This window comes from Pseudonaja textilis, chromosome 3 (genome assembly GCF_049901715.1).
Source record: "Pseudonaja textilis isolate UNSWEBS1 chromosome 3, rPseTex1.2, whole genome shotgun sequence".
NCBI lineage: Eukaryota > Metazoa > Chordata > Lepidosauria > Squamata > Elapidae > Pseudonaja > Pseudonaja textilis.
Window position 1 is genome coordinate 104,041,439 of NC_141992.1, and position 288,358 is coordinate 104,329,796.

Here is a 288,358-nt window from a genome sequence, read left to right on the forward strand (position 1 = left end):
TAAGCTTTGAACTCGTTGTCCACGTCCTTCTCCGGCCACCCTTTTCCCACCCATCTTAGGACCTGCGCCAGATGTTTGTCTTTATTGGTTGCTAGGGCAATGTCTGACGCGGTCAGGGGTAGGTTGGGTAAGGTCTCGATGCTCAGGGTGGATGTGGTGGGTGCTGGGTCAGCGTCCAGGGTGGGCAAAGGTGTGCGGTTGAGGGCATCCGCGGCGGCGGAATTGACTTACCGGGCGGTGGATTAGCCGGTAGTTGTAAGCGGCGAAATTCGACCACCTTGTCATCCTTGGGGAGAGGATGATTGGGGTGGCCCGGTCTCCCGCCAGTATTCCCAGCAGCGGTTTGTGGTCCGTGATTATGGAGAAGGTCCTGCCGTAAAGGTATTCATGGAATTTCTTTACGGCTGCGACGATTGCTAAAGCCTCTTTGTCCAATTGGCTGTAGTTTCTTTCGGGTTTTGAAAGGGTCCTTGAGAAAAAGGCGATGGGTGCTTCTTTCCGGTCGGCGAGGGTGTGGCTGAGGACGGCTCCTACGCCAAAGGGTGATGCGTCGCACGTTACCGTGATGGGGAGTGTCTCGCTGTACTGGATGAGGACAGCGTCCGATGTGAGAAGGTCCTTGGTTTTGTTGAAAGCGTCCTCTTCTCGCCTCCCCCACGTCCAGGTGGCTGCCTTGTCGAGCAGCCTATGCAACGGTTCCGCCACGGTCGCCTTTTGGGGCAGGAAAACATTGTAGAAATTGATCAACCCCAGGAACGCTTGTAGCTCAGTTTTATTTGTGGGTTTCGGGGCTTCTTTGACGGCTTTTATTTTGCCCTCGGTGGGGTGGATTCCGTGCTGATCTAGTAGGTACCCCAGGAATTCGACCCGTGCCGTGCGCAGTTGGCATTTCTCCCTCTTAACTTTTAGTCCTGCACTTTGGAATCTTTGCAGTACTTCCCTTAGGCGGCCCTCCAATTGTTTCTGGTCGGTCTGCGCTACCAACACGGTCAAAATAGGGTACTACCCCTTTTATGCCCGGAGGAGCCTCTCCATTATTTTGAAATACCCCCGGGCTACGCTGACTCCGAATTGGAGCCTCTTGCAGCGGAATGCCCTCGGTGTGTGACTATGGCCCGGCCAGGTACTGCGGTTTCCTCGTCGACCGGAGTTGCTGATGCTTGAGGCTCTGACACGATGACATCGGGAAGGCCGTGGGTTGCGAAGAGCTTGCTGAGTTCTCTGATGACGGCGTCTGTGGTAGTTGTCTTCATGTTGCTTACCTCCAGCCATTCCTGGCACCCTTCGTGCAGCATGTTCAGGACTTCTTTTTGCAATTTTTCTGGGACTATAACTCTATCCCACCACAGTAGACAGCCTTTCTGCGTTGATAGTTCTGTTTGTCGGTTCCGGTAAGCTTTGAACTCGTTGTCCACGTCCTTCTCCGGCCACCCTTTTCCCACCCATCTTAGGACCTGCGCCAGACGTTTGTCTTTATTGGTTGCTAGGGCAATGTCTGACGCGGTCAGGGGTAGGTTGGGTAAGGTCTCGATGCTCAGGGTGGATGTGGTGGGTGCTGGGTCAGCGTCCAGGGTGGGCAAAGGTGTGCGGCTGAGGGCATCCGCGTGCGGAATTGACTTACCGGGGCGGTGGATTAGCCGGTAGTTGTGGCGGCGAGAAATTCGGACCACCTTGTCATCCTTGGGGAGAGGATGATTGGGGTGGCCCGGTCTCCCGCCAGTATTCCCAGCAGCGGTTTGTGGTCCGTGATTATGGAGAAGGTCCTGCCGTAAAGGTATTCATGGAATTTCTTTTACGGCTGCGACGATTGCTAAAGCCTCTTTGTCCAATTGGCTGTAGTTTCTTCGGGTTTTGAAAGGGTCCTTGAGAAAAAGGCGATGGGTGCTTCTTTCCGGTCGGCGAGGGTGTGGCTGAGGACGGCTCCTACGCCAAAGGGTGATGCGTCGCACGTTACCGTGATGGGGAGTGTCTCGCTGTACTGGATGAGGACAGCGTCCGATGTGAGAAGGTCCTTGGTTTTGTTGAAAGCGTCCTCTTCTCGCTCCCCCACGTCCAGGTGGCTGCCTTGTCGAGCAGCCTATGCAACGGTTCCGCCACGGTCGCCTTTTGGGGCAGGAAAACATTGTAGAAATTGATCAACCCCAGGAACGCTTGTAGCTCAGTTTTATTTGTGGGTTTCGGGGCTTCTTTGACGGCTTTTATTTTGCCCTCGGTGGGGTGGATTCCGTGCTGATCTAGTAGGTACCCCAGGAATTGCCGGCGTGCGCAGTTGGCATTTCTCCCTCTTAACTTTTAGTCCTGCACTTTGGAATCTTTGCAGTACTTCCCTTAGGCGGCCCTCCAATTGTTTCTGGTCGCGCGCTACCAACACGTGTCAAAATAGGGTACTACCCTTTTATGCCCCGGAGGAGCCTCTCCATTAGGCTTTGAAATACCCCCGGGCTACGCTGACTCAATTGGAGCCTCTTGCAGCGGAATGCCCTCGGTGTGTGACTATGGTCTGCGCTTCTGCGGTTCTCGTCGACCGGCAGTTGCTGATAGGCTTGGGCCAGGTCGAGTTTGGCGAAACCCTGCCCCCCAGTGAGTGTAGAAGGTGTTGCACTACTGGGACGGGGTAGGCGCTTTGTTGTAGCGCGGTTCAGGGTGGCCTTATAGTCCCCGCAGATTCTCACCGACCCATCTGGCTTTATCGGGGTGACTATAGGGGTCTCCCATCGGGCATGGTCCGTTGGTTCGAGGACTCCCTGTTCGATGAGCTTATTTAATTGCTCATCGATTTTGAGGCGGAGGGCAAAAGGCACTCGCCGGGGTTTGAGGCGGATAGGGGCAATGGTGGGGTCAAGGCTGAACGATATTGGGGGCCCCCGGTACTTGCCTAGGTTTCCGTCGAAGACTTCTTGGAAATCGCGCACGAGCTGCTCCTCCCAGTCCGCCTCGGCGACGTGGTTGGTGCCGGTCACTTCTAGTCCCAACGGCGCGAACCATTGCAGTCCCAGGAGGCTGGGGCGGTCTCGTTCGACGATGGTTAGGGGTAGTATTTCGGTGCGCCTTTAAATGTGACCTTGAAGTGCCCGGTCCCTACCACGGGATGCGATTCCCTGGTAGTCTTTAAGGATGAGCTTCTGGCTCTCCAGCTCGTGCCGTCTCATGGATGGTACTAGCCGCTTAATTTCCCGCCACGCGACCATGGATAGGTAAGATCCGGAGTCGACTTCCATTTTGCAGGGGCGGTCTTCGATGGCGACCTCCACGTGGACCTTCCGGCCATCCCAGTTGGAGGAATGGCCAACGATGACCGTCTGGTGCGTTTCCTCGCGCTGGCGGTTTTCGTTGAAACGGCGGCTCCTCGCTTCCCGGCTCCAACGGCTCTCGCTATCCCGGTCGCGGTTCCTTGGGGGTGTTGTCGCGTCTGGCATTGTCGCGCCTCCGTGGGCTGCCGCCTCGGTGGCGGGGCTGTGGTTCCGTTTGAAACGGCAGACCTTGGCGATGTGGCCCGCTTGTCGCAATGCCGGCATATTGCATCAAAGAACCGGCATTCCGACCTGGGTGTTCGCCGCCGCAGCCGGCGCACTGGAACTTTGATTTTCGGTTCCGTTGCTCGCGCCGGTCGCGCCCGCCTGCAGTCGGTGGATGTCCTCCTCGTCGTCCTCTGAGTCGGAGGGGATTCGAGATCGCCGTGATGTGTGGAGGCGGTTGCTCGATGGTCGAATCCGGACTGGTTCTCGGGGTCGCGGTCGCTCGGTCATGGCGGGTCGCTCTGCGGTGCCGGCTTGCCGCAATTGGGCCGCTGATTTCCGGGTCGCCTCTGCTGCGGTGGCTTCGGCAAGGGCGTCAGCGAGGGATATGTCGCCTTTGCCATGATCCAGCTCTGCAGGACGGGGTCCCGGAGGCCGAGGACGACGCGCGGTCCCCGCAGGGCTTCATCGAGATCGGTGAACCCGCACAGGCCTCCGAGGTCTCTGAGGTCGGCCACAAAGTTGCTGACGCTCTCCCCTTGCTTCTGATCGCGGCGGTAGAATTCGTGCCGGCGGATGAGGGTGGGCACGGCGGGTGCGTAGTGGCTCCTCAGCAGCGGTTCGAGATCAGCCCAGTCCATGGCCTTTACGTCGAGCGGCTTGGCGAGGGCTTTTGCCATTTTAAACACTGCGGGCCCGCAGTGTGTGAGGAAAACGGCCCTTTTCCTCTGCCCGTTCGCGTCCTTGAGGTTGCTACTCTCCAGGAACATGAGGAATCGGTCTATGTACGATTCCCAATCTTCCGTAAATTGGTTGAAGGGAGCGGGTGGCACGTTGCCGCTGGCCATGCTGCCGGTTGCGGTTCCGTGGGCCACGTGCGGTGTGGGACTTGTTTTAAGATCCCATCCTCGTCGCCAGTGTCGTATATCTCATACGCACAAAGGACGCGAGTCGGTGACTTGGTTCAGCTCTTTATTCGGGTAAAACACAAGTGGGGGAAATGGGGAAGAAGCGCGGCTTAAAAACTCTTTCTGCTGAGTGCTGCGGCCAATCGGGTCGTTTTGAATCGCCCGCGATCGGCTCAGCCAATCGCGGTCGATTCCGAACGACCAATCAGTGCCGCGCACTCAGCCAATCCGGTGGCCGTGCGCTTTAGCCAATCCGGGCTGCCGGATTTCGAGTATTCAAATGTCTGTACAGAACAAAGCACCCCAGAAAAGCAGGCAGCTTTCATGATGGTCCAAATTGACCATGAATACCAGATATATCCAGATACCATGCTAGATGATAAGGATGAGGAAAACTACACAGAAGAATAAAAAAATGAGGGATTGTTGATTCCCCTCTCTTCTAGGAAAAGAAAAGAAATCCTAAAATATTAGAAGGGGAAGGAAAATTCCCCTAAAAGAAAGGAGAGGTGAAAACACAAGCAGGGTCAGCTCCATTAGCCCCCACCTTTGCATAGGATACAGAAAAAGCCTAGAAATTAGCTAAGATCCTTTCCCATAAAAATCAAATAGATGGCAAGCTATAAAAACTTGTGAAAAGCAAACCAAAAGGCATGACAGGAAACTCAGGATATTGCAACCTAATGCAACAAGCAGCTACGAAGTGAACAAGCAGCTACTAAAAAACAATTACTCCTACTAAGATCCCAGGAAGAGATCCCAATCTCAAGAGACAGGAACTCATCACACACGCACAAATCAAAGACTTCAAGGTCACACTTACAGAATAAAAGGATCTGAAGGATATAAGAAAAGGGTTTTTCTACTCACAAGATTAGATTAATCTCAGGAATGCTGTAGGACTTCTTCTTACTTGCCTTCCTATTAATAAACTGATTCTGACTTCCAATGTAGCTAACCAATCATTTTGCAGTAAAATCTCCCATCCAGGAAATTTGAATCCACAAAGGAAAGAGCTTTGCCTTTTTCTTAAAGGGCAAGGTTTCCTTTTCCTTTCCACAGTTCTCAGCTCTTCCCAGAACCATTCAGTTTGAACACCTAGACAATTGCAAGAAGTTACACTGATCCATTTCATTGGCTTAAAACAAAGAGGAAAGAGACCTTACTTTAGCCATGGGGGGCATAAAAGGAATCTCTCCCTGGTTGTGTTGAAATTCATGACAAAGGTCCCCATAGCAACCAGCCATAAATACCACTGGCTGGGTTATTTAACTCTGCATGGACAAGCCAACCTGAGAAATGGAGACCCAGCCAAATTAGAGAATCATTGTTGAGAATTATTAGAGAATAATTCTTTAACTCTTGCTTGGAAAATAAAAACATCTGAAAGAGTCAATCCCTCAGAGTTTGCAGGTATTCAGTCCAAGCTGGGCACCCCAGAACTGCAAAACCAGCTTTGCAAGCCCTATCAAAGGGAAAATGCCAAAAGCCCAGTTTACTCCAAGCTTAGTCTATGTTGCAACACACCCCAGTGGTCAAATAGCAAATTTCAATGACGTTTTTGAAATTCAGCTACCCGCTTGCAACACACCCCAGTGGTCAAGTAGCAAATTTCAAGGACGTTTTCAAAATTCAGCTATCTGCTTGCAGTGTCCCCTAGTGGCAAAAAGGGGAATTGCACGGAAAACTCCTAAATTTCCACAAAAATTCCCTTTGCTAATCTGAAGGAAGGCATCATCTCCAGTCATTGCAGATGTCTCTGATGTACTGGAAAAGCCAAACCCTCTACCTAAACTCGACATAAATTTAGAACTTGACATCCAAGACCCATAGTTGGATCTCCAAAATTCAAAAGAGGCAGAAGTACCTCAGAATGCCTAGGACTTCAGACAGCAAAGAAAGCTTACCGAGGTGATACAGGTACACTTGAGGGATGAGTGGGACAGGCAGTATTGATGCTATGTAGACTCATGAGTGGAGTTTCTGAAGATCTGCAATGCACCCAAATGCAAGCTTTCCCTCAAGCACATCTGCTTATTGAAAAATGAAATGGATGAGCTTCTTTCATGATGGAGAGACAGTGAATGTGGCCTCAAATGTGTCCAGTCAAAGCTGTGTGACTCAAAGCTCCAAGAGCACATACAATGCTTCAAGATGTTAGAAAAGGACTGTGAGGACCACGTTCAGAGAGGCAAAGACTCTCCACGCAGCGCTCTATGCTACGCTCCAGGTAGAGGAAATGTTGAGGGAGAAGGTCACATCTGAAGTAACCCATTGATCTCATGTGGCTTCCTTCCACCATTCTAAGAAAGCCACCTCCCTCTGTCCAAAGCCAACCAGATCTCAGGCAGGTTCCAGAGTATCACACCAATTTTCTGCTGCTAGCTCTTCCCATCATTCTAGAGCATCCTCTCATCGCAACTATGTGTCCAAGGCCTCATGAGCAGCAAGTTTTGCCAACTGAGCTGCAGAAGCTCAAGTTGAAACTGAGGTAGCAAAGGCAGAACTACGTGTAGCAGAGGAGGTGAAATAGCAGAAGGAGACAGTAGCAGCTACAGCGGCAGAAATGGCCAAAGTTCAGGCCAGTCAACAGGCAGAAATGGCCAAAGTTCAGGCCAGTCAATAGGCAGAAATAGCTAAAGTTCAGGCCAGCCAACAGGAAGAGATGGTGAAAATTCAGGCCAAACAGGAGTTGTTCAAAAGACAATGGGAGACAGCAGCAAAGACAGCATGGGCTGCAGCAATGCAGAAGGTGGCTGATGACGCTTCCCACAACTTCAATCCTGGAGAGTCAGGAAGAGAGAACCCAGATAAACATGCCAAGGCCTATGTGGATGAGCAGTACTCACTACAGAATGAACAGGTAGAAATGGCACAGTCTGCCACATAACTCCCAAAACCAAGGGAACAAGGAAGAGAACCTCAATTGCTAGATCTAAATACCAGTCAGAAAGCTGACGTCGTATGGCCTAAAACTCGAGATTCCCTTCCTGCAAACAAAAAACCTACCCCATTAACTGAAGACCCACAGGGCATTTGAATTAGCCCACCAGCAACAATGAAAGCCTCTCAACTGGTAAACATATGAGGTGTCATGATTTCTAACCTCAATCTAAAGGCAAAGGAGTTCCAGCCTGATTTTCAAGGCAACTCGAGCATGGATATATGGCAAAATGATAGCGGTAGACATGTCCAGCAGCAAGAGGAACAACCATTGTATGTGTCATGGGAAGATGAACTCATGACAAAGCACTCTGAAGGAAACTATTTATGACACATGCCCCTGGTCTTGCGGGCCATGCCTATGCAGCCCCAATGGACGATCTAACATCTGGGAGTAGAAACAGAGAATGGTAACCGCAGCAAAGAAGGCTGGATTTGGCAGCCAGTGGTGTGTACAAATTCTCTGACCAGCCGGGCAGAGCATATTTACTATGGAAGGATATCTTCCAGAACACCATCAATAGGAAGGATTGTGGCTAGCTGAGGAGCTCAAACATATGATAGCATGGCTAGAAACAAGATCTGCAGAAATGGTAAAAGCCATCTACTCAGTCCAACTAGGTAACCCAGTCACTGCCCATAAGTGAGCTTGGGACATGCTTGATCAGCAGTATGATGCATCTACATTGACTGAGTCCTCGTTCTTGGACCGTATCAATGATTTCCTGGAAATCAGTATCAGCGAACCTGATGAGCTGTGGAATTTCTCTGTCTTACTCACCCAGCTGCGATCAGCACAAGAAGATCCCACCTAGACGGGACGTATTTGTCTTAACCAGTTCAGGACATAAGTGCCTATCATTCAAAAACTACGACAGTTAAGTGAGGAATGGATCAAGTTATTCACCACTTACAAGGTGAGGAAGTGTGGGAAAAAGCCCTTTCTTTGCTCTTCTTGAGGAATATGTAGCCCACCAAACAAAACTATACAATGACCCTGAAAGCTTCAGCATCAGAAAAAAATGGTTCCCAACTGACAGGAAGGCCAGCCGGAACTCAGTACTGACCAAGAGTCTGTCGCAAACTGCAAAGGGAAAAACCTTTGTGCCGGTGCATAAAACAGGAGTCGCCACTTTACCCAAGAAGACTACAGATGGGCAACCATTGGAAAAGGTTCAACATGAACTTCCAAAAACAAAGAAAGAGCTGATCTGTCCACTCCACAAGTCCTCGCATACACTGAACAGGTGCAGACAATTCAGAAAGAAGTCCCTGGATGAAAGGAAGGCCTTGATCAGGGAGTATGAGATCTGTTACAAGTATTGTGAGTCTATGGAACACATGGCCAAAGATTGCAAAGCTAAGGTGCGATTTTACCTGTGCAAAAGCTACAAGCACCCAAGCGCCTTGCATTCAGACTCTGAGCTGCCATACTGGACAACTCCTAATCATCCTCCGACCGAAGGGTCTCAGCATGGCTCCAAAGAGGATACACAAATGCCTCTATTGTTGATAACCAGACTGGTATTTTCATATAATGTTGTTTTCTTATTTTCTCCCAAGTTAATATTAAAGCATCCTGAATTTATATTGAATGTCTCCTAAAATACCCATATAAATGTCTCCTAAAATACCTATGTACTTTACTTTCCTTATACCATAAAAATGCATACCACCCCAATTGTATCATGACTTTCCAGTGTTAACAATCTAGTATTTCTCAAAATGATCCATTCTTTCACCCACATCAATGTAACTGCCTGGTAATATAATTCCCAATTGGGTAGTCCAAAATTTCCTCTCATTCTAGCATCCTGTAACAATTTTTGCTTAATTCTTGTCTTCTTTCCCTGTCATATATATTTCAACATTATTTTGTTTAAGTCCTCAAAGTATTCTTTCCCTAATTTAATTGGAATTGTCTGAAACAAATATAATATCCTTGGTAGTATATTCATGTTGATTGTAGATATTCTCCCTATTAGAGATAATTGTAGATTTTTCCATTTTTCCAGGTCCATCACAATTTGTTGTTTTAGTTTATAATAATTATCTTCTTTTAGTGTTCCACATCTTAATGTGATGACCCGGAGTGTAACACAAATGTAACTAAATCCAAAATGTAAATAAATGTCCTTTAATGCCTCCAACTTGGCCCCAACTCTTCAATAATTCTCAGTTGGAGATAAAACTTATTCAAATATAGTCTTCAAAAGAAAGCAATACAGTCTGAATTTAATGAGCAGATATAGGTGAAATAAAAAAAACCAAAACAAACTACAATGAAGGAAATTCCACAACAGACCAGGATTAGTAATTACCAACTTCAAGGAAATAACAAGGCTCCTGTTGGAAGGATGCCAACCAAGAAAACTTCAGCCCAAAATAAAACACGCTTTGCTTCTGGCAACACTGTGTTTTAACTGTCTCTCTTAAGTACTATTCTCCCCAGCTGCAACCCATGAGGGGGATCATGGCCACTTCCTCTCTCATAAGCCAAGTTGTTTCCTTCTCCGTTCCTCCCTGCGTGTCCTAGGATGAAGAGGGGGTGGGTCTAGTTCTTTCTCTGACTGCCCAGCTGGCCTCTGCTGTTCTCCAGCCTCCTCCACAACCTCTGGAGCCACACTCCCACTCCCTGTCAGCTGTTCCTCCTCTCCCTTAGAGTCCAACTCTAACAGGGGCATGACACTTGCTATCAGCTGTATTCCCAAATATTTCACTTTGTTTGTGATCTGGATGTTCAATATATCTGTTAGTTCTTTCCTTTGTTTTTCCGTCATATTCTTGACCAAGATCTTAGTTTTATCTTTATTCATGTTTAATCCCACCACCTGTCCGGATTCTTCAATCTTTTCTATCAGTTTAGATGCTGGTTCTTCCAATATAAAGACCAGATCATCTGCAAATGTTTGTAGTTTATATTCCTCCTTTTTATTTTCATTCCCTTTATTTCTTTATTTTTCCTAATATTTCTATTTAATACTTCCAGAGTCAATACAAATAACAATGGTGACAGAGGGCATCCTTGTCTGGTTCCTTTTTTAAAAATTAATATTATCTGTCAAATCTCCATTTATCATTACTTTTGCAGATTGTTTATGATATATTGCCTCAATTGACTTAATGAATCTTTTTCCCAAACCCATCTCTTCCATTTGCAATAACATAAATTGCCAATTTACATTATCGAAGGCTTTTTGTGCATCTAAGAACACCAAGGCCATTTGCTTCTCTGGGCGTGTTTCATAATATTGCAATGTATTCAAGATTATTCTCATGAGTTCCGGTTTGCAAGGCTTCGGCGGCGGAAGGAATCCGCGATCATGCATGGTTCCTGCTGCGCTCGCTGCTGGAGTGCCCCCGATCCAGTGGGATTTGGAGGCTATAGTTACCCCATAGAGGTAACTGAAGATAGGGGAGATCTCCCCCTCCCCAGCCGGCTTAACTCCCTTTTCCAAAAGCAGTGGAGAGGCGGTTAGCAATGGCCGCCACAAAGAAGCTTTCAGCCGGACAAGAATGTGCAGGAGGAAGCTGAGAAAGTGAAAGTTTTTGGCTGAACAAGGACAAGTAACATCTAAATACCCTGGAAATTCAATTTTCTTAAAGATACATTGTTCCCTAAGAAAATCGTAAAAAGTGGTGGATGAAAGTGAAAAGGGAAAGTTTGTTTTTTCTCACTCTCCTTCCCTACAGAGATAGCAGATGGAAATCGGAAAAACCCGTCTTGGCAACAGAAGGTAATTAAATCTGAAAATTAAAGCCAATGGGACATTAAAGATTTCTGAACATTGGAATTTAAAAATTAAAATCTTTTTGCTATAAGTGGGAAGGGAGAGGTAAAGAATTTATATTAAGACTTTGCTGGAGGAGACTGCTTGGAGCTTATAAGATCAGAGCTAAGCTGCAATAAGACTTCTAAAAAATACATTTTGGAACTTTGCAATTGAATTCTACCCCAGGAAGAGAAAGCATAAAAAGAAGAAAGTGCTAAATGAAACAGTTTGTGTTGATTTGGATTGCTTGGTGACTTTGGGATTTTTGGAAACTATTTTTTGAAAGACTAAAAACATTTGGGTTGTTTAAAAAAATTTCACAATGGCATTATCTGTTGAAGAATTGAAAATTGAATTCAAAAAGCTAAAAGAAGAGGAACAAGAAGGCAACGGCTCTTCTGGATCTGTTTTTCACTTCTTAGAAGTGGCGATTTCTACCTACCAGGAATTACAACAACAAGAAGGCTGGGATGATGAAGAAGAAGCCATCTTTAATGAACAAACAATTTTAGTTGAGGAAGAAAAGGGAAAGAGGGGAAAGAGAATTCAAGATTTTAAAAAACAACCAAGAAAGGGAAAAATAAGGTGAAAAATCAATACGATGTCAGAAAGCAACAGAAAAGAGGAATACAACAAAGAGGGGAGACTAAGAGGGTGGAGATTAAGAGATGGGGGGGTAAAAAGAGTAGATTCGACAAGAAAGGAAGGGAAAAAGGAAGAGAAGTTATAAAGGCTTGAAACAAGATGTTAAAAAACAGGTTCTTTTCAGAGACAAAGGGTAAAATACAATTTAAAAAGTGATCCTGCAAAAGTACATAAGATTGTATTGTAGTATTTGTATTTGAAATAGTTAGAAAATTGGAATATTATATGAGTTAATAAAATATTAAAGGGAATGTCTAAGATTTAATGATAGAGTTTAATTTACTATGGAACATTGTTTTAACTATATTATAATAATTATATTAACTAATTATTTTTTAAATGTAGTACGTAGAATGTACTAAGCAGAATCAGAATGGAAATTATATATTATTTTAAGTGTTAAATTTAGGGAAAAGATAGAAAGGCGTCACACTTCAACCAGTGATTACAGGAGAAATTTTGTATTAAAGAGAAAAGATAAATAGATAATTGAAAAAGAACGGACAAAAGATACAAGATTTAAATTTAGATGAAATAAATAAAGTAGAATTAAGACAGTGAAAAGAGGGGAGAAGACATATAGAAAATATAGAATGTTAAATAAGATATGAAATGGTATACAAGGTGAGCATGAATTTGATTTATGTCTGTACAAAAAGATGTAACCCAGGGCTAAGCTGCTTTCCAAAAAGAAGTTTTATGTTTTCATGTTTTGTGTTTTGTTTGTCTATGTTTGTTTATTGAAAATTAATAAAATTTTGGAAGAATGTTGGAAGAGATAGAACATATGAAATTGTAAACAAGACAGACGAAAGTATAAGTACAATGAGTAAAAAGATATAGAAATTTAGGTAAAAGAAATACAATTGAATAAGAAGAAAATGAGATAACTATAAAAGAAAATTAAGAGAAGTAAAGGGAGAAATAGTGAGAAGTTGGAAAAAGGGTAATAAGATATGAAGTTGAATACATAAGATGAATATGCATATGAAATTGTGTCTGTATGGAAATGCGATAACCTGGAACTATGCTGTACTCAAATAAGATGTTTTATTTGTTTTGTTAAAACTCACTAAGCAGCTTTCAGAAGTTTTATGTTTTTATGTTTTATGTTTTGTTTGTTTGTGTATTGTCTTTGAAAATTAATAAAATTTGTTGTTTTTTAAAAAAAGATTATTCTCATGTTATCTTTTATTTGCTTCTTAGGCAGAAATCCATTTGATCAGTATGTGTGAAGTGATTCAAATATCTTTTAAGTCTTTCTGCCATTATTGAGGCAAATATTTTGTAGTCTGCATTCAGCAGGGATATAGGTCTATAGTTTTTTATTTGTTGTAAGCCAGTATCTTCTTTTAGTATAAGAGTAATGTAAGCCTCTGACCATAAGTTAGGTATTTTGGTTTTTGACAAAACCTCATGCATTACTTCAAGCATTGTAGTGCTTAAAGATTCCTGCGAGGTCTTATAGAATTCTATGGTAGCCCATCTGGGCCTGGGGCCTTTCCAGTGTTTTGTCTATTTATCGCCTCTGTCAGTTCTCTATTCTTCTTTTGTGATATTTTTGTAGTTCTTTCTCCAGTTTCTTGTAGTCTTCCTCTAATATTTGTTGTGTTTGCCTTTTTTTAATGTTCTTTCTTCTTGTATAATTTATAATCAGACCTCTGGTATAGGTCTTCATGGTATCCCATACATTTCGTAATGAAGTTTCCTCCTTATTGTTTTCTTTAAAGAAAAAAGCCAGTTCTTTTTTCATATCTTGTATAAATTCTTTTTCCTTCAAGATTGAATTGTTCAAAGTCCATCTTGATCTTTTCTTTTGTCCCTGCCACTTGACTCATATTGGGTTATGGTCTGCCCAATTACTTGTTTCTATATTTACCTCTTGTATGTTAGACATTAGTTCTGTTGACATCCAGACCATATCAATTTTTGACCATGATAAACGTCTATTAGAGTAAAATGTATATTAGTGTTCATTTCTCTCCAGAGGTCTCGAATGCTTAATCCCTCTACCATCTTGAAGGATTTCGGAAGTGTCTTTCTATTTTGTTTATTAACTTTCTGTGTTTTATAATCCAACTTTGTGTCCACTATCGCATTAAAATCTCCCAAGATGCAGATATTATCATATTCCAATTCTATTATTTTCTTGTGCAGTTTTTTAATAATATTCTTCTTGCTTTTCATTTGGTGCATAAATGGCTACTAAAAGCATCTTTAGGTTATTATCAATTATTTCCACCATCAGTATTCTTCCTTCTTCATCTGTAAAAATTCATTTAGCTTTAATTGGATTCTTAATATATAGAGCTACTCTTTTATAGAGCTATATAGAGCTACTCTTTTATTTTGTTGAGCCAATTCTGATTCCCAATTCTGGAATAATTCAATACTTGGACATATTTTTTAATATGGACTTCTTTCAAACAGATTATATCAAGTTTTAATTTTTCTAGTTTAAGAACTTTTTTTCCTTTTGATGGCCGAATTCAATCTATTTATATTTATTTAATCAATTTCTTTTCTTCCATTGTTTATACTTTATATGTAGGGTTTATTGCTCTTGTTGTTCTTTGCTCTCTTCTTTTGGTTTCACCCTTCCACCTGCTGCTCCTTCTTCTTGTATCTTTTCATCTCTTTTTTCTTTATCTCTTACTTCAACCATCTCCTCTTGAAGTTTATTTCCTCGTCTCAAATTCTCTCTTCTTTTCCTCTAAAATATTCATCATAAGATAATTCTGCTTTCTCTATTGAGTCCAATCTGTGTCTTTGCTTTTGCCAAGTGAGTATTAAACCTTCTGGAATCAGCCATCTATAGTTCACTCCCTTCTTAATTAAAGTTTTCATCAAGAATTGGTATTCTCTTCTCAAATCTCCCACTTTTCTTGGTACTTGTTTTTGGACTGTAATCTCCTTTCCTTTATATTTCAGTGGATCATCCCTTACTCTCTGTAATATTTGTGTTTTGATTGCTTTCTTAGTGAATCTCACATGGTAATTTGTTTTTCATAGCATATCTTGTATACACTTGGAACACTTCATCTATTCCATCCATCATTTTTTCTTTGAATATGTCCAAGGCTCCTGCCAGCACTTCTATCATTATTTCTGCAAGATTTTCCTCTTTTTCTTCCTCAATATTTTGAAATCTGAGATAAAAATCTGCTCTGTTCATCTCCCAGGCAAGCATTCTTTCCCTTGTCTTATTCAATTGCTATCAGCCTGTTATCAATTTTTCCAACTTTTTTCTCTTTCTGGTCTCCTTTTTTTATTTTTTGAAATCTTCATTCTTCATCATCATTTGTTGTATGTTCTCTATTTTCTCATCTGTTTTCCCTATTCTCTCATCTATTCTTTCTATTCTATCTTCCAAACGTTTCCCTTGTTCTTGTATTGCTTGCATTATCATTTGTAATGTGGTCTCCTTTTCCTTCTCCCTCTCTTTCTCTTTCTCCTGCTGTAACATGGTGTGAACTGACCTCTGACCAGCTGGGCTTAGGGAGGAGGAGGTAGGGATTGATGAGCCTAAAGCTGCTGTTTTCCTCATCTCTAGTTGGTTGTCCTCAATAGGTATCTGCTAACAACGCAAAGACCAATTTTCTTCAGGTTCTTCTCTACCTTAAACCAATTGTAAATGAGAAGAAAAAGTAAAAGAGGAAAAAGAAGAAAACAAACAGGGGAAAAGTTTTATTCATCCCAGGGAGCCAAAAATACTAATATTAAAAAAAGAAAAAGAAAATTTTATTTCTGAGAGAGAGAAGCAAAATGTTCAAAAATAAAAAATCCTCTAATAGTAATCCAAGAAAAAGGAGAAAAAGCAGCTATGATAATAAAAAAAGTAATCCACATATAGTTTCAAAAGGGAAAAAAGCAAACGCAAAAAAAAAAAAAAATCCAACAATGAGGCAAGTGTCAATTCAGGAGAAACAGGGAAAAAAACAAGGCCCAGAATGAGTGCCAGCCACTAAAAGAAAAATCAGTTGTAATTTAAAAATAAGTCACAAAACAAATCACAGCCACCATGCAATGTCCAAGGCATCACAATCAAAATTTCTACAAGATATAATCCAAGGTCATAGTAGTCTTTTCTCTTCCAACTTCAATCTCCATCTGTTTAAGTTGTTTTACAAGAGAAGCACCTGTTAAAACAATTCTTATTCAGTGCTCAGCTCTCTGTCTTCTCTTAATATAAACACCTTGTGGCTAAAAGGATTTTCTCAGCAATTTGTTTTTTCAGTCCCTTCAAAAAAAAAAAGATTTTTAAAGCCTCTAGATGGCAATGTTGTTTTGTTTTATTTTACTTTTACTTTCACTACCTTGCTATATTGTAGTCAAAAAGGTTTCTAATAAAAGATTGCCTTTTAAAAGAGGGAAGAAAAAAGAAAAAGTTCCAAGACTATCTTTAAGGTAAATGTTAAGAAATGTCTTCTTAAGTTGTTATTATAAAATCCAGTCCAGTTAAAAATTTAGTCCTTGTTAAGTTACAGTAAAATAATTCTAAATGATTTTAACAGTTTACGACAGGTTCGATTTTGCCGCTTGTTTACTCTTCTGTCTTCTATCTTCTTAAAATCTTTTCTCCTTAGGGTGCTCTCTCATTCTTTATGAGAAAAAAATTTAATGATCTCACCCAGAGCTGACACACTTTCTTTCCCTTTCTTCTTCTGTTCCAGAGCTGTCCTGACCTTGAAGCAGCTTTCAATGGCCACTTTCCTCTGCAGCCAGATTAGAGAGCTTTTCCTGCATCAACCAGGGACTTTGCGGTGTCCCTGGGATCAGCAGGATGCACTCTCCTCGACCACCATCTCTATGGGATGGTTTGGGTCCAAGCTGCGGGGATATCGATGCCTCCCCAGGAGCACTGGAATCATTCATCATCTCATCGTGATGTCAGTCCTGCCCTCCTGGAATCTGCATTCCACACTGTTCTAACTCCACAAACAAAGTTTGCATGTGAACAAGATGCTGCTCCAGAGATTCTCCAGGTTGCAGACTGGCTCTGTATAACTTTCTTGATAATTATACAATATTGCATGCAGACACACTCATGTGCACACTTCTCAACTTCAGCCAGACCTCTTTTGCAGTCTTTAAATCAGCTACATTGGTAAACTGTTTATCTTCTAAACTTAAGATGACATAAGCCATTGCTTTATCATGCTGCCTCTGATCTGCAACAGTTAATGGTGCTTGGGGTGGGTTTTCCACAATATCCCACAGTTTCTTAGCTTTTCCATCTTTACAGCCCAAATTATATAATTTTTCTGATCCAAATGAGGTAGAGAGGTCTCCTTAATTTTCTCAGCCATCCTGCAAAGCCATCTCTGTCTTGTAAACACTGGTAGTCTCTCTCAGCTTAAATTACAATGCAGTCTTTTTGTGTGTTCTTAGGACTGGCTGGGCCCATGACCTGTTAGAGTTTGCAGCAGAAATTCAAATCCAGAAAGCACATCCAGATGACTGATTCAACAGGTTTAATTAACTTCTTTATATACATAATAACACATGAAGTAAATGTACAATATCAATGTAGGTTATTCCAACATGGTAGAACTGGCAAAAACACAAGCAAAGGAGAGAACAGCAGAAAACAGTTTCAGTTTTGATTCAGAGATACAGACAAGACTTTTAGCTTCAGAGCCCAGAGCTTAATATAGAGCCACGCCTCGGCTCCTTCCAGTTTCGGTTTCCAAACAGCCCTCATTGGCTGATTTAGTTGCTATGCCTGTTCATTGGCTGACCTTTTTACTATGCTCTGCCAGTTCATGAATATTCTGATAGGGAGCCCCTGCAGTGTTTATGCAACTCATTAATGGGGTCCTGCATGAGTACCTATACAAGGGAGTGCTATACAAGGGAGTTCTAATTTATTTGGTTGATATTCTCATCTTCAGTGAGGCCATGGAGGAACATGTCAAACTAGTGCAACAAGTACTGAAAAAACTGCTAGATGCTAAGCTTTATGCCAAACTGTCAAAGTGCGAGTTCCACAAGACCTCCTTAGACCACCTGGGTTACCGAGTGTCAAGTGAGGGAATTGAAATGGACCTGGGCAAAGTTAAAGCCGTACTATATTGGCAGCCTCATTGCACCCAGAAACAACTTCAAAGCTTCCTGAGCTTTGCAAATTTTACTGGCAGTTCATTCCTGCATTTGCTGAGGTAGCCTTCCCACATACAGAGCTATTAAAAAGGGTGGACCAACCCCAACCCCAACCCCAACCAACCTCTGAACTGGACACTTGAATGTCAATAAGCTTATGACTTACAAGGGTGTTATCAGAATAAGTCTCACTCTCCTCTGGTGGGGTTGGAGTTCTCAGCTCCTCCTGGGCAGGAGGAGCAAACTCAATGACCTCCACCCCCACCCCCCCTTCAGTACTGCTTCATGATTCTTCTTTGGCAGCTTCTCAGGCTTCCTGCCCCCAGTGGTTACTGGCTTGGAGCTTGGTTTGGCAAGGCAATCAACTGCTTGGTGCTCCTCCTTCCTGCACTTGAACCATGCCATGAACATCAGTTTGGGTGCTGGCCAAACTTTGGCAGCTTTCGGGGCTTCTTTAGGGGCAGGGGGAGGGCTTGCCCCAGCTGCACTTTCCACAGTGCCAGTCTCTGGCCAGGTCAACTTCCACCTCATCTGCCAACATATACCAGCACTGGAGTTCTTGAGTGCCCCACAGCAGCATTGATAGATTTCATCATTAAGGCCATCTTTGTAGCATTCCATCAGGACTTCTGGGGGCCAGCCAGTCATATGGAAGTCCAGCTCACAAAACTCCTGGGTGTATTCTGCCATTGACCTCCCCGGGTGATGGTTTTCATTCTGGTCCTAGCCTTGCATTCAGCTAGGGGGTCCTCAAACCACCGGCGAAGCACCATCATAAACTGGTCATAATCTCTTAGTTGGGGAGCCTTATCATTATGAAGAGTGACCAACAGTCTGCTGCAGCCCCTTCCAGGGCTATGGTGACACATCTCACTTTGACTGCCTCTGATCCTAAGTCTTCTCCATTCTCTTACATAAGATTCCAGACTTGGGCTAGAAGGAATCCAGGGCTTTGGGATCCCCTGTGTATTTTACTCCCAGCAGAGAACCTTAGGAATTCAGGGCCTCCAGGGGATGCCCCCCTCCCCACCAGAAGGTCCTGGGCTGCAGTAGCAGTTGTTGTCAGGGCAGCAGCTGCCAATAATGCTCCCTGTGGAGCAACAGGGGCCATCACTGGGATTGCAGCGACCGCGGCTTCCCCTGTTGCCAGGCTCTGTGCACTAGCTGAGCATGCTTCTATGTGAGGGTCTCCTGAGCTCTCCAACTGTTGATTGCTTCATGCAGTAGTTGCAGGGCATGGGTCTGTAGGAGGTCCTCTTTGTCAGATTCTGGCAGGGCAGTCACCTCTGGTGGATGTTTCTCAGGGTCTTCCATGCGTCCTATGCCCAGTAACCATCTGGCTCAGACTGGAATCTCAAGTTGCAGCTCCTCTAGCCATTTTGTTTCCTCATGGCACCAATGTGGCTGTGGGGAGGTCAACCCCAGGGCTCTGGACTCTTCCTGGTCGCTCCCATGGGTCGACATTGTGTGCTCACCCCTTCAGTAGACTGGAGTCTCTGGGTTGGCTAATAAAGTAGATCTTGCCTAATGTCAGACCTGCCTCCATTCAAAACCCAAGAAAGAAAAAACCCCTACTCCATGAAATGATAGCAGCGAAAGCAAGGCAAGATCTGATTCAAAATATGATAAAGTTACATATTGAAAGTTTCCCCTAATCCCTCCCCCCGGGGTCCAGCACTGAGAGTCCAATCAACATCCAGTATGATGTTGTGTGAAGCTCATTTTCAGGTATTTCATCCCTCTGGAGTCCTAGGTTGGCTGGCCTCGACTGTGGGAATAAAACTTTGGCTTGTGTTTGGGTAATGATCAATCTAATACTTTGTACATACATGCTTGTTTAAAGGTCACTGAGATAGTGTAAGGAAATTTCACAATGAGAACGATAAGAATAAACACAAGGAACTAGGAAACAGCTCAGATAGCAATACACAAGTCTCAGACAGCAATACACAAGTCTATACTATATCTGAACTATTGTAACCCATCATGTGATTATGCTTGCTATGTTTACCATGTACAAAAATCTCAATAAAAGGGAGCGCTGGATTTTGCTCTAGGCTCTCATCCTGAGAACACTCGCTTGTGTCTCATCTTTTCCATGAGAGACCACCACAAGTGGTGACCCTGATGTGATCCACGGCAGGTGGTACGTGTCCGGACCTCCGTGTTTCCTCACCTGGAATAGGTAAAGTACTACTTAACTATTGCTGGACAATAGGATTTTTCAGGAAACATGGGGGGGAAACTTTCTCAGCCACAGGAACGTCATGTTAGTGAGCTGCTGAAGTTAGTCAGGACAAATTTCTTTATCTTTAAATCATCCGGAGGGGAGCATATAGTTCTTTCAAAAGGTAATGTGAAAAAGCTGCTGCAAGAGATCTGGTGGCAATGCCCCTGGTACTCAGAGAGGGGCCCTTTAAAGTTAGACACATGGAGGAGAATTGGAACTATCCTTCATGAGGAACCACGGTCAACAGCTGAAATTTTGACATATTGGAAGGTTGTTATGACTGCTTTAGAGACCCAGCAACAACCTCTTTTAAAACCTTTAGTAGAACCCCCTCCTTATAAAGAAGTTGTGTTGTACCCTCCGACTCCAAAACTGGAGTATGTTTTCTCACCCTCAACAGCGCCTACGCCTGTGGAGGAGAAACCCCAGCCACAAATGGGAAAAGTTCAAGCAATGATGCATCAGGCTTTCAATGAGGGGAAATTAGAGCCTGATGAGATTCCCCAAATGAATTTGTTTCCAGTTAATAGGCAAGTGGATGCTCAAGGCAACATGCAGGCGGAATGGGTTGCGATTCCGTTGGCAGTACTTAGGGAAATCAAGAAAGCTGTTAAAGATTACAGTATTCAAAGTCCTTTTACAAAGGGTCTCCTGACAAGTTTGGCTACCTCACGCATGATTCCTAATGACTGGAAAGACTGAATGAGAATGATATTGAGCTCTACTCAGTATGTGGTTTTTGATTCAGAGTACCAAAGGGAAGCTATCACTAAGGGATGGAATTCGGGGGGGGCTGTATACGCCAGACCAAATCTATGGGGCAGTCTTGTTTGAATCCACTGCTGATCAAGCTACTAATTTGCCTGATCACGCATTTCCCCTGGTTATGGCGGCTGTCCTTGGGGCGTTGTCCCGCATCCAGGATGTGAGAACCCCGGCATGGTCTTTTTCTCAAATTAAGCAAACAGCATCTGAGTCTTATAACGAATTTGTGGAAAGGCTACAATTGGCTATTACCCGGCAGATTTCTAATGAGGAAGCGGCAAAGGAACTTTTGCTGAGATTGGCAGTCTAAAATGCAAACGCTGACTGCAAGCGTATCTTACAGCCTTTGGTGGCTAGAGGTGAGGTTGCTCTGGCTGATCTGTTAAAGGCATGTGCAGTGGTGGGTTCTCAGGCTTACAACATGGAGACTTTGGCTATGGCATTACAAAGAGGGATGAAACCTATGGGGAACTGTTTTAATTGTGGGAAGCCTGGCCATTTTAAAGCCCAGTGCCGAGCCCCTGGGGGGGAATGGCGTTTAACAAAAACAAAAATAAGGACGTCCGCCCGAAGTCGGTCTGTCCGAAATGCAAAAAAGGGTTTCATTGGGCAAATCAATGTCGCTCTGATCAGAACCAAAATTCGGGAAACTAAATTTGGGGCGTGCAGCTAGCCCCACTCCCAAGGCTGTTACAAAGGCATCACCTGCAACTACCAGGAGTGCAGGTTTGGGTTTAAAAATGTTGCACTCGATTGATGTGGCTTTTCCTAATCAAGTGTACATTGAGGACACTCATTTGCATGGGCCACTGCCAGAAAAAACAGTGGGATTAGTACTTCCCAGGTCATCTGCATCAAAAAAAAAGGTTCTTTGTTATTCCAGGGGTTATTGATCAAGATTATAAAGGGGTTATTAAGATACAATTGTACACTGATACTCCTGCATCATTAATGGCTGGTGAATCTATTGCCCAGTTATTATTGCTTCCATACATTCCTATGAATCCTTTAATTGGGATCCCACGAACTGGCGGTTTTGGGTCCACTGAAATGGCCAGTTCTACAGTTGCTGCAGAATTGCTAGCTCTGACAAAAGAGTTGACTACAGACCAACCTAAAATGACAATTGAAATTCAGGGAAAATCATTTTCTGGCCTTATAGATTCCGGAGCAGATGTCTCTGTGATACGCCAAAAGGAATGGCCAAATGAATGGGTGCTTGAGGACTCTCCAGCTGTTCGTGGAGTAGGTGGTATGCAATTTGCAAGAAGTAGCGTACATTGGTTAACAGCATTGCATAGAGCAACTGGCGAGACCGCAAGGATTCAACCTATTGTGTTGCCCCTGCATGTAAACTTGTGGGGTAGAGATTTGCTGTCACAGTTCCGCACAAAAATTGTTATTGGATAATGGAAAAGTTACAACTGTTAACCTCTCAGCCAGTTTGGATTGACCAATGGCCACTTCCACAGGAAAAGCTTGTAGCTTTACATCAATTGGTAGCTGAGCAGCTACAATTAGGCCATGTTGAGCCAACCTTTAGTCCGTATAACACTCCGGTGTTTGTTATCAAAAAGAAAAATGGAAAATGGAGATTTTTACATGATTTGAGAGCTGTCAAGGTCATCCTTCAACCAATGGGAGCGTTACAATGTGGCTTGCCTAACCCTAACCTGATCCAGCGCAATTGGGATCTAGTTGTAGTAGATTTGCGGGATTGCTTCTTTTCTATCCCTTTGCATACAGATGACAAGCAATTATTTGCCTTTAACGTACCTGAGTTGAATAACAGTGCACCTACCTTTCATTACCAATGGAAGGTTTTGCCACAAGGAATGCTAAACAGTCCAATGATGTGCCAGTCATATGTTCGAACGGCTCTGGCTCCGTTCAGAACCTCCCATCCTGGGTGGAAGGTTTACCATTACATGGATGATATTTTAATTGCAGCTCCCGGCCCACCGGAAACGGTTAAGGCAGCGTTACCTTGCCTTAAAGAGGTATTATTGCGATTTGGACTTCATATTGCCCCAGAAAAAATTCAAAGTCAAACGCCATATGCCTACTTAGGGCATAAGGTCCTTGCAACCTATGCTCATCTGGTCATTCCGGAAATCAAAATTGAGGAAAAAATTTCTCTAGTAAAATTACAACAAATACTAGGAACAATTAACTGGGTTAGACCCTACCTGGGGTTAACTACAGCGGTGCTCCAGCCCTTGTTCTTGGCCCTAAAGGGCTCCACGAGGCCAGATTCTGCTATAACATTATCAGAACAAAGGGAGGTACTGGCATACGTAAATGCAGCTTTAACGCAGCATTGGATTGATTGATGCATTCCCGATACCCCATTTGCTTTGGCAATTTTACAAACTCCAGCCTTGCCTACGGCAGCTTTATTCCAATTACATGAGGCGCAGGTTTATATCATTGAATGGTTACATTTGCAGAATACTCCCAGAAAAACAGTTTCTACTATGGCTATGCTTTATAGTGAGTTAATCATCAAAGGCCAGAATCGCAGTATGCGTTTATATGGCATAGATCTAGTTCAGTTATTTTTACCTATCTCCCTCACTTTGTGGAAAACTTGGTATAGTCAATCCATTGAATTGCAGATTGCTCTTGAAAATTGGCCAGGGAAGATTTCTTACCATACCCCCAGTGACCGCCGTTTCCAGTTGCTTCAAAACGTATCTGTAAATTTTAATTCAGTTATTGCTAAGCAGCCTGTTGAGGGTGTGACCGTTTATGCGGACGATGGTAAGACCTACGGCGCTTGTGCATGGAGACAGGAAGGGGTATGGAAAACAAAGATTACCCCTCCTCAGCAATCAGCACAAAGGGCTGAATTAGCTGCTGCTATTTTGGCCTTACAGGAATTTGCGCAAGAACTGCTAAATCTAATTGTGGATTCTCTTTACGTTTATCAATTGATACTTAACATTGAATTTGCTTATCTTTCCCCATCTGTTGATGCTAATCTTATGAGTGTGTTTTTAGCCCTGCAAAGCTGTCTTCATTCTCGCATACATTCTTTGCATATCGCACATATTTGCAGCCACCAGCCACTTCCCGGGGAGCTGCAGGAAGGGAATGACGTGGCCGACGTGACCGCCTCGGCCATGTCATGTCTCTCACTTTCCCCTGTTACTCCGTGGGACTCACATAGCTATTTTCATCAAAATGCCAAAGCTCTTTGTAAACAATTTGGTCTCACTGCTGCAGAAGCAGCAGCTATTATCCAGCAATGTCCTAGTTGCAGTGCCCAATCCAGTGCTCTTCCTCAAGGAGTAAATCCTCGGGGGACATCTGCTTGTCAGCTATGACAGATGGATGTCACACAACACCCTCCTTTCAAACCATGGCACCATCTGCATGTCACCGTTGATACCTATTCAGGATTTATTATGGTAACACCTCAACAAGGAGAGGCTACAAAACATGTAGTCAACCATTGTCTCCGTACCTTCACACATGTTGGGCCACCAATGGAGATAAAAACCGATAATGGCCCTGCTTACATCAGCACCGCCTTTGCGGAATTTTGTCATCGATGGTCAATTATACATGAATTTGGCATTCCCTATAATTCCACTGGTCAGCCATTGTGGAACGAGCTAATCAGACACTCAAACAAGCACTCCTTCATATCAAAATGAAAACGGGGGAAGTGGATGGATATGGTTTGCCTTACATACAAAACATTCTTAATATTACCTTATAATACTTTAAATTTTCTAAACATAACAGGATCTCCTGCTGCTATGGCAGCCAGTAGGCATTTTGCTTCCTCCCCTTCTGCAGGAGCGCCAAGACTGAAAGTTCGGTATAGGAGACTGCCAGATCCAACGTGGAGAGGACCTGTCCCGCTGATAACTTGGGGCTGAGGATACGCTGCCGTTGAAGATGAGGGGACAGTTGTTTGGGTTCCTGCTCGCTGTGTGCGTCCTTATCATCAGCCAAAGGGGCAAGGGGGTGGATTTGGGGGAATGGAAAAGAAACACATTGATCCAGGACATGGGGAAACTAGCAAACCTTTATAACAGAACTGATTGTTGGGTATGTATGCACATGCCAACTCACAAAACATCAGGGCTTCCAATGGTTGCAGTAACTCTGGCCAAAGGCGACTGGTATAAGGGACAATGCTATGGTTGTTTGGGGATGTGGTCTAGCAGTTGGACTCCAAGTAACATAACTACCTTACACCTTGGAAGCCGGATCCAAGAGGTGGCGGGTATCTGCCACAATGAGACGGTAGAGAATATGACTTATTTGGGAACATATCCGTTTTGCAACAAAACAATTGTTATTGGCAATGGAAGTCGGGTTTATTTGGGTGACATGAAAACAAAAAATCTTACTTACTTTGTACACAACATTTCTTATTTTGATATCACATCTTTGATCAATGAAAATGGTGCCCATATATTCCTGCCACATGTTGTCCCACCACGATAGAAAACCAGTTGTCTAAATGTGCGAATGGGACTAACGCACCATCGTCCACTTATTTGGCTATGTTAATGGAGTCCTTTGCAAAACTAATCTATGTTGAGCCAGGTAAGGTTGGTCATCTGGGAGCAAATTTATGGTTGCTGTGTGGTCGGATGGCCTATGATCGCATGCCAGCACGATGGAAAGGGGTCTGCAGCTTTGGGAAGGTAATCCCATCTCATGTCATTTCAAAATCTTTGGGGACTGCTCATATCCACAATGCGCGTTCTGCAACGGAAGTAAACTCTGTTTTGACCCATGACTACTGGACACAGATATCAAGGGGAATGATTCCCCCTTTAGGAGTCATGATGAACTATAGAGATTTGCATCGTTTAAACAATTGGACAGTTACTATGTTTAATGACACCATTAAAATGCTAAGGCTGCTTGAAGAAGAGCAAGGCAAAATTTGTGACTTCATCCTGCAAACCAGATATGCGGTGGATACTATTCTGGCTGCGCAAGGGGGAGTTTGCGCTGTGGTTCATACGCATTGTTGCACGTATATCTCTGATTATTCCCCAAACATTACAGCTACTATACAGCATATGGAACAAACCTTGAAGGAGAATCCATTACAATCGGAGGGTGAGGGACTGGACGTGTGGTCTGCACTTTGGTCCTGGTTGCCAAATGGTTCATGGATTCATCACCTAGTTGTTGGAGTGATATTGCTTATTATACTTTCTCTCTGTGCATGCTGTTATATCCAATGTCTCCCTGGACTTTTAGGAATGTGTCGGGTGAAGCCTCCGGAAAGAGAACTGCTGTTGCAGATGGCGAAAAGCTACCAAGGCATCCGCGATCATCAAAAAACTAAAACGGGGAGATGTGGGAATAAAACTTTGGCTTGGGTTTGGGTAATGATCAATCTAATACTTTGTACATACATGCTTGTTTAAAGGTCACTGAGATAGTGTAAGGAAATTTCACAATGAGAACGATAAGAATAAACACAAGGAACTAGGAAACAGCTCAGACAGCAATACACAAGTCTCAGACAGCAATACACAAGTCTATACTATATCTGAACTATTGTAACCCATCATGTGATTATGCTTGCTATGTTTACCATGTACAAAAATCTCAATAAAAGGGAGCGCTGGATTTTGCTCTGGGCTCTCATCCCGAGAACACTCGCTTGTGTCTCATCTTTTCCATGAGAGACCACCACACTCGACAAGGTGTAAACAACTCCACTCAGCAGTGCAATAATTCTTGAGAGCAAACCTCCCTTTCAGTTCATCACACCGGCTCACTTCCCCAACCCAAATGCCATGCCCCCCCCATTACTATGGTAGCCAATAGGAAGCATACAGCAAGGTCAAACCCCAAGCTGAAGATCCAGCTGACACAATCTTTCTTGAGGCTGGCCAGGAACAGAAACTTGATGGCTGACCTAAAAGCCTTCACCTCTGACAGCTGACTGGATGTTGTGCTCTCAGAAATAAACCTTACCTCTGGTTCAAGCACTTGCCTGTTTATTTTATTCCTAGCTTGAAATGAGGCAAGATTTCCTTCTTATGAGTATTTTGAAATATATCCATAAAAACAAATGCTAGAGGCTTACAGATAGTAAAGTCCCTCCTGGTTTTTTTTTCTTATTGGAGTTCTAATATATAACAATAGACATAGTTCTCCACTTACAAACATTCATTCAACGTTCAAAATTACTACTAGGCTGAATGAAGGGATGGATAGCAATAGCACTTAGACTTGTATACCACTTTACAGTGCTTTATAGCTCTCTCTAAGCAGTTTACAGAGTTAGCATATCTGGCTCCTCATTTTACCAACCTCAAAAGGATAGAAAGCTGAGTCAAACTTGAACCTGGTGAGTTTTGAACTGCCAAATCCAACCGCTGCAACATCCCTGTAGTCACATGATCAAAATTTGGGTGCTTAGCAACTATCCTTATAACTATAGGAGTGCTGCAATTCCCAGATACACAGACCTTGGGCTGGGAGGCATCAACCAGCTATGTCTAGCAGCAAAGGGATTCCCCCAACCCATTCCCAAGAAGCCTCGCCTTCTCCCTTCCTCCTGCTGCTGGAAGGCCTCCACTGATTAGGCGCCATGGCAAGTGAGAACCTGCCACACATTAGAAGACCAGATACTTCACCAATACTCTTGTGAACCTTCTCCCACCACCACCATTGTGCCAGTTAATAAGTTTCAAATGAGTTAATTTTCAAATAACAGAGTTTAAATTAGAGAGAAATTAAACCATTTCTGTCCTTTCAACACAAGGTTTGAACATATAAAATGTTAATTATATAACCTAAAAATAACTGTTTTTAGGAACCACCCACAAAGCAAACTACTTGTTTTACACAGTTGCTTTTCCAACAAGCCCCATTTTGATCCTGTTTTATAAAATCAGAACTTAAGAGATTAATTATGTAAACTCTCCATTTCTTTCTGAATGGAATTCTACCAAAATTCATTTTCAAAAACTGCAGATTCCATAGACATGGTTCAAAACAGGGCTTATGCCAACTGCTTAGTGATATCAACAAAAAGGGCCACCAATTTATACCATGTGAAGCTAAAAAAATAAAATTCAACTCTTTTCCCTTAAAAGTTTCTTCTATATTATCCATTTACACAAACTTTATAGTATACAATTATACTATAAAAACTAGATTGTTCCTTAGTTAGTCCACATAGAAAAGTTAGGAATGTGTGTCAAGATCTCAGGGATAGAGTATTGTTCTTGATTAGTACAATCCCTCAAATTCTATAAAAGTAAGAACATATCTTCAAAAATAAAATAAAAAAGAACCAGGAGGGCATATAAATCTCCAAGCAGGAAGATAACCATAGCTCTCTGAAGTCAACCTGAACATGAGGTACAATTAGGCCTTGACTTACAAAGTTTGTTTAATGACCATTCAAAGTTATTGTGATGACCTGGGGCGTGGCATAAAGGCAACACAGTCAGATAATCAGTAGGAGTCCCTTTTTTAATCTCCAACTTTCTCCCCAATGTCCTGGTTACCTTCTGGCTGGAGAAAAACTCTCCCAGGAATAGCGTTTGGCTGCAGAGAATCAAGCCCAAAATGTGGTCAACAAAAACTGTAACTAAAAGTCCAATCAAGGCAAACTGAGGTAATTAGTCCAGCAGGGCAGGAGCAAGAATTCCAGACATGAAGGCATGGCAATAACTCAACACAATTGGAAGATACCAGGAACACAGATAATCAAAGTCAACTCAAGATAAACTCACTTTTGCTCCTAGCAGCTGCCACACTCAGCATGCATTTATTTTAACCTCTCTTCCCAACTGTGGCTAATGAAGGGAATCAGGGCCCTTTCCTCCCCCATAAGCCATGCAACCCATGTTGCTCTCTTCTCCGTTCCTCCCTGCATGCCCTAGGATGATGAGAGGGTGGACCTGGGTCTTCCTCTGAACTCCCTCTCCCTTTTTCTATCTCTCTCCCCTGCTCTGCTCAGCCAGACTTTGGCCTTCCCCAGTTTCCTTCACAGCCAACGGAGCCACACTCCTACTCCCTGTCAGCTGTTCATCTTCCTCCTTGGATTCAGACTCCGACAGGGGCATGACAGTTTTGATGGTACTAAAAAAAGTGACATGACCATTTTTTGTACTTATGACCTTTCCAGCATCCCCATGAACATCTGATCAAAATTCAGATGTTTGGCAATTGATTCATATTTATGACCATTGCTGTGTCCTAAAATCGTGTGATCACCTTTTGCGAACTTCTGACAAGCACATTCAATGGGAAAGCTAGATTCACTTAACAACTGGGTTATTAACTTATCAACTGCAGTAATTCACTTAACAACTGAGGCAACAAAGGTCATAAAATGGAGCAAAATTCACTTAACAAATGTCTTCTTGAACAACAGAAATTTTGGGCTCAGTTGTGGTTGTAATTTGAGGACTATCTGTATCTTTTTCAGATATATACACAATTTAGCTAGGCCCAGTGGCACAAGGACCTCCTGCCTCCTGCATTTATTTTATTTATAAATGTTTATATGTTATATTTTCCCTTGTGTGTCCTATTCATTTCTGTTCCTAAATGCACTTTATTTACTTCTGAAGATTTGGATGTAGAGATTTAATAAGATATTTTTTCATAAAACTTCCCCATATGCAAATTACATAGTTGTCCTTATATTTCAATATTGGCAACTATATTGTATTTATGTAGCTTGGGAAGGAAAATCCAAAGCAACCTTCTTTCTAGTTTTCCTAGACTTATTCTGAAAGCAGAATTCCTTTGTAGAATGGCTATGAATTTTCCAAACCTGCTGGCAACCACAACTGTTTTCTGAAATAGTTCAATTATTGCAAAAGCACCATGCAAAATAGGATAAAAATAGAGATGCAAGAAAATATAATGTAATAAAATCATTGTAAAAAGTAGCACTCAATAGTGCACCCTACCCTGTCATTTCTTTTCTAATTACTATCTACTAAGAGGATGTTTATAAGAATAAAGTGCTGAATATAAAAGGATTTTTCTATAAGAAATTTAAAACGTAGAACATTCAGACCAAATGCTACATTCTGGATTTAACACAGGAGAAGGTGGAGTTTGTACAAGAGAACAAATAAATCAAAATTTGTTTCAGACAACATTTCCTGCAATCAGTTCACTATTATTCTTCTATGCTACTTTCTGGGAATTGATTGTTTATATCCAGTTCTGGCACTTTCAGCAGGTACATGTTTTTATGGAAAGCTCCCATTTCTCGGGCTGTCATGTTTACATTCCATACAGGGAAATCTGGAACTGCCTTTAACCAAAAATCTTCCATGAGTTTTTTTCCAGTGAACCACCACTCCTAGGAAATATGAAAAGTTGCACAATTGATCAGAAAGTGACGAGGGAGCAAATAATTATACTTATTTAATTCAGAATGGAAGGTTTTGTGGTATGGTAGTGTTTCATTTCCAGAGAGGAATCACTTATTAATTTACCTTCCAATATGCTATGTACTGCACCTTATTCTAGGATATAGTCTTCCTTTTCTCTATACTAAGGGTTTCCGTCCCTCAGCTCCATTATCATGAGATCCCTGCCCTGCCTTGCATAGGACACAAGTGACATTATTTTTTCAAAAGAAAAATGGGGTCAAAATTCAGCCAGCTGCCAGTAGATGGCTCTAGAATTCACAGGAGCATAAAGAGGTGCCTTACAAAAATATGAAACTTCACCTTCTCAATTATTGTTCACAATAATTGACAGCCAGTCAATGGATTTTTAACCTATTCTGTGGGGCAACAAAATACCTCAGGGCAAGAGAAGAAGTAACAGATAGAAACTTATCAAAGAGAAAGAGAGATCCACTTAGAACTAAGGAAAAATTCCTGGCAATGAAAACAATTAATCAGTGGAACAGCTTGCCTTCAAAAGCTGTGGTTGCTCCAACACTGGAGATTTTTAAGAAGAGATTGGACAGCCATTTGCCTGGAATGATATAGGCCTGGGGTGTCAAACTCAAGGCCCACAGGGAGGATCCAGCCCACAGGTTGCTTAGATCTGGTCCACGGGCCCACCCTGGAAAGAATAAAGGACAGGCCCATGGTGCCTCTGCTAGCAAAAATTGGCTTCTGATCTCCGTTTCTGGCTGAGACAGCCTCCTGTAACCCTCTGTCAGTGAAAATGGAGCTCGGGAGGCTGTGGCAGAGGGTTGCAGGAGGCCATCACAGCCAAAAATGGAGTTTGGGAGCCCGTTTTCACTGGCAGAGCACTCAGGCCACCACAGGTGCTGACATGAGTGACGTTGAGCTGGCCATGGCCCCTGGCCACCCCCTCCAAGGTCAAACACAACCCTGATGTGGCCCTCAATGAAACTGAGTTTGACACCCTGGCTATGGGGTCCCCTGCTTGAGTAGGGAATTGGACTAGAAAACCTCCAAGTTTTCTTCCAAGTTGAAATATAGTCTAATTGTCAATCAAACTTTTAAACAAGACTAATTTCCTCTTTTAAAAATGAATATATCTATATCTATTCACATACACACATACACACACACACACATATACATACATACATACATACATACATACATACATACATACATACATATAGATATAGGACTAGTTCTTTAAATTTAATATTCTGAAAGATTGTAAATGATAGGCTTATATACTGTAAAAATGTTCTATCTCTGACGTAATAAGTTTTAAAGCAATACCTTGCTAATCTCTAGCCAGGATCTCTCCAAACGATTTCCATAGATATCACTACTGTAGAATCCCTTCTCAATAAAGTTTTGGCTGAGTTCATCATTCCCAAGCATCAGCTGGACATAGGCCTTCAGGTGGTAAACCCTGGAATAGTACACTGGGCTTATAGAACACTGGTTCATTATCTGATCCAAATTCTATTAAAAACAATGAATAATCATGTCAGAGTGTTGGATGTGTAACCAGAGACATAAAGATAATTTCTGAAGAAAAAGTCAAAACAAAATAAACAGAAAATATTGCAATTTTATTTTCAATGTTTGTACAATGTCAGTTCCTAAGATTACAATAGGCTTACTGAAAATAAATAAATAAATAAATAAATAAACAAATAAACAAATAAATAATACTGGTTTTTCTGAGGAAACCACCACTGCAACTATTTTTGAAATGTCTATATTTTGAGAAGAGGAGGAAAAAAACAAAGCACGAGATAGCGTCAGAAGCTGCTTTACTCACTCATTTACGCCATTCTCTACATAAAGAAACTGGTGAATCTAAATGCTTGAAGCACTGCAGAGAGTAGCTGGCTGGCTGGCAGATACATAATTCTACTTTCCTTACATCTCTTAAACAGACTGCCATGTTCTTTCACAGGTGATATGGTTTTGTAATCTGCACTGTTTTTCGTCTGCATATAGAAAGGTATGCAGATATATTTTTCTTTTCTGAACACATTTTGATTTTTTTTTCCTGGAAGTTTTTGAGATTTAAAATGCTTAATTAAATTTACATGAAAAAAATACTCTGAAATCTTTTGCTTAGATTTATACATGTTTTTAACCTACTTAATGAGAGTTTGCTTCCATTTGAATGAAATCTGAATCTGACATACTGATTTTGAATACTTAGGAGTCAAGGTGCTCCATCCTATGACAATATGTAAAAAGAGAGTTAAAATACTTAGGACATTTAATTTGTGAAAGAAGTAGAAAAATAACATTTGAAAGAATTGAAGGAATAGTAACTCAACCCTTGCATGAAACAAAGAAGGAGTTGAGAAAATTTCTAGGATTGACTGGATAATGTAGGCTGTGAATAGATAATTATGCTGTTTTGAATAAAGACTGATATGCAAAGAGCCTAGTGTTACACACATAAAGGAATGGCTTTGAGGGTTTTAACTCGGAAGTGGGGAGGAAAGAGAGAGTCAGTGGCATTTTGGTCTAAAATGTTAGACATTGACATATTCAATGATTTTGAAATATGAGAGTATGCTTATGGAACAAAATGATTTAGTATTAACCACTGATATTTGCTTGAATTGAGCCAGGATGATCAGATATTGGTGCTGAGAAGGGGTTAATTTATTTATAGATGGGAAGAGAAAGTGGTAGAAGGTAAGAGAAGGAGTTTTTGGTAAAAACTAGAAAGTTAAGTTGGTCTGTACAGTGTCAGGACTCTGACATGCACCCCCATAAGTCTCTAGCCGCATTGCTCAGTGTCACACAGACTTGTGAAGTATATGCCTTAAATCAAGTTTTGAATTCCTTTGATGCTTGAGGCAATAATTGAGCTGACTTGGAAGCCAGGATAGCAATGGCAGAAGGAACTGAATGTTTAATGTTAGCTGAGAAGAAGTTAGAGAAAGTGTGAGCAGTAGAAAGTGGAGGAGGTAAATAGATAATACCTGATGGACGGCAAATGTTGATTTTGGAAGTACTACATCAAGGTAGTCATTGGGGAGGCTAAGGTATGATGTGACTTGTTTGTAGAAGGTTATGGATGCTATGGATTGTGACAAATATGTGAAAAATGCATAGTATGTAAAAGAGTTAGTAAACAAGTTTTACACACAAGAAAAGGGAGGGTAATTTTAGTGTGAGATCATTTCAATATGAGTTGATTTTATTAAACTACCTCAAGTGGGGACACTTACATATTTATTGGTGCTAATGGGTCGCTTGACTGGATGGGTTGAGGCTTATTCAGCCATGAGAGCCAATGCAGCAGTAGTCACCAAAATTATATTGGAATAGATTATACCTAAATATGGACCACTGAAACAGCAGTCCAAGCTAAAGACAAAGGGTGGAACACTACACATGTGTAAAAGGACCAGTGGAAGAACTTAAAGGGTAGAAAGTGATTCCTGGAGAAGACCCACTGAGAATAAAGATGCTCAAAAATGGACGTGGTCATTGTGGTATGAATGGGTTTGTTTGTGCTTTTTTTTGTTGCAGGAATAGCAACTTTTTGGTCTTTCTGGCCTGAGTGTTGGCCTCTCTTATTCCATCTGAAGATCCCAAAAGAAGCTGTGCAACATCGCACTCTACAGATTGTGTTGCTTCTGTGATTGTATTTGTATCACTGAATGTTGTTGTTATTGTTGTGATTGTGAATTGATACACAACTGTGGGGAATAGTGGGACACTGTGATAGTGGAAATGTGCAAAGGTTTACTTCCATATAAACTATATATTGGGGCATTGAATCAGATCAACTTGAATTGAATACAGTAAATCTAAAAGATAGTGATATCATAAACCCTGAAGATATAGAATGGGTTGATTTAATGCAACGGTTCATTCATCATAATTTGGGAATAATTTTCTTATGCATAGGGCATGGCTTGGTGGTCACATGATGGGCTGGGCATGGCTTGGTGGTCACATGATTGGCTGAGCGTGGCCAACTCAATGTCACTCACATCAGGGGGTGCCTCACCTGGCCACTCCCCTCCCAGCCATTCCTTGTCACACCTAGCCTCAACTTATCTATAGTTCTGTAAAAATGTTCACCTTTTTTGACTTTATTATCTACATACTATAGATGGACCACTGAAAGGAGGAAATGGCTCACATGCTTTGCCCAAGAGGGCAACAGGCTTTTAAAGGGGCTGCCAGAAAGAAGGGGGGCAATGTATTTTCCAAAAAAGCAGAAGGCAAAACAAGAAGCAATGGATGGAAACTGAACAAAGAGAGAAGCAATCTAAAACTAAGAAGAAACTTCCTGACAGTGAGAACAATTAACCAGTGGACCTACTTGTCTCCAGAAGTTCTGGGTGCTCCAACACTGGGGTTTTTAAAGAAAAGACTGGACAACCATTTCTCTGAAATGGTATAGGATTCCCCCCAAGATTCCTTCTAAGTGTTATTCTGACACCTTTCCCAGGACGTCCACTCAGATCCAAAATGTGGCTGTTATAGTTGATCAGAGTTCCTCTGCTTTTTATATGCAACAGTTTTAGCATTTAGGACAGAGTTCTCCAAACTTGGTAACTTTAAGACTTGTGGACTTCAACGCCCAGAATTCCTCAGCCAGCTCTGCTGCTTGGAGAATTCTGGGAGTTGAAGTACACAAGTCTTAAAGTTGCCAAGTTTGGGCACCTCTAGTTTAGGATCAGAGCTAAGTTAGTTGTTTTTCTATTAATACATAATCCTTAAAAGGGCTCTCCTGCATGGTCTAATTCAGAGGTCCCCAATCTGGCACCAGGGACTGGTTTCATAGAAGATAATTTTACCATGGACCTGTGTGTGTGTGTGTGATGGAGAGAGAGAGAGAGAGAGAAGGAAGGGTGGAGGGAGAGAGAAAAGTATACAGTTTGGGAAAGAAGCACAAACAGAAGTGGTAAATTAAATAGTGGGTGGACCGCACATGGAGTAAAATAAGTGTGGGATTGTTACTTAAAGCTTGCCACCAGATGATATTACTCCAGTCCAGGGGAAAATCAGAATAAACACGTAGGGAAGATGTTGTGTTGTCGGAAGGACACACGAGGCAGACACGGAGCTGAAGGCTAACATCACTTTATTGAAGCATAACAGGTTGCCGCGGCTGCCCTGGCTGGGCAGGCAGCCCGGAGGGCGAGAGCTGCCCTGGCTGGGCAGGCAGCCCAGAGGGCGAGAGCTGCCCTGGCTGGGCAGGCAGCCCGGAGGGCGAGAGCTGCCCTGGCTGGGCAGGCAGCCCGGAGGGCGAGAGCTGCCCTGGCTGGGCAGGCAGCCCGGAGGTGGCGAGAGCTGCCCTGGCTGGGCGGGCAGCCCGGGAGAGCTGCCCTGGCTGGGCGGGCAGCCCGGAGGCGAGAGCTGCCCTGGCTGGGCGGGCAGCCCGGAGGGCGAGAGCTGCCCTGGCTGGGCGGGCAGCCCGGAGGGCGAGAGCTGCCCTGGCTGGGCGGGCAGCCCGGAGGGCGAGAGCTGCCCTGGCTGGGCGGGCAGCCCAGAGGGCGAGAGCTCTGAGCGAGCAAGCGAGCTGAGCTGGCTGGCTCTGCTCGACAGCCGGCTTTTATAGCCGACTGTCAAACGGAGCCAACCAATGGGAGCGGCTGGTGTTCCCGCTCAAACAGTGGACCTGGTTGGGGACTCCCAACCAGTTCCAAAGACATAACGGAAACTGTCAGGGACACAACACCCCTTCCCCCTTAGCTAGGGACATGGCAGACCAGACTGGGGACTGTGGTTGTCAGAAACACAACACCCCTTCCCCCTTAGCTAGGGACATGGCAGCCCAGACTGGGGACTGTGGTTAGGCAGGGACACAACAGAAGACCTCACTAGAAAGGGCTTTATTTTGCTCCTGGAGAAAATCAGAATAAAGAACTGGAAAAGCCTCCACAGGAAGAGGCTTTTTTGTTCTGCTCTGGAAGAAAATTAGAAGACACAGAGAAATCTTCACTAGAAGAAGCTGTCTGCTTTTGCTCCAGAGGAAACCCCAATCAAAGACCTGGGAAAGCAGAAAGAGGGTAAATGACCACCACCTGCACTTTTCAATGGTTCAGCACAGTGATTCTCTTCCAGATTAGACCTGTGACTTTTTTCCAAGAAAGGAAGAAGAAAGGGGGAAGGGGAGAAGAGACAATTCTTACTCATCCTTCCAGCAAAACAAACCGAAGATCCAGCAAGTTGAGGAAGTACTGACAAAACCATTCAAAAGAGAGAAGGAGGGGTAAGGGGAGAGGCACAGAGAGACTCGTCAGCAGTCTTGGTGCAAATGAGAGAGGGGTTCCCTTGGAGACCCAGCATTTAAGGTGTCATTCCCACACACACACACATCTTGTTTCCCTCCAACAAGGCTTTGGGAAAGCACTTGGTTGCAAGTTGGGCTGCTGCGTTTGTCTTGCAAACATGAACAGGAAGGGAATGCAAGCCCAGTTGCAATGCTGGGAGAAGGAGAGGAGGAAGGAAGAAGAGGTAGCAGGAGAAACAGGAAGCAGGATGAGGATGAGGCAGAAGCAAGCATAGCAGAAGGAGGAGGAGGAGGAAAGACCTGGAACTCAGTTGTTGCAAGCCAAATGCAAGCCCAGCTGCCGGAGAACCTTTGCAATTTGCATGTATCAGCCTTACTGTTTGAGGGCAGAAACAAACTGAATGAAGCTCTTACGTGCCAGCTGATGGGAGGGAGAGCAGGCAGCCCTTGAGTGAGAGAGGCAAACCAATCACCTAATTGAACAGCTCGTTCTCTGCCCTAATCACCAGCTGGGTGGATGTGACCAGGAATGTGTAACAGGCAGTACTCCTCCTGCACTCCCCAAAGCAAAAAGGGGCTGTTTTTAGAACAACAAGCCTCCCTGAAGCCTCAGGAGACCCAAAACGGCATTCTGGGGGAGGGCACAGGGGGACCCCCATCCCCCCTGCCAGCATGCCCTCCCCCCCACACCATTTTGGGTCTCCTGAGGCTCCAGGGAGGCTTGCTATGCTAAAAAGGGCCCCTTTTTGCTTTGGGGGAGTGCAGGAGGAGTGCTGCCTGTCACACACTCCTAGCCACGCCCACCCAGCTGGTGATTAGGGCAGAGAATGGGCTGCTCAATTAGGTGATTATTTTGTCTCTCCCTGGAGCTTTAGAAGACCCAAAACGACATGGGGGTGCCCCTTCTGCACCCCCTGTGCCCCCCTGCCCCATTTCCGGCTTTGCAAGCCTCCCTACACTTACGTGGGAGCCAGAACCAGGTGCATGGTGACTTCTGGGAGGGGTGGGGAGGGGTGGGCAGGGCCAACCGGTCTTCTGAACTACCGGTTCACAGAACCGGATGTACAATTAACATCTGGTTCACCCAAACTGGCCCAAACCGGTAGAATCCCACCCCTGGTTTCATTCTTTTAATCCAGTGCATAGTGTCTGCTACCCCTCCCAGTACACCCTCAAGTATCATGGTTCTCCAGACCATCCCCATTAAATATATTCCCCTACTCCACCATTGATTGGACACATCCTGTCCTAATAGAAAAGGGAGAAATGAAGGGACATAATAATAGCAGAATAGGTAGAATTAGTGGGACATAATAATAACTTGCTAGTTTGCTTCTGTAAGAATTGCTTTGTTCCTGTAAGAATTAGAATTGCCTCTGCCACTTGCTTCTAACAGTTATCTAACTCCTGCTATCTTTTTTTTTTTTTTGTATAACTCATTGCCTGGAGCAGGAATGTGTCATAGCTTGGCAGGGTTACACCAGGCAAATACCTGTGTTGCTAAGCACCCAGTACCCCTGTTTCTTGCTACATGGCTCATGCAGGGCTACAAGGAAGGCATGGACTAGGGGGGCAGAACTGGGTACTAAACTGATGTCTCTGAAGGTATAAAAGGACACCATATCTTCCTCAAGGTGTGGCTTTTTGCTGCATGCTTTTTATCTGTATGTTGTGGAATAGTCTATCCAGCTCTTCTTTATACAAATGAAATATGTTGTTTTTCCAAGCCTCTTCTTGGATCTCTCTTTCTCTCTCTTTGGCATTCTGGTGACTCAAGTACATTTTGGGACCTTACACAAGGAAATGTCCTAAATCAGTGGTTGCCAATCAGTGGACTGGGGACCACTGGTGGTCTGCGAGAAAATTTTGGTGGTCTGCAGAGAAATGTCACCCCCAAAGCAATTAATCCAGGCTGCGCGGGAACACAAGGCTGCACCACTCACATGGTCCACAGGAACATAAGGCTTGTGTCACTTGCATTGTGAACAACATGAGGTAGTGAGGGGACGGGGGAAAGGGCAGAGGGGGGAGCTTGCCCCTCTCACCCCAAGCGCCCCACCTGGCCACCAGGCTACTTCTTTCTTCTGCTTTTGGAAAGGAAAGCAGCAGAAGTCTTTCTTTCACTCCCCCAAACTTCACCAGAAATGAGTCTTTGGGACCCTACAAGGTATCCTGCTCCAAGAGGCTGTGCTGGTGTGACAAGTTGAGACTCATTTTTGGTGGAGTTTGGGGAAGAGAGAGAAAGACTTCTGCTGCTTCTGCTGCTTTCCTTGCATGAAGCCAAAAGTCTCTCTCTCTCTCCCCCTGAGAACGGAGCTGGAGATGGTAAAGATTGATCGATCGGTAGAACAATGGGGTGGGGAATTTTCCTGCAGTCTTTTCTGGAATTTTCCCAGGGCCTCTGGTCCATGGGATTTAAAATTATGAATTTAGTGGTCCCTGAGGTCGAAAAGGTTAGTGGCCCCTGTCCTAAATCATGCCCACAGAGAAAAAATTCTTTCGGAAAAGGGACAAAGCACTATTTTGAAAGGTGGAATATCCAGATATAAGCTACCTTCATTTGGGCTGGGGACCAGATGTAGATAATGTAATGAGGATATTATTTAAAAATTATTTGCGGAGCATCTTTGTGCCAGGGTTAAAAGAAACCCTGAGTTGTTATGTGACCTTGGAATGAAAATGCACCATTTATGTCTCTCCAAAGATTTGTGGACTACATTAGCTAGCATTCTTCATCATTGGCCATGGTAACTGAGGCTGTTGAATGCTGGAATACAGAACATGCATGAGACCATACACTGGAAGTCTCATTTAACTTGCACAACACCTTAAACTGTTGTTTGACTGATCATAATTTACTCAAAGGATCACAATAATGATATAGTTAATGATGGCTGTAAATTATGAAGTTATACTTCATATGTAGAAAACTAAATTATAAAAATTATAGTTGCATAAAGAATTCTCTGGTAAATTGAGAGACAAAAAGGACAAATATAAAGAAAAGGAAAGACAGATACAACTAAAACAGAATTGAAAAATAAGAAAAAAAGTCAAGGAAACAATCATTCCACTAATGGAAAAAGAAGGCAAGGAAATAATGGATAGGAGGAAAAAAGCAGAAATGCTTAAAATTCATTTTTTGTGAAAGAATGTTTTTATACAAAAGGATGAAACTGATGTGATTTCAGAACCACTGAAACACATCTTTCAAAGTTCTTAGAGCAGGGGTGGATTTCTACCGATTCTGTCTACCTCTGTAGAACCAGTAACTCTGAAGAGCAGCAGACATAGAACCGGTTCTATGTCTGCTGATGTTTTTGCCCACCCACCCACCTGGGCTCTTACCTGATCTTTATTTCCTGATTTTTCAACTTCAGCTGCCGAATGAGGCACAGCTGCAGTTTAAAAAGCAGGAAAAGAGGGCTGTTTCAAAGGCTGCTTCTCTGTACTCAGCGTGCTGATGACGATTTACAGGCGATGATTACAGCTGCCCGCTCGCAGCGTATAGCGAAACACATCATAAATCACCGAACCTCGTAAATCCCAAACCAGTAGTTAACCCTGTTGTATCCCACCCCTGTCTTAGAGCACTTAGAGGACTAGAAAAGAGCTGACGTGGTTCCCACATCTTCAAAAAAAGGTTAAAAAATAGATATAGGAAATTACAGACCAATCATCTCGGAAGATCTTGGAAAAGATAATCAAGCAACAAATCTGTGAACACCAGTAGCCAACATGGTTCATCAAAAAACAAATCATGCCAAACAAATGTTATTGCATTTTTCAGCAAAGTGAATTAGTAAATAAATTAATGGACCAGCAAAATCTGTGGATATAGTATACTTAGATTTCTGTAAAGCATTTGATGAAGTAGATAATAACCTACTTCTTAGGAAGCTAGAAAAATGTGAGTTAGCATCACCACCAGATGGATTCGTATTGACTGACAATTCATACTCAACCTGTAGTCCTCAATGGAGAGACTACATCCACATGGAGAGAAGGAAGTAATGGGGTACCCCAAGGTTCCATTTTAGGCCCAGTACTCTTCAATATTTTCATAAACAATCTAGACAAGGAAATAGAAGGGGAACGCATCATGACACTAACCTGGCAGGAATAGCCAACACCCCAGAAGACAAGCTCAAGATCCAAAAAAGACCTTGGCAAACGTAAACAAAAAACCTATCTAAAAATGAAATTCAACATAAATAAATGTAAGGTTTTGCAATTAGACAAGAAAAACCAACTTTATAGCTATAGGCTAGGTGAATCTTGGCTTAATGCCAGTAACTGTGAGAGGGATCTTGAAGTCATAGTGGACAATCACTTATATGAGCCAACAGTGTGTGGCAGCAGCCAAAAGAACCAATGCAATCTGGCTGCATTAATAGAAGGATAGAACCAAGATCATATGTAATTCTAGTACTGGTTTACAAAGCCTTAGCAAGACCACATTTAGAATATTCATCCACTTCTGATCACCACAATATAAAAAAGATGTCAAGACTCTAGAAAGAGTGCAGACAAGAGGAGCAAGAATGATTAGGGGGCTGAAGACTAAAACAGTTACAGGAATTAGGTATGGCTAGTCTAGTGAAAAGGAGTACTAGGGGAGAGATGATAACATGGTTCCAATATTTGAAGGGCTCCTACAAAGACAGGGGAGGGGCAGTTAAACTATTTTCCAAAGCACCAAAAGGCAAGGCAAGAAACAGTGGATGGCAATAATCAAGGAGAAAAGCAACTTAGAATTAAGGAAAAAAAATAGTTCCATCCAATCAAAAGAGCAATCAACCATTGAAATATCTTGCCTTAAGAAGTTGTGAATGCTCCATAAATGGAGGCTTTCAAAAAGAGACTGGACAACCATTTGTCTGCAATGGTATAAGTCTCCTGCTTGAGCAGGGTATTGGATTAGAAGACCTTCAAGTCTAGACTACAAAACTTCCAACTCTTTCGCGGCTAGGATTGTATTTGCTAAAAATTGGAAGAGTGAGAAAATACCATCAGAGGAAGAAATTATTAAGAAAATATTGGAATGTGCTGAAATGAGTAGATTGACATTTGAAATTAGAGAACAAGAGGATAAACAATTTTATGAAGTTTGGGACCTTTTCTATCAATGGCTAGATAATAAAATATAATAATAGAATATTTAGAAACTTAGGAAATAATGAATATACATTTCTTTTTTTCTCTTTTTTTGATACTATCTTTATAAAATTTTATTAAGATAACTTGGCAAGATTTTATGATTTGTTATAAAATAAATTAAGTAAATTATAGTTATCTCATTAAAGTATGAATTAATAAAATTATAGTCAAATGATTGTTTAATAATGATATCAGGCTATATAATTGTTGATTGATAATATGAGCTATTATGTAATATAACTACAATGGCGACTACGAAATGGATGCACAAAAAAAAAGTGGTAAACCAACCGATACATTGTCTGTAAACTCATGAAGGAAAGGATGATGTTTTTATGTTTTATGTTTTATGTGTTTTTGTTTGTTGTTAAAATCAATAAAACTTAAAAAAACAACTTCCAACTCTTTTATTCTATGTTCTATGCAGATGAGGTGATAGAAAGGGAACTCATCAAATTTACAGAGTGGGAGGTATAGCCAACACTTTAGAAGATAAGACCATACTTGGAATACTGCATCTAGTTCTGGTCGTTATGATAGAGAAAAGATGTTGAGACTCTAGAAAGAATGCAGAAAAGAGGAAGAATTAGGAGTCTGGGGGCTAATGAATGATTAGGGATGTCTTATCTAGCAAAAAGGATTAGGGATAACATGATAGCAATATTTCAATACCCGTGGGGGTATCACAAAGAAGAGGGGGCCAATCTATTCTCCAAAGCACCCAGGGACAGGATGAGGAATAATGGATGGAAGGTTATTAAAGAGAGATCCAAGCTAGAATTAAAAAGAAATTTTCTGAGAGTGAGAAAAATTAATTAGATGGCCTCCAGAATTTGTGGGTGCTATATCACTAGAGATTTTCAAGAAGAGAATGATAATCATGTGTCCAGAATAAATAGGAGGTTGGACACATGAATGTCTAGAAAACTTCTAAAGTCCATTCCAACTCTGTTATTCTATGTTCTAAAATGAAATACAGAAGATACAGACAGCAAGGAGCAGTTTATTAGCAGTACCCTTTCGGGAAATAAATCAAAACCCTTGTCCCCTGTTCACCCTAGAGTTACCTTTGAGCTATAAAGTCTTTATCCAGCAGATATTCAATAGAAAGAGCTTTCCCAATCTTTTGATTCAGATATACTGGATTTTTAAAAAAGACATTATCATAATTTGGATTCTAGCACTATACAAATAGGAAAGCCAAATAAATAAATTACCAGGATCACAAGCCATCCCAATTCCTTCCTTAGATTGTAGAACCACTGTCACCATAATGGCTAAAACCAGCTTATAAGGTAAGGATCATAATAGGCATAATAAGACTCATATTCTTTTTTGTCACCAAAAAAGGCACCAGGTCTTATTTTGGGGGATGTCATCCACTGACTCACTTGTGTGTGTTATCCCTGGCCTTTTTTTCACTGTCAGAGGCCTTCAGGAACTTCTGTGGCTGGCAAGGCTTTCCTGAAGGCGTCTGCAGCAGATAAAAGAGCTCTGGATCAATCCAGAGATATGTAATCAGCTGCAGAGGCCTTCAGGAAGGCTGCTGGCTGCAGAAGAAATGGGGCAGGAAGGCAGGTGTCAGGATGCGCAAGGCCTGGCTGCAACTGTCTGAAGGTAAATAGTAAGGCAACTCCCCCCCCCCCATCCCCACCCTAGCTTAATTTTTATCCAGGGCATCCTGGAGTGGACGGGGTCTTAATTGGGACTTATTTTGGAGTAGGGCTTGTATTGGTCACACATGTAAAAATCAAGCTAGGACTGACTTTGGGGTAGGTGATATTTTGGGGGAAACGTGGTATATATTAAAATCCAATTTTGTGGGTTTTAGAAGAAGTATTGGAAATAATTATTTTTAGTTATCCTAAGCCAAACTTCTTGTTGCTGTTAAAATAATAATGCTTATCATTTAATACCTGCTAAGTAAAACAAAAAAGGAGATTTTAGGTGAAATTAGAAACTGATTATGAAAATAGAGGGCTGATTTGTCAGTTCATTGTTTGTGCTTGCTAGAAATTGCTAAATAAGTAAATAAATTTCTGCATACCCATCTCTGAATTCCTCACCTTTGTTATCCTGTTATGCATCTCACGAACTTTGTCAGGCCTCTCTTCTATATATTTTCTTAATAACAGAGTCTCACACTCCACCAACTTACAGAATCCATGGTTAGAACAGAGTGAAGCGCTTGTTCTCCTCACCAACCGCCTTGCTTTTTCAAATGGTATTATGAATTTATCCCACTGCTGAAGTCTGGCAAACCTAGATGATAAACTCACATGTTAGGTAGAAGGAGAGTCAGCCCTTCTCTAGTGATATATATAGAAACATGAGTTTTCAGAATGAAAGGACATCAAGGTCAAAAATGTATGATATTTTTATACTCTCCACTCCTTCCATATTTAAGGTAGTTTAGAAATCTATTTATTTTCTCCAAAAACAAACTGATGTTGGAAAAAGAGAAATGGATGATGGAAATTAATAGGAATGTGGTTTATAAGATTGAGCATTAGAATTACAACATTAGTCTTGGCAACACTAGTCTTTGGAAATCCACTATAGATTTTTTTTTGTCATACAATACAAAAAGTTCCAGCTGACTCAATTATTCATTTAATTAAATTCAGTTAAACAACTTACTATCAGATAAGAATTAATTAATTTGGTGTGCACCAGTGGCTAGTAGAAAGTGTGTAATTGATTATTTGGCAATTCATGACTTAAAAAAACCACATGAAATAAGTGGGGTACATGTAGAGAATTAATTTCTTTTCTATATCAACCCTTTATTACTTTTTCACAGAAAATCCCGTTTCTGTTACAGTTTAAAATATGTTTCACTAATCATTGCTTCGATCAGAGAAAGATTCAGATACACGCATCCATAAAGAACAGTGCAGTCTCCTACAGTAACACTGAGTTCCAGTAAGCCATGGATCAACCTATAAATTTCTATCTTACAACATAAAAAGGAAAAAATTATAATGTCATATAACAGCATTACAAAAAATTAAAGTTACCAAATTGCCAGAGAAGAATACAAGCTCAACATGATGTTGTTCTGAGACATAAGTATGCAGTTTGTTTCATTAGCGAGAATAAAATCCTGGCAGTACTTAAATGGCTTAAAACAAAATCCTAGGGGGAAAAAAAGCATTATTAAGCATGTATCGCTGGCTATGATTCCAGTAAAAGTTGAACATCTCCAAATGTTCAATAGCACAGAGTAGATAACATATATCAACATTAGTAACAGTGCATCACTTGAAGAAAAACTCAGTGGAACAACTCTTTGTTCATGGAATCTAGTAATACTGTATGCATAGCAAATATCAGCAGATCTGCAATGCCTTTTTGGCAATATGTTAATATCTCTGGGCATATAGAGAAAGAAGCATATTTAGAATTGGGATCTTGATAATAGGCCAGAAAAAAGTAACAATTAAATATATAAAGCTGCATTGTTGGGACCTAAGCATGGCTGAAAATTATCTTGCATCATTCTTTATTTTATAGCCCCCTTTAACCTAAACATACTCAATCTTGAAGAGGTTAAAGTTGTGCCCAATAAAATTATTACTTGGTTTGACCCTAGTATAACAACACTAGTAGGCCAGACACAAAAAGTCAAAGATCAGAAAAGAGAAACAGATAAAAACGCTATGTTTTTTTAATGAGGCCTAACAAGTTTTCAAGGTTTGCTCTTGAAAAATTTATGTCAAAATATTTGGATCTGATTAATAAAGCTTTTCTTCTCTGATACTTGGAACTTTTTGTCTTTCTGCTCCTGGATCAAGTGGAAATTCTGCAAGATACCCTAATTTGCCATGAGTGTGAAAAGAGAGAATTTCTTCTAGGATGAGAGTATCTCATACTGGTGTTCTTTTATTTTCAAAATTTTCTGATGGTAATCACTTTGGCTAATTTGTTAATGTTAAAATGAACTTTTTTGACCTTTCTATATTTTCACAAAGTCCTTAATATTAAAATAATATGTAACTTTACTATTAAAGTTACATATTTAGGTGATACTTCACTTGAAATTGTATTTCCCAAGTTCATCCTGTGTCTAAGAAATAAAGCTTTCAATCTCAACTCCTGGTATATATGGAGTATATGGATATGACCAAGACTTGGCCACATTACTGACTATTGGGTGAAACTTGTTAGCAGGTGATTGTGAAGGCTAACAAGTTACAATTTGGATTCCTTAACAGATTTTTTTCTGATTATATGTTACTGTTAACATTGATAGTGATTTACCTTCTAGGGTTATGTGGAATACTTAATAATGTAAATTACATTTAATTTTAGTGATGTATAAGTGATTTTGTAGACTTTAAATTTTTTAGAACTCTGAACAAGAGAGTTCAGAGATTAGGGTAAATTGATAAAGCACAAAGGCAGCTCCCAAGTAGTAATTTTTAGGGTTTCATGAAGCAGCCCACTTCATGGAATCTCCTAGGTGCGGATTCCTAGAGCAATCTGTTTTGGAGCACAGCCTCATTTCTACATTTTCCCTTTAAGTCAGTCCACTGAAATCAGTACTGTTTAATTCTGAGCAAATATCTATAGCCGTCATTCTGTGAGATATGACAGGTCTTTTCACAGATTATTGCTTTTCAGATTTAAAAAAGATCTTCTATTACACTATAACCTTGTTTCCATTCTTCAGTTCATTGTATAACTTCTTATTCTTTTTTATCATTTTATTATGTTATTGTTTGTTTTTTAATTATTGTACAGACACACCGCCTTGACAACATTTTGTTAAAAGGTAGATATAATTGTTTTTAATTTGTTTTTTTTTATTTTAAACATGCATTTTAGATACTGTTTAAAGGACTTACCAGCATAAAGTATAATGTTCAGACAGCCTGAAATGAAGAGGGACTGTCCAATAATATTGTCATCTCGAAAGGTGAGATCTTCTAGGCAACTTAACACTTGCACAGAATCTTGATATCTAAGAAGAAGCAGGAGGAAACATGTCTATGCAGCTGTAAGAAGCTGGTTTTCAAAAGGTTTGTCTCCATTTGTTGTGAAATCTTGGTAACATGTGTGTGTGTGTGTGCCTGAGGATGACAGCAGTGTAAGCATTATATATAAACATGAACCCTCTAACAACTAATTAATTGTTATTGGTAGGATTTGTGATTTGTGCTGGGAATCAAACCAAAACACATGACATGGACAGCGATATATATTTGGCAACTAAATAAATAAAATATATTAGCAAAATTGTTCATTCACAATGTAAAAACATGTATGTAAAAACATTCTCTTATGCATGACTTATATATGTAGTTTATATTATAGACATGTACATTATCCACAATTTAAGCAACATAAGAAATGTATTTCAACTTGAAGACTTATTTGGCTTGGACTAGTATGTTGATGTAATGTACCAGGAAGGAATAGCAGCAAAGCCCAAAGTGGGCAAAACACATCCCAACAGTATGTGTCTTGTTTGCATATGCCTGGAATCACATTAAAACACACCAAGAGTGAATACTCCTTCACTATAATGAAACTTAAAACAGCTCCCACTGATGTCAGTGAAAACTATTTTGAAGTTTCACTGCAGAGTGGGGTGAAATTTTGAAGAAAGGTTGCTAAAATAGAGGCTCTCTCCTATACACAGACACATTTTTTCACTTTCACTGAGAAGTTAAAATACTTTGACACCCATTAAGATTTAAGCCCTTGCTTTTCCTGACCTAGTGCCCACCATCCCTGTCCTATTGTCCCCATTTATTTGTACCTATTTCTTGTATTCTTACTCATGTTTATACTTATATCCATCACCTTGTAAGCGATTGACAAATCAAATAAATAAAATAAATAAATCCTAGTTACTGAAGCTTGGGAAAAAGAAAAAGATGACTCCACCACCAGATGGATTTGAAATTGACTGACCAACCACACTCAGCAGGTAGTCTTCAATGCAACTACATTGACGGGTGAAATATGAAGTGGGTGTCAGTGTGTGCTCCCTTCAAGATCCAAGAAAGAAATACTCAGACTCCATGAATTAGAGCAAAGTTCTCCTTTTACTGGAAATCAAAGTGGAAGCTACAGATTGAATTCTGAATCTAAAGGATTTGGCGCGCAGATCACACATACGAAGAAATGGAATTGTTCCCACCCCCCAAAGTCCAAATGACTCTTCCAATTAAAAGTTCTGAATATGATCATGTGGGCATCTTCAGGTGGTGATGAGGCCTCTGTCCGTTGACCTTGACATATTTTGATAAAACTTCGCAGCTGCGCAAAGGGAAAGAAAGCTAGCAAGGAAATAGAAAGTTAAAGAAAAGAATTTATACACCCCCTCCTCTTTCTTACCCACAGCAGAAGAATGTAACACCTCCAGCTCTCTTCCCCTCCAAGTCCCCCCCTCCCCCCAATGCTAATGACAGCCGAAAGAAAGCAGTGAGCATAGCAGCAGAGAAGATGCAGAAAAGATGTAGAAGATATCTTGAGGCTGACAGTGGGGTATCTTAAGGTTCTGTCTTCAATCCAGTGCTCTTCAACATCTTCATAAATGATTTAGATGATGGGATAGAAGGGGAACTAATCAAACATGCAGATGATGCCAAGTGGGTGGAATAGCCAACACTTTAGAAGATAGGCTCAGGACCCAGAATGATCTTGGTTTGAACACTGGGCTCCATCCAATAAGATGTAGGTCAGTGGTGAGAAAAGTAAGGTCCTGTGTTTAGGCAGGAAAAACCAAATACATAGGTTATAAAATAAACAGCCCCTGGCTTAACAGTGGTAATTGTGATGGGGATCTAGGTGTTTTAGTGGAGCACCACTTAATTATGAGCTAGCAATGTGCTGCAACTGCTAGGATGCATCAACAGAGTGATAGTGTCAAGACAATCAGAAAATTGCATCTAGTTCTGGTCATGATACAAAAAAGAGACCCTGAAATGTGTGCAGAAAAGAGCAACAATCATGATTAAGTGTCTGAAAAAGGGGTGGGATTCAAAAATTTTTACTGCTGGTTCTGTGGACATGGCTTGATGGGTGGGATGTGGCTTGGTGGGCATGGCAGGGGAAGGATACTGCAAAATTCCCATTCCCTCCCCACTCCTGGAGGAAGGTTACTGCAAAATCCCATTCCCTCCCCACCCCACTTACCTGCTTTCCAGCTCCGTTCTCCTGTGCAGGGCAACAAAAGAAGACCCAGCCAATCAGCTGGGACTCAGGAGGAAGAGAATAGATTGGGACGGGCCAGTCAGAGGTGGTATTTGCTGGTTCTCCAAACTACTCAAAATTTACGCTACCGGTTCTCCAGAACTGGTCAGAACCTGCTGAGTACCACCTCTGGTCTGGAGGTTAAATTATGTGATGCTTGAGGGAGCTCTATGTCTAGCTTATTGAAGTATCAGCACAGAGCTAACTGTATTCCAGTACTTGAAGTGCTGTCACAAAGAAGAGGGGATTGACTTATTCTGTAAGGCATCAGAGGGCAGGAAAAGAAATAATTGTGGAAGCTTGTTAAAGAGAGATCCTACCTAGAAGTAAGAACAAATTTTCTGACAGTGAGAACAATTAATCAGTGGAATAGCTTGCCACCTGGGGTTGCTCATGTTCCATAACTGGAGGTTTACAAAAATAGATGGGTCAACCATTTGACTGGGATATATAAAGCTCCTGCCATGAACAGTCTGGGACTAGTCTAGATAGAAGACCTCTACAGCTCTTTGATTCTATGATTCTAAGGAGAAAGTGAAGGAATTGATAGGCTATAGCACTTAGCACTTAGACTTATATACCACTTTATAGTGCTTTACAGCCCTCTCTAAGCAGTTTACAGAGTCAGCATAATGCCCCCAACAATCTGGGTCCTCATTTTACCCACCTCAGAAGGATGGAAGGCTGAGTCAACCTTGAGCCTGGTGGGATTTGAACTGCCAAACTGTAGACAGCTAGCTGCAGAAGTAGCTTGCAGTACTGCACTCTAACCACTGCGCCACAGAGGCCCATTACTATACATAGTTGTTCTGTCCCACCTGTATCCACAGATGAAAACTTCAAGTTACAGAGTTCAAATACTTTACGTAAACAAAACCAGAGACGGAAGATTCAATTGCTCTGTTATCACAGTCCTTTGGCAATCCTCCTAGAATCTATCCGGCAATTCTGTATAGTTCGTAAATCACAATGCAGTAATCAGACGCAAGTCTTTCCAAGGCAAAATTCACTTTGTTTCCAGCAAAGGTTACAAACTCGTACGCTCCCTTATATCCTCTAAGAGAGGGCGTGTCAGTCGCATTAATTAATCCTTTGCTGGACGTCTCTTTTCTAATTGAGATTGACGTCTCAATCTTCTCCTAGTTCTGGCATCCAGCCAGCATCCGGCAGTTTTATCACAGCTTGAAGTCTCTGATACACTTTCCTGATTAACAGTTAACACCTGAGGTGTAATTAGGGAAGTAGATTCAGGGGAGAGAGTGGACTCTGAATCCTCCAATAAATCAGGCTCATATCTCAAATCCAACTCCTCTCCCTCTACTTGACTCCCCTCTAAGTCACTTAATAATGCAGGCTCGAATCTCAGTGCCAGATCGTCTTCATTGCTCGAACCCGCATCTGCTGACTGATCAGGTTCAAGTCTCGGAGTCACAACACTATCCCTCACCGCAGGGCCCTTCCCCCGAGTCTGATGAACTGGATGCGGTTTCGACAGGAAGTGTTCATGGAACCTCCGGATAAGGTCCGAAGCACGAACCGTGGAAGCATCCACCCAAGAGAGAACCTCCGAGCCATCTGCCATCCTCCCGACGAGGTACTGAAAGCGTCCTTTCAACCAGCGAGAATCCTGAACACTGACAACCGTGTCATCAGCGGCGGTCTCATCGCTGGGTACCAATAGAGAAGTCGCACCTCTGGGAGAACAAAGTGTACACGATGGGGAGTCAGGAACCAGAAGGGAACGGTGGAAGACAGGATGAATGCGCATGGAGCGTGGCAGGGTGAGTCGATACACGCCAGGATTGATGACCGCCTCAATAGGGAATGGACCAATGAAGTGGTGGTCCAACTTCTTAATCGGGCGATTGACCCGAAGGAGCTTTGTGGATAGCCAAAACAAAAAAAAAAAAAAAAACCCCCAAAAAACAAAAAACAAAAAAAAAAACCCCAACAAAAAAAAAAAACCCACCAAAAAAAAAACCCCCCCCCCCCCCCCCAACCCAAAAAAAAAAAAAAAAAAAAAAAAAAAACAAAAAAAAAAAAAAAAAAAAAAACCCCCCCCCCCAAAAACCCAAAAAACCAAAACAACAAAACCAAAAAACAAAAACCAAAAAACCAAAAAAACCAAACAAACAAAAAAAACCAACCAAAAAAAAAAAACACCCCACAAACCCCCCCCACCAAACCCCCCCCCCCCCAACAACCCCCCCCCCCCCCCCCCCCCCCCCCCCCCCCCCCCCCCCCCCCCCCCCCCCCCCCCCCCCCCCCCCCCCCCCCCCCCCACATCTTGTCACCCACAGCTAGCGGAGGCGTCGCCTGACATCAACGATCCGCAAACCGTTTGTAGTCCTCCTTCGCCTGTTCCAGTTGTTGTGCCACTAATCGGTGAACCGATTGCAATTCCTCGAGAAATTCTCGTGTTTCTGGGACTGGGGAGTCCACAATTGATAACGGGGAAAAATTGTTGATGGTAGACCACGTTCGCATAAAACGGCGTTACGCGAGTAGACGTATCCTGCGAATTGTTAAAGGCAAACTCCGCCAAAGGGAGGTAAGTCACCCAATCGTTCTGCCGATGGTTGACAAAACATCTCAGATATTGGGTGAGGATGCCAATCACTTTCTCAGTCCTGCCACCAGTCTCCGGATGGTGCGCCGACGCCAAACACACCTGCACTCGTAATGCCGTCATGAGATTCTTCCAAAACCGAGCGGTAAACTGGACACCGCGATCTGAAACCATCCTGTCCGGCAGACCATGTAAGTGGAAAATATGCTGCAGAAATAACTGGGCAGTAGTGCGGGCCAATGGCAACTTCCAACAAGGGATAAAATGAGCCATCTTGGTGAGCATGTCACCAAGGTACCACGGTACCAAGGTACCACGAGTACCGTCGTATAACCTGATGAGGAGGGTAAGTGCATCAAAAAGTCCATGGAGATCGTCCCCCATGGTCTATCCGGAGTCGGCAGTGGTTGAAGGAGTCCAGGAGGCGCACCCGACGCAGCCTTCGCTTGTCGACACGTAATACAAGGCGACGTAAGAAAAGACATCATGTCGGACTCGCAGCCACCAAAAAGTCCGTGTGATGAGGTGAAGAGTTTTAAAGTAGCCAAAATGGCCAGCAGCAGGATTGTCATGACATTGAGTCATGATGAGGGCTCTAAGCATCCTGGTGGGTACGTACAATAGTCCTTGCTGCTGTAGCAAGCCCTCCTCTAGAGTCCATGGGGAGTCAGGTCCAATTTCCCCCATTCTTTGCTGTGACCAAGCGTCTACACACTGTGCCTCTCTTACTTGAGCCCTCAAATCCACTGGGTCCTGAATAACAGCCAAAGCTTCTGGTGGCAGGACCGTACGTGGAGGAAGAGGGTCCTCAGGACTATGGTACTCAGGTTTACGAGATAGGGCATCCTCTCTCCGATTTTGTCCACTGGGAACGTATGTGACTGAAAAGTTGAACCTAGCGAAGAACAACGACCACCGGATCTGTCATTGGTTCAACTTCTTGGCAGTGGACAAATGTTCCAGGTTACAGTGATCCGTCTGAACCTCCACCTTATGCTGAGCCCCCTCCTGATGATGTTGCCAGGTCTCGAACGCAGCCTTGATGGCCAGCAACTCCTTTTCCCAAATTGTATAATTGCACTCAGAAGTTGTGAGCTTCCTTGAATAGTATGCACACGGGAAAAAAGGTGCGCCATCCGTTGGAGCTTGTAGCAATACCGCCCCAATAGCTATGTTGGAGGCATTTGTCTCGACCACAAATGGATGATTCGGATCAGGATGCCTCAATATAGGTTCAGCAACAAAGGCTTTTTTTAGAGCCTCAAAAGCCCGTTGCTGCAGGGGCCCTCACTGGAACGAGACCTTCTTGCGAAGGAGCTGGGTGACGGGATCCATCAGCTTGGCAAAGTCCTGGATGAAGGTCCTGTAGTAATTAACAAACCCCAAGAGACGTTGCACGTCCTTTACTCGACGGGGGTTCCCAATTACACAAGGCCTCTAGGGTAAACTTCGAATCCTAGTACACGAGGGCAGATATAACATTGTTGGCATTTTCAAAACTTGGTGGGATGAAATGCATGGCTGGAACATAGATTTAAATTGTTCAAAATAAACAGACCAAACAAAAGAGGATGTACAGATATATTATATGTAAGAAATAACCACACTGTTATAGAAATGGAGGGGAAAGGGTAAAACCTTAATGAATGCATTGGGATTGAGATTAAAGGAAAAAGGAATTACATTGCCATAGGTGCACACAATAGAACACCCAACCAGAGAAAATAGATAAACTTTTTCCTAATCAGTTAGTGAAGCTGTCAAGGAATAGAAGACTTTAGCTATTCTGACATCAACTGGGAGACAAACTGCACCAAATGGGAGAACAAACTGATTCCTGACAAACCGAGCAATTGCCCCCCAAAAGCCAATGCAGTCTTAGAATGGATCAATATAAAGAGTATAAAGAGTATAAAGACAGTATAAAGTAGAAAGACAGTATAAAGAGCCTCTTTTTGTCCATCTTTTTGGTTATTATACTGATGTAATCTTGTTGTGTTCTTCTTCATTGTTTTTTGTTCTATTATTTTACACTTTTTTGTTTACACTCTTTTCATTTCTTTCATTTTATTGTTGTAAACCATCTAGAATAATCCCATGGTGAAATAAGCATCAATTATTATTATTATTATTATTATTATTATTATTATTATTATTATTATTATTATTATTTTATATTCTGTAAATAGCATGCAAAACTACTGTGGGACTTCTGAATACAGACTGACAAAGTTTTGGAACACAATACCCCGGATATCACGATTGTGGAGAAGAAGAAAGTGTGGATCATCGACATTGCCATACCTGGTGACAGCAGAATCGATGACAAACAACTTGAAAAAGTCACTGTCAGGTGATGCTCCATTCAAAATTCAAGAAAGAAAACTTAGACTCTTTAGATTAGAGCAAAGATGTCTTTTACTGAAAATGAAGTGGTAACATCAGTAGAATTCTGAATCTGAGAAATAAGGTGCACAAATCAGATATACAAAGTGGTGGAATTGTTCCCACCCCCCATAGTTCAAAAGATTCTTCCAATTAAAAGTTCTGAATACGATCATGTGGACATCTTCAGGTGGTGATGAGGGCTCTGTCCGTTGACCTTGGCATATTTTGATAAAGGTTTGCAGCTGTGCAGAAAAAGAAAAGCCAAGCGAGAAATAGAAACCTAAGAGCAGGAATTTATACTCCCCCCCAACTCCTCATTTACCCAACACAAGAATGTAACACCTCCAGCTCTCTTCCCAGACATTATCCCCCCTCCTCCCCCTGTTACTTGTGGCAGCCAAAAGATGCAAAGCAGTAGTAGAAGATCCTGAAGGCTGACAGTCACCAGATATCAGGACCTGAGAATCAAACTGCAGAGACTCTGGCATAAACCAGTACAGATGGTTCCAGTGGTAATCGGCACACTGGGTGCTGTGCCTAAAGACCTAGGCAAGAACTTAAAAACAATTGGCACTGACAAGATCACCACTGGTCAGCTGCAGAAGGCCACCTTACTGGGATCTGCTCGCATAATCCGCTGATACATCACACAGTCCTAAACACTTGGGAAGTGTTCAACTAGTGATTTGTGATATGAAACCCAGCATGGTTATCTCGTTTGCTGTGTATACTGTCATTTTTGTGTATAATAATAATAATGACTTAATTATTATTAATACAGACAGATCATAATTTGGAACAAGATGCCAGATATCACAGTTGATGAAAACCAAAGCATACAATTTATTGATATCACTGTACCAGGAGACACTGGAGTCAAAGAAAAAGAACTGGAAAAAATTATAAAAGATTGGAATCTGGCCAATGAAACTATGTGATTATGGATGAAACATGTAACAATTGTTGAGGTAATTCCCCATTAGGAGAATGAGTGCACACAGGGAGACGTAGTGAGAGTGGTGAAGAATAACATACAACCAGCACACAGATACACTGTATAGTAAAATGTAGGGTTTTACTTCCAGTAAACGGTTAAGCAAAGTCCAACAAACAGTCCAAGTCATACACGGTTATAGCAGTCAGTATTCAGTCCAGGGATAATCCAAATAACAAAGTCCAGTATCATAAACAGTTCAGTAACAGACTTACATCAAATCCAAGAATAACGATGATCAGTAACAGTCAATAGGGAAAAATGCAGGAACCAAAACACTCTCTTGGAAACCGGGTTTCTGGCTCCATCTTATGGCCATTTGAGGAACCACACCCAATTAAAACTGTAGCATTCCCTTAAAGAGACAGTATTAAAATGTCTATTCTGATTTATATATTTCCAATCCAACTGTTAGGTGACTTACATTCCTAATATTCTCCCCTTTGGGTAGGACAATATATACAACCTTACATTCTAAGTCCATAATCCTCACAGCAAGCCTTATGCTTTACAGAGCCTTGGGCTTTTGTAAAATGATCTGCAATGTTATTTTCTGACATACAGTATTCCAGCTTAATCATCTTACTTTGCACACATTGTCTAACATTTAAATGTCTTAAATCTGTGTATTTTGATCTTGTCTTTACAGCAAGATTGGAAGCCATTTGTATTGCTGATTGGTTGTCTTCATAAACAACAATAGAATCTGTTACATCAATTTCATAATCAATCAATCGTTGCTTATAGTAAACTAAATCTGTACATAATAGAGATAAACATGACAATTCAGCCTCCATTGTTGACAAACTTAGAAGTTTCTGTCGAATAGACCTCCATCCAATCAACACTTTTCCTAATAATACTACAGTACCTAACATAGATTTACGTGTATTTATGTCTGTAGCAAAACTTGCATTGGCATATGCAGTTAAATTCAATTCATCTTTTGGCTCCAAATACAATGAATAATGCATTGTATGTTTCAGATATCTTAACACACGCTTAGCAGCTTGCCAGTGCCTTTCAGTTGGCTCAGCATTAAACCTTGCTAATTGGTTAACAATGTATGCTATATCTGGCCTTGACCAATTACTGAGATAAGATAAGCTACCAATCAAAGACTGATAAATTTTCTTATCAAAAGCAGGACTTTGTTCAAAGTCAGTATTAAAATGTCTATCCTGATTTATATATTTCCAACCCAACTGTTAGGTGACTTACATTCCTAACAACAATGATACCCATTATCATCAGGGCACTACGTACCATGTTCAAGAGTTTTACAAAATACATCAAGAAATTGTAGCTTCCTGCAATAACACCAGCAGAACTGCAAAAAACTGCGCTACTGAGAACATTGTACATTTTAAGAAGATACTTGGCTGATATCTAGGATGCTGACAGCAACCCATATCAACCAGTACCAGTCAATGATATTTGTGATACATTTTTAAATGTTCAGGTGGCTGAGTTTCATGTTTAATGAATAAAAGAAATAATAACAACAATAATAAAAATAAAAATCAAGTGTTAGTAATGATTTATATTGCACTGATAAGACCACACTTAGAATACTGCATCCAGTTTTGGTCACCATGATATAAAACTCTAGAAAGAATGCAAAGAGGAGCAACAAAGATGATTAGGGGACTGGAAGACAAAAGTTGCAGTCTGGGTGTAGCAACTGAGTATGTTTGATTTCATGAAAAGAAGAACTGGAGTGACATGATAGTAGTCTTTCAATACTTGGGAAACTGTCACAGTTAAGAGGTGGGGTCAACCTACTCTTCAAAGCACCTGAAGGCAAGGCAAGAAATAACATAAGGAAGCTTATCAGAGTGGTCCTACCAAGAATTAAGGAGAAATTTCCTGTTAATCAGTCAACTGGCTTGTCTCCAGAGTGGGTGTTCCATCACAGGAAGTATTAAAAGAGAGATAGGACAGCTATTTCTCCAGAATGGATATAGGGTGTCCTCCTGGAGCAAAGGGTTAGATTAGAAGACCTTCAAGGTCCCTTTCAACTCAATTATTTTATATTCTGTAAATAGACTATGCTAATCAAGTAAAAACTATGTCCTGTTGCTTGTTAAGTTATTTGTAAATTACTTTTCAGAAAACCTATCATTTTGGGGGATATTATCAGTGGGAGATGTGCAAAATGCTGCCCTTACTGGGACCGAAGCAGACAAAATTTCAAGGCCACATCAGAAATGGGTATATGTGTCCTTTTAAATTGGGATGGAGAAATGGTTGTATGATTTAATTCACATGGATTTAACCTTGATTTTTGATTGCATGAGTATCTTTTGGGCAATGATGACTTCAGTGACATGCACCTTTCCCACAAAACAAATCTCAATTTTGGATTTGCAGCAAGAATTATGAAGGAGGAAAGAGGGGGGACACATATGGTTATCTAACCAGGTCCTGGCTGCTCTAGAACTAGAGAAAGGATACTAATGGTATCCTGCAGGGGGTTGGACTAGAAGACCTCCGAGGTCCTTTCCAACTCTGTTATCTTGTTAATATTATATTTACAGATTTCATTAGACTACAGACTCACAAACTGAATAAAAATTTATCATCTTATATGGCTCCAATCTGTATGGTTAGTTTCTGTTTCCAAAAATCATAGAATCGTAGTGTTAGATCATGGAAAGAGAGACTCGAGACCAAAGTGACATTTCAGCTCTTTATTTAGATGTATAGATCGGTACAAGATCTTGGAGCCGTGGCAGCCCTTCATATAGGGATTGCTCGCAGCTCACCAGCCAATGACAGCTCTTTGAATCTCCCGCGATCGGCCTGGCCAATTGCAGTTGATTCATAAACGAGCCAATCATGGCAGTTCAGTTACCCAATCACCTTCCAGTTTGTGTGGACCAATCAGATACGTGTATTTGGAGTATGCTAATATAGAACACATAGTGCTGCAAGAAACCTTGGAGATCTTCTAGTTCAAGCTGCTGCTTAAGGAAGGAGACTTTATATTATCCTGATCAAATGGTTGTCCAATCTTTTCTGAAAACATTCAGCAATGAGAGCACACATAACTCGGGGTAGCAAGATATTTCACTGATTAATTGTTCTCACTGTCAGGAACATTTCTCAGAATAAGCTTCTGCCCATCGCTTTTTTTTTGTATTGTGATTTTTTTTTTTATTATGCTGACTAGAACTGAATGCAGTATTCCAAGGGCAGCCTCACCAGCTCAGTATAAAATGGTACTTCACATAATCTTCATAGTATTCCTCTGTTGATGCCGTGTTAGACTACATTGGTTTTGTTTAATTCAATTTAGATTCAATTATCATTAAAACCTAAACCAGCGGGCGCGCACCTGCATGAAGCTCCCTTCGCTGAAGTGGCAACCAGTGTACTCGTGTGAAGCTCTCTTTGTGGGAGCAGCAGGTGCATACACCCGCCACTCACACAAATGAAGCATGCACACTTGCGCGCACACACACCTACCACTCACAGGGAATTATCCCCTCTCCCTCACCAGGCTGCCAAGCCAAAATGGTTGGGGACTACTGGACTAGATGATTTCCAAGTTCCCATCCAACTCTGTTATTCTGAAAGTCACTTTTTTTGGAAAGAAAGAAAGAAAGAAAGAAAGAAAGAAAGAAAGAAAGAAAGAAAGAAAGAAAGAAAGAAAGAAAGAAAGAAAGAAAGAAAGAAAGAAAGAAAGATACAACCAAGTACCTGGTGCTGAGATAAAGAGCTTTGAAAATGTCATGGAGCACATTAGCGTCAAGGTTAGGCCTCTTCAATTGCTCATATAACTCGTGTGCACGATAACCTAAAAAAAAAAAAAAGCAGTCCAAAAATATCTGCCTACTTTTGAGCTCAAGAATTGCTGCATTAGAAACTGTCAAACTAACTTACCCAGTTGGATGGCTAAAAGCATGTTCCCCAAACAAAGCTTCATGTAAGCCAATGATGATGCTAATTTAGCAATTGTCAGTAACCCTCCTCCAACAACTTGAAGATGAGAACTACGTTTGATGGCCATTAACTCATACTTCATCCATTCATGTTGGCAACCCATCATTTGATAGCAGAGGGAGAAATCCATATAGGATGAGATTATCTATGATATTACAAATAAAGGCACAAATGAACTTTGGCACCTATTAAGAATATTTTAGTGGAAAGAATCTAGTATTGCTTTAGTCGGAAACTTGCAGAACCTTTCCTCGAACTTTTACAATTTGGCACTCACTCCAATTTGAAGGCCAAAATTGGTAATAATAGTTCTGGAAGATGATCTTTGAAATGAGAATAGTGTATACATAACTTTGCTGGACTTCTCAGTGTTTTTTTGTTTCTGTGAATTCTAGTATCTTATTAATTTGCATCAAACAAATGGTTGAATTTTCAAAAAACTTAAAACCCCCACTATCCCCACAGTAAATCATTTATAGTATCAGATTGTATCAATGGTCTTAATATCCTTTGTCTTACACAAGACATTCAGATGAGCAAACAAAGCATTGAACATTAGGGAATATAACTGTGGCACCTTTTTTCAATATATATTTGGATGATATCAACATTGCTGTCTTTTTTCTAAAGTTGTGAAGTCAGAGTTTAGTTTTATTGTGGCTGCTTCTTCCTATATTTCTTTTTCTTATTTTTCTTTATACTATGTTTCTTTTTATTTAAAATTTTATTTAGAAAACAAGGTAAAACTTTTTAACCTAAGTAATAAATTTATGGCAGTAAATTAATGTTAGAATGTGAGATAATGAGAAAATCAAGAATTAATTACTAGCGCAGTAATGTCATCCACAGCAAACCAGTGTAAGTTACTAAACGTATCTGAATTTAAACCTGTTTATTTCCATTACTTACAGTAGTTTAGATCAGCGGTCACCAACTGGTGGGCTGCGGCCTACTGGTGGGCTGTGAGAAAATTTTGGTGGGCCGCAGAGAAATCTCACCCCCAGAGCACACCCCCCAAAGCAATTAATCCAGGCTGTGTGGAAACACAAGGCTGCACCACCGACAGGGCCCACAGGAACCCTCCCTGTTCACTCCTTACCCAGCAAACTTGCCTGCTAAGTTGCTATTTTTCTTCCCACCCCCCGCCAACCATCAGCTGTTCTGCTGTGCCGGGAGATTTAGATTAGATAGGAAGCAGGAAATGGTTACATTTCTTGTTTTTTAGCTAATCTTTAGATCTTCGGCTCTGCTTTTAAGCACAACCGAACCTCCTTAGGACTGAAGGTTCTATTATTCAGTGCAGACTTATGGCAAGTAAATTTTATTTGACAGACTGAGCTAGCCGATGGCAGATAGATCACTGAATGATTCTGTGAGCAACTCAATCTGCCTGCCAGCTTTGCCTGATTTTGGGTAAAAGTTGCTCTTTTTTATAAAAAAATCAATATTTACATTCATTGTGTGTTGTGAGTTAATTTTGTGAGTTTGCTTGCAAGCAAATTTTATGTGACAGACTGAGCTAGCCGATGGCAGATAGATTTCTGAATGAATCTGTGAGCAACTCAATCTGCCTGCCTGCTTTGCCTGATTTTGGGTAAAAGTTGCTCTTTTTTAATAAAAAATTCAATATTTATATAAGTATTTATAATATTTACATAAAAGCATTGCCCAGCCAGTCACATGATCACCAAGCCACACCCACAAATTAGGCCATGCCTATAGAACCAGTTAGTGGTCCTGGGATTTAAAATTATGAGTTTGGTGGTCCCTGAGGTCCAAAAGGTTGGTGACCCCTGGTTTAGATAGTACCTGAGTACTTTTTTTCTGTATTACAGTTATTAATGTGCACAAGAATCCTTGCACTTGACAGCTGTATTAAATGTATGATTTTTAATTATCATCATTATACATTATACATCAAAGAACAATTGATCAAACCCTGAGAGTGCTAATCCAAACAAAATTATCTACAGCATGAATTGTCAGGTATCATTTGATACCAGTTTTCTCTCTATAGTATACAGAAAAAAAAAAAACAAGAATGGCGATAGTCTGCAAGGGCAGAAAAGACATCTAAGTATACCTGAGATTCATCTTGAGACTCCTCTGCACAGTTCACCTGCATGAGGGCTGCCAAACGGGTGAACGTTTTCTTATTTCTGGCTACATCCAGATTGAAGAGCTGCCACAGTAGGGAAAGGCAGTGACCCTGCTGGAACAGAATTGCTAGTCTCTTCTCCCTGCTGTAAAAGCAAGAGCAACAATTCACATGGCACGAAGAATATCAGATCTACCCAAGCACACCCAACTTACTGGCTATGAGAAAGCTAAAAGACCCAAGATCCTCCTGTGACTACATACAGTGAAAGCTGGCTTGGGAAAGATGTGTATCAGTCAAGTCATTTGTTCAAGCCATTCCGCTGTAATTCTGTCAGGCTACAGAACTTTTCCCATTCACTCAGCTAGAATGAACTTCTGAAAATGTATAAAATGTATAAAAAAGGAATCCTTTATTGAGGTGAGACAATTCATGTAGGAGTTCAAAGCAGCGTCTGAGGTCTCTCAGGCATACAGGGATACATAAGGGAGTTTAGAACCCCTCCCCTTATCTTGATGTGTATTTAGTGAAACAAAAGCCAGTATGTTAATTCCTCCCCACCCCTTTTGTTAAGAGCAATCTTTTTCATAGTTTCCCAGGGCATACCTAATTTTCCTCCACCCCCTTTTTAGAATGAACTTTTCCAGAGATTCCCAGGGCACATCTCACTGTGGAATTTTTATGATCTTCTCATCTCCTGGCTGTGCCTCTCAGAGGTGATAGGTTCCGGCCATCTGGCTTTTCTCCCTCCATTGTATCATGTGTGGGTTATACAAATTTGATATAAGATTAAATATATTCAGGTTACATCAAGAAAGGATTTCTTTATCATTCTCCCCCACTTTTCTTCTTCCACTGAAGAAATGACAGATACACAGATCTGACATCCTGCCCTCCTTAAAAAACAGATAGGCCTATCTGGAAAAAATGAAAATCATGCATTACATTTGCAATTCAGGATGGTTTATCAGGGTATTTTAGGTGGAACTTTCATAGTAATGTGGGTGCTTTTACATGCTGTTTGGCTACCCCCTTGTTTTCTGAGGAAGGAACGTGTTTCCAAGCGACTAAATATTGTGTGGATCCACAGTGAGTGCGTGAATCAAGGATATCTTTAATTTCAAAATGTTGTTCCCCATGTGACCATGATGAGGGTTGGAGGTGTGGGAAGGGGGTGTCTGAGGTTTGAAGTGATCTCTGGTTTGATCAAGCTACAGTGAAATACTGGATGAATCTGCCTAAGTGTTTTTGGAAGTTGAAGCTCTACCGTCACAGGGTTAATAATTCTGGAGATGGGGAATGGGCCAATGAATTTTGGTGCTAATTTCTTAGAGAGTTGTAATGATTTTAAGAATTTTGTGGACAAATATACATGGTCCCCAATCTTGAAAGGTTTAGGTTCGCAACATTTTTTGTCTGCTTGAGTTTTGTAAACTGTGCTAGCTTCCTGTAAAGATAATCTTATCACTGGCCACATGGCTTGTAAGTTATCCATCCACTCCTTACGGGAGGGGATTTCAGGTTCTTTGGTGGGTAGTTCTGGCATGGGGTTGAATTCTTGGCCCATGGCTACCTGGAATGGTGTGAACCCTGTGCTACTATGGACTGAGTTATTGTATGCTACCTCTGCAAAAGGAAGATCAGTCCAATTGTCCTGTTGGATAAAACATCTTAAATATTGTTCTAATACGCTGTTCACTCTCTCTATCGATCCATCGGTCTGGGGGTGATTTCCTGACGACAACCCCTGGGTGGAGCCTAAAATTTGGATGTGAACTGAACACCCCTATCTGAGATAATCCATTGGGGGGCTCCATGAAGGCAATAAATGTGTATTAGAAACATTTTTGCCAATGCCTTGGCAGTTGGGATCTTTTGGCATGGAATAAAGTGAACCTGTTTGGAAAAAAGATCAGTTACAACCCAAATGACAATATTTCCAGCACTTTCGGGAAGCTCCACTATAAAGTCCATAAAGTCTTTCCAGGGAGCAGAAGGGTCTGCTACTGTTTGTAAAAGTCCAGGATATTTTCCTTGTCTTCTCTTTGCAGCAGCCCAGGTGGGCAGCTTGCAACATAGTTTTCAATGTCCCTTTTGAGGGACGGCCACCAAAATTGTTTTTTGATGAAGTGCAGAGTTTTTACAAACCCAAAGTGTCCCGCTATTTTGGAGTCGTAGCAGCATTTCATAAGGTCCATTCTCTGGCTTGCAGGGACATAAAGTTTGTTCTCTACGCAAGCCAGTCCATCTTTGAGTAAACAAGTGTTTTTGTTAGCCTGGAGCCAGTTGTCCTTAAGTAGTGCCTCCTTAAATGTTGATGTTGTTGTGTCTTCAGTCAGGGATGATTTTTTTTTTCTCTTATGCCCGGGTGATTACTTTGGCTGCTAGTTGGGTTAGTTGGATCATCGGTTTTATAACCTCAATCTTTTTGCTGTTGTATTGGGGTTTTCTGGACAGTGCATCTGCTAAGAAGTTCTTTCTCCCAGGAAAATATTTGAGAGTAAAATTAAAACGTTTAAAATATTGAGCCCACCTTGTTTGTTTTTCTGAGAGTTTCCATGGATTTTTCAGGGCTTCCAGATTTTGTGATCAGTCCGCACTTCAAAGGAGATTTGGTTTACTTCCAGGAAATGTCTCCATGTGAGCATTGCCCACCGCACAACATATGCCTCTTTCTCCCATATGGCCCATCTTTGCTCAGTTTCCATCAGTTTCTTGGATGTATTAGCGCATGGTTGTAATTGTCCACTTCCATTCTTTTGAAGGAGGACTGCTCCAACTGCAACATCACTGGCGTCTGCTTGGATGACAAAAGGTAGTTCAGGATCTGGGTGCTTAAGGACCGGTTCTGCTGAGAACAGATGTTTGAGCTTCTTGAATGCCACTTGGCATTCCATTGTCCAGATAAGGGGTTGCCTTGGTTTGGGTTTCTCCCCCTCTTTGTTTTTAGCAAGTTCATGATAGGGATGGCGATGTTTGCAAAAGCTGGAATGAATTGGTGATAAAAGTTCGCAAACCCCAGGAAGCTTTGCAGTTGTTTGCAGGTGTGCGGTGGGTGCCAGTCCAGTACAGCTTTTACTTTCTGTGGGTCCATCACTATTCCCTCGTGGGATATTCTATACCCCAAATAGTCAATTTTTTCTTGGTGGAATTCGCATTTAGAGAGTTTTGCATATAGTTTAGCATCTAAGAGTTTTGTGAGGACTGCACAAAGTAGCTTGATGTGTTCTTCCATCTTTTCCGTGTAGATTAAAATATCATCAAGATACACTAGAACCCCTTTATATAAAAATTCATGAAGGGTTTCATTGATCAATTGCCTAAACACAGCAGGCACTCCTTGCAGTCCAAAGAGGAGGACTTTAAATTGGTAGCAAAGTAGAAGAAATTGACTACAGGTTGACAATAGTGGAAAAGATAAGGGGAAGACAATGATTTCATTGGAAATGGATTAAGCTGATTTTTATTTAAGATTTCAAAATGTGGAGGAAGAAAAAGGAGAAAACCTTGTAGAGATAATGACAGAAATGTTGGCAGAAGCTATGGAGGTGCCAAAAGAAAAAAATGATGGATGGAATTGATGAAATATTTTGAGTGTACACCAGATATGCAATGAGAGACAAATTACCTAGAGAAGTACATGTGAGATTTACTAAGAAGACAATTAAACAGAAATACTGCATAGAGCAGGGGATGACCCATTGAAATATAAAGGGAAAGTGGTTACAGTCTTAAAACAAGTACCAAGAAGAGTGAGATATTTGAGAACAGAATATCAGTTCTTGACAAAGATTTTAATTAAGAAAGGAGTGAAGTTCAGATGGCTGATACTAGAAAGCTTGTTGGTCAAGAAAAAAGACATAAATTGGATTCAATAGAAAAAGCAGAGAAATTTTATGATAAATATTTCAGAGGAAAAGAAGAGAGAATGAGAAAAGGGAAAATAAGTAAATACTGGGAGGAGATCAATGAAAAAAGAGATAAACAAGAAAAAAGAGATGAAAGGGCGGGAGAAGAAGGAGCAACAGGAGGAAGACAGAACCAAAAGAAGCAAGAGAGCAAAGAATGATGAGAGCAATAATCCTACCTATAAAATATAAACAATGGAAGAGAAGAAATTAATATCAATAAATATAAATGGATTGAATATAAATGGATTGAAAGAAAAAGAACTTTTAATAAATTAGGAAAACTAAAATCAGATATAATCTGCTTACAAGAGGTACATATTAAAAAACAGCATGTTCAAGTTTTGGACTATTCCAGAATTGGTAATTTATATACTTCATTGGCACAGCAAAGCAAAAATGGGGTTGTCTATATATTAAAAATACAATAAATGCTGAACTAATTTTCACAGATGAAGATGGGAAGATATTGATAGTGGAGATAATAGAGAACAATCAAAAGATACTCTTAATACCGTGTTTCTCACAAAATAAGGCTGGGCCTTTTTTTTTTGACCCCCGAAAAAACGGCTAGGCCATCTTTTAGGGGGTGACTTAATTCCCCCCTCCTTGCATCCTCGGGCAGGTGGCGATGGCTTGGATGTTGACCTCGGCGTTAGTGGGGCACTTCGTATTGGGAGACCTTCTGCCACTGTTGCTTTCCCTTCTCCCCGTGCTGCCGCAGCCAGCCATGGGCTCGCCTCCCTGTCCACAGAAGGGTGGGTGCTATCACTGCCTCGGGCAGCCTATCCCAGTGGCCCCTTCAGGTTTGGGCTTTGAGGGACTTGGGAAGGAAGCCAAGCTCAGGTTGGCCTGGCTCTTTGGGTTGGCAGGTGGGTGCACACCCGTGGCTTGCTTTCCCAGCTCTGCCCAGCCCTCCTGGCTCTGGCGGGATGAGCAGAGGGTCCAGCAGGGAGGCGCTCACTGCCTTGGCGAGAGCTCTGCTGCCGGGCAGGAAGACCCGCCTGTCAGCTGTGCTGGGTGCCCCAGGCAAAGCTCTTCGTGCTCTGCCCGGCGCCAGGCAGGGATGGCGTCTGGGTGCTTCTCCCGGGGTGGGCCAATCCTGTGCTGTGGCCCCAGGAGATTCGCCTCCCCACGTGGGGTTGGGCTGCCCTCTTGGGCAGGGGAGGCTTTGTCATACCAGTAGTAGGGCGTCATTTTTAAAAGAATTGGCTTTGCCTTCGAAGGCGAAGGGAAGGTGGTGACAGGCTGAGTGTCTCCGCCGGTCTCCGGTTGCAGGGAGGAGCCCTGGCTGGCCGCGCGTGGCTGTGCCAAATGCCGCGTCATTGTCCTATTGTTTCTTTTATTTTTCTTTTATTTTTCTTATATGTACCCATTTCATGTATTCATAACTATGTATACACTTATACTTATTATCTTGTAAACAATTGACAAATAAAATAAAATAAAATAAATAAACGGTGGTGGAAGGTCTCCTGATACGAAGTGCCTCACCAACGCTGAGGTCAATGCAGGCAGCACCATATCTGGGTATGCAACAAAAGTACTTCCTAACAGCAAGCCCCCCCGCCATTTCCCCCCATTTCACATGTTTAATATAGGGCTTAATTTGATATGCCTATAAAACACGCTGGGCCTTCCTACTGGGGGAGGCCGTATTGTTGGAGAAACACGGTAGTAATATATGCACCAAATGACAAGGATACTGGAAAAGATAATAAAAAAACAGATCTGTCAACATCTAGAAATGAGTAAAGTAATAACTAGTAGTCAGCTTGAGTTTGTTAAAAACAGATCATGTCAAACCAATCTTATTTCATTCATCAGCATACTGACTGAATGAGTAGACCATTGAAATGCTATGCACATAGTAAACTTAAACTTCAGCAAGGCAATTGACAAAGGAGACCACAACCTACTCCTTGGGAAGCTAGAAAAAAGTGGAATAGATAGAATCACCTCCAGGTGGATTTGCAACTGGCTGACAAACCATACTCAACAAGTAGAACTTAATGGGTCTATATGGACGGAAGTAAGCAATGTGATGCTACAAGGTTCCATCTTAGGCCCAGTACTCTTCAATATCTTCATAAACGACTTAGATGAGGAATGGAAGGGGAACTTACCAAATTTGCAGATGACACTAAGCTGGCAGGAATAACTAACACCCTAGATCAGGGGTGTTAAACTCAAAGCCCTTGGGCTGAATCTAGACCATGATGAGGTCACATCCAGCCTGCATGATCATTCTGGAAACTGTAAGGGACTGGCCCACATTGCTTCGGCCTGACCCACACCATCCTGGCATGCGTGCGTATGCACAGGAGGACACAGGCACAGGCATGCACAGGCCCAGTTCTCCGCTGCCACATGCAGGGCAACAAAAATAGTCTGTGGTACTATGTTAAAAAAATAGTTCAGACCTTCCAACCTCACAAGATCTTTTCTTTTTGTGAGAAGTTGGAAGGTCTAAGCTATTTTTTTATTGTAGTCCCACAGACTACTTTTATTGCCTTGCATGAAGTGGAGAACAGAACTGGAAAGTAGGTTAGTGAAGGGATGTGGCTGTGAGGATTTGTCATGGGTGCTCTGACTGAAGGGCCCTCAGGTAAGCTGACGTGGGGCAGGTGGGGCAACTCCATACCCTATGCCTTGCTTCATCCTCAACTCCACCACTACCTTGTTTCATCTTCCACCTCACCACTGCCTCACTTTGTGGCTGCTGCACCGGTGTATCACTCATCTTCCTGCTTCATTACAGTGGTGAGCAGGAGAAGAAGTGGCAAAGAATGAAGATGAACAAAGCGAGGTGATGATGAGTGGAGGACAGATCAGCTGCAAGCTGCTGTGGAGAGGATGGCTACTGCTTTTGCTGTGAGGTGAAGTGAGGTGAGAGAGCAAGAGAACAATCTAAACAAACCTCTCTCTTGCACGCTCTCTCTCTCGTTCACTCTTGCTCTCTTTCTCTCTTTCACTGTGGCAGCAATGGCAGTGCTTTAGTTCCTGGCTGGTGGGGCATTTCTCAATTAGCTGCTTTCCCTTTTTCTTCTCCCCACTCCTCCTTCAGACAAAAGCTACACTTTCACCTCCCCATTACAGCTTGGGGTTTACTTTGACAGTGGCTGGGCTTGGGGGATAGTTAATCCGCATTTGTGGTGTGGCAGAAGGTGGAAGGCAATCCCCCTCCATCAGACCAGACCAGCTTGGTGGGGTGGAGTGGGAAACTGAGTGGCACCAAAAACAGCTGAAGGCAAAACTGTGGTAGCTGCCTGGCCCTCTGTTTCATCTCACCTCATCCCATGGAACGAGTCCCCCCCCCAACCTACCAGAGACTCCTGGATTCACTCCCCAACTCCTCCCGGCCACCACAAATACCACCCATGTGAGCGATGACATCCTGGCCATGCCCCAATCAACCTCAATCAACCTGGCCATGCCCCAACCCCCCAGCCCATGCTGGATAACCAAAATGCTGATCCAGCCCTCGATGAAATCGAGTTTGAAACCCCTGCGCCTAGATGGTAGACTCAAGATCCATCTGTATCTTGGCAGAATTGAACACTGGGCCCTATCTAACAAAATGAAATTCAATGTAGAGAAAAATAAAGTCTTAGGCAAGAAAAAAACAAAAGTACATATAGACAGGGGTGGGATTCAAATTTTTAACAACCGTTTCTGTGGGCGTGGCTAGGTGGGTGTGGCCATATGACTGAGCAGGTGTGGGGGTTTTCTGCAGCACCACCTCCTGGTTTTTTGGGCCTTTTGGGCCTCAGGGAAGATTCCTAGGGGAGCATTTTTGCTCCTAGAAGGCTCCCCTGGGGCTCAGGAAGAAAAAAAAATTGAGCCTGAAGCTGCGCACCCCCACCCTTCATTTTGGGGCCTTCTGGGCTTCAGGGAAACCACCTGGGGGCATTTTTTCTCCCAGGAAGTTTCACCCCCCCCCCCCTCCATGTTTTGCCTCCTGGGCAAAGCAGTAAGACAGGAGGGGAATCCCAGCATAGCTGATCATAGGAACAGCTGATGGTCGGGAAGGGGAAAAAAGAAATACCTTAAGGAGTGACTGGGCAGGGAAGAACCCAGTCAGTGATGTTGGGCATGATAATGACTGACTGGGTGGGGAGGGAAGGGGCAGGCAGAGATGGGTGGGGCCAGCCAGGAACAAGATTTGAACTGCACAGAATCATAACAATCGGTTCTACAGAACCGTTCCAAACTGGTAGAATCTCACCCCTGCATATAGACGGGTGAAACCTGGCTTAATAGCAGTAACTGTGAGAAGTATCTTAGAGACTTAGTTGACAAACATTTAAACATGGACCAGCAGTGTGCGGCAACAGCCAAAAAAGCCAATGCAATCCTAGGTTGCATTAACAGAGGGATACAATCAAGATCAAGTGAGGTTTTAATACCACTCTATAAAGCCTTAGTAAGACCAAGCCTAAAGAAGAGCAACCAGGATGATTAGGGGACTGGAGACTAAAACATATGAAGAACGGTTACAGGAACTGGGTATGGCTAGTCTAGTGAAGGGGAGACATGATAGCAGTGTTTCAATATTGGAGGGGCTGTCACAGAGAGGAGGGGGTCAAGCTATTTTCCAAGGCACTCAAAGGTCAAAGAAGGAATAATGGATGGAAGCTGATCAAGGAGAGATTCAACCTAGAAGGAGAAATTTTCTGACAGCGAGACCAATCAACCAATGGAACATCTTGCCTTTGGAAGTTGTGGAAGCTTTATCACTGGAAGCTTTCAAAAAGAGAGTGGACTGCCATTTGTCAGAAATAGTGTGGTGTCTCTGGCTTGGGTGGAGGATTGGACTAGATGACCTACAAGGTTTCTTCCAACTCTGTTAATCTGTAATATTTTTTTAAAATCCGTGGGCACTGGGGTACCATCTGAAGATTAGAAAAAAGCTGATATGGTTCCCATCTTTAAAAAAGGAAAAAAACCAGACTCAAGAAACCACAGACCAATAAGTCTAACATCAATACCTGGAAAGGTACTGGAAAAGATAATAATAAAAAACAGATCTGCACACTTCTGGCAGAAGAAGCCTCTGGGTTGTAGCAGATGTCTTGGCCTCTGCTACAGATTTTCCACAGTTCTAGGCTTAGAATGTTTTCTAACCCAGAAGAAACCTCCCTGGGAAAGATGAGGCTTTGCTCCTCTGAGTAGCCTGACGCTCAGACTGCTTCTTGAAGTAGAAGTAATCAGGTGAGTCCCTGGCTGGGAAGGGGAAACCATACAAGTTCACTGTCGAAAAACCAGCCATTTAAAATGGATAATAAAGGGTGCCACTAGTTAAACACTAGTTTCTCTACATATTTACCTTTTATGCTAAAAGAGGCTTCTTCTGGCTGCAGCTTGCAGTCTCTTTTTTGTGGAACTATCATCATTTCTTTCTTTCTTTTTTTCTTATTTTTTTACAAACATATTATTGCGTGAACAAAGTAGCACCAGAGTGTCTTATCTTTTAAAACAAATATGACAATATTCTTCATATTTAATACACTTGACAATTTTATAAAATTTAATATTAATACACATATTTTGTTAAATTATAATCTTTCATTCTTTGGTTATTCACCATTTCAATATCTTATTTTTGTGTCAATCTCCATATTGTAAATATCCCTCTTTTAACTGCAAATAAAATATTATTAATCATATTTGTAGTGCTTAACAGGCCTATTTAATTTTAATAATAATTCACCAATTTATATTAAGTTGTAATCTTCTGATTTTTAATTATGCCACTATTATATTTAAAAAATATATCCCCTTTCCAATCACATTTTACAACTTATTTATACAAATAAAATAGTATTCATCCTATTTATGTTTAACAAGTTATATAATTCTAATAATAGTACAGTTGTTTTTATTAAATTATAATCTTTCACTATTATCTTATTCAATATTTCAATATGTTATTTTATGACCATCAAATTCTACATATCATTCCTTTTCCTACAAATAAAATATTAATATTAATATTTATTACAACAACCTTATATAGTTTAATTAATCATACACATGTTTATGTTAAATTGTATTCTTCAATTTTTTAATTATTCCATATAACATATTCAAAATTATTCTTATTAAAATTCTAAATTCCCTCATTATTAATTCACCTTATAATGTAAAGATTCCCTTAATCACCCATTCTCTAACTTCTAGCCCTTTTTTGTTATCCATCATCTCTCACTCGCATTAAATAAGGGCATTTAAATGGTGTCTTGTACTTGCCATGAGAAGGGGGTGAAATAGTTTTGATTTTAATTGCTTCTGCTTGGACTAATCATGTGGGCTCCTAAACAAAGAGGCAGAGCTCAAGTTCTTTGGTTCTTTTTGTATTAGTAGCATTGATCAACCACAAGAGGGATCCAAAAGACTGTAGTATTGCTACTTCTTTTTAACTTTCCACTACATTATTAAACCCACTGGATTTTTTTGCTATAAATCTATACCTTTATAATTTTAAATTTTTAATTTCAGCTACACATTATCAATATAACCACCCACAAGAAAATGGGAAAAATAGAGAGATTATCAAGAGATATAGAATTTCTAAGACCCTTTCGGAATGAATATACAGCTAAAATACATGAACTAATTCAGACAATGGGAACAAAGCTTGAATCCAAGCTCAATACTCTTTCAAAGGAACTCCAGGAGGAAATCCAACATTTGACTGGAGATATCAAATAGGTGAAGGATAGAGAGGATCTTATGGAGCACAAATTGGACAAGATAAATATTTTGTATGAAGCTGACCTGGACGAGAGGGCAATTTTGGAATCTAAGATTAAAGAATTTCAATTAAGATTTCAAACAATTCCTCAACAGTCAGGAGACAATATCAGATGATCTGGTTATATTCCTGCAAGACACCCCCCCCCAAAAAAAAACATAGAACATTTGATGAGGAAATTAAATGAATTTGGGACTTTAGCGGGTTTTAAAATAAACATACAGAAAGGGAACAATGTTGATTAAGAACATGTCATCTCAGGACTGTGGTATATTGTTTAAAAAGTTGGGTTTTAAGGTAGATTATGTTGACAAATATAAATATAAAACTATTTCAACATAATTATGTGCCTCTTTGAAATGATATTTAAAAAAACTTTCAATGATAGGACAAATTGCATTTATCACTATTGGGTAGAATTTCTGCAATTAAGATAAATGTCTTACCAAAGATGCTCTTTTTGTTTCAGACATTACCAGTACTTGTAACTGATATTCCATTTAAAAAATGGCAGAGGGATATTTCCAAGTTTTTATGGCAAGGGGAAAAAAACAAGAATAGATATAACAAGAATTAGATATAAGATATTGCAAGATCCTAAGGAAATAATAGAATAGAGTAGGGTAGAGTAGAGTAGAGTAGAGTAGAGTAGAATAGAATAGAATAGAATAGAATAGAATAGAATAGAATAGAATAGAATAGAATAGAATTCTTTATTGGCCAAGTGTGGTTGGACACACAAGGAATTTGCCTTGGTGCAAATACTCTCAGTACACATAAAAGAAAAGATACATTTGTCAAGAATCATAAGGTACAACACAATAATAGTCACAGGGTACAATAAACAATCAGATCATATTAGGAAACAGTCAATATAAATTGTAAGGATACAAGCAACAAAGTTACAGTCATACAGTCACAATTGGGAGGGGATGGGTGATAAGGAGTGATGAGAAGATTAATAATAGTAGTGCAGACTTTGTAATAGTTGAACAGTGTTGAGGGAATTATTTGTTCAGCAGAGTGATGGCTTTCGGGAAAAACTTTTTCTTGTGTCTAGTTGTTCTGATGTGCAGTGCTCTTTCGCAGGGGTCACCAACCTTTTGGACCTCAGGGACCACCAAACTCATAATTTTAAATCCCAGGACCACTAACTGGTTCTATAGGCATGGCCTAATTTGTGGGTGTGGCTTGGTGGTCATGTGACTGGCTGGGCATGGCTTGTATGTAAATATTATAAATATTTATATAAATATTGAATTTTTTATAAAAAAGAGAGCAACTTTTACCCAAAAACAGGCAAAGCAGGCAGGCAGATTGAGTTGCTCACAGAATCACAGATTCATTCAGAGATCTATCTATCTGCCATCGGCTACCTCAGTCTGTCACATAAAATTTGCTTGCTATGAGTCTGCACTGAATAATAGAACCTTCAGTCCTAAGGGAGGTTTGGTTGTGGTTAAAAGCAGAGCCGAAGATCTAAAGATTAGCTAAAAAACAAGAAATGCAACCATTTCCTGCTTCCTATCTAATCTAAATCTCCCAGCACAGCAGAACAGCTGATGGTTGGAGAAAAAAAAAGAAAAATAGCAACTTAGCAGGCAAGTTTGCCGGGTAAGGAGTGAACAGGGAGGGTTCCCGTGGGCCATGTGGGTGGCGCAGCCTTGTGCACAGCCTGAATTAATTGTTTTGAGAGGGTGCTCTGGGGGTGAGATTTCCCTGTGGCCCACCGGTTGGCCACTGCTGCTCTATAGCATCGTTTTGAGGGAAGGAGTTGAAACAGTTTATGTCCAGTATGTGAGGGGTCTGTAAATATTTTCACAGCCCTCGTTTTGACTTGTGCAGTATACAGGTTCTCGATTAAAGGCAGGCTGGTAGTAATTGTTTTTTCTGCAGTCCTAATTATCCTCTGAAGTCTGTGTCTGTCCTGTTGGGTTGCAGAACCAAACCAGACAGTTATAGAGGTGCAGATGATAGACTCAATAATTCCTCTGTAGAACTGTATCAGCAGCTCCTTGGGCAGTTTGAGCTTTCTGAGTTGGTGCAGAAAGAACATTCTTTGTTGTGCTGACATTTTTGATGTTAGGTGTCCATTTTAGGTCATGTGATATAGTAGAACCTAGAAATTTGAAGGTCACTACTGTTGATACTGTGTTTCTAGTATTGTAAAAGGTGGTAGTATGGGAGGGTTTCTTCTAAAGTTTACCACCATTTCTATGGTTTTGAGTGTGTTCAGTTCCAGATTGTTCCAGTTTCATCATGAGGCAAGTTGTATAACATCCTGTCTATATGCGGATTCATCATTGTCTTGAATGAGACCAATCACTGTTGTGTCATCAGCAAACTTCAATATTTTAATGTTTGAGATGCAATCATTGGTATATAGCAAGTACTGCCCCCTGGGGGTTGTGGAATGCCTTAGGGAGGTGCTAAGTGGGAACTGGACCAGCAGGGGGTGCTAAGAGGTGGCGGGGGGGTGTGCTGGAGTGAGTGCAGAGTGCAATTCAGGGGTGGGATTCTACCAGTTCTCTCTCTCTTTCCCTCTCTCAGGCTCACCCCATTGACTGTTGCACCAGAGAAGTGCAAGGGGCTCAATGGGGTTAGCAGCCCTTCCAAGCTGGCCAGATTGCACAGGCAGCCAGCCAACTTATCGCGCAGGACTTGCACCGCGTGATGCCCAAAGAGCTGACAGTAATGGGCCAGAAGCTTGGCTGTCAGCCGGTCCTTGTGCAGGAAGCAGCAGAGGTCACGCAGCTCACAGTTCTCCACCTGCAGCTGCCCGTTGATGGCTTTCAACTTGTGGATCTCACACAGGTGCTCCTGCAGCTGCCAGTTCATGCCCTGGATCAGCCGGTCACATTGCACCAGCATTGCCAGCTTCTCGGCCTCCTCCCAGCGCAAGCCAGGTCCACCTTGCTGGCTGGGGCATCAGACAGTGGAGGAGGAGGAGGCAGAGGTGCCAGTGGGCTGGAGGCGGCAGCGGAGGTGGAGGTGCCAGGAACATTGCTTGCGCAGCTCCAGCTGGTGCAAAGCACCAGCGGGGGAAGCCACCAGTTAGCCCACCCATGCAGCAGCAGCTTTGCAATGCTGGATGCCAGGAGGACTGAGCCACACTTTGCAGTGAGACCTCCCTCTTCCTCCACTGCCGGTGCTGGGATTAATGGGATGGGTGCACAGCGGGGCCGGGTGCACTGCGCCTCTGCCCTGCCAGGAGCAGGTTCAGCAAAGGGAGAAGGGCACCTGCATGGTGGAGGGCAGCAGTGCAGGGGGGAGGGGGGGGGGGGAGGATGCCCTGTTGGTGCAAAGTGGATGGGTGAGTGGGTGAGCGGGAGCACATGTGCGTATGCATGGGAACAGACTGATGGGGGGCAAAGCAGCACTGTTTTTTCCCCAAGCCAGGAAAATTGGGGAAAGGATGGTGGGTAGGGAAAAACAGAACAAGGTTGCACCCTTTCCCAGTTGCAATCCGGATTAAGGAGTCTCCTGCACCCACCCATCCACTCAGTCTGGGGTCTGGGACAACACCACCCCACTCCCAGCAGCCTTCTGTAGGTTGGCAAGGGGCACGCGTGCATGGAGGTGGAATTGGGGTTAGGAGGCATGGGTGGGTGGGGGGAATGGCTTGCACCCTTTCCCTGCCGCTCCACTCGGACTTGCTTGGGCAGGTCCCTTCGGTGCAGCAGGCTCAACAGGGTGGACCTGCGAGGATGGCACCTAGAACGCGGCAGTGGCAGCACATTTGAAAAGTAGAGCAAAGCCAGAGGTCAGTAATTTTTGTTGCAAAGAATCAGAAAAGCTTCTGGACTGTGTACAAGAAGGGACACACATGTCAATGCAATTCACCAACATAAAATAAAGAAATACAAATAAAACAAATCAACAAGAATCAGCAAAGCATCTCTGATTAGATTCTATTCACTACTAGCTAAAATTTTTAAGAATTAGAGCTGCGAGGAGGCAAGGGGCACTCATCTCTGTTTCCCTCTAGGATCGGCCTTGGAAACGCCTGCCCTCACAATAAGACTACCTTTCTTCGACTGCTTGTGCAGGAAACCTGGGAGCGGCAGCATATTGCATGCTTTTCACTCCAAGCAGTCCAGGCTGGAAAACACATGACTGGGGTAGAGCCCTATCCCCACCAAAATTGGACTCCCTTTCTTCCAGTGCTACTGCAGAGAACCCAGGCTTGGAGGAGCAACAACGGTTTGAGGCTTGTTAAGGAGGACCACTCCGAGCTACAACACAAGGCAAACGTGGGAACCAGAGAGCAGCAGCAGCTATGTCACAGGTGTGACTCTAGGCAGGCAGCCTAGGCAGGTGAGGTGAAATAAGGAGTGACTGGGAGAAGAGGGAAGGGGTGGGTGGATTGGGCAGGGCCAGACAGTGGTGCAATTAGCCAGTTCTTCAAACTGCGCAAAAGTTTAACTGGTTCACTCGAATCAATCTGAACTGGCTGAATCCCACCTCTGTCAATGAGTAGCCTTAATGGTACAATGTTTACATGGAGAAGTATAAGCAGTGGTGTACCACAAGGTTCCATCTTGGTCCCAGTACGCTTCACTATCTTCATAAATAACTTAGATGAAGGGGAACTTATCAAATTTGCAGATGATACTCAGATGGCAGAAATAGCAAACACCCTAGGTGATAGGGTTCAGATCCAGATGAACCTGAACACTGAGCTCTATCTAACAAAATGAAATTCAATGTAAAGAAAGGTAAAGTCTTACACTTAGGCAAGAAAAACCAAAAGTACATGTACAATTTAGGTGAAACATGGCTTAATAGAAGTAACTGTGAGAGGGATCTTTGAGTCCTAGTGGACAATCAACTAAAATATGAACCAACGGAGTGCTGCAGCTGCCAAAAAAGCCAATGCAATCCTAGACTGCATTAACAGAGGGACTGAATCAGGATCACATGAGGTACTAGTACTGCTCTATAAAGCCTTTGTAAGGCCACATGTAGAATACTGCATCCAGTTTGGGTCACCACACTATGAAAAACATGTTGAGATTCTCAAAAGAAGAATCTCAGAGAAGAACAACAAAGTTGATTACGTGCCTGGAGGCTAAAACATATGAAAAATGGTTGTAAGAACTACGCATGGTTAGTCTAGTGAAGAAAAGGACCAGAGGAGACGTGATAGTAGTGTTCCAATATTTGAGGAGCCGCCACAGAGAGGAGGGGGTCAAGCTATTTTCCAAGGCCTTGGAAAGGTCAGACAAGGAATAATGGATGGAAGCTGATCAAGGAGAGATTCCATGTAGAAGACAAGGAGAAATTTTCTGACAGTAAGAACAATCAACCAATAGAACAGCCTTCAGGCATTGTGGGAGTTTCATCACTGGAAGCTTTCAAGAAAAGATTGGATTGCCATTTGTCAGAAATGGTGCAGGGTCTCTTGCTTGGGTGGGGATTGGACTAGATGACCTACAAAATCCCTTCCAATTATGTTAATCCATAATATCTTTCAAAAATCTATTGGCACCAGGGAACCACCTGAGGGTTGGAAAAAAAATCAGGTTTTTTTTAATAACAGTGTTCCAATATTTGAGGGGCTGTCATAGAGAGGAAGGGGACCACCTATTTTCCAAAGCACCAAAAGTCCAGGCAAGAAACAATGGATGGAAACTGACAAATTCAACCCAGAAATAAGTAGAATTTTTTTGACAGTAAGAACAATCAACCAGCTTGCCCTTAGAAGTTAATATCTGGAGGCTTTCAAGAAGAGACTTGGATTGTCACTTGCCAGAAATGGTTTAGGGCAGTAGTGGCTAACCGTTTTTGTCTCCTGTGCCAGCACCCAGTAGGCAAAGTGCACACACCCCTTGCCCCCTGTGCATGTGTGCACGATCCCCCTGTGTATCCCATGCATCTCTGTGCATGTGTACGCATCTCCCGCGCCCCTCCCGCCCCTTGCACAGGAGCGCCAGATACCCAACAATCAGTTGTTGGGCAGGCAGTGCACAGGCATGTGCAGTGGGGCTCTTCCAGGCGACCTCTCGCATGCCGGCAGAAGTGGCTCTGCGTGCCATAGGTTTGCCATCATGGGTATAGGGTCTTCAGCTTAAGTAGGGGGTTAAACTAGAAGACTTACAAGGTCCCTTTCAACTCTCTTATTCTGTTATTCATTCTCTCCTGTGTATTTTGCATATTTGAATGATTATTTTTATTTTTATTAATGATTGCTTTAGATATTTATTGTTTGATTGTAGGAATTAGGTATGGCTGGTGAAAAGAATGGTTCCAATATTTGAGGGACTCTTACAAAGATGAGGGGGGTGTCAACCTATTTTCCAAAGCACCAGAAGGCAAGACAAGAAGCAATGGGTGAAAACTAATCAAGGAGAGAAACAACCTAGAACTAAAGAAAATAATCCTGACAATGAGAACAATCAACCAGTGAAACGGCTTGCCTTCAGAAGTTGTGAGTACTCCATCACTGGAGTTTTTAAAGAAGAGATTGGACAGCCATTTTGTCCAGAATGCTATAGGGCAGTGATGGCTAACCTTTTTGTCATCATGTGCTGAAAGTGTGCGCATACGCATGTAATAGCACACATGCGTGCCTGTACCCACATAATGCAATGTGCACACGACCCTTCCTGCTCACTCCACTTGCTTGTGCATGCACACGTGACCCCCCCATACTCCACCCCCCACCCCTGTGCATGTACACGTGACCCCCGCGCTCCCTGTTTTGAGCCTAGTAAGACTCCCTGCAGCCTCCTGGGAGCAAAAACAGGTCGCACAACCCCCGCACCCTATCTTTGCTCCCTGGAGGCTGCAAGGGGGCCTACTAGGCTCAAAACCAGGAATGTGGGGGGCTGCACTGCACCCTCCCTGTGCCCCCTGCCCCCATGCATGCGCATGTGCGCATGTATCTCCCGCATGTGCCCCACCCTGCGCATGAATGGCATAACTTGAAAATCAGCTGACGAGTAGGAGGTACATGCGTGTGCGCGGGTGCAGTGGAACTGAGCTGAGATGACAGCATGGCTCTGCATGCCATAGGTTCTCCATCATAGGTATAGGGTCTCTGCTTAAGCAGGGGGTTGGACTAGAAGACCAAGGTACCTTCCAATTCCTGTTCTGTTCTGTTCTAAAATGCTCCCTTCTCCCACTGCAGCCCATCCACCCTCAGCCTTTATAAACAGTTTGTGAGTATCCTTACCCACTGGATATTTGCCATAAAGTTTGTTTGTTCTGATGAGACAAATGTTTGGAGGTTTCCACCATAAACATGCAAAAGGCTCCTACAACAGTTATTGGGAAGCTTTTCTTCAGTAAGCTCAAAGCCTTCTTTAGCAGTTTTTTTGCAGAAGTAATTTGACCCATATTGTAACAGACCTATAGACATGCAGACAGATAATAATAAAAGAAATTATGATTTTTTTTGTATATCTCCTTTATGATGCCTAAAAGACCTCTCCTCATAAAATCACGATCTTGCAGCATGGCTAAATCTACTTAAAACCAGTGGTGGGGTTCAAAAATTTTTACTACTGGTTTTGTGGGCATGGCTTGATGGGGAAGGATACTGTAAAATCTCCAATCAGAGGTGGTATTTGCTGGTTCTCCGAACTACTCAAAATTTCTGCCACTGGTTCTCCAGAACTGGTCAGAACCTGCTGAATACCACCTCTGCTTAAAACACAAGAATATATATTTAAATCAGCCAAGAAAAAATAATGAGACTTCTTTTGTACTAAACACTTCTATGAAATTATTTTTGTATCTTTATATAGCATAGAAGCAGAAGACACAGCACTTTGTAGGGTCTTCTACCTGCTTCCTATATATCTTCTCTGTTTTCATGGGTGCCCCAGAGATGGGGGAAGGAGCACAGGGAGATAAAGGATATGTCAGAATTATATCCAGAAGCCTTGTAAAAAACCAGCAAGATCAAGGGGTGTGTCGTACCTGACAAATCAATGAACTAATTGTGAAAAGCTTCTGAGGACATTTCTCTAATAAATCTAAATTTAGGGAGAGGCTTACTGATCATTACAAGTAGCAATGGAAGAATTTCTGTTACAGCAAGTGGCATGAAGGGAGACCATATAATAAAATGACAACTGAAGTAATACTGTACTTCTGATTGAGCAGCTGTAGAGAATGGGATATTCTAGTGGGCTTTACTGTATTCAGAGAAGAGGTAAGTATGCAAATGGCTATAGCCAGACACAATTGTCTTACCTCTCCCTTCAGGCTGTACAAAATGGACACCTCAAATTGGTTAATGAGTTTATGCTTGAATTCCGAAGATCTCAAGAGGCTCTCTGCTGTATTCAGATATGTAAAGGCCTCAAATAAGAATAACAGAACAGGAAAAATTCATTTCTGCATGATATATGGTGATCCCCAACTACTATCAATTCCCTCACCATATATTATAAATTTTCAAAAACAAATACTCAGATACCATAGAGGAGGTGAATCCAAGATGAAGACGTAGCATGTATTCACCATCTAGAATCTATTCACCATATAGAAAAAGATAACCTGGTAAACCAGTTCAGTTTTTTTACAGAGGGGGAAGTGATTTGGGTCTTTGTTATTTTGGCAAGGCCCAACAACTTGCCAGGTTTAACAGTATTTTAGTTAGCCATACCCACCCAGACAGAAAAGAGAGAACAAGCTTACTTTAAATATAAAAGTGGGGAACAAAATATGCTGATTTGCCAAGTGGCATGTTCCCCTAGCACTAAAATTTAGCATAATAAAAGCTTGACAAGTCATTCATTAGCTGTCAGCATGCTAGATTGACTCATACTCTTGCAGTCTGTTACAAGTTTTTGAACATTCTCCAATCTTTTTTTTACAAAGGTTTTGGCAAGGAAAATGAATTTGGAGCATTTCATTTTTTCTTGTAATTTTTCTATTAAACTCCTGTTCAGATTTGAACAGTAACTGCTTTTCAGCTACATGGAAAAGGTTACTTTAATCTGTAAACAGGTCATTTATATTCATAGAGAAACAGTTGGGTATAGTGACTGAAGACATGAGACCCCGTCTTAGGCACAAGTTGGGTGAGCTTGGCTCAGTCATTTCTCCCAGCCCTAGGAAGGAAACAATGAAGAATTGCTTCTGAAAATCACTGCCAAGAAAACTTCCTGGACTAATCCAGGCAATTGCCAGGAATCAAGACTGACTGGAAGGCCAGATACGTCATGTGCAGGCTCACCCAGCTCCACGAATGGGAAAAACATTATGAACATCACCTGATAGCAACGTGATGCTGTGAGTTTGACATCCGTGATCTGGAGTATCCTTTGCTGTAAGAGTAATGAAGAAGCTGGTTGGAAGAGAAAAGAATGGGTGTTCCTACTTACCATGTAGTTGTGGGAGTGGTTGACATAAGCAGATGCAGATTCCAACAGGTAATAAAAAGCCCGACTATAATCCCCTAGAGCCAAGTAGTGCTGAGATAAAGGCACAGTGACAGACTCCACAATTTCTTTGCATTCACAGTCCTGGGAGCCAGGGGTCTCGGTCCTTTTCTTGCTCATGCCAGTAAGCAAGATTATTTCATCCATTCTTTTTAAAAATTCTAGTTCTGAATTTTCAGCTCTACCAAAAATAAAGAAGAAATAATTTTCCATAAGCTCCCACAGCAACTTTAATTTCTAACATACCTCATCAACACAGAAACAGAAGGATACTGAAGCCCAACAATCTTCAAAGTTTTTAATTACTATGTGATACCAGGTCAGGTATAATAAGAAAAAACAATGAACTCAGATCAGAAAGAGCCAAACTGAAATCCCTATTTGGCAATGAAGTTTGGTGGGTCATCTGGAACCAACATTTCAAAACCAAATTCATGTGAGGTAGCAATCTAATTAATTCATATATCTACCTTATTAAAATCTAAAAGAAAGGATTTTTTTCTTTTAGAACAAAACTTGTACTTAAACTCAGTTTGGTTCCTTGATGCACTTCCATCACCCATCCCCACAAAAAAGGAAAGAAGGATAGCTGAAAAAAAGTTTGAAGGCCATCAGTCTGTGAAGTAGCACAATGTGTGCCAGCATAAATCTGGTCTGTCCCCACAGCCTTCCTCATTAACATGGAAAATTAGTAGATTCCTAAGAACTGAATGTGGGTCAGCAGTGATTGGTGGTTGCAGTTTCCCTATTCCTACCTGCCTGGCAAATAAAACAAGTTCCAATTGTTCTATCTCACCTCACCTCAGGTTGAGGGAGGGGCAAAATCTGACAGATGAGTAGACCCTGGAGTTTGGCCATCTTTTAGATCTGCTTTATAAGGAAGCTTCCATTCATCCTGCAGACCAGGAATTGCAGCTTCCTTGCACTCATATTGTTTTTTCTCCATTTTTTCTTTTTGTTTCCCTCTCCATCTTCTGTTTTCAGTCTCATTTTTCTCTCTTGTGCACCACTCGCTTTCCTTCTCTTACAATTTCTTGATCCTTTGTCCTTCTCTTGCCACATGATTATTTTCTGCAGCTATCTCTCTCGTGTTATTTCAACCCCTTGCTCATTTTTATTCACTATCTCTCTTGCTTTGCTTAAAAATAGCTGATGGAGGGTGTTGACAAATTAGAATTCCATTTCAACTATGTCACACAAACTGCCTATCAGGTAGGACAGTTTTTACATATGTGTAGCAGTTTCTTGTAAGATCTCCACTCCCATGCAGTACCCACATAATGCTTGTTTCGCAAAGTATGAATCATTACATAAGCATATAATAATTCCTGTAGTCCAAACTATGGGGAGAAAACAGGGAAAGAGTCAAAAGCAGCCAGGAATAGTAGGGCAGATCCAAGCCTCTGCTTTGTTGTTACAGCAAAGCGTCACAAGTCATGCATTTAAGAAAACTTTTGTCCAAATAAGAAGGGAGGACACCACATTCATGCTGGATCAGAGAAATACAAAGTTATCTGACAATAGCTATGTGCTGGTATCATAAAGTCTATAAATGCTATAGAATAGCTAATAAAGCACCTGCTACCTGCACTCAGAATATGTCCAAAAAAAGAAGGGTACAACAGACGCCAATCTAGATGAAAATTATAGACCAATCTCTTTATGCTGCGTCACCTGTAAAGTCATGGAATCAATTATTAACCAATCCATTATCCTCCACTTAGAGACAAACAACCTACTCTATAATAAACAATTTGGTTTCAGAAAAAAACTATCCTGTAATCTGCAACTCTTACACTGCAAAAACATATGGACTACACAACTCGATCAGGGCAAAGCAATAGACGCAATTTATACAGACTTCTGTAAAGCCTTTGATTCAGTGGTACACGACAAACTACTCCTAAAACTAAAATCTTATGGTATCTCTGGACACCTGCATAACTGGATAGAAGCATTCCTGTTAAACAGACAACAAATGGTCACAATTGGGAGCATCCTATAAAATTCTGTACCTGTCAATAGTGGTGTCCCCCAAGGCAGTGTTCTAGGACCAACTCTCTTCATACTCTACATAAATGACCTCTGTGATCATCTTAAGAGCAACTGCATTCTCGTCGCTGATGATGTAAAGCTATTCAACACCACAGATAATACTGCTACCCTTCAAAAAGACCTTGACTATGTATCAGAATGGTCAAACAAATGGAAACTTCAAATCTCAACAAATAAATGCCCTGTCTTACATATTAGCAAAAAAAAAATTAGAAAATAAAATACAAGAAAATAAAATACAAGTCAAGACCTTGTTGATGATCCAAACTCTGTCAAGGACCTTGGAATACTCATCTCTAATGATCGAAGTGCTAGAGCCCACTGTAACTACATAGCCAAAAAGGCGTTAAGAGTTGTTAACCTAATCTTATGTAGCTTTTTCTCTATATTACCAGAGAAAGTTACATTAATAACTAGAGCATACAAAACATTTGCTAGACCAATACTCTATTACAGCTCATCAGTCTGGAACCCACATTACGCATCTGATATTAATACAGTTGAGAAAGTCCAGAAATATTTCACAAGAAGAGTTCTCCACTCCTCTACTCGTTGCAGAATACCTTATGCCACCAGACTTGAAATTCTAGACCTAGAAAACCTAGAACTATGTCACCTTCGGTCCGATCTAAGTATTGTACATAAAATTATATATTGCAATGTCCTACCTGTCAATGAATACTTCAGCTTCAACCATAACAATACAAGAGCACACAATAGATACAAACTCAAGGTTAATTGCACCAAACTTGATTGCAGGAAATATGACTTCAGCAACAGAGTGGTCAATGTCTGGAATATTCTACCTGACTCTGTGGTTTTTTTTCCCCAAACCCCAAAAACTTTAGCTTTAGCTTAGACTGTCTACTATTGACCTCACCCCTTTCCTAAGAGGTCTGTAGGGGGCATGCATAAGCGCACCAGCATGCCTACCATCCCTATCCTATTGATTCTTTTTATTTTTCTTATATGTATCCATTTCATGTTTGTACTTATACCTATTATCTTGTAAGCGATTGACAAATCAAATAAATAAATAAAATAGAAATTGGGGTGCCACAAGTTTTACAGAGGTATATAGAGAAAAGGATAAGGCCTTTAGTGGAGCATACTAATGATCTCCTGAAGCTTTGAGAAGTGTACAGACATTTATATCATCAATACAGTGTGTTTTGATTCAGTTAGAATGTTTGTAGCAATTATCACTAGTAACTTATATCTTCTAGAATTATCTAACCATTGTTGGTTTAATAATTGTTAAAATAACAGTAATGCAGAAAAGCTTTGTGCTATTTCAAATAATTCATTTAATAATTCATTTCAGTGATGGGTGACTTTTTAAATCACTATGGTAATAGGACAATTACCTATATGCAGTCTATTAAAAAGATCTGGCTGGCTGGATGAAATATATTGTGAGAAGAGCCACTATAAATTTATCAAATATTCCTCCTCATAGTTACATATAGGAAAAGATGGAGTACTGGGACATCACATGGTGAGTTTCATTAAACTCCATCAGAAAGGAATGATAAGCAACATGGAACTATCATTTTAGGACACATACCTTTTATTTTCAATATATCTAATTCTGCTTTATCTTCCATTTTTGGAGAAAAATAATGAGTTCAATGTAAAACTAAATTTCTTGGAAAACTATCCTTAAATAATTGGGTGTGAAATTAGTTAGAATTTTTGATACTAAATAATTCCATTCATATATAACAGTTCCTTGGAGGATTAACAAAGTGCCACATAGTCTCACTCCCAATATGCCAGACAGTCAGGAACATAAAAGTTACTCCCTTCACACCTAAAGGACTCTTGCAAGATGAAGGTTGACCGCAGGATATCTCCTACAGAAGAACAAAGTTGAAGAAAGGTAAATGCCTCATCCTAGAATACTGTAATATATGCTGTAGTGCAGTGGTTCCCAAACTTTTTAAGTCCACCACCCCCTTGATGCTACAAACTCATCCTTGGTGCCCTCCACCCAGGGGTGGGATTAAAATTTCTGTGGGCATGGCCTAATTTGAGGGTGTGGCTTGCTGATCATGTGACTGGCAAACCAAATACAAGTGGTCCTCAATTAATGGCCGGTTGTTTAGCAAGTGTTCTAATTTATGACTGGCCTCCCCAGAGCTATTTGATCTGTTTTTGGAGTTTTGAAAGCTTTAGATCAGGGGTCTAAATCCCACCCCTGCCTGTGTGTGTGAGAGAGGGAGGCAGAGAGAGAAGTTGGATCCGACCCCCCCCTCTCTCTCTCCCACCAACACCAGAAAGCCACTGTCAGTCAAAATTCATATTAATAGTCTCCGGGATTAAAATTATGAGTTTGGTGGTCCCTGAGGTCCAAAAGTTTGGCGACCCCTGATCTAAAGGGGTGAGCCTGAGAGAGGGAAAGAGAGAGAGAAAAGAAAGAGAGGAAGAGAGGAAGAAAAGAAAGAGAAAAGGAAAGAAAGAAAAAGGGACAGACAAAGAAGGGGGATGGAAGGAAGGGACAGAAAGAAAAAGAAATAAAGAAGGAGGGAGGGAGAGAGGGAGGAGAAAGATAATGAGATATCTATTCTAGTCCAATCACCTGCTCCAGCAGGGTTAGAAGGGAGTGTGTGTGTGTGTGTGTGTGTGTGTGTGTGTTCTTGTAATTTACCAGTACATTTTGGTTTTGCCTTCTTCAGAATTAACACTGTAATACATTGGGGAAAAGCAATTTTTAGGGTGGAGATCTGGTCCAATGGATCCTGTTTAAAGCCTCAACAAAATGTGAGAGCTTCCTGATAGTCTTGACCATGTTTCGTCCACAAAACTTTTAATAGAAGCCAAAGAGGTTTCAATATGCTGGCAAAGATGTTTCAAAGTGGAAAAGGGCCTCAGTCTAAACTAGGCCTCATTCAATCTGATGCATCAGGTCTCTCTTTCTCTCTCTCTCTCTCTCCCTCCCTCCCTCCCAGACTGACTTTGATCTACTTTCCCGATGTGCTTGCGGGGGCGGCTCTTCAAACATGGATGGATGGAGGGAGGGAGGGAGATAGGGGGGACAGGCAGGCAGGCAGACAGACAGACAGACAGATAGATATATTGGTAGATAGATAGGTAGGTAGGTGGTAGGCAGGCAGTAAGACAGACCTTGTGGATGGATGGATGGATGGATGGATGGATGGATGGATGGATAGGTAGGTAGGTAGGTAGGTAGGTAGGTAAGTAGATAGATAGATAGATAGATAGATAGATAGATAGATAGATAGATAGATAGATCTATATTGGTAGATAGGTAGATAGGTAGGTAGGTAGGCTGGCAGGAAGACAGAGAGATCTTTGGGATGTATGTATGGATAGGTAGGTAGGTAGGTAGACAGAAAGACAGACAGATAGGTAGGCAGGAAGGCAGGCAGGCAAACAGAAAGACCTTTTGGGTGGATGGATGAACAGATGGACAGACGGACGGACAGACAGACAGACAGAATGCAACAGTGGTGGCACTTTGGGAAAGTGGTAGTGGCAGCTTTTCCCAATGCGCTGCCGCATTTGAGGCGCCGGTTCCAGTGCGGTACAACAGTCAATGGGATGAGCCTGCAGGGCTGGCACCTCAAACGCCCCCCTGTTGCCTCTTAGTGTCCATCTGCTGGCCCCCTTGGGGATGATAAGAGGTGGCAGGGGGGACGCACATTGAACATGTCCACAGTGGCACATAACGTGCCACCAGTTCTGCATTGGAGGTGCTGGCTCCAAGCGTTACTACAGTCAATGGGTGAACCTGCAGGGCCAGCACCTCGAATGCCCCCCTGCCTCCTCTTAGCATCCCCAAGGGGGGCAGCAGAGGGGTGCTAAGAGGCAGCAGGGGGCGGCATGTCAAACATGGCCACAGTGGCACATAACATGCCACCACTTTCGCATTGGAGGCGCCAGCTCCAGAGCAGTGCTAGTCAATGGGTGCACCTGCAGGGCCGGCCGGCACCTTGAATGCCCCCCTGCCACCTCTTAGCATCCCCAAGGGGGCCGGAAGAGGGGTGCTAAGAGGCAGCAGGAGGAGGCATGTTAAACGCGGCCGCGGTGGCACATAATGTGCCACCGCTTCTGCATTGGAGGTGCCAGCTCTAGAGTGGTGCTAGTCAATGGGTGAACCTGCAGCGCCGGCACCTCGAATGCCCCCCTGCCACCTCTTAGCACCCCCCCAGCCACCCCCCTTGCCTCTTAGTGCCCCCCTAAGGCATCCCACCCCCCCAGGGGGTGGTACCACCCACTTTGGGAACTACACCCTAATCCAATGTATTCCATATAAGTAATGTTGTACAATCCAAAGAGAAGGTAAAAGTAGTATCCAAAGTAAAAAAAAAATCTCAATTATAAATAAAAAGTAAAAATAAATATAGTTTTCCCCCTTCATAACTAGCTAAAAGAGAGTGAAAAAAAAATGATAATGAAAATGGCTAACAAAAGGAAAGAAAGCAAGGAGAGAGAAAAGAAGCAATATCCATCTCCTTGTAAAATGGTATATAATAAAAAAGGAAAATACAAAAATTAGGTTTTTTTTTAAAAAGGGAAAAGTACAGAAAAAGAAAGGAAGAAAAGAAAAAAATAGTAAAAAGATATTCAAAAAGGAAAGAAAAAAATAAAAAAAAAATAAGATTTGTATGTTAATATCTGCTAGGAAGGATATGATTTAATTATCCAGTTGCAATTCACCTTATATCACCAAGTCTCAGCATCCAGCCTTCAATTGCTTCTCTTTGCTAAATTCCACAGTGCAATTTTGTCACATTAATCAAAGCAACTCACAAAAACAATTAATCCAAACAGTTCAGAAGGAGTTCTGGTTTCTGTTTCTTTGTATCTTCTTTGTTTCTTTTAGTGTCCAAGAGTCACACTGTTTTCAATATACATTCTCAGTGTAACCCTCTGTCTCTGTAAACAATTATATCTTTATCTTCACTTTTTACAGCTGTCAAGGTCAGCCTAATAGTCCAATAATCATATCTCCTTCTCTCTCTGTTTTTTAATTCTTCTTCCCTGTAGGTAGCACTGTTGCACTGCCTTCCCTTTTAACTTTAAAAATTATACTTATATAAAAAGTCAGGAAAAAAAGTAATTCAAGAACAAAAGTAAATCCAATTTTCTTTTCTTAGTCTTCTTAGCTTAATTCTGTAAGTTCAAAGAGTCCAGTCCAGTTTTTAAAATAATTTAAAAGTATTTTCTGTTCTTTACTCCATAATTAATGGCTTCCTCTTTCTATTTGCACCAAAAACTGCTTTCCTCACCACTTTCTTCCAGGGGGCCGGGGGGGTGGGATATCAACCCACCACCCTTTAATTCTGGCTTTCTCTTTTTCCTGTTCTTCCCAGGGGCCTCTTTTCTTTGATATTTAAAAAGTTTTAAATTCTCACCTAGATTGGCCACACTTTCTCTTTTCTTTCCATCAGATACTGCCCCAGCCTTGTAGCAGTTCACGATGACTGCTTTCCTTTCAAGTCAGCTAGAGAGGCTGTCTCTGGATCTACCAGGAATATTGTGGTGTCCCTGAGATCAGCAGAGTGTCCTCTACTCCATCGTCATCCCTCCAGGCAATTTAGAGCCAATAGACCACCGGCTGTCAGGATTTTGATGTACTCCCTAGGAGCCCCTAGGGATTCGGTCGTATTGCCGCAACATCAGCTCCGCTCTCCTTTTAAATGTTAACCTTCACTCCACTAGCAAAGGCAAATGGTGAAGCAGAGAAATCTTCCTTCCCTTCCTTGCTGTTTGCTTTCAGTCCCTGGCTAATGGTGGGAGGACGGAAGGCATACAGGCAGAGACTAAACTCTACCCTTCCTAGGGGCTCATCTCCTTCTCCCAGTGGATGCATGCAGCCAGCAAAACTCTTCCCTTCCTACACATTGTCTCCTTCTCCCAGCAAATGCTGTATGCATTTCAGGAGGATGGTGGGGAAATAGATGGTGGGGACATATTGCAGCATTTCTCTGGTCAGTCATAAGGCCGAATGACTACAGGGGTGCTGCAACATATGTAACTTCAGGACTGGGTTGAACCATTGCTAAGTGACCTGTCATAACTCAAGGACTACCTGTAATCTTAACTCAATCAGAATAGAGCTGGAAGGGACCTTTCGAGGTCAGCTAATCCAACTCCCTGCTGAAGCAGAAGACACTATGGCTATGTATTCTATGGTAATTGACTTGAATAGAGCTCCCAATAGAGCTCTGTATTTTTAAAAAATCACATCATCAATCCTTACATACATTATTCACGTGCTGCTATGTTGGAAATAATTATATATCATATGGTTCTTTCTGTGTGAAAAGAGCTACCAAGAACTGACAAAATAAGATGACAGATGGGAAAAACATTCTTCATTTCTTTGAGTTTTGCTAAGCAAAAATAAATGGGATACAGTAGACAGACAATATCCCACAGAGACAAATGTCCAACCAAACTTGGCCAATAAATAATATTTCTATACCTATAGTGTTCTATGCATATGTTTCTCTATCCAAAATACAAATTTTAAGGAGGCAAATATTTATTGCAAGCTCTCATCAGTTCTGTGGTTTCTCATACAGTAGTGCTTCTTTCTTGGAAATATCTAAAAATTAATTTACAGCCCAAATGAACTGATAAAAGAGGACCAAATTTAAACTGGAAGCAGATGACAAGTGCAATATCGTTTACCCTAAAGGCCCTTGGGAGATCTGAAATGGCACCTGGAAGCAAAAGAAAGGAACCCTTTCTGACCATGATGGCCCAATTGCATTATCTCTCAAAGACAGTAACCAAGGTCTGTGATCAGTTCAGTTTTGTCTAAAACAATGAAGCTGTCAGGATTCTGGCAGTTACCCCAATTATCTCCTGTCATATCTATTAACACATTACTCAAAAACAATCATTTTTCTTTCCAAAAAGATTTCCCTCTTCTAAACAGAAATATTTTAGGTAAGGAGATTGGGGTTACAAATGTTACGTGGAATATTATATCAGAGAGAACAGATCTTTCCTCCCCATTCTGGTTTTTAGGTGGATGTCTCATTTTGACAATAATCCACAACCTCCACTATTTTTAATATTACTTGTCATGTTTAAAAGATTTACCTGTAGTAAGCTGACGTGTTTTAATCCTACTATCCTTCCATCCTATAAGTGTATCTGAAGAAAAAATAATACATGAAAAGATATCTTAATTGTTTGATCTAATTTCATCATTCAGAAAGAGAATAACTCTGTTCTTGTACTTCAGAAGTATAAATAAAATCACTTTACCACCACTTGATTCCATCAGAGCAACAACACTAGGATGTTTAGCACTGAAGAAAAAAGAGTAATCTGCTTTTTCTGTAAAGGAAACAAATACAATTCTAGAATAAGTGCATAAGAAACTAATTCTTAATCCATAATTCCTGAAAATCAAGTATTACTATCATCAACCAACAGTATATAGAAAGAACTACTGAACAACTGAAGCAAAAAGGATGGTAAAATCATGATGATTCACTTAAATACCACATCACTTTGCAATGGAATTTCCCATTCCAATTGTATTCAGAAGTCAAGGATTACCTTGACTTACTTTTGAAAAACAAAAATGCTAAAATGTGTACCCTAAAACAGTACCTGGCATCAGCCCTGCAACAGCTTACAGGTAACAAACTTACCATGGAAAAACCACTCAAAGGAGTACCCCAATTACAGAAAAATAATGCCTTTGGGGGATTTATCTTTTAGCATGACTGAAGTGGTTGGGGCAATTCCAGTCTTGTGATTAATTAATGCTAAACCATTAAGGCAGGGGTGTCAAACTTGATTTCATTGAGGGCCACATGAGGGTTGTGTTTGATCTTGGGGGGGGGGGCATAGCCAAAGTGGGCATGGCCAGGGTGGGCATGACAGCACACTGCCTCCTGCAGCACTTTGCCAGCCAAAATGGGGCACGGGAGTTAATTACAAAATGTGAGCTTTGCTTTGTGACATCCAGATCCAGGGAGCAAGGGGTATGAACTGCACAGAAAATACATTTTTCTTTGGTTATGAAGAAATATCCCCAAAGTCAGATGTAGACTAAATGTAGACTAACTTTTAGCTACACATCTTCTTTTATATTTTGGTCCTCTCTAATATTTCTATTCAACACTTCCAAAGTCAGTACAAATAGCAAAGGTGATAACGGGCATCCTTGTCTTGTGCCTTTTCTTATATTAATAGAGTCTGTAAATTCTCCCTCTATCATTACTTTTGCCATTTGCTTATAGTATATGGCTTCTATTACTTGAATAAATTTTCTGGCAAAGCCCATCTGTTCCAGTAATAGTAACATAAATCTCCAGTTCACATTATCAAATGCCTTTTGGGCATCTAGGAATATCAAAGCCATTTGTTTTTCAGGATGCGCCTCATAATATTCCAAATTATCCCGAATTACCCTCATGTTGTCTTTAATTTGCCTCTTTGGTAAAAATCCATTCTGATCAGGGTGAATAAAATTCTTTAAGTATTTTTTGAGCCTTTCTGCCAAAATTGAAGCGAAAATTTTGGAAGACCAGGATGCTTCAATAGCGACCTTCAGCTCTTCTGCATTGTTCGGTCTCATGTCTCTCATCTTTCTCTTGGCAATGCCCCATAGATTCTCTATGGGGTTCAGGTCAGGCGAGTTTGCTGGCCAATCAAGCACAGTAATCCCATGGTCATTGAACCAGGTTTTGGTGCTTTTGGCAGTGTGGGAAGGTGCCAAGTCCTGCTGGAAAATGAAGTCAGCATCCCCATAAAGCTCATCTGCGGAAGGAAGCATGAAGTGCTCCAAAATCTCCTGGTAGATGGCTGCGTTGACCCTGGACTTAACGAAGCACAGTGGACCAACACCAGCAGATGACGTGGCTCCCCAAATCAACACAGACTCTGGAAACTTCACACTGGACTTCAAGCATCTCCATTCTTTCTCCAGACTCTGGGTCCTTGGTTTCCAAATTAGATGCAAAAATTGCTCTCATCAGAAAAGAGGACTTTGGACCACTGAGCAACAGACCAGTTCTGTTGTTCTTTAGCCCAGATAGGACACTTCTGACATTGTTTGTCGTTCAGGAGCAGCTTGACAAGAGGAATACAACATTTGAAGCCCATGTCCAGGATCTGTCTGTGTGTGGTGGCTCTTGATGCACTGACTCCAGCCTCAGTCCACTCCTTGTGAAAGTCCCCAACACTTTTGAATGGCCTTTTCCTGACAATCCTCTCCAGGCTTCAGTCATCCCTGCTGCTTGTGCACCTTTTTCTTCCACACTTTTCCCTTCCACATAACTTTCTATTAATGTGCTGTGATATAGCACTTGGGAACATCCAACTTCTCTTGCAATTACCTTTTGAGGCTTTCCCTCCTTATGGGGGGCGTCAATGATGGTTTTCTGCACAACTGTCAGGTCAGCAGTCTTTCCCATGATTGTGATTCCTACTGAATCAGACTGAGAGACAATTTAAAGGCTCAGGAACTCTTTGCAAGTGTTATGGCTTAATTAGCTGATTAGTGGGACTAGAATATTGAATCTTTTCACAATATTCTAATTTTCTGAGATTGTGGATTTGGGGTTTTCATGAGCTGTAAGCCATTATCATCACAATTATGACACATCATGGCTTGAACTATCTTGCTTTGCTTGTAATGAGTCTATCTCATATATTAGGTTCACCTTTTAAGTTGCATTACTGAAATAAATGAACTTTTGCATGATATTCTAATTTTTTGAGATTCACCTGTATATTTAATGTCCATAAGTCTTTGTTTCCAGGTTCCTTCTGTTAATTTCTCTTCCAACTTTTTCCCAAAGTCACCAAATAATCCAAAATCTCCACATGTCTTTTTCCTTTATAGTAATCTTGCATTTCACTTTTCAGGGTTTTATTTTATTATAGTGGAGTTCCTCTTATTTCCTTTTAAACTCCAATTTTAGAAAGACCAAGCACTTTTCAAAGAGTCACTGAAATTTTTCCTGTACCATTAGGTGGTGGTCTCAGTTCTATTTCCATATTCCACCCATTCTTTTCACATTTTCCTTTTTAAACTTTTATTAATTTCACTAATTCCAGTTATTAGCTATTATTTTTTAAACACATTCAATTCCTGCCTTTACTATTTAGTGCCAAAAATCCACTAATTATCCAGTTTAATTTCCAAATCTTTTGTCATGAGATATTTTCCTGTAAATTTTCCACCTCCAAATTAATTCATTTCAATGTTCCAAGCCAATTTCTTCAGTTCAAATTTTCTTCTCACTCTCTCTGGTTGCTGCTTTGACACATTTTTATCGGAAATAATTCTTTATTTCTTAATTCTGGGGCACCTTAATGTCCATGTATATTGCCTGGTTCACACAACACTTACAACTTCACTGCTCCAGAACAGTCTTAGTTTCCCAGATTGCCTCCTGCCTTCATGGTGGCCATTTTAGACCACCAGTGCAACTTGTCTTTGTAGGGGATTTATCTTGTCAGGGAGGAGAGTTGCAATTCTCCTCAACCCTCCAAGCAGCCACCCCTTTCTACACCACCCTCCAGGGTGGCTCTGGTCTCATTCAGGACCCTCCAACAAGCGAACACAGAGCAAAACCACACATAATCATGGATTCTACTCTGATGCAACAGAAGAACAACCGGAAGTCCTAATCACTATTTGTTACGGAAACCACAACTGATTTATTTAATTGCACCAAACTCTAAATAAAACAGGAATGAAAAACCCTAAGCTCTAGTGTAGACCATGCTTCTCAACTTTGGCAACTTTAAGGTGCATGGACTTCAATTCCCAGAATTCCCCAGGCAGCATGAAGTTTACCCATCTTAAACTTGCCAAGACTGAAAAATGCTGATCTACAGATAGGGATTTTTCCATTCCTCTTTTACTGGTTCTTACTTATGAGCAATCATAATGCAAAATCCTCACTCCCACTCCACCCCAGAGCAATCATAATGCAAAATCTTCACTCCCATTCCACTCCAGAGCAATCAAAATACAAAATCCTTACCCCACCTCAGAGTAACCACAATTCCCTCACTAACCTGCTTTCCAGCTCTGATCTCTGGCATGCAAGACAAAAAAGAAGACCATGAGATTACCAGTTTAAAAAAGGTGCAATCAAAACCTTTCAACTTCTCAGGGAAAAAAATATATCATGAAGTTAATAGTCTGATTGAATTCTTTTTTTACTGGTAGTCATATGGTCTTCTTTTGTTTCCCTGCAAGCCAGAGAATGGAGCTGAAAAGCAGATTAGTGAGGGAATTGTGGTTGCTGCAGGATTTTACAGGAGTCTGTCCAGGTGAAGAATGGGGGGACTGCGTGTGGGCCCCTGCACCCCATTTTCACTAGCAGAGGCACTGCGGGCTGGTCTTTTGCTATTTCCAGGCTGGTTCCATGGGCCAGATCTAAGCACCCTGAAGGCCAGATTTGGCCCGTGGGCCTTGAGTTTGTCACCCCTACATTAAGGGCTTTGAAGGTTAAAATCAGCAACAGTCATAAAATTAAATTACATTTAATTTAATAGGAAGCCAAGGCATAGTCCATAAAAGAAATGTAATATGTACCCACTGACAAGCACTGGTGAGCACTGCATTTTGCACTGTGCAGCTTTCAGATAATCTTAGAAGTCCTCCGATGTAGAAGACAGGCATATCAGATGATAAAAAATCAGATCAAATGAAGGTTATCTTAGCAACACTTGTTGGTCTAACTTTATTTCTTATTTCAGTAATTTTAACAAGTTATTAAAATGTTTTAGATGTCTTTTTACTTCAGTAGAGTACTCTGTGATATGCTGGATAGCAAGTTAGTTAACTGGTGGTGGTATGATAATTACATTTATACTGTACTTCACTGTCTCAAAATCAAATGTAAAAGATATACATCAGTAATTCCTGTTTAAACTGGAGAAACATATCAAGTGGGTGTTACAAGAATCAGGCTTGTTCCCTCTATTCTTCCATGTTTGACATGGAAGAAAGATGGCAGGAAATTCATACCTAATGCATGCTAATGACTATCAGACAAGGGAGTCAGTTATTCAAAGAATTGTAAGACTCCATCTGATTTATTCTATTCACACACAGCCTAGGTGACTGTCTGGAATGCTTTAATGTGGGTTTTTGAATTGTGAAGACAAATAGAATCAAAGGCCTAGGGGGCCTTACCAGCATTATGATTCTATGGTTTATACATTTTCATTGCCTGTCATCCAAGTGATAGACAGAGTTTATTAATTATATATTGGAAAAATATTTCAGACACTTTACCAATAAAATAATTGGCTGAATTATATCAATTCCTGCTATTCTTCAACTCAACAGGACTGTATTTTTAAAAATCATACATTCAATCTTCTTTTAAAAGAATCCTCTCTCTTTTTCCAGATCAGAAACAATATTCCAGGAGCTTCAGGCTATGCTTGAAGGAACAATTCATGCAAGCCAGAAGTGTAACAGGATTTGCTTACCAAGTAACTGCTGATAAAGAGGTTTGAATGGAAACAAAGTCTTCTTGCTATTGCTCCTTACTATTGTCATGAAAGTAAATCCACATAAATGGCAACTTTCTTACTCTAAACATTCCATTAATCCCTTATGATACCTATTCTACTGATTATATAGCTCCCTCTCATTCACCCTGTTTGCTAGAATTACAGATTAACAGAGTTGGAAAGGACTTTGTAGGTCATCTAGTCCAAACCCCCCACCCAAGCTGGAGACCCAATACCATTTCTGACAGATGTCAGTCCAGTCTCTTCTTGAAAGTTTCCAGTGATGCAGCTCCCACAACTTCCGAGGGCTAAGCTGTTCCATTGGTTGATTGTTCTCACTGTAAGAAAATTTCTCCTTATTTCCAGGTTAAATCTCTCCTTGTTCAGTTTCCATCCATTATTCCTTATCTGGCCTTCAGGTGCTTTGGAAAACAGCTTGACCCCTTCCTCTCTGTGGCAGCCTGTTGGGCTCTGGACATTGCTTTGGAGCCCACCAGCATTGCTAGGGATCGTTTGAGGATTGTTCCTTAAATATTGGAGCACTGCTATCATGCGTCCCCTGGTCCCTCTCTTCACTAGACTATCCATGCCCAGTTTCTGCAACTGTTCATTTTATGATTTAGCCACACGCAGCAGCATCACCCTCTTCCTGGGTTGGGAATCTACCAGTTCAGACTGGTTTGGGCGAACCGGATATTAAAGTTACATCTGGTTTGCCGAGCCATATTTCAACCGACCAGCTGGCCCTGCATACCCTCCCCCCTCCTAGGAATCTCCAAACAGCCCATTTTCGATAGAGGTAAGTGTAGGGTCCATACAGAGGCTCTGGGAGGGGGAAAGTCTGGAAATGGGCCTGTTTCCGGCTTCTGCAGAGCCTCCACAGCCCAGGGCCAGAAGCCTGAAAGAAGCCTCTGGACCCTTGGGAGGATGAAAAACGGCCCTCCCACTAAAACTGGAAGTACCAAAACAGCCCTGTTTCTGGCTTCCAGTGGTTCTCCAGAGCCCGGGGGAGGCTGTTTTCACCCTTCCAGAGGCCCACGGAAGCCTCCAGACCCTTGGGAGGGTGAAAACTGCCTCCCCTGGGCTCTGGAGCCCCACCAGAAGCTGGAAACAGGAAGTTCCAGTGGACCACGCCCACATGGCCATGCCCACCTAGCAACCGGGCAGCAAACTGGTTGCTGGGATTTTTTAATCCCAACCCTGCCCTCCTCCTGCTGCTTTGCTTGTCCAGCCAGCTCTGTGCATCTCCCCTTCTACCCCCTCCTTTTCTCCAAGATCTGTCAAGGAAGAAGTTGGACACAGAGGGAACTGCTTCCTGCAAACTTTCTCCTGCACGCTTTCATGTGTAGCAGCGGCACCCTCCACTTCCTGTTTGCTGGGAGGAGGCACCAGACAGGGAAATGCTAATGCTCGGATGTTATGTATCACCTTTCCAAGGAAGATGAAAAGTCCAAACTCCGACAAAATACAGGCAGGCAAGAAGATTCAGTATTTACAGAGTTAATTCCTTTAAGCAGACAAGGTTCTTGGCATTATCACAAACGCTGCCTGCCAAGTCTGACAAGATAACCAGAAACATTAATCACTAAAGCTTTCAAGAAACAAAATACACCGAGGCCTGACAGAAAAAGTAACACCTTGTCCCGTACAGTTTCCAGAGAAAACACACCCACTTTTATCCCCCTGTGGGGTGTGTCTCCATGACTCAGCTCTCTCTCTGATTCGTCCACACCTCCTACGCTGCAGCTCACACTTCTTCCTGCGACGCTGCCTAGCATCAAGCCAACCTTCATCTACTTGATTCCCTGTCAGAGGCTGCTCCAATATGCCCTCCTCCTCCTGATTAGTCTCAGGCTGTGCCTCTCAGTTATCTGCTGAAACCTGAGGTATTATCTGGGAGGAAGGCATTGCCGAAGAGGAAGGTCCTGGGGGGGAAGGCATTCCCAATTCCTCCTCCTCATCTTCTGAGTCCTCTTCCTCTAACAATGCAGGCTCAGGACTCGGAACCACAACACTATCCCTCACCGCAGGGCCCTTCCCCCGAGTCTGATGGTCAGGATGTGGCCTCAAGGGGAACTGGTCATGGAACCTCCATATAAGGTCCGGGGCGTGGAACGTGGAAGCATCCACCCAGGAAAGGGCCTCCAGTCCATCCCTCTGCCTCTCGATCAAATACTGGTACCGTCCTTTCAATGAGCGGGAATCCCAAATGCTGACCACTATGCCGTCAACTGCATTATCATGATCGGATATAGGTGATGGATCATCAGCTGCAGGAGGTCAGAGATTACATGAAGGGGTGTCTGGGATCAAAAGGAAATGGTGGAAGACAGGATGAATTCACATGGAGCGCAGTAGAGTCAATCGATAGGCTACGGGGTTGATGACCACCTCGATGGGAAAGGGGCCAATGAACCGATGGTCCAGCTTTTTTATCGGGCGGTCGATCTGAAGTTGTTTTGTGGACAACCACACACAGTCTCCCACAGCCAGCGGAGGCATCGCCCATAGAGAGTGATCTGCGAACCTCTTATAGTCTTCCTTGGCCCGTATCAATTGCTGTCAAATTAATTGTTGAACAGAATGTAGTTCCGACAGGAATTCCTGGGTCTCAGGAACTGGGGAATCTAAGAGTGACAACGGAAATAACCACGGATGGAAACCCAGATTCGCATAAAATGGTGTCATTTGGGTGGAGGTGTGCTGGGAGTTGTTGAAGGCAAACTCCGCCAGAGGGAGATAAGCAACCCAATTGTTCTGTTGTTGATTGACAAAACAATGTAAATATTGTTCTAGAATGCCATCCAGTCTCTGGATGGTGTGCCGACGACAAGCAGACCTGCACCTGTAACGTGATCATCAGGCTCTTCCAAAATTGGGCTGTAAATTGGACACCGCGATCAGAAACTACTCTGTCTGGCAGACCATGGAGATGAAAAACATGCTGCAAAAACAACTGGGCAGTAGTACGGGCCGAAGGCAATTTACGACATGGAATAAAGTGGGCTATTTTGGTTAACATGTCGACCACTACGAGCACAGTCGTAAATCCCAAAAATGATGGCAAATGAATCAAGAAGTCCATGGAAATTGCTCCCCATGGTCTTTCCGGATTCGGCAGAGGTTGGAGAAGACCAGGAGGCGCACCCGTCACGGCTTTCGCTTGCCTGCACGGTACACAGGACGTGACATAGGCATGGACATCATGCCATACTTGAGGCCACCAAAAAGTCTGCATGACAAGATGGAGGGTCTTAAAAAACCCAAAATGTCCAGCTGCAGGGTTGTCGTGACACTGAGTCATAATAAGGGCTTGAAGCAGCCCCGTGGGTACGTACAACCAGCCCTGATGCTTGAGTAAGCCCTCCTCCAAAGTCCATGGGGAGTCAGGTCCAGTCTCCCCCATCTTCTGCTGCGACCAAGCGTCTAGGCGCTGCACCTCTCGCACCTGAGTCTGCAAATCCACCGGTTGTGGACTATGGCCAAAGATTCTGCTGGCAGCACCATCCGCAGAGGAATGGGGTCCTCAAGGCAAAGGTACTCAGGTTTGCGGGACAGGGTATCTGCCCTCCGATTGTGACCACTGGGGATATAGGTCACAAAAAAGTTGAACCGGGCAAAAAACAATGACCACCTGATGTGCCGCTGGTTCAACTTTCATGCCATTGACAAGTGTTCTAAATTCCGATGGTCCATCCGGACCTCCACCTTGTGTTGGGCTCCCTCAAGATGATGTTGCCAAGTCTCAAACGCAGCCTTGATAGCCAGCAACTCTTTTTCCCAGATGGTGTAATTGCGTTCGGAAGGAGTGAGTTTCTGGGAATAGTAAGCACAGAGAAAAAGAGTGATGCTATCCACCGGGGCTTGCAACAACACAGCCCCAATAGCCACGTTGGATGCATCTGTCTCCACCACAAAAGGACGATGCAGATCAGGATGCCTCAGGACAGGTTCTGCGATGAAGGCCTTCTTGAGGGCCTCAAAAGCCTGTTGCTGCGGGGAGCCCCACCGGAACGGAACCTTCTTTCGAAGGAGCTGGGTTATTGGACCTGTCAGCTTGACAAAACCCAGGATGAAGGTCCGGTAATAGTTAGCGAACCCCAATAAGTGTTGAACATCCTTCACACGACGAGGCGGTTTCCAACTGCACAAGGCCTCAACCTTACATGGGTCCATGGCGATGTCTTCAGGAGAGATGATGTGCCCAAGGAACTCTATGGAAGTCTGGAAGAAAAGACATTTCTCCAACTTTGCATAAAGTTGGTGTTCCCAAAGGCGTTGCAAAACCAGACGAACGTGGTGAAGGTGGCTGTCTCTGGACCCGGAATAGATCAGAATATCATTCAGGTACACCACCATGAACCAATCTAACATGTCCCGAAACACGTCATTCATCAGGTGCTGGAAGACTGCGGGGGCATTGGTCAACCCAAACGGCATCACAGTGTACTCAAAATGGCCGTATCGGGTGCCAAATGCCATCTTCCATTTGTCCCCCTCTCGCATCCGCACCAGGTTGTAGGACCCTCGAAGATTGAGCTTGGTGAAGATAGTGGCCTCCCGCAACCTCTCCAACAACTCCGGAATGAGCGTCAAGGGGTAGCTATTCCACACCGTGATGGTGTTTAACTGGTGGTAATCGCAGCACAAGCATAAGTCTCCCATCTTCTTCTTCACAAAGAAAACTGGGCTGAGAGAGGGGACAATGAAGGCCGGATGAACCCTCGGGCCAAGTTTTTGTCCAAAAAGTCCTGTAGGGTGGCCAACTCGGGCTTGGACATGGAGTATAAACATCCCTTTGGCAGTGGTACATTGGGAAGAAGGTCCACTGGGCAATCATAGGGCCGATGCAGGGGTAACTGGTCCGCCTCCTTCTCACTGAACACATCCGAAAAATCCATCAGTTCAGGAGGTATGGAGACGGCAGGGGTGGTGATTTACTGGCCAGCACAGGTGTGGCGTAAGTGGTCCACGCACTGCAGACTCGGAAAAGAAATGGTTTTTCGTGACCATGCCACCTGAGGATCATGAATCTGAAGCCAAGCCATGCCAAGGACTAATGGGAAATGGAGGTCTGTGGTGACATAAAAGCGGATCGCCTCCTCATGGTCTCCAATGACCAGGTGCAAAGGCTGGGTAGCTAATTTAATGGGTCCCGCAAGAAGTTCCCGCCCATCAATAGTCTCGACCCTCATCGGAGGGTCTACCAGAACCAAGGGGACATCAAAATGGGCTGCAAAGTCCTGGTCCATAAAGTTAGTCGTGGCCCCCGAGTCCACCAACGCAGTCGCTGAAATCCCTTCTGACTGGTTAGCCAAGAAAACCCGAGTGTCCAAAAGCAGATGCCGAAGGGGCCCAGAGTCAACCTCTGCTAATTCAGGCTGACGTTTGATACGTGCCTGGCCGAGGGTTTCCCCCAAGGTTGGGCCTGCCCCATTTCCCAACTGATCAGGCTGAGATTCAGGCACAGGCTTGAGTGCCCCCCTTCGCTTTATAGGACAAGAAGTAGCAAAATGTCCTGCACCCCCCCCCCCCACAATACAAGCACAAACCTCCTTGGCATCTCCACGTTTGCTCTTGGGCCGTCAGGCGAGGTCTGACTGCTCCCAACTCCATTGGCTCCTCGGCCATTGCCATGACACGTTGGGTGACCCGGGGCGCTGGTTGCACAGGGTGCTGCGGTACAGATGCTACTCCTGGACGGTACAACAGGTCTTGCGCCATTGAAGTTGGGCATCGATGCACAAGCATTGCACCACCAGAGCGTCGAGGGTCGGGGCTGGTTCCACTCGAACTAACTCATCCTGCAGCTCATCTGACAGGCCATCCTGGAAGGCGTCCATTAAGGCTGCATCATTCCAATTGGAATCCAGACATACAAGCCAAAATTCTGAAATAAATTCCTGCAGGGGGCACTTCCCTTGGCGAAGTTCCTTCAGACGCCTGGCTGCCGTCTGCACTCATATGGGGTTCTCATACATGTGGCGCATGTGTTGCCAAAACCCCTGGTAATCCATTAATAACGGGTTGTTCTGGAGCAACAAAGGTGTGGCCCATCTGGCAGCCGAGCCAGAAAGGAGGCTTATCACAAACCCCACCCGAGCCCGGTCATCTGGGAAATCCTCTGGCCTCATAGCCATAAACAACTGGCACTGTCCCATGAAAGCCAGGAACATCTCAGGCCCAGAAAACTTATCCGGCACAGCCACCGGGCATTTCCGACAGGGAGGGGCAGGAGGAGCAGCATGAGCCTGCAGCAGAGCAATTTGAGCTATTAATTGGGCCACCTGCTGTTGCAGAGCCTGGTTTTCATTCTGCAGCTGTTGCTGCTGCTGGTGGTGGTGGTCCATCTTGGGCAAAAAATGGTTTAAGTCTGGTACGGGACAAAAATGTTATGTCTCACCTTTCCAAGGAAGATGAAAAGTCCAAACTCCGACAAAATACAGGCAGGCAAGAAGATTCAGTATTTACAGAGTTAATTCCTTTAAGCAGACAAGGTTCTTGGCATTATCACAAACGCTGCCTGCCAAGTCTGACGAGATAACCAGAAACATTAATCACTAAAGCTTTCAAGAAACAAAATACACCGAGGCCTGACAGAAAAAGTAACACTTTGTCCTGTACAGAGTTTCCAGAGAAAACACACCCACTTTAATCCCTTGTGGGGTGTGTCTCCATGACTCAGCTCACTCTCTGATTCGTCCACGCCTCCTACGCTGCAGCTCATACTACTTCCTGCGACGCTGCCTAGCATCAAGCCAACCTTCGTCTACTTGATTCCCTGTCAGAGGCTGCTCTGATATGCCCTCCTCCTCCTGATTAGTCTCAGGCTGTCCCTCTCGGTTATCTGCTGAAACCTGAGGTATTATCTGGGAGGAAGGCATTGCCGAAGAGGAAGGTCCTGGGGAGGAAGGCATTCCCAATTCCTCCTCCTCATCTTCCGAGTCCTCTTCCTCTAACAATGCAGGCTCAGGACTCAGAGCCACAACACTCGGATATTTGGAATTGGGAGAAGAACATCTCCTTTGGCATTACTAGGTACGTGCATGCACAGACACATACACACACACACACACCATTCCAAGCTTGGAGACTTTTATCCACATCTGAATTGATAAGTTGGCAACCATGCATGAGCTTTGGGGGGGGAGGACCTCTCCTTCTGTGGATAAAAGTCCCCAAACTTGGAATGGTATGTGTGCTTGTGTGTGTATGTATGTGTATATACATGCACGCATGCCCTTGGATATGAGCAGTTTGTGGAGATGATGATCTTGTGGGGCACCAAGTTGTCCCCCTGTTCAGTTAGCCAGTGCAACTTGTTCTGTGCCAACCCAGCCAATATGAGTCAGCAGAGCCGAGATGGCTGTACCTACCCAACCATACCCACCTGGTAATATTGAGTCAGCTGGACCAAGGAAGTGGTGATTTGAAAAATAGTGCCTTGCCCTATGAATTGATCCTATTAGTAACAATGGTGTTCCATTTGGACTCAGACTGAATATATGATTAAGGCTACAGTAGAGAGTTCTTTCAAAGGATAATTTGACTTTTACCTCTCTTTTGGAAAAGTCCTTTCTTATGTGATAATGAAAATGCATTTTTCCTCTCTTGATTCTCAACACTTGCCAAATAGATAGAGACCTGAAGACTACTTTACCATAATTTGAGATCTCACACATAAGCAGCAAGATTTCAAAGATATTGCTAAGTTATTACACCTTATGGATTTTTTGCTGAAACAAGAAAAACATGAACTTTGATGATAAGAAAGGATAGACTATGGAAAAAAGGAAATCAAGTTGTAATTTTAGGGTGAGGACATAAAATATAAATATACTTGTAACTGCTGTTGATAAGCTTGGAAGCTGCATCTTTATCATCTTTCCTCTCCTTTTCTTTTTTCTTTTTCTGTTTCTTTATTTGCACTTCTTCACTTCACTTTCTTTACTTTTTCCTTTTAAAATTTGCATTAGTTTTATTCATTTAAAAATGTACAGAGAGATAATTTGGTATCATGTATGGAAAGCAGCCTTAGAGCACAGTTCTGATGACTGAGAATTGCCTATTCCCAAAACATGGGCACAGATACACACACACAAATGGAAAATACTTCTGCAGTTAAATGCTGTAAATGGAAAAAGCAAAACACAGTTTTAAGACATATTTCTTAATCTCAGCTCTACCCACTGCCTGAACTGGGTTCTCCATTGTAAATAAACAATGATGCCAACCTATTCAAATAGGGGGAAATATAACTTCTGTGTAAAACACACCAAGCAGAGATGACTGAACCAAATTACTTGGAATCATCTCTTTTCAGCTTTGTGGTTCTGCAAATCCATTCTGGTTTCATTTGTTATTTATTTCTGTTGATATTTTCCTATGTATTGTTCTTGTTCTGATATTTGAGCTTTCCACAAAAATGACTACAATTTCTATAGTTCTCTGCTAACTTGTGAGAGTCTATTTTGGCAATTTTCAAGGAAAATATTTAAACTGAGAGTTGAGGTTGCTGTACCAGCACCATCAAATTAATACCTACCTTCCTGGTGGGATGCTTCCAATTTTTTAAGGGTTTCTGAAACAAGGATCACAGCAGCCTCATTCAACACATCCTCTTTGATATTCTTAATTTTATCTTCCTGTGAATAGAATTTTTGAAGCATGCCATCTACTGCATACCGATGATAAGGAATGAAATCACCTTCCCCACAACACTTGCATCGGTGAGCTAGCCACTTCAGATAACTGGCACATTTGAAATGCAAGGCTTTTTTCTGATTCTTAAGCCACAATTCATAAGCTGCTTCTTGCAACAGTGGTGTGCAAAACTCCATGATTTTGCAATGCATCACAGCCTCTTCTAGCTTGAGCCTATTAGAAATAACTGATCCAAGATCTGAAAAATAAGGTAGTCTTAGTATTTGCACCATCAAAGAATGAAATCATCCTGCATAAATCTACCATTGTGTAGGAATAGCTAATGTTCTATTTCTGATTAGATTTAAGAACATGACTACACCAGCTAATTTTCTTGTGATACTTATTCCAATTATGTTAGTGAACACAATCTGAACATGGTGAGTGGGTACTATAATTTACTTGTCAAGGATTTATATGAAGACAGACATATTATAAAATATTACTTTTATTTTATTTGACTACTGTGTGTTCCTATAAAAATCAAAGTTAAGTACTAACATTTAAGATTTCAGCACCAATTTAACATGAATTTGATGCACAGAATGCAATAATGTTGTTCAATCATTTCCATGCCCTTTGAGTAAACTGGTGCTTCAGAGATTTCTAATTTTTCAATAACCAACTTACCTGATTCTGGCCTACGTGATTTCAATTCATTATTGCTGATGCTGAACTCTTTAGATAACATGCGCTGGGTTACATTCACTTCTTTTCTTTCAGTACAACACTTAAAGATACGGGATTCCACCAGTGCTGCCAGAGTTTGGTACATTTTCCTTTTTGTCCATTCCGGGAGAATATAAAGCAGCATCTCTGTAGTGAATGTCACACCAATGACAGCTGCACATTTCACCACCATCTGCTCTGAAGGATTCATATTGTCCAGTGCAGCCAGAGCAATTCCTAATGACAAACCGAAGTCAAATTGTGAAAAAAGTGGTACAGTGTCTGAACTAGTCAGTTTCAAATTTTATGTTTAAATCTGCAAAAGCAACATTTAGGAATAGTAAGATTACATTGTAGAGATTAAAAGACAATTGCAGAGATACACTATTCAGAACTGAGAGAGGAATTTATTAAAACATAGGACACTACCCTCTGTTACAAGAAAATTCCTAGAACAGGATATCTGGGAGGGAGAGGTAATCTAACAGTATCTGTCTGTCTGTCTATCATCGATCTACCATTTATCTATCCATTATCCATCTATCCACCCACCCACCCAAGGCATGACAAGGTGATGAAAGAAATACACCTTTTTACATGTGTTGATTTCATATGACCATAAAAGGGTGAAGTCATAATGCCATTTTGCCATTTGCACTTTTTATAGTTTTTCCACCCCTTCCTCCCAAAATACCCCTTAAGTACTAGAATATTGCTATCATAATCACGCCTACCCTCCTCTTTGTGGACTAGACATACCTAATTCCCTCAATTGTCCATCAGATGGTTTAGCCTTCAGATCTTTATCATTTTTGTTGTTCTTCTCTGTCCTTTTTCTAGGATCTCAACAGCTTTTTTTGTCATGGTGTCCCGAACTGGATGCAGTATTCTAAGTGTGGTGACACCGGTACAGTATAAAGTGATACTATCACTTCACGTGATCTTGAAACTATCCCTCTGTTGATGCAACCTAGGGCTGGTTTTGGGTTGTTGTTTTTTTGACAACTGCAGGATTCTGTTGGCTTATACCTAAGTGATGGTCTACTAGGATATTAGATGTCAGATCTGTGTATCTGCCATTCTTCTTGAAAGAAGAAGCAGGGGGGGAAGTTGGTATAAGAAATCATTTTTGATGTAACATGAATATATTAAATCTTATATTGAATTTGAATAACCCATGATATACTATGGAGGAATGGAAACCAGATACCCAGAAACCTATCACCTCTGAAAGAGACAGCTACAGGATGATAAGACCATAAAAATTCCTGCTGGGAGATGTCTCCTGGGAACTTCAAAAAAGATCATTCTCAGAAAGGGGGGAGGGAATAAACATGTTGGCTCTTTGTTTTACTAAATACACATCAAGAGAAGGGGAGGGGTCTCAACCCCTTTATCTATCCCTGCATGCCTGAGGCACGTTAGATGCTACTTTTAATCCCTCCATGAATTGTCTCATCTCAATGAAGGATTCCTTTTGATATGTTTCATTTTCTGAAGTTCATTCTTGTTGATTGAATGGGAAAAGTTCTGTAGCCTGACATAAAGCAGCATCTGCAATAGAGGTCAGCCCAGAGAGGAAATTTTTTTTTAAAAAAAAAAGTTTCACTCTACTGAGGGGACCCTGCAAAAAAAGAAAAATGTCTGAATACAGCAAGGATCAAGGGGAAGCTGAATGCTGGGGAGAAACGTTGACAGTTACCCAGCCAGACACTGACTCAATGTACCCCATCGAAGATAGCGAAGCTGCCTGAGAAACCTCCACAAAGCCCTGGTGGTCTATAGGTGTAGGAAAAAGAGACAGCTGGGATGGAAGAACCAGGGGAATAACCCTCACCTGGGGTAATCATAAACCCTGGTAGAAATTGTAGCTGGAGGCCCTATTGGATCAGGAAGAATGGGGCAAGGAGTCACCAGCTGATGACTGACTGAGACGATACATAAATCGCCTAGTGAGGGAAGCCCTGGAGAATTTTGAGGTGAGGGATGCACCAGGACACCAACACAGGAGAGTGAGGGAACCAGAAAATGAGAGAACTCGAGCCGCCACCCTGGATCCAGATGAGAATGATCGGGCAGTGAGACAAGCTGAAGAACCAGCAGTCATACCAAGTACCCGACTTCTAACCACCCCAGAACATGGGAGTAAAATTTGTTGGGCACCCTGTTGAGGTAATTCCCTGTTAGGAGAATGAGAGCACATAGGGAGACGTAGTGAGAGTAGTGAAGAATAACACACAACTAGCACACAAATACACTATATTGTAAAATGTAGGTTTTTACTTCCAGTAAAACCAACAGTCAACCAACAGTCCAAGTCATTCATGGTTAAAGCAGTCAGTTTTCAGTCCAGGGATAATCCAATAACAAAGTCCAGTATCAAAAACAGTTCAGTAATAGACTCACATCAAATCAAGACTAACGATGATCAGCAACAGTCAATGCAGGAATGGCAACACTCTCCAGAAAAGGACAGAACAACCCAGGTTTCTAGCTCCACCTTATGGCCGTTTGAGGAACCACACCCAATTACAATTTTAGCATTCCCTTAAAGAGACAGTATTAAAATGTCTATCCTGGTTTATATATTTTCCAACCCAACTGTTAGGTGACTTACATTCCTAACATTCTCCCTTTTGGGTAGGACAATATATACAACCTTACATTCTACGTCCATAATCCTCACAGCAAGCCTTATGCTTTACATAGCCTTGGGCTTTTGTAAAATGATCTGCAATGTTATTTTCTGACATACAGTATTCCAGCTTAATCATCTTACTTTGCACATTGTCTCACATTTAAATATCTTAGATCTGTGTGTCGTGTCTTAACAGCAATATTTGAAGCCATCTGTATTGCTGATTGGTTGTCTTCATGAAAAACAATAGAATCTGTTACATCAATTCCCATATCAATTAATAGTTGCTTATAAAAAACTAAATATATACATAATAAAGACAAACATGAGAATTCAGCCTCCACTGTTGACAAACTTAAATGTTTCTGTCGAATAGACTTCCATCCAATCAACACCTTTCCCAATAATACTATAGTACCCAATGTCGATTTAGGTGTATTTACGTCTGTAGCAAAACTTGCATCGGCACATGCAGTTAGACTTAGTTCATCTTTAGGCTCCAAATACAATGCATAATGCATTGTTTGTTTCAGATATCTTAACACACGCGTAGCAGCTTGCCAGTTCCTTTCATTTGGCTCAGTGTTAAATGTCGCTAATTGGTTAACACTGTATCTATATCTGGACTTGACCAATTACTGAGATAAGATAAACTACCAATCAAGGACTGATAAATGTTCTTATCAAAAATAGGACTTTGAACATCACTATGGCTAAACTCCTGGCTCATCGGTGTTTTAGCCGGCTTGCAAAGTTCCATTTTAAAATTCTTTAGTAATTGGTTAATTTTATCTGCCTGTGAGATTTTGTAGCCTCCCCTAGTTTTATCTATCCTTAAACCAAGATATTGTTTGATTTCACCTAACTGTTTTATTTTAAATTTCTTTTCTAACAGTGATATTAGTTCAGTTGCTTCTTGTTCAGTTTTGGTGATTAATGCTATGTCATCAATAAACCAAAGCAACAATGACACTACACCATTACTTTCCTTTTTAAACAAACGTGAATCAGCCATGCCAGCTAAAAAACCTATCTTAGTTAATTCCTTAACTATACACTGGTTCCACTCATATCCTGATTGCTTTAAGCCATAAAGACTCTTTTTCAATCTCCAGCAATCAGTTGTATTATCATTTTTGATACCTAAAGGTTTCTTTAAATATATAGTGTGTTGCAACGGTGCATGCAGATATGCCGTCTCTACATCTAAATGATTTATAATGCATTTCTCCTTAGCTGCCCACACTAATGCTGCTCGTAATGTAGTAGCCCTCAGACTAGGTGGAAACACCTCATCATAGTCATTTGCTGTCTGACTGAACCCTTGTGCTACTAACCTGGCTTTATGGGTAACAGTCCCATCCACACCTGCCTTAAACTTATACATCCATTTACATCCTATGGCATGTTTACCTGGTGGTAACTTGACATTTTCATATACCTCCAACTTTTTTAATGATTCAAGTTCCTTATCCATTGCTTCCTGACAAGCAGCCTGATCCTTAGCAGGATACAGTTTTGGTTCATTATAGTTACCAGGAACTGTATTCACTTGGCATACAACACTAGCCTGATATCTATCAAGTCGTCGTGTTACTCAGGTAGAATGTCTTGGTAATACAGGGCTTACTGGTGGACTCTCCCATTCCACCTGCTCCTGTTCTTCTATTTCTTCCTGTGCCTGTTCTTCTACTTCCTCTTGTGCCTGTTCTTCCTCTTCAATGGCTATTCGTGGTTTACTTAATTCATCTTTAGGGACTATTTGGCTGTCAATAATAATATCATTGCTGGATTCCTGTTCCAGTTTATTCCATCCAATGCGCTCAAGAAATTTTGCACTAGCGCTATAATAAACATGAGCTGTGCCTGGTTCCCAAAATCTAAACAATCTATGGTTGGCTTTGTAACCTACAATAAATAATTTCTTAGCTCTATGTTGCCCTTTCAGTCTTACTTGTGAGGGAATATGCACCCATGTTGGAGCTCCAAATGTGTGAAGGTAACTTAAATTTGGTTTTTTGCCACGCCAACGAGTGAATGGCAATTCACCAGTTGTATTCACCACATTGTTTAAAACATGGTTACTACACATTATGGCTTCACCCCACAGTGTTTCAAGCAAACCTGAATCAGATAACATAGTGCAAGCCATGGCTTGTAATGTTTGCCCTCTTCATTCTACAAACGAGTTATGTTGTGGTCTGTAAGGTGCAGAACGTTTATGCTCGACACCAGCCAATTTCAACATAGTTTGGAATCTCTAGTTAATAAACTCAGTCCCGTTATCAGTAACTAAAGTAATTACTTTACTCCTCATTTTTCACTCAGTAAATCTTAGCCAGTTAAAGAAATGTTGGAATGTTTCTGTTTTGTTTTTCATGAGATAGCAGAAACCATATGCAGTACCTTCACCAGACGCTTTCATCTTCCATCCATTTGCCAATGATACATGTTGCTTACTCGTACACATCTTTACAAACCTCTCCATATTTTTAGTAATGCATTGCGATGCTCCACTATCAACAGCCCACAAATCATGGTTTACAGTTGAATTGCTAGACATAGCTAAACTAACATTCTTCTTAGCCTTCTGGTGATTACCAGTATTCTGTTGTTTTTCCTTTCTTACAGAATCTAGCTATATGCCCCCTAGCCCCACAAGAAAAAATTTCCTAACAGTATAGGCAGTTGAACACAAATCCTCTTCTTGTGGTTGTTCCTTCCTCAGTTGGTCCCTATCCAGCTGTCTTCTTGCCTCTTCTAACAACCTTCCGGTTATGTCAGTCAATGTCAGTTGATCTCTGGGCAGGACTTCCAGTGAAGATACGTAATCATCATAACTTTCATCCAATGAGGAAAGAATGATGTAAACTTGATGCAGCTCTGAAAATATCAGTTCCTTTTCATGTAGCTCCTGAAAAGTTATTTTCACGAAGTTCAAATGAGCTAGCATATCTCTACCTTTCAGAAGACGCGCTCTAAACAGTTTATGTGTAAGATGTATGTGTGCACCTACACTGTCACAAACATAAATCTTCTTCAAATTCTCTCAGCACCTAGCAGCAGACTCTTCTCCACAAATATGGACTAGCTGCTGGTCACTCAGTGCTAGTCCAACTATACAAAGAGCTCGTTCATTGTTCTGGTTTAAGTCAGCTAACTTCTTGGCATCGTCCTCATTATCTGGATCCCAAGCATTTACATCCGGTGGATCCTGAACCGCATTCCATAACCCTTCTCTACACAGAAGTAAACTGCACTTCATAGACCAGGAAACATAGTTTGTTCCATCCAACCAGGTTATCAGTGATAGACTTGTTGATGGGTCTTGTGCCATCTTTACCAGGACAGTAACCCACAATTAAACAGTAAACAGCTGTCTGTATACAGTAACTCTCAGTTCTCTGAACCTGGTATGGTCTGGGCCTATAACCAATGTTGAGGTAATTTCCCGTTAGGAGAATGAGCGCACACAGGGAGACATAGTGAGAGTAGTGAAGAATAACACACAACTAGCACACAGATACACTGTATAGTAAAATGTAGGTTTTTACTTCCAGTGAAAACATTAAGCAAAGTTCAACCAACAGTCCAAGTCATTCATGGTTAAAGCAGTCAGTTTTCAGTCCAGGGATAATCCAATAACAAAGTCCAGTATCAAAAACAGTTCAGTAATAGATTCACATCAAATCAAGACTAACGATGATCAGCAACAGTCAATGCAGGAATGGCAACACTCTCCAGAAAAGGACAGAACAACCCAGGTTTCTAGCTCCACCTTATGGCCGTTTGAGGAACCACACCCAATTACAATTTTAGCATTCCCTTAAAGAGACAGTATTAAAATGTCTATCCTGGCTTATATATTCTCCAACCCAACTGTTAGGTGACTTACATTCCTAACACACCCCAGAAACTGGGATTTTTCCTGGCGCAAGTGCTCACCTACATGCAAGAATATGGGCAGAATTTCCCAACCCAGGGGTCCCAAGTACGAGTCCACTGCCAGTCCTGCAGTGAGGTCCAGGAGCCCAGGTAGGGAAGCTGCCATGCAGCAGGGCAGCAGCAGCAACCCCACCTGATCCCTTGAGCCCAATCTAAGAAAAAGGGTCTCACAGCTGGAGACTTGTTGAACAGTGCCTCTGGAGGCTACTAGAGATTCTCTGATAACAACAGCCACACCTCCTCCCCGGCCCTGTGGTCTAGACTGGTGCCATGCTCAATAACCCACTGGGCACATTTCTGCAAGACGAACGCCTCCCTCTGGGCTCAGCCAAGTTTCAGTTATACAAGCCAGATCAGCCTTCTCTTCGAGGATCAAATTGGCAACAAGGCTAGCCTTATTGCAAGCTGATTTCACATTTAAAAGCAGCGGTCTAAGACCAGGGCCACCACAGATCTGCTGACCAGGAAAATGAGTGAGTGCAATGGGGCAGAACATGAGATTGGTATTAAACATCCAGGTCGTGTTCCCCGTGCCTGCTCTCTCCCTTGTCTCCCATTTCTCCTGTTACTCGACTCCACTGAAATAGGACACGCTCTTCTGCCTTCCCTGAGAACCATTCCATCACCCATCCCCAACATTCTTCTTTTAAAAGGGAAAAAAGAAAAAAAATCTACTTCCATTGACAGATTGTTGAGGGCAATGTGAGCTTTACAGGCATTATAGCATTTGCTCTCAGCACCCTCAAACTCACATCAGCCCTTATTGCTGCAGAGGGGTCACATCCAGCTCCTCTAATATAATCAGAATATGTCCACTTGATGCAAAAACAGCACCCTGCCCAGTTGCTCTCACCCACCAAGCAGAAAGCCACTCTTCCCCCACAGCTCTCACCTGGGGGAAAGGGACCAACATACTCTCATTCAACTTTTCCCCAGCCCCAGGATCCCCCAAACAACCCTCCCAGACCCAACCACAGAGCACCCACAAGAATGCAGAAGTAAAACTGTAAATGGTAGCTAGAAAAAATAGTCAGAAAGGCTTGCCATGCTGCATTGGAAATTTAGCAGCTTTTCATGACAGAATGACATGAACTGACCTGTTCATGACAGTGTTGCACACGAGATTTGAAGACCCACTAGCCGAATGTAAGGCTAGGATTAGGATGAAAACCATAAATCGGGGTGGAGATCAGTGGCCGAATACACCCAGGAATTTAGAGAACTTTCATGTCATATTTGAGGCTGGTCCCAGGGAGCCCTGATAGAAGCTTTTAAAGATGGGCTGAACGAAGATGTTTATCAGAGCTGCATTGCCACAAGATACCTCAGTGAGTTGCAGCTCTGGTACATGCTGGCAGCAGAAGTGGAAACTGATCTGACCCAAAACAGATGCCGGGGTGGCCTTGGTTGGAGCAAGCCATTCCCCACCAGCCCTCAAGAAGCTACAAAGTCTCAAAAGGGAGGGCTGGCAGCAAAACCCAAGACTACTGCATGCTTCCAATGTGGGAAGGAAGGTCACCGGGCTGCAGACTGCTGTGCCAAGCTGGAGCCAAAGGGGGCACCAGGAGGAGGAAGAAAACCTGAAAAAATTCCAGTCAATTCTCATGAAACGGCTCTTAAAATGGAGGAGGTTGTAGAGATCACCCCTCTGAAAGGAGAGGAGCTGGGAACTCTGACCTCTTCTGGTGAAAGTGAATCTGAATTGGAAGATGACCCTCTGGTAAGTCCAAACAAGGGCCCAATTACCATCTCAGTGAGATTAAGGGTACCCAAGGGGAAATGTTGGCCTTGTTAGACTCTGGGTGCACAAGGTGTATAATCAGTTCAGAAGTCACAGAAAAACTGGGTTTAAGGCTAAGGACTTTAAAAACTCCCATAGCATTTTGCCAACTGGATGGATCAGTAGCTGGGAGCAGCCCTGCACATTTCATAATGGAACCAGTGGAAATGATGATGGGAAGGCATAGAGAGACTTTGTATTTTATTGTCACCCCTGGGATGGAGCGCCCCCTACTACTAGGTTTGCCCTGGCTCCGAAAATGGAACCCCCAAGTGGATTGGAGCAGGAGATCATTACACATATGCACTGACCAACCCCCAGAAGGGAAGGGGCAATCTCAGCTGAAACCTCAGAATTCCACAGAGCTGGCATCTATGGGCAGCAAGAACCTGAGGGGGGAGGAGAAAATTCCTGAAGAATATTGGGATTTAAAGCAGGTGTTCAGTGAAAAGGCCTCGGATGAGCTTCCCCCCCATTGCTCAACAGATTGCAGTATTGAAATTTTGCCAGGAGTAAAACTCCCAAAGCCTAAACTGTACTTGATGACACCATGGGAACTAGAGGAGCTGAGGTCATTTATTGATAAAAATCTTGAATGAGGTTTCATCCAACCTGCTAGGCCTCGGGTAGTGGCCCTAGTACTGTTCCACAAGAAGAAAGATGGCTCGCTTCGTTTATGTGTGAATTATAGAAATTTAAATGTGATTTCGGGGAAGAATGTGTACCCCCTCCTGTTAATGAAGGACATGTTGGCCCACCTGGCCAAAGGGAAAATTTTCATGAAACTCAATTTGAGAGAAGCTTACTACCAAGTTTGAATCAAGGAAGGAGATGAATGGAAAACTACTTTTAATTGTCCAGTGGGATGTTTCCAGTTCAATGTTGTCCCATTTGGTCTACAGGGGGCCCCTGCAGTATTCATGCAAATGATAAATGAAGTTTTGCATGAACATTTATACAAAGCAGTGCTGGTTTACCTTGATGATATTCTTATCTACACTGAGACTCTTGATGAACATGTGAAACTAGTGCATTCCGTCTTAGAAAAACTTCGAGCTGCTAAACTGTATGCGAAGCTATCCAAGTGGGAATTCCACCAAGAGAAAATTGACTATTTGGGCTATCACATATCACATGATGGTACAGAAAAGGATCCAGGGAAAATTCATGCTATCTTGGAATGGGCCCCTCCTCACACAGGATGCAATTACAAAGTTTCCTGGGATTTGCTAATTTTTACTGTCAGCTTATCCCGACTTTTGTGAAGATTGCATTGCCTATTACAAATCATCTAAAAACCAATGGGGAGGTGAAACTGAAACCTAGTAAGCCACTGGAGTGGTCCATGGAGTGTCAAGCCGCTTTTGAGAAGCTGAAATGACTTTTTGCCACTGAGCACTGGTGCTCAAGCACCCGGATATGAACGCCCCTTTTGTAATCCAAGTGGATGCAAGTGATGTAGCAGTGGGGGCGGTGTTACTACAAGCAAACAAGATGGGGACTCTGCAATCATGTGCATATACTTCCCATAAACTAACTGAGACAGAAAGAAGGTGGGCCATTTTGGAAAAAGAAGCTTTTGCAGTTCATTGGGCTCTGTTAACCTGGAGGCATTTTCTAGAAGCGGCAAAACACCCCTTTGAGGTGTGGACGGATCATAAGAATCTAGAGGTTCTAAAAAATGCCTTGGAAACTGTCACCTAAGCAATTCGCTGGGTGCAGTACTTCAAATGGTTTAACTTTTCATTGAAGTACATTCCGGAGGGAGGAACTTCATGGTGGATGCGTTATCTAGATTGCCTCAATATAATAGTGCCCATCCAGAAATGATCCACCCTATTGTCCCAACTAGACAGTTGGCAGTTCCAATGGTTACCAGGGCCCAGAAAAGAGGGGAAGTTGATTTATCAAATGATTTATTTGCACAGTTAAAAGAAGCTCTGAAACTTGATGATTGGTTCTTGGCTCACTCAAATAACTGTATGATTAGAGATGAATTGGCATGGATGGGGGCTAAATTATACATGCCAGCAAAGTTGAGAAACCCAGTATTACAACAAGCTCATGATTCTAAAGCTGCTGGACATTTTGGGTTCATAAAAACCCTACATTTGGTTAAAAGGCAATTTTGGTGGCCTACTTTAAAAAAGGACATTGAAACTTATGTGGCTAGTTGTCCTATCTGTGCCTTAGCCAAATGGCCACCTGGTAAGCCAGCTGGCCTACTACAAAATGTAGCCAAGCCAACTATACCATGGAAAGAAATTTCTATGGACTTTATAGTGGAATTACCTGAAAGCAGGGGAAATACAGTTCTTTGGGTGGTAACGGACTTGTTTTCCAAACAGGTACATTTCATACCTTGTGCAAAATCCCATCTGCAGAAACCTTAGCTAAACTGTTTATTTTACATGTCTATAGTGAGAGAACTAACTTGGTATTGGAACAATATCTTAGATGCTAGATTAATTATCAACAAGATGATTGGTCCATTTGCTGAGGTAGCATATAACAATTCAGTTCATAGTAGTACTGGCTTTACCCCATTTAAAGTTGCTTTGGGACAAGACTTTGTACCCATACCCAAGCTTCCACAGGAGAAACCCAATGTTCAGTCATTGAGTGAATGGATAACCCAACTCCACCTTACATGGCCGGTTACCCGTAAAGCATTGGATGATGCTCATCAGGCTCATAAGAAATTTGCAGATAAAAAGAGAGCTCCACAAAAACAATATCAAATAGGAGACAAGGTTTTGTCCACTAGATATTTGCAAACCACACAAAAGTCTAAAAAGCTAGGGCCTAAATATGTTGGACCTTTTCCAATTGAACGAATTGTGAATCCCGTGGAAGTCAAACTGCAATTACCTAAAACCCTTAGAAGGATTCATCCTGTCTTTCATGTTAGTTCGTTGAAACCTGAACATACCTCCGACCTGAGACAGGCTCAGATCAATCCCCCCATTCCTCTTCTGATTGAGGGTGAACAACATTTTGAAATTAAAGAAATGTTGGATTCTAGGAGACAAAGAGGTTGACTCCAGTATTTAATCATCTGGAAACACCTTCCTCCTTCCCAGTCAGAATGGATGAATGAGAGGGATGTTTGAGCCCCTAGACTTGTACAGGCATTTTGTGCTAAATATCCTGACAAACCTTAAAATATTGTAGTATTGTGTCACATGTATATTATCCTTTTATCTTGTATTCTCTTTCTTTTATAGGGCTAACACCTCTTGTGCAGGAGGGCTGAATGTCAGCCTTCAAGATTTCTTTCCTTTCCTTTGCATCTTTCGGCTGTCATAAGTAACGGGGGGAGGAGGGTTGAAATAGTTCTGGGAAATGAGCTGGAGGTTTTGAGATAATAAACTTTTTCTGATTCAGAATTCCTTTGATGCTACCACTTGATTTCCAGTAAAAGAACTTTTCTCTAATCAATGGAGTCTAAGCATTTCTTTCTTGGATTTTGAATGGATTCTGAATGGATTTTGAAAATTCCGGGCTTCCTTGCAATAATCAAAACTACAAATCCAGTCCCATCATCATATCATATGCCCCAATCATCATCCATCCCAACTGAAGACCTCCCCTCACATATGCACACAATAGCATGACCTTGAACTACAAAAAGAATGTTATTTTATCTAACTACATATACCCCAAGAACTTCCACCCTTCCACTTTCCCAGGCTCAAAATGTGGCAGCATGGGAGCATCTGGTTTCAATGTGGCTTCCAAAGCTGACAGGCATCCCTCCCTTGAAAAAAATCACTTCCTGAAAAATACAACAAACACAACACAAACAGGGGTTAATGCATTTCTTAACCCCTTCTCCGCCCTCCAACGGGACCTTTTGGCTTGTCAGGGAATTGTTCATGAAATTGTTTAACCAATCTATCTGCATGTATATCCCAACTTTTCATCCACGTAGCTTCTGACAAAGGGTAGCCTTTCCATAGTACTAAATATTGTAATTGTCCTCTGTGCAATCTAGAATCAAGGATTTTTTAAATTTCATAATGTGTTTCACCTTGTACTACCAGAAGTTTGGGGGGAGCTGCAGGTATCGGCCATAGATTGGAACCAATAGCAGACTTCAACAAGCTACTATGGAATACTGGGTGTATTTTCCCCAACAGCCGAGGGAGACTAAGTTGGACAGTCACTGGATTGATTATCTTTGATGTAGGGAATGGACCCAGGAATTTTGATCCCAACTTTCTACTAGGAATTTTCAACTTAGGATATTTAGTTGACAAAAATACTTTTTTTTTTTGAAAATTTTATTGATTTTTAAAAATAAACATAAACAAACAAAACATAAAAACATAAAACATCTTTTTTGAAAGCAGCATGATCCCCGGTTACATCTCTTCGTACAGACACAAATTCAAGTTCATGCTCATTTATATGTTCCATTCCATATCTTATTACCATTCTACATTTTCTATATAGCTTCTCCCCTCTTTTAACTTTCTTAATTTTATTTTCTTTATTTCATCTCAATTCAAATTATTGTACTTATATTCTTTGTCTGTCCTGTTTCAGCTGTCTATTATCTTTTCTCATTAAACAAAATTTCTCCTGTAGTTACTAATTGGAGTATGACGCCTTTATATCTTTCCCCTAAAATTATAACACTTAATATAATACATAACTTCCATTCGGATTCTGCTTGGTACATTCTAAAACTACACACTGTATTTTTTTTTAAAGAAAAAATTATAAATATATAATATAATTAAAACAACAATCCATACCAATTCAATTCTATCATTAATATTAATATTCATTTAAATCTTAAACATTTTACACATTGCTTTTCAAATAAGCATCATACTTCTATGGGAACACTTATAAACTTTCCATAGTTACTCCCCCACCACTTCACTTATATTTTATAAAACATTGAGTAGTTAAAATGTTCCCATTCCTTCCTAATTCAATTCTCTCATTTATTTCATTTCGTTTATTTTGTTCACAAAAGTTTCACTAAATTACACTGACTATTTTATCCCACTTTTTAATCATATATTGTTTCCAATTTTCTAACATTATTTCTATTACAAATATAACAATACAATCTTTTGTACCTTTACAGAATCCCTTTTTCAGTTAAATTTTCACCCATAATCTCTGAATAAGTCCTGTTTGTTTACATCTTGCTCCAAACCTTTGTAACTTCTCTTCCTTCTTCCCTTTCTTCTTCTCTCTCCCCTTTTTACCCCCCCATCTCTCCACCTCCAGTTCCCTCTTCTGTATTCCCCTTTTCTGTTGCTTTCCAACATTATATCCATTTTTCACATTATTTTTCCTTTTTTTGGCTGTTTTTTTAAGTCTTAAATTCTCCATTCTCTTTCCCCCCTTTCCCCTTTCTTCCCAGATAGTTATTTGTTCATTAAAGATGGCTTCTTCTTTGTCCCAATCTTCTCGTTGCACAGTCTTTTCTTGTTTCTTGTAGACACAGATCTCCATTTCTAATAATTGAAAAATGGAGCCAAAGGAGCTCTTCCCTTCTTGTGCCTCTTCATTATATTTTTTAAATTTCATTTTCAGTTCATCCAAAAGTGATGTCATTGTAGAATTTTTTTAAACAACCACCCAATTGTTTTTAGTCATTCAAATATAATTTCCAGAAATCCCAAAGTCACCAAGCAATCCAAATACACACAAGCTGTTTCTTTTAACACTTTCTTCTTTTTTCACTTTCTCTTCCTGGGGTTACTATTTAGTTGCAAAGTTCCAGTTAAAATGTATCTTTTAGAAGTCTTATTAAGATTTAACTTTAAATTCTTTTGAATTCCAGGCAGACTCCTCCTTCCAAATCCTGCCTTATTCTTTTCCTCTCCCTTCCCACTTATAGCAAAAAAAGGATTTTTTAGTGTTCAGAAATCTTTATTGTCCCTTTGGCATTTAATTATATTTCCAGTTTAATTACCTGTTGGTGCCAAAGCGGATTTTTCCGATTTCTTATTCAGCTCTCTTCATTGTCAACGTGAAGAAGGAGAGTGAAGAAAAAAAAATCTTTCCCTTTTCACTTTCATTCGCTGCTTCCGACTCTTCTTTGGGAGCGATGTTATCTTTTATAAAAATTTAAATTCCAGGGTACCTTAGTCATTGCTTTTTATCCCAGTCAGCCAAAACTTTCACTTCTTAGCTTCCCCCTGCACTTTCTTTTCCGGTTGAGTGCTTCTTTGAGGTGGCCATTTCTGACCGCCGCTCTTACCGCCTTCAGGAAAGAAAGTTTGGCCAGCTGAGGAGGAGAGATGCGGCTCTCCTTGACCCTGCTGGTGATCTCCCCTATCTTCACCACCTCTACGGGGTGGCTTAGCCCTGAAGCCAGCTGGCTCGGGGTGCTCCAGCGGCAAGCCCAGGCAGAAACCGTGCACGATTGCGGATTCCTGCCTGCTGCTGAAGCCCTGCAAACCGGAAGACCTAGTTGACAAAAATACTTTGTCCCTCACTTTAAATGGTGGTTGGAGAGATCTATGTTTGTCTGGCTGTTTTTTATATTCCCCAGTGGCTTCTGCTAGAGCTTTTTTTGTATTTTCCCAATCTTTCCTTAATGATTTCATCCAATCCATTAAAGACATGGATATTGGGGGTTCCCTAAGCAACTCTGGCATGGGGACAAAATCCATCCTGGTAGAGGTTTGGAAAGGAGTTAAGCCCATACTGCTCTGTACTGCATTATTGTAAGCAACTTCTGCAAATGGTAATAGATCTGCCCAATTCTTCTGTTGATAATTGACATAGCATTTAATTTACTGTTCCACCATAGCATTCATTCTTTCAGAGGCCCCATTATGTGTCGGATGGAATTCTGAGGAAAGTCCTTGGGATGACATCAAAGGGCTGGAATAGGAAAAGTATTCAGGCAGCTTCTCCTCCGGTCCCATCTCTGGATTCAGCTCAGTCTAGCAGCTTTTCCAGGAATCCGTTTCCTTGGGCCGAGAGCCTAGCCTCTGTCTTCCTCTGCAGCTTCAATTGCTTGCACAAATTCTTCCAAAAGGGAACACAGAGTCTCAATCAATCCTCCGGTGTCCATTCCCACCGCACATTCTGTAAATTCCTTGTTTTCTTCCATCTTCACTGAATCTTTGCACTGCTCCAACTTTGGGTCAGTGCTGGGGCTCAGCATTCTGGACAGCCCCCTTTTGGAGTGCTGGTAGTTATTTAGTGATTCAGGATAATGTCAGCATTCCAGAAAACCTCCACTCCACCCAATAACTCCGAGACCGACATCACTCAAAAGTTTTCTTTTATTTAGATAGTAACTGGAACAACTGGTGGAATCCCAAATTGTTCAACAATAGGGAGCCAAATTAGGCATCTGGAACATCCTGCGTCTATTACTGCTTCTAACTCCCCAACTTCCCCAGTCTCAGGCACCACCAACTTCACTTTAACTGTAAAGGGGGGAATGGTAGCACTCACCATGGGGTCCTCCTCTTCATTTGCCTTTTCAGGAAGGCCTTCTTTGGCCAGAATTTCCTCGCTTTTTTTCTGTGGGGAGGGGAACCTCTAACAGCGTGTCTGGCAACCCAGCTGGTGTCTGGAGGCTTCCGTGGAGCTTTTCTGCCTCCAGCAGCTGTACTGATTGTGGAACCGGTGCAGGAGCCAGGCTTCCAGCTGCCCAATGACCAGCCTGGCCACATCACTGGCATCAGCTACAAAAGATTTGGTCAGGTCTGGATGCTGGGTTTGGGCTTCCTTGCAATAATCAAAACTACAAATGCAGTCCCCCACACTCATCATCACATCACATGCCCCAATCATTGTCCATCCCAACTGAAGACTTCCCCTCACGTATGCGCACAATAGCATGAACTTGAACTTATAAAAATAATGTTATTTTGTCTAACTACATATGAGTATGCTGACAGAATTGGCACACTCCATATTCCTTCATACAGTGCCATCTATTAACACTAAGAAAGCCTTTTCTGTCATGGCATCATTTGGAAGGAGATCTGCCCTGAAATCTTCAATTGGCTGTTAGGCTTTGAACTCCTGACTGTTATCCCAGGCCTTGAGTAAAGATGGTTGAAACCCCTTGTTGGATAAAATTTTGTCTCTGTTTTTGTATAGGATGATCAGATTTCATCCTTTTTATTCTGTATTTTTATATTATTATTATTATTATTATTATTATTATTATTATTATTATTATTATTATTATTATATTGTGAGTTACTTAGATTCAGTTTGGAATTAGGCAGCGCCTACAATGAAATAATTAAAATAAGATTTCAAATGTTGGAAACTCACCATGGCCTTTGGTAAAATAGTGCTATCTGAAGTTTTGTGTTCAGAAAGTCTGGCTTCATTACGTACCTTTTAATGTTGGAGGAAGACTGATGGTGGTAAGCTTCACATTTTGCCTGACTGTGCAAATATATAATTCAGTCTCTTCATCTAACATTTTGGATGCATGAGTCTTGAGAACAGTAGTGGCTTATAGTGGAGAATCGTAAATATTTTGGTATTAGTATTAATATTATTTTCTTCCAAGAAAACATTCAGATGGCTATTTTAAAAAGTTGCAATAGTTAAAATCACTATTTTAATATTATCATTTAACATTTAAATAGCTGCCAATAATAGCAGGAGCTAGATTCCTATTTGCTACTGTGAAATCTATGCAAGATTAAAGCCAGCAGGTTTTTACTATCGACTAATCATTACTATATTTCCCTGACCAAAACTCAAACCAAACCAAATTTGAATGTGTTTTCCTAATATTCAAACATCACATGGGATTACTGCAAAGGTTAACATTCCCCAGTTTATATCAATAAAACAAACTGGGTTGTACCAAAGGTGCTTTTCAAAAGACAGCTGGCTTCCTTGTTTTTTTCTTGAAGTCATTTCACTTCTCATTCAAAAAGTTTTTTCAGAAGAACTGAATGCTTCAAGGTTTATTAAGCCTATAGCATCTACAGTGGAACCTCAGGTTGTGACTGTAATTGGTTCCAGGATTATGGTCGCAACCTGATTTGATCGTGACTGGAAACACGACCGTCTGCGCATGTGCGGACCAAAACAAAAACAAAAAATGGCGCTAAAGGAGAAATCACCACAGCTGGCGATTTTCAGGTTTGCTTGGTCACCACCCAAAGATCTGTTCGCGAACAGAAGCATGACAGAAGCAAAAATTCTGGTCATCACCTAATTTGGTTGCGAACAGAAGCATTCCCGCCCTGAGGTTCCACTGTATATCTGGAAATCTTTCCACCCTGGAAAATTAAAAAAACAAACAGATTGAACATTTTTACTACAACTTTTCCAATGATATGGCTGCATGTATGTTACAATTGCTGGGGAAAGAAGGAAAGAAGGATCTGAACTATGAGCTTCACTGATAAAAGTTCTAATAGGATATCAGGAAGCAAGACATAGTGACATGCCTTCTGGTATTTTGGTGACTATTAAGTATTCATCTGTGTAACAGAAGAGTGATGCCATAGTTATGATTTATTGAATAACTAGCTGCTCTCTTGCTGAATATTTTAGATCTGTGACACTATTTCCATCAGATATTCTGATGCAATCTGAATATACCACATCATTCATAAACTGAAAATTGCTATGAAGCTATACTATATTGATAGCCAATAATCAGTAGCTTACTAAAAAGACTGTCCCATTCATCCTCTTTCTCTTCATCTTCCTCCAGCACATGGAATTGAAGCACATTGTTTAAGTGGAGGTTTCGGAGAAGTTCTTCACAGTAAAATGGGTTTCCATGACTCCTTTGTATTAAAAATCTATAAATAATGTGGAAAGCGAAGGAGGGAAAGAGAAAGAGAAAGAGTGAGGGCAGGTAGGCAGGCAAATAGAGGGAGAACAATGATCATGGATGAATGTCAGGTTTAAGACATAGTGTAATGCCTAGTGCTACATTACAATTGTGCTTTCAACTTCCGTTTCAGCAGCAGGCATGTTGTAAACATAATAAATTCCAGGCATCCCTGGGCTTCTGAAAATGTAGTAGTTGTGTATGAGGCTACCTAGAACTGGTTGTGATATTGCAACTACATGTTCACTACTAGGGATCCCAGAGATGAAAACAGGCACTGTAGAAATTGCTCTCATTAATTGCCATAGTGTAGGATTTCTTAAACAATCCACAATGGCATGGTTTGCAAATCTCTCTAACTTCCAAGATGAAAGAAACTGCATTAGTCTTTGTATTATGTATGATGCCAAAATAGTGCTTTACTAGCATGGCCTGAGCTACTCTTTCTGAAGTATATTATAGATGATCTTGTTAAATATTTAATATTATAAAATGTTATAAACAAAGTTAGACAGACTGCTTACAGATACTGATTCCCGAAGAAAAGAATCTCACTGATATCAGAACTGCTACTATGCCTGTGGCTGTTGGTGCCTAATCTGCCAAGTATCTTAACAGTGGAAAAATTCCTCAACTGATACAAATACTTAATTGAGGAAACTCACATTTTGACTTCTGTACACACTTAACCAAAATTCTCCCTTTCTAAATAGACCATGTGGCATGATACATCTATATCTATGTCTATAAGCTCAGGGTAAACTTTCCACAAGTGAGTATATAACTGATAATCTGCTGTCAGAAAGATTATAGACTTTGGCCCAAGGAGAGAATAGCAAAGAAATTTGGTATTGAATAAGAAAGCCCTTTCAGCTTAGAAGAAGTCAGGTAGTTTGCTTGAAATAAAAGTTTCAGATTTGTTGATTTAAATGATAACACTTTGCATTTCCTGCTGATTCTCCTTGCCTTCATCCTAATAGGAACAGCTAAAAGATTGCCTGGGCAGGCATCTTCTACTTACGTTTCAAGCTCCCTGGTGATACTGACCACTCCAAGGTCTTGACAAGCTTTCTGAATAATTATTGAAGGACTTAATTCCCTTAGCTTAATAAAAGTTGTGCTTGGACTATTCAGGATTTGGGTTGCACTGGAACAAAGTGTTCGTCCCTTGTGATTGATAGGAGACAAAGCCATAACAACAAAGATTGGAACATTCTTAAGTAAATTGTCCAGGAAATCCCAAGAGGCTTTATCAATAAACTGAGCTTCATCAATTGCAAAAATGAGGACTTCCTTTTCTGCTGCCTAAAAAAAATAAAACACATATTGGCACATTAAGATGGTACTATAATTAGAATTGTTGTCATCACAGCTTTTAGAATTTTTACTTACTGCTATTATAAATGTTTCTACTAATGCTAAACTACACTCTAAGAATTTGCCATTCTTTGTTTTTATGACCAAGATTGTTTCCATGCCTTAAATAAAACTGGTGATATTGCCAGAGGTTAATAGAAAGAACTGGACCCCTACTACAGATCTCAATTGGCTATCAGTGTTTTCTGGATCTGATCTACAAAATGGATTCACTTGCATCCAGTAAAGTATATAAAATAAGTACAGATTGTTGTGAAAAGGATAAACTCACTGTTATGTCCCTGGAACTTGCCAAAGTCCCCACCCAGGTCCGTTCATGCTGCGGGGGCGTTTGCTGCCCCTCATTGGCTGGCCTCCCTCGACAGCCGGCTATAAAAGCCAGCTGCAGGGTCCGGCCAGCTGCTGATCGCTGGAAGCCTGCTCCAGGCAGGGCTAACACGTTCAGTCCTTTATTGTTCCAATAAAGTCTTGTTGCATCGAAGCCCTGGTCTAGCCTCTCATTGCTCAACTACAACACTGGCGACGAGGATGGGATGGCTACCAGAGGCAATTCGCAACAGCTGAAATCACTAAAATAACCGCTGAGCCGCAGCCGCGCCGCCGGAGAGCTCGGTCAGCAAGAGCGAAAGTAATAGCGTCTGTAGCCGCTTGTTAGCAAGCTACAGAGGAAAATGAAGCGCTGCGAGCCGCAACCGCTCAGCACAAAAAGAGCGCGAAATTCAAACGGCTGTCGTTTGATTTCTAGCCGAAGACAGCGCGGTGCTGTTATTCCGAGCTACTGACACTCACGCAGGCGTGATTTTCAAAGCGCTATCAGAGGCGGCAAGCCAGCACCGCCACGCTCTCCAGGAGCGCGATTTCAAAACGCTGCCAACAGTCGTTGCAGCTCAGCACAATTGGAGCCCAGAGAGAGAGCAGAGAGGTCTATGAAGCCTCTCCAGAGCTGAAGTCACTAGACTAACGAGAGCACAAGTGCCATTTGTGTCCCAGAGAGATTTCTCAACAGCATATCACGCAGGAGTCCTCATCATGAACTCCAACCCAGCCTTCCCACCGTTCAAACCAGAAGAAGAAAAATGGGAGTCATACAAGAATCGTTTTAACCACTACATCGACGCTATCGGTCTGGCTGATGCTGGGGAGCACAGAAAAAGTCATTCTTCCTCAGCTATTGCGGAGCCATCGCTTTTGATATTGCCATAGCACTCGCCGCTCCACGTGAGTTAAAAATGTCCCCTGGCCAGAGTTGCTAGAAATTCTCACCAACCATTACTCCCCAGGCCCTCACAAATCGCGAGGCGTTTCACCTTCCGGATGAGGAAGCAAGCAGAAAAAGAAACCGTCAATCAGTATATGGCCGCCTTGAGGACTGCAGCCCTCCACTGCGGGTTCGGGAACTATCTTGATGACATGCTCCTCGACCAGCTCGTCTGCGGGGTCAAAGACCTTCACCTCCAGAGGCAACTACTCGCCAGGAAGGACCTCAACCTATCCCAGGCTGTCGAGGAAGCCTTGGCAGCAGAGCTGGCAACCCAGTCCGCCACTGAAATTCAAGGCCCCGTTCCCAAACAAAGCTGCGCCACCGTTCATTCAGAAGAGGTAGTCAACGAAGACGACCCTAACGAGCAAACAGACATCCACCGCCTCACCCATGCCAAACAACCACAGGCAGGAGCCAGGCTAGAAACCAACAGCGCACCCAAACACATCATCCTATGCCTATCCTGTGGAGGACCTCACTCGAGAGCTACGTGCAAATTCAAGGGTGCCATCTGTAACCAGTGCCACAAAAAGGCCACATCGCTAGAGTCTGCCAGGCGCGCGCACAACTCAGCACAAAAGGTTCCTTCCTTTTCCCATTCTGGGCCTCAAAGGCAAGTACTCAATTGTCACACTTGCTACCATGCTAACCACACCTGTCATCTATTAGTAAAATAACACTTTCCGTTCTATTAGAAGGTAAACCTTGTCGTATGGAGGTTGACACGGGGTCAGCGCTCTCAATCATCTCTTGGAGCACCCTCAAGAAAATCCAGCCCAGACTATCCAGAAACCAGCTCCAGAAGTGCCAGATCTCCTTGAGGAATTACCAGGGAAAAGACATTCCAGTGCTCGGCAAAGGCAAGTTCCTTGTTAATTTTAAAGCTTTTAAAGGCCACCTGCCTCTAGTGGTAGTTAACGGCAACCTCCCCAGTCTTCTGGGGCTTGATTGGTTCCCCTACCTCGGCCTAGGGTTAACAGGAGTCCATGCTGTCTCAGCTTCTGACACTGACTCCTTATTCACTGACTACTCAGACGTATTCAGCAATGAGTTGGGGTGCTATAAGGGGACCCCCATCTCATTTGCAGTTGACCCCCAAGCGGTTCCAGTCCGGCTGAAACCGCGTAGAGTCCCATTTTGCCATTCGGCCTAAACTGGACGCAGAGCTCGATAAATTATTAAAGCAAGGGGTCATCGAGCCGACAGACTTCGCCAAATGGGAGACGCCAATTGTCACACCCCTAAAAAAGGATGGCAGTCTGAGAATTTGTTCTGATTACAAAACAACAATCAACCGCTTTCTACAAGTTAGCGCGTACCCAGTCCCGGTCATTCAACATTTACTGCATACCTTTGAGCCTGGCAACATTTTTGCCAAATTGGACATGTCGCAAGCATATCAGCAGTTCCCCGTTGACAACCAAACGGCGGAACTGCAGACCATTGTGACTCACAGGGGTGCCTTCCGGTGCAAGCGTCTCCAGTTTGGCGTAAGTGTTGCCCCGGGGATTTTCCAATCCCTCATGGAGCGTATACTACAGGGCCTCCCTGGCGTAGTACCCTACTTCGATGACATATTGGTCTCGGCCAGGGACAGACCCCAACTCTTCCAGAGAGTCAGAGCAGTGTTAGACAGGTTCAGACAGCATGGCCTCAACTTAAAAAAGGAAAAATGTGCCATTGCCACTAGACAGGTAGACTTTCTGGGCTATAAGATTGACGCCTCAGGCATCCACCCCCTAGAGTCCAAGGTCAAGGCAATTCATGAGGCACCCACACCAACCACTAAAGCCGAGCTACAAGCCTTTTGGGGATTATTGAATTTTTATGCATCATTTCTACCTCACAAAGCATCAGTAGCAGAGCCTCTACACAGGCTCTTAGATAAAAAAGCACCTTGGCACTGGGGACACAAGGAAGACACCGCTTTTCGCGCAGTCAAATCACTGATCACATCTGACGCGGTCCTCATTCAATTCGACCCACACCTTCCACTGGTACTAGCCGCGGATGCTTCCCCTTTTGGGATTGGCACCGTATTAAGCCATAGACTACCCAACGGCTCTGAGGCACCGATTGCCTTCTTTTCCAGAACACTCTCAGCAACAGAGCGTAACTATAGTCAGATCGACAAGGAGGCTTTAGCCGCAGTGGCTGTTAAGAAATTTCATGAATTCCTGTTTGGCCACAACTTTGAGCTAATCACGGACCACAAGCCTCTCCTGGGTCTTCTTTCCGGGGACAAGCAGACTCCCCAAGTGTTGTCTCCCAGAATGACAAGGTGGACTTTGTTCCTGGCGGCCTATTTGTACAAGCTCATCCACCGCCCAGGAAAAACGTTAAGTCACGCAGACGCCCTCAGCCGCTGCCCCCTGCCAGCTCCAGCAGAAGACCCGGCCCCGGTCCACGCCATCTTCGATGTCACCGAGCTCGACCTCCCTGTCACCGCTCTCGACATCGCCACCAAATCCAAGACGGACAAAACCATCGCCCAGGTACTGGACTGGGTGAGGAGGGGGTGGCCGGGCTCAAACCTCTCAGCCGAATTCACACCTTTTAAGACCCGTCAACAGGAGCTGTCTAGCATACAGGGCTGCTTGCTGTGGGGCACCCGGGTGGTTATTCCGGCCTCGCTCCGCACACCAGTCTTAGAGGCACTACACGAGGGCCACCCGGGCATCGTCCGGATGAAGGCGTTGGCACGAAGCTACGTCTGGTGGCCGGGCCTGGATGACGACATCGTCAAGTGGGTAAGCTCATGCCAACCCTGCCAGGAATCCAGACCATCCCCTCCAGTCACCACCCCCACAAAGTGGGAGAGCGCCAACACACCTTGGTCAAGGCTACACATTGACTTAGCGGGTCCGATTCACGGCAAGACCTTCTTGGTGGTCGTAGATTCATACTCAAAATGGATCGATGTGGCCCAACTATCCACAACCACCACGCTAGCAGTTACCAAGGCTCTAACTCGCCTATTCGTAACACATGGGTTACCAGACACCATTGTTTCAGATAACGGCCCCCAGTTTGCCTCAACAGAATTTAGCCGTTTCGCCACAAATCTTGGCATCCGACATATCTTCACGGCTCCCTTCCATCCTGCCAGCAACGGATTGGCAGAACGAGCCGTTAGATCCACAAAAGAAGCATTAGCCAGATTCAGCAAAGAAGATTGGCATCACAGGCTCTCCCGTTTCTTGCTGAGCCAACACTCGACCCCTTGCATGGTCACCAACAAGTCCCCTGCAGAACTTCTAATGGGTAGGCGCCTAAGAACTGTGTTGGATAGGCTCCACCCTCACTATTGTCCTGACACCCCTCTCGCTTCAATGACGGGGGTCAGAGATTTTGTCTTGCAGGAACTCGTATTTGCGAGGAACTATGCCGGAGACCCGCTGTGGATCCCAGGAGTGATAGTAGCCATCACCGGCCCCCAGTCGTACCGAGTCCAGCTGGAAGACGGCCGCATCTGGAGAAGACACCTGGATCAGCTAAGAAAACGACAAGGTACCCTCGCCAGTGTCGGATCGTGGGCTCAGGTCGACCCCCAGGTGCCACACCAAGCTCCCATCGAAGACCATGCCAGAGCCACTGCACCACCTACACCCGGACCAGGAGAGTTGGCAGTAGACCGGGACTGCCAGATGGGTCTGCCTCCGGCACCAGTAGACGGGACCACAACATCACCAACCAGAAGCACCACACCGGTGCCAGTGCAAACCCCAGAGTGAGGCTGCACCCCATCACCAACCCTACCGGGTTCCTCGGACTCTGAGACACTGGGTAACTCATTGGAGTTACGACGCTCGGGGCGCCAGCACAGACCGCCCGCTTATTTAAGTGACTATGCGTGTTCGCATCTGGGGGGAAGGGGTGTTATGTCCCTGGAACTTGCCAAAGTCCCCACCCAGGTCCGTTCATGCTGCGGGGCGTTTGCTGCCCCTCATTGGCTGGCCTCCCTCGACAGCCGGCTATAAAAGCCAGCTGCAGGGTCCGGCCAGCCGCTGATCGCTGGAAGCCTGCTCCAGGCAGGGCTAACACGTTCAGTCCTTTATTGTTCCAATAAAGTCTTGTTGCATCCAAGCCCTGGTCTAGCCTCTCATTGCTCAACTACAACACTCACTATGTTTATCAGGAGTGTTAGTCCTAACTTAACATTCATTCAGCAATTCTTCAAAGTTACAATGGCACTGAAATAATGGACTTATGTTTAGTCCTCAAATTTACAACAGTTGCCAAGCCCCCAAGGTCACATAATTAAAATTTGGGCCTGCCTGCATTTACAGCTCCTCACACACAGACTGCTGCCCCCAGCTGACTTCTCTCTACCTGCCCTTCTTCTTGACACGATAATTGTATTTGTATGTTCTTATGGCAATAGGAATGCTAGGGTGGCTGGGATGTTGTACTGCAGTGGCAACTACTACTGCAACACTTCTCACTATATTAGGGCTGGGGTCTCATGCTGCAATGCTGGGGCAGCATGGCACATGGCAGCAGCAACTGTGGTTTAATGTCACAGTGCACTAATGGGGCTTCACACTATGGCAGTGAGATTTTTCATCATGGCACTGGCCCAAGTGACCATACTACAATATGGCAATGGGGCTTTACACTATGGTGAAGTGACAAGATGGCTTGCCTGGCATGGGACTTGAGGTGTCACTCCTCGGTGGCAGTAGGCATTGAAGAAGACACTTGTGAGTCATGATAGGCTGAGAGAGCTAAAGGTCCAGAGTTTCTACTTCAGCCAGTTTAACCACCACTGCCAAAAAGGGCCATTATGCAGAGTGGCCAAAGGAACAGAGTTACAGGAGTTGAAGAAGAGGCACTCCCTTCACTTGAAAAAAAAAGGCTCATGACTGCAAGTGACCAAGATAGGAATGGTTTGAATCAGGGCAGGTCTTTGCCTAACAACTACAATACATGAGTTTCATTTCATAATAGCAATAAAGACTGCCAGAGCTGCCATTGCTAAGGAGGCAGTCACATGGTGTCTCTCTTAAGGATGCATCACTTAGCAATGGAGTATCTGGTCTCAATTGTGACAATTAAGCAAGGATTGTATTGAGAAGCTAATCATGCCTTTATCCTCTATAGACCATGTTATGCACAAGGAAACTATTTACTTACATTAATCAGAATTTTTAAAAGCATTGTTTCAATCTCCTTATTCTTTCTGTCATTATCCATTTGAGAAACCACTTCTGATGTAGGAAACTAACCAGAAAAAGAAACCAATCTCATAATTATTTGATTAATAGTATAAAAAGAATGTTTATTTTGTAAATTGTTTCATAATTAGACATTCTGAGCAAATCTAAAGCTGTGCAGCTTTATCAAGCGATCTGTTTTATCTTATCTGATATTACCTTTCTCTGATACTGTCTCTTTACCTGCTTTTCAATGGAAAGCATTCATAAGAAAAAGATCTTCCATTCTTACCTTAACATGAAAAAGGTTGTTAAAAAGGCATAGATATTGTTCTTCTATAACTCCACGCAACTTGCTCAGAAGGATATACTGCCTTGCATCATAGGTTTTACAGACATCCACCCCCAGGAACATTGCCATCAATGTCCGGACAGCAAAGAAGTTTTGCCATGCATTTATCTTTGTCAGCTCCATTGCCACAACCCTGCTTAATTACATGGACAAATGAAAATCTTGACTTGAAAGTAATCAATCAGAAGCAGATTGTTGTTTCAATTTGTGCAGCTAAAACAAAGAAATCATATCAGCATTGAATTTTGGTTCATTGATTGCAGTGGAGTGATTATTTTGAAGAAATTTTTCCTACATCATTAAATAAGAAAGTGTCTTCAGACATCTAATAATATCTGGAAGAGCTTCTAGCAGCTCATACCTCTCATTTGAATATCAAGCACTGACCTCACCTTGTTTGATTGAACATTTGTGGAGCCAATGAAACATTTCCTTAGCTCTCTGCAATAATTTTGATTCATGCAAGATATTAATAAAAAGACAGACAATTCCTTCCAATTAGGATCTGCCCATGTATCCTATTTAAAGTTTATTTTAAGACCTTACTACATTGGCATGATGGCTCTGCGATTCAGACATTGGACTTGTCAGATGGAAAGCCAATAGCCAGGTTTGAGACCCAAGTGCCATGTGATGGGGCTAAGCACCCGTCTTCACCTAGCTCTTGCCCACCTAGGAGTTGGAAAACATGCAAATACAAGTAGATAAATAGGTACCACTTCAGTGCAGAGGAAACAGCACTCTGTAACATCATGTTGGCTACATGACCATGGAAATGTCTTTGAACAGTGCTGGCTCACAGCCTCGAAACTTAGTTGAGTGCAATAAACAGCAATGACAAGTGAAGCAAAATCCAGAGGGTTAGGGTTAAGGTTAGGGTTAGGGTTCCTTTCCTCCTTTACAGCTTTACTAACAATAATATATGTGCAACTAATATGTGTGTGTGTGTGTGTGTGTGTGTGTGTGTGTGTGTGTGTGTGTGTGCATGTATGACTTTACTTCTAGCCTGGGTGAAAAAATGTGAACCTGTTTCACACATATGCAAAGTTATAATACATTTTATTTAATCTGAGCTAAATATACTGGACAAACTCAGCTAATTATGAGTTTATTCAAAGAATCATGACTAAGCGTACTAAGCATCAGTTAATAAATATATCATTCAAGTCAAAAGCTACATAGTATATGCTAACCTAAAATTTAGTGTTACAAGAATTAAAGCCTCCAAGAATATGAAGATGAAGGAATTAATATTTGTTAATAATGAAATACAAAGCATACATGGAAAGGAGATTCCAAATTGGCTTTAAAAAGATTGAGGAACAAGAGATTATTATTGGTGATATATATTGGATGATAAAGTCAAAGATTATTCAAAAGCAGTCAATATTCATTGAAGGGCCTTTGACTGTTTTGACTATGTCAAACTGTGGAATGTGCTTAGGAAACTGGGAACATTAGAACAGGTTATTGTCCCCATGTTCTTATAGACAGGTCAGGAAGACACAGTACAGACAGAAACATGGCAAAATAGACTGGTTTCTGATCAGCAAAGGAGATGAGATGAGATACTCTTATTAATTCAGCATGTATCATGTGATTGCTTTGTGACAACAATCCTGGCAATTCTAGTTGCAGTCATTATTCAAATCCCAGGCAGTTATTAGGGAGGGACAGATCCCGATCCAAGTCATTCCTGCTTTGGTCTCTCACAGCCTTGAGCCTTGATAAAGTAAAAGACAGCCTCCTTTTCAACTCCCCCCTCCCAATTCTGTCCACTTGGCTACCCTGCACTCTGCTGCCTCTGCCAGTCCTTCTGTCCTTCACTTTGCATTATCATCAGCAGCAGCATGAAGAAGATAGTAAAGGTCAGCTGTGGGTGCAGGGCCAGTGGAGTGCAGGGCAGCAAGGTCACAGAAATTGTTTACAGATTAACAGAGTTGGAAGGGACCTTGTAAGTTATCTAGTCCAACCCCCCACCCAAGCAGGAAGCTCTACACCATTTCTGGCAAATGGCACTCCAGTCTCTTCTTGAAAGTTTCCAGTGATGCAGCTCCCACAACTTCCGGGGGCTAAGCTGTTCCATTGGTTGATTGTTCTGTCAGAAAATTTCTCCTTATCTCCAGGTTAAATCTCTCCTTCGTTCAGTTTCCATCCATTATTTCTTGTCTGGCCTACAGGTGTTTTGGAAAATAGCTTGATCTCCTCCTCTCTGCGGCAGCCCCTGAAATAGTGGAACACTGCTATCATGTCTCCCCTGGTCTTTCTCTTCACTAGACTAGCCATGCCCAGGTCTTGTAACCGTTCTTCATATGTTTTAATCTCCAATCCCCAATCATCTTGGTTGCTCTTCTCTGCACTTTTTCTAAAGTCTCAACATCTTTTTTTATAATGTGGTAACCAAAACTGGATGCAGTACTCTAGGTGTGCTCTTATTAAAGCTTTATAAAGTAGTATTAGTATCTCACTTGATTTTAATTGTATCCCTCTGTTAATGCAATTTAGGATTGCATTGGATTTTTTGGCTGCTGCTGCACACTGCTGGCTCATATGATGATGAAGTGCAAGTCTGCCAAAAGAGTGAGATAGGTGTGTTGGAGGAGTTGAAGCTTCCCTATGATTGTAATTGCAAGTGCCCAAATTTTGATCATATCATCATGGGGGCACTGCAATAGCCATAATTTTGAGGACCAGGCATAACTACTATTTCTTCAACGCTACCTAACTTTGAATGACCACCAAACAAATGGTCATTAAACAAGGACTGCCTCTGCGTGTATACACACACACACACACACACACACACACACACACACCAGAAACCAGAAATCAAATATTCTACAGATACTAGCACTTGGTAGGGTAGCAATGAAAGATTTAGAAAAGATACTCAAATACCATGTTGTGTCAATATCTAAGAAAGAATGAAAATGATTTTTTGTGTTATACTCTATGGAAACAAAAGTTGGACTTTGAAAAAGCAGGATTTTAAAAATACTTTTGCTTTTGTACCTGATAAGCCCTTTACTAAAACTGTGAGGAAGAGACCCATGAATAAACAATTTATCACAGAAATATCATCAACCTCTAGTGATCTCCTTTAAGGTCCATAGTGTTTTAAAACCATTGACACTTGTCATTGCTGAAGGCTGTAGACACAAAACAATATGCTTGTAATGCTCAGAACTGAGCTAGGACCAGGGAAAAATGAAAAGATTGGAGAGAAAAAGGCAAATTTCTAAAAATGTGTTATCAACAGATGTAAAAGCACCAACTTTTGCCCAGGAGCTTGGCCTAAATAGGCAATTTCAGTTACTAGTTGGCTTTTTCCATATCCCATGAGGCCTTCATATATTATAACATGGCTTATTTTAGTTTCTTTAAATTTTTCCAGTAAGTTTTCAAAGATGTCAGTCTCCTTCTTGCGACCTGGAAGAAAATAATAAAGGAAAACAAAGAACAAAAGAATTATGTTTTATACTAAAATAGACATTCACAAAATAAGTTAGCTTTTGAATGACAAACTATATCGAATAATTACTGCATTGTTGGAATATTCATAATGGTTACTAAGCAAAAGAAATGTACATCTCTCTGTATTTATCTCTCTGTGTACACATGCATGCAAAACAATCACAAGCCCATATTTAGATAATATTGTGACCTCTTCTGGGGTTCTTTAGAGACACTTTTCACCAATTTCCTTCCAGACATGTTCTTCTTCCATAGATTTTCCACAATAAACCCTGTCTATGTCAAAGATAAAATCAGCAATGGTTGAAGGTTGGGCAGCAGAGAAAAGAGGGTCCCCTATCTTGGAGGTCTTCTAGTTCAACTCTCTGCCCAATACAGGAGACCTTAATCCATCCCGGACAAATGGTTGTCTAATCTTTACTTGAAAACCTCCAGCAATGGTGATTCCACAATTCCAGGAGGCAAGTTGTTCCACTAATTAATTGTTCTCCTTGTCAGGAAATTTCTTACTTTTTAGTTGAATCTCTTTTTAGCTTCCACCCATTACTTCACACACTGCCCTCAAGTGCTTTACAGAATAAATTTAAACTCTGTGGGACAGCCTTTCAGGTACTGGAAGACAGCTATCATGTCATTCAAATTCTTCTCTTCATAAGGCTGGACATATCTACTTCCCTTAACGGTCCATCATATAATTTAGCCTCCAGACCCCTAATCATCTTAGTTGATTTTCTCTGCACTATTTCTAGGGTCTCAACATCTTTTTTGTGTTGTGGTGACAAGAACTGAGGGTATTAACAGATAATCAGAATTCAAAGGACCTTATACGTCATCTAATCCAACCCCCTGCTCAAGCGGAAGACCCTACACCATTTCTGACAAATGGCAGTCCAATCTCTTCTTGAAGGTCTCAAGTGATGGTGCTCCCACAACTTTCAAGGGCAAGCTGTTCCATTGGTTGATGGTTCTCACTGTCAGAAAGTTTCTCCTTATTTCCAGGTTGAATCTCTTCTTTTTCAGTTTCCATCCGTTATTCTTTGTCTGGCCTACAGGTGCTTTAGAAAATAGCTTGACCACCCCCCTCCTCTCTGTAGCAGCCCCACAAATATTGGAAGACTGCTATCATGTCTCCCCTGGTCCTTCTCTTCACTAGACGAGCTAAGCCCAGTTCCTGTAACCATTCTTCATATGTTTTAGTCTCCAGTCCCCTAATCATCTTGGTTGCTCTTCTCTGTACTTTTTCTAGAGTTTCAACATCTTTTTTATAATGTGGTAACCAAAACTGGATGCAGTACTCTAGGTGTGGTCTTACTAAGGCTTTATAGAGTGGTATTAGTACCCCACTTGATCTTGATTGTATCCCTCTGTTAATGCAACTTAGGATTGCATTAGCTTTTTTGGCTGCTGCTATACACTGCTGGCTCCAGTTTAGCTGGTTGTCCACTAAGACTCCAAGATCTCTCTCACAGTTACTGCTATTGAGCCTGGTTTCACCCAGTCTATATGGGTACTTTTGGACTTTACTTTTCTCTACATTGAATTTTATGTTATATATGGCCCAGTGTTCTAGTCTGTCAAGATCCATCTTAATCTTGAGCCTATCTTCTTGAGTGTTAGCTATTCCTGTCAGCTTAGTATCATCTGTAAATTTGGTAAGTTCCCCTTCTATTCCCTCATCTAAGTCATTAATGAAGATATTGAAGAATACTGGGCCTAAGACAGAACCTTGTGGCACCCCACTGCTTACTTCCCTCTGTGTAGACTTAGACCCATTAAGGACTACTCGTTGAGTATGGTTTGTCAGCCAGTTGCGAGTCCATCTAGTGGTGGTGCTATCTATTCCACTTTTTTTTAGCTTAATAAGAAGTAGGTTGTGGTCTACTTTGTTGAATGCCTTGCTGAAATCTAAATATATTATGTCCACCATATTTTGCTGGTCTAATAATTTAGTCACTATGTTGAAGAATGAAATATGACTCGTTTGGCATGATCTGTTTTTAACAAACCCATGCTGACTGCAAGTTATTACTTTACTTGTTTCTAGATATTGGCAGATATGTTTTTTATTATCTTTTCCAGTATCTTCCCTGGTATTGATGTTAAGCTGATTGTCTATAGTTTCCTGGGCCTGTTTTTTTTTTTGAAGATGGAAACCACATTAGCTCTTTTCCAGTCCTCTGGTAGTTCCTCGGTGCTACAGGATTTTTGAAAGATATGTTGCAGTGGTTCTGAGATGACCTCTGCCAGCTCCTTTAAAATTCTGGATGCAATATTCTAAGAATGTTGAACATTCTAAGAACTGGATGCAATATTCTACGTGTGGCCTCACTAATACAGTATAAGGTGGAAGTATCATTTCTTGTGATCTTGATGCTCTAGTAGTGGTGATGGTCCCAGTGGTTATTGACACACAAATGCCATATCAAAAAAAAAAATCTTCGACACCACTTAGGCAATTTGCATATTGACAATATTTCCAACTGTCAATTAAAATAGGCCATGCTGCTTGGATCTGCACATATACTACTATGATACATTTCAACATCCTAGGTTATTGAGAAGAATTTGATACCTATGAAGGCCAACACCAGCTAAAAGAACTGACATTATGATTTCATATTGTTGTATTTATAAATAAGAAAAAGACTATAAATAATAATTTATATTAATTAAATAAATAAAATAAAAAAATAAGATCATAAAATAGAGAAAATAATAGAAAATAAAGAAGCTAAATTGTTTTGGGACTTTAGAATTCAAACAGACAGGCACCTGCTGCATAACATTCCAGACGATACGCGAGACAACAACAGAGTCTGATAATAAATGTAGCAGAACTTGGACAAAGCAGAATAGAAGAGAAAGAATTGAAGATAAAAAAAATACAAAGTTGTGCAAATAGAAATAGAACTGTGGTAAAATGAAAGGAAAGAGAGTACCAATAGGAATAGGTGCCTTGGCTGCAATCCCAAAACAACTCAAGGATTACTTGAACACCATCAACATTAACCAACTCACCATCAGTCATTTACAAACAGCTTACTCAATGATAGCACTAAAACCATAAAACATCAATAATTGCCTATCCTAGGTCCTTGGAAAGGTCTTGATAAGTGGATAAAAATGCCAAATGCAGTCTGGCTGACTATGAAATGAACCATAATAATAATTCCTGTGTAATTATTAAATAATTATGTAAATAATAATGTAAATACTGTGTATCCAAACATAATATTTAAAAATCTTCAGTGTTTATTGTTTTTTGTTTTGCTTTTACTTACAGTTTTATGTATATTTATATAAATTTGTTAAATAAATAAATGTGTATGAATACATGCAACTGTGCATTTCTTGGCAATACTTTTTAAAATGCCATAGTTTTGCCCACTATCCACTGAACATAACAGCTCTGATTTCTAAGTAGACATCTATAGAATTATACAGTAAATATGTATCTGAAGATATGCATAGAAGGATCATTGAAACGGCAGCATAAATATTTGTTGCTATGCAGAGCTATGCAGATTAAATTGAATCAAAAGATTAGACAGACATCTCAAAAATCAATAGCAAGTTTATTCTAGCATTCCAATAATTAATTGCTATGTTACAATAGATCAGTTCACGTACCTAGTAAAGGATAAAGTTCAGATCTCTCCTTGGTTAAATATGCTTTGTAAATCATTCTATTTTTAAAAAATGGGGGTGGAGAGAAGGGGAGAGAGAGAAGAAAATGAAGTTTATGCTAACATTTCCCAAATTGCCTTAGAAGAATTACTAATAGTATACCACATTTGTCCTTTTATGACAAGAACCTCCTTTGCTTAAATGATTTAATGTTCAAGAATTATTGCATTCCAGACCAGTTGCAGCTTCCAGACTGGGCAGCCCCAACAAGAGGTGCTTAATACAGAAATGATTATGAGCAAAGATTCCTAATCCAGGAAATACTATAATTGGTGCACAAGCTGGATCTGTTCAGAAGTCCTCTTAATTGTAGCCACACCTGTTTCTCAAGCAGGAGCCATAAGTCAAATTATCAATCAACCCTATACAATCCTGTTCAGAAGTAAAGGTGAAATATCTTTGGAATCAAAGCCATTCCATCTCTCTGGGATTAAATTTGAGACTATTCTTCCCCATCCAGAATCTCACAGTTTTCAGGCACTGAAAGAGAATGTCAGAAACACCTCCTGATCAGGCCAGATTTAAGATATACAGATAAATACCATCTTCCTACTGCGGATATCTGATTCTATGCCAATACTTCATCTTCCCCGGCTTCATGTAATTGTTAAATCAGGAATAGAGAAGTCACTACCTCAGAATTACAAGGTTCTATGTGTGTTGTGACCATTTTTCAGGAAATGAGCCTTAAACATTTGAAAAATTGTACTGAGATGGAAAAATTGTACATAGATGGAAAAATTGGTATGTGAGCCTACCAACAAATAGTGCATGCAAGGAAAAAAAATGAGGCTGATGGTGACTCATCTTGGGGTCATACTGAAGGCTCCAAATATCAGATAGAACTTTATCACACTAACTTGCACCATAAAAATGAGAATTACAAAATTTAATATATTTTTTTTAAAAAGCACTGAATTCAACTTGATATTCACTTAAATTTGTTTTTGTGATCATAAAATGCTTGTAAATTACTATTTGAAGGTTCAGCATTAAATGTAAGAATGTAAATGCATGTCTTAATACCGAGAATTACTATTTAACCCCAGTTTTGCATAACAGTTTCTTCAAAATGGTGCAGTAATAGCCATTATCGACTTTAGGCATCCATTTGAGCATATTTTCTATGTCATCTTGTTTTGCTTTGGATAGTGTGTGTACCTGTAACTCTGTCTTAGGCACAGGCAACGTAACAGATGTGGCAGGCAGTGTTGGTGAAAGAGGTTTCCCGCGAACGCTCCTTGTCTTCTTTTCAAAGGCACAGATGGTGACCGTGGTCCTATTTTCCACAGCAAAGGTTTTCTTGAACCTTACTGTTGAATGGGTTGGGATGAATTTTAGTTGTGAAACTTTAGCATACGGCACATTACTGTACTGAAACTGCTTTGAACACATGGAGTAATTTTTAAAATGCGCAGGCTTCATCTGGATGATTTTGAACAGCTGGTGTCGCTTGGCTTTTTTGAACAATCTTACAAAAGAAACTGGTGAAAAGAATTCTGCTTGTAGCGTAGCACTTCAATTATGCTATGCATATTATCCACTTCTTCAATGCAAGAATGGCCTGGTACAGAAAACTTCATTTCAATGCTTTCAATGTTTGGGTGATTCTGAAGAAAATCTGTTATTGCAAAAGACATGTGTGAGTTCCTATTTTGTGGAATGCAGCTATCACTCCATAATGTTAGATGCACTGCATGTGGTTGATCTTGCACTACATTTTCCAAAATCTGTACCACGGCACTAGCTATATCGTTTCCAGCACATCCTCCCATTAATTCTGTCCAAATGGCACAGTACCTTTGTCCTGTATGTGATGTGTGAGCAGTCATATTATACAAGTTAAGTTTATGCTTGTAAAAAAAACTGCTTGCACCAGATTTTGGCAAAGTGATGACATTTTCCATGTCAAAACATATTACCAGCCTAGTTTTTGTCTCCTCTTTCTTCCTGTCTGTAATCTCTCATTAAATTCTTCAGTTGGATATACGAATCAGATTTCTTTTGTAGCATGTGTTCTACCTGCCCAATTGAAAAGGCAGGTATGCAAGCAAGGTAGGCAGGCAAGACCTTTGTTCTTCACAAAGGTCAAAGCTATTTTTTTTGGGGGGGTATGTGGAATGCCAGGTTAAATTCATTGTTGAATACAGTTTGATAGTAAGAAAGTTTGACTCACTCGTTTTCAATTATAAGTTCCGTATCCAATTGGTCATCTTCAGTTTCTGGAACACACTCAGATCCACTCAGTTCATATAAGTCTGAACTTGCTTCCATATCATGGAAAAGAGACATTATTCCAGTATTCATGTGTCTAGAAATGGAGGCAACACTAGATGCTGCAGGCTCCATCCTTTCTCTGTCACATGGGAGCAGCCAAGCATGACAATTGGCTACTGCAAATAGAACCCTGCAGTTCTGAGTTTTCATGTGATAGAACCTTGTAATTTTGCTATTTGTGGCGAATCTATTTAGAAATTTTACAAAATAAATTGTTAAAAAATTAAATCATGTTAAATAGATTCTTGTCATACTTTTAACTCATTTTTGACAAAAATGTCAGATAGAACCCTGTAATTCTGAGGTAGCGAAGTGTTAATCCCTCTGGTGGCCACAATCAAGATACCTACGTCTTGATCTCTTATGTCCTACTACCATTAACTAGAACCATGCAATTAACAAGGAGAACCCCTGCAGAATTCTGCCCTCCACTCTCAATGGTCCAGAAGGATATGATGATCAGTATTAACAACAATTGAGCAATTAATCACTTATCCTATTCCATTCTTGCCACAGAAGTGTTCTGCATATATTTTGTTTGTACCTGGCCCTTGAACTCTGGCTGAGAAAGTACAGAAAATCCATTTCCTCCTAAATTCTTTGTAAGTGCAATACTCTTAATACTCCCCTCTCCAAAATGGAAAGGCTGGAAGCAGCCAAGTAATTATTTAAAACTACCAGATTGAAAATCTTGAGGAAGGGTCACACCACCATGTTTCCCTTTTCCAGAGAAGCATCCCATCACGCTGTACCTGCCTTCTCCACAGATCTACATACTTACAGCTGAAAAAAGATGTATCCTTCTAAACTATTTCTTTTGTTGAACATACAGAATATCCAACTAGAAATGAGCGAAGTTTTGTTGTGCCTGAGAGAAGAAACAGTGAAAGCAAAATGCCTTTGATGTAAGTTGCATTTCCAGAATCACTGAAGAAGATATAAGAAAGGATACATTTTCTTCCTGTAGACATAACAAGAGGATGTGAGAAATCGTCCTCCAGCAGTAGAGGCAAAATGAACGACCTGCTTTGCTGAAAAGGGATGTTTCTTGAACCTACAGTATTCTGTACTCAAAGGTTTAGGTAGCCAGAGTAAACTATTTTTCTTGTGCAGCTATCTACAGACAAAATTGTACTTACGCTTTCTCTGTAATACCAAGAAATTGATAGACTGTTCCAGGGTTCACAACACCTTTCATCTCAACTAACGGGAGCTCTTCAAAGAAGTAGTGAGGCAATTTAGATTTGGAATAAGTGAGGGCATCACAGCTTACTAATCCTGGATAAAACATCATCATCCGTGCAGCAAGGTTAACTTTTCGTCCAATCACTAACATGGAAAGAAAAAGGGAAAAGCTTGCAATTGTATGTACATTACTCTTCAACCAGTATTGCAAACAAGATGATGTCTAGGACTGAGTCACTTAAAACAATTGACTAAAGTAACTTTGTTATAAAATATACTTTTCCTAACGCAGAAGATGGAACAGAACTTCTTTCACCATTTAGAAAGACCAGCAGAAATGTCAGATTCCTTCCTCCCCTAAAGTCCCCCAAACTTGGGATTTAAAACAACCCTTGTCAGATCTGTGTATCTGCCATTCTTCATGGAAGAAGAAGGGGGGCGGGGATTGGTATAAGAAATCCTTTTTGATGTAACATGGATATATTAAATCTTATATTGAATTTGGATAACCCATGATACACTATGGAGGGACAAAAACCAGATGCTGGGAAACCTATCACCTCTGAAAGAGACAGCCACAGGATGAAGAGACCATAAAAATTCCTGTTGGGAGATGTCTCCTAGGAACCTCAAAAGAGATCATTCTCAGAAGAGGGGGGGAAATAAACATGTTGGCTCTTTGTTTTACTAAATACACATCAAGAGAAGGGGAGGGGTCTTAAACGCCCTTATCTATCCCGGTATGCCTGAGAGACATTAGATGCTGCTTTGAACTCCTACATGAATTGTCTCATCTCAATAAAGGATTCCTTTTGTTACGTTTGGTTTTCAGAAGTTCATTCTTGTTGATTGAATGGGAAAAGTTCTGTAGCCTGACATAAAGCAGCATCTGCAATAGAGGTCAGCCCAGAGAGGAAATATTTTTTAAAAAACCTTCACTCTACTGAGGGGACCCTGCAAAAAAAGAAAAATGTCTGAATACAGCAAGGATCAAGGGGGAAGCTGAATGCTGGGGAGAAACGTTGACAGTTACCCAGCCAGACACTGACTCAGTACACCCCATCGAAGATAGCGAAGCTGCCTGAGAAACCTCCACAAAGCCCTGGTGGTCTATAGGTGCAGGAAAAAGAGACAGCTGGGACGGAAGAACCAGGCGAGTAACCCTCACCCAGGGTAATCATAAACCCGGGTGGTAATTGGAGTGGAGGCCCTATTGGATCAGGAAGAATGGGGCGAGGAGCCACCAGCTGACAACCGACTGTGACTATACATAAATCGCCTCATGAGGGAAGCCTGGAGAACCTTGAGGTGAGGGATGCATCAGGACGCCAATGCAGGAGAGTGAGGGAACCAGAAAATGAGAGAACTTGAGCCGCCACCCTGGCTCCAGATGAGAATGATCAGGTAGCAGGACAAGCCGAAGAACCAGCACCCATACCAGATACCCGACCGCTAATAGCCCCAGAACAGGGGATTAAACCTGACCAACTCAGAGACATACAACTGCAGAGGAAGGTCCCACCCCTGGGAGTAAAATTCGATGGAGACCCCCAGAAACTGGGATTTTTCCTGGCACAAGTGCTCACCTACATGCAAGAATACGGGTGGGATTTCCCAACCCAGGAGTCCCGAGTATGAGTCATCACCCTGGCCCTTGAAGGGGAACAGCCAGATGGATGGTAGTGCTGCACAACGTCAATGCCCCAAAATTATGGAACCTCGATCGCTTCATGATGGCCCTAAGCCACCACTTTGAAAAACTCCTTGCTGATAGAAAAGCCTGCAACCGCATCAGAGTCGTAAAGCAAGGCCATCACCCAGTAGCTGAATACACCGAGGAATTTCATGACCTGGCCAGCTGAGTCAACTGGCCAGAGGATATCCTAGTCTGTTGGTTCAAAGATGGACTCAATGATGACCTATATGCTGCCTGTCTGGCCTGTGGGGCTCCAAACCTCCTGCATGAATGGTACACGATGGCAGAGGAGGCGGAGATAGACATGACTCCTAATCGGTACTGCAGTGGCAAGCTTCAGAAAAGATCCCCACCCCAGGGGAAATGGGAAATTTTCAAACCCCAAACCACCATGACTCCAAGAATGTCTGGTTGTTTTAAGTGTGGAAAGGAGGGACACCACGCAACAGAATGCCATTCAAAAACCCCTGCGAGAAAGTCAGACCACCCATCGGGGGGAAATCTGGAACATCCAGCCCTCGAGGAAAGGAGACTGGCCTGAGAAGCCGAGTAGCTGTGGGATTCCAATCCCCCCCAACCCAAAGGAAGAATCCCCAACACTCCAAGGGGACCTGAGCCAGTCCAAAAGTGATCTGGAAGATGACCTGCTGGTAAGCAACCCAACTGAACCAATCACTCTACCCCTGAGACTGTTTATCTCAAGCCGAGGGAAGGGGGAGGAAATTGCAGCATTGCTGGATTCAGGATGCACCTGATGCCCTTCCAGAGAAATTGGGAATCCAACTGTTGTTGATTGAATGGGAAAAGTTCTGTAGTCTGACAACCCTGTAGATAGATTTAGTTTTCCTAGCACTAGGGTAATAAATTTCCAACAAGGAAATCAAGAGTCTCTTTAGGAAGAAGTCTTTGCAGACCCAATGAATAAACAAAAACAAAGGAATCCAAAATTGCTGACTGACACCTGACTTCTATTTGATATTAGTAGCAGAATCTTTCTTCTGAAATCAAAACCAGCATTCCCAGTTGGGAAGTCATCATTCTGAGCCTCAGTTGTTCTTCAAATTTTGATAGGGCTAACCTTCTGGGTAATAGCATCCTGGTTACAGACTTTTCTGTCCACAGAAATCTAAATAGCCCCTGCTGCTTTGAGGTGTTTTATAATAACAATTATTTTTGGAGTTGGTTATAAGATAGGACACTGTATACATGTTTTAAACAACAGAATAGGAAGGGACCTTAGCAGTCTTCTAGTCCAACCCCATGATCAAGCAGGAGACTCTATATCATTCCAGGCAGTGGCTGTCCAGTCTCATCTTAAAAGCCTCTAAACCCACAACTCCTTAAGGCAAGCCCTTCCACTTTTTAACTGTTCTCACTGCTAGCTAATTTCTCCTTAATTCCAGGTTGCTTTTCTCCTTGATTAGTTTCCATCCATTGTTTCTTGTTTCATTGTTTCTTGTCCTGCCTTTTGGTGCTTTGGAAAACAGGTTGACCTATTTATTAAATCATACATACATACATACATACATACATACATACATACATACATATAGTGTGTGTGTGTGTGTGTGTGTGTGTGTGTGTGCATTATTACTATTTCCAGTACTTTATTTGACTGCTAACATTTATATTCATTACAATTGCACCTGTATATTCATGCCTCACACGATGACCAACGACTCCACAGAAAACTGGCCCACCAGTGACCCCAATAGAAACAATCCTACAACACAAAATGGAACAAAAGTAACTGAATGTGCGAAGAGGGCAAAAACATCTCTTGAAAATGATAGGCTGCACTGGACTCTAAACTTCTTTAGATTTCCTGGAACAATGATTTACCTGCAATTATCTATCCAACATGAAATCTACAAAGAATTTTGCTTAAAATCCCAGCATCTTCATTTTCGACTATCCTCATCACTGTCCCTCACTTTCTTGTTCCATTCCTCAAAACCATGCACATACATCCACTACCCATTGAGCATGCTCAGCTATTCTTGAGCAATTTTACAATTTTCTCTGATTGTGTGTCATTTTTAACTAAGATTTTCTGTAATTTTACAAACCTTGGGTTGCCTCAGTAAATATTCCTATAACCTTCCTTTTGTGCCAGGTGATACAGTTTTAGTTATATAAGCAATCCACTTACAATCTGCACACAGAATAAAATGTAGGAGATGCATCTGTTTTCTTTGAGATTAAGATTTTTTGTTATTCATCATCTAATTCAGAGATGATGAATAACCAAAAAAAGAGAGCTCATCTCAAAGTTGAGTTAGTAACTGCCTTGTAAATGGAGCGATGATGGGAAACAAATATAGGCTGAAAAGAAAAATGAATGTTATTGATCTCCAAATAGTTTGCCGATTGTCCCAATAATTTTCCCTGAAATTTGAACCCAGGCTTTAGCTGATACAACTATTCATGATCCTACAAATACAGAATTAGAACTAGGATGCAAACATGGCATTTCTTGATATGGAAAGCTAGAGCTGAAGCACTACATAAGATCAGATATATCTTCATGATATCCCACTCTCATTTACTTACTTTACTTTCATAAGTGCTGTGGAACAGAAAGCATGGATTTTATGGGCACTATCAAGAGCATTTGTGCTTTCATCTGCTTGCTTGTCACCAGGAAGACCAAAGATGCAAAGAAAAGTGCAGCCCTTTTTGGGAAGGAGAAAACAGTACATCAGATAAGTCTGTTCCAAAGTATAGGTAAAAACAATTCATAAAAAGTATTTACTTATTTAGTGTTGCATGCTGTTTCTCAAATCAAGGTATGCTATCCTATAGTTGTCTAAGTAAAATTATAATATATCACTGTAAATTAATTATTTAAGTGTTAATTAAATTAATTGTCATTAATGATAACTGCTTGCAAATCCCATGATTTTGGATTCAAAGAACAGATAGAATTGCAGAAACATCCCATTAAAAAAAGGGTGGAGATATCTGCTTTTATATTAACAACCAATGGTATAAAAATGTCACTATGCTAAATAAATTTTGTGATGTGGACTTACTCTATTCATCACTTGCATACTCTAATATTCACAACCTCCCCCCAAGAGCTTTCTTCATTCATCCTAGGTGGCATCTACATACCACCCCAAGCTTGCATAAATAAGGCATTGCAAACCTTAATTGACCAAATCCTGTGGGCTGAACAGAGATATCCAGACTCTCTACTCATTGTATTTAGGAGATTTTAACAGTGCTAACCTAAGCCAGGAGTTGCCAAGATACATTCAGCATGTCAACTGTCTCACCAGTGGCAAGAATATTTTAGACCACTGCTACTCAACATACCAAGAATGGCTGTGGAACACTCTGATCACTGTATGATTCACATTGTACTTACTTATATACAAAGATTTAAAATCATAAAACCAATAGCTAAAACAGTAAAGTTTTAGAGTGAAGAGGCAAAGTTAAAGTTATAGGCTTGCCTGAACAACCCAGACTGAAATGTTTTTGAAGTTGCTTCAGGGGACTTGGATGAACTCACTGATACTATTTGACATCATATGTTAGCTTTTGTGACGACTTATGTGTACTGACCCCCAAACCTTAACATCTACAATAATAATGAACCTTGGTTCACAGCTAAGTTCAAACATCTATGCCATAGCAAAGAAGTCTATGGGAAGTGAAATAGAATACTGTACAATCAGGCCAGGAATGTATTACAAGGGAGTTCAGGGCAGCAAAGAGAAGCTACTCTGAAAAGCTGAGGAATCAGCTCTCCACAAATGAACCAGCTAATGTATGGAAATTGCACTACATCTTACAACAAGTTCTTACAAGAACTATGCAAAAGTTCTTTTTGTAGGCTTCAGCTCAGCATTCAACACAATCATTCTTGAAATTCTCTTATCTAAATTGACTCAGATAGCTGTGCCTAGATACATTATAAGCTTTCTAATGAATAGGAAGCAGTAGGTGAAGTTAAGGAAAACCATATTGATTACCCATTCAATTAGCACAGGAGCCACCCAGGGCTGTGTGCTTTCTCCATTACTCTTCTCTCTCTCTCCCAATGACTGCATCTCAAAAGATCCTTTTGTTAAAGTCCTGAAGTTTGCAAATGACACAACAGCCATTGGTCTCATTTGAAATGTGTATAGTCTACATATAGATAGGAGGTAGATCAACTGTCCCTGTGGTGCAGCCAGAACAATCTGGAGTTGAATACACTTAAAACTGTAGAAATAATAGGTTTTAAAAGAAGCTGTCCTATTCTGCTACCTCTTACAATATTAGACAACACAGATCCAACAATATAGACAGGGGTGGGATGCAAATATTTTTACTACTGGTTCTGTGGGCATGGCTAGGTGGGAGGTGTTGAGGTATTCCCCATTAGGAGAAATGAGTGCACTCAGGCAAACATAGTGAATAACACACAACCAGTACACAGATACACTGAATAGTAAAATGTAAGTTTTACTTCCAGTAAATGGGTAAACAAAGTCCAACAAACAGTCCAAATCATATATGGTTAAAGCAGTTAGTATTCAAAACAATCAGTCCAGGGATAATCCAAAAATGAAGTTCTTTTCTTTACCAGTATCATAAACAAAGTTCAGTAAACGGAGTTTGCAAACAGTGGCAAGACTCACAGCAATCCAAGTAGAATGATATTCAGGCAAAAGGCAAAAAGGAAATGCAAAAGAGAACAAACCAGTTTTCTGGCTCCATCTTATGGCTATTGGAGGAACCTCAGCCAATCACAATTACAGCATTTTCTTAAAGATACAACAGTATTAAATGACTATCCTGTTTTATATATTGCCAACCCAACTGTTAGGTGACTATCATTGCTAACAGGAGTGGCTAGATGGGTATGTTCATGTGACTGAGTGGTCATGGCTTCTTTTTTTTTTGCAGCACCCTCCACTCCACTTTTGGGGAGGGGCTCCTGGGCCTCGGGAAAGCCTCCTAGGAGGCTGTTTTTGCAGTAAGACGGTGAGGAGGATACCAGCACAACTGATCATCAGAAGAGCTGATCATCGGGAGGAAAAAAAAGAAATACCATAAGGAGTGATGGGGTGGGGCAGGGTGGGTGGGGGAGAATGCAGTCAACAATGTTGCATATGTGCACGATGTCGTGCAGGCGCAATAAGGACTGACTGGGTGGGGATGGGCGGGCCCAGCCAGGGGCATGATTTGCTGATTCTCCAAACTGAGCAGTATAGGAACAACCAGTTCTACTGACCCAGTCCAAATCAGTAGAATCCCACTCCTGAATTGAGATCTTCAAGTTTCTAGGTTCTATTATCTCCAAGGACTTGAAATGGACACCTAATATTAGAATAATCATTAAAAAGGCACAATACAGCATGTTTTCCTGTGTCAACTCAGAAAGTTCAGATTGCTCAAGGATCTGCTGATACAGTTTCACAAATAAATTGCTGAATCTGTCATTTGTAGCTCAGTAACTGTATGGTTTGAGAGAGCAACCAAACAGGACAGGTACAGAATTTAATGGATAGTTAGGACTGCAAAAAACAATTACAACCAGCCTGTCTCCCATTGAGGATCTGTCTGCTGCACAAACTAGTAAGAAGGCTAAGAAAATATCTACAGACCTCTCACATCCTGGACATAATCTATTTCAAATTCTCCCCTCAAGACGTTACTATAAAGCATTGCATGCCAAAACAACTGGACACAAAGATAGTTTTTCCCCCTGTACCATCACTCTGCTGAACACTTAATTCCCACAGCACTGTCTCATTTCTCATCTTCTCATCTTTCCTACTATCTTCTACTTGTTGTCTTATGATTTATCATTTTTTTTGTTTCAAGTTTTTTTTTTTTTTTTACAATATATCCATATCAATGTGTGAACAGTGTGACACCAGGGTGTCATATATTTTAGTACTGATAAAAATAGTGATATTAATCTTATTTGTTATATTCCTGAAGCTTGTGTAGTTCTAGTGTTAATACAAATATTTGTATTAAATTATAGACTTTCATTATTTAATTATTCAATGTTTCAATATGTTATTCCTATGCCAATCACAATATTGTTTAAATATACATAGTAATACCATCATTCAATTTCTAATCTTCCCTTATTATTACTTTTATCTTATTATATAAAAATGTGTATACTAATATTGCCCCTCTGTCTTATCTTTATCCTTGTTCTAACTTTTAATCATGTCACCATTATATTTAAGAACAAATCCTTTCTATCTGTCATCTCTCGTTTGCTTTAAAGCTTTAATTGTTCACTTTTTAACTTGCCTCCCACATTCCTCTCTTCCATCTTTATCCCTATCTGCATCTATGTCTTGACTATTCATTTTAAACATTTCTCCCACCTCTACCCTTTTCCATTGTCTAGTTTCCAAAATAGCTACCCATGCCCCATCTCTCTTTCAAAAATGTCTTCCTGCATCTCTGGTTCCCTTTAAAAATCTCTTAAAATATTTTCCCCTTGGTTTATTTCATCAGTCATTATTGTTTTTGTTATTGTCTCCTTTTTGTTGTCTTGTTTTGTTTGCTGGCTAATCTATTCTGCTTTTTCGTCTGCTCTTTCAATTGGCTCCTCCTTTTCCTGGGCGTCTTGATCACTCATTGTCTTTTGTATAATATTTCCCAGTTTTCATCCATGCCATGCATTAAGTTCTTAATCTCCTTGTGGTTTCTTATCAGAATGTCCTTGATGTTTTAGAACATAGATGCCATTTCTTCCCACGTTCCACTCATTTCCTCCTAATGGAGCATCTTGTCTTGTTTTAAAAAGTCCTATCAGGGGTCTATTTAATGAAAACATCTTCCTTATTCTCATATTTAAATCTTCAGTAGTCACATCGTAGGTGCATAAAACATATCCTTGTCAGAATTTTCTAGGATTTAAGAATATGTTATACTTTCCTTTTGTCAACAGATGGCAGTCTCAGTTTAGGTTTTACTGTTAACCAGTTTTAATCACATAATAAGTCAAAATCCAGTAATCCAAAAACCATATATTCAAGTCACTCCCCAAAAGATTCAATGTTCACATTTTTTGTATTCTACAGTTAATCTATCTGTTCTTTTAGATAATCCCAAAAGCTTTCCAGAACCTCCTTAAATCCCCTTTATGTGTTCAATCTTGTATCAGGGGTCTATTTAATGAAAACATCTTCCTTATTCTCATATTTAAATCTTCAGTAGTCACATCGTAGGTGCATAAAACATATCCTTGTCAGAATTTTCCAGGATTTAAGAATATGTTATACTTTCCTTTCATCAACAGATGGCACTCTCAGTTTAGGTTTTAATGTTAACCAGTTTTAATCACATAATAAGTCAAAATATAGAAACAAAGTTAGTTTTTAGGTAGATAGTTCCAGTATTTTTAAAATGCCTTTCCAGAACAATGCCTGCTCAGTTTAAAAGTCCAATTTTCTGTATTTTTAAAAGTTTTTTTCTTTTACTATTTTCCCCTTAATTCTTTTCTTTCAATTCTGAAGTTTTTCTCAAAGTGCTTAGTCACTGCTTTAGCAAATAATTATGAGCCTCTCTTTTCCTGGATTTTTCCTCCTGGGGGTTAGGTTTTAAATAAGAAAGAATCCTCTCATCCAGTTCCAGGCACAGTTCACTAACTCTGCTCCAGCACGAGTCTTAGGTGTTCCTCAGCTGCCCCAGCTTTGTGGCAGCCATATTTAGGATGCCTCTTCTTCTCATCATGGCTAAGAGGGAAAATAACCCTGGAGTCCAGCAGGAGAGTTGCAACTCTCCGTGGTCTCACATGGTACCCTTCTTTGCTTTGCTGCCCCTACAGGGTGACTTTGGCTCCTTTTGGAGCCCACCAACAGGGAGAACTGGGCACGGGAGCACGGAGACATGCTCCTCGTATCCGATCTTGCTGCAATGTCAATCAGAAGTTCTGATTTATCAATTGTTTGTAACTTATGATTAATTATTATAACAAAGATTTATGATATCTGAGCTATTACTTGCTGTTTGTATGTACAATATGAGTTTAGGCACTGGAGAAAAATTCCTTGTGTGTCACACTTGAGCCATAAAGAATTCTATCCTGTTCTGTTCTGTTCTGTTCTGTTCTATTCTACTCTACTCTATTCTACTCCATTCCACTCCACTCCACCCCACCCCACCCCACTCCCACTCCACTCTATTTAATACATATATTGAAAAACATAATAAAAGAACAGTTGAACAATATAAACAATATAAATCAAGAATAGCAACTAATAAAACAAAGCATATTTATGTGCATATGCTTTCCAAATTATCAGTTAGTTTTATTGAAAATTCATTGTTTTGCTCTGTTGATACATGACAGAACCTATTGATACAATACCTCTATAGGACACTTACTTTGTCAAACATGAAGACTTTATTAATGTTACCACTAAGGGGCAATATTGTTCCAGAGATCATAGCATTGGCATCTTGGATAGCCTTACACACATGGTGCGTATTGGCATTTTCTTCAAACTGCATATTCACAAAAACAATGGTAACAGGACGTAGCTCTGACAAATACTCTAGTGGCTGGTTATCATCTATCTAGAAAATAGTAAAAGAACATTAACTTTTTATAGGCACTTGCAAAGAATAAAACTATATTCAAGTATCCTAACCTAAACTGAAAGTTAGCAATTTTCATAATATAGAAGTACTTTTAAAAATGGATTTCAAAGTGAACATTTTATCACCAGATTATCCTAATTTTTCTTACAACTATCTTCTACACTAATTAATGAAAAAAATAATTTTTTAATTTTAAAAGCAAGAAAAAATATTTTATTATTAAAAAGAAAAAATAAATCATATAAGGTACCATTCTCTAATTTATATATAGCAGCGGTCTCCAAACTTGGTAACTTTAAGACTTATGGAGTTCAACACCCAGATTTCCCCAGACAGCATCGCTGGCTGAGGAATTCTGGATGTTGAAGTCCACAAGTCCTAAAGTTGCCAAGTTTGGAGACCCCTGATCTATAGTTTCATCTGATTCTTAGTTTTAGGTTTTAGATTAGAATACCATTAGTCTTTAATAATACCAACAAATTTAACTGTACCAAACTCCTTGTGATTTTGCAGCAAAAGCTATTCTGAAGATTATTATTCAACATCCTATTAATTAATGAGTGCAACCATTTTGTTCATGAATACATTTTTATGTATTTAATCAACACTCAGGAATTTACTTCAGTTTGATACTACAAATTTGTAAAAATGTCAAATAAATATTTTAGATAGATAGATAGATAGATAGATAGATAGATAGATAGATATAGATATGTACACTAAATATGTGTATTAGTCTTTGTTTAATATAATCAAATATTAATTATGCTAAAAATCCAACACAATTATATTTAATAAATATTTTTCTACTAGTGTTTTTCAGTCGATATATCTGAATATAGAAAATTGGCTATCATCATCTAATGTTCTAGACAGCTTAAATCAGATGTGTCCAACTTTTTGGCTTGATTTAATTTAAGGAATGTGTTTTAAATCAAATTTGCAGATAAACAATTTATTGAAGTCACAGACATAAATTAAAGAAAAATGTAAGGCGGTTAACTATATTGCAAAGGGAAATGTTAACTAAAATAATTTTCTAAAACTGTATCAACCATTTGGCACTGAATTAGATTAGTATATCCCATAGTTTTCAAAAACAAGCATTAAGATAGCTGCTTAGCTTAATACATCTGTTTTATATTTTTAAAGAGAAAGAGAAGGGTGAGGGGGAAAACAGATTCAAATCAAAATCAAATCCTTCCTTATTTATATATTCTTTGGTCACTGCCAATTTTAGTGTACCAGTGAAGGTGCTGGCCTAGACACCAGAGACTGTGAGCTCAAATCCCATTGACATGAAAGCCACCAGGGACTTTAACAGTTTAACAGAGTTGGAAGGGACCTTGTAGGTCATCTAGTCCAACCCCCTGCCCAAGCAGGAGACCCTAAACAATTTTTGACAGATGGTAGTCCAGTCTCTTCTTGAAAGCTTCCAGTGATGAAGCGCCAACAATTTTAGAAGGCAACTTCTGTTCCATCGGTTGATGGTTCTCACTGTCAGAAAATTTCTCCTTATTTCCAGGTTGAATCTCTCCTTATTCAGTTTCCATCCATTATTCCTTGTCTGGCCTACAGGTGCTTTGGAAAATAGCTTGACACCCCCCCCTTCTCTGTGGCAGCCCGTCAAATATTGAAACACTGCTATCATGTCCCCCTTGGTCCTTCTCTTCACTAGTCTAGCCATGTACTTGCAACCGTTCAGCTCCAGGATGCATTAGGAGCATCTCTCATTGCCATAACCTCAAAGCTCAATAGGCAAGGTGAAGACTCAGCATTGGTAAGGCTTAGTGCTGAATCAAGCTAGCTCCTCACCTTTGGTGCCATTTATGAGAAAAGCCCAGAATTGACCAATTTATTCAGAAAGAACATAAGAAGACAAAAGTTAGCATTAAATGCAAAGCTGGCAACATAATATATCAGTAGCACTTAGTCATATACTACTTTATAGTGCTTTACAGCAAGGATCCCCAATCCGTGGGCCATGGGCCATTATCGGTCCATGACCTATTTGCAACTGGACCAGGTCATACAAGTGCTCAGGGCCTTACGTATGCGAGCATCACACGCATTTGAAATCTCACTTGCTAGAGCGTCGTGGGAGCTCAGGCCCCACTCATGTTACTAATGGGTGCTTGTGTGTACATGCCCCTCCCATAAAACCACCCCATCATTCTCCCCTCTTCCACCCTGCTCTGGGCCCAGCCCAACCCACCTCACAGGGTGGTGGTTGTGGCAAAACTAAAATGCAGGAATATTAAGTATGTTCACCACTTTGAGATGGATAGATAGATAGATAGATAGATAGATAGATAGATAGATAGATAGATAGAATTCTTTATTGGCCAAGTGTGATTAGACACACAAGGAATTTGTCTTGGTGCAAATGCTTTTAGTATACATAAAAGAAAAGATACATTTGTCAAGAGTCAAGAATATAAGGTACAGCACTTAATAATAGTCATAGGGTACAATAAACAATCACATCATACTAGGAAACAGTCATAGATATAGTGAATCACAGATTCACACAGAGATCTACCTTTCTGCAATCTGCTGCCTGAGTCTGCACTGAAAAATAGAAGCTTCAGTCTTAAGGAAGGTTCAGCTCTGCTCTCAAGCCATTCCTCCCCCTCCCCACAACCCCCTGAATACCTACCACCCCTGACTGGGCCTCTCAGGGAAGCCTCCTGGGCAAAGGCAAAGCAATACAACAGCAATTTAGATTAGCTAGAAAGCAAGAAATCCAACAAGTTCCTGCTTTCTAGCTAATCTAAATCTCCTGGCACAGCTGATAGTCAAAACAGCTGATTGTTGGAGGGAGGAAAAATAGCAACTTACCAAAAATTAGGCAAAGGCACAAGCAAGCAAGTTGGATGGCACACATGCCAGGTAAAGAGTGACTGGGTGGGGAGGGGAGGGGCAGGGGCAGCCAGTGGCATGATTTGCCAGTTCTCCAAACTGCGTAGAATTGTAACAACTGGTTCAATAGAACCAGTCCAACTAGGTAGAATCCGACCCCTGCTTGGGCAGGAGTTTGCACTAAAAGACCTCCAAGGTCCCTTCCAGCCCTATGATTTTATGAACTTTTAAGAGATAAAAGGAGATAAAACTAGAGATAAAACTAGCATCAATCTACATTATCTGAATCTCTATCACACAACTTTCAGGAGTCATTGGAAACATGTTGGATACTTAGCATAGTCCCAAAGGAGTGGCCTTTCATTATTTCAGGTTTAACCCATTTATGTACATAATCATAACAGAATAGAGATGGAAAGTGGAACAGCAGGTGATTCTTCTTCTAGTGCTTCTACATTAGGAAACAATTGGGCAGAGAGAGACCATTGTGTAACGGAGAGTAATTTTTAAGGCCTTTCAGTATCTTTATGAATTGGCATTCTGGGAAAAAAATAAATACATAATGGGAAAACTCAGTTTGAACACTTCCAGGAATATTGATGAAGAAGGTTTGCAAGGAAATCGTAAACATGAAATCCTTATCTCCCAACCTCATGTTCTTTTTCAGAATATCCAGAGTAAATGGTCAACTCCTCATAATAAGGAAACATTCAATTAAAAAAAATCACAGAGAATAATAATACCATTCCTGTAGTAGCATTTCCTCTGTAGAAAGTGTTACATTAATTATATTCATATGACATTGCTGGTAACTAAGCATTTGCTGAAGTACCTTCTTCAGGACATTCTTCATCACATATTTTCGCAGGCGTTTTTCAAGTTCTTCATCTGGACCCAATATAGAGGCTGTTCTCAAAATCTCTGGCAAGGAAAGATGGGAGGGGGGGAACTGACACTGTGAGACTCTTGATGAAACACAACATTGGTATATTTATGTGTTGTTGAATTGGTGCACACTATGCTTTTCCGCTAATGTTCAGAGGGGCAGGGATGTGATTCTGGCATCGTATGTGAATGTCTGTGTTTGTGAATATGTGTGAGTGTGCAGTGGTGGGATTCAAATCATTTAACAGCCAGTTCTCTGCCCTAATGACCAGCTGGGTAGATGTGAGTGGGTGATCATGTGACTGGGTGAGTAACTCAATGTCACTGTGGGTAAAAATGATGAGAGGGACTTCTCCACTCCTTGAAATTCCCCTTTCTTAGAGGCATATATCAAAATAGGGGCCCCCCAGTTGGAAAACCTAGAACCATCCTAACTAAGTGCCTTTTATCCAGAGATCTCCCTAAGCCAGATCTATGTATTATACTCAAATTAACTAACTAGCTGGGAGAGAGTGATGGGCACTGTAGTCAGATACCACTGGAGAGCATGCCATTGGGGACAGACCACTAGAACTGGCTGGGTTCCTAACTGCAGCCAGGCTGATATGCAACAGCTCCAGCTTTATGTTTCTATTGTTAGGCTAAGCTCAAAAAAGGTTGGGAAACCAGCCATTTTGGCTTTGAGGGCTGCACCACCCTGCAATCTGGCTGCTTTGAGGATCACAAGCTAATATGTCTGCATCCCTTGCGCACTTCTCCCCTTTTGCGCAAATAAATTAAAACTGATTTTGCACCCCAGGACGCCACCAAACTCTCTCAGGTGAAAGTCCCCCAGGGATTGCAATGCAGGCAGAATATGGATGGGGAGGAGAGGAAGCAGACTTCAGCTGCTTCCAACCTTGCAAGAGGAAACTGGCCGCTCCACTCCACTCCCCTCTCCATCCCACTTCTTGCCCCTTCCATCTCTCCCATAAACTGGGGATCAGTGAGAGAGAGAGACTCTCCTGAGCTGTACATCTTCCATATCCAGCTCGCCTCCCCGGCCTGTGTATTTTTCCACAAGGCTTTCCCACCACTTCCTGTTCTGGCTATTTCCCTTTGGCTAATGCCCAGTGAGGGTGGAGTTGCAGAGAGCAACTGTCAGAGAGAGGCAGTGAGGCGGGGTATCTGAGCGATGTTCCTGCTCTGAAAACCTTCCATTACCCTTCTCCAGTGTAAAGATCGGGGCCTTTTTACTCCTTCCTAGACTGAGGAGATGCTCTGCGCGCAGGTTGCCTTTGGCCTTACCTTCTGAGCGCAACCCTTACCTCTGCAGGCAGCCATGGTGAGCAGAATGGTGCAAGCCCTGCTGGCTGGAAAGTAAGACCAATGGTAGGAAGGAAGACCTGCTCTAGGCCCACCACACTTGGTCAAAGGGTATGGGCCACCTCAGGGGGAGATAGCTTGGCTTGGCCACCTTTTGGGCTCAGCTCTCAGCTTCCACGGGCCTCAGGGCAGCTGCTGCCTGCTCACCTTCACCTCCACCTCAGGTCCTACATCCAGCCACGATGGGGGGATGGACCACTTCTGAGCCAGCTCAGTCAGTGGGTGGGCGAGCAAGCAATCCTTGGGGGAGAGTGCCACACTGGGGCCAAATCCACTCCAATACGGTGAGGTACTCACATGCAGCCCCGGGACATCTGTCCACCAAACAGCCAGAGCACTGGGTGCTCTGCTGGGTGCTGTCTCTGTTGTAGTTTGAGCAATGAGAGGCTAGACCAGGGCATGGATGCAACAATACTTTATTAAGGTAATAAAGGACTGAACGTGTTAGCCCCGCCTGGAGCAGGCTCACAGCGATCAGCGGCTGGCCGAACCCTGCAGCTGGCTTTTATAGCCGGCTGTCGAGGGAGGCCAGCCAATGAGGGGCAGCAAACGCCCCCGCAGCATGAACGGACCTGGGTGGGGACTTTGGCAAGTTCCAGGGACATAACACCCCTTCCCCCCAGATGCGAACACGCATAGTCATTTAAATAAGCGGGCGGTCTGTGCTGGCGCCCCGAGCATCGTAACTCCGGTGAGTTACCAAGTGTCTCAGAGTTCAAGGAAACCGGTAGGGTTGGTGATGGGGTGCAGCCTTGCTCTGAGGTTTGCACTGGTACCGGTGCAGTGCTTCTGGTCGGCGATGTTGTGGCCCCGTCTGCTGGTTCAGGTGGAGGACCCATCGGGCAGTCCCGGTCTACTGCCTGCTCCCTAGGTCCGGGCGGTGGTGGCGAAGAGCTTCTGGCATGGTCTTCGATGAGAGTTTGGTGAGGCACCTGGGGGTCGACCTGAGCCCACGATCTGGCACTGGCGAAGGTACCCTGTATCTTCCTTAGCTGGTCCAGGTGTCTTCTCCAGATGCGGCCGTCTTCCAGCTGGACTCGGTATGACCTGGGACCGGTGATGGCTACTTTCACCCCTGGAATCCAAAGTGGGTCTCCGGCATAGTTCCTTGCAAAGACATGTTCCTGCAAGACAAAATCTCTGACCCCCGTCATTGAAGCGAGAGGGGTGTCAGGGCAATAGTGAGGGTGGAGCCTATCCAACACAGTTCTTAGGCGTCTACCCATCAGAAGTTCAGCTGGGGATTTGTTGGTGACCATGCAAGGGGTTGAGTGTTGGCTTAGCAAGAAGCGGGAGAGTCTGTGATGCCAATCTTCTTTGCTGAATCTGGCTAATGCTTCTTTTGTGGATCTAACGGCTCTCTCTGCCAGTCCGTTGCTGGCAGGATGAAAGGGGGCCGTGAAGATGTGTCGGATGCCAAGATTGGTGGCAAAACGGCTAAATTCTGTTGAGGCAAACTGGGGGCCATTATCCGAAACTATGGTATCTGGTAGCCTGTGTGTTACGAATAGGCGGGTCAGAGCCTTGGTAACCGCTTGCATGGTGGTCGTGGATAGTTGGGCCACATCGATCCATTTAGAGTATGAATCTACGACCACCAAGAAGGTTTTGCCGTGTATTGGACCCGCTAAGTCAATGTGTAGCCTTGACCAAGGCGCGTTGGCGCTCTCCCACTTTGTGGGGGTGGTGACTGGAGGGGAAGGTCTGGATTCCTGACAGGGTTGGCAAGAGCTTACCCACTTGGCGATGTCGTCGCCCAAGCCAGGCCACCAGACGTAACTCCGAGCCAACGCCTTCATCCGGACGATGCCCGGGTGGCCCTCGTGTAGTGCCTCTAAGACTGGTGTGCGAAGTGAGGCCGGGTGACAACCCAGGTGCCCCACAACAGGCAGCCCTGTAAGCTAGATAGTTCCTGTTGACGGGTCTTAAAAGGTGTGAATTCGGCTGCGAGGTTAGAGCCCGGCCACCCCCTCCTCACCCAGTCCAGTACCTGGGCGATTGTTTTGTCCGTCTTGGATTTGGTGGCAATGTCGAGGGCGGTGACAGGAAGGTTGAGCTCGGTGACATCGAAGATGGCATGGACCGGGGCCGGGTCTTCAGCTGGAGCTGGCAGGGAGCAGCGGCTGAGGGCGTCTGCGTGGCTTAGCGTTTTTCCTGGGCGGTGGATGAGCTTGTACGAATAAGCCGCCAGGAACAAGGTCCACCTTGTCATTCTGGGAGACAACACTTGGGGAGTCTGCTTGTCTCCAGATAGAAGACCCAGGAGAGGCTTGTGATCCGTGATTAGTTCGAAGTTGTGGCCAAACAGGAATTCATGAAATTTCTTTACCGCGGCCACTGCGGCTAAAGCCTCCTTGTCGATTTGACTATAGTTACGCTCTGTTGCTGAGAGCGTTCTGGAAAAGAAAGCGATTGGTGCCTCGGAGCCGTTGGGTAGTCTATGGCTTAATACGGCTCCAATCCCAAAAGGGGATGCATCTGCGGCTAGTACCAATGGGAGGTGTGGGTCAAATTGAATAAGGACCGCGTCTGATGTGAGCAGTGATTTGACTGCGCGAAAAGCGGTGTCTTCCTTGTGTCCCCAGTGCCAAGGTGATTTTTTATCTAAGAGCCTGTGTAAGGGCTCTGCTACTGATGCTTTGTGAGGTAGGAATGATGCATAAAAGTTCAATAATCCCAAAAAGGCTTGTAGCTCGGCTTTAGTGGTTGGCGTGGGTGCCTCATGAATTGCCTTGACCTTGGATTCTAGGGGGTGAATGCCTGAGGCGTCAATTCTATAGCCCAGAAAGTCCACCTGTCTAGTGGCAATGGCACATTTCTCCCTTTTTAATTTGAGGCCATGCTGTCTGAACCTGTCTAACACTGCTCTGACTCTCTGGAAGAGTTGGGGCCTGTCCCTGGCCGAGACCAATATGTCATCGAAGTAGGGCACTACGCCTGGGAGGCCCTGAAGTATACGCTCCATGAGGGATTGGAAGATGCCTGGGGCAACACTTACGCCAAACTGGAGACGCCTGCACCGGAAGGCACCCCTGTGGGTCACAATGGTTTGCAGTTCGGCTGTTTGGTTGTCAACAGGGAACTGTTGATATGCTTGTGACATGTCCAATTTGGCAAAAATGTTGCCAGGCTCAAAGGTATGCAATAAATGTTGAATGACCGGGACTGGGTAAGCGCTAACTTGTAGAAAGCGGTTAATTGTTGTTTTGTAATCGGAACAAATTCTCAGGCTGCCATCCTTTTTAAGGGGTGTGACAATTGGCGTCTCCCATTTGGCGAAGTCTGTCGGCTCAATGACCCCTTGCTTTAATAATTTATCCAGCTCTGCGTCCAGTTTAGGCCGAATGGCGAATGGGACTCTACGAGGTTTCAGCCGGACTGGAACCGCTTGGGGGTCAACTGCAAATGAGATGGGGGTACCATTATAACACCCCAACTCATCGCTGAATACGTCTGCATAGTCAGTGAATAAGGAGTCAGTGTCAGAAGCTGAGACAGCATGGACTCCTGTTAACCCTAGGCCGAGGTAGGGGAACCAATCAAGCCCCAAGAGACTAGGGAGGTTGCCGTTAACTACCACTAGAGGCAGGTGGCCTTTGAAAGCTTTAAAATTAACAAGGAACTTGTCTTTGCCGAGTACTGGAATGTCCTTTCCCTGATAGTCCCTCAAGGTGATCTGGCACTTCTGGAGCTGGTTTCTGGATAGTCTGGGCTGGATTTTCTTGAGAGTGCTCCAAGAGATGATTGAGAGCGCTGACCCCGTGTCAACCTCCATACGACAAGGTTTACCTTCTAATAAAATGGAGAGTGTTATTTTGCTAATAGAGTGACAGGTGTGGTTAGCATGGTAGCAAGTGTGACAATTTAGTACTTGCCTTTGGGGCCCAGAATGGGAAAAGGAAGGAACCTTTTGTGCTGAGACTCTGGCGGACTCTGGCGATGTGGCCTTTTTTGTGGCAATTGTTGCAGATGGCACACTTGAATTTGCACGAAGCTCTCGAGTGAGGTCCGCCACAGGATAGGCACAGGATGATGTGTTTGGGTGCGCTGTTGCTTTCTTGCCTGGTTCCTGCCTGTTGTTGTTTGGCATGAGTGAGGCGGTGGATGTCTGTTTGATCGTTGGGATCATCTTCGTTGACTACCTCTTCTGAGTGAACGGTGGCACAGCTTTGTTTGGGAACGGGACCTTGAATTTCAGTGGCTGACTGGGTTGCCAGTTCTGCAGCCAAGGCTTCCTCGACGGCCTGGGAGAGGTTGAGGTCCTTCCTGGCAAGTAGTCGCCTTTGGAGGTGAAGGTCTTTGACCCCGCAGACGAGCTGGTCAAGGAGCATGTCATCTAAATAGTTCCCGAACCCGCAGTGGAGAGCTGCAGTCCTCAAGGCGGCCATATACTGGTTGACGGTTTCCTTTTCCGCTTGCTTCCTCATCCGGAAGGTGAAACGCCTCACGATCTGTGAGGGCCTGGGGGAGTAATGATTGGTGAGGATCTCCAGCAATTCTGCCCAGGGGACATTCTTTAACTCACGTGGAGCAACGAGTGCTGTGGCAGTATCAAAAACGATGGCTCCGCAATAACTGAGGAAGAATGACTTCTTTCTGTGCTCCCCAGCATCAGCCAGACCAATGGCATCGATGTAGTGGTTAAAATGATTTTTGTATGATTCCCACTTTTCTTCATCAGGCTTGAACGGTGGGAAGGCTGGGTTGGAGTTCATGTTGAGGCTTCTGCAGGTTACGCTGCTGTAAGATCTCTCTGGGACGACAAATGGCCCTTCGTGCTCTTGTCAGGCTAGTGACTTCAGCTCTTGAGAGGTTACACAGAATCTCTCTGTTCTCTCTGGGTTACGCTATGGCTCAGGCTGCAACGGTCGTTGGCAGCGTTATTTGAATTTCGCGCTCCTGGAGAGCGTAGGCGGTAGTGGCTGACCGCAGCTGACAGTGATTTGAATCTCGTGCCCTGTGCTGGCGTCAGAGACTCCCGGAATGGCAGCACCGCGCTGTATTCCGACTCGAATTCAAACGACAGCCGTTTGAATTCCGCGCTCTTTTTGGGTTGAGCGGCTGCGGCTCGCAGCGCTTCACTTTCCCTGTAGCTTGCTAACTGAGCGGCTACAGACGCTCTTCCTTTCGCTTTTGCTGACCGAGCTCTCCGGCGGCGCGGCTGCGGCTCAGCAATTGAGTGATTTCAGCTGTTGTGGATTGCCTCTGGTAGCCATCCCATCCTCGTCGCCAGTGTTGTAGTTTGAGCAATGAGAGGCTAGACCAGGGCATGGATGCAACAATACTTTATTAAGGTAATAAAGGACTGAACGTGTTAGCCCCGCCTGGAGCAGGCTCACAGCGATCAGCGGCTGGCCGAACCCTGCAGCTGGCTTTTATAGCCGGCTGTCGAGGGAGGCCAGCCAATGAGGGGCAGCAAATGCCCCCGCAGCATGAACGGACCTGGGTGGGGACTTTGGCAAGTTCCAGGGACATAACAGTCTCCACTGAGATCCACTGAGGTCTCCACTGAGATCTGAAGAGCAAGATGCTTGGCCAGTGAAGGTGTATGGAAATTCTGGAATCCCTCAAGGCTTTTGGTATGGATCAGATTGTCCAAGGCTTTGCTCCCCAGGGAGGGCTTCATGGAGAGTGTCTTTGGCCTTGTGGAAGCTGAGAGCAGGGCCCAAAAGGTGGACAAGGCTGTGTTTCCCCCCAAATGTGGCCCAGCTGAGCACAGCAGGCCCAGAGTGGATCTCTCTCCCCCACCATCGTCCTTACCTTCCAGCCCATGGGGCTCACAGTGCTCTGCTCACCATGGCTGCCTGCAAAGGTAAGGGCTGTGCTCAGCTGAAGGGCATGGGCTAGTGGGTGGGTGGGGGCTGGCTGGCAGAGAGGTGATGTGGGTGGCACAGTCTCATGGTCCCTGGCCACCCCCTTCCCACTGGCAGCCATGGTAGGTAAGGCCCGGCAGCTGCAGAGAGCCCGGACAGGGAGGGTGAGATGTGAGCTGTGAGCAGCGGCAGTTCAGCCTTGGCTTGACTTTCTCTCTGCCATACCCATGGGAGGAAGGGAAGGACAGGCGGGAGACAGCCAGTGGTGGGATCAGCTGGTTCACCAAACTGCAGAAAAGTTTAGCTACTGGTTCGGGTGAACTGGTGAGAACTGGCTGAATCCCACCACTCTGTGTGTGTGTGTGTGTGTGTGTGTGTGTGTAAGTTGTAGTAGCGGCATCATTTTCTGAGTAATTTTGATCTGAAAAGAGTTGTGAATCCTCTCATATTTTCAATTTAATATAGAAATCATATAGCAACCATAACAGTACAGTCACTTTTCACTGCCCCTTCTATGTATTCAAAACACATGTAAAAGAAGTTCCTGGTTAATTTTATAGTTGGTTAGTTGTACTTGGGAAATGGAAGCAGCATTCTATTGCCAAATGCATGTCTCGTATATTTAGTTACATAGATTTGTTCTTGATATAAAGAAAATGCTGTTATATTTTATTAATGAACAAAGCAATCTAAACTCTCTGATAAATTTTAGAATGAAACTTTCCTACATCATTGTAAGACTGAGATGTTATTTCAATTAGGTTAGAAAATCAACTGCAATGGAATAATAACAATAAATGAGCTGAGAAAACTCCAAACCTCAATGATCCTGAAGAACTCACCAAAACTGTCACAAATGTGATTCTGATTCAGATAGTCTGCACATCTGTCAAAGAATTCATCAGTATCAAAGTCAGGGACATTTCGAATGTATTTAACCTGGAGGTATATAAAATTATAGCTATTCAACAATGTTTTGTCAGCTATCTATAGTCAATGTCAATCATTTTTCTAACATGAGAAACCAAGAATATGGTGTTATGTAAATTATAGTAGCAATTTTATCAGCCTCTTAAACACAGGGATGATTTTTAATGCACATTTTTACTAGTGTGGTGAAATGTAGTGCAGATTCCCAGGAGGGTGGAATGGCATTCTGGAGACAGTGAAATTTAAATACTTTGGTTGGGAGGAAGAAAGTCATGTCAGCTGCTCCCTGCAGGTAGTCAGAATATATATTTAAGGATTCAAATATCTTTAAGGATTCAAATAGTTTGCTTGAATTTCCAAGATTTTGTCTGTTGGAATGTAGAATTTGTGCAACAACTACATTAGTATTCAGCCAGTAGATGGCACTGTTTGCAACTATTGTTATCCTCTATGTCAGGGGTGGGCAATTAATTTCTGTCGGGGGCCACATGGAAATTCAGATCTGTGTTCGAGGGCCGAACCAATTTTACTAAAGGCCATTATAAAGGGCCCATTATAAAATGCAGCAAATTATATATAAGAATATTATATATATATAATTTGCTGCATTTTATAATGGGCCCTTTATAATATATCTATAATATAGATATAAAAAATAACACCGCGGCTGCTCCTGCTACTACTTTCCACGCTTTCCAAACACGAGTCCCAGGAGACAACAAACAGCAAACCCGCGCTCAGGGGCATCCAAGCCCACCTAAAGCTAGGCCGCTGCTGGTGGAGCCTTGCCCTGCCTTGGTGCCCCGTTTCACGGCTCGGCGGTCCTGCTCGGGTAGCACTTTAAAAGCCCTCCTCCTCGCATACACGCCCAACGAGCCACTCACCACGACGGCGGCTCCCAGCACCCGAGCAACCTCCCAGCAACTTGTGGCTTGCTTTTTCCTCTCGGGTGCTCGCACCTAGCCCCAAGCCACGGGGCAGAGGGGAAGCCCGGAGCGCTGCCGGGTCGCCTCCTCCAAGCAGCCTGCCCGCCCGCCGGGTAGAACCCTTCCCGCTCCTCGGCGGGAAGACGCTCCCACCTGCAAACTTTGCCTGTGCAAAGTTTAAGCCTGGAAGCCCCAGAAACCTGAGCAACTTCCCGGCAACTTTCGGCTTCCTTTCAACTCGCAGGTGCTCGTGCCTGGCCCCGAGCCGTGGTGGAGGGGAAACCTGGAGCGCCGCCGGGTCGCCTCCTCCAAGCAGCCCGCCTGCCCGCCCGCCGGGCTTCCCCTCTGCTGCGCAGCTCGGGGCCAGGCATGAGTGCCCATGAGGAAAAAGGAAGCCGCACGTTGCTGGGAAGTTGCTCGGGGCTTCCAGGCTTAAACTTTGCACAGGCAAAGTTTGCAGGTGGGAGCGTCTTCCGCTGAGGAGCGGAGAAGGGTTCTGCCTGGAGGCGGGCAGGCTGCTTGAATCCGGCAGCACTCCGGCTTCCCTCTGCTGCACGGCTCAGGGCCAGGCGCGAGCACCTGCAAGTTGAAAGGAGCGAAAGTTGCCAGGAAGTTGCTCGGGTTTCGGGCTTCCAGGCTTAAACTTTGGACAGGCAAAGTTTGCAGGCGGGAGCGTCTTCCCGCTGAGGAGCGGGAAGGGTTCTGCCTGGAGGGCGGGCAGGCTGCTTGGAGGAGGCGACCCGGCAGCACTCCGGGCTTCCCCTCTGCCGCACGGCTCAGGGCCAGGCGCGAGCACCTGCAAGTTGAAAGGAAGCCGAAAGTTGCCAGGAAGTTGCTCGGGTTTCCGGGGCTTCCAGGCTTAAACTTTGGACAGGCAAAGTTTGCAGGCGGGAGCGTCTTCCCGCTGAGGAGCAGGAAGGGTTCTGCCCGGAGGGCGGGCGGGCTGCTTGGAGGAGGTGACCCAACGGCGCTCCGGGTTTCCCCTCTGCTGCCCGGCTCGGGGCCAGGCGCGAGCGCCTGCGAGGAAAAAGGACGCTGCAAGTTGCTGGGAGCCGCCGTCGTGGTGAGCGGCTCGTCGGGCACATACGCGAGGAGGAGGGCTTTTAAAGTGCCGCCTGAGCAGGACCGCCGAGCCGGGAAATGGGGCACCAAGGCAGGGCAAGGCTCCACCAGCAGCAGCCTAGCTTTAGCTGGCTCCAAGCAGCCCACTCCAAGCACCCCACCCGCCCGCCAGGCGGAACCCTTCCCGCTCCTCGGCAGGAAGACGCTCTCGCCTGCAAACTTTGCCTTTGCAAAGTTTAAGCCTGAAAGCCCCGGAAAAAAAAGGGGGATCGGCGGGGACTCACCTTCAGAGAGGTCGCACTCAAAGGTGATTTCGAACTCCCAGCTGAGGCCTTTGCAAAGTTCTTCTTTTCTTTCCTACCCCGAGAGCGCTCCGCACTGTTTTGCAGCTTTGGGGACCACGCAGCGCAGGGCAATACGCCATGCCCACTGATTTTTTTTCAGGGGCGGGCCGGATTGGACAGACCAACGGGCCGGATGCCGCCCGCGGGCCGTAGTTTGCCCACCCCCGCTCTATGTCATTGACTCCAGGAAAGAAGAGATATTTTTTCACTTTTATAGATGACTATTCCAGGTGTACTACTATATCTGTTACACAACAAAATGAAGTAGTAGAGAAACTTAAACAGTATTTGGTTTAAGTAAGCAACAAATTTGGCAAAATACGTCTTGCACATAGACAATAAAACTGAATATGCGGGTGAAAACACACAGGAGATTCTCAGAAACCATGACATAATATTTCAGAGTACTGTACCATTCAAACCCTGAACAAATTGGAGTTGCCAAAAGAAAGAATCATACTCTATGAAAGAACCATGCTGTTTGATGAAGATATGCCAACTACATACTGGGGGAGAGGCAATTATGATTGCATGCTATGTCCAGAATTGATTACCAAGAAAATCAGCTGAGAAAACTGTATATGAATTGTGAAATGAAAAAGCGCCAAATTTAAACCATCTAAAAATTTTTGGAAGCAAAGCTTATGTGCACATCCCAAAAGAAAAGAATATAAAATGGGATGCTTGTTCAAAGGAAAGTGTACTTGTGGGATACAGTAAATCTCAAAAGGGATACATAATCCCACACCAAGACACAAACAAGGTAACCATCAATAGAAGTGCTATTGTTGATGAAATTTAAGTGTATTCAAAGTTTCATGAAGTTATATAAACAAAGCTTCCCCCTGGAAAAAATATACAGACACTCAATTCATCAATAGTGTCTAAAAAAGAAGCACAACCCAGCATTCCTGAGACAGAAATAAAAGTATTCCAGACTTCCCTGGGTAAAAAACAAACAAACTGAATATTGGTAATAGGGGATCCAATTCTTAGGGAAACAGAAACAGACCAGGCAGTCAATCAAGGGAGGGGGGCAGATAGTCTCCTTGGAGCAACAATCAAAGATGTAACTGAGTACCTTATTAAAATAATCAACCCCACAGATTACTACCCCCTTCTTCTCCTACATGTTGAAACCAATGGCGCAAAAATGAATCTGAAAACAATAACAAGAGATTATGAACAGCTAGGGAAGAAAGTTAAAGAATTAAGAGCACAAGGGGTGTTTTCATCTATACTTCCAATAAAAGGTCAACATCCAATGAAGGAACAAAGGATTTTAGAAATGAATCACTGGTTTAAAAACTGGTGTTGTCATCAGAACTTCAGTTTTCTAGACCATGGTCTGCATTATCTAGATGAAGGGCTACTGGTAAGGGGTGAGGGATAGACTGTACCTCAGAAGAACTGGAAATGATATATTCAGAAAACAACCCTCTCCTCCGGGAGCAGCCAATCAAGCTGATGGTGCAACAGTAGTGACTGGGGGTCCAGCAAACCCCCTCAAGTGGCATGCACACCAGGGCCCATTCCAGGTCAGCCTCGAGCTCTGCAACTGGAAAGAAAGGCTCCCCCCCTTGGGGTGGAATTTGATGGAGACCTGCAACAACTAAGATTCTTCATGTACTCACGTACATGCAGGAGTATGGATGGGACTTCCAAACCCAAGGATCCTGGGTGAGAGTCATTACCCTAGCCCTGGAGGGAGCCAATGCCAGGTGGATGGTGACCCTGCATAATGCCAACATGCCAGAATTTCGGAGCTTCAACCATTTCATGATGGCCCTATGACACAGATTTAGGATCCCCTCACCGAACACAAAGCACATGACCGCATTAAAGTTGTAAAACAGGGACGGCAATCAGTGGCAGAGTATACCAAAGAGTTTTGGGACCTCGCACGCCATGTAGACTGGCCAGAGGATATCCTAGTAAGCTGTTTCAAGGAAGGATTGAGTGATGACCTCTGTAATGCCTATGTAGCCTGAGGTGCATCGAACTGCCTACATCACCACTGAAGAAGCTGAGATCAATATGGCCAGAAATCAGTACCGAGCAGGACGAGTGTGGAAGAAATCCCCACCCCAAGGGAAACAGGAGCCATTTAAACTGCAGACCACATTTGCACTGAAGCCTTCAGCCTGTTTCAAGTGTGGAAAGGAAGGGCACTGAGTTGCAGAATGTTGTTCCAAAATACCTGCCTGGAAACCAGAATGCCCGTTGGGGTGGGGAAACCTGTGAAAACAGGCCAGTGCGGGAAGGAAACCACCTTGAGAAGCAGCGAGAACATAGTTTCAATCGCCTCCTTTCCTTGGGAAATGAAACTCCAGCATCTTAGCAGGAGGAACCAAACTCATTTGGAAGTAATCCAGAAGATGAGCCACTGATAAGCAAACCAATTAAGCTGCTTACATTCCCCTTAAGACTATTTATCCTCAGCTATTTATTTCCCCATGGAAATAAAAATCTCCACTTTATTGGACTCAGAGTGCACACACTGTTTAATCAGCCAAGCCCTAGTAGGAAAATTGGGGATTAATTTAAGAACACTGAAAAAACCCATCAAGAACCCAATTAAAGGGGCTGGGGGGCAGAGCACAGAGAAACAGGCATGCCTGAATACACCATGATGACCCAAGGCATACCCAAAGAATACAGGGACCTGGCTGAGGTTTTTAGCAAAAAAAGAACTTCCCCTCCATTGCTCCACTGATTGTGTGATTGAAATTCTACCCAGCACCAAACTGCCTAAGCCCAAGATGTATAGAATGTCCCTACGGAATTGGAAGAACTGAGGGCAGCTTGACCCCTTCCATTCTGGGGCAGCCCCTCAAATATTGGAACACTGCTATCATGTCTCCCCTGGTCCTTCTCTTCACTAAACTAACCATCCCCAGTTCCTGTAACTGTTCTTCATATGTTTTAGTGTCCAGTCCCCTAATCATCTTGGTTGCTCTTCTCTACACTTTTTTTAGAGTCTCAACATCTTTTTTATAGTGTGGTTACAAAAACTGGAGGCAGTATTCTAGGTGTGGTCTTACTAAGGCTTTATAGAGTGGTATTAGTACCTCATTTGATCTTGATTGTATCCAGGGGTGGGATTCTACCAGTTCTGACTGGATCTATAGAACCTCTTGTTAACTTTCTAAGCAGTTTGGAGAACCAGTTGTTAGAAGAAATCTCCTTTTGTTTTTTTCCACCCTTGTTACATTCTTGGAAGTATGCCAAGACTTACTGTCTCCAATGGAGGGTTTTTTTTCCCCTGGTACTTTCTTAAAGGGGGAGGGTTGTTTTAAGCTTTATACACAGTTGTTGGGAGGAAATACTCCCCTGGAAATACTTCCAACCAGCATGCAATGATCAGCACTTTGAAGAAATAATTGAATAATGAAGCAAAGCTGCAGAAAGAAGCTTTTTAGTGACAAGGGACCAAGATGAGTGACATTCAGCAAGGCTTTTTGGCGAGCTAGAAAGATTGACATTCAAATATGAGTTTACATACCCTTTATGAGTTTTGATCTAAAACTAGTTTTTGGTGAAGTTTAATTCTGTGCTTGGTGAGGTTTAATCCTGTGTTTACTGATGGGATAATTTTCCCTATTCAGCTTTGTTTGGAAGGAAAAAGGTTAATCTCTGTTCCTGAAAAGAAACTGGGTTGAGAAACCTGACTAGTTCCTGTGTCTATTTGTCCTGGTAATTGGTTTAACAAGCAACAGCTACTGTTGTGATTTAATTATTTGCATTGTGTTTGATTTTTTTTTCCTGCCTCATGGTTTCTTTTTCCATCTGGGGAGAAGGTCTTCCTTCAGTGATTTAGTAGTATCTGGTACTGTCCTTTTGGGGTGTACTTCCAGGAGACAGGATGCAAGCTTGGCACTGATTTTTTACTGCCTTTCTGGGGGGCATGTGACCTTTCCTTAAATCTGGATGATTTCCTTAGGATATCTTGTGAGGTGAGTGAGACCAACTGGTATCTTTAAGTGGTGCAAATGGATCTAAGGATTGCTTCTCCTGGGTGTGCTCTTTCTGGAGAGCTTAAATGACCCCTCTGCTAAAGGGTTTCACTTTATGAGCAAGAGTTGGCTGTTGATAGTTATCATTGCATTTTAACTATTTTAATTCCTCAAGGTGCTCTGGCACCCTGCCTGATTTGTAACTCTGGCTTTCAGATATTTTTAATCTAATGATTGGTATTTAGGGCAGCTTTTTGCAAGAAGCTTTTTGTATTTTTGTACAGGTAATCCTTGACTTACAACAGTTCATTTAGTGACCATTCAAAGTTACAATGGCACTGAAAAAAGTGACTTATGACCATTTTCTACACTTACAACCGTTGCAGCATCCCCACTTTCATGAGAGGCCAGGTGAGGGAAAGTGCCCCTTGACATGAATGATGTTGAATTGTCCAAGCCCCCCAGTCACATGACCACCAAGCTACCCCCACCAACTAAGTCACGCCCACAGAACCGGTTGTTAAAAAATTTGAATCCCACCTGATTGTATCCCTCTGTTAATGCAATTTAGGATTGCATTGGCTTTTTTGGCTGCCACTGCACACTACTAGTTCATATTTAATTGATTGTCCACTAAGACTCCCAAGATCCTTCTCACAGTTACTGCTATTAAGTCTGGTATCACCCAGTCTATATGTGTACTTTTGGGGGTTTTTTTGCCTAAGTGTAAGACTTTACTTTTCTCTACGTTGAATTTCATTTTGGTAGATAGGGCCTAGTGTTCAAGTTTGTCTTGAGCCTATCTTCTAGGGTTTTAGCTATTCCTTCCAGCTTAGTATCAGACTGAAATTTCGTAAGTTTCCCTTCTATTTTTATTATCTTTTCCAGTATCTTCCCAGTTATTGATGTTAGGCTAATTGGCCGGTAGTTTCCTGGGTCTGTTTTTTATCCCTTTTTTGAAGATGGAAGACACATCGGCTCTTTTCCAGTCCTCTGGTCGTTCCCCAGTCCTCCAGGATTTTTAAAAGATATGGTGCAGTGGTTCTGAGATGACATCTGCCAATGCCTTTAGAACTCTGGGGTGTAATCTGTCAGGTCCCAGTGATTTGTATTCATCAAGATCAGACAGGTGTTCTCTTGCCATTTTTTTTGCTTATTTTAACTTTTTATTTCTAGTCTGTCCTTTACAGTTATCTTTTTGGTAGCTTGGGCTATAGTTTCTTTTTGCATGAAGACTGATGCAAAGAATGAATTAAGCAGCTCTGCTTTCTCTCTGTTGCCTGTTAATTCCTTGCCATCCTCTCTTTAGTAGACTGTTTCCTTCATTTTTTTCTTATATGTTGGAAGAAACTTTTTAAAATTATCTTTTACTTTTGTTGCAAGTCTTCGTTCATTCTGAGCCTTTGCTTTCCTGACTTCATCTTTCCAGCTTTTACTGATATTCTGCCTTAGTGATGTGTCCCTCTTTCCATATTTTGTACTTGTCCTTTTTGTCTTTCAATTTGTCAGAGAGATCTTTGTGAAGCCATGCGGGTTTCTTCTTGGATTTCTTGTTTTTCTTTCTCAGTGGTATTGTGATTTTCTGGGCTTTTATGATCATAGTTTTCAGAGTTTCCCAAGATTCTTGAATTGTTTTTCCCTTTAGGATTTTCATCCAAAGAATCCTTTCCAAGTTCTCTCTGAATTTATTAAAATCAGCTCTTTTAAAATCTAAGACTCTTGTATTTTTATGTTCTATTCAGTGATGGGATTTAACTTTTTTTACCACTGGTTCTATGGGTGTGGCTTGGTGGGCATGGCAGGGGAAGGATACTGTAAAATTTCCAGTCAGAGGTGGTATTTGCCAGTTCTCCAAACTACTCAAAATTTCTGCTATCGGTTCTCCAGAACTGGCCAGAACCTGCTGAATACCACCTCTGGTTCTATTGCTTGTATTTGCATTATGCTGAATTCTAGTATGACATGGTCACTCTTACCCAAGGTTCCTGCAGTTTCAACTCCTTCTATCACTTCTTCTCTTGTTTAAGAATTAAGTCCAGTATGGTTGTCCCTCCAGTTCCCTCCTCTACCTTTTGAACAACAAAGTTGTCAGCTAGGTTGGCTGGGAACTCATTTGTTTTCTCACTTGATGCAGAATTACTCCTCCAATTGATGTCAGCATAATTGAAGTCCCCCATTACTATTGTAGTGTGATTCCTACATATATTTGTTAGTTGATTAGCAAAAAGGACATCTACTTTTTCTGTTTGATTGGATGGTCTATAGTATACACCTATGGCCATGTCATTCTTTTTTCTGTTATGTTGACCCATATGCATTCTAGGAGATATTTGTCTTTGGTTCTGTGCATGTCTGCAGCAGTATAGTGATTCCTTACATACAAGTGCAACTCCACCTCCTCTTTTATGAAGTCTGGTTTTTTTTTTTTATCAGTTTGTATCCTTCTATCAGTATGTTCCAATCATGGGTTGTATCCCACCAAATTTCTATAATTCCAATTATATCATATCTGCCTTCATGTATTAATAGTTCAAGTTCACCCTGTTTGTTCCCCAGACTTTATGCATGATTGATGTAAATATTTTATTGTCTGCGTTTAATAGTGATATAGGCCAGTAGTTCTTTATCTGTGTTAAATCTGAGTCTTCTCTCAGGGTTAATGCAATATTCGCTTCGATCCATGAATTTGTTATCTTAACTTCTAATAGTACTTCATTATAAACCTCAATCATTGACAAGCTTAGTGTATCATGTAAATGTTTATAAACTTCTGCAGGTAATTCATCAGATCCTTGTGTTTTGTTATTCTTTTGTCACCTCTGTTAATTCCATCATTGCTTTCACATTTTCAGACAGTATTGCTTTATCTTTTCCTCTGAATTTTATTCTTGATCATGTAATTTCCAATAGAACCCCTGAATTATTTTCTTTTTGGTGTTGTTTTTGTACTGTAAAGTTCCCTTCTCAACCTGTAGTTTGCTTTTCAATTTCTTCTCTTTCTCCTTTTTCAGCTTCTATGATAGCCATTTTCTGGGTTTGTTGGCATTTTCAAAGAAGTTTTGTTTTGCTCATTTGATTTGTTGTACCAATTCTTTTTCCATTAAAGTCAACTTAGATTTTATTATTTCCATTTGTTTTCTTAAATTTCCCTTTCACATCTCTGTTTGTAATTTTAATTCAATTTTTTGTGTTCTTCTAATATCATTTGTTTTGTTTTTTTTCTCGTTATATGCTTTGGCTGTATCCCATAGGTTTTGTAATGAAGTCTCTTTTTCTTTATTCTCCTTAAAGAATAATTCCATTTCTTTTGCCATTTGTTTAAATTCTTTATCTTTTAGTATAGATTGATTCAATACCCATCTTGACCTTTTCTTTTGCCCCTTCCAACTGACTTTATTGGGTTATGGTCAGCCCATATATTGGTTTCTTTTTCTATCTCTTGCATATTTGTTTTCAGTTCTGATGACATCCATATCATATCAGTTCTAGACCATGATTTGTGCCTATTTGAATGGAATGTGTACTGGTTTTTCCCTGGATTTGTTTCTCTCCATATATCCTGTTTACATGCTTCCTGTACCATTTTAAAGAAAGCCCTCGGAAGCATCTTCCTTATTTTTTTTTTTAATTTGCTACTTCTATAGAAGTTTTGTATCCACAATTGTGTTGAAATCTCCTACCACACAAATATTGTCATATTCCATTTCAATTATCTTCTTATTAATTTTTTATAGAATTCTTGTTTATTGTTTGGTGCATATATTGCTATCAAAAGTATGTGTTTTTGGTTTATCACTACCTCCAACATCAAAATTCTTCCTTCTTCATCTGTGTAGATATGTTTTAAATTTATTGTTTCCTTAATGTATAAGGCTACCCCTCTTTTCTTTTGTTGTGCTAATGAAGAATATAGTTTCCCAATTTTTGAACATTCACATAATTTATTGTGCTGTTTTTTTTACATAAGTTACTTGAAGACAAATAATGTCTAGTTTTAATTTTTGTACTTGTGTAAAGATTTTTTCTCCTTTTCATGGGGGAGTTCAATCCATTTATATTAAGAACATATCAATGTCCTCTTCCATCCCCTTTTCTGATATATATGTCTTCTTCTCCTAGTTATTTGTATTTGACTCTGGTCTTTTGCTCTTGCTCCTTCTCATTCTGCTTTCTCCATTTCATTTTCTTCTTGCTGTATACTCCTCTCCTCTCCTCTCCTCTCTTATTGGTACCTCTCATCTCCCACATTCCAGTTCTCCTTATGCTTCTTATCCCTCATTTGTACTGAAGTAGCTATCATAGAATTCTATCGCTTTATCTAACAAGTCCAATCTGTATCTTTTACCATCCCAGTAAACTAATATTCCCTCTGGTACCAGCCATCTAAAGTTTACATCTCTTTTGATCAGTTTCACAGTCAGGAATTGATGTTGCTTCCATAGATCTCTTACCCTTCTAGGGATCTGTTTCAGGACCACAGTTTCTTTGCCCCTGTATTGCAGTGGTTCACCTCTTGCCTTTTTAAGTATTTCATCTCTTGTTGATTTTTTGATAAATCTCACATGTATAGTATATTGTATAGTATATAGTATAGTATATTGGTAGTTTGTGCCTCATATTTATTCTAAACATTTCATCTATCTCTGCATCCATCTGTTTTCTGATCTCTAAGGCACTTGCCATTACTCTATTATTATTACTTCTGGGAGATCTTCCTCTATCTTCTTCTACATTCTGAAATCTTAGAAAGTAGGCTGCCTTTTCGATCTCCAAAATATAACTGTTTCTTCCAGGTCTTTATTTGCTTGTGTTAATTTTTGATTTATATTGTCTACTTTTTTCTCAGCTTCTTCTGATTTCTCTTCTATTTTCTGGATCCTTTGTTCATTTTTTGTTATCATTTGTTGAAAGTTCCCTAGTGTCTCAACCATATTGTGAATCTGTTCCTTATCATTTCATCTATTGATCTTTGATCTGATTATCTAAAAGCAGCCAACGTTGGTGTAGGAGATGCTTTCTTTCCAATTCTAGGAACACTCATCATTTTTCTCTTTTCCTTCTGATCTTATCCCATAAATGTACTATTAAATGAAGAAAAGACAATAATTCCACAAAGCCACAATGCTCCAGTAGTCTAAAAAGCGAAGGCACCAAAAATAAATTACAAAGTAGGTGGCTAGCATACAAATTGAGAAAGGAGAAAGAATCTAGGAGAATAGTACAGTTAATAGATGATAAAGGTCAAATTTGTTATGGTAACAAGGAGAAAAAGATAATTATCCAAGACTTTTATGGACAATTATATAAACAGGAGGATTTTGATGAGGAAAGAATTAAGCTTTATCTACAAAATGCTAACCTACCCAAGATACCTGAAGAGACTGAAAAAATGTTAGAAAGTACCATAACAATGATGGAACTAACGGAAGCACTTAATAGGCAGAATAATGGAAAAGCACCAGGCCCAGATGGGCTCCCGGCAGAATTTTATAAAACATTACAAGAATCGTTGAGCATTCCATTGTTAGAAGTTATGAATGAAGCCATGTTAAATAAGAAAATACCTAAAACATGGTCAGAAGCTTATATCACACTTATTTCAAAAGAAGGGGCTGATCCATCACAAATTAAGAACTATAGACCTATTTCTTTACTGAATGCAGATTACAAAATGTTTGCTTCCATCTTGGCAGAAAGGCTCAAAAGATATCTAAATAACTTTATTCATCCTGACCAGAATGGATTCCTGCCAAGGAGACAAATTAGGGATAATATGAGGGTAATTCTGGACATTTTGGAATATTACGAGGCACACCCTGAAAAACAAATGGCTTTGGTATTTTTAGATGCCCAAAAAGCATTTGATAATGTGAATTGGAGATTCATGTTTTTGTTATTGGAACAGATGGGCTTTGCTAGAAAATTTATTCAAGCAATAGAAGCCATATATGACAAACAAACGGCGAGAGTGATGATAGAGGGAGATTTTACAGATTCTATTAATATAAGAAAAGGCACAAGACAAGGTTGCCCATTATCACCTTTGTTATTTGTATTGACTTTGGAAGTGCTGAATAGAAACATTAGAGAGGATCCAAATATAAAAGGAATGAAAATTAAGAAGGAGGAATTTAAATTGCAAGCCTTTGCGGATGATTTGGTTTTTATTTTGGAAGATCCTCTAGGAACAGCTTTAAAGCTACTGGAAAAGATAGAGATTTATGGTGAGATGGCGGTTTGAAAATAAACAAAGATAAAACAAAGATCTTGACAAAGAATATGTTATTAAAACAAAGAGATGAACTGGCAGATTTATTGAAAATTCAAGTTACGAATAAGGTCAAATATCTGGGGATATATTTGACGTCAAGATGTACTACATTGAAAGAGAATAACTATATCAAACTTAAACAACAGATAGCATCTGATTTGAAAAAAAGGGGAAAATCTACAATTGTCATTGATAGGTAGAATATCAACAATCAAGATGAATATTTTACCCAGAATTTTACATTTATTCCAAACCATACCAATCAGGCTTGGTAAAGATTACTTTGAAGAATTAAATAAAATTGTGTTGAAGTTCATATGGCAAGGAAAGAAAGCCAGAATAAAATTAAAACTCCTGCAAGATGCTAGAATTAGAGGAGGTTTTGGCCTCCCGAATTGGGAGTTGTATTACCAAACTGCAAATTTAATGTGGGTTAAGGATTGGATAACATTAAGAAAGACTAGATTGTTGACTCTAGAGGGGCATGATTTATTACTGGGATGGCATGCTTTTCTGTGGTATAAGGGAACCAAATCGCAGGGCTATTTTAGAAGGCATTATATAAGGGAGTCTTTATGGTTGAATTGGGAGAAAATTAAGAGAAAATGTTATTTGAAAATCCCAGTCTGGTTATCAACTATTGAAGCTTTTTCTTATCCTATAATATATGAGAAGGAACAAACAGTTAGATATGGGGAAATATTGGATGAAAAGAGTGAACTTAAAACAATGCAAAAACTAGAAGAACAAGGCATAAAGATGAATTGGTTTTCATATGCGCAAATACATTCAAGGTATCTTATAGATTCTAAAGCGGAGGGATTTTATGATAAATTGACTGATCTAGACAGGATCTTGACAGGTACTGATGAAAAAATGATTAAAAAATTATACACTTATTTGTTGGAAATTTTATTAGAGGAGGAACAAGTTAAAGAAACGATGATTGTTTGGGGGAAGAATTTTGGATATGGGATTGATTTGGAGAATTGGGAAAAATTGTGGTCTCAAAATTATAAATGACAATGTCAACAGCTTATAAAGAAAACTTGTATAAGATGTTTTACAGGTGGCATTTTCCCCGACAAGAATTGCAAGAATGTTTAAGAACAAATCTGAAAAATGTTGGAAATGTCATCAGATACCTGGCTCATACTACCATATGTGGTGGACTTGTGAGGACGCTAGAAAATATTGGACTAAAATTCGCATATGGTTGGAAAAATGACAAAGACACATATAGACTTGAAACCAGAGATTTTTTATTGGGAATCTTACCGGATATATATAATAAAAATTTGAAGTATTTGATTGTAAATATATTAACAGCGGCTAGGATTGTATTTGCTAAGAACTGGAAGAGTGAGAAAATTCCATCAGAAGAAGAAATTATTAAGAAAATATTGGATTGTGCTGAAATGAGCAAATTGACATTTGAAATCAGAGAACAAGAAGATAAACAATTTTATGAAGTTTGGGATCTTTTTTATCAATGGTTAGATAATAAAACATAATGATAGAATATTCAGATTTAGCATAAAAAAATTTTTTTTCTTAATATTATCTTTATAAAACATTATTAAGGTAGATTTGGTATGATCTTATGATTTATTGCAAAATAAATTAAGCAAACTATAGTTATCTCGTTAAAATATGAATTAACAAAATTATAAATGATTTTTTTTTTTTTTAGTGATGATATTAGGTTATACAATTATTGATTGATAATATGAGCTATTATGTAATATAATTATACTGGTGACTAGGAAATGGATGCACAAAAAAAAGTGGTAAACCAATCGATGCACTGTATGTAAATTTATGAAGAAGGATCTTTTTATGTTTTTTGTGGTATGTTTATGTTTATTTTGTTATGTATGTTTATGTTTATCTTGTTATTAAAAAATAAAAAAAAATTATTTTAAAAAAATAAATAAATTACAAAGGTCCAGTTCATTCCATCACAGAGTATTTCCTCAAGGCTAACTATATTTATAATCCACAAGGTCAGTCTATTGGAGAAAAAGAAGGAAATTTTATTTAAGATCAGCAGTTATATCCTTGTCATCTGTCAGTATTTGTAATTCATAATAATATTTATAATCCAAAAGGCCCACTAAATTCCCCAGTGCCTCAATATCAAAGTATCCAGCCAACCAAAAATCCATTTCACTTAGTCTCAAAACAATTTCAAGCTGTTCCACTCTATCAATAGTATTTGTATTTGTAATCCACAAAAGTTCAAGGAGTTGGATTTTCCATAGACTCGCTATCTGTCACCCAACAACAAGCAAAATAAGTTTACAGCTGTCCTCTTATCAGTACTCAGTCTGTTGTTATTTTATGTCTTCTTGCTTTTATAGTCTCTGTATTTTTCAATTTATTAACTGGTGTAGTATCTTTTCTGGTCAGTAGGTGTCGCCCTACCTCTTTCTTTTCTCACTTATACAATAAAGTTCAAAAGTTTTCATTGTTTTCATCAAAAGGTTACTCTAATATTCCAGATAGAAAAAAAGAAAACAGTTTCTTAAGCTATTTTCACAATGTTGTAATGTGAAATGTCCAGTCCAGTCTGACAGTATCTCTAATATGATGATAAAAGATAAAGCAAAGAATAGAAATCCATGTCTTGTTCTTTGACTGATCTAAAAATCTGCAGAAGTTGCTCAATTGGTCATAATCTTTGATATATACTTTTAACCCAAGCTTGAAATTCTTTCCTGATATTCATTTTATTTAGTTCTGCCAATATGAATTATCATTGTAAATTATCAAAGGCTTTTTTGCATCTAAGAAGATAAGTGCAGATTTCTTATTTCTATTTATATGTTTGGTTGCATTATGAACGTAATGTTGTCTTTTATATTTTTCTTTGGAATTAAACAGTTTGGTCAGTGTGCATATGCAAATAAGCACACTACTTCAGTCTATCAGCTAATAAATATATACATTCAACAAAGAAATTGATCTTTATGATTGCAGCTTCTTTCTCTACTTTCAGACTTGCATGATTATGTTACTATAACCTCATAATAATAAAGGTAGTGTTGGTATTCATGGTTTGTCCATCTTGCCTTGTTTTCCTCAAAGGGAAAACTGAAAAGACTGAATTATTTCTAAGTCTAAGTATTTCTTCCCCACTTTTACTTTTTAGGAACCTCAGGAGGATCCCTTTCTGTTTATGTGGGTCAAGTTACCTTTACATGATGGATGTTGAGGCCATGACTCTTCTCTATGTTTCCCAAGGTCATTCCTATATACTGATACATCATATCCCTTCTTTTCTTTACTGGCTTCCAGAAGTCAGAAAGTTGACTCCTTCTGGGCACATAAAACTGCTGTGTTCTTTGAAGACTCGACTGCTCCCCACTACAGCTTTGATAAATGGTGTCCATTGAAGATAGGTCAATTTTTTTAAAAAAGAAACGTCATAAGAAAAGGATTCTAAGTCCTACACTGTTTTAGAAGCAAAACTTATTTATATTGTCTTTCTTTAAGCTTTTGCATTTTTCTCTTAGCTACCCAATGTAACAGACAATTTAATGCCTCTTTTGGGCAGGAGGCCCAATTTCCATCTGTCACTTGATCTTGTAATGGCTGGAAGTGATATCAGATGGTACAAGTGGAAGATACAAGTGGAAGGACTGAATATCACAGAGAGTACGTCAAGATATATATCATTGATTATTTTTTGTATTTGTGGATAAATGAAAAAGGAATGTCAGTGATGATATTAGAAATAGATTAGGGACATAAATGTACTTACTTTTTATTCAGATGATGGCCCGTTGTTGCCTGAGAGCCCAAATGATTTGAAGTGAAAGTTACATAGGCTGTGTGATAAAGCAAGGGTTCTAAAAACTGATAAAGTGCATAGCAGTTGTGTTAAAATAGTGAATGATTACAAACTGTATATAAATTTAAAAATGAGCAAATTAATTTATGTATATTAAAATTACTAAATGTGGAAAAGGGATAGAAAAAGTTTAATATGTGGAAAAGCTGGCAAAAAAGGTAGTGAGCATTTCTCTGTTGTGAGGAATGGACATTTGTCAAAAGCAAACATAGTACCAAAATACAGACATTATTTGTAGATGGAATAAATCTCATTCCAATCCTTTATGTGAAAATTATCATGTCACTTTTAGTGTTTAAAATCAACCCTTTATAAACAAAACAATATCACAGAAAGCAAAATGGACTCTTAACCAAGAAGGTACCAACCTTGACAGCTCGTTCATTTTTAATTTTTTCTACCTCAATTAAGTTCCGATCACAGAGCTCCCAGCAGTTGGGGGACAGGATAATTTCACTTGCTTTGGCTAAGTTTTGGGCCAACCGTACTTCTTCCACTGCTCGACCAGTTACCACAAAATGTTGTCGTCTGTTATCACCAATGACAACTTTTGAGATGTGACCTGCAGAGAGTCCTGAGAAAAGATTCAACTCTTTTAACAGAGATCCTAACTACAGCATACTGAAATAAAATGGGGGTGGGAGAGTTGAAAATGAAATAATTCCACAACCTATATGTACTTAGAAATACTTTAATTATTAATGAAATTTTATCTCTGCTGATAACATATAATGGGTTTTTGGACTAATCTTTGTGTCGTTTTTAAAATTACAGTTCAATTATTTTTTTACTTCTGACCCTAAGTGTTGATGAAAGTGAATACTAATTTGTATTGTAGCCATCTTGGCAACTTTCCTTTTGCTTCTGTTTCTCTCAGCGCAGGATGAAATTAACATACATTGTTTTGTAGCTTTTTTAAATAAAAAAAATAGGCTCCAAATTTGTTCTAGACTGAGGGGAGTGGTACCTATTTTCACTCGTAGCTCAAGTCCCACTTCAGTATCACGAACACCATATTCTTGTTGGATGCTGAAACTACACTTCAGTGCCAGAGTAATAATCTCATTTAAATGGCACCGCTCTACCTTCCAGAGCGCCAACAGTGCATCACCTGGAAATAAGAGAATAAATCATTGAGCTTGTTCCATTTTCAAGAATGTATTTTCAGTAGTTTTACTGAATTATAAAAAGGAGCCTACTAGTATGACTGTTTATTCATGCAATAACATAATGATCTATACCCTACTGTGGTGTGCATTCTTGGTTACTAGTAATTATAAATTCCCTCTCCTCATAATATATCTAGTAGAAAATGGTTAGTCCTCCTTAGGGTTCATGCACTGAGTTATGAAGAAGTAGTTTGCAGGGCCATATTTACAAGAGATTATGTTGATTTTACTAATGCTTTGTTTGTACATTATTGTAATTCCAAACTTTGTGGGTTTTTAAAAATCTTATATTAACTTTCATAATTGTGTTGGCAATTTTAAGGTGTGTCAATTTGCTAGCTGGGGAATTCTACGAATTGAAATCCACATATCTTAAAGTTGCCATGTTTGAAACACTGATTTACTCTATATCAACAACTAAAGTCATTATTTAATAAAATAATTGCCATTGCTTGAAGCACCTATATTCTTGACTCTTTTTACTAAAAAGTGGTACCTTTAGTTGGGAATCCAAGATAATTCTGGACTCAGAAATGCAGTGGAAAGATGCAGAGACCCTTGCAAATTATGAAAATAATTCTTGCAGCAATTTCATAAGCATTTTTTAAACTATTGGTCTTCATGAAAACTGGGTATCCCTTATACAATTCAGGCCAATTCTTTACCTGTAATCTATACTATCTCTCAGCTATTGCTAAAACCATATAAATCCTGTCTGCCTTTCTATTATTATATATCAATACAACTGAGTGGATGATACTAGAAATTATAGTGAAGAAACAGTCTAAGATCACTTCCAGTGAAGATGGCCAACTGAATTCATACCCAGGGAGGGATTTCTCAAGGGTTTTTTCCTGGGCTGTAGCTCTTCAACTACTAACAGAAGGAACTGGCATTCTTTCAGTTTATATGACTCTCCTGGTTTAGGGAGAGTCTTAGAATTACCCTCAAGATCCTCCAATACAGCTGAGGTCTGCAAGTAATTTCAGGAGCTGCGCTTCAAAGCAACTGCGATGGCTGCAATCTGTTTGTCATTGAAGAAGCAGCTGTTTTGAAATTTACTTTCCAAATGGACAGTAAGTTGTGCCTTTCATTTCTTAATCACCTTTAAGGACTATTAATCTTTACTAAGTTAAAAGAGTGTCTCTTTAGTCACAGCTTGCTACTCCTTTTTGAAAACCTGCACCATTTGGGGGATTTCTTCAGTGGTAGACAAGGAAGAAGGCTGCTAAGGCTTCTAATAAGGAAGTGTGGAGGGAAAAAAAGCTGATGGAGAAATATAAAGGCAAAAAGTTGTGATTTTAGTTTATTATTTGTAGTAATTTGTAGCTTGGTTTTCTTTGCTGTGGGTGGCTAAAACTTTCTGATTTTTATGATTATAAACGGCTAGCAATTTTAAAGTGACATTTAAAAAAAACTATTCTTTGAGAGGTAGAGTTGATGTTGTGGCTTTCTGGTGTACTTTCCATAGGGCTCTATGGAAGTTTGCCAAATTCCTTCTGCCAGAGGGTTCTCAGGTACCTAAGCCGCCCTGGAGGAGTGATGAAGAAGAGAGGACACTCCAGGGGTGGGTTTCAGCCAGTTCACTCCAGTTCGGGTGAACCAAATGTTAATTTTACACCTGGTTCAGTGAACTGGTAGTTCTGATGATTGGCTGGCCCTGCTCCACCCCACCCTGCCCCTCCCAGGAGTCCCCACGCAGCCCATTTTGGATCCCAGCAGTGCAGGGGTCATGTGGAGCCCAAGGAGGTGGAAAACGGGACTCCCAGTGGCTCATGGAAGGTGAAAATGGGCCTATTTCTGGCCTCCGGAGAGCCTCCGGAGCCCGAGGAGGTGGAAAAAAGTCCCTCCACAGTCCATTTTCACTCCCAGGATAGTGCAGAAGGCTGACTAGGCCATGTCCCCCCAGTAACTGGACAGAGAACCAGTTGTTAAATTATTTGAAGCCCACCACTGGGACTCTACATTAATCACAAGGATATTGCAAAGTCCTTGTTTGATCCAGAGAAAAGCTCTCAATCTGGCAGGGAAAAAAAAGAAGGCGATTGTGTGACTGACCAAGACTGTGACAGCCCGACCAGAGGAGAATTAGTGAAGTTTGAAGAGGAACAGTGTGGCAACTGGATGAGAATTTCCCAACTTCTGTTGAGGAATTTGCCCCTTTTAAAACTGGTTTGAGTGACACTGGAACTGTAAAAGAAGAGGGTGGATTTGTCTATCTTCCACTCCCTGAGAATAGAGGTGAATGAGCACAAAGCTGAAATAGATCCAAATAAGAAATTTGAATTATTTGAATTATTTAGTGTTAAATAAGTGTTAAAAGAGGAAAATTGGACTGGTTATTCTAAGGACAATATTAATTGGATTTTATTGAACTAAGACTTTTTTTCAAATATAAATCTTGGATTCTGGAACCCCTAAAAGAAAAAGATTTGGCTTATGTTAAAGGACATTAAAGGAGAGGAATAAAAGAGAAATAGAGCAACAGTGACACCTCTGGCTGGAAAAAAAACTGTTATAGTGAAAGTGAAGAAAAGAAATTGAGATTAACAATTGACCATGGGCAGTTTATTGAAAGAACATTGTTACAAGAGTCAGATAAATTGCCTGCACCTGGAAACTATTTACAGAGAGAACTGCAGAGAAAGAGAGTGGAAACATGTAAGTTTTAAACACTGTAACTCTTTGACTGGATATGGATTTTATAATAGAAGTTGTTTATAAAGCGGAGTGGAGACTTTTATCCTTCTGCTCTTTTTGGTGATTCATAATTTGTTTGATACAACATATTATGGGGTTGGGCCTTTGTGGATTACAATTTATCAAAAAGAAAACAACCTTTTTGAAGAGAATTTTGGACTACAGGTATCTTGGCTTTGTGAAATACAACAGCTAAAAGATTGAAGTGACTTGAGGTCTGAACACAAGAACTGGGAATAAGAAAGGAAATTGTTGGACTACTTCAGGTGTATTCTTTAAGTTGGGCATTGTGGAGTATTGTACTGTTTGATTTATTATTGATTGCTTGATTATTAATTGGTTGCCTTTGTCAAATAATTATTACTTGAAATATTCTATTACTTAAAATTATTAAAATGACAAGCAATACAAACTTAAGTAAAACAGGGAGAAAAAAAATGCATCATCTGTAGCAGCAGTAGTAGCATTGAGCCCAGTGAATCAATGCTGCAGAATGTTGCAGAACAAAAGTTAAATATTTTTCAATCAGAGATGAAAACCATGTTCCAATTACTACAAGAAGTCATGACTAAGAATCATGATGATTTGGCAGATAGGATGCAAAAGATGGAACAAAAGATGGTGGATAAAATAGACAACATCCAGCAAATAATCACTAAAAATGAACAACGGATTCAGAAAATGGAAGAGAAAACAGAACACAGATAAGAAAGTAGAAGACATCGATTACAGATTGACTAAGAAGGAGCTTGAGCAATCTATAATTATGCTGGAGATGGATAGAGCAGAATACTTCCTGAGATTTCAGAATATTGAGGAGGAAAAAGGAGAAGATCTTGCTGAAAAAATGGCAGAATTGTTGGCAGATGTGTTGGAAAAGAGTAAACAGGAAGTCCTCTCTGGGATTGATGAAATATTTAGAATATATACAAGCTATGCAAGAAGGAACAAACTTCCCAGAGAGGTACATGTGAGATTTTCAAAGAAGGCAATAAGAGAAGAAATACTTCAAAGAGCAAGAGACATACCATTGAAATACAAAGGGAGACAAACAGCAGTTCTGACACAAATACCCAGAAGAGTAAGAGATACAAGGAAACAGTATCAATTTCTGACAAGACAACTAATAAAACATGATGTAAACTTTAGATGGCTAATACTGAGGGAATATTGGTGACTTGGATGGGAAAAAAGACATAAATTAGATACAATAGACAAAGCAGAACAATTCTATTATCAGCACTTTACAGCATTTGAGGAAGAAGAGAGAAGGGGGGAAATAGAGTGCAAAAACCAAGAGGAATTATTAGTAGAGGGAAGCATTCAACAAGAAGAAATTGAAACAGAGCAAAAAGAGAGAAGGGAATGAGAAGGAGCAAAACAGAAAGAACAGAGAGAAATAAGATCAACTAGAACAACAAAACCTAACCATAAGTAAACAATGGAAGAAGAAACAAAACTATTATCAATCAACATAAATGGACTGAACTCATCTATGAAAAGAAAAAGGATTTTTTAATAAATTAGAAAAATTAAAACTAGATTTAATCAGTCTCTAAGAGTTCACATTAAAAATCAATATAGTAAACTATTAGAGTACCCCAAAATTGGGAACCTATTTTTTTCACCTGCATAGCAAAAGAAAAGGGTGGTGGTGGTTCTATACATTAAAGAAACAATGAAGGCTGGACAAATCTTTGCAGATGAAGAAAAGAGAATATTGATGGTGGAGATAATGAATCAAAAACAGATGTTGTTGATAGCAATATATGCACCTAATAATAAACAAGATGAGCTTTATGGAAAACTTCATAAGAAAATTATAGAATTGAAATATGAAAATATTTGTGTGGTAAGAAACTTTAATGCAATTGTAGATACAGAACTTGACTATAAGAGTAGTAAAACAGGCAACAGGGTTAGGAAAACACTCCCTAAAATCTTTTTTTAAATGATGGAAGAAATAGGAACTCAAAATGTATGGAGAGAAATACACTCCAAGAAAAATCAGTACTCATTCTAGTCAGATAGGCATAAATCATGGTCTAGAAAGATATGTCATAGAACCCAATGTTTAGGCAGATCACAATTCATTAAAAGTTGTATGGAAAGGACAAAAAGGAAAACTGAGATGGACATTGAACCAAGTGATATTGCAAGATAAAGAATTTATACAAAATATGGAAGAAGAACTGGACTTTTTTTTCAAAGAGAACAGGAAAGAAGAGACTTTCTTGCAAACTGTATGAGATACTGCTAAAGTGTATATCCGGGGACTAGTCATAATCTACATGGGGAAAAAATAAGAAGAAGAAACAAAATGCTAGAAGAAGAACACAAAAGATTAGAATCAGAATTACAGAAAGAACTACAAAAAAGAAATTAAAAAATCAAATAGATTTAATAAAACACAAAATGAATCAATTGGAAAAAGATGAACTGGCACAAAAAAAATCAAAAGTGCAAAAGAAAACTTTTTTTGAAAATGAGAATAACCAGATGTTTGGCATATAAACTGAAAAAAGAGAGAGAGAGAGAAATGATAAATTGATTAATAGGTGAGAAAGGGACCCTTTTTTATCAGAATGAGGATAAAATAATAATAATAAAAGAGTATTATGGGAAACTGTATGATCAGGAGAAAATTCTAGAAAATACAACAATCTGAACTCCCTAATATACCCAAAAGAGTTAAAGCTATGTTGAATGTGCAGGCTTCCAGATAATTGACAGTCTGGTGGAGTCATCTCTTCTATTCATGCTTTCAGGTCTTCTTTCAATCTTGATGGCTTCTCTGATAATTCTGTAGCTGGGGTTTTCTATAGTGGCTAGGGTTTTAGTGCCATTGAAGTCGACGCTATGACCTGTGGCTTTCATGTGTTGGACTAGTGAGGAAGTGTGTTCCAGCTTTTTTACTGCATTTTTGTATTCATCTAGGCAGGTACTTATTCTTTTATTGATCTGTCCAATGTATGTGGCAGGGCATGATGCACAGGGGACTTCATATATGCCTTGGTTTTCCAGGTCAATTTTATCTTTGGGGTTTCTTAGGATGGCTGCTATTTTCCTGTCTGTTTTGAAGGCAGTCTTGATGTGATGCCTGTATAGTAACAATGGCACCAAAACCCTATGGCACCAAAACCCTAGCCACTATAGAAAACGCCAGCTACAGAATTATCAGAGAAGCCATAGAGATTGAAAGAAGATCTGAAAGCATGAATAGAAGAGATGACTCCACCAGACTGTCAATTATCTTGAAGCCTGCACTCTCAAACAAAAAAATCTCCACACCACAAGCCAGGCAAACACCTGGGCACAAACAGATCCCTCCTGATACCTCCAGCTCAAACACACCCCAACCAGGCACCCAGATGAAACTTAGCTTCCTAATAAATGATAGCCATCCATTTACTCGGAGCCAAGCCGCATTAAAAGCCTCCAATACAGGAAACACAATGTTGCCAGCCAATCAAAAAAAGCTGCAAAACAGACAGAAGATATTAGAAACACCAATCAAGCAGAACACAGCAAACTCAGAAATCCATCCTAATTTCAATTAACTGTTAAGTTTAAGTCACTCTTTCTAGCTTGTATTCATGGAGTAAAATCTTTGTCTTCTCTGGAAAGTTGTAAGTCCCAGGTAGCTTACAAGGAGGCTAGGAGGCAGATAAGTGGTTGTTGCCAGGTGCAGGATGGTGCACAAGGGATTGGTGCGGTACAGTATGAGAGTGGCCAGGCTTGGGATAGGAGGGTGCTGCTATCTGCTGCAGGATATAGGAGGGTGTGCAAGGGTTCAGCATGGTGAAATAATAGCAGAACTAATGGTGGCAGCTTCAGAGACGATGTGAGATAAGCACATCCAATTTGGGGAGAAACATTCAAATGGGAAAAGACTGTTCTTACACAAGAACACATGGTTCTCTATTCACCTAAAACTTGGTTTTCTCAAATTATGCACTTTTGCTTGAAAAGTCTTTTTAATTCATCTATGAAGTAAAAAGGAAACATTAACTGCTCTTTTAAAACATACACACACCAAGAGATTAAAAAAAAAACACCACACACAGCACCTAACATCCAACACTTCTTCCAGTCAGCAAATTTTATCTGATTCCACCACAAATGTTTATTGGAATCCATTATTACATGTGATAGACCAGTAAAAACAAGCTCAAAATTGGAAAGACATGATACAATGCAAAAAAAAAATGGAATTTAAAATTGAAATGAAACCACAGCTTTTCTTATCAGAAATAATCTCATAAAAATAAACAATAAATATTATAATTTAATAATAACTATACTTATAACAACAAGAATAAATTTTAAATGGGGACTTCCGGTTTGAGCTTCTTCGGCGACAGACCGAAACCTCATCTCTGCGAGGCTTCGATCCGTACTCGCCGCTGGAGCACCCCGAGCCGGCTGGCTTTGGGTCTAAGCCACCCCATAGAAGTAGTGAAGAAGGGGGAGACTGCCTGCAGGGTTGAGGAGAGCCATATCTCTCCTCCCCAGCTGGCCATTACTCGCTTTCCCAAAGGCGGTGTAGCGGTGGTCAGAAATGGCCACCACAAAGAAGAACTCGACCGGAAAAGAATGTGCAGGAGGAAGATAAGAGGATAAAGTTTTGGTCGACTGGGTTAAACTGAAAAAGCAACAACGTAAGGTGTTATGTCCCACCTTCCAAAATAAACAGATAAGGCTGAACGCAGCAGTCCTCGCAGATAAAGGCAGCAAACAGGAATCTTCACTGATAACAGCTGTAGTTAGCCTCCACAAGATAGTCCAAGTTAATAGTTCCAAGGAAATAAATCCAAGTCCCAACAAGATATTTCAGGTTTAAATCCTCCAAGCCAAAATCTTCGGTTCTCCTTGCAAACAAACAGTTTGTTCCGGACAGAGTGCAAAGTCATCTCTCTCCCTTTATAGAGCAGCAGCTAATTAGTCTAATTACTGATCTGCCCTCCTCCTGTGCTCCCGTTGGTTTCTTCTCGTAAGGAGACGCCTGCTTCTGACATCCACCCAGCAATCATCTAAATTATTATCTTCACCTGAAGTCTCCATAAGTTCCTCATTGTCAGCCATTCCCGGCTGATAACCTGATTGAGAAGCAGAGGAGGTTGAAGGTTCAGGCCGGTCCTGCAAATCAAATGTGTCCTCCCTTGTAACATTCGTCTCCTCCTCTTCATTGAAATCACTAAAACTTGCTGATTCATACAAGTCCTCCTCGCTGGAGCTTTCATTCAAAAAACCTGTAGCTGATGCCGGAATCACAACACTATCCCTCACCGCAGGGCCCTTCCCCCGGGTCTGACGATCCGGATGCGGTTTCGAAGGGAAGCGTGCATGAAAGTCTTGAAGCAGATCCGGAGCATGAAATGTAGACGCATCCGTCCAGGAACAAACCTCCGAATCATCTACTCTCCTCCCGACCAAGTACTGGAATCGACCCTTGAGCCAACGGGAATCAAGGACGCTGACCACCGTATCGTCAACAGCAGCCTCCTCAGGGGGCGATGATAACGGAATCGTTTCAGCAGAGTCACGTAGACGACAATCAGAAGAATCGGGAATCAAGAGAGATCGATGAAAGACGGGGTGAATACGCATGGAACGCGGCAAGGTGAGGCGGTATGCCACGGGGTTAACAACTGCCTCAATCGGGAACGGACCAATAAACCGATGATCAAGTTTCCTAATAGGGCGATTGACCTTCAGATGTTTTGTAGATAGCCACACTTTATCGCCCACAGCTAACGGAGGCGTTGCCCGACGGGACCGGTCTGCAAACCGCTTATAATCTTCTTTTGCCTTGTTCAATTGTTGCATCAGTAGACGGCGAACTGCGTGTAGTTCTTCCAAAAACTCTGGGTCTCAGGAACTGGGGAATCCATCATAGTTAATGGGAAGAAACGCGGATGATAGCCCATATTTGCAAAAAATGGCGTGACACGAGTGGAGGTGTGCTGCGAGTTGTTAAACACGAATTCTGCTAATGGGAGATATTTCGCCAAATTGTTTTGTCGCAAATTTACAAAACACCTCAAATATTGAGTAAGAATCCCAATCACCTTCTCTGTCCGCGCCATCAGTTTCTGGATGGTGCGCTGACGCTAAACATACTTTCACTTGCAAAGCCGCCATTAACTGTTTCCAAAATTGCGCCGTAAACTGGACCCCACGATCAGAAACCACTCTATCCGGCAGTCCATGTAGACGAAAGATATGCTGCAAAAATAACTGAGCCGTAGTGCGGGACGATGGCAATTTCCGACAGGGAATGAAATGGGCCATTTTAGTCAGCATATCCACTACCACAAGCACTGTTGTGAACCCCAACGAAGATGGTAAATGTGTCAGAAAGTCCATGGAGATCGCTCCCCATGGCCTACTTGGAGTCGGCAAGGGTTGCAAAAGTACAGGGGGTGCACCTGACACCGCTTTCGCTTGCCTACATTGAACGCAAGAAGCGACGTAAGAGGACACATCATGACAAACTCGAGGCCACCAAAAAGTCCGGGTGACCAAATGCAAGGTTTTGTGAAAGCCAAAATGACCAGCGGCAGGGTTATCATGACATTGTGTCATGATGAGAGCCCTCAACGGTCTGGTAGGCACATATAATAAACCCCGATGTCGAAGCAGATCGTCTTCAAAAGACCATGGAGAATTAGGGCCAACGTCCCCCCGTCTCTGCTGCGTCCACGCATCCAAATGTTGCGCCTCTCGTAGTCGGGCCCGCAAATCTACCGGTTCCTGCAGTACGGCTAGAGATTCCGGTGGTAACACCATCCGTAAAGGAAGAGGATCTTCGGCACAAGTATACTCCGGTTTCCGAGATAACGCATCCGCCCTCCGGTTCTGTCCACTTGGAACGTAAGTAACAGAGAAATTGAATCTGGCAAAAAATAACGACCAACGAATCTGCCGTTGATTCAATTTCCTAGCCGTGGTCAAATGCTCCAGGTTTCGATGATCCGTCCGAACCTCCACCTTGTGCCGAGCCCCCTCCAAATGATGTCTCCAAGTCTCAAAAGCAGCCTTAATGGCTAACAACTCCTTTTCCCAGATGGTATAGTTGCGCTCCGAAGCTGTAAGCTTCCTAGAATAGTATGCGCAAGGAAACAGAAGTGCGCCATCCTCCGAAGCTTGTAACAGCACTGCTCCGATAGTAACATTAGAAGCATCTGTCTCGACCACAAATGGACGATCCGGATCAGGATGCTTCAATATCGGTTCGGTTACGAATGCTTTTTTCAAAGTGTCAAAAGCCCCCACACAAATGGAACCTTCTTACGGAGAAGCTGAGTTATGGGGTCCATTATTTTCGCAAAACCTGGAATAAAAGTCCGATAGTAGTTGGCGAATCCCAAAAGTCGTTGTACATCTTTGACCCGACGAGGAGCTTCCCAACTACACAACGCCTCAACCTTTTTGGGGTCCATAGCAATGCCCACGGGAGAAATGATGTGTCCCAAGAATTCTATTGACGACTGAAAAAAGAAACACTTTTCCAATTTAGCATAAAGTTTATGCTCCCGAAGACGCTGAAGCACTTGACGAACCTGCTGAAGATGTTGCTCTCTGGATCTTGAATAAATCAAAATGTCGTCCAAATACATGACAACAAACTTATCCAGCATGTCTCGAAAAATATCGTTCATCAAATGTTGAAATACAGCAGGAGCGTTGGTCAAACCAAATGGCATGACGGTGTACTCGAAATGACCATAACGAGTGCCAAAAGCTGTCTTCCACTCATCTCCCTTGCGCATCCGAACCAGATTGTAAGCTCCACGTAAGTCAAGTTTCGTGAAAATAGTAGCTTCCCGTAACCGCTCCATCAATTCGGGAATGAGCGGTAAAGGATAGCTATTTCTCACGGTGATAGCGTTCAAGCATCTATAGTCACAACAGAGACGAAGTTCTCCCGACTTCTTCTTGACAAAGAGAACAGGTGCCGAAAGAGGGGACGACGAAGGTCGAATAAATCCCCGAGCTAGATTTTTATCCAAAAACTCTCGAAGTGCAACTAATTCGGGCTCGGACAAAGAATACAACCTCCCCTTTGGCAATGGAGCACCCGGTATCAAATCCACGGGACAATCGTAAACACGATGTGGTGGTAATTGGTCTGCCTCCTGTTCACTGAAAACATCGGAGAAATCCGACAGCTCTGAAGGAATCGAGACAGCAGAAGCAACAACGTGTTGGCCTGCGCAGACATGCCTCAGGTGGTCCACACATTGCAGGCTTGGAAAAGAAACAGCATTCTGCGCCCAAGCCACCAACGGATCGTGTAAACGCAACCAGGATACTCCGAGCACCAAAGGAAGATGGAGGTTCGAGGTGACATAAAAACTTATCGCCTCCTCATGATCCCCAATACGCATGCGCAATGGTTGGGTGGCAAAGCGAATAGGTCCCGACTTGAGTTCACGCCCATCTACGGTTTCCACCTGCACGGGGAGTCACAGACACTAAAGGAATTTTGAAATGTTTCACAAAATCATAGTCCATAAAGCTTGTCGTAGCCCCTGAATCCACCAGTGCCACGGCAGGAATTCCCTCCTTCCGGGATTGCAAGAATATACGAGTGTCCAAAAGTAAATGTCGAGGAGGGCCAGAATTTACTTCGGCAATTTGGGATGAGAGTGGAAATTGTGCCCGACCTAGGGTTTCCCAGTCGGGCCTACCCTGTTTCCCGACGGGCCAGCAATGGTTTCTGGTACAGGTCCACGAGTCCCCTTCTGAGTGCAGGAATTTACAAAATGTCCCGAACCCCCGCAATAAAGGCACAAACCTTCCTGAAACCTTCTCGAACGTTCTTGCACCGTTAAGCGAGGGCGGAGTGCGCCTATCTCCATCGGCTCCTCTGCTGGGATCCTGGATTGGTAAACCCTCATAGGCGGGATGCGTGCACGAGAAAACACAGATGGTTCCGCAAGCGGTCCGTTTACACCCACGTTGTTGTAAGCGAGCTTCAATACGCAAGCATTGAGTAATCAATGTGTCCAAAGTCGAAGCACGCTCTGCATGGATTAATTCATCCTTGATAATGTCAGACAAGCCCTCCTGAAATGCTGCCATATGAGCTGGTTCGTTCCAGGTTGAGTCCATACACAACAAACGGAATTCTGCCACGTATTCTTGCAAGGGACGTTTGCCCTGAGTAATATCCTTCAACTTTCTGTCCACAATTTGTGATTTAATCGGGTTCTCAAACATTACGTTCATCTGTTGAAGAAACCCCTGGAAATTGTCTAATAATGGGCTATCCTGTACTAATAAGGGAGTAGCCCATTTGGCAGCCTGCCCGGTTAACAAGCTAATAATAAACCCCACTTTAGCCCGGTCGGTTGGAAAATCTTCAGGCCTCACAGAAAAATACAGTTGGCACTGACCCAAAAATGTTGAAAACATGTCCGTTTGCCCAGAAAATTTTTCTGGCATAGCTACCGGGTTTTTCCTCATAGGGGGTGCAGGGGGGGCTCCAGCTGCAGCTGAAACAGTTTGAGAATTGGTAACAAACGTTAACAATTGAGTTACCTGATTCTGAAGGGACACGTTGCTCTGAAGTAACTGATTAATTTGTATCTGCTGCTGCTCCACCAATTGTTGCATTTGAGTTAAATCCATCGTTGCAAAGATGGTCGGTTAGGTCCGGAACAAAAATGTTATGTCCCACCTTCCAAAATAAACAGATAAGGCTGAACGCAGCAGATAAAGGCAGCAAACAGGAATCTTCACTGATAACAGCTGTAGTTAGCCTCCACAAGATAGTCCAAGTTAATAGTTCCAAGGAAATAAATCCAAGTCCCAACAAGATATTTCAGGTTTAAATCCTCCAAGCCAAAATCTTCGGTTCTCCTTGCAAACAAACAGTTTGTTCCGGACAGAGTGCAAAGTCATCTCTCTCCCTTTATAGAGCAGCAGCTAATTAGTCTAATTACTGATCTGCCCTCCTCCTGTGCTCCCGTTGGTTTCTTCTCGTAAGGAGACGCCTGCTTCTGACATCCACCCAGCAATCATCTAAATTATTATCTTCACCTGAAGTCTCCATAAGTTCCTCATTGTCAGCCGTTCCCGGCTGATAACCTGATTGAGAAGCAGAGGAGGTTGAAGGTTCAGGCCGGTCCTGCAAATCAAATGTGTCCTCCCTTGTAACATTCGTCTCCTCCTCTTCATTGAAATCACTAAAACTTGCTGATTCATACAAGTCCTCCTCGCTGGAGCTTTCATTCAAAAAACCTGTAGCTGATGCCGGAATCACAACAGTAAGGTACCCTGGAATTTAAATTAAATAACATTGTTCCCAAAGATGATTTTGAAGCTGCGAAGGAGAGAGAGAAGGGAAAGGATTAGGGTTTTTTTTCTTCCCTTCCTTATACTGACAGCTAAGAGACTTAAGCAAGAAATTGAAAAAAATCCACTTCGACATTAATAGGCATCTAAGCTGAAAATAAAAGTCAAAGGGATAATAAAGATTTCTGAATATTTAAAAGTTTTTAAAAGCAGGAAAGGAGAAAAAAAAAGAATAAAAGGGCAGGATCTGGAAAAATGGAGGAGACTGCCTGGAACTAAGGAATGGAACTGTAACTAAAAGGAGCTTACAGTGAAATTTTAACAAGATTCCTCAAAGATATGTCTTAATTGAAACTTGGTAACAAAATAATAGAACCCCAGGAAGAGAAAGTGGAAAAAAGAAGAAAGAAACAGCCTTGGATTATTTGGATTACTTGATGGTTTTTGGTTTTTGCATCTGGATGACTAAAATTAACCGGGTGGTTGTTTAAAAGTCTTTAAAATGGTATCACTCTTAGAAGAACTGAAAATGGAGCTTAAAAAATGGAAAGAAGATGCACAAGAAGGGAGAGGTTCTTTTGGCTTTGTATTTCAATTCTTAGAAATGGATATCTAGAACTATGAGAAACAACAAGAAACTCTTGCAGAACAATAAGATTGGGACAAAGAAGAAGCCATCTTTAATGACCAAATAATTTTAAGTGGGGGGAGAAAAGGGGGAAAGAGAGTGAAAGGTTTAAGACTAGAAAAGAAAACCAAAAAGAAGAAGAATAATTTGAAAGATAAGTATAATATTAGAAAGCAACAGAAAAGGGGATTACAGATGAGAGAGTTAAAAGTAGAGAGACTAACAGCTTTTTTTTCATTATTTTATTTTTTTTTATTTTTTGACCTTTTTTCTTTCTTACTTTTTAATATTTTACATTTGTTAAACATCTATTTTTTCTTTCCATTAATATGTGTAAACATATACAAATATTCATACAAAGAGATGTACCTAATAATAATAATAATACAATGGAAATTTCAAAATCAAATAATTTAGCCTGAGAACAAATCCTTTATTATACTGCATAACCAATACCTTGATGTACAGTATGTCCAAAGCTATATTAAACTTTGAATAAAAAAGCCAAATAATCCTAACACTCATAGCACCGATATCCTAAACTATAATTAATAATGGTAGAATGTCCACCTTTTATCCTCTTTTTTATATTTTTATAACGCATATTCTAGGACAGGGGTGTCAAACTCAAGGCCTGCAGGCTGGATCTGGCCCACAGGGTGCTTAGATCTGGCTTGTGGGGCCATCCTGGAAACAGTGAAAGACTGGTCCGAGGTGCCTCTGTGTTGTGGTTAGCCAAAAGCAGGTGCGGATGACTGAGGAGAATGAGGACTCAGATGAGGGGCCAAGACCATTAGGGAGTGGACTACTGCCTTCAGAGATTGTGGGGACTCGCAGCAGGGATGAGGAGGTTCCTGAGGAGCCTGTGCCAAGTGCGTGTGCATGCAGGATTGCTCGCAGGAAAGAGCAGTTCAACAGCACGGGCAAGTCGGGAATAAGGCTGCAAGGTAATGGCCCCTCCTTCAAGAAGATAAAAGCCAGCTGTGAAGAGAACTTTTTTTTCAGGAAGCAAAGACATTTTGAAACTCAGCCTCGTGGACATTGCAGTATCTTATGTTGGATTCTTGTGTTGTGAAATATTTCTTATCTGTGATTTTTGGCAGTCTCATACAGTTTTGACAAGGTTTGTGCTTATCAAAGTTAATTAGTTTGCAGTAGCCTTTTAACTGGGAATTCGTAAGACTCATTAAAAAGTTTCTGTTCCCTTTAATTATTGTTTGTCTTATTGGAAAAGGGTTTTATGTCAGAACACTCCGCCAACAAAAACAGAGTGCAGCCCTCCCAAGTTCTCTTTTCACTGGCAGAGGATTGCAGGAGGTCGTCGCAGCTGAAAACTGAGCTCAGGAGCCCATTTTCGCTGGCAGAGCACTCAGTCCATCACAGACACAAGTGAAAACATGCTGTCCATGCCCACCCCGGTCATGCCTATCCCAGCCTTCCAAGGTCAAACACAACCCTGATGCAGCCCTCAATGAAATCGAGTTTGACACCCCTGATCTAGGATAACTAAACAATACAATTTTTTAAAAAGTGTATTATATAAATATCATGGTATTGAAAAAAATGTAAACTAACACAATAAAAGAAAAAATGATTTTTGATATGCAAAAATAAAATCACTTCCTTTTATTTTTCACATTCATACCTGCAAATTTCAAGACATCACCTCCAAACACCAGTACCTCTATACATGAAAGAAAAAGGAAGAAATTTACAAATGATCTTTCATTGCATGGTAGAGAAAATTCCATGAGAAAAATGGCTTTTCTAATAAGTTGATTTTAGAGAAAATGCCCTGATTTACTTAATCATGTTTTAACACAAGAACAGCCATTGACTTGCCACATCACCTGCTGCACTTCATATTTTCATCATGATTATTCTCAAGTGGGCATGGAATTACCAATGTGGACAGAAACATTTAAAATATAGCATATATTCATATGACACTTATACCAAATGCCATTTTATGATTTGGTTTATAATTTTAACTTAATTATTGGTAGGTTATTTTATGGCTAAAATGAAATACTTACCTCAGAACCACAATATTTAAAAAACAATTTCTTTAAAACCCCAAAAGCCCCTTTCTGTTGATTGGTGGTGTTTATAGCTCCCATCCCATGTTTCAATGGAGCTTATTCAATTGAACTCAGAGTGACTTCTTTCTGAATGGAAACAATAGTACATAATTCATCATTTTCAAAAGTTCACTTACTTAATAATATCATAATAAAGGATAGTAATACTATTAGATCGTGGGCAGAGTGAAGACACAGGATGCTCAGATTAGTAAAACTCTTTATTTGCTTCCATACAACACTGAAGAAACCTAGCCATGGCTGTTCCTTTTACAGCGGAGCTGTCCGCAGTTTCAGCTATTGACAGACGTTTGTTTTTCCTGCTTCTGCGGCTCAGCCAATTACAGGTCAGTATGCAAATATCTAACACTCCTCCCCACTGGTTCAGAACCACCAATCTGGCACTCTCTAGTGAACGTAGTCCCATAAGTAGGCGGGGCTCTTATGGGTGCGACCTGACCTGCGCAGCTCAGTCATCTCTGGGTTTGCGGTCTGTTCAGAAGGGTCCATAGTCTCTCTGGATTCTCCTGTTGGAACCTCCTCGAAGATCTCAGTGGGTGCGGCCATCTTGTTTCCACTAGAGGCCATACTCTCACTCCTTACCCTGGGTCTGTGTATTAGTTTGTAGTTGTGTGCCAATAGGAATCCCATTCATCTGGTCATTCTCGGTGACAGGATGTTTGGTGTGGCCCGGTCTCCTGCAATTATTCCCAGTAGCAGCTTGTGACCTGTGACCAGGATGAACCTCCTCCCGTACACATATTCGTGGAAGTGTTTAATTCCTGTTACCGTGGACAATGCTTCCTTGTTGAGTTGGCTATAATTTCATTCTGTCTTGGATAGTGTTTTTGAGTGGAAGGGTATGAGGGCTTCTTTCCTGTCCAGAAGTGTGTGGCTGATTATTGTGCCTATTTCGAATGGTGATGCGTCGCACATTAGACTCAAGGGAAGCATTTCGCTGTATGCTGTCTGATGTTAAAATATTTCTGATTCATTTAAATGCTGTTTCTTCCTTCTGCCCCCATGTCCAGACTGCTTTTTTGTCAAGCAATCTGTGTAAAGGTTCCACAATCATTGCTTTCTGTGGTAGAAATATATTATAGAAGTTAAGAAATCCCGAGAAGGCTTGTAGATCAGTTTTATTTTTCGGTGTGGGGGCTTCTTTGATTACCTTTAATTTGCTTTCGGTGGGGTATATGCCAGAACTGTCAATCAAGTATCCCAAAAACTCCACCTTTTTTGTTGCTAGTTTGCATTTTTCCTTTTTCTCCTTTTAGGCCCACCTTTTGGAAATGGCTCAGCACTGCCCTTAAGCATTTTTTTAATTGGCCTTTGTCCCTGGCTGATATCAGGATATCATCGAAGTAGGGCACAATACCCTCTAGTCCTTGCAGGAGGCACTCCATTAGGCTCTGAAAGAACTCTGGGGCTACGCTTACCCCAAATTGCAAACGTTTGCATTTGAATGCCCCCCTATGTCTGACAATTGTTTTGGCTTCCACCATTTCTTCATCTACTGGTAATTGCTGGTGGGCTTGGGCAAGGTTGAGCTTAGCAAATATTTTTCCCCGCTCCAGGGAATGTAAAAGGTATTGCACCACTGGGACGAGGTATTGCTGCAATGCGTGGTTCAGGGTGGCCTTATATGCGCACCAACCCATCTGGCTTAATAGGTGTAACTATTGGGGTGTCCCATTTTGCGTGGTCGGTTGGTTCCAAGATCCCCTAGGCAATGAGTTTATCTAATTGCTTGTCAATCTTTGGCCGTAGAGCAAATGGGACTCGTCTCGGCTGTATCCAGATCAGGGCAATGTTGGGGTGTAAGTTAAATGAAATGGGGTTCCCCAAGTACTTACCTAATTGTCAGTTGAAAACATCCCAGGATTCTTCCATAAGGCTGTCTTCCCACTCGGTTTTGGTGATGCTGTTTATTTCGGCAACCTTGATCTCCAAGGGCTTGAACCATTCTAGCCCCAGCAGGCTGGGTCTGTCCTGGTCTACTATAATGAGGGGTAGGTGACCAGAGAAGTTCTTGAAGCTCATTTGGATCTTGCTGCTCCCTATCACTGGAATACGATTCCCTTGATAGTCTTTTATAATTAGTCTCTGTTGTTTTAGTTTAGCTCTGGTTACGCCAGGGATTAATTGCTTGATGATATTCCAGGAGACCATGGATAGGTATGACCTGGAATCTACTTCCATCTGGCATGATTTCCCTTCAACGTTTAATTGTACATGTACCTTTTGTGCGTTGGTTATGCTGGAATGGCTCACGGTCACTGTCTGGTGCATTTCGCCTCTCTCAGTGGCCAGCTCGTCATTTCTTCTGCTCCAGCTGAAGTTACTTCTCCTGCTTCCAGTCTGGCTTGCTCTGGCTTGTGGTGGTGAGCTTGGATTCCTCTGGCATTGGCTGTTGGGCTGTGCAGCTCTGCAGGCTCTCACAATGTGTCCCTTTCGGTCAAACCTCTGGCAAATCGTGTCTCGGAAATGGCATTCATTTTTTTAAAAAAGTTTTTATTTTTTAAGACAAACATATACAAACAAAACATAAAAACAAAAACCATCTTCCATCTTATATACATACAGTGTGTCAGTTGGTTACAAATCTTTTGTGCTATCCTTTTGTAATCATTTCTCAATTTATATAAATTTCCACATTATCAAGCTAACATATGCTTATATATTTATCAATTATTAATCATCCATGACCAAACTATTTATTCTATCACTTTATATGAGATATTTCAAATTTCATTTTAAAATTTATGTAATTCTTTCATCCAATGGTTATATATGTCTATATTATATTTTATATCTAGCTATTAAACCTATTACAAAGTCATCAAATCTATTACATTACCGTGTCTTTTTGTCCAACCATTGATAAAACAAATCCCATATCATATAAAATTGTTTATCTTCTTGTTCTCTAATTTCAAATGTCAATTTACTCATTTCAGCACAGCCCATAATTTTCTTAATAACTTCCTCCTGCATAGGTATTTTATCATTTTTCCAATTCTTAGCAAGCACAATTCTAGCTGCTGTTAAAATATTTACAATCAAATACTTCAATTCTTTATTGTATATTTCCGATATAATTCCCAATTTAAAAAAAAAAATCTCTGGTTTATAGTCTATGTGTTGTTTTATCATTTTTTCCAACCATGTGTGGATTTTAGTCCAATTTTTTTTGCATCCGAACACATCCACCACATATGGTAATATGAGCCAGGTATCTGATGACATTTCCAACATTTATCCAATTTATTCTTAAACATTCTTGCAATTCTCATCTGGGGTAGATGCCACCTGTAAAACATCTTATACAAATTTTCTTTATACGGAGTTGACATTGTCATTTTATAATTTTGAGACCACAATTTTTGCCATTTCTCTAAATCAATCCCATATCCAAAAAATTTCCCCCAAGCAATCATCCTTTCTTTAACTTGTTCTTCTTCCCGTTTAAATTCTAATAAATGTCCATAAAGTTTTTAATTACCTTGTCATCAGTACCGATCAAAATTTTATCTAAATCAGTCAACTTATCATAAATACCTTCTATTTTAAAATCTTTATCAAATCTAGATTGTACTTGCAAATATGAAAATCAATTCATTTTTACACCTTGTTCTTCCAATGCTTGGATAGATTTAAGTTCACACTTTTCATTCAGTATCTCACCATATCTAACTGTTCCTTTTTATATATTACTGGATAGGAAAAAGCTTCAATAGTAGATATCCATAATGGATTTTTAAAATAATATTGTCTTTAAAATAATATTGTCAGTTCAAAAACAGTGCCTCTTGAATATAATGTCTTCTAGAGTACTCCTGTGTTTTAGTTCCCTTATACCAAAGGAAAGCATGCCATCCTAGCAGCAAGTCATGCCCTTCTAAAGTCAGTATTCTAGTATTTCTTAATGTTATCCATTCCTTTACCCACATCAAACTTGTCACCTGGTAATATACCTCCCAGTTAGGCAAGGCAAACTCTCCTCTTATTTTTGCATCTTGTAGCAGTTCAAGTTTTATTCTTGGTTTCTTTCCCTGCCAGATATACACTGCTCAAAAAAATAAAGGGAACACAAAAATAAGGCATCCTAGATCTGAATGAATGAGATATTCTTATTAAATACATTGTTCATTACATAGTTGAATGTGCTGACAACAAAATCACACAAAAATTATCAATGGAAATCAAATTTAGCAACCCATGGAGCTCTGGATTTGGAGTTAAACTCAAAATTAAAGTGGAAAAAACCACTACAGACTGTCCAACTTTGATGTAATGTCCTTAAAACAAGTCAAAATGAGGCTCAGTAGTGTGTGTGGCCTCCACGTGTCTGTATAACCTCCCTAGAACTCCTGGGCGTGCTCCTGATGAGGTGGTGGATGGTCTCCTGTGGGATCTCCTCCCACACTTGGACTAAAGCATCCCCCAACTCCTGGACAGTCTGTGTTGCAACATGGCATTGGTGGATAGAGCGGGACATGATGTCCCAGATGTGCTCAATGGGATATAGGTCTGAGGAATGGGCGGGCCAGTCCATAGCATCAATGCCTTCATCTTGCAGGAACTGCTGACACACTCCAGCCACATGAGGTCTAGCACTGTCTTGCATTAGGAGGAACCCAGGGCCAACCGCACCAGCATATGGTCTCACAAGGGGTCTGAGGATCTCATCTCGGTACCTAATGGCAGTCAGGCTACCTCTGGCGAGCACATGGAGGGCTGTGCGGCCCCCTAAAGAAACGCCACCCCACACCAGTACTGACCCACTGCCAAACCGGTCATGCTGGAGGATGTTGCAGGCAGCAGAACATTCTCCACGGCATTTCCAGACCCTGTCACGTTTGTCACATGTGCTCAGTGTGAACCTGTTTTCATCTGTGAAGAGCACAGGGTACCAATGGCAAATTTGCCAATCTTGGTGTTCTCTGGCAAATGCCAAATGTCCTGCACGGTGTTGGGCTGCAAGCACAACCCCCACCTGTGGATGTCGGGTCCTCATACCACCCTCATGGAGTCTGTTTCTGACCATTTGAGCAGCCACATGCACATTTGTGGCCCGTTGGAGGTCATTTTGCAGGGCTCTGGCATTGCTCCTCCTGTCCCTCATTGTACAACGGCGGAGGCACCGGTCCTGATGCTGGGTTGTTGCCCTCCTACGGCCTCTTCCACATCTCCTCATATACTAGCCTGTCTCCTGGTAATGCCTCCATGCTCTGGACACTACGCTGACAGACACAGCAAACCTTTTTGCCACAGTTCACATTGATGTACCATCCTGGATGAGCTGCACTACCTGAGCCACTTGTGTGGGTTGTAGATTCTGTCTCATGCTACCACTAGAATGAAAGCACCGCCAGCATACAAAAGTATGACCAAACCATCAGCCAGAAAGCATAGGAACTGAGAAGTGGTCTGTGGTCACCACCTGCAGAACCACTCCTTTATTGGGGATGTCTTGCTATCTGCCTATGCTTTCCATCTGTTGTTTATTCCATTTGCACAACAGCATGTGAAATTGATTGTCAGTCAGTGTTGCTACCTAGGTGGACAGTTTGATTTCACAGAAGTATAATTGACTTGGAATTCCATTGTGTTGTTTAAGTGTTCCCTTTATTTTTTTGAGTAGTGTATTTCAACACAATTCTGTTTAAATCTTCAAAAAACTATTTCCCTAGCTGAACTGGAATTGTCTGGAATAAATACAAAATTCTAGGCAATACATTCATCTTAATTGTAGATATTCTCCCAATCAATAATATTTGCAAATTTTCCCATTTTGTCAAATCTGTCGCAATTTGCTGTTTGAATTTAATATAATTGTCCTCTTTCAGTGTACTAAATCTTGGTGTAATGTGTATCTCTAAATACTTAACCTTATTTGTGACCTGTACTTCTAAAACTTCTTCCAACTCTTTATTTCGTCTTGCTAACATATTTTTTGTTAATATCTTTGTTTTATCTTTATTTATTTTCAAACCTGCTACTTTTCCATATTCTTCTATCTTTTCTATTAATTTAGGTGCTGTTTCCAATGGATCCTCTAGTATGAATGCCAGATCATCTGCAAAAGCTTGCAATTTATATTCTTCCTTTTTAATTTTCATTCCTTTTATTTCTTTATCTTCTGTAATATTCCTATTCAACACTTCCAAAGTTAATACAAACAGCAGAGGTGACAGTGGACAACCTTGTCTTGTTCCTTTTCTTATATCTATGGATTCTGTTAATTCTCCGTTTACCATAATCTTTGCAGTTTGTTCATGATATATTATTCCAATTGCAATGACATAAATCGCCAACTCACGTTGTCAAAGGCTTTTTGTGCATCTAGAAACATCAAAGCCATTTGCTTTTCCAGATGTGCCTCATAATATTCCAAAGTGTCCAGAATTATTCTCACATTGTTTTTATTTGTCTCTTTGGCAGGAATTCATTTTGATCAACATGTATAAAGTTATTTAAGTATCTTTTCAGTCTTTCTGCCAAAATTGAAGCGAAGATTTTATAATCTGAGTTTAATAGGGATATAGGTCTATAATTTTGAACTTGTTGCAGGTCTGTATCCTCCTTCAGTATAAGTGTAATATATGCTTCTGACCATGTTTTGGGTATTCTTTTCTTTAACATAACTTCATTCATAACTTCTAATAGATGGAGATTCAGTATTTCCTGAAAAGTCTTGTAAAATTCCACTGGCAATCCATCTGGACCTGGTGCTTTTCCAACATTCTGTTTTTTTAAAGCTTCTGTTCTTTCCATCATCGTTATGTTCCCTTCTAGCATTATTTCAATGTCTTTGGGTATCTGAGGTAAATTTGCTTTCTGTAAGTATTGCTTAACTTTTTCTTCTTGAATATTCTCCTGAGAATATAAGTTTTCCATAGTAATCTTGTATGATTTTTTTCTTCTCCTCATTTCCATAGCAAACATGTCCTTCATTTACTAATTAATCCTTCTTGATTCTCTTTCCTTTCTCAGTTTATAGGCTCACCATCTGCCTGGTTTATTTGCATCTTCAAAGTAATTCTGTTCAGCATTTTTAATTTTTTTGTGCTAGTTCCTCTTTTTCCATTAGTCCCATTTTATGTTTAATTATATCCATTTTATTCCTAATGTCTTTTTTTGTGGGAACTTCTGTAATTCTTTTTCCAGTCTTTCATAGTCATCCTCCAAAGTTTTAAAAGTTTTTCTGTTTTATATTTCTTTTCCTTGTATAGTCAATTATCAAACCTCTTGTGTAGGCCTTCATCGTGTCCAGAGATTCTGTAGAGATGTATCCTCTTTTTTATTTTCTTTAAAAAAGAAAACCAATTCTTTCTCTATTTTCTGTTTAAAGTCTTTTTCCTTTAATATTGTATTATTTAAAGTCCATCTAGGTTTCCTCTTGTATCCTTTCCAAATAACTGTCATTGGATTGTGGTCTGCCCAAGTGCTTGGTTCTATCTCAATTTCTTGTATATTAGTAAGTAGTTCTGCTGACATCCATATCATATCTATTCTAGACCATGATGCATGTCTGTTTGAGTAAAAAGTATATTGCTTCCTTTCCACATTTCTCTCTCTCCATGCATCTTTTAGGTTTAATTCTTCTATCATTTGAAAGAAAGATTTTGGTAATATCTTTCTAATTTTCTTTGTTGATTTCTGTGTTTTATAGTCCAACCAATCATTAATTATTCCATTAAGGTCTCCCATCATACAAATATTAACATAGTCCAATTCAATTATTTTCATATGTAGTTTCCTGTAGAATTCTTCTTGATTGTCATTTGGAGCATTTGCAGTTAAAAGTGTTTTAACATTATTGTCCATTATTTCCACCATTAAAATCCTTCTGTCATCATCTGTATAAATTAATTCTGCTGCAATTGTATCTCTAATATATAAGACCACGCCTTTTTTTATTGTGTCAGTGATGTGAATAATTTCCCTAACTTTTTTTGTTTCAATATATATTCATGTTGTTTTTTAATATGTACTTCTTGTAAACAAATTATATCAAATTTTAATTTCTCTAATTTATGAAATACTTTTCTTCTTTTAGCAGCCAAATTAAGTCCGTTTATGTTAATCGTAATCAATTTCCTTTCATCCATGTTAAACTTTATAAGAGGGTTTTATTGCTCTAGTAAATCTTAATTTTCGTTGCTCTCTGGGTACATCACCTACTGCACCTTCTTCTTTTTCCTTTTCAATTACTGCTATACACTCCTCTTGAAATTCAATTAGTGACTCTTCTTTTCTTTCTTCTTCCTTCCTGGCATTCTGACCATGGGTGGTTCCCTTTGCACCTGGCACACCAAAAGTTTTTTCTTCCTTTTTCTTGGTTCTTTGGGGCTCTTCCTGATCGTAGTTGATGGATTTCTTTTTCCTCATGTAGATCTGGTTCTGATTCAATGTCTTTGGGGTGTATGGAGGCAGTTTCTTTTGGCAGTTGCTGTTTATTCATCTTTTTCATTGCTGCAGCAGACTGTTGTAAGGCTTTGGTGGCTGAGGCTTCCTCCAGAGAGCTTCTTTGAAGGTAATTTTTGGTTTAGCCATCAATCCGCTCTGGAGGGTTAGGTCTCGGAGTCCTAGGACCAGGCAATCCCTCATTGCCTCATCCACATTTATAAACTCACACGCGGCAGTGATTTCTCACAAGGTTGCTACAAAGTTGCTGATGGTTTCTCCTTTTTTCTGGTCCCACCAGTAGAATTCGTGCTGCCTTACTAGACACGATGCTTGTGGAGTGTAGTGAGCCCTCAGAATCTGCTCCAGGTCTTGCCAGGCCATTGTCTTCAGTTCATTAGACGACGATAATGCCTTGGCCATTTTGAATACTGCGGGTCCACAGTGTGTAAGGAAGACGACCCTCTTGCTCTGTTCTGAAATGTTGAGGAGATCATTTGCTTCTAGGAACATGCGGAAGCAGTAGGAGTCCCAGTCTTCTATGGCTGGGTTGAATGGTGCTGGGGGGATGTTTGATCCCAATATCATTTTGTTGGCTGGTTCGTTGGTTAATGGCCGATGATGCCACGTGGTTACTCGTTGAGCTGGTCCTTTGTTGCTTCAGGAACCCACCTTCATTGCCAATGTTAGATCGTGGGCAGAGTGAAGATGCAGGATGCTCGGATCAGTAAAACTCTTTATTTGCTTCCATACAGGAGTGAAGAAACCCAGTCGTGGCTGCTCCTTTTACAGGGGAGCTGTCTGCAGCTTCAGCCTTTGACAGATGTTCATTTTTCCCGCTTCTGTGGCTCAGCCAATTACAGGTCAGCATGCAAATATCTAACAAATACTATTACTATATTTCTGTTTAAAAAGGTGAAAATTATTTACAACACTGTGATTAATATTTAGATACTGCAGCTGTAAGGCCCAGACTCTCTCCCCTTCAAATGATAAGAATGAACATCTGAAAACTGGGTATTCAAAAGGAATTCTTTATTGAAAAGGAAGTTATCCAGGTAATAGTCAAAGCATGTTCTAATATGCCTCCAGGCATGCAGCATAGATAAAAGGAGTTAGGAGGAACACTCCCCTTAGTATGATGTGAATTTTGTCAATACAAAGAAGCAACATGTTAATTCCCACCCCCCCTTTTTTTTTCCCTGGGAATGTAGTTGAGAAGAGTTTCCCAGGAAGTTTCTTTCAGAGCTGGATTTTTTATGGCCCCTTCTCCTCTTGCTATCTCTCCAAGAGGTGACAAGTTTCCAGGCATCTGGGCTCCAGTCCCCAGTTGTATATCATGTGCAAGTTATGCAGATTCAATACAAGACTTTATTTATTTAATATTTTTATTCAAGTTACATCAAAAAGGATTACTTGTACCAACTCCCCCCCTTCTTCTTCCATTGAAGAATGGGAGATACACGGATCTGACAGCTGCATAACAATGATGTGGTAATTTGATTTCAATCAAATGCTCAATCTGTCATAAAAACTAAAAAGAATAATTATGAAATAAATTGGACCTCTGTGGTTTGAAAAAATATGAAAGAGCCACAAAATAATATAGGATAGTACAGATCAGTCAGATGTCAGTGCTGGCTAGGTTTAATGGGAATCATTGCACTACTGTATTATGCAAGACTCAGCATTAAGACTTGGGGATCATGGTGTTTCTAAACAGAATGGGATGTTTAGGCTCTGACCCTTCCCTACTCTCACTTCACTCCCAGCCCACCACTGTCACCAAATCATAGCTAGCTTTCCTCCTCTGCTGCCCCACCGCTGGCAATTCTCCATCTCCAATGGCCCCCTGCTTAGCCAATAAAAACCTGCGCATTCCTACAGACACACTTTCCATTTTGCCCAAATGCTGAGAGCAGACTGCGCATTCCAGGAGGCACTCTTCTTCTCTGGGAAAAAGGGGACCTCCACCAAGAGGATTTGTAAATGAGCAAAGTGGAAAGAGAAGAGTGCCTTTGGGAATATGAAGAGTGCCTCTGCAAATATGAAGAGCGTTCCCAGGCTTTGGGCAAATTGGTAAGAAAAAAGTGCCTCTAGACATGTGAAAAGTGCACAGAGGACTAACAGCACTGAATAGCAGAGGAAAAGTTGCATCTTGAGGGTCTTTCCTGCAAAATTCGAGGGCCCCTGTTTGGCCAAAGCTGTCCAGCAGCCTGGGGTGGTGGTGGGAGGGTTACTGATCCTAAGCTCCTTTCCCATCAAGGCTGGGTGGGGATGATTGGAAAAAGTTAGCAATTACCCCAGAAAGAGTACTTGGATGGGAGACCACTAGGTGACACCAGAATTGTATGCCTGACAAGGAAGTGAGATAGGCCTACCTGTGAAAGTGGCTATGTTCCCCAATCTTACTCCATATATTCCCTTCACTGTACACTTTTTTCAAGCACCCCCAAACAGAATACCTGGATGAATACCTTGACCTCCAGGCAATCCTAGAATTCCGCCTAACCATTCATCAATATTGTTATAATTTGTATGCTATTGTTCCATACAAATGGGATTTTATTATTATTTAAAGGAGAATGCACTCCTTTAAAAAACAATAAATAGGTCTCTGCTCTCCCTTTGCTTTCTCCCTCCCCCATCCCCACTGCCAGCCAGTCTCAGTACTGTTGCTATCAGGCTCCTTCCCCTGCCACTCTAGAGCTTCTTTCCCCCTCCTGCCCAGAGGGAGGCAGCAACTGGACTTGCTCTGGGTAACACAGCTTTTTATGGGCTAAGCAGGAAAGCAAGGCACATTCAAAGCCCTCTTCTTATACAAAGGAATTGGAATTTCATCTTCCCACTTCCTTCCCTTCCTGCCTCCGTGGACCTTGAAGTTTTGCAGCACCTCCCCAATGCCTGGCTCTGCTGTAAAGCCTCCTGTGTTCTTTCCTTCCCCCCAGCAGTCTTGCTTTGGGTTAACCTTGAAAGCAAAAATGCAGAGAGTGATGGAGAGGACAGGGCAGGGACCCTTTATGGGGGGGGGGGATTTTCCCCTTGAGTCCCTGGGGCACAACAGGAAAGGAAAGAAACTTGATCCATGCTCAGAGGAGTTCTTGTTTCACTCCCTGGTCTAATAGAGTTCCCAGGATTTAATTTCTGCAATTTGAAGAAATAGAACAGTAGTGTCAAACTCGATTTCATTGAGGGCATTGTCAGCATTATGGCTGTCCTTGGGGGGCTGGTATGCCATGGGCCATGGCCAGGGTGGTCATGGCCAACTGGGCATGGCCCAGGGGCATTACCAGCCCAATGTCGTTTGTGTGTGGGGGCCCTGTGGGGACCAGGCAGGAATGGGGAGGAAATCCAGAGGTCTCTGGTGGGTGGGGCAGTGGGCAGGAGCAGTAGTGGGATTCATTTTTTTTTACTACCAGTTCTGTGGGCGTGGCTTGCTTGGTGGTCATGTGACTGGGTGAGTGTGACTTGCTGGCTGGGCATGGCTTGCTGGTCACAAGACTGGTTGGGCATGGCTTGCTGGTCATGTAACTGGGTGGGCGTGGCCAACTCAATGGGGTGCCTCATCTGGCCCCTCCACTCCCAGCCATTCCTTGTCACACCCAGCCTCAATGTATCTATTGTTCTGTAAAAATGTTCACCTTTTTTGACTTTGTTATCTGCATACTATAGATGTACTTTCATAGACCACTGAAAGGAGCAAATGGCTCACATGCTTTGCCCAAGAGTGTGATAGGCAACAGGCTTTTAAGGGGCTGCCAGAAAGAAGGGGAGGCAATGTATTTTCCAAAGCACCAGAAGGCAAACAAGAAGCAATGGATAGAAACTGAACAAAGAGAGAAGCAACCTAAAACTAAGGAGAAACTTCCTGACAGTTAGAACAATTAACCAGGGAATTGCTTGCCATCAGAAATTCTGGGTGCTCCAACACTGAAGGTTTTTAAGAAAAGACTGGACAGCCATTTCTCTGAAATGGTATAGGGTTCCTCCTAAGGTCCCTTCTTAGTGTTATTCCTTTTGTCCCCTGGAAGAAGTGAGCAGCCGTGGTGATGGTGGCAAGGGCACAGGCAGCCAGATGTCCTGGCCCAGGGCTGCCTCCCACTGCCTGTAGCAGTGCCGCCTTCACTGCTGCTCCCTTTCGTCCCCCGGGAGAAGCAAGCAGCCATGGCGGTGGCAGTGGCAAGGGCTCAGGCTTAGCCAGCCAGCCAAGCCTGGAGATGGTGGGGGGGATCAGCTAGCTAGACCGCAGCCAGCACTGCCACCCAGGATGGGGCTGCACCAGCAGGGAAGCCAGCAGCCAAGTCTGGGGATGGTTGGGGTGTGTGTCAAGGTCTGGGAACAGTAGAGGAGAGCGTGGCATGATCTGGGATTTGGGGGGAAGCAAGATCAGGGAATGGGGGATGGCAAGATCTGGAAACAGTGGGAGGGCTGGCAAAATCCGGGAACAGGAGGGCAGCAAGGTCCAGGAACAGTGGGAGGGGGCAGCAAGATCCGGGAATGGGGGAGCGCAACTCACAGGCTTACTTGTGAGCAGGCAATCAGGGCTGCTCAGTTGGGGTGCAGGCACCATGTGGGAAGGCAGGTGTCAGATCCATGTATCTGTCATTTCTTCAATGGAAGAAGAAAAGGGGGAGTGGAGACTGATATAGAAATCCTTTCTCGATGTAATACATTCAATCTTATGTCAAATTTGTATAACCCACACATGATACAATGGAGAGAGGAATCCCAGATGGCCGGAACCTATCACCTCTGAGAGGCACAGCCAGGAGATGAAAAGACCATAAAAATTCCACAGTGAGATGTATGCTTGGGAAACTGTGAAAAGATCGTTTCTTCGGAAGGGGTGGGGTGGGGAATAAACATATTGTTTTACTAAATACACATTGAGAGAAGGGGAGTGGTTTTAAACTCCCTTATCAATCCCGGTATGCCTGAGAGACATTAGACGCTGCTTTGAACCCCTACATGAATTGTCCCATCTCAGTAAAGAATTCCTTTTGATATGTTTGGTTTTCAGAAGTTCATTCTTGTTAAGTGAATGGGAAAAAGTTCTGTAGCCTGACATCAAGCAGCATCTGCAATAGAGGTCAGCCCAGAGAGGAATTTTTTTTTTTAAAAAAAGAAAGAAAACCTTTCACTCTACCCAGGGGACCCTGCAAAAGAAGAAAAATGTCTGAATACAGCAAGGAGCAAGGGGGAGCCGAATGCTGGGGAGAAATGTCGACCCTTACCCAGCCAGATACTGACTCAGTGCACCCCATCGAAGACAGCGAGGCTGCCTGCGAAACCTCCACAAAGCCCCGATGGTCTATAGGTGTAGGAAAAAGAGACAGCTGGGACAGAAGAACCAGAGGAGTAACCCTCACCTGGGGCAATCATAAACCCAGGTGGAAATTGGACCTGGAGGCCCTATCGAATCAGAAAGAATGGGACAAGGAGCCACCAGCCGACAACCAAATGAGGCGGTACATAAATTGACTCGTGAGAGAAGCCCTGGAGAACCTCGAGGTGAGGGATGCACCAGGATGACAATGCAGGAGAGCAAGGGAACCAGAAAATGAGAGAACCCAAGTCACCACCACCCCGGATCCAGCAGAAATTGAGCAAGCAGAGGGATAAGCCGAAGAACCAGCAGCCATACCAGGTATCCGACCCCTAAACGCCCCGGATCAGGGGATTAACCCTGGCCAACTCAAAGACATACAACTGCAGAGGAAGATCCCGCCCTTGGAGGTAAAATTCGATGGAGACCCCCAGAAACTGGGAATTTTCCTGGCACAAGTGCTAACCTACATGCAAGAATATGGGTGGAATTTCCCAACCCAGGAGTCCCGAGTACGAGTCATCACCATGGCCCTTGAACGGGCAGCAGCCAGATGCTCCACAATGTCAATGCCCCAGAATTAAGGAACTTTGATCGCTTCATGACGGCCTTATGCCACCACTTTGAGGACCCCCTCACCAATAGAAAAGCCTGAGACCACATTAGAGTCATAAAACAAGGCCGCCGCCCAGTAGCAGAATACACCAAGGAATTTCATGGCCTGGCTGGCTGAGTCGACTGGCCAAAGGATATCCTAGTCTGTTGGTTCAAAGATGGACTAAATGATGATTTATATGCTGCCTGCCTGGCCCATGGGGCCCCAAACCTCCTGTATGAATGGTACATGAGGGCAGAGGAGGTGGAGATAGACATGATTTGGAACCGGTACCGCACCGGCAAGTTTTGGAAAAGATCCTCACCCCTGGGGAAATGGGAAGTTTTCAAACCCCAATCCACCATGACTCCAAGAACATCTGGTTGCTTTAAGTGTGGAAAGGAGGGACACCATGCAGCAGAATGCCATTCGAAGACCCCTGCAAGAAAGCTAGACCACCCAGCAGGGGTGAAACCCAGAACATCCAGCCCTCGAGGAAAGGAGACTGGCCTGAGGGGCCGAGTAGATGTGGGACTCTGATCCCCCACCAACCCAGAAGAAGAACCCCCAATACTCTAAAGGGACCTGAGCCAGTCCGAAAGCGATCCGGAAGATGACCCGCTGGTAAGCAATCCAATTGAACCAATCACCCTACCCCTGAGACTGTTTATCCCCAGCCAAGGGAAGGGGGAGGAAGTTGCAGCGTTGCTGGATTCAGGATACACCCAATGCCTAATAGATCCCTCCCTTGCAGATAAATTGGGAATCCAACTGAAAGAAATGGAAAATCTCATCGCTTTCTGCCAATTAGATGGAACTATAGTGGGGGGTGGGGGGGAGAGCCAGCCAGGTTTACCACAGAACCATTGAAAATAAGACTAGGGAACCATAGGGAGATGCTCACTTTCTTTGTAGTGCCAGGAATGGAAGAGCTGCTGGTCCTAGGTTTCACATGGCTGAGGAAATGGAATCCAAAAATAAATTGAAGGAAAGGAACCGTATAATTCCAGAGAGATGTAATATTTGCAAATAGCTCAGAGGAAAGGATAAAGAAAGGGACAGAGAACAAAGAATCAGCCTGACTGGACAGTCGGCTGAACTCATTAACATCCCCAGTGAGTACCAGGATCTGGCCCAAGCATTTGGTGAGGAAGCTTGTGATGAACTCCCACCACATCGAGCCACAGACTGCACTATCAAAATCCTACCAGGGCTAAATTCCCCAAACCACAAATGTACTGCATGTCTCCCAGAGAACTGAAAGAACTCAGAGCATTTATCGATAAAAACTTAAAAAGGGGCTTCATCAAATCCACCCAACCAAAAATAGCTGCCCCAGTATTATTCCACAAAAAGAAAGATGGCTCCATGCATCTGTGTGTGAATTACCAAAAAATAAACACAATTTGCATAGAGAATATGTATCCACTGCCCCTCATGAAGGACATGTTAGCCCACCTCTCGAGAGGATTTTTTTTTCAAAGTTAGATCTATGAGAGGCATATTACCACATCAAAATAAAGGAAGGGGATGAGTGGAAGACAGCTTTTAACACACCATTGGGATGCTACCAATTTAAAGTCCTCCCCTTTGGACTGCAAGGAGCACCTGCCGTGTTTATGCAATTGATCAATGAAACCTTTCATGAATTTTTATATAAAGGGGTTCTAGTGTATCTTGATGATATTTTAATTACACGGAAACGATAGAAGAACACATCAAGCTACTCCGTGCAGTCTCACAAAACTGTTAGACGCTAAACTATATGCAAATCTTTCTAAATGCAAATTCCACCAAGAAAAAATTGACTATTTGGGGTATAGAATATCCCATGAGGGAATAGAGATGGACCCACAGAAAGTAAAAGCTGTACTGGACTAGCACCCACCGCACACCCACAAACAAATGCAAAGCTTCCCGGGGCTTTGCGAACTTTTATTGCCAATTAATTCCAGCTTTTGGAAACATTGCCCTCCCTACACAAACTTGCTAAAAATGAAGCGGGGGAGAAACCCAAACCAAGGCAACCCCTTATCTGGACAATGGAATGCCAAGCAGCATTCGGGAAACTCAAATGTCTATTCTCAGAAGAACCGGTCCTTAAGCACCCAGATCCCGAAGAACCTTTTGTCATCCAAGCAGACGCTAGTGATGTTGCAGTTGGAGCAGTCCTCCTCCAAAAGAATGGAAGTGGACAATTACAACCATGTGCTTATACATCCAAGAAACTGACAGAAACCGAGCAAAGATGGGCCATATGGGAGAAAGAGGCATATGCTGTGTGGTGGGCAATGCCCACATGGAGACATTTCCTGGAAGGAAACCAAATCCTCTTTGAAGTATGGACTGATCACAAAATTTGGAAACCCTGAGAAATCCACAGAAACTCTCCGAAAAACAAGCAAGGTAGGCTCAGTACTTTAAATGATTTAATTTCACTCTCAAATATTTTCCTGGGAGAAAAAACTTCTTAGCAGATGCATTGTCCAGAAAACCCCAATACAACAGCAAAAAGATTGAAGTTATAAAACTGATGATCTAACTGACCCAACTAGCAGCCAAAGTAATCACCCAGGCACAAGAGGGAAAAAAATCATCCCTGACTGAAGACACAACAACGTCAATATTTAAGGAGGCACTACTTAAGGATGACTGGCTAACAAAAGCACTTGTTTACTCAAAGATGGACTGGCTTGGGCAGAAAACAAACTGTCCCTGCAAGCCAGAGAATGGACCTCATGAAACGCTGCCACGACTCCTAAATAGCAGGACACTTTGGGTTTGTAAAAACTGTATACTTCATCAAAAGACAATTTTGGTGACCCTCTGTAAAAAAGGACATTGAAAACTATGTTGTGAGCTACCCCACCTGTGCTGCTGCACAGAGAAGACAAGGAAAATATCCTGGACTTTTACAAACAGTAGCAGACCCTTCTGCTCCCCGGAAAGAGATCTCTATGGACTTTATAGTGGAGCTTCCCGAAAGTGCTGGAAATACTGTCATTTGGGTTGTAACTAACCTTTTTTCCAAAAAGGTTCACTTTATTCCATGCCAAAAGATCGCAACTGCCAAGGCATTGGCAAAGATGTTTCTAATACACATCTATCGCCTTCATGGAGCTCCCCAACGGATTATCTCAGATAGGGGTGTTCAGTTCACATCCAAATTTTGGTGGGCGTTTTTAAACCTATTAGGCTCCACCCAGGGGTTGTCATCAGGAAATCACCCCCAAACTGACAGATTGATGGAGAGAGGGAACAGCGTATTAGAACAATATTTAAGATATTTATTAATCACCAACAGGACAATTGGACTGACCTTCTTCCTTTTGCAGAGGTACCATACAATAACTCAGTTCATAGTAGCACAGGGTTCACCCCATTCCAGATAGCCACGAGCCAAGAATTCAACCGCATGCCAGAACTACCCACCAAAGACCCTGAAATTCCCTCCCCTAAGGAGTGGATGGATAACTTACAAGCCATGTGGCCAATGGTAAGATTATCTTTACAGGAAGCTAGAGCAGTTTACAAAACTCAAGCAGAAAAAAAACATTGCAAACCTAAACCTTTCAAGATTGGGGACAGTGTATATTTGTCCACAAAATTCTTAAAATCATTACAACCCTCTAAGAAATTAGCACCAAAATTCATTGGCCCATTACCCATCTCCAGAATTATTAACTCCGTGACGGTACAGCTTCAACTTCCAAAAACATTTAGGCAGATTCATCCAGTATTTCACTGTAGCTTGATCAAACCAGAGATCACTTCAAACCTCAGACCCCCCCTTCCCACACCTCCAACCCCCATCATGATACATGGGGAACATTTTGAAATTAAAGATATCCTTGATTTACGCACTCACTGTGGATCCACACAATATTTAGTAGCTTGGAAACACCTTCCTTCCTCAGAAAATGAGTGGGTAGCCAAACAACACGTAAAAGCACCCACATTACTACATAAGTTCCACCTAAAATACCTTGATAAACCATCCTGAATTGCAAATGTAATGCATGATTTTTGTTTTTTCCAGGTAGACCTATCTGTTTTTTAAGGAGGGCAGGATGTCAGATCCGTGTATCTGTCATTTCTTCAGTGGAAGAAGAAAAGAGTGGGGGGAACTGATAAAGAAATCCTTTCTTGATGTAACCTGAATACATTAAATCTTATATCAAATTTGTATAACCTACACATGATACAATGGAGAGAGGAATCCCAGATGGCCAGAACCTATCACCTCTGAGAGGCACAGCCAGGAGATGAGAAGACCATAAAAATTCCACAGTGAGATGTATGCTTGGGAAACTGTGAAAAAGATTGTTCCTTCAGAAGGGGTGGGGGGGATTAAACATACTGGCTTTTGTTTCACTAAATACACATTGAGAGAAGGGTACAGGTTCTAAACGTCCAAATGCCATCTTATTTGGTCTAGAGGACATCAGTGATAAAGATGACATTACAACTGTCCGAAACATCATCAGTGATTATCAAGCATCAAGCATCTCCCCTGATGAAATACTTGACATTTCCTGCATTGGCCGAGAGCTCAAAAGCAGAGATGGCTCTGTGGCCCCAAGCTTTTGCAGGGTCATTTGCAAAAATGAATCAAGCAAACGTAAATACATTTATACTATACATTCACTTGCCAAAAGCAACGCTAACCATAAGAACCTCCGTTCTCACCCTGACCTAACCATACAGCAACATGCCCACTCCCATGTACTCCGCACCGAACTCAAAAAAGTCTAGACAATAGAGAGAAGGACCTGTACATTGACTACCGTGCTGACTGTATCAAAAGTAAGTTACACAACTCACAACTCAGCTTTAACCTTCAACCACAACCCTACCTCACTCAATCCACCATCATCCAAGACTAGGCACACACACCCCTAACTACCTCAATTCCAACTACTGCTGGCCTTAAATGCAAGTTACTCAATGCAAGAAGCCTTGTGAATAAAACACCTGAATTTCTCCTCTTACTAAATATGGCTAAATTTGACATCATATTTGTCTGTGAAACATGGCTCAATGCATCTCTCCCTGACTCCATTACCACAATAAGAGACTATCATGTTTACCAATCAGATCGTGAAATTCGTAGAGGAGGTGGTGTTGCTATCTTCTATAAAAAGTCCTTCCATCTAAAAAACATCCAAGTTACCCAGGAGCTTGCTCTTCCTGAGACCATCATCTATGAACTATCCTTATATATCAATCACATTTCAATTCTTACTATGTTACAGAGCACCTGATTATGACATCGAACATGTAAACAAGCTAAATTCACTACTAACATGGGCAACATCCTGCCCACATGCTTTTATTTTTCTTGGTGACTTCAATCTACTTCATATTAACTGGACCTAAACGAATGTACAACTGAACCCACACATGCAACCTTCTACAATGCTGTTACAAATCTGGGACTGGAACAACTAGTAATCAACAATACTAGACTTAACAACTGTCTCAATCTCATCTTCTGCAATAGTTTGAATTTAATTTACGGAATACAAACTAAACCTTTTCCAACAGTGACCACAATATGATTGACTTTTGTCTCAACATACGCCCACACAAAAATCATCACAATGATGCAATCCCCAATTATAACCTCAAAAAAGGCAACTGTGATCTTATAGACAACGATCTCTCATCCCTTGATTGGCAATCTCTATTCACTGGATGCAATACTGTTGAAGACCATTACAACATATTTTTACTTGAAGTCAAAAGATTCATCAAACTATATGTACCAACAACACACACACACACACACAAAAACAGATTACCCATAACAATAAGGAAACTTCAATCCAAAAAGAGATCACTCTGGCAGAAAAACAAACCTGGTCATGTTGCCAACTTCAAAAGCCGATACAAAAATTTATGCCACCAGATAAAGACTGAATGCACCAATTATCACATTAAACAAGAGGAAAACCTTATACACACCAATTCCACCCGCACTTTCTACAATTTTGTAAACAACAAACTAAAAGACTCAAGGTCCATCCCACCCCTGAGAGGACCTAATGGTAAAGACTGCAACGACAACACCATTAAAGCCAACATCTTTAACACATTCTTCAGCTCAGTATTTGTAAACAGCAATGGATCATGCCCAGTATTTCCTAGCCAAACCACAGAAAACTACAATGATTAAACTTATCGATTTTACAGAAGACAATGTTGAAAAAGCACTACACAACCTAAAACCATCTCTATCTATTGGACCGGACAGAATATGTGCCTTGGTCACAAGCCACGGTCATCCACATCTTCAAAAAGGGAGACCCCAGCTAGCTGAAAATTACAGACCAATCTCTTTATGCTGCGTCACCTGTAAAGTCATGGAATCAATTATTAACCAATCCATTATCCTCCACTTAGAGACAAACAACCTACTCTCTAATAAACAATTTGGTTTCAGAAAAAAACTATCCTGTAATCTGCAACTCTTACACTGCAAAAACATATGGACTACACAACTCGATCAGGGCAAAGCAATAGACGCAATTTATACAGACTTCTGTAAAGCCTTTGATTCAGTGGTACACAGCAAACTACTCCTTAAACTAAAATCTTATGGTATCTCTGGACACCTGCATATGGTATCACTGGACACCTAGATAGAAGCATTCCTGTTAAACAGACAACAAATGGTCAAAATTGGGAGCATCCTATCAAATTCTGTACCTGTCAACAGTGGTGTCCCCCAAGGCAGTGTTTTAGGACCAACTCTCTTCATACTCTAAGACATAAATGACCTCTGTGATCATATTAAGAGCAACTGCGTTCTCTTCGCTAATGATGTAAAGCTATTCAACACCACAGACAATACTGCTACCCTTCAAAAAGACCTCGACTATATATCAGAATGGTCAAACAAATGGAAACTTCAAATCTCAACGAATAAATGCTCTGTCTTACATATTGGCAAAAAAAAACCCAGAAAATAAAATACAAGCTGAATAGTCAAGACCTTGTTAAGAACCCAAGCTTTGTAAAGGACCTTGGAATACTCATCTCTAATGATCTAAGTGCTAGAGCCCACTGTAACTACATAGCCAAAAAGGCATTAAGAGTTGTTAACCTAATCCTACGTAGCTTTTTCTCTGGTAATATCACACTAATAACTAGAGCATACAAAACATTTGCTAGACCAATACTCGAATACAGCTCATCAGTCTGGAACCCACATTACGTATCTGATATTAGCACAGTTGAGAAAGTCCAGAAATATTTCACAAGAAGAGTTCTCCACTCCTCTACTCATTGTAGAATACCTTATGCCACCAGACTTGAAATTCTAGACCTAGAAAACCTTGAATTATGCTGTCTTCAGTATGATCTAAGTATGGTATATAAAATCATACATTGCAATGACTTACCTGTCAATGAATACTTCAGCTTCAACCATAACAACACAAGAGCAAACAATAGATGCAAACTCAAGGTTAACCACACCAAACTTGATTCCAGGAAATAAGACTTCAGCGACAGAGTGGTCAATGTCTGGAATACTCTACCTGACTCTGTGGTTTCTTCCCCAAACCCCCAAAACTTTAACCTGAAACGGACTACTATTGACCTCACCCCTTTCCTAAGAGGTCTGTAGGGGGCGTGCATAAGCGCACCAACATGCCTACCGTCCCTGTCCTATTGTTTGTTTTATTTTTCTTATATGTACCCATTTCATGTATTCATAACTATGTATATATGTATAATGTTATGTCTCACCTATATTCATAGATGAGAAGACAAGGTTTCAGAATTCAAAATATTCAAGCAAGAACAAAACCAGATTCAAAAGGGTTAATAGCACTGTTTTCCAGTCCTTGGAAGACTTCCCGGAATCTGTCAGGCTATTCAGAATTGTCCATAAATCACAAAGGCCACTCCAAATGTATTCTTTCGACTCATCAAACACTTTGCTTCCAAGCAAAGTTTGAGAGTCAGCACGCCTCCTTAAATCACCTGGATAGGCGTGTCAGTCTCTCCAATCAATGTCTGGCCTGATGCCTCCCTTCAGATTGACGTTTCCTGGTTCTCCTAGTTCTGGCGTCAATCCAAGATCTGTAAGTTTCCTCGCTGGAAACTTCTGTCTCATTTTGTGGATCATTTTCTGGCATGAACGAAGTTGAAGGTTCGGGGGGGGGGGGATTGTCTCTGCGACAATCTCTCATCCTCCTGGCTCACATCTGTGTCCTCTGATAATTCAGACTCCACATTCACAGCAGGCTCCAACCTTCCATCTTCAGAGTTATCAGAGTCAAAACTCCCAGCAAGATCGGTCCTTCCAGTCACAACACTTATACCTATTATCTTGTAAGTGATTTTACAAATCAAAATAAATAAAATAAATAAAAAATAAATATTTATCCTGGTATGCCTGAGAGACATTAGACGCTGCTTTGAACTCCTATATGAGTTATCTCATCTCAATAAAGGATTCCTTTTGATACATTTGGTTTGCAGAAGTTCATTCTTGTCAATTGAATGGGAAAAAGTTCTGTAGCCTGACAGCAGGTTAAAGGCAAGCCATGGGGACCTAGTGTGCTGCATAAGAGGTGAGGAGTGACTGGGCAGGGGAAGTGTTGGGCAAGCAAGGTGAGTGAGAATCAGGCGGGTGGGGCAAGGGAGTGAGCGGAAACCAGGTGACTGGGTCAGGGGCATAGCCAGCCAGAAGTCACTACCAGTTCAGCAACTCATGCCAAATCGTCGCTACTGGTTCGGGTGAACTGGTGCAGACCGGCTGAATACCACCACTAGGCAGAAGGCTTGTGAGGTGAGCTGAGGCAAAGTAGGAGATGGGGCAGCTACTGCTGGAAGCCATCAGCCCTGGTGCACTCACCGCCCTGTGTGCGTGGGGGCTGATGGTTTCCAGCAGCAGCTGCAACCTGCCAGTCCCTCAGCTGGCACATTCTGGCTCCGGAGCCCACTCCACCGAGTTGGCCATCCAAGCAACAGGCCTGCAGTGGCAGCAGTAGTTGGAGGCAGAGGCACAGGGGAGAGGCATGCTGGATGCTCTGGGCAGTGCCTGCCTCGTCCCAACCACGTGGGATGGAGCAGGCATGTCCTGTAGTCTGCATCATGTGCCTTACCCCTGATGCTGCCAGTGCCGCTGTCTCGCCTGCGACATGGTGGTCACAGCAGGCTGCAGAGACCGCTGCTGCCAAACACCTATTCCCCACGTGTGTGCGTGTGCGCGCACACACACACACACTTGCACAGGTCTGGGAGAAGTGAGAAGAAAGCCATGCAGAGGCAATGATAGTGGAGAGATCAAAATGGGAAGCCTCTGTCCGGAACCTCTGACAGATTTAAAAAAACTGCGGAGCAGGGCTTTATTTTGGGGGGGGGGGAGTTTTATTTGAGTTTTCACAAAAAGAAAAGAAATACAAGTAAAACATCTTTTTTGAAAGCAGCATAATCCTGGGTTACATTTCTTTGTACAGACCCAAATTCAAGTTCATGCTCATTTTTATGTTTCTATTCCATATCTTATTACTATTTTACATTTTCTACATAGCTTCTCCCCTCTTTTAATTTCCTTAATTTTATTTTATTTATTTCCTCTCAATTCAAATCATTGTACTTATATTTTTTGTCTGTCCTGTTTCAATTGTCTGTTATCTTTTCTCATTAAACAAAATTTCTCCTGTAGTTACTAATTGGAGTATGACACCTTTATATCTTTCCCCTAAAATTATAACACTTAATATAATACATAACTTCCATTCAGATTCTGCTTGGTGTATTCTAAAACTACACACTGTATTCTTGAAAAAAGAAAAAATTATAAATGTATAATATAATTAAAACAACAATCCATTCCAATTCAATTCTATCATTAATAGTAATATTCATTTAAATCTTAACATTTTGCACGTTACTTTTCAAATAAATATCATACTTCAATGGGAACAATTATAAACTTTCCATAGTTAATTCCCCCCACTCTTCACTTACATTTTATAAAACATTGACTGATTAAAATGTTCCCGTTCCTTCCTAATTCAATTCTCTCATTTATTTTATTTCATGTATTTTATTCACAAACATTTCACTAAATTACACTAACTATTTTATCCCTCTTTTTAATCATATGTTGTTTCCAATTTTCTAAAGTTATTTCTATTACAAATATAACAATACAATCTTATGTACCTTTACAGAATCCCTTTTTCAGTTAGATTTTCACCCATTATCTCTAAATAGATCCTGTTTCTTTATATCTTGCTCCAAACCTTTGTAACTTATTTTCCTTTCCTTCTTCCCTCTCTTCTTCTCTCTCCCCTTTTTACCCCTCTGTCTCTCTACCTCTATTTCCCTCTTCTGTATTCCCTTTTTCTGTTGCTTTCCAACATTATATTTATTTTTCAAATTATTTTTCTTTTCTTTGGTTGTTTTTTTAAGTCTTAAATTCTCGATTCTCTTTCCTCCCTTTCCTTTTTCCTCCCCACATAGAGTTACTTGTTCATTATAGATGGCTTCTTCTTTGTCCCAGTCTTCCTGTTTTGCAGTCTTTTATTGTTGTTTCTCGTAATTGCAGATCTCCATTTCTAAGAATTGAAAAATGAAGCCAAAAGAGCCCTTCCCTTCTTGTGCATCTTCTTTGTACTTTTTAAGTTCCATTTTCAATTCATCCAGAAGTGATGCCATTGTAAAAATTTTAAACAACCACCCAATTAGTTTTAGTCATTCAAATATAATAACCAAAAATCCAAAAGTCACCAAGCAATCCAAATACACACAAGCTGTTTCTTTTAACACTTTCTTTTTTTCACTTTCTCTTCCTGGGGTTACTATTTAGTTGCAAAGTTTCAGTCAAAATGTATCTTTTAGAAGTCTTATTGTTGTGACTCGGAGGTTTGAGCCTGCTCTGTTAGAGGACACAGACTTGAATAATGAGGAAGAGGAGGATTTGGCTCTGAGGTTTGAGCCTGCTTTGTTAGAGGATTTGGAATTGCCTTCCTCCCCAGGACTTTCCTCTTCAGCAAGACCTTCCTCCCTGGTTGTGCCTCAGGTGTTGGGAGATAACCAGGAGGATGTATCAGAGCCTCTGGCTGAGGAATGTTGGTTTGATGCGAGGCAAAGATGCAGGCAAAAGCGTGAGATGCAACGCAGAAAGAAAGGACAAATCAGAGACTGAGATGAGGGACTGACATGCCCCACAGGGAATAAAAGTGGGTGTGTTAGCTCTGGGTTCTTGTTTGGGATGTGTTATTTAGTGAGAGAAGCTTCAGAATTATCCTGTGTGTGGCGTCAGCTTGTGATTTATGTTCCTGCTACCTTATCGGACTTGGCAGACAGCTTGCGTGAGACTGCCAAGAATGTTAAGGAATGTAACCCTGTAATTACTGGACTTGCCTGCTTATTTGTGTTTCAGTTGGAAATTTGGACTTATTACTTTGTTTGTACAGGTGAGACATAACATCTTATTGTAATTTTACTTTAGATTCTTTTGAAGTCCAGGCAGTCTCTTCCCTCCAGATCCTGCCCTTATTCTTTTCCTCTCCCTTCCTGCTTATAGAAGAAAAAGTTTTTAATGTCCAGCCTCGACTGACTCTATGCCTTTTTTTTGTAATACGTTTTTTATTTTTATATTTTAAAAAAATCTATTTTGGTGAACAATGTGTTTGCAGGTTTTTACATTTCAATACAAACATGACCTTAGTTACATATTTATCTTTCATATTAAATTTCATATCATATCATTACTTTTCCCATTTTCCTGTAAATTTTCTCAGATATTCTTATATTCACTTATTTTATCCATTTTCAATTCATAGCTTATTTCATTTTTCTTTAAGTATTCTCATGTTTTATAATATCTAAAATTCTTATTTTATTTCAATATTCATTATACTTTTATACTTTTATCTGTCACATTTGTAATTTTATCACATATTTTTATTTCATTATTCAGTAAGTTTCATCTTAATTCTAATAGTTCAAAAATTACCCCCTTTGATTATCAATTTGAGTGTGCCACCCCTTTATCTTATACATCATTCAATTTACTCCCCTTTAATTCATAGTAAAAATTTACCATAACTTTTTAATTATCACATTCGAAGTTAATGACAATAATCTCCTATTACATATCGTGTGTGTATGTGTGTGTGTGTGTGAAACTCCAAAAATTAGAATATTGTGCAAAAGTTCATTTATTTCAGTAATGCAACTTAAAAGGTGAACCTAATATATCAGATAGACTTATTTCATGCAAAGCAAGATAGTTCAAGCTGTGATTTGTCATAATTGTAATGATTATGGCTCATGTATCATTTCTTTTATGCTTCTTAATTCCAATTTTATTTCCAGACAAAGTTCTGCCATTTTGTGCACTTCTTTTAATTTTTATTTTTCCTTTTCTTTAATGTTTAAGTCCAATCCAATTGTCCAATAATGTATTTCAACCAGCATCTTTGATATTTATTTCCAACAATCAATGTCCATAAATCTTTATTTCCAGGTTCCTTCTGTTAATTCCTCTTTCAATTTTTTCAAAGTCACCAAAGTAATCCCAGGGTAATTTCTTCACACTTCTTTCTTTATAACATTTTCTTTCTTTATAATATTCTGTTTTTTCACTCTTCAGGGTTTCTGTATTATTATAATAAAGTTCCTCTTATTTTATATCAAGTTCTAGTTTAAAAAGGACCAAGCACTTTTCAAAGAGTCACTGAAATTTTTCCTTTACCATTAGGTGGCGCTCTCTGTTATGTCCAAGTTCCACCTTTTCTTTTCACTTTCTTTCCCTTTTTAGGCTTTTAGATTCCAATAATTCAATGATTCCAATTATTAACTATTATTTCTTTTTAACATGTTCAATTTCAGCATTTAGTTATGCCTGTTTAGTGCCAAAATCATATATTTATCCAGTTTAATTTCCAAATCTTTTATAGTCAATTTTTCTTCTTCTAACTTTCTCTTTCAATTTAGTTTTTTTCAAAGTTCTAAGCCACTTTCACTGGTTTCCAATTTTTTTTCTCTCTCTCTGGTCACCGCTTTTACAATCTTTTCTGACAATTTCTTTGTTTCTTAATTCCGAGGTACCTTATTATCCTAAATTATGCCTGGTTCACACTTTGCTCACAACTTTCCGCTCCAGCACAGTCTTATTTTCCCAGACTGCCTCCTGTCTTCATGGTGGCCATTTTTGACCACCCCTGCAGCTCGTCTTCAGAGGGGGTTTTCCCTGTCGAGGAAGGGAGATGCGACTCCCTTTGACCCTCCAATGGATCTCCCTTTCTTCACCACCCTTCCAGGGTGTTTCCAGTCCCAGTTGAGACGCTCTGATGAGGGAGCATGAAGCAAAACCATGCAAAATCATGGATTTTGCTCTGACGTGATAGGAATACAACCTGAAATTTCCTGGACTGACTCTATGCCTGATGCCAAGAGGGAAGTTCTGCTTCTGCCCCTCCTCCACAATGCCAGAAACTGCACGCCACTGCCACTCACCTGCCACGTCCCCCACACAGCCCCTGAAATCACCCATTGCATGCTGACAGGCAGAAGCCCCATGGCCTAAAGGTCCCATTCTATCTCCTTCCCATCTTTTTCCTTCCTCCATGCTCAGAAAGGGATGAGGGGAGGGGGAGAGATTCACACCATGGCTTTCCCATGTGGGAGCAGGGGAGTCTCAGTGAAAGACCAACAAGCAGGGCATGGACATCCTGGTGCAGGTGCAGTGCTGATCTGCAACCTAGTGATGGCCATCCAGGTTGGACTGCAGCCAGACTTAGATTCACGACACTGCCTCAGCCCCTGGGCATACACACAGGAGGCAGTGGGCACACGAGAGCTAGTGTCTTGGTGTAGGCATGGCACTGATCTTCAACCTGGTGGTGGCCATCCAGGTCAGACTGTGGCCAGTCTTAGTTCTGCAGCACCACCCCAGCACTACCTCATGTGCACAGGAGGTGGTGAGCATGTGAGGGCTGGCATCTTGGGTGAAAGGGAAGCACTCAGAATGCAGTCCCCAGGCATGCCAGCTCACCACCTCCTGGGCCACTCGGGGTGAGGCCAAGGCAGCGCTGCCAATCTAAGGCTGGCCACGGTTTGGCCCAGATGGCTGCCACCAGGTTGCTGATCAGCACCCGGTCAGCCTGGGCTAGGTCAAGGCACTGCGAACCAGTCTTTTGCTGTTTCTAGGGTGGTGTTGCAGGCCAGATCTAAACACTTCCCAGTGTCCTTTCTAGCAACGCCCATCAACCTGTTTCTTCTGCGAATGACCAGTGGAGCCAAGCAGGCAAGGGAGCTGGCATGGATGGCTCTTTAAAACAGGCACAGCTCTTCACACAGCCCCCTCCCCTGATGTCAGGCACATGTGAGAAGTCAGGAGCTTAGCAGGGCACAGGGCTCCTCTGCCTCTTGATTGGATGGTGGCTACTTGTCCCATGCAGTGAAACACCTGGATTACACCATGCCTCAGAGAATGGGCCAGGACAAAGGGCTGGAGGTGGAGAGTTGGGGGGCCTTTGACTGTGGAGAATAGCTGGCAGTGTGGCAGCAGAGCAGGAAAGCTAACTGTGATTGGGCAGTGGTGGTTGGCTGGCAATGAAGTGAGCATGGCAAAGGATCATCATCTAAACTCCTTAGACTCTTTCTAAATGATTAGAATTTATTCAGATAATTCTCTAATTTTCAATAACCTGGCTATTACCACTGCAGAAAAAAGTAATATCATTAATATCTGTCAGCTCCGTCTGTCATTTCTTCAGTGGAAGAAGAAAGGGGGGGGGGGGCTAATAAAGAAATCCTTTCTTGATGTAACCTGAATATATTTAATCTTATATCGAATTTGTATAACCCACACATCATATGATGGAGGGAGAAAAGCCAGATGGCCAGAACTATCACCTCTGAGAGGCACAACCAGGAGATGAGAAGGTCATAAAAATTCCACAGTGAGTTGTGTCTTGGGAATCTCTTGAATTGTTCATTCTAAAAGTGGAGTGGGGGGGATTAGGTATGCCCTGGGAAACTGTGGAAAAGATCTTTCCTTACAAAAGGGGTGGGGAGGAATTAACATACTGGCTTTTGTTTCACTAAATACACATCGAGATAAGGGGAGGGGTTCTAAACTCCCTTGTATGCCTGTATGCCTGAGAGACCTCAGACACTGCTTTGAACTCCTACAGGAATTGTCTCATCTCAATAAAGGATTCCTTTTTGATACGTTTTGATACGTTTTCAGAAGTTCATTCTAGTTGAGTGAATGGGAAAAGTTCTGTAGCCTGACAATATCCTTTGCACACATAATAAATTGGAGATGTTTTCTCTCTGCCCCACTCATTTTCAAATCTTCATTATCAGAAAACATTCAATGTATCAATAGCAATGAACTTCAAACCGGCACACCCTAAAACAAATACTGTACACACAACTCAGAGGTTGCATTCATATCTTTTGCAAATCAAATCTTTGAAGGTGGGAAGAGGTACAAGGGTTGCAGCATATCAGAAATGTCATGTTGTAATGCTATTATGGAAACCAACTCTAAATATGTATTTAAAAAACCCTACAAATGTCAGAAAACTTAAGCAGTACAACCTTTTTGGGGAGGACATTTTTATGTATACAATGGCATATGTATACAATGTTTGTGCAGAATATGGCCAGATGAAGTTTTGGCTTCTCAAAAGTTCTCAACCCTCTAATCATTGTTACCCCAATACCTTAATTGGACATTTTTATATAGTTAAAAGCAAGTGCTTGTGTCTTTGAAATGTGTTTTGCCAAGGCTAGTCAGATAATGAGGACATAATAGATGAGCTAGTACAGGGGTGTCAAATTCAAGGCCTGTGGGCCAGAACTGGTCTGCAGGGTGCTTAAATCTGGCCCTTGGAAACAGTGAAGGGCTGGCTGTGGTGCCTCTGCCATCAAAAACAGAACACAGGAGGGCCATGTGCGACCCCTCAAGCTCCATTTTCACTGGCAGAGAGCTAGCAAAACAAATTAAAAACAAAACAAAAGGAGAAATGCTTGAGAAGGGACACAAAAGGAGAAAGGGAAAAAGGAAAGACAAAGAAAAAGAAGGAAAGATGGGAAGAGAGCAAATAAGGAAAAAGAAGGAAAGAGGAGAAGGAAGAAAAAAAGAAGGAACAAGGAAGGAAGGAAGGAGGGAAGGAAGGAAGGAAGGAAGGAAGGAAGGAAGGAAGGAAGGAAGGAAGGAAGGAAGGAAGGAAGGAAGGAAGGAAGGAAGGAAGGAAGGAAGGAAGGAAGGAAGGAAGGAAGGAAGGAAGGAAGAGAGATTATAGTGAGAGAGATGGAGGGGTCTGAGGGCAGTCCTGCTTTAGCACTTGGCCACCACAGGTACCCCCAACATAAGTCACATTGAGCTGGCCATGCCCCCCTGCCCCCCCAGGTCCCCTGAGGTCAAACACAACCCTGATGAGACCCTCAATAAATCAAACTTGACGTCCCTGAGCTAGTACTTTCTCATGTAAACAATAACCTACCCAGAGTCAAGATGGACATCAAATGAACGTAAAGATAATAATAAATAAAAATTATTAGGCAAGAAATCTAAACAATGAAGATGCACAAATAGGTTGAATAATTGCAGTAGAATATTATACAAGTTTTCTGAAATGGATGTAGGAAGAGGCCTGCCCAAGGAGAGTGCTTTACATCAGTTGGAATTGTCTGAGGGATATCCCCCAGACTATTTCAACTAATCCCACTTTTGATAAGGATAGTCTTTCAATGACCATAGGGATGTAAGATTTTATTCTCTTTCACATTTTTTGGCAAATGTTGCTACATCTTTTTCATTGCCTTGTCTATGGATATTCCCAGTCTTATACTTTGCAGTTTCTTTGCAGTGCTTTGCTTAATTAATCCTTTATTGTATACTTCTACTTTACTAGTACATTCATAGTGAATCTCCTGCCCACTTTTTAATGTGGCAAAACACATAGTTGGCCTAATAAACATTCACTGGCATTACTAATTGGACACATTCTTCCAATGACAAGAACACTGTAATATGATTAGTGAAAGGATTTGGCATCTCTGAAGCTGAAGCATTATAACAAAGAAGTAACATCTGTGGATCTGTTTTATGCCTCTGTGCACAGCTTTGTTCTGTTTTCTAGAAAGAGTAAAGGTCTGCTTTCAAACAAAGATAGTTTGGAAATACTCTGTTTATGATGGATATTCTTCAAAGTCAGATCATACATAGTTCGAAACTCACCTTCAACAATATCACCCACATAGTGATTAAGGGTCTGTGTTAATTCATCAGCACCACGATCCAAGCTGGTGTTCATGCTAAACTTTTCTGTCAGAGCTGTGAAACCTTGAAAATCATAAGCAACTGCTATCAGTAAAACATGCTATGGATTAGGGATAAAAGAAGGACAAGTAGGAGCTGATTCATTAGACTTTAAAAAGAAAATCTTAGCTTGAAGAAGAGAAACAAACAGCTATAAGTTTCAACTGACAAAGGAAAATCTCCATAGAATCTCTCATTGACAGCAGTTGACACATAGAACATTATTTCCTGCACTGCGTATTTCTATATCCTCAAAGTAAGTTCTTTTTTGCCAAGAAAAGAAAAATAATTAAATAGATGCACATTGAAAAATCAGTAATTCCACTGAGGTTTACTGTGTGTTTGTATGGATATTTTGAAACCTTGCTTTATTTTCAGGAAGAGCAGCAAAGGTTTGCACTATTTTTTCTCATTTAGTATTTTAGGTTTCCATTTAAAAAAACCTCTCTTTGAAATCCTTCCTCTTCCCTCAGTGACATACTGATTTCCTTTGCTTACCTGAAATGTCCATAAAAAGCAGAACACCATCAAAGCTTTCAATAAAAGGCATTTCCTGAGCAAAATCTCCATACACAATGATATCAGGGACATGAGCAGCTAATTTACCAAGGGTTGAAATCTCAATTTGATCATTCTTATTAGTCATTATTATTTCTCATTTGGAACACAACTTGGACATCTATTCACTGCTATATAACCATTAAATCTTCTGTTGTGATGCCCCAATACTGTGAAGACTTATGTATCTTAGATAACACTTCCATTGTTAGGTTTTGTGTCACAATGAACTGACAGCAGTTTCTCCTCCAATTACAGTAGATGGATTATACTTCACCTAACAACTGTTGCTAGGCTAAAACATATCCTTTTCAACAGTGAATTCTCTTAGTTACACTAAGCTGTCACTTAATCAGCAGTGTACAGCAGTGAGCCAGCAGTGTGTGGCAGCAGCCAAAAAAGCTAACACAGTCCTTAGTTGCATAAACAGAGGCATAGAATAAAAAAGGTGAACTTCTTTATAAAAAAGCCTTTATAAAATTTTAGTAAGACCTCACTGGAAATACTGCATCCAGTTTTGGTCACCACATTACCAAAAAAAATGTTGAGACTTTGGAAAAAGTGCAGAGAAGAGTGACTAAGATGATTAAAGTCCTGGAGACTAAAACATATGAAGAACGGTTACAGATTTGGGTATCCCCGATGTAGACAAAAGAACATGACAGCAGTATTCCAATACTTGAGGGGCTGCCACAAAGAAGAGGGGAATCAAAGCACCAGAAGGCAGGACAAGAAACAATGGATAGAAACTAATCCAGGAGAGAAGCAATCTGGAATAAAGAAGTAACTTCCTAACAGTGACTATTGTGGGAACTATGATTCTTTGTTCTTTGTGTACATGCTAGGACAACGGATGGAATCTGGAATAAAGAAGTAACTTCCTAACAGTGACTATTGTGGGAACTATGATTCTTTGTTCTTTGTGTACATGCTAGGACAACGGAGCCTTCTGGTGGTTGGCTGGAACAAGGAGCAAGGAGCAAAGAGAAATTGTTGCCATTTCTTAACCAGAACTGTAGCAAACTTAAACTCTGCAGCCTTGTATGCTTTATGCGAATGATCAGTGCATGTTGTGTGATGTAATGCATTTGTGATAGGACATTAACAAAATTGCTACGTTAACAAAGATTGCTTCTAATAAAAGAGGATTTCGGAGTTCTCTCTGCGCTCTCATCCCAAGACAACTTTGCAAAGTGTCTTCTTTTCATGAGAGAGCACCACAACTGGTGACCCCGACGTGATCCACTCAAAAGAGATACGTCTTTGGCACACCCATTCTCATCGTCTGGAATAGACTTGGTGTACCTCATCCGCTTGAATCGCTGGCGACAACGGATCCCTCGTGAGTATGGGTGGTAGATTCTCTAAGGAGCAGGCAGCTCACATTCAGGAAATCAGAGAATTGACCAAATGAATTTTTTTTACCTTTAAAAAGGGGGGCTCCCTTCATGCCCCCCTCCCAGAAACCTCTATTGAGGAACTCCTAGAATACATTTGGCAACACCGCCCTTCTTATCCGGCTAAAGGCAGTATCAAAACTACAGTATGGAAGGAGATTGGAAAATACCTTCATGCAAGTCCTAGGGCCCCTTTGTCTATATTAATTGCTTGGAGGGTGGTTTTTGAGGCTCTCTCCTCTCTAGAGCAACCCCTACTTGGCCCCCTTTCTGGACCCCCTCCCTATGTGAATCCTGCTGTACAACTCTTGCCCCCCGCTGTGTCTCTTAAACCGACTGCCCCCGGAGGCAAATGAGATTAGTAAACCTCCCCCTTCTCCTGACCCCCCTCACCCAATCCCTCTTCTTCTCTTGTTCTCCCTTCTGTGCCTTCCTCTCCTGCCTTACCCCCTCCTATGGGTGCGGTTCATGCCGCCATCACTGCAGGAGTTAGAACTGGCGAGTTAGATCACTCCAACTGCCCATCGGCGTTCCTGTTAGTTTATGTGCAGAACGCGCAGGGACAAAACGTCCCGCACTGGGAACCCATCCCTGTTAAATCAATCAAGGATATCAAACAAGCTGTACAAATGTATGGTATTCAGGCTCCATTTACGATGGGATTATTTAGAATGATGGCTAACGCCCATATAATGATCCCAGCTGATTGGCATAGCCTTTTTCATATGACTCTAACAGGGACTCAATTTGTTGTATGGCAATCGGAGTTTTTCCATCATTGTCGCCTATTGGCAGCTCAAAATCCGAATCTTACCGCAAATGAACTGGCAGGAGAGGGTGCCCTTGCTGCTCCCACAGCTCAATATAATAGCCCTATTAATGTTCTTAACCTTTCTACACAAGCTGCTCTGCTTGCTCTCTCTCGTTTGGATGACCCTCATACCTCCGCACAATCTTTTGCAAAAATTCTACAAAATTCCAATGAACCCTATGCCGATTTCATTGAATGCCTCCAAACGGCCCTACAAAGGCAAATTACAAATGAGGCGGCTCGGCAGGAAATTCTTCTTAAATTGGCATATGAGAACGCTAATGCACACTGTAAAACCTTGCTTACTCCCTTGATTAATTCTCCAGATGCCACTCTAGCCCAATTCCTACAAGGCTGCAGGGTGGTGGGAACACACCAATACACTTCTGAAATGATGGCTGCAGCTATCACCAGAGGTAATAAGCCATCTGGTAATTGTTACAATTGTGGGAAGCCTGGCCATTTTAAATCACAATGTCGAACCCCCGGCGGGGGGGCAGCAAAGCCCTCCGCCAGTAGAGATGTTCGACCAAAAACAGTCTGCCCGAAATGTAAGAAAGGCTATCATTGGGCTAATCAATGTCAATCAAAAACTGAACCCTCGGGAAACGAGTAGAGGGGCTGGCAGCTAGCCCCTCTCCCAAGGCTGCCCATATACCATCCACTGTGTATGAATTATCAGTGGCAGAAGATGTGCTCATATCCTTTCCCCATCTACCACTCTCTGTCGGTGCACAGCTTCCTCCTTCTGCCTCCTTCTCCTCCAATAAAACTGCTCTTATACAATCTCTCCCTCATGCCCTCCTCAAAGGAATCTCTGTGGTTCCCGATCTGCTTTATCCTTCCTCAAAACTCTCAGCCATTAACCTTTCTGTGCTATCCACTCTTCCAACGAAGTTACAAATGGTGACGTCGTAGCAAAAATGATCATGGTACCGCAACTTCCCTCTGATGTGCTTGCCCTCACTAGATCTATCACCGAAACTAAGCCCACACTCTTGGCTTTAATCAAAGGTCGCCGCTTCACTGGTCTTCTGGACTCTGGTGCTGACGTCTCGGTGATACGCTCTGATGAGTGGCCTAAAGACTGGGAAACAGAGACCTCCCCATTGGTAAGAGGTGTAGGAGGGATTCAAACAGCTCGCATCAGTAAGTTTTGGCTCCCTGTGACTTCTGAAAACCTCACAGGGACTGCACAAATAAAGCCCATCATCCTCCCCCTTCACACGAATTTGTGGGGGAGGGACTTACTCTCTCAATTTGGTGCTAAATTGCAGCTAGAATGACTCACCCTCTTCCCCTTCGCTTGACCTTAACCACGGACATTCCTGTTTGGGTTGATCAATGGCCATTGCCAGCAAATAAATTGCTTGCATTGCAGCAATTAACAGCCGCATCCGCTGCTACTATTCTATCCTCTTTCTCTCTTTCTCCCCTAACCCCTTGGGACAGTCATAACTATTTTCATCAAAATAAAAGGGCTCTTATGAAGGAATTCCAAATCACTGTCCAAGAGGCTGCTGCAATTATTCAACAATGCCCTACTTGCAGCAAGCAAGCCCCTGCCCTGCCGATGGGAGTAAATCCCAGAGGCTTAAAAGCCTGCCAAATTTGGCAAATGGATGTAACCCAGTATGCGCCTTTTGCACCATGGAAATATATCCATGTTTCAGTTGACACATACTCAGGGTTCATCATGGCCTCCCTGCAAAGAGGAGAGACCACAAAACATGCCATTAACCACTGCATCCAGTCATTTGCGTGCCTGGGAAAGTCCTCAGAATTAAAAACTGATAATGGCCCCACCTATACTAGTACCAACTTTGCTACCTTTTGTAAACAATGGGGCATTTTGCACAAATTTGGCATTCCATACAATTCTCAAGGGCAGGCCATAGTAGAAAGAGCCAATCTGACCCTAAAGAATGCTCTTGACAAAGTTCAAAACTCGATGGGGAAACTCATCCCAGGGCTACCCACGCTGCAAAACAAGCTTAACTTGTGCTTATTTACACTGAATTTCCTGAATGAGTCTGGCACACCTGCTTCTTCTGCCGCCTCTCGACACTTTTGCTCTCCATCCAAGGATGCTCCTAGACCTCCAGTCTACTTCCGACAGTTGCCAGATCCCACATGGCATGGGCCAGCTGAACTTATAACCTGGGGACGAGGGTACGCGGCTGTTTCCTACAACAACGCCATCACCTGGGTCCCCGGACGACAAGTGAGGCCTTTTCTACCCAAACTAGCCTTGCCTACATCAGCATCATGAAGCTGCTCGCTGCATTCATCATTTGCCTCCTGGGTTTCCACATCGTTCCTGCTGATACGACAGCCACCCCATCCTCCTGCGACGCCTGCATCAAAACTACTCGCAGCGGAACAAAAACCCAATCCACCCTGATCTATCATACCTTGAAGCCTGAGTGCAACTCCACGACGGTCTCTCCTTGTCTGCATAACAACACTCAATATGCGCGATGTTACACTGCTGAAGGCATTCAGTGCTATGAGCCCAAGGCAGTGGGACCCATTACAGCATCCCTATATGTCTATGCATACAAAGGTGGCTCCAGTTCTGATCTTGCAGGAATGTTCTCTACCAGTCAAACAAAAAATGGGTACATAACCCATAATGTCACTCGGGGGGGTACCAACACCTCAGTATGCTTTGATGCTTGCCTTGCCATCAGCAAAGGTCAAGGTCCTAACGATGCTGCAGGAGTTACCTGCGGCTCACACAGCTGGCAGAGATCTTATCTACAGGAAAAGAAATATCTCTTTCAAAAGTGTCCGGGACTAACGTGGGGGCCACCACTGTTTACAACTACTGGTACACCCCACCTATTGACTCTGCTCAAGTAAGAGGCCCTCAAAATATTAATATCACTGTTAAATCAAGCTCTACTTCATGTACCACTGACAAATGTAATCCCATTTGCTTGTACACTCACCTGAATCTAAGGGGGCACAATATCGTTTTTAGGTCTTGATTTTAGAGACATGTTTGGATCCTGGTTCCCAAAATTGCCTGGTTTGCAAGCTATTGTAGCGCTCATTGGTATGATTGCTGCGGGATATGTTGTATTGCCTTGTGTATTACCCATCTTTGTACGCACTATTTCTAACAGTTTATCCCTCTTGGCTGAGAAAAAAGCCACTGCGCAGGTAATGGCTCTCTGGAATCAACAAATAACTAACACATATGAACCACTGCCATCCGAAAATGAGATAGGAGAGCCAACCTGTGATGACCCAGACGAGGACAAGATGTTTGTGATGGTTGAAGAAGTCACGAACACCGTGGATAACATCAGCATGCACAGCACTCTTGCCTACGGGCCTGACAAAGACTGTTGTTGGGACTAAAACACTCCCTGTCTCTTAAAAAGGAAAAACAGGGGAGATGTGGGAACTATGATTCTTTGTTCTTTGTGTACGTGCTAGGACAACAGAGCCTTCTGGTGGTTGGCTGGAACACGGAGCAAGGAGCAAAGACAAATTGTTGCCATTTCTTAACCAGAACTGTAGCAAACTTAAACTCTGCAGCCTTGTATGCTTTATGCGAATGATCAGTGCATGTTGTGTGATGTAATGCATTTGTGATAGGACATTAACAAAATTGCTACGTTAACAAAGATTGCTTCTAATAAAAGAGGGTTTCGGAGTTCTCTCTGCGCTCTCATCCCAAGACAACTTTGCGAAGTGTCTTCTTTTCATGAGAGACCACCACAGACTATGGAGATTCTCAGTCATCCAGGTCATGGTTGTCGCAAAAGTGCTTTTTCAAGAAGCTTTCTTGTTTTCTCTTTGAAGACATTTAGCTTCTCATCCAAGAATCTTCTTCAGCTCTGACTGGATGGTGGGGAATGGAAGGATTTATATTCCTTGAAGACAGCTGGTCATGTGAATTATTTGAAGAAGAAGAAGAACTTTATTGTCATTGTACAAGTACAACGAATCTGTGGATGCACCCCAACAACTGTTCACAATACAATAAAACCAAAGCACTTAAAAATGAAGATAAGAAAAATAGAGTACCCACGTCTCCATTTGCAATTTGAGAGTCATTGAGGCTATTTCGAGGTTTATCTGTGTCCTCACGGTCACCTGAGAAGTACAAATGGGTGTGAAGCCTTCTTGGAACTGTTGACAGGAGTGTGTTGTAGACTGGAGAGAGATGATGTCATATACCCCCCCCCTTGAGAGAGGGCTGTTCAATTTTGACATAGATGGCCTTTGACCCTATTCGAAGAAATATCAAGGTCCAGTTCCAAGCTGGGAGAAAGGCACTGGAAAGAAGCGTTGATTGCAAAGAAAGTTTATTGATGAACAGAACCAAAGTGTGCAGTTCTGGGGCAGCTGACCAAAATGGAATTGAGAGTGGGTGGGTTTTTATACCTTTTGGATCCCTATGGGGTCATGTAGGGCTCATGGCTGGCTCTATAGGCAAAAGAGGAAATGCAAATCTTTGTTTTCATATTTGTTTGCATTAATCTTGTCAGTCTTTGACTTGTTCCTTATCTGAAGTTTTTGTTTGACTCAGTCTTTCTGAATGGATTACCAAATTTGCATTTTTAAAAGCTAGCATACTCAGTTTCTGCTTGGGGCAGGGGAACTGGTGCTGGTTTCTGCCTCCCTTAAGATTTTTTCCCCCATTTCTCCTTTATGGGAAATATTCTATCCTGCCTTTTTAATATTCCCCAAAATATTTCATTCTCTAGGAAGGTGCATGGGTACAGACTTTCTACAAACCTTCTTTCAAACCACATATTTCTCAGGGTGCCTGGATGTGGGGTGTTGGTACAAATAGGATCTGGCTGCTCTGGTCCTTATCACCTATGATTCCCCCCTCCCAATTTCCTATCACATACACACAAAGCTTTATTGCCCTTTCATCCTTCCCCCATTTCATCTCCCATTCATTCTTCCCTCCCCCAGCTTCTTTTATTTATTTATTTATTTATTTGATTTGATTTGATTTGATTTGATTTGATTTGATTTGATTTGATTTGTCAATCACTTACAAAATAATAGGTATAAGTATAAACATGAGTAAGAATACAGAAAATAGGTATGATTAAATGGGGACAATAAGACAGGGACAGGAGGCACGATGGTGCACTTATGCATGCCCCTTTTGATGGCAGAATGCTTGTGAGGCCCCAGTCTGGCCAGGCAGAGTTGACAGTTAGGTCCCAACTACATTGGCTCTTTCCCTATCAACAAGACCATCAACCCAGTAATGGTTCAACTGGACCTACCCAAAACTCTTAGAATTATTCACCCAGTTTTTCACTGTAGCCTGTTGAAACTGACAATCACTTCTCCCTTGTGCCCTGCAACAAATCTACCATCTACTCCTATCCTGACTGAAGGCAAATGGCACTTTGAAGTTAAAGAGATTTTAGTCTCTCATAGACTCAAAGGGAAAACCCAATACTTAATTGTATAGAAAGACTTTCCCCCTTTGGAACCATGTTATGATATGTACAGTATAACCCTTGAGGAACAAGGATATGCACATGGAAATGTTTATGAGAATAGTTATGAATAATTATCCAGCCACCCACAGATACACTAAATTGAGTTAAAGCTTATTTTAAGAAATAGCACAGTCCAATAAACGGTCCAGGTCATATACTTTTTACAGTCCAAAGAATATCCAATTACAAAGTCTTCTTACCAGTTGCCTTTGTCATTTACAGTAAACAAAGATATCAAAGTATAAGCACAACAGAGAACTTTAGATAGCAACAGAATGTCAGAGATACAGAATGTCAGAGAGAGCAAGCCATGATCTCTAGCTCCCTCTTATGGCAATTCGCAACACAACCAACCATTCGGAATATAGTACAAATCAACACAGTGACTTTGTCTTAAAGCTACAAACATACATTGTTGGATTATATATTGCCAACCCAACTAATTGGTGGACAGATTCCTAACATTCTCCCCTTTGGGTAGGTCAAATATATAATACATTACATCTTTAAACCATAATTCTCACAACACTCTTTATGCTTAATTGCACCTTGAGCTTTTGTGAAATAATCTGCAATATTATGTTCAGTCATGCAGTATTCTAACTGAATTAATTTATTTTGAACACACTGTCTAACGTTCAAATATCTCAAATAAGTATGTTTAGACCTTGTTTTAACAGCTAAATTAGTAGCCATATTAATTGCAGATTGATTGTCTTCATAAACAATAAATAGATCATGTACAGTAATTCCAATATCTTTCAACAATTGTTTATGATATATCAATTCTGTACACATCAATGATAAACATGAGAATTCCGCTTCCATAGTGGATAAACTAATATGTTGTTGCCTAATAGACTTCCATCCTATTAAAACATTACCCAACATTATCATTATACCTGATGTTGACTTACGAGTCATTATATCAGGAGCAAAACTTGTATCAGCATATGCAATTAACACTAATTCATTACTTGGTTCTAAATATAATGATTAATTGATTAATATAATTGATTATGTGTTTTAAATACTTAATTATTCGCTTAGCTGCTTGCCAATGCCTTTCATTTGGTTCAGTGTTATACCTAGCCAATTGGTTTACATATATTTGGTCTAGACCAATTACCCAGATATGATAGACTACCGATTAAGGATTGATATATTTCCTTATCAAACATAGGACTTTTGATATCACTATGTGTAAATTCCTTACTCACTGGTGTCTTAGTAGATTTACAATGCTCCATGTTATAGCATTTTAATAATTGGCTAATCTTCTTGGCTTGCGAGATTTTAAAACCTTTATTCATTTTCACTATATCAAGACCCAAAGAATGCTTAATCTCCCCTAAACTTCTAATCCTGAACTTTTTCTGTAATCTATAAACAATATTATTTGCTTCTTGTTCAGTTTTAGTTATAATTGCTATATCATCCATAAAAAACAGTAATAGAGAAATTAAACCATCTTTTCTCTTCGAAACAAACAAGGATCAGCTATACCAACTTCAAAACCTATTGAAACTAATTCCTTTACAATACATTTATTCCATTCATAACTGGATTGCTTTAGATCATAAAGACTTTTCTTTAATTTCCAATCATCAGTTTTTCCATCATCCTTTAAACCTAATTTTACTTATCTCGTAAACAATTGACAAATAAATAAATAAATAAATAAATAAATAAAATAAAATAATGGCTTTTTCATATAGATGGTATGTTGTAAAGGTGCATGTAGACATACAGTTTCAATATCTACATGGTTTATTTTACATTTATTCTTAGCTGCCCAAACTAATGCTGTATTTGCTCTCAGACTAGGTGCAGAGACCTCATCATAGTCCTTATCTGACTGAGCAGATCCTTGAGCAACTAATCTTGCTTTATGGGTAATAGTCCCATCCACACCAGTCTTTATCTTATACACCTATTTGCAACCTATTGCATGCTCACCTGATGGTAACTTTACATCCTCATACACCTCTAAATCCTTTAACAATTTTAACTCTCTATTCATAGCTTCCTGCCAAGCTACCTGATCCTTTGTAGGATACAGTTTTATTTCATTGAAGTTAGAAGGTTCTGTATTAACCTGACATACAATGCTTGCTTGAAATCTGTCAGGTGGACGTATCTCCCTAGCTGACCTCCTAGGCAACTCAGTACATGTTGTTGGCATGTTCTCTTCCTTTACCTCCCCTATCAAATCCTCGTCTTCTACAGTCATAGAGGGTTCTTCTATTGATGATTCCTCCATTGAGGATTCTTTACTATCTTATCATCAATATTATTATCATTAGGATTATCAGTAAACAATGGAATCTCAACAACAACACTATCCTGTACCTTATTATATTCCTGTTCAAGCTTTCACCAGCCAACATGCTCCAGAAATTTAGCACTTGCACTGCAATATACATTAGTAGTACCTGGCTCCCAAAATCTAAATGATCTATGATTAGCTTCATAACCTATAAAATATAATTGTCTCACTCTATGTTGTCCCTTTTGCCTTACTTGAGTGGGAATATGAACCCATGCTGGGGTTCCAAATGTATGTAAATAACTGAGATCTGGCTTTTTTCCATTCCAACAAGTAAATGGTAATTCACCAGTCGTTGAATTCACTATGTTATTCAAAACATGGTTAGCACACATTATTGCTTCACCCCAAACGTTCCTCTGATAAACCAGAATGCGTTCAATATATGAGTTATGTTGTGGTCTATAAGGAGCAGAACGCTTATGTTCAATGCCAGCTTTCTGTATCATGGCTTCAAATTTTTTATTGGTAAATTCAGTACCATTATCTGTTACTAAACTAATAACTTTCTGTTTCTTTTTCCTTTCAGAAAATTTTAGCCAGTTTACAAAATGCTGGTATGTTTCCATCTTCGTTTTCATTAAATAACAGAAACCATATCTGGAAAAATGATCAATTACACTTAATATGTAACAGGCTCCACCTAAACTAGGTTTCATGGGTCAAATAATATCAACAAAAACAACCTCTAATGGTTCACTGGTTTTGAATCCATTACCCTATTAGCAGGAGTTACCTTGCTTTTTTCTTGATTGTAAACATTGCAATTTAAATACTTTTAAATTGGTATAAAATTAAAACCTTGTACAAAGTATTTAAATTGCAACATTTGCAATCAAGAATGTCAGAGAGAGCAAGCCATGATCTCTAGCTCCCTCTTATGGCAATTCGCAACACAACCAACCATTCGGAATATAGTACAAATCAACAAAGTGACTTTGTCTTTAAGCTACAAACATACATTGTTGGTATATTGCCAACCCAACTAATTGGTGGACAGATTCCTAACAAACCAGAATGGGTGAACGCTCAGCATATCCAAGCCCCAAAACTCCTTCACAATCTCCATAACAAATATACAGATAAACTCCATTGAAAACTAATTATTCTGTTTTCTCTCACTTTTTCCCGCACAACTAGTGTCTCTGTTAATGGGGCAGTATGTCAGGTCTGCCATCTTCACCTTGTTTGCTTTGCTGGCATTCTGCCATAAAATGCAAGAGTGGACAAAGGAATTTGGGGAAGTAAAGCTTGGGCATTGGAAAGCGAAGACAAATAGAGAGGGGAGACAAGCTGACAAGAACCAGAGGTTTCAAACCGGAATAAGCCAGTCACCAAGGACACATGGAACTGAATGTGAAACTACATCAAGAGGTGCCAAGCATCAAAGCAGTTCCCAAAACATCAAAAAGGATATTGGACACTGTTGAACTGGTCAAGCGGGGAGGGCCATAGAAAGCGGAAAAGGTGAACCTTTGTGCAGGAATATTCATTTCTATCTTTACTTTTGCCATAACTGCATAACTTTAGTAAAACAACCTATCATTTCAACCAAATTGAGTGAACGGTGTTTCTTTTCTAAATGTCTAAGTTGGGACAGGTCTGACACAAGCAAAGTAAATCTAGAATTCATATATATATATATATATATATATATATATATATATATATATATATATATATATATATATATATATATGTATGTATGTATGTTTGTTTTCTGAGGTTCTCATGGGTATTTGTACGTGGAACTTTGGTTGTTCGGGTTTTCTCCCGTGTAAGATTCAAGTATCTAGGCAACGTTTCGATGAAGTCTCATTCATCATCTTCAGGCTTCTGTCTTCGGCTCTGGGCTTCTCAGAGTGATGTGAGATTGCAGCTGCTTCTTCCTTTTAACTGCTAGTGGGGTGTGACTTGACTGGGGGGCTTGGCTGTGTTCTGATTGGGTGGGGGTGTGTTCTCATTGGTAGGGGTTTGGCTGTGTTCTGATTGGTTGGAGGGTTGGTCGTGTTCTGATTGGCTGGAGGCGTGTTCTGTTCAGGTGGGGGCTTGGTTGTGCTCAGGTTAGTCTTAGTTGCTGGGGGATTTGAGTTGGTGAGCTGTGATCTTGCTGTTTGGCTTCGAGTTCGTGGTCGTGCTGCATCTTCATAGTGGGTGTCGGTTTGCTTCATGTATGGCTCGGAGGGATTTGAAGTGGGTAGTGATGCAGCTGCAGTGCGGCTTCTGGTCCGTGGTCGTGTCTCATCTTCTGAGTGGGTGTGAGTCTGTTTTCTACATGGAAGTGTGGTGGTGGCATCTTGTGTGGCTCTCATGGGTGTGAGTCTGGTGTCATTCTTCATGTTAGGTACTCGTCTGTTCATGAGGGCAGGTTTCCAAATGGCTGGAAGGCGGGAGGTGTCATCTCGTTTGTTCATGCTGTGTGGGCGTTTTTCTATCTCTATGGCTTCTCTGATTATTCTGCTGTTGAAATGTTCAGTTTTGGCGATGGTTCTGGTATTTTTAAAGTCAATCTCATGTCCTGTGATTTTGAGGTGTTGGACCAGGGAAGAGGTCGTTTCTTCTTTTTTGATTGAGTTCTTATGTTCTTCAATGCGTGCACTTATTCTTCTGTTAGTTTGTCCAATGTATGTGGTGGGGCAGGCAGTGCAGGGGATTTCGTATACTCCTTGGTTTTCTAATTCGATTTTGTCTTTGGGGTTTCTTAGGATGGTGGATATTTTTCTGTTTGTGCAGAATGTTGTTTTAATGTTGTGTTTTTGGAGGATCTTGCTGATTTTGTCTGTAGTGCCTTTTATATATGGGAGGAGGGCTTTGCCGTTTTCTTGTTCTCTGTCTTGGATTTTGGTTGGGGTTTCTTTTTGGGTTAGGTGGGTAATCTTCTTTCTTTGGAATCCATTGGCTGTTAGTACATTGGTGAGAGTGTGTAGTTCGGTTTTTTGGTGTTGTTCATCAGCTAAGCATTTTGTTCTGGAGATGAGTGTCTCGGCTACGGAATTGATCTGTGCTGGGTGGTGGTGTGAGAGTGCATGTGCATCTGCTGGTAGGATTATTATGCTGGTGACTTCTTTCAGGTTAGGTAGTGCAGTTTGTTCTTCTTTGGATAAGTTGCTTTTGGGTGGTTTGCTAGTGCAGAGGATGTTGGTGATTTCGAGTCTGATTTTGTTAGCATCATCAGGGTTGGTTTTGGTCTGAAGATGATGAATGAGACTTCATCGAAACGTTGCCTAGATACTTCGAATCTTACGCGGGAGAAAACCCGAACAACCAAAGATCCATATATAATATATATATATATATATATATATATATATATATATATATATGTGTGTGTGTGTGTGTGTGTGTGTGTGTGTGTGTGTGTGAAGAAGAAGAAGAAGAAGAAGAAGAAGAAGAAGAAGAAGAAGAAGTTGTTTATTGTCATTGTACAAGTACAACGAAACTATAGATGCACCCCAGCAACTGTATGCAATACAATAAAACCAGAGCACTTAAAATGGAGATAAGAAAAATAGAGTACCCACGTCTTCATTTGCAATTAGAGAGTACAATATCTACGAATATACACAAAATATACATTCAACACTAACTGTGACACTTTGCTGAGTATAATACACAAGAGATGGATTGTACTGTAATATGTTATTATACATCTGAACGAGGTATTGAGATTTCACATCTTAATAAGGTAAATTTGTGTTTATTTGCAGTTCGGATGGCCCAGGGAAAGAAACTGTTTCTTAGTCTAGTGGTGTGGGATTTTATTGACCTAAAACACTGTCCAGACGTCAGCAGGTCAAAAAGATAATTGCCAGGGTATGAGGGGTCTTCTATGACGGCCTTGATTCTGCTTTGGCAGCAGGACCTGGCTAAGTCTTCCAGGGAGGGCAGAGGGCAACCAATGATCTTTTGACACTTTTCCTGTCCTCAGCTATGGAGTCTGCATACCACACACCCAGACAGTATGTCAGAGTGCTCTCCACAGAGGCTTTATAGAAAGCCAGCAACTTATCCAGATTGTTTTTCCTGAGAACCCACAGAAAGTGCAGCTGCTGCTGAGCCTTCTTCACTATGGCCTTGATGTTAGGGGACCGGGAGATATCAGCTGAAATATGGATGCCAAGGAATCTGATTGTAGGAACAGTTTCCACTCATTCTCCATTGATGATGAGTGGGGCGTGGTCCTGTCCATGTTTCCTGAAGTCCATAATCAGTTCTTTGGTTTTATGGACATTCAGTGACAGATTGTTCTGTGAACACCAAACAGACAGGTTCTCTACTTCTGCCCTATATGCCGTTTCATCCTCTCTGGAGATGAGACCAATCATGGTCATGTCATCTGCAAACTTTATGATGGTGTTTGTTGCATGGCTTGGTGAGCAGTCAAAGGTGTACAAGGCATATAGCAGGGGGCTCAAGACACAACCCTGGGGGGAACCAGTACTGAGTATAATAGTGGAAGAAAGGTGGGGGCCAAGTCTAACAGACTGTGGTCTGTCTGTCAAAAAATTTTTAATCCAGGAACACATGGGGGTGGTTACTAGTATATCTGGGATGATAGTGTTAAACGCAGAACTGTAGTCCACAAAGAGCATCCTCACATAGCTCTGTTTGTTCTCCAGATGACTCAGTGCTCTATGAAGTATGGTGGCCACAGCATCCTCTATAGATTGGTTTGCTCTATAAGCAAACTGATGTTGATCAAAGGAGGGCGGGAGGCAGTCTCTGATGTGCTGTGAAACTAGTCGCTCAAAAACCTTCACAATGGAGTTTGTTAACGCTATTGTCATTGAGAGTGTTTATATTTGTTTTTTGGAGAATGGGGATGATGGTTGCAGCCTTCAGACATTTGAGATGATGCCATGTGTTAAAGATAGATTGAACAGCTCTGTAAGTATTTCTGCCAACTCTGTAAGTATTTCAGCCAACAGCACACACTTTAACTACTGAACCAGTAATGCCATCAGGCCCTTCAGCTTTCCTGGGATAAATGCGCTCAGTGTTTTTCTCACCTCATGTACCTGAAGAGAGAGAGGTGCAGCATTGTGGTCCTCGCGAGGCAGCATGTCCAGGTCCTTGGTGGTCTCAAAGTGTGCGAAAAAGCTGTTTCGCTCCTCTGCCAGAATGCTACTGCTCTCACTGTTCGTTGGGCCTGGCCTTTATAGTTGGTCAGGGCCTGTATTCCCCTCCAAATCTGCCGTGGGTCACTGTCAGTAAAGTGGCCCTCGACCTTTCTCCTATACATCTCCTTAGCATGTTTGATGCCCCTTCTCAGCTCAGCTCTGGCAGTGCTGTACTGTGAGATGTCACCTGTTCTAAAAGCCAGGTCACAGGCCCTGATCAGAGTCTGGACTTCCTGGTCATCCAGGGTTTCCTGTTTGGGAAGGTCCGTGTACGTTTATCCACAGTGACATTTTCTACACAGGTTTTCATGTAGAAAAGCACAGTCTCTGTGTATAACTCAAAGTCCTGTTGTTTAAAGATGGTCCAATCTGTGCAGGCAAAACAATCCTGAAGCTGGGAGAGGGCGTTTTCAGGCAAGCATCTAATAGTTTGACTGCTAGATTTTGTTCTCTTCCTAAAGGGAGTGTAGGCTGGTAGTAAAAGCAGGGTGAAGTGGTCTGATTGTCCTAAGTGGGGAAGAGGTTTTGCTCTATAAGCATGCTTAATATTTGAGTACACATGATCAAGTGTGTTTTTCCCCCTAGTTGGACACTTAACATGTTGGTAAAGTTTTGGGAGCACAGTTTTTAAGCATGCTCTGTTGAAATACCCAGCAATGATGTGAACGCCTTCAGGATGAACTCTCTGTTGTGTGGTGACTGAGCGCCATGCTAACATTAGCATCTGGAGGTAAATATACAGCAGTGATGGTAACTACTGTTAGCTCCCGTGGCAGATAAAATGGTCTACACTGAACAGTCATGGCCTCTAAATCTGGTGAGCAATGGCTGTTTGTTATTTTGCTGTTTGTGCACCAGTCTTTATGTACATAAATAATTAGGCCCCCTTCCCCTTCTCTTACTGGAGGCTATATTGCGATCTTGATGGTGCAAGGTCTGATCTACTAGCTCCATTGTAGCATCAGGGATTTGTGGGTGCAGCCAGGATTCTGTGACGATTAGCAGACAGCACTCATGAATTGTGCGATCGTGCGAGATCTGCAGCTGTAGTTCATCCAATTTGTTTACAAGGGACCTGGTGTTTGTGAGGAACATAGATGGTAATGGGGGGTTCTGCGGTCTCTTCCTCAATTGAGTTAGCAGACCCACTCTGCATCCCCACTTCTGTTTTCTCTCCCTACGCCGTCTTCTACATTTGCTTAATCCGGCAACAATCCATGGAGCTCCCGGAGATCTTGCTAGCTCCAATGGGATATTGTGGGATTCTGTATAAGCATAGGTGACTTTAGTTTTGAGTTGCTGTCCTTTACTTATCAGGTCTTCTCAACAATATGTTAGTCCGTTGCAGGATGGAGTAAAATGCAGGAACAAAAAGAAGTAAAAACACAAAAAGAAGAACAGTCATCGGGAGCATTGAGCTGCTGTGACCATGCATCTAGTCTATCTTTTACACATAAGGATAGACAATATTAGAAATAAAAACACATATACCCCATATATATTCAATATTATATTTACCATAGCAATTTGGATTTTGAAAAATGAACGTGTACCTCATAACTGAAAGTGGAGATCTGAGAATTTCTCTTTGTCAGAGTGTCTGGTTATGCAGAGGGATGGCTCAGGGCCTTCTCTTCTTTAGCCTGAATATCCCAGTGGTCTTTGCACACAGAAAGGTGCTTGAACTTCACCTGCAAGAAAGACATGGAGGAAAATTACACTGTTTTATTTCGCCCCAAAGATAAATGCATTACTAGGCTTAGAAAAAATACAGAAGAACTGGGAGGAGATGGCACATTATTTTTCATGGTTAATGTTTTTGCTGCACAAAGAAAAACCCACTTCCTTTATCCACAAAGGGGGCAACAAACTGAAGAGGGAGGAAGAGACTGATGTGTTCTCTCTGACTTTGGATTTAAGGTTTTGCTGTGGGAAAAGATGTCCTTATACATCACATTGTACCCTAGGATGTCCAGTAGAAAAAATTACAAATAAAAATTGTAATTATGTTAGTTGTTACATCAATACTTGTTGCTTGCTGCTTGTTTCCTTAGTTATAATTTCAGTCAAAATAATGAAAAATGAAACAATTAGTATTACAATATTATATTAGATTTGTTGCAAAAATTCACTTATTGCTATAACTAGGCCACCAGGGAAGCTGTACATTGAATTCGAGGAAAACAAACAGATATATTTAACTAGGAATTATTGGTGATTCCATCTAGACCTAGAATTGTTCTGGCTCAGCTACATCTTTGTGATATCCGAAGCAGAACATCTAAATTCAGTTTTGTTCCATAAGCATCAATCTTGTGAACTTTCAAGCTTCCTCTTTTAACTACCTATCCAAAATGGACAGTGATGTGTGTGTGTGTGTGTGTGTAGGTATAGATATATAAATAGTATGTGTGCATATAGCAATGTATGTATGCATATAGCATGTGTATATATGTGTTATGTATGTGTGTATGGGTAGATATTTATTTTGAGTGCAGGCAACAGAAATTCATTTTTAATGTGTGCCAGCGTGCCCATAATAAAAATGACAATAAAGGTTACCTTATCTATCTTGAAGGTTATTTTTATATATGAATCTTGGTCATCTATGTAAATGCATATATATGAATAAGCCATCATGTAGAGTATATATTTTACATGTTAAGCAATGAGACTCTCTTTTATAAATATTATTGTGCTATGTAATAATATAATTATTGTTACAAAAGTATTAAAGACTGGAATATGCATAAATTCAAAAAAAATGAATATTTATTAAGACAGTTGACATAGGCATGTCGGCTTGTACATCACCATCATGATTCTAGAGTATGGGCTAAAGAGTGATGTCATAAAGGTAACAGTAACAACTAAGATGACTTAGAGCTCTTCTAGCAGAAACTAGTAAACTAATATTCTCCCCTGCATCTGAAATTTCAAAACAGCAAGTCCCCTTCTGATGAAGCTAAAGGAGAGAAAACTACAAGATGAGGTATTTCATTCCAATCTCTTGTCATAGTTCTCCACTTTTGTGGGTGATTCTTGCACTTGGAATGAAATGGGTAGAAGAGGCCCTGAGTTGTCCCCCAGAATGTTCGTGTGCCAAGTGGCAAGTAAACTGCAGAGGAAAAAAATTGAGGACGTTTCCAACCACAATTCCTCTGGCTTCCAAAAAACTAATTCTGGCACAGAACAATCTCCCCCGTTTACCCCTAGTAACCATGAGTTATCTCAATGAACTGGTCCACCTCGATTGCAGCCACAATATAATAACAATGGACTTGGAGTTCAGCTTTCCAGGGTTAGTCAAACTGACATCTTTGAATCTCAGCTACAACAAGCTCACCCACATAACATCCTTCACTTTTTCACAACTGAGTGAGCTGCTGCTCTTAAATCTCTCTGGCAATCCATTGATGGTGAAGATTATGGAGCAGGCCTTTGAAAAGAACAGTCATCTGAGATATATAGATGTGAATAATTGTGGCTTGTCTTACCTCAGTGCTGAAACATTTCAAAAACTGGACAGACTTCGTATTTTGAAAATAAAGGATAATCCCTGGAATTGTGACTGCAAATTCCTAGCATTCTCCAGGTGGCTAATACATACAGATATTAAATTCCCAGGTGAGATCAGACTTCATGTTGAATATCTCTTTTATTCCCGGAGTTCTTTAGGAATGTGGATTCTTCAGTTGGCAGTCAGATCCTCGGGCCTAATTATACTCCATTGAGTCCCTTTTTATTTCTGCCATAGACAACTTTCACAAATCCTCAGATTAGTCATCAACTGTAATGTGTACAGCACATTCTATTTGTATGGCCAGGCATTTCAATTACAAGACTCCAGGTTGCTAGCAATTTATTAAAAATGAGATAAAAAGCAAAACTACAAAACCATAAATGACATATATAGCAGCTGAAGGAAAACCAACAGCAAGAATAAACATTGTTAACTGAAATATTTCCCTACATTCACTATTAATTTGCCACAATCCTTCAGCTGGAGGGAAATAATTCAAAATAACTGCAGTCGGAATACCAATACCATCCCTGAACTCAGTTGAAATTTAGCATTGTGGGCCCACAGTGATATCTGATAATGCCTATACCATGTAAACATATTCATTTGGCTTACAATTCCTTGTTCCTAATTACTTGCAAACTCAATATGTATAAAGCAGCTTATGATTTTCATAAAGAGGGTTTGATTGCAATGCTGCTATATCAGTGTTTTACATAATTAACATGCTAGGAATATCCTGTTTAGCTGTATGTTTGTGGCTATTAGCAGTGTGTCTGAATTTGTATAATAAATCATACAGAGATATTAAAACTAGGGGTTCTTTTTTGTTTAGAATTAAAATAGACTCAGCAGATTGAAAAGGAGAAAGGGGTTTTTAAGACATGATCAGAAGTATAGATAGGCCTGAAATCCAACAGCCGCACAGAGCTTGTAATTATGATAGTGATTAAAAAGTAACTGCAATCAATCCTCACATTTATGACTCTTGCAGGCATATAAAGCAAAGGAACTCTGAAGGGAGATTATAAGCACAGTCACAGTTTCCCAACCACTTTGTTTAATGACTAGGTTGCTGATCCCAATTGTCCATGGCAGAATTAACAAATGCTGGCTAATAAAAGAAATGAAAGCCATGGAAAGCTTGAGACTTGCCAATGGAATTAGCAATTTATTACTGTTATATTGTAAGAAGGATGAAATCTAGTATATATTGGCAATCTCATCAGCGGTGTGTTGCAGCTGCCAAAAAAAGTCAATCTAGCTGTAGAGATACTAGCAACTGTTTAAAATTCACATTAGAATTGTTCTCATTTTATGTTTCCTTTTTGCAGATTTTGAGGATACCACTTGCACTAAACCAGAAAAAATGAAGGGTCTTTCTCTCCGCAAGGCAAAATTTGAGCTCCATTACCTGTGCCTTGTGCACTTACGTCCACAAGATTTCATATACATCTGTTTAGTAACCTTTTGTATTTTCTTGGGAGGAACTCTAGTGGCATGGCTGGTTGGGTTTTGCACAGTGATGTATTACCATCCTGTAATGAGACTATATGAGGAACCAGAGGATGAAGAATACAGAATGATTTAACTTATTGCTTTGGAGCTTTTCCAAGTGTCAACATCTAATGCAACATTTTAGACCCTTTGTTTCATTAAAAAATTCTTTAGTTGCAATTTTAACCCATTTCAAGGGAGGTATTTCATTTTATTTCATTAAAAATATAGCCTTGAGGTAGGGGTTAGAATGATTGAAAGAGAGGAATATATCAGAAAAAGAGAATTTCCAATGTGTTGGGGTATGGATGTGTCTTCCAAAAATGAAATATTCCTAAGAAAATGTAGAAGTAACAGAATAGAGGGCAAGCAAGAAAACATCCTCCTTTTTATGTGATTGGCTATAAAACGTTTGTCTCTGAACAGAGACTTTGGTAGGAATAAACGAAAACAATCACATAGACCTCACTCATGAAAATTGCACAAGGGAAAGGATCAGAGAGATTTTCAGTACTGGCACTAAGAGAAGTTGAAAACAATTACTTCCTCTCCTTTTGAAAAGCATTTTGAGTTTCAGCCTGCGTCCATTTCAACTGAAAAAAACAGTTACTGTAATGGAAGCAAACTAGATGACATAGCATACCACAAAATAAGCTGAAAACAATAACTTCCTCTCCCTTTTTAAACCATTTTAAGTTTCAGCCTGAGTCCATTTCAACTGAAAAAAACAGTTACTGTAACGGAAGCAAACTAGTTGACATAGCATACCACAAAATAAATGCTACAAGATTCTCAGAGTATAAAAAGTTCTAATACTGTTGTGGATCGAGGGAAAGGAGAGGCTTAGACCAGAGCATACAAGGAACAGACTTTATTCAAAGAACAAAGGGTTGTCGCGTCTGCCAGCTAACAGGCAGACTTGCCAGCGAACAACGACCTGGCTCAGCCTGACAGCCGGCTTTTATAGCCGACTGTCAAACGGAGCCAACCAATGGGAGCTGCTTGGTGCTCCTGCTTAAAGAACGGACCTGGTTGGGAACCCCAACCAGTCCTAAAGACATAACACCCCTTCCCCCTAGATGGGAACATGCATAGTCCCTGAGATACGCCGGTGGTCTGTGTTGGCGACCGGAGCGTCGTAGCTCAGGGGAGCCGCTGGGTGGCCACAAGTTCACGGAGCCCTGGTTGGAGGACGCTGGGGAGCAAGCTTGACTCGGCGCGGGATCTTGGACCCGGGGAAAGTCCCTGCCTTCGGGCTGGCTTGGAGAACAGTCTCTGCCCGACTGGCCGGTGACCACGCTGGGTGGTAGTGGTGGAGTCTCTGGCTGGCAGTCCCGGTCTACTGCCGGCTCCCTCTGCTCTGTGGGGAATGGCTGGTCCCTTTGGAAACTCTCGACTGGACTCTGGTGGGGAACTTGAAAACTGTCCTGTGGAACCGGCTCTGAGCTGGTCAGACCGCTCCGTCGCCTCCTCAGTTGGTCCAGGTGCCTCCGCCACGTGCGACCATCTTCGAGCTGGACCCGATAGGATCTCGGACCTGTGACAGCCACGACCTTCCCCGGCACCCACAGCGGATCCCCCGCGTAGTTCCTAGCGAAGACTAGGTCCTGTAATGCGAAATCTCTGACCAGACTGTCAGACCCCAAAGGGGTGTCTGGGCAGTAGTGGGGGTGTAGCCTGTCTAAAGTAGTCCTCAGGCGTCTCCCCATTAACAGTTCGGCCGGGGACTTGTTCGTAGTTGTGCAAGGTGTAGTATGCTGGCTTAGGAGGAAACGGGACAGTTTAGAATGCCAGTCTTCTTGGCCGAACCTGGCCAGTGCCTCCTTAGCCGATCTGACTGCCCTCTCTGCCAACCCGTTGCTAGCAGGGTGAAAGGGGGCCGTGAGGACGTGTCTGATGCCCAGATTGGTGACATACCTGCTAAATTCACTCGAAGTGAACTGGGGGCCATTGTCGGAGACCAGTGTGCCAGGAAGTCCATGAGTCACGAAAAAACGAGTCAGGGCTTTAGCGACTGCCTGGGTGGTGGTCGTGGGAAGTAAGGCCACATCTATCCACTTAGAATATGAGTCCACGACCACCAAGAAAGTCTTGCCATGCATTGGCCCGGCCAGGTCGATGTGAAGCCGTGACCACGGGGCATTGGCACTTTCCCACTTGGTGGGTGTGGCAGCTGGCGGGGCTGCCCTAGATTCCTGACAGGGTCGACATGAGCTTACCCACTTGGCGATCTGATCGTCCATCCCGGGCCACCAGACGTAACTGCGAGCCAACGCCTTCATCCGTACGATGCCCGGATGGCCCTCGTGCAGCACCTTCAGGATGGGTATGCGAAGGGTGGTTGGGATGACGACTCTGGTGCCCCACAACAGGCATCCCTGCAACTTAGAAAGCTCCTGCTGGCGAGTTTTAAATGGGGTGAAATCAACTGAATAGTTAGTTTCCGGCCACCCCCTCCCTACCCAGTCCAGAACCTGGGCGATTGTTTTGTCCTTTTTTGAATGTGCCGCGATGTCGTCCGCAGTCACTGGCAGCTTGAGTTCGTTGACCTCGAAAATAGCATGCACAGGGGCTGGGTCCTCGACTGGGGCCGGCAAGGGACAGCGGCTGAGGGCATCTGCTTGGCTCAGATTCTTTCCGGGACGATAGACCAGTTTGTACGAGTAAGCCGCCAGGAACAAGGTCCATCTAGTCATCCTGGGCGACAATACCTGTGGGGTTTGCTTGTCCCCTGATAACAGTCCTAGAAGCGGCTTGTGATCGGTAATGAGTTCGAAATGGTGCCCGAATAGAAATTCGTGGAATTTTTTTGACTGCTGCTACTGCAGCCAGGGCCTCCTTATCAATTTGGCTGTAATTACGTTCAGTCGCTGAGAAAGTTCTTGAAAAGAAGGCAATTGGTGCCTCGGAGCCGTTGGGGAGTCTGTGACTTAAGACAGCTCCTATCCCAAAAGGGGATGCGTCTGCGGCTAGGACCAAGGGGAGGCGTTGGTCAAATTGGATTAAGACAGCCTCAGAGGTGAGTAGAGATTTGACTGCCTTAAATGCATGGTTTTCTTTGGGTCCCCAGTGCCATGGTATGTTTTTATCTAAGAGTCTGTGCAGCAGTTCAGCGACTGAGGCTTTGTGTGGGAGGAATGAAGCGTAGAAATTCAATAACCCCAGGAAGGCTTGTAACTCGGTTTTGCTGGTAGGCGTGGGTGCCTCGTGGATGGCCTTGACTTTAGATTCCACCGGGTGGATGCCTGAGGCGTCTAGCCTGTATCCTAGAAAGTCCACCTGTCTAGTGGCGATGGCACACTTCTCCCGTTTTAGTTTGAGGCCATGCTGCCTGAACTTCTCTAATACTGCCCTGACTCTCTGGATGAGTTGGGGTCTGTCCCTGGCTGAGACCAAAATGTCATCGAAATATGGCACTACGCCAGGGAGGCCTTGGAGGATTCGTTCCATCAGTGATTGAAAAATACCTGGGGCTACACTTACGCCAAACTGGAGAGCGTTTACATCTGAACGTCCCTCTGTGTGTTACTATGGTCTGTAAGTCAGCCGTTTGATTATCAACAGGGAACTGTTGGTATGCCTGTGACATGTCCAGTTTGGCGAAAATGGTGCCAGGTTCGAATGTGTGTAACAGGTGCTGAATGACTGGAACAGGATATGCGCTAACCTGTAGATAACGGTTAATTGATGTCTTGTAATCAGCACAAATTCTTAAATTACCGTCTTTTTTTAAGTGGGGTGACTATGGGGTCTCCCACTTAGCGAAATCAGTGGGTTCTATCACCCCTTGTTTGAGGAGCTTGTCTAGTTCCGCGTCCAATTTGGGGCGGATGGCGAAAGGTACTCTACGTGGTTTTAAGCGGACGGGAACTGCCTGGGGGTCTACTGAGAAGGAGATGGGAGTGCCATTATAACAGCCTAACTCGCTACTAAAAACGTCAGAGTAGTCTGAGAATAAGGAGTCAACATCCGAAGTTGAGACAGCATGGATCCCTGTTACACTAAGGCCAAGATAGGGAAACCAATCCAATCCCAAAAGACTAGGGAGGGCACCATTAACAACCACTAAAGGCAAATGGCCTTTGAAGGCTTGGAATTTAACAAGGAACTTGCCTTTCCCGAGGACCGGGATGTTCTTTCCTTGGTAGTCCCTCAAGGTGAGATGGCACTTTTGAAGCTGGTTCCTTGTCAGTCTGGGCTGGATCTTCTTAAGCGTGTCCCAGGAGATGATTGAGAGCGCTGACCCCATGTCTACCTCCATGCGGCAGTGTTTACCTTCTAAGAAGACAGAAAGTGTAATTTTATTGGGGGTATAAAATGTGTGGTTAGCATGGTAGCAAGTGTAGCAGTTCTCTACTTGCCTTAGGGAACCAGGAGAAGGAGGAGATTTTTGTGGAAAAACGCGCGCTGCCTGGCAGACTCTTGCGAGGTGACCTTTCTTGTGACAGTTGTGGCAGCTGGCATTTCTGAACCTGCAAGATGCCCGGGAATGGGAACCTCCACAGGTTAGGCACAAAAGAGTTTGTTTTGGGCCACTGTTGTTTCTTTGCCTCGCTCCTACCTGCGGCTGTCTCATTGGCTTGAGACGATGAATGTCAGAGAATTCTGCAGGGTCATCTTCGCCCACCACTTCTTCAGAGTGGACGGAGGAAGTGCTGGGCTTGGGTGCGGTGCCCTGGATCTCAGCTGCTGATTGGGCTGAGAGTTCAGCAGCTAAGGCTTCCTCAACGGCCTGGGGAAGATTTAAATCTTTTCTGGCCAGCAAACGTCTTTGGAGCCTTAGATCTCTTACCCCACAGACGAGTTGATCGAGCAGCATATCGTCCAAATAGTTCTTGAACTCACAGTGTAGAGCTGCTGTCCTCAGGGCGGCCATGTATTGGTTGATGGATTCCCCCTCGGCTTGCTTCCTCATTCTAAATGAGAAATGTCTAGCGATCTGGGACGGTTTCGGTGAGTAGTGGTTGGAAAGTGTTTCCAGCAGCTCAGTCCATGGGACGTTCCTGATCTCTCGTGGTGCTACAAGTGCTATGGCGGTGTTGTAGACTGCAGCCCCACAGTAGCTGAGGAAGTAGGATTTCTTCCTATGCTCCGCAGCATGAGCCAATCCGATGGCATCGATAAAATGGTTGAAGCGATTCTTATACGAATCCCATTTTTCCTCATCGGGCTTGAATGGTGGGAATGCCGAATTGACATTCATTCTGGATCCCTCAGTCTTTTAGCAGACTGGTCTGTCTCTCTGGGTGTTCGTGGCCTTGGTTTAACGCTAACTGTGAGCTTTGGCGGCTGTGGCTACTGCGCCCTAAAACTCGCTCAGTGACTCCAGCCTTCGTGAAGGCAGTTTGTATTTTCGCGCTCTCTGCGAGCATTTGGCGGCTGTGGCTACAGCGCCGTAACTGACAGCAATTCGAATTTTTGCACTCCCTGGAGAGTGTAGGCGACTATGGCTATAGTGCCGTAACTGACAACAATTCGAATTTTCGCGCTCCCTAAAGAGTGTTGGCGACTGTGGCTACAGTGCCGAACTTTCACTTGAGTGGTTGAATTCAAACGGCAGCGGTTTGAATTTCGCGCTCCTTTGCGAGCGCGGGCGGCTGCGGCTTCAGCGCCCGACTTTCACTAATCGTAGCATTCTAACTCGAGCGGCTCTAACGCTCGTGACTTTCACTCTCTGACAGCAGCGGTTTGAGACCGAGCTCTGCGAGCGATACGGCTGCGGTTCAGCGCAGCATTTCTGTTAGCGTGATTCTTAGCTCTTTTGAATGAGTGCTTCTGGCTAGCCTTCCAATCCCATCCTCGTCGCCAGTGTTGTGGATCGAGGGAAAGGAGAGGCTTAGACCAGAGCATACAAGGAACAGACTTTATTCAAAGAGCAAAGGGTTGTCGCGTCTGCCAGCTAACAGGCAGACTTGCCAGCGAACAACGACCTGGCTCAGCCTGACAGCCGGCTTTTATAGCCGACTGTCAAACGGAGCCAACCAATGGGAGCTGCTGGTGCTCCCGCTTAAAGAACGGACCTGGTTGGGACCCCCAACCAGTCCTAAAGACATAACAAATACTATCTTTATTACTTTGTGTTCCTCATTCATGGGGAAAGCAAAAGAGAGTATGTTGTGTCGAAAGTTAGCACTCACCCTTCTCCTAGAACAGGGGTAGGGAAACTTGGCTCTTTTATCATTTATGGACTTCAACTTCCAGAATTTCTGAGTGAGCCATAAAAGGTTCCCCATCCCTGGCCTATTGGTTGTGGGAAAAATCAATTAGGACTACATTTGTATATTAAACAGTCCCATTCAAGTCAAAAATTGATTTCCCCCACAACTGAAAAACCAGTAGGCCAGGTGTTAGATCTTGGCTGGGCATGGCATCCTTGAGGTTGTTGGACTCTAGGAACATTTGGAACCTGTCCATATATGAGTCCCAGTCCTCGCTAGCTGGATCGAATGGTCCGGGTGGTATAGCGCTGCTGGCCATGTCTCCAATGTTGCGCTCTGTCAGCCACGTGCTCCTTCAGCTAGCTCATGTTCAATAGACTTCGTTGCCTCCGCATCCCACCCTCATCGCCAGTGTTAGATCTGGGAGGATGGTTCAAGAACGGAGGCAAGACTCAGATAACAACAGCTCTTTATTAGTGACTTCAGATCTGAGCGAAGAATCCCAGCCGCAGCAGCCCATTATATAGGGCTGGCTGCGGCTAGGCAGCCAATTACGGCGATTTGAGTTTGCCGCTCTTGGCTGGGCCAATCGCGGCAGCCCATTTACTAGCCAATCGGATCAGTCTGCGGTGACCAATCACGATCTGCTATTCGCGGGACAATCAGAGTTGCAGGCTTTCGAGCCTGCTAGTCCGGAACACCAGGGATGGGGAACCTTTTATGGCTCACTTAGGAATTCTGGGAGTTGAAGTCCATAAGTGATAAAACAGCCAAATTTCCCAACCCCTATCTTAGAAGAATGAAATATTCTAGGAAATATTTAAAAAGCAGGATATTATATTTTTCCTAAAGGAGAAACATGTTTCTAAAGATATAAACTCAGAGCCTCAGCTCCCTGTCCCCCAGCAGATATTTTGGTGCCAACCTATCTACAAGACAAAAGACTGGGGCAGCTTATCTAAAACAAAAGACCTTCACCCTCAGGACATAATAAAATTAGCCCTTTACCCATCTCACCACATGGCACCTGAGAAGATTGTATCTCCGGCAAGGTTCAACCAAGCCTGGGACTCAAGACAGCCTACAAAGTAACCCCTGCATGGCCCCAGGGGAGTCTGACAACCTATCAGAATACATGCCCTTCCCATATGAACAGGAAGCAAGTTCAAAGCCCAAGAGAGGTATAAATCTCTCTCTTTCATACCCATGTGCTGAATTGCCCAGGACCTCAAACCATGTGGTCCTGTCCACCATTAAACCATCTTTCCAAATAGCCTCCACATTTCCAGTGTCTTTCTCGCCACTTGGAACTGATGGACATTTCTTCCAACAACTTGGCACCCAAAGATGGGACTCCAAGCTAACCTGACTAATGGACCTGGCCCAGCTAAGCCTCCCTTGCCAGCAGCAAGCCCATTGAATCCGTGGGTGAGGTTTCCTGGACCTTGGCCATTTGGAACAAAGGTTTTAAAGTGGTTTTGATGTTAAGCCCAAAGGCTGCTTGGAAAGAAGGTGAGTACCTCTAAATTTTAATTTCATAGCCCAGAAAAGCATGGGAAATGTATGCATGCCTGTGTGTGTGAGAATGAAGGGATCCTTCTCCCAATCACAGCTAGATCTTGTTTCCTCTGTGCATTTCCTAACCGCAGAAAGGCTCTAGTCTAGCAAGAGTCTGGAGAGCATTGGGGTTTTTGCCAGAGTACAGGGCCTTCTATTAGAGAAATGAGAGAGTATGTGAAAATGTAGAAGACAAGTGAATGAGAGAGTTGATTTGGGGCAACTATCTGGGGAGTCACTGAGCAAAGCCCTAAAAAAGGAAGCAGGGTGTCTTTACCTCTGGAACCAGAGGTCTCCCTCAGACTTTAGAGAATAGAAAAACAGGCAGGAAAAGGAAAATGGCCAGGGAAGAAAGTGCAGGGAGCAGTGGAGTCTTCCCAGACCCCTTTTGGGTCTGCAAACAGGGTGGAGTTCTCTCGGAGGAGGTGTCCTTATTCTGTAGAGGGAAGTAGAGTCCTCCCAGGCCATTTTTGGTCTGAAAACTGAGATGGGGCGAGGATTTCACTAGGAAGCCCAAGATTTGCCAGGTACTGGCAGAGCCGATTTGAATCCCTACATCAGAGGAGAAACACGGGATGCTATAGCTCAAGAGCCAGGGTAGGCTCCACGGGAGAAAACTTGCTTGACACCTGGGATGAAAAGAGGCAGTTGCCTGTCCTAGTGGGCATGGCAAAGAAAAAAGAAAAAGGTTGTGTGTGAAGTGGGCTTTGCACAGGGATGAAGCTGGAAAACCAATTTGGCTAAATAAAGGTACTTAAAAGAAAAGGGAAATATATAAATAGGAATGTTGGGGGTTTTGTTTGTTTGTCCCTGACTCATTCTGATTTTCTATAAATACCAAATCATCTGCGAATGCCTGTGTTTTAAATTCTTCCTTTTTTACCTTAATTCCTGTAATTTCTTTATTATTCCTAATCTGCACTAGAAAAATTTCTATTGCAAGGATAAAGATCAGAGGTGACAACAAATATCCCTGCCTCACTCCTCTTATTATATTAAATCATTCGGAGAAGTCATCACTATCACATTAGCTTTCTCCATGGAGTAGATTGCCACTATCATCCTTTCGAAATTTGGTCCAAATTTCATTCCTTTTATTTGCTGTTTAAAGAAATCCCAGTTTAAATTATCGAATGCTTTTTGCACATCCAAGAAAATTAACGCTGCTTGTTTTTCTGGATGTGTTTCATAATATTCCAAACGTTTGTTACTGTCCTAATATTATTTCTAATTTGCCTTTTGGGTAAAAAAAAAAACATTTTGGTCTGTGTGGATTATTTCATTTAGTAATTTTTTCATTCTTTCTGCCATTGTCATAAATATTTTATAGTCGGCATCTCATTGCTAGAATCTACATCTGAATTTGTAGATGGTCAGTACCTTCTTTTGATATTAAAGTAATGTAGGCTTCAGCCCGTGAATTTGGCAGCTTTGCTTCTAGCAGTACTTTATTATATACTTCTAACATCAGAGGTTCCATTGTTTCAAACATGGTCTTATAAAACTCCCTTGGGAATTTATCTGGTCCCAGGGTTTTATTGCTTTTCTGCCTATAAATTGCTTTTTTCAATTCTGTCTGTGTTATTTCCCTTTCCAACATTTCTCTGCTATCTTCCATAATTGGTGGTAGACCTTTCTCTTTAAGGTATTCCTCTATCTCCCCCCTCTCTATATTATCCTGCCTATATTGTGTTATTATTATTAATTATTATTATTAAGTGTTACTATGTTATTAAGTATTGTACCTTATGATACTTGACTCTTGATGAATGTATCTTTTCTTTTATGTATACTGAGAGCATTTGCACCAAGACAAATTCCTTGTGTGTCCAATCGCACTTGTCCAATAAAAGAATTCTAATTCCAATTCCAATTCTAATATAATTTTTCAAAATAGTTTCATATGATGTCTTTCTTTTCTTCCATCTGATATTTGAGATTTCCGTTATCATTCTGTAATTGTATTAATTTCCTTTTCCTTTCCTTTTTTAATTTATATGCCAACCATCTTCCTTGCTTGTTTGCCTGTTCAAAAAAGTTTTGTTGTTATTTTTTTGTGTATTCGTCCTGTCTCAATAAGTTTAATTTATGTTTACTTAGTTCTCTTTCCCTTTTAATTCTATCATTTTGTGGTTCTTTCTGTAATGCATTTTCTGTTGTTTTTAATTCTTCCTGTAGTATATTTTGTTTTTTTCCATTTTTCTTTGTTTCTTTGGGCTGTGTATGTGATAGTTATACTACGTAGGTATATTTTAGCAGTGTCCCAAAGATTTTGTAGTGTTGTATATTGGTTTTTGTTTTCTTTGAGGAAGAACTCCATTTCTTTTTTAATCAATTGTATTTTTTTTTCTTTCAGAATCTGTACGTCTAATATCCATTTTCTATTTTTCTTTTTTTTGGCCTTTCCAAATTATTTTTAAAGGGTTATGGTTGCCCAAGTGCTAGTTATTATTTCTATAGATTCTAATTTGTTTTCAATTTCTTTATTCATCCAGATCATATCAATCCTGGACCATGATTTATGGGGACTTGAGTAGAATGTATATTTGTTTTCTTTTGGGTTTAATTCTTTCCAGCTATCTCTCAAGTTTAATTCGTGGGCCATCTCAAAGAATGATTTCAATAGTATTTTCCTCCTCCTCCTACTCCTCCTCCTCCTCCTCCTCCTCCTCCTCCTCCTCCTCCTCCTCCTCCTCCTCCTCCTCCTCCTCCTCCTCCTCCTCTTCTTCTTCTTCTTCTTCTTCTTCTTCTTCTTCTTCTTCTTCTTCTTCTTCTTCTTCTTCTTCTTCTTCTTCTTCTTCTTCTTCTTTTGCTTATATAATCTTTGTTAATATCTATCACAGCATTAAAATCTCCTAGTAAACAAATGTTTTCCTGACCTTTTTCTATTATTTTTTCATGTACTTTGCTATAACATTTCTTTTGGTTATCACTTGGAGCATATATTATTACTAGTAGTATTTGTTTCTGTTGAATTTTAATTTCTATCATTAGTATTCTTCCATTGTTATTGAAATAGATTAGTTTTGCATTTATCTTTTCTTTAATGTATACAGCTATCCCTTTTTTTCCTGGTCTCTCAGTGATACAAATAGTTTCCCTAGTTTTTCTTGTTTTAAATATTTTTTATGTTGTTTCTTGATACGTGTTTTTTGGAGACATATTATGTCTGCCTTTTGTTTATACAGGTTTGTGAAAATTTGTTTCCTTTTTATTGGAGAATTTAATCCATTTATACACATAGATATTAGTTTTATTTCTCCCATTTTATTGTCTGTACTGTTGCCTCTGTCTCTTGTTTATATTGTTTTCTCTCTGCGCTCTTGTACTAATCCCCTCTCTTTCACCCTGTTCAATTTCCTCTTTACTACTCTCTTCTTGTTTTGAGTCTTTTTCCTCTGGTTGCTGCTCCTCTGGGCTTCTACTTTCTAGTTCTTCTTTGCTACAAAGTTCTTCTATTATCATAAATTGGTTACCAAAGTCCTGTGCTTTTCCTAGGTAATTGATTCTTATTTTTTTCTCCTGCCAGGTTATGAATAGAGTAGAGTAGAGTAGAGTAGAGTAGAGTGGAGTGGAGTGGAATGGAATGGAATGGAATGGAATAGAACAGAACAGAACAGAACAGAATAGAATAGAATAGAATTCTTTATTGGCCAAGTGTGATTGGATAGACAAGGAATTTGTCTTGGTGCAAATGCTCTCAGTGTACATAAAAGAAAAAATGCATTCGTCAAGAGTCAAGAATCATAAGGTACAACACTTAATAGTCATAGGGTACAATAAGTAATCAAATCATACTAGGAAACAGTCAATATAAATCGTAAGGATACAAGCAACAAAGTTACAGTCATACAGTCACAAGTGGGAGGGGATGGGTGATAAGGAGTGATAAGATTAATAGTAATAGTAGTGCAGACTTTGTAAATAGTTGGACAGTGTTAAGGGAATTATTTGTTTAGCAGAGTGATGACATTTGGGGAAAAACTGTCCTTGTGTCTAATAGTTCTGGTATGCAGTGCTCTATAGCGTCGTTTTGAGGGTAGGAGTTGAAACAATTTTATGTCCAGGATGTGAGGGGTCTGTAAATATTTTCACAGACCTCTTTTTGACTCATGCAAACTCATAGGTCCTTGATTGAAGGCAGGTTGGTAGTAATTATTTTTTCTGCAATCCTAATTATCCTCTGAAGTCTGTGCCTGTCTTTTTGGGTTGCAGAACCAAACCAGACAGTCATAGAGGTGCAGATGACAGACTCAATAATTCCTCTGTAGAACTGTATCAGCAGCTCCTTGGATAGTTTCAGCTTTCTGAGTTGGCGCAGAAATAACATTTTTTGTTGTGCTTTTTTGATGATGTTTTTGATGTTAGGTGTCCATTTTAGGTCTTGTGATATGATAGAACTTAGAAATGTAAAGGTCTCTACTATTGATACTGTGTTGTCTAGTGTGGTAAGAGGTGGTAGTATGGGAGGGTTTCTTCTGTATACTTCTGTTGTCTCGAATGAGGCCAATCACTGTTGTATCATCTGCAAACTTCAGTATTTTAACAGATGGATCGTTTGAGATGCAGTCATTGATATGTTGGGAGAAGAGAAGTGGAGAAAGCACACAGCCTTGGTGGGTGCTAATTGTATAGGTATCAGATTTGATTCTGCCTAGCTTCACCTGCTGCTTCCTGTCTCTTAAGAAGCATATGATCTGTTAGGAAGCATACCTTCTGGTTAAGCCATCTGAATGATATACTATGTTTTAACAGTTGTGTTGATAGGAAGCTGTAGTCTCTCCTCTGTTCTTTCACACACCTGGGTATCTGGTTCAGGATTTCCTGGTGTCAGGATTTCTTTACCTTTGTATGACAAGGGTTCATTTCTTGTAGCTCTATAGATTTCATCTCTTACTTGTTTCTTTGTAAATCTAATGTGGACTTCCCTCAGTAGCTTGGGGCATCTAGTGTAGTTTGTTTGCACCCTGTATATCTCGTCAATTTCACTTTGAATTTCTTCTCTCTCCGTTTTTGTAGCTTCTGCTAACAGTTCTGACATTATTGTTCTCAAATCTTCTTTGTTTTCTGTTATATTTTGAAAGCGTAGGTAAAAGGCCGATCATTCCATCTCCAGGTGAATAAGGGATTCTTCTAAATCTTTATTTATTGCCATCAATTTCTGCTCTATCGATTCCAATTTCTTTTCTGTCTGTTCAGTTCTGTTTTCCACCATTTTTAATTTTTGTTCTGTTTTTTCTGATTGCCTGCTGGATTATGCCTACTCTGTTGTCCAATATGTGTATGTTGCCTTTCATTTCCCCCATCTCATTCTTCATTTCGTTGTGGTTTTTAGTCATCAATTCTTGCATTTTTGTCATGGTCTCTTGTATTGCCAATAGGATCATCTGTATCGTCTGCATATTTGAGGCACTACTCGATTTTTCTGCACTAAGCATACTTTCTATGGACCTCTGGCCTGAGGGTGATGCTGATGTCAAAGAAGGGTTTGAGAGTATTTTTTTTTTCCAGTTCTTAAAATGGTTGTTGTAGTTGTCATCTTTAGTAGTTTATATATATTTCTCCATTCCACTATCCATCATATATTTTGTTTGATTCCATGTTTCACTTTACTTTCTAACGGTAATATAACACTCAGTTTCAGTTATTCAATCCTCTCCTCCTCTGGCTTTAACAATTCTATTCTATTCTTACTTCTTCCAATTTCAATTTCAGCTTAGAAATTTCTCCTTTTTTTTTTTTCGAAAACAATTTTATTAATTTTTCAAAACAAACAAAACAAACATAACATAAAAACATCCAGCTTTCTTTCATAAATATACAAACAGTGTGTCGGTTGGCTTACCAGTTTTTGTGCATTCATTTCGTAGTCTCAATTACAGTTACATTACATAATAACTCATATTATCAATCAAAAATTATATATCCTAATATCACTATTAAACAATCATTTGATTATAATTTTATTCATTCATACTTTATGAGATAACTATAATTTACTTAGTTTATTTTATAACAAATCATATAGTCATACCAAATCTATCCTGAAAACATTTTATAGATATGATATCAATAACAAAGAAAAGAAAAAATATCTTTTTATATAGTCATTATTATCTAAAATTCTAAGTATTCTATTATTGTATTTTATCATCCAACCATTGATAGAAAAGGTGCCAAATTTTATAGAATTGTTTATCTTCTTGTTCTCTAATTTCAAATGTCAATCTATTCATTTCAGCACATTCCAATATTTTCTTAATAATTTCTTCCTGCAATGGTATTTTCTCATTTTTCCAATTTTTAGCAAATACAATCCTAGCCGCTGTTAATACATTTACAATCAGGTATTTCAAATCTTTATTATATGTATCAGGTAAGATTCCCAATAAAAAGATCTCTGGTTTCAAATCTATGTGCTTCTTTGTCATTTTTTCCAACCACATGTGAATTTTAATCCAGTATTTTCTAGCATCCTCACAAGTCCACCACATATGGTAATATGAGCCAGGTATCTGATGACATTTCCAGCATTTTTCAGATTTATTCTTGAACATTCTTGCTATTCTTGTTGGGGAAAAGTGCCACCTGTAAAACATCTTATACAAATTTTCTTTATAAGCTATTGACATTGTCATTTTATAATTTTGAGACCACAATTTTTGCCATTTCTCTAAATCAATCCCATATCCAAAATTCTTCCCCCAAGCAATCATAGTTTCTTTAACTTGTTCTTCCTCTAGTTTAATTCCCAGTAAATAACCATATAATTTTTTAATCACCTTTTCATCAGTACCTGTCAAAATCTTATCTAGATCAGTCAGTTTATCATAAAATCCCTCTGCTTTAGAATCTTCATCATATCTTGAATGTATTTGCACATATGAAAACCAATTCATCTTTATACCTTGTTCCTCTAAGTTTTGCATCGATTTAAGTTCACCCTTTGCATCCAATATTTCCCCATATCTAACTGTTTGTTCCTTCTTATAAATTATAGGATAGGAAAATGCTTCAATGGTCGATAACCAAACTGGAATTTTCAAATAACATTGTCTTTTGATCTTCTCCCAATTTAACCACAAAGACTCCCGTATATGATGTCTTCTAAAATAACCCTCTGTTTTAGTTCCCTTATACCATAGAAAAGCATGCCAACCCAACAGCAAATCATGTCCTTCTAATGTCAACAATCTGGTCTTTCTTAATGTTATCCATCCCTTGGCCCACATCAAATTTGCAGCTTGATAGTACAACTCCCAATTAGGCAAACCAAAACCTCCTCTAATTCTAGCATCTTGTAAGAGTTTTAGCTTTATTCTCACTCTCTTACCTTGCCATATATACTTCAACACAATTTTATTTAAATCTTCAAAATAGTCTTTTCCGAACCTAATTGGTATTGTTTGAAACAAATATAAGATTCTGGGTAATATATTCATCTTGATTGTTGAGATTCTCCCTATTAATGACAATTGTAGATTTTCCCATTTCTTCAAATCTAAGGCTATCTGTTGTTTAAGTTTAATATAATTATTCTCTTTTAATGTACTACATCTTGATGTCAAATATATCCCCAAATACTTAACCTTGTTCGTGACTTGAATTTTCAATAGGTCTGCCAGTTCTTCTCTTTGTCTTAGTAACATATTCCTTGTCAAAATCTTTGTTTTGTCTTTATTTATTTTCAGACCAGCCACCTCACCATATGCCTCTATCTTTTCCAATAGTTTTGGAGCTGTTTCTAAAGGGTCTTCCAAAATAAAGGCTAAATCATCCGCAAAAGCTTGCAGTTTAAATTCTTCCTTTTTAATTTTCATTCCTTTTATGCTTTTATCATCTCTAATATTTCTATTCAACACTTCCAAAGTCAATACAAATAGCAAAGGTGATAGAGGGCATCCTTGTCTTGTACCTTTTCTTATATTAATAGAATCTGTGAATTCTCCCTCTATCATTACCTTTGCCGTTTGCTTATGGTATATAGCTTCTATTGCTTGGATAAATTTTCTGGCAAAACCCATCAGTTCCAGTAGTAGTAGTAACATAAATCTCCAGTTCACATTATCAAATGCCTTTTGGGCATCTAGAAATATCAAAGCCATTTGCTTTTCAGGATGTGCCTCATAATATTCCAAAGTGTCCAGGATTACTCTCATATTGTCTTTAATTTGTCTCTTTGGCAGAAATCCATTTTGATCTGGATGAATAAAGTTATTTAGATATTTTTTAAGTCTTTCTGCCAAGATTGAAGCAAAGATTTTATAGTCTGCGTTTAGTAAAGTAATAGGTCTATAGTTCTTAATTTGCAGTGGATCAGCCTCTTCTTTTGGAATAAATGTAATATAAGCCTCTGACCATGTTTAAGGTATCATCTTCTTTGACATAGCTTCATTCATGACTTCTAGCAATGGAATGCTCAATGATTCTTGTAGTGTTTTGTAGAATTCTGCCGGTAGCCCATCTGGACCTGGTGCTTTTCCATTATTCTGTCTGTTAAGTGCTTTGGTTAGTTCCATCATTGTTATAGTACTTTCTAACATTTTTTCAGTCTCATCAGGTATCTTAGGTAGGTTAGCATTCTGTAAATACTGTTTGACTTTTTCCTCATCAATATTCTCTTGCTTATATAGTTGCCCGTAGAAGTCTCGAATAATTTCCTTTTTCTCTTTATTACCATAGCAAACTTGACCTTGATCATCTATTAACTGCGATATTTTCTTTGATTCTTTCTCCTTTCTCAATTTATATGCTAGCCATCTACCTGGTTTATTTGCATCTTCAAAATAGTTCTGTTTAGCACTTCTAATTTTCTGTGCCAATTCTTCTTTCTCTATTAGACCCATCTTATGTTTAATTATGTCCAATTTTAGTTTAATATCTTTTTTCTGTGGCATTTTCTGTCATTCTTTTTCAAGTCTTTTATACTCATCTTCCAAAACTTTAGTGGCTTGCCTTTTCCTGATATTCTTTTTTCTTATATAGTCTATTATCAAGCCTCTAGCTCATGCCTTCATTGTATCCCAAATGTTCTGAATTGAAGTATCTTCTTTTTTATTTTCTCTCAAGAAAAAAGCCAATTCTTTCTCGATCCATTGTGTAAAATCTTTTTCCTTTAAAATAGTATTATTTAGCGTCCATCTCAATCTTTTTTTTGTCCTTTCCATTTAATTGTCATTGGATTATGGTCTGCCCAAGTACTTGTTTTAATATTTATTTCTTGAATGTTAGATATTAGTTCTGTTGAGATCCAAACCATATCTAATCTGGACCATGATAAATGTCTGTTTGAATAAAAAGTATATTGTTTAGTTTTAGCATTTCTTTCTCTCCATATATCTTTTAGGTTTAATTCATCTATCATTTTAAAAAAGGATTTAGGGAGAGTCTTTCTGTTTTGCTTTGTTGTTATTGCTGTATAGTCCAGTTTATTGTCCACAATTCCATTAAAATCTCCCATCATAACTGTATTGGCATAGTCCAGTCCAATTATTTTCATGTGTAATTTTTTATAGAATTCTTCTTGTTTATCATTCGGAGCATAAATTGCAATCAAGAGTGTTTTTATATTATTGTCCATTATTTCCACCATTAATACTCTTCCATCTTCATCGGTATAAATCAATTTTGCTAGGATAGCCTCTTTAATGTATAAAACCACTCCTCTTTTCTTACATTGAGTCAAAGAAGTAAATATTTTCCCTAATTTTGGCTGTACTAACAATTGTTCATATTTTTTTTTAATATGTACTTCTTGTAAACAAATTATAACAAATTTAAATTTGTCTAATTTATGAAAAATTTTCCTTCTTTTAACAGCTGAGTTAAGTCCATTTATATTCATTGTAATCAGTTTTTTCTCTTCCATGATTATATTTTGTAATTAGGTTTGACAGCTCTTGTAGATCTTGGTTCACGTTGTTCTTTGATTTCCACTTGCCAACCTACTGCACCTTCTTCTTTTTCAGTCCCCATTTGATCCTCTTGGAATTCAATTAGTGAAACCTCTTTTTCTGCCTCTTCCTCTCTCCTTCCAAAAAATTCTGCGTAGAAAAGTTCTGCTTTCTCAATTGAATCAATTCTGTGTCTCTGTTCTTGCCATGTAAACATTAGTCCTTCTGGAATCAACCATCTATAATTCACCTCCTTTTTCAATAGCATTTTAGTCAAAAATCGATATTCTCTTCTCATCTCTCTCACTCTTCTAGGTATTTGTTTTAAAACCACAATCTCCTTGTCTTTGTATTTCAACGTCTTCTCTCTTGCCACTTGTAATATTTGTGTTTTAATGGATTTTTTGGTGAATCTAATGTGAACTTCTCTTGGTAAATTGTTCCTCATTGCATATCTTGTAAAGACTCGGTATACCTCATCTACTCCATCCATCATCTTTTCCTCTGTTATTTCCAAAGCTTCAGCCAGAATTTGTATCATTATCGCAGCTAAATTTTGTCCTTTTTCTTCCTCTATATTTTGAAATCTGAGATAGAATTCTGACCTCTCCATTTCCCACTTCAGCATCCCACTTTTATCTTGCTCAACCACTGTTAATCTGCTGTCAATATTTCCATATTTCTGCTGCTAATATTTTTTGTTAATGATCTTATTCTATAAATTCTTTCTTGATACAATAATTATGTTTTAATGTAGATTTCTAACAGTATTTTAATATCAAATGGCTCATATAATTAATATAATTAAAGTAAAAGTTACACTCTTTGTTATTTTATGAATTACCATTAATAATATATAGTTCTATTAAGTCCAGCTAATATACTGTAATACTAACAATCTACGATAGCTTAATACACAATAACTTAAGATATTACTTAAGACTTAGAGATTTCTTATTAAACATCAATCCAAGAGGCTTGCATAAGTTAACAATTCATTTTTTTATCCATTAATCAGAGCCTTGACTTTATATTCTACCCCATTAGCTTTTAGACTGTAATTATCCCAATTAATCTGTTTACATTCAGGAAGAAGAAAGAAAATAAAAAGCAAAAGAAGTTTCTAATGGACCAAAAATCTATTATATGATCATGATATACAAGTCGATCTCTTTTTTGTATTATTCCTTCCTATTAATTAATTACCATGCTTTAACTTTTTCTATTAAATACTACATCAATTTGTTCCCTTAAATTACATTTTACGCTACCTGCTGTCAGTTGCATCAGCCACTCTGTCATATGGTGAATTGTATTTCTCTCTTCACTTTCACTTTCCACCAAATGCTCTTCAATTTTCTCCTCTTCTGTGTGCTTCTATATTGTCCACTCCTATAGTCAGTTTCACAGCACACTCACACTTTCAATTTTTCTCTCTTAACTCCTTTTGCAACAATGCTTAATCATGCTCCTTCCTCTCCACTGATACGAAATAACACTTTGTCCTCCAGCTCCACAGTCACCCTTATGCGTCTCCCTCTCCATTTAATTTGTATGATTTATCTTTTTCTCACTGTTTGTCTTTACGTCCACCCTTCCAAATATACACAAATATGAACCCTGAATGCTGGAAATGCAAAAATAAACAAGGTACCTTATTTCACATGTGGTGGTCTTGCCCCAAAGCAAAAGAATACTCAAACAAAATTAGAATATGGTTGCAAGAAATTATTGGACTTCAAATAGAACTTAAGCCTGAAATGTTTTTGTTAGGGATAATTAGAGGGGCATTTAAGAAAGAAATTGAATACATCATAATATACATATTAACAGCGGCAAGAATAACATATGCTCAGACCTGGAAATTAGCTAGCACTCCCACAGGTAGTATGATTCTAAAGAAAATTATAGACTGCGCAGAAATAGTAAAACTCATATTAGAATTGCAAGAGAGGGAAGAGAAGGATATAGTTAGAAGAAACTGGAAAAGTTGATGTCACAACACTGCAAAGATTGTATTTGTGTTGTTATTTTGTATTTGTGTTGTTTTTAAATGTGTAAAACTCAACAAAAATTTATATTAAAAAAATACCAAATAGCCTGGATTGCACAATGGCTAACCTCAATTTGGCCTCATAAAAGTAAGACCTAGGGCAGGTTCAAGAAACAAGTCTTGAAATGGGCATCCTGCAGTTATTTAAAGCAAAACCATGGCTGTGAAGAATTTGGGGGCTTGTGCTTGCTTGAAACCTGACTGTAAGATCACAGAAAGTGAAATAAAACCTCTGAAAATAATTGGCATGGATAATTGGATACTGTAAATTTCTTTCCAGAACTTTTTCTCTGGCTGCTAGACCTTTGTGGCTGAAAAGCTCTCCTTTTGGGAGCCACTGAAGGAATGTTTTTCTGCTGCCTCTTTCAATGCCTTCCCCTTTTCATCAGACAAATTAAAAGCACCCATCAAGTCTCTCTGATCAGATCAATTCTTAATCTTGGGACAGAAAAGGTGTTCAACCCGTACCTTTTATGGCCTAAAGAGGGGATTGTAGAAAGTTAGCACTCATCTTTCTCTAGGTGAATGAAATATTCTAGGAAATATTTAAAAAGCAGGATATTATATTTTCCCTAAAGGAGGAACATGTTTCTAAAGATATAGAGCCTCGGCTCCCTGCCTCCCAGCAGATATTTTGGTGCCAACCTATCTACAAGACAAAAGGCTGGGGAAGCTTATGTACAAAACAAAAGACCTTCACCCTCAGGACATAATAGAATTAGCCCTCTATCCATCTCACCACATGGCACCCGGGAAGATTGCATCATCCAGCAAGGTTCAAACAATCCTGGGACTCAAGACAGCCTACAAAGTAACCCCTGAATGGCTCCACGGGAGTCTGACAACCTATCAGAATACATACCCTTCTAGGAACAGGAAGCAGAATACATACCCTTCTAGGAAATTGTGTCTTGGCCTCAGTGGTGGGAGGATGTGAGTATGGAAATTCTATGCAGCAGACAGCCATGTTATAAATGCAACATATGGAGGTGCTAGGGAATAATTATGCACTGAGGAAAGGTGCAAGCAGAGTAAGCAGATGGGAGCAGATGGCATAAAAACAGGAGTGGACAGGAGGAAGAAGCAGAAATGACCTGAATGTGTTATTCTGCAGGTTTGAAAGGGAACTACAGCCACCTATTTCCACAACCCCCATCTCAGACACACCAACTACAGCCAAGCCTCCTACAACTGGTCCCATCTCAGACACACCAACAACAGCCAAACCTCCTACAACTGACCCCATCCCATTGATGGGATGGTGATAACAGAAAAGGAAGTACAAGATTTATTTCACAGACAAAAACCAGGAAAAGCAGTAGGCCCAGACAAGATAACTCCTTCTTGCTTAAAAGTCTGTGCTGACCAATTGCCCTCCATCTTCACCCAAATCTTGAATAAATCACTAGAAATGTGCTATGCTCCTTCTTGCTTCAAATGCTCTACTAGCATCCCAGTGCCAAAGAAGCGCTCTATCAAACAACTGAATGACTACAGACCAGTTACTCTGTAGCAGGGGTGAAATTCAATCACCTTGCACCACCTCAGGAGAGGTGAAGGGACAATTTGAATCGTTTTGGAGAGATGGTAGGGATGATTTGAATTGGTTGGCCCTACCCATGCCCACCCACCTTCCTTTTAGAGACTGAGCTCCACCAAGCCATGCCCACCAAGCCACACCCATAAAGCCAGTAGGAAAAATTTTTGAGTAGTTATGAAAACCTTTGAAAAGCTAATGCTGTCCCATCTGAAAACCATCATGGATCCGCTGTTAGACCTCCTGCAATTTGCATACCAAGCAAATAGACAGATGATGCTGATAATATGGCTTTGCACTACATCCTACAAAATCTTGAATCTCCAAAGACCTATGCAAGGGTCCTCTTTGTTGACTTAGTTCAGCATTGTAAACCATCATTCCAGACATTCTTCTAACTAAACTAAACCAGCTAGCAGTACCTGAAAACACTTGTAAGTGGATCATAACAGACAGGAAATATCAGGTGAAGTTAAGCAGAATCACATCAGATACCTGTGTATAATTAGCACGGCCCTCTCCAAGGCTCCACTTCTCTTCTCACTATATATCAATGACTGCATCTCAAAAGATCCCTCTATTAAAGTACTGAAGTTTGCAGATGATACAACAATGATTGGTCTTATTCAAGACAATGATGAATCTGCATACAGACGGGAGGTTGAACAACTAGCCTTGTGGTGCAACCAGAACAATCTTGAACTAAATACACTCAAAACCATAGAAATGATAGTAGATTTTGGGAGAAACCTTCCTATACTACAATCTCTTACAATACTAGACAACATAGTATCAACAGTAGAGACCTTCAGGTTTCTAGGTTCTATCATATCTCAAGACCGAAAATGGGCACCTAGCATCAAAAATGTCATCAAAAAAGCACAACAAAGAATGTTATTTCTGTCAGCATTCTAGAAAAACAAATTCCAACAGCAAAACTCTGAGACAGGCATTTTCTCAAAGTTCGATTTTATTAGAGTTGCCAAGCTGGCACACCTGGGAAAACCTGAATCTGAAAGTTCTGGATTTTCCTCCAATAATTAAAAATTACAAATCCATCCCCTGCACCCATCATTCCATCTAATGCTCCAATCACCATCGGTTCTAACTTGAGACATCCCTTCAACCATGCCTCATCCAGATGTAGAAATAACATGACCTTGACTTTAAAGAAGAATGTTATTATGTCTAACTACATACGCTCCATAAAAATCCCTCCTACCAAATTCCCAAGCTTTACAATGTGGCAGCATGGAAGCTTCTGGTGCTAATATGGCTTCCAAAGCTGACAGGCACCCCCCCGAAGAAAAAAATCATGTCCTGAAAAATACAATAGACAAAACACAAGGGGGTAATGTGCAGTCCATCAATCCACTTAACCCCCTCTCCCTCCCAGGGGGACCCTTTGGTTTGTCAGGGAACTTGTCATGGAATTTTTTAACTAATCCAGTGGTAGTCAACCTGGTCCCTACCGCCCACTAGTGGGCATTCCAGTTTTCATGGTGGGTGGTAGGGGTTTTGTCCCCTACTTAATAAATCGCCATTACTGTGGAACCGGTGGGTGGTTAGAGAAAATTTTACTACTAACAGAGATACAAAAGTGGGTGGTAGGTATAAAAAGGTTGACTACCCCTGAACTAATCCATCAGCATTTACATCCCAACTTTTCCCCCAAGTAGCTTCTGACAAGGGTTAGCACTTCCATAGCACTAAATATTGTAATCGTCCTCTTTGTAGTCTAGAGTCAAGAATTTTTTTTATTTCATAATGAGTTTCACCATGTATTACCATTGGTTTGGGGGGAGCTGCTGGTATGGGTTGTAGATTGGATCCCACAGCAGGTTTTAATAAGCTGCTATGGAAGACTGGGTGTATTTTGCCTAATATGCGAGGGAGGCTAAGTTGAACAGTAACTGGATTGATCACTTTCACTATGGGAAAGGGACCAAGGAACTTAGGTCCTAACTTTTTACTAGGAAGCCTCAACCTAAGGTATTTAGTTGACAGGAATACTTTATCCCCCACCCTAAATGGTGGCTGGAGAGACCTATGTTTGTCTGCTTGTTTTTTAAATTATTCAGCTGCTTCCGCTAACCTTTCTTGGTATTTTTGCATCCTTTCTTTAATGATTCCATCCAGTCTGTTATGAACATGGATGTTGGTGGATCTCTAGAGCATGGGAACAAAATTCATGCCAGTAGTAATTTGAAAAGGAGTTAAGCCAGTATTACTGTGTATTATTATAAACCACTTATGCAAACAGTAATAAATCCTCCCAGTTTTCTTGCTGAAAATTTATATAGCATCTAATGTATTGTTCCACCATGGTGTTCGTTCGTTCAGCGAATCCGCTAGTAGCCAGATCAAAAGCTGAGCTAAGCCCTTGGGATGACCCAATGACTTTTAAAACTCCCTCCAGAACTTAGCAGTAAATTGAGCACCTCAGTCTGAAATCACTCACCATGGCACTCTGTGAAGTCAATAAATGTGCTTCACAGTTTTGCTAACTTTTTGGCAAAAGGTAATCCACTACAAGCAGTGAAGTTGGCTTGTAGAGAGAACAAGTCGATGACGGTGCAAAGTACTGTATTTCCTCCACTTTCTGGTAATTCAACAATAAAGTCCATTGCTATTTTTTCCCATGGCTTTGTTGGTTCAACTACTTGTTGGAAAAGTCCAGGGGATTTCCCGGGTCTATGTTTCATGATGGCACAAATTGAGCAGCTTTTTACATAGTCCTCAACATCAGTTTTCATTTTGGCCACCAGAATTGTCTTCTGACCAAATGGAGGGTTTTTAACAATCCAAAGTGCCCCCACAACTGAGTCATGACTGCATTTTAGTACCATCAATCTCATGGTACTGGGTACATAAATCTTGTTTCCTTTCCAAGCCAGCCCTTCCCTCAGAGTCAAATTGGTGTGATTTTCAGCAAACCATGGATCGCTTAAAAGTGCCGCTTTAAAATCCACTGTTAGTTTATCTGCAGAAAGTTCAGAACAGCGTTTGGCTTGAGCTCTGGTGGTCGTTTGGGTGGCAGGCTGGGCTTCTGAAATCATGGCATGTACTATTTCTTCTCGGCGACTGTCAAATTGGGGTTTTCTAGACAAGGCATCTGCCAATAGGTTATTTCCCTCTGGAATATATTTCAGTTTAAAATTAAACTGCTTAAAATATTGAGCCCAGCGAACTTGCTTGGGGAAAAGTTTTTGAGGAGTTTTCAGAGCCTTGAGGGTTTTGTGATCGGTCCACACTTTGAATGGCTCCTTAATTCCTTCCAAAAAATGACTCCAGGACAAGAGAGCCCATCAAACAGCAAAAGTCTCCTTTTTCCAAACCGCCCACCTACACTCTGTGTCAGTTAGTTTCTTAGAAACATGGGCACAAGACAATAATTTATTGTGGAAGTTTTTTGAAGTAAAACTGTGGCCACACCCGTACCACCTGCACTATAAATCACTTGGACTATAAATGGCTTTTTTGTATCGGGATGTTGAAGGGGTGTTGAAGGATGGGTTCCTCTGCAAACAAGTGATTCAGCTTTTCAAATGATTCTTGACAGTCCATAGTCCAAGTAAGCAACTGGTTAGGTTTTGGCTTAGAGGGAGAAGGTTGGTTTTTAGCAGTAGTGTCAAAGGGAGGGCTACTTCCACAAAAGAAGGAATAAATTGTCTATAAAAGTTTGCAAATCCCAAGAAACTTTGAAATTGTTCATGTGTTTTAGGAGGCTGCCAGTCTAACACACTTTTCACTTTTCTGGGATCCATTTCAATTCCCCGGTTTGACACTTGGTAGCCCAGATAGTCGATGGAAGTCCTATGAAACTTGAATTTTGAAAATTTGGCATACAGCTCCACAGCTAAAAGTTTTTTCAGCACTTGCCTCACAAGTTTCACATGCTCTTCCAAAGTTTCCCTGAATATAAGAATATCATTCAGGTAAACCAGGACCCCTTTATACAGATGTTCATGTAACACCTCATTAATCAACTGCATGAATACTGTGGGGGGCCTTTGGAGGCTAAAAGGCACGATTCTGAATTGAAAGCTCCCCAGCAGGCAGTTGAAAGCTGTTTTCCATTCATCTCCCTCTTTTATGCATACGTGGTAATAAGCTTCTCTCAGATCTAGCTTGGTAAATACCTTTCCTTTTGACAAGTGGTTTGTCAAGTCTTTCATGAGGGGTAGAGGGTATGTGTTTTGTACACACACCACATTTATCCCCCTAAAATCAATGCATAATATAAGCCCCCCATCTTTTCTTTAAAAAGTACAGGGGCTGGTACTTTAGATTTCGCTGCCTCAATGAAGCCTCTAGCCAAGTTGATGTCAATGTATTTCCTCAGTTCAGTCATTTCTGCAGGCATCATGGAGTACTTTTTGGGTTTTGGCAGTTTCACCCTGGGTTCTATCTCAATGGTACAGTCTGTTGGTTTGCCAGGGGGAGGATACTGCATTCGTCTTCACTGAATACTTCAGCCAAGTCTCTGTATTTTTTAGGAATGGGGGCTCACCTGGCAATGCCTCTAAAGCTGCTGGTTCTGACGTCAGGATTGGATTAACCAGCAGTCACTTGTCAGGAGGGACTGATGGTAGTGGTCCAACTCAGAGGTGGTATTCAGCAGGTTCTGACCAGTTCTGGAGAACTGGTAGCAGAAATTTTTAGTAGTTCAGAGAACTGGCAAATACCACCTCTGACTGGAGATTTTACAGTATCTTTCCCCTGCCAGGTCGACCAAACCATGGTAGGGGGCCATTTATCCAGCCAGGTGAGACCTAATGTCACTGATTCTGACATCTTGGGAGCTACTACAAAACATATGAGCTCACAATGCCTCCCCATCTCTAATCTGACAAGATCTGTGACTTGTGTGGCTGGGGTTCCACCTATTAAAGTCCCATCAATCTGTTCAAATCTAATTGGGTTCTTAAGGGGTTTCATTTTTATCCCTAGTTGCTCAATAATGGGTAGTCCAATTAGGCATCTGATACAGCCTATATCTATCACTGCCTCCAAATCCTCTTGCTCCCCCATTTCTGGCACTGTTAGCTTTACTTTAACTGTAAAGGAGGGGGTGGCTGCACTCACCATTGGGTCCTCTTCTTCATTAGCCTCTCCTAGATAAACTCCTTTAGCCAGAGGTTCGTCACTGTCTTCTGTGGGGAGGGGAACCTCAATGGCTTGTCTGGAAAAATGGCTTGAGTCTGGAGGCTTGCGTGGCATCCTTTGACCTTGAGTGGCTGTTGGTGGCCGCACCTGTGAGATTGGGCATTCAGATGCCCTATGCCCAGTTTAGCCACAACGATAGCGACTTAGTCAAGAATGTAAGAGTCAGGGACGTAGATCCTTTCTGCAGCAGTGGGGACCCTGTGGAATTTAAATCCTCTCTCCACTGAGCACACACAGCTGAAGTTTTTCTTGCTCACTGGTTACCAATAAGAGGCTTCAAGTTTGCTTGAAGAGTCAGAGTTTAGTCCATGTTTCTCAACCTTGACACCTTTAAAATGGATGAATTCTGTGAATTGACGTCCACCCATTTTATGCCTGCTTGAGAAGGCATAAAGTTGAGAAACACTAGCTTAGTCACTTACTCATGAAGCACTGACTTTGACAGAGCATAGGGCCTGCAGGCTTGGAGGAAATCTCCCGAATAGAATGGGAACTTAATCAGTACTCTAAGCATGCTTCTTCTAAGATTGCTACCACATGTGCAGAATAAACAGCTGTAATTCATTCCATATCTTTTACTGCCTGTCTGCAGCCATGAAAGACTGGACCTTTGCTTTTGTTTGCTGTAAACAAAAAATAAAGTGGAACATCTTTGTCTTTTTTTTTACTCTTGGTTGAAATGATAGAAATATTGGCCAATTTACCTTTTAGCCCAGGTGACAGGAAGTACTGTAAAACAGTTGTTGGGGGTTTCTTCATCATTCCTCAAAAGTTATGCCCATCAAAGATAAAGCAGTTGCACTTACTTTTCAAAGGTGGGGGGAGGGAAGCTAGGAAATCACTCCAATGGGTTATATGTTTCCATATAGCCCAAACAAAACACATGGGCAACTCTGTGGCTAAAGTAAAAGAAGGGATTGAAATCCAGAAAGGGATTTCTTAAATCTGGTATACAGAGCAAAATAACAGAAAAGTCCTTAATCATGTAATGATTCTGTCTGTGCATCAACATCAGTGATGGGATTCATTTTTTTTTACTACCGGTTCTGTGGGCGTGGCAGGAGAAGGATACTGTAAAATCTCCAGTCAGAGGTAGTATTTGACGGTTCTCTGAACTACTCAAAATTTTCTCTACCGGTTGTCCAGAACTGGTCAGAACCTGCTAAATACCACCACTGATCAACACCCCTTTGATTAAAGAAACAATAAATATACCAGTCTTGGTGAAACAATGGTTCCAGCAATCACTTTCACATATTTGTTTCAGAGGCTTGTGAATAATAGCTTAAATAAGCAATGATTTTAGTAACCCTGTTGTCAATATGTTTTTAGCAGAATCTTAATAAAGAAATTTCAGGTAACCCTATTTATCAATATTGCCTTTTCAGGAATATGCTACAGGTATCACCATTTTCTCTTAAATACCAAAACAGCATTTGTGTGTTATAAGCTGACAATAATTTTAACATACCAATATAACTTTCACACATAACCTTTCAAATAAAATGTAAAGTTTCCATTTCAGTGGTATCAAATTTGCTTTATGTGAAATAGATAACAGTTGCTAGCAAACATCCAAATGTGATACTGATTAGAGAACTGTAAAAAAATCGCAGTGAGACATTTGTAAGTTTGTAAGCTGTTAGAACATTTTTTAAAAAGCAGCAGCATAAGACTATCTTCCAGAATTGCACTCCTACATTTGTATGCACATGCAGAAAATTCTCTGATCAACATGATGAGTATAAAATGGAGGGACTATTTTAATGCAAATAAAGTTTGAATAAAAGGGCTATTCTTTTTTAAGTACAGCATCTGGAGCAAGAAATAAAGTTTAGTGAGTGAGAGCCCTTTGTTTTTGTACTGAAGGAAGTTAGGGAAAGAAAAAAATTATACTATATTATAGTTGGGAAGAGAAAAATAATATTCAGAGTTTTATTGCTATGGTTTTTTTTGATAAAATACTTATATATGAAAGATCTGTTTTATGTAGAGAAGCTAATGTGTCTGCTAGAATAAAACTGAAAATAATTCTGAGGTCCAGGAAGGTTATCTGCTTGATGAATTCTTTTTGATGTATTCCTAGTTATCTATTTTTATCTCAAATCAAGGCTTCCAAAGTGTTTAATCTGTAAACAAAAATAATAGAAATGAAGTAAACTAGCTGAAGTTTACTTAAAAATTTAAATATTTCCTTTCAGTCTATCTTGAAAGACTCTCCCAGCTAAAATTCTATGTTCAGAGAATCTGAATGTTCTACGTGCTCATTTTTTTCATTCATGATTTTTATTCCTCTACTACATAATTTCCAAATATTTTTAAGGTATATAATTGGGGTGGGAACCTCCATCACTCTCACAATTTTCAAATTATCAGTTTTCATTTTAATACAAAAACATCGTTGTATTATTAGAAATGAGCTCCATGAGAGTTTGAGCAATCTCACTTGAAGATTCTGCACCACATCTAAACTAGATCTGGATCTCTGTGAACCCACATGGGTCCTGTTGAGAGGTTATCCCATAATTCTAGGCTTCCCTGCATCATATTTAAAATGAATGTAAAATTACTATTACTATTATTATTATTATTATTTTAAATATAGAGACTGCAAACAGCTTGGAACTGATCTATTTCCACAATTGCTGTAATTCTTTCCTCCCTCCATTTCTTAGCTGCTGATTCTAACAGGTCTGTTAAGTGGGAAAAAAATCAGCTCCTCATCTCCTTATACAACTACAGAAGTATATACAATATGAAGCAAACAAAGTGCGTGATTATAGGGGCCAGCAATTTATTTTATTTCTCTTTGTCATGAATGGAAAAGTGGATAGAATTCATGTTTTTAATATGTGGGGAATGAACATATGTAAATTATGCTCCTTCACATAAGGGATACCTGACTTCGGTCCTTCTTAGAATTTACCCGATTTCTCTGGAAACAGAAAGTTGGCATATAATTAAGCTACTTGTACACATACACCTTTCACTGTATGCAAACTGTGCCAAGAACCTATGAACTTACCTGGAGCTAACATAAAGGTGTCAACTAGCAGCCAACATGACATGGAGATCTTCTAACCGCAAGTAGCTGTTTTGCACTTTCAAGAAAAGAAGCCCTCTCCTTATTTAATCATTTGTCAGTGCTCTTGATAAGCAGAGAACATCAGGAAGAACAGCCAGCCACAGTTCCTCTCGGGATAAGTCTTGAAAATCCATGGCTCCTGGCTCAGATCTTCATGGAAACTATCAGGATCCAGTGAAGGAAGTGCAATTCTCCATCATGTCCCTTCCTCTCAGTTCCAAGAATGTATGGATAGTGGTGCTCCTGAGTAGAATCAGCTGGACAGTAGGAAGCACAAACTGTCCCAAGGAATGTATATGCCAATACCTAGCTGTCAATTGCACAGGAAAACTGCTGGAAGAGTTCCCAACTACAATTCCACTGGATACCAGGCAACTGGTTCTGGCTCAAAACAAACTCAGCTACTTGCCCTCATTAGAGTTGCATTTTCTCAGTGACTTGATCTATCTAGATTGCAGCAGCAATACTTTAGGCAAAGATCTGGATTTCACTTTTGTCAGCATGATCAAGCTTATCTACTTAGATCTCAGCTTTAACAACCTCACACAGGTAACATTTGGCACCTTTTCACAGCTCAGCCGTCTGGTGGTGCTAAAACTCTCAGACAATCCCAGCTTGATGGAGATTGAGAAGGATTCTTTTGCTAACAATACCTGGTTGAGGCACCTAGATGTGAGCCGCTGTAGTTTGATGTTCATTGATACAAGTACGGTCAGGGACTTGCCTAATCTGAGAAATCTGGGTTTAGGTGAGAATCCCTGGTTCTGCAATTGCTCCTTCATGGAACTATGTAGCTGGTTAAAGGAGAGTGGCATAACTATCCTAGGTGAGTTTGAAAAACTGGGATTATAATGGATGTATTCTGTTCTCAAACTAGAGGACTATTGTATAACCAGCAATTTTGCACTGAACAATTTTGCACGGAGTGCAATTTTGCGCTGTTTCTCCTCAGCTCATAAAATAAGGAATGTAAACTAACACATTTTATACCTGTGGAGCTGAATAAAGATCTCTTTAAAATGAAACTAAAAAAATCTACATCAAATAAGAGACTAACCGGATAAAACAGTTCAAAGGGACCTTGGAGATCTTCTAGTCCAGCTCCCTGCTCAAACAGGAGACTATTCTTAAAAACCTCTAGTAATATGTATGATTCTTGCATTAAAAACAAAGGCATATCTTTTATTTAGAATTTTGCTATGTATTATTGTTGTTGTCTTCTTTATAATTAACATTGGCAAAACATCATGTAGCTCACAAAATATTTCAGCTTACACATGTGGTTTTATACTATTTGGCTTCTTCCATCAGTATTGTTCAACAGTCAATTCCTATTTTTCATGTGTCTCAGAAAGGCAAATTGCATTGAAAAATGAATGTATTGGCTAAGAGAGTTCCACTTCTCACTGATGTCATACAATTCAACTATAGAGTTGCTGTCCACTCTGTGTCAAAGAGCAACACTGTGTGTGTGAAATAAACACATCATTTTTCTGGTTTATATGAGGGTGATGGTTAAATTTTAATGCTTAGTGTAAGTTGATCTAAGAGCAGGAGCTCCTTTTTCTTTCCCCTAGTTGAAATAAGACACATATTATTCCATGCTAGCCAATAGCACAAGATAACACTGATAATTTGGTGGCTTCAGTTGACTGCTGTCTGTGTGGTCAATTCATGCCATTCTCTAAAAGTAACATAAGGGTGTATGATATTCCGGGACTTAATATATTTAAGGATGAAGGGGTCCTTGGTGTTCTCTGAGCTTGCTTGTTTTCTTGCAGAAGGTTCATTATGCAAACTAGGAGGGCCATTTGCTGTCAGTTTAAATTCTGGTGGCTTGCCTATCAGTGTTGGTGGGGGTGGTCTTTGGTTGGGCTGTTTGCTGTTGGCTTCTTTGGCAGTTTCCACTAGCAATCAGCACTGGGATCAGCATATACTAATTCCAAGTTATCATAAGACCAACAGTCAAGTAAACAATAACCTAATCAACAAATTGCCAAGGAAACAAACAGGACAACCAACAAGGACAGGCAAGCCCCAGAATATAAACTGACAGCAAACAGCACTCTTTACTAGCACTGATGATGTTACCCAATTTGGATAATGAAACGTCTATAAGAAAACAAGCAAGCTCAAAAAGCACCAAGGACACCCTCCCCACCCCCATTTAGCTACGTTTTTCTCTTCTCTTCTCTTTCTCTGCTCTTTCTCTACTCTTCTATTTTTTCTTTGACTTCTTGCCCTTAATAAATTTTGTTTCTTATATCTCCCTCTTCTATTGTCATAACATTACAATGTTATTATTATGACATTACTTTCTCTAAAAAATAACTTCAATAGTCATGTATGGTATATTTTTGTGTGAAGTGTATTAAAGTATGTGAGTGTATTGAAGCCTGCTAATTAAGAACCAACTCCCTTTGTTCTGAGACTAATTAGTTGTTTTAGATATTCAAAAATAGACATGCAGGAGGAACTAAGTTTCACTCCTCTTTTCATGCTTCTAGAACAGACTCAAAGGCAGATGAAGTGTTTTCGCCACTCCACTGAGAGAATACAAAAAACATAATAGTAGACAACATCTATAGATCTAAGATATAATTCTCTGCATTTCCAATTAAAAGATAAGAAAATTATGGGAGAGATCCTTTGCCTTGGACAACTGCAAATCAGAATAGCTCATGTGACAATGGATAAATTGCCTTAAACTTATTTCTACACACATGTGTTGGATGAGAATCAAAAGTATTTACATAGCAAAAATAAGTCACTCTCACTTCATCTGCTTCTTCTGATTATACCGTCCTAAACCATCCCAAAATCTATTGGATTCCACTATAGTATAACCTGCCGAGATCCTGAAAAGCAAAGTCTAAAGCATTTCAAACATTATATTTTATATAATTTTATAAAAAAGATGAGAGCTAAACTAAATATGATGCTCAATATATTATTTTCAGAAGAGATTTCTGACTTATGAAATACAATCTGGGTCTGTGGTAGAAGGCTGTGAGGTTAGCCCTTTCCCTAGTGTTATTTCCACAATGCAGTTCATAATAGTTGCTGTACAAAACAAAGTTCAATATAACTCTAAAATTTCAAACTAATTCAAAACCAATTATGGTTAGTAGTTTATTGACCTGTAGAAAACAAAAGGTTGGGCATACTTGCAAATACTCTGGACTTCGTGTGAGCATGCCTTTCTCTTACTGATTAATAGCCCTATTTTTCAGGCTTTCACAAAAGCCTGAAAAAAACTCAAAGCAATTGCTTTGTGTGTGATGATGTATTTGTGCAGCTTCATATTTGCAATACTCTAAAATGGAATCAGGTTTTTCTCATTGCATCTTGAAGTCAGGTTTATTTAAAGTGCTGGATTAGAGATTGTGAGTTCTAGTGTTTCCTTCAGTGTAAAAGCTATCTAAATAACTTTGGCCCACTGAATCTCCCTACCTCAAAGAGTTGTTGCTGTGGCAAAATTTAATTTAATATAAATTATTAGATTTTGAGGTTACCTAATTCCAGAAGACTCAGAGGAGCTTACAATATTTGAAATACATAATTTAAGAAACATGACTGCCTAAACAAAATACCATCAATAACATCCAGATAAAGATTTAGCAGGAATGCCACATATACTCTAACCTCAGGCCTCAGAACAGAACTATGACTTAAGAAAATTCTGGAGTATTTGAAGTGTTGGACCCAGATGTATCTGAAGAGTTGTTCCTCCAGAGGGCAGAGGCTGTGACAAAGAAGGCACATTTCCTTGGTTCCACAAAGTCACAATATTTAATGGATGGGACCGAGAGCATACCCTCTCTGCCTGAGTGTACTGGATGAGCATAAACACTTGGAGATAGGCAATCCCTCAAATAACCAGGCCCTATGTCATGAAAGGCTTTATAGATGATGAGCAGCACCTTTAATTGCACCAAGAAGCCAATTAGTAACCAAAGCAGCTTTCACAACCACACTAACACGTGGGCATGTAACAAGGTGCAACCATTATTTCCCACACCCCTGCATTTTGAACCAGTTGTACGTTCTTGGTGGTTTTCCATGGCAGCCCCATGTACCATATATTGCAAGGAAAACAGGATGTAACTGCCTAAAGATCTCCTGGTTAAGAAAAAGATGCAACTTGTTAAATTGTGGGTGAGAGATGACGCAGGAGGCTCTGACTGCTTAGTTGCATCATTCAGAATGAAGACCGTAGCTGCGCCAACTCCTTTTACCATGGAGCTGCTCCCGGCTCCCACCAATGACGACTCTTTAAATTCCCGCCATCACGGACCAACCAATAGGAGGTGCGTACATAAATATCTAACACCCCTCCCCACCTGGTCTGGTTCAACCAATCCTGTCCTGCCTAATGCACATAATCCCGTAGGTAGGCGGGGCTCTTATGGGTGCGACCGGACCTGCACAGCTCAGTCATGAGCTGGTCTTTGAGCTGTTCAGATGGACTTCTCACTTCTCCAGCTCCCTCCATTGGAACCTCCTGGAACATTCTCGTTATGGTGGCCATTTTTCCTCCACTAGATGCCACCCTTTTTATCTCTCCCCTGGCTTGTCGCTGTCTGTGTTTGTCTGGTATGTGTTTGCTGTTTCCGTTTGGTGTTTTTGGTGCTATTCCTAGTTGTTGAGGTTGTGTTTCATTAGTCGTTAAGGCCTGTTCTGTGTTATTCCTTGTTTGGTCATGGTCTCCCCCTTCCTCTCTATGAGTGTTGGATCTGCGGGAAGAGTCTCCCCCTTCCTCTCTACTTGTAATGTATATATGTGAAGGGTGTCCCCCTTCCTCTCTGTTTATGTCTGTGTTCCCCCTTGTCCCTAGGGTTTTTAGTTGTTCAATGGGTCTTTTACAGCTTCTGCCATCAGTTGTGTCTACCCTAAGACTGGGGCCCCATTACCTGGGCCACTACCGCCGGTACCCATAGTGGTTCTCCTGTTAGGTTTTTAGCGTAAACTGGATTGCCCATTTGGAACATTCGGCATTTGCTGGATGAATCTAGTGGTCAGTCTGGATTGTAATTGGGGTGTAATCTGTCTAGGGGTGATCTCAGCTTTCTTCCCATGAGTAATTTGGCAGGGCTTTTATTTGTTGTTGCGCTGGGTGTTATGTGCTGTATACTTAATAACTTATCTATTTTTGCTTGCATATCCCCTGGCCCTAGTTTCTGGAGTGTTTCTTTCGTGTACCAGCCCATGCATTCTACTTGTCCATTCATTGACAGGTGTACCAGTGCCAATAGGGCATGCCTTATCCCATTCTGTGCTAAGAACCCCTCAAACTGGGTGGCTGTAAACTGAGGCCCATTGTTGGATACTATTATGTCCGGGAAGCCGTGTGTGGCAAATAGTTTCCTTAGATTCCTTATGACTGCCTCTGTTGTTGTGGACTGCATGATGCTGACTTCCAGCCATTTAGAATATGTGTCCACTACGATAAAAAATGTGTGGCCCCGTGAAATCGATATGTACCCTTGACCATGGTCTCCTTGGTGTTTCCCACTCATGGTTGGGTGCCATGGGGGGTGCTGGCCGGTTTTCCTGGCAACCCTTGTAGGCGGATACCCATGCCTCTATTTCTTTATCCATCCCTAGCCACCACACATAGCTCCTTGCTAGGGATTTCATTTTAACTATCCCCAGATGCCCTTCATGCAACATTTCCATTATATCGTCCCTTAAGTTTTTGGGAATTATTACCCTATCCCCACAGTACGCACCCTTTCAATATTGATAGTTCCGTTTGCCTGTTCCTGAATGGTTTTGTTTCTTCAGCTGTCTCCCTCTTGGGCCACCGTCTCCCTACCCAGTTCAAAATGTGCACCAGAGTTCTGTTTTTAGCTGTTGCTCTCACGATATGAGTTGCTGTTACTGGTGTTCGTTGCAATGTCTCTTTCAGGAGTGTGGTTGTCGCTGGTGCTGGATCCTCATCCTGGATGGGTAGGGGGCAATGACTCAGTGCATTGGCATGGTCAATGTCTCTTCCTGGCCTGTAGATTAATTTGTAGTCGTAGGCAGCTAAGAATTCTATCCAATGTGTCATTCTGGGGGACAAGATGTTTGGTGTGGCTCTGTCCCTCGTGATGATGCTGAAAAGTGGTTTGTGGTCAGTGACTAGTGTAAACTTTCTTCCGTATATGTATTCATGGAAACGCTTGATTCCAGCAACTGCGGCTAATGCTTCTTTGTCTAATTAGCTATAATTCTGATCTGGTTTGGATGATGTCTTTGAACAGAAGGCTATTGAGCTTCTTTGCCATTCGGTAATATGTGGCTGATGATCATGCCGACCCCGAATGGTGATGCATCACAAGTTAATATTAATAGTAAAGTCTTGTTGTACTGGATTAGTACGCGGTCTGAGGTAATTATGCTCTTTATCTCTTGGAACGCTGCTTCTTCTTTTTGCTCCCAAACCCAGGCTGCCTTCTTGTCAAGCAGTCTGTGGAGTGGCTCTGCCACTGTTGCCTTCTATGGTAAGAATATATGGTAAAAGTTAATGAGACCCAGGAAGGCTTGCAACTCTGTTTTGCTTGTTGGCCTGGGGGCTTCTTTGATTGCTTTAATTTTACTGTCCATGGGGTGGATCCCTTCACTGTCTATTAGATAGCCCAGGAATTCTACCTTGCCAGCTGCTAGCTGGCATTTTTCCTTTCTTCCTTTTAGCCCCACCTCTTTGAAATGGCTTAGGACTTCCCTTAAATGTTCTTGTAATTGTTCTTTGTCCTTAGCTGATATGAGGACATCAATGCGCAGAGATCCATCTGGCTTTATAGGTGTAACGATAGGGGTTTCCCATCTTGCATGGTCTATGGGTTCTAGGATTCTTTGGGAAATGAGCTTGTCTAATTGCTCATCTATTTTTGGTTTAAGCACGAATGGGACTCGCCTTGCTTTGAGTCTGATTGGGGCTATGTTTGGGTCTAGGTTAAACGAAATAGGGTCTCTGAGTACTTGCCCAATTTTCCATCGAACACGTCCTGGAATTCCTCCATCAGGTTGTGTTCCAAATCGCTTTCTGTGATGCTGTGGATTCTGGTGAAATCGATCCCCAATGGCTTGAACCATTTGAGTCCCAGCAGACTTGGCTGGTCCTGGTCGACCATAGTTAAAGGTAGAATTCCTGAGTAGTTTCAGAAGGTCACCTGGAATTCACCTATGCCAATGACTGGAATCTTGTTCCCTTGATAGTCCTTTAGGATTAGTCTTTGCTTGCTCAGCTGGCTTTTTGTCAGGTTGGGAATTAGACTTTTGATGGTGTCCCATGACACCATCGACAGAAGAGATCTGGAATCCACTTCCATCCAGCATTGTTTACCTTCTATTGTGACTTGGACATGGACTTTTTTGGAATTTGCCATGCTGGAGTGACCCACTGTCACAGTCTGGTGTGTTTTGCTCCTCGCTGTGGTCAACACGTTGCTCCGTCGGTTCCAGCTGAATTGGCCCTGGTGTTTCTCGGGTTGATTTTCCTGGTTTCTTTGAGGTGTACTTTGTCTTGGCCTTCTGCTGTTGGCCTGAATGCTCGGCATGCCCTCGCAATGTATCCTCTCTGCTCGCATCATTGGCAGACGGTGTCTCAGAAACAGCATTCCGATCATAGGTGATTTCCCTCGCAACCTGCACACCAAAATTCCTTCTGCTTCCCCTCTTGGCTTTTGTGGTGCCTTCCTGAACGTAGTTGGTTCACTCCCTCATCATCGCCTGATCCCGACTTGGATTTGAGGTCCTCGTGGTGAATGACAGCAGCATCCTTTTGAAGGGGTTGCGATATCTAGTGAATGGCGGTAGCATCCTTTTGAGTGGGTTGTGGTGTCTTATTCATCTTCCTCAAAGCAGTGGCAGATTTTTGGGCTACTTCTATGGCTGATGCTTCTTTGATGGCTTCCTTGAGTGTTATTTTAGGTTTTGTAAGGAGGCGGTTTTGTATTGTCATGTCCCTGAGTAACCAGGACTACGCAATCTCTCATTGCCTCATCCACATTCAGGAACTCGCATGCTCTGGCAACGTCCCTCAGGCTCACAACGAAGTCATTGATGCTCTCTCCTTCCTTCTGGTCTCTTCAGTAGAATTCATGCTTCTTAATTAGGCTGGATACCTGCGAGGTATGATGGGCCCTCAGAATTTTCTTCAAGTCAGCCCATGCCATCGTTTTTACATCTCTTGGGGCTGCAAGAGCTTTAGCCATTTTGAAAATGGCAGGGCCACAATGTGTGAGGAAGACGGCTTTCTTCCTCTGTTCTGTAATGGCCATCAGGTTGCTGCTTTCCAGGAACATCTGAAATCGGTCGACAAAGGAATCCCAGTCCTCGGTTGATGGGTCGATCGGTGTGGGTGGCATATTGTTTCCAGACATGTTGAGTTCTTTGTTCGGTTAGTTAGCCACGTGCTCGTGGTCCCGCTTCTCTCAGTATCCCACCTTCATCACCAGTGTTAGACTGTGGGCGAGAGATAATGCGGGAGGCTCTGACTGCTTAGTTCCTTTATTGCTTCTTTCAGAACAAAGACCGCAACCATGGCAACTCTTTTTACCATTTAAATTCCCGCCATCCCAGACCAACCAATTGGAGGTGCGTATGTAAATATCTAACACAATTAATGCACAAAATAAATGTGTGCAAAGGCCCTCCTGGACACAGTTGCTCCCTGCTGCTTGAACAGTAGCTGTGAGTCCAAGACGATCCCACATTGCACACCTACCTGTTTTGAATGGAAAGTACAACCCCATCCAAGACTAATAATAAACCAGTCCCTGATCTCAAGAACTATATCTATATTTATATCTATATCTATATCATCTATGTCTATCTGTCTATCTATCTATCTATCTATCTATCTATCTATCTATCTATCTATCTATCTATCTAAGCAGCCCCGGGCTGACCTGTACAACTATGTATGATCAGCATACTGATAATACTAGACTTCGAACTGACAAATTACTTCACTCAGTGGTTTCACATTGAGCTTCAAAAGGAAAGGCAGAGTAAAACAGAAGCTAATATATTTATTGATATAGAATTCTGAATGACAGCACAAAATTTGAAGTAGTTGCTAGGCCTGTAAAAGATGAAGATTCCAGGCATAGCTCCCAGAATGGTATCCACCTTGAATAAGTGCCCCCCCCAGCCACTCCTATGTATGGATTTTAGAGATTTCTCTATTATTATTTTTTTACAAAGAGAGCATCCTGTGTGGCGTTTTCAGTTATATTGACCACGAGGAGGTATCATGTGATCAGTTCATTCTGAATGGGAATCTTCAAATGCAAATAACCATATATTATTCTATGGGGCTCAAATCCTCTAGTGGAAAATGAACTCACGGATCTTCCCATTTTAGATAACTAATTACAATGCATTCTGAGACCTTATAGGTATCCCTTCTGAGTAC

The 288,358-nt window shown here is 41.4% G+C and overlaps 2 protein-coding genes and 2 long non-coding RNA genes across 5 annotated transcripts in view; 2 read left to right on the forward strand and 2 right to left on the reverse strand.

Moving 5' to 3' along the window:
- Positions 1 to 20,027: 20,027 nt before the first annotated feature.
- On the forward strand, positions 20,028 to 26,460 carry LOC148126245 (uncharacterized). 2 transcript variants are annotated; one of them, XR_015743360.1, is made up of 2 exons: positions 20,028 to 22,073; positions 24,629 to 26,460. It is a non-coding gene; the product is annotated as an uncharacterized LOC148126245 (long non-coding RNA). The 2 variants fall into 2 exon arrangements; XR_015743361.1 differs by having other exon boundaries at positions 20,028 to 22,066.
- A 3,298-nt stretch (positions 26,461 to 29,758) lies between these two features.
- ADCY10 (adenylate cyclase 10) lies at positions 29,759 to 229,425 on the reverse strand. The gene is given in 39 exon segments (XM_087930379.1): positions 29,759 to 30,143; positions 31,501 to 31,689; positions 43,681 to 43,876; positions 44,635 to 44,752; positions 46,465 to 46,580; positions 58,477 to 58,573; positions 58,660 to 58,864; positions 60,803 to 60,962; positions 78,660 to 78,835; positions 79,685 to 79,792; positions 80,821 to 81,058; positions 81,400 to 81,466; positions 98,577 to 98,641; positions 98,858 to 98,992; positions 99,182 to 99,810; positions 99,922 to 100,099; positions 100,351 to 100,612; positions 101,117 to 101,257; positions 101,561 to 101,782; positions 103,955 to 104,372; positions 104,822 to 105,018; positions 121,485 to 121,604; positions 122,781 to 122,917; positions 123,971 to 124,254; positions 130,724 to 130,810; positions 131,036 to 131,228; positions 134,371 to 134,524; positions 138,200 to 138,255; positions 141,673 to 141,862; positions 145,061 to 145,137; positions 145,968 to 146,089; positions 151,770 to 151,961; positions 155,680 to 155,768; positions 163,753 to 163,849; positions 180,624 to 180,829; positions 181,223 to 181,366; positions 196,703 to 196,741; positions 228,699 to 228,803; positions 229,278 to 229,425. Coding segments are annotated over 39 exon segments (6,543 nt in total). The 3' UTR covers positions 29,759 to 29,957.
- Positions 229,426 to 231,189: 1,764 nt separating this feature from the next.
- Positions 231,190 to 232,333, forward strand: LOC148126246 (endogenous retrovirus group K member 8 Gag polyprotein-like). Its single transcript, XM_087930380.1, has one exon. The coding sequence runs from the start codon at positions 231,190 to 231,192 to the stop codon at positions 232,159 to 232,161; it is 972 nt and encodes a 323-aa protein (XP_087786506.1). The 3' UTR covers positions 232,162 to 232,333.
- Positions 232,334 to 263,967: 31,634 nt separating this feature from the next.
- LOC148126247 (uncharacterized) overlaps positions 263,968 to 288,358 on the reverse strand; it is a 279,757-nt gene continuing 255,366 nt past the window's right edge. The window contains exon 2 of the long non-coding RNA XR_015743365.1: positions 263,968 to 264,068. This is a non-coding gene — a long non-coding RNA (uncharacterized LOC148126247). The remainder of the gene's footprint in view (positions 264,069 to 288,358) is intronic.

Coding starts and splice junctions, on each gene's coding strand:
- LOC148126246 (XM_087930380.1), top strand. CDS start 231,190: ATGGGTGCGGTTCATGCCGCCATCACTGCAGGAGTTAGAACTGGCGAG.